At 42.6% G+C, this 250,073-nt stretch overlaps 5 protein-coding genes across 9 annotated transcripts; 3 read left to right on the forward strand and 2 right to left on the reverse strand.

Annotated features, from left to right (window-relative positions):
• Positions 1–4,074: 4,074 nt before the first annotated feature.
• tmprss5 (transmembrane serine protease 5) lies at positions 4,075–11,008 on the forward strand. Its single transcript, XM_086125108.1, has 13 exons — positions 4,075–4,194; positions 4,594–4,732; positions 5,339–5,419; positions 6,969–7,082; positions 7,436–7,571; positions 7,788–7,901; positions 7,975–8,018; positions 8,105–8,267; positions 8,403–8,587; positions 9,651–9,749; positions 9,837–9,979; positions 10,074–10,226; positions 10,872–11,008. Exons 1-13 carry the CDS (start codon positions 4,192–4,194, stop codon positions 10,878–10,880), a joined length of 1,383 nt encoding a protein of 460 aa, XP_085981234.1. The 5' UTR covers positions 4,075–4,191; the 3' UTR covers positions 10,881–11,008.
• An 871-nt stretch (positions 11,009–11,879) lies between these two features.
• pih1d2 (PIH1 domain containing 2) lies at positions 11,880–15,630 on the forward strand. Its single transcript, XM_086125112.1, has 5 exons — positions 11,880–12,093; positions 13,716–13,836; positions 14,715–14,966; positions 15,076–15,350; positions 15,439–15,630. The coding sequence occupies exons 1-5, from the start codon at positions 11,911–11,913 to the stop codon at positions 15,571–15,573; spliced, it is 966 nt and encodes a 321-aa protein (XP_085981238.1). The 5' UTR covers positions 11,880–11,910; the 3' UTR covers positions 15,574–15,630.
• Positions 15,351–31,580, reverse strand: dixdc1a (DIX domain containing 1a). Of its 4 annotated transcripts, XR_015102426.1 has the most exons (18): positions 31,458–31,580; positions 28,633–28,913; positions 23,585–23,745; positions 22,348–22,493; positions 22,046–22,135; positions 21,793–21,846; positions 21,650–21,700; positions 19,845–19,949; positions 19,708–19,761; positions 19,529–19,615; positions 19,189–19,248; positions 18,953–19,111; positions 18,416–18,479; positions 18,199–18,307; positions 17,944–18,052; positions 16,694–16,773; positions 15,475–15,583; positions 15,351–15,379 (listed from the first exon to the last, which is right to left on the reverse strand). XR_015102426.1 is itself a non-coding variant. In XM_086125110.1 (16 exons), exons 1-16 carry the CDS (start codon positions 28,653–28,655, stop codon positions 15,568–15,570), a joined length of 1,368 nt encoding a protein of 455 aa, XP_085981236.1. In that variant the 5' UTR covers positions 28,656–30,295; the 3' UTR covers positions 15,475–15,567. The 4 variants fall into 4 exon arrangements, 2 of the variants coding, with proteins under 2 accessions (XP_085981236.1, XP_085981237.1); XR_015102427.1 differs by lacking the exon at positions 31,458–31,580 and having other exon boundaries at positions 19,529–19,612; positions 28,633–30,300; XM_086125110.1 differs by lacking the exons at positions 15,351–15,379; positions 31,458–31,580 and having other exon boundaries at positions 28,633–30,295.
• On the forward strand, positions 31,244–35,538 carry nkapd1 (NKAP domain containing 1). 2 transcript variants are annotated; one of them, XM_086125113.1, is made up of 6 exons: positions 31,244–31,314; positions 31,476–31,554; positions 32,466–32,554; positions 32,629–32,748; positions 33,056–33,109; positions 34,666–35,538. In XM_086125113.1, exons 2-6 carry the CDS (start codon positions 31,486–31,488, stop codon positions 34,973–34,975), a joined length of 642 nt encoding a protein of 213 aa, XP_085981239.1. In that variant the 5' UTR covers positions 31,244–31,314; positions 31,476–31,485; the 3' UTR covers positions 34,976–35,538. The 2 variants fall into 2 exon arrangements, with proteins under 2 accessions (XP_085981239.1, XP_085981240.1); XM_086125114.1 differs by having other exon boundaries at positions 34,669–35,538.
• A 3,385-nt stretch (positions 35,539–38,923) lies between these two features.
• lrfn1 (leucine rich repeat and fibronectin type III domain containing 1) lies at positions 38,924–187,448 on the reverse strand. Its single transcript, XM_086126364.1, has 5 exons — positions 186,915–187,448; positions 103,360–103,419; positions 70,997–71,126; positions 45,192–46,581; positions 38,924–41,276 (listed from the first exon to the last, which is right to left on the reverse strand). The coding sequence occupies exons 4-5, from the start codon at positions 46,559–46,561 to the stop codon at positions 40,379–40,381; spliced, it is 2,268 nt and encodes a 755-aa protein (XP_085982490.1). The 5' UTR covers positions 46,562–46,581; positions 70,997–71,126; positions 103,360–103,419; positions 186,915–187,448; the 3' UTR covers positions 38,924–40,378.
• Between the last annotated feature and the right edge of the window lie 62,625 nt (positions 187,449–250,073).

Here is a 250,073-nt window from a genome sequence, read left to right on the forward strand (position 1 = left end):
GGGTCCTAACAGACCGTATATTCACCACGCACTGCTCTACAACAGCCGACGAGAAGTTGATCACCTCTGTCACTTCATTCACCTCTATCACCAGTCCAAGGACATGCGCCGGGTGCAGGAGCAGATTGAGTCAGTGCTAACATAATCTCCTCTGTTTAATTAGAGTGAACATAGTGGGCAATAAAAAAAAAAAAACAACAACAACACACTCGCACTATACCCGCCATCTGGTGTGGGAGTGGGCCCACTCCGACCGACTTCAGCCATCATTAGGCCCATACAAACTCATACATGACAGCAAATTATGCAACCTGCCAGGTTCAATACAGACACAGCAGCTTATTATTGAGCTGTGTGTCTCACGCTTCGACTTGTCAACACGGTGCTGTAATGGCATCGTCATATGCCCAGAATGCCAATGCCCGCACTAAGGTAGAGCTCAAACAACTACACAGTGAGATATTCTCTCCCCAGACAGTAATGCTAACCAAAAAAAAATAACACAAAACAGTCACTATATCGGTCTTTTCTGCTTTCCCTGCAAGGTCACTCACTGCAAAGGGAATGCCCTCAAACATACCACAGGATGGCAGTCTACTCAAAGGATTAACTATAATCCTGCCCATCACCACCCTTATTACGTCTGCTCACACAGGTGCAAGGCATCATGGCACTACAGAGAACAACCTCAACTGCACTTCGGCCAATCTGTTAATTTTAGCACCATATGCAGTAAATGTACACACACATAATAGAAGGCATCCACATCCCAAAATAAGCCTGTTTAAAGATGGCTATACATCTTGACATGACTGTAGGGCATCCTTTGACATCTTCTTAAACACATGCAGCTATTATCGATCCAAAGATTTTGACTGTCATAATCAAAAGCGGCGGCCGGTGGCCTCCCATTTCCAAACCTTACGTCAAAGCGAAGACCGCATCACTGTGTAACAAATGTAATCCGGAAGACAGGATGGCACGCTTAAAATGTTACCGCCTATAGTCGACATTCAATGTTTCATATAAGGAGTGAGCTTTGCTATTACATGCTCTAGACTGGCTTATTGCCTGTCCATATGCCAAAGTAATCTATTGTCAATTGATGTTTAAGATTGCGCTTCATGTTTTGATGAGAGGTACGGGGATCCAATTAGTGTTCAGAGTGCTGTTGATTTGTGAGGAATTGCTTGTTGATTTATTGTCTCTTCAACATGGAGTGCCGCATGTGCTGCGGCTGATTCCGTCTCATTTGAGATCGGCTTTGGGAAGTTGAGCTCCACGATAGTAAAACTCATACAAGAACATTTATGCTGGCCAAAACAAGACTTTGCTGGCATTGAAAACAAGAGTACAGAGTACATATTCAAAGAGATTGTCACATTCAATTAATGACTAGCAATTAATTGTTAATTTTCCACATAGTCGATAAAGGAAAACGTATGTATGTCGCATTTCTGACATACTGTAAATATAGCAAATTGAAGAGCAAAGACTGATTACTGTGATGCCACTGGAGAGATGATCTTTCCTGAGTTTTCTTTCGGGATAAATAAATCCGCTACCAATTTAATGCATTCAACTCTCGAAAAACCGTACTGGCTTAATACATGGGAAATCTAACAACGACACCGGACTGGACTGCAGATTGAAGGCCATTTGCCTTTCATTACTTTGATCCACCAAATGACCATGCTGTTTCTGAAAGTAATTCTCCATCTCATATTCTCCCATACGCTCATGAAAGCGACCCCAAAATCCGTGGAATATAAGTAGAAATCGATGTCTCAAAACCTTGAAAATGCAAGAGCTTTGTGATCGTGTGTCATCTCCAGCCAAGTAATTTACTCACTATTTGTCTGATAGTATCATGAAAGATAAATACAGGTAAATAAAACTCCACAACCAGCAAGGGATCATGCACATTTCTGTATGCATTTGTGATCAGGCCGACCTTGAACAGTCACCTCGAATGAAAGGGTAATGGTCAACGCCGTCATAAAATACAACACACGGAACAATCAGCAGCTTCTCAGTGGACTTGAACACCAGCAGTCAAGCATATGTCATCCAAGCAGCCTTTTAAAGCAGCTTTCCTATTTCCTGTTGTGTCAGAACCTGGTGTGGGGGATTAACGAGCAGGCACCCAGAGACTGTGACTGATGTTCAAAAGTTTGGATACGGAAAAAGGCACCAACAGTAATGGTTTGAGATGAGAGCGCAGCAGATCTCTGCACGCTGAGCAGGGAAAATTGTTCCGTCTGAACGGGGATAGATGTGGCTCCAATCTGGGACCCAGCCAGCCTCCTCTCTGTTGAAGCCTGAATGAGGTACACAAATAAATGGATGGATTCATCCCACATTGACACATGACGTGCTGGCTGCTGTTGGGAGGATTTACTTGTGAAACCAAATCCCATGATGGGAAGATCACAAGGCCAAATGTCTGGTCCTTCTTGACCCAGATAGTGTTATGTTCATCTCATAAAATTCTCTGTATGCCGTCGTGACATATTTGCTTAAAGTAGAAGTCAACCCCAAAATTTTCTTGATAGTAATGTGTTCTATGTGCCTCCCTTATTCCAAACACTTCATTCTGATTAATATTGCCTCGTGTTGTCATTTTCAGTCGACAGAGAGTAGCAAAATGGCCTCCCCCTGAGATGGAAAAAAAACAGTTGGATTTTGCTGCTTAAACTCATATTCCACAAACACCATATTAAGGAGAATGCTGTGTTTGGAATAAGGGAGGCACATGAAGTATTGCCAAGAAAATATTTGGGTTTACGTCCCCTTGAAAAAGAAAGAAAAGAAAAAGACTATCGACAGTTGTATTGTTTGAAGCCCTGAAGGAATTAAATAGGTAGCATTCCTATTAAATATTCAATCAACACAGCTAAACCCAAAAACAATGTTAGACACAAAATTCTCAGCACTGGAGGGACTTTGGCAACAATTGAATATATATATTTTTTAATTCCCGTCTTATATAGGCTCTCACTACTGAGGTGGGTGAAAGGCTAATTTTTATATTTGGTGAATCAGCCGATGGGGAGTGAAATGGTCGTGATTAATTTATAGATGACCACACAAACATTAATATTCCAGTTTCAAAACCCTGATCTGTAAAAGAGAGGAGAATCTAAAATCCCTCCTTGTACCAAAGCTCTAAAATGTTGAAGCGCCATGGTATCTGAAAGAACTCACTGGGCCTTATCAGCCCACTGGAACGCTGCGTTCTCAGAATTCAGGCCTACTTGTGATTCTCTGAGTGTTCAAAGGCAGAATGGGAGGCAGAGCCTTCAGCTATCGGCCACTTCTGTTGTGAAACCATCTTATTTATTCCACCTGAGGGGGGCAGACAGTCTTTCTGTACATAGGAGAAGACTGTCCAATGTCTTCTCCTATGTTCTCCTACTGACAGCACACCCACCATCTGACGACGGAATGTTCCTTCTGGCGCTGATGCTGGCTACCTGGAAGTCCTGGCTAACCCCACACAACCTTCAAATCAATCAGTCCTTTATTTCCTACCAATGAAACACCAAGGACTCTTTAGAAAATCGAAGACAAACTCTGATCTCTCACTTCCTTCCCAAGTGCCGGAGTCTCTCATCCGCTAATTATTCTCAACGATCCACTTTTGAAACACTCAGATTTTATGTGAAACAGACCAAGTTAGATGCTTTTTCAAAGAGCAAAGAAATGGAAAAGAAAGTATCATCTGTCACCAGGGATATGGAGGAGCACACTTCATTTTGTTCGCCAGTGCTGAGAGAAAAATGAAGTGTTTGGATCTCAAAACTACTAAACGTGGACGTGGGAAGAGAGCTTTTCAATAATCTCCACTCATGACCTCTGCTCATTACCTGCTAACTATCAGATTATTGCAAGTTTTGGGTAAATACTCCTCATGGCAAAGGTAAAACGTGTATCCCAGCAGGCCAGCGTCGTCTTGGCAACCTGTGCAGCACCTGACAAAGACCAGGTTTCAGTTCAGTCTCAGAGGCCTCATGACCCACCCCTTCGTTGGACAAACAACAGCCTCATTCACTGCACCTCTGCTGACCTAATTTTCTCTTTGTGAAGGGAAAATCCACAGTTGCATTCTCTTAAATGGTCCGGCACCGGACAACGGGCTGACAGTCGCCTGTAGCTCGGCTGCAGTCTGCAGATGAGCTTGCAAACAAAATGGTAAGAAAAGAGACTCACTGGCACTTTTGCTTTGACCTGCATGCATCTATACACGCGGAACGTCGCTTTGTCACATCTAATAGAGTTGCATGTATAATTCTCGAAAGCTAAACCGTACATGCTTATTCCAGAGGCCATAGGAACATGTTTCGCGGAGCTTAAGTGATATTTTCACATGGGAGTAGACAATGGTGGGGAATTACTGAGAATGTGTCTTCCCGATAGCTAGCTTGATTGTATTCGAGTAGCTTTATTGCCGCACTGTCAAGAAGAATGGCGAAGCAGGCCGACAGGGAAAACACCGCAACCTGAATGCGACTGAGATTATTAGAAAGAGGAACCAGTTAAAGTTGGTCAAGGCGCAGGTGATGTGTGATGTGCCTTCTATTATTCTGACAGAGTCCTGATGGAGACACATTATCAGTCATTGAGAACCCGGTAGCCGTCAGTCATCCCTTTCCCGCCGAGAAGGCAGAAGTTGTTGAACAAAGCAGGGGAGAGCGGAACTGCTTGAAAAGATTTCAGAACGCGACGCGTGGTAAGTTACCGTCTTAACACCTGGGCACCAGTGAACAACCTCAAAAAGCTCAAACTTAACCGAGCATGTACTTTCAATTTGTAAAGACACGCTAACTGTCGTTCAGCCCTTGCATCAACACTGAGAGTCAACTGAGAAAGCAGTGAAGATAACATTGCGCCGTTTACAATATTCATGCCTTGAAATATCTGTCTTTGCTTTGACTGGGTTGTCAGAGCACTTCAAATATAGCTAAATAAATCCTGTAGATCTATATCGATCAAAATTGAGTGGCATTTTCACTTGAAAGTTGATCCAGTTTTCATCGGCTCTCATTAGACTGTGCAGGTGTTCTAACGCAACAATAAAGCATTCATTAAGAGCGGCAATATGTAAAGACTAACACTGCTTAATTACTTCATTTTGTTTGACATGTTTGTTTAACATGTGTATCTAAATTGCTTGTGATGTTAACGAGGTGAACTTGGTGTTTCCAAGAGTAAAAGAGCACAAAGGTTTCGGAAATACCAGCCGGTGATGGCATGCAAGCGGAGAGAGCACTTGTAATTTGTGCCTCGTGAGCATGCATATCGATGGCAGCTAACATGTATCAATTTGACACTGTAGCTCACAGGCTGGTGAGGCTGCTGGCAGCAGTGTGTGCACTTGGAATCTTGGGAGGATTGGCTGTCGGCGTTTGGTTCCTAGGTGAGCAGTGTGTGTGTGTCTGATAAATAAGCACCACCTTATCTTAATCATGTCTACATTTAGCTCAGCCCAGTACAGCCCACCTGGCCCGGTTTTTGTGAGGATAATACAAAAACGGTCCTAAATTGATCACCGTACACAAGTCTCTTTATTGTGCCCGATTATTGATTGCAATATAATAGTACACAGTGGTTATTGCTGACAAAGAGTAATAGTATTGCTAAATAAATGTGACAATTCATTTTACTTGCAATATTGACACCAATTGTAAAAGCCCCACATTTTTTCCCTTCATGTTACTACACCGTATAAATGGCACAAAATGGGCTGGGGGAATTAAAGCCACCTATGCGATGTTTCCGCATCCCGGGGTAGAATCAAAGCTATAACAGAGGCAGGATTCCAGTTGACTGGATTCTGTGCGAAAGGAGTGGACGTTTAAAATTAGGAATTTTCAGTTTATGCAATTTTGCAGGATCTCTCAATAAAAGTGGCTTTAATGTTAAATGATGCTCTATGGCAGGAATGGGCAATTCAAATGATGGATGGGGCCCCAATTTCTAATCAGTGTGACTAGGGGGCGGGGGGGGGGGGGGGGGATAACATCGGACCGCACACAGTTCCTAACCACATATATGACAAAAATGCCATTTTAAATAGGGACAAAATACATGTATGTGTGCAAAACTTGTTCTTTATATAGGTCAGTTGTCGTAATAGATTTCTCACTGCATGCATTAAAGTTCCAAACTTTTTTAAAAAAAGGTTTTTTTGAACAATCAAAAATCACTACATAGTGATCCACCCACCCCCTATGCAAAGGGCTCTCGTGCATGAAAATTACGATTGAAGGATGGCAAAAAACTGCTGAGCAGCAAACCAACATTAATTGCAATAAATAATTGTATGCATTGTTTCATAAAAATCTACTCAATCGACATGTTAATATTATTGAGGTACAATGTTAGTCCTGCATGTCTTTCTAAATCTGCAAAAAAAATATTAGGCCTGCTCCAATTGTAATAGTGCTGGATAAGACCTGGTGCAAGCGCAACTCAGCCATGTCTGCCATCTAGTGTTGAATGATGATATTACAACCAAACACCACACAGTAGAACCCTGCTAGTCGCTGGGGAGAAGTACTGCGGCAGACCTGCGAATAGCAAAAATCTGATAATAATTGAAAAGCATTGGGAGAAAAAAAATTCTACAAACGTCGATAAACCTCTCATATACATATTCCAAGAAATATGAGTTTGCTCCTCTGCAAAAAAAAACAAACAAAGGAAAAGAAATTGAAACGAAATGAATTTACACCCGCAAAATCACGTGGTTGATACGCTGCAAGTATTCAGGGTCCGCTGTAGTAGAGGAAACATTTTTATCATTTTAATCATCCAACTCATCCCTAAAAAGTCATTTTTACATCTAAAACTTTGCATGCTGAATCGGTGCTATTTGTAGGGAGAATTTCACAGACTAAAGCTCTTTAAGATGGCTCTTAAACTGACAGTCTTATTAATTAATTACATCATGTTTTACCACTCAGTCAAATTTCTCCTGAGGCCGTCTTCCTCTCACAGTGCAGTGGAACTGGGGGACACAAAAGAGACTTCTTTCTGCAATGTGACAGAAGACATTGCCATCGCCGACCCCAGGAAAGGTCTGTGTTCGCTCCCTTTTTTCCACCGCTAATTGGAGGCAAGATTCTACTCCACTGTCACTGACGGAAGAAAGGGATAGTGAAGTCGCTTATTGTTATCCGTTGTCGTGGAAGGCACAGTTCGTCTCTGAAGTGAATTTGAGCAGAAAGTTGCTGTTCAAAAGCAGATTCTTTTTTTTTCTTCTTCTTTTTACTCTCGAGACTTGCCCATTGACTGGCATGACCACATTAGCATCGCCTTTTTTTTGGTCTTGGTTTTGTTTTGTTTTCCAGTCAGTTCTCACTGGCGGATGGTTAATTAAATGCTGGCCGGGAGCCTGCCTTTGGAGGGATTTTCAATCAATCAGGTTCAGTGTTTTACAGAATCAGCCCAGAGAACTCTCTGCTGGAGATCCAGCTGGGAAGGTTGCCCAACTGGCTGCCGGTGTGCTATGAGAGATGGAACTCATCACTGGGAACACTGGTCTGCAGGCAGCTGGGTTATCTGAGGTTCGTCTGGCTCCAGACATTATGCTCGCATCGCACTACTGCACTCAGTCGTGCACAGATTCAGGAATGTACCGTTCAAACCTGAAACTGCCTGAAAACGCCATCATCTTTCCGTTCTTTTTTTCTGGAGAACTGGACAATTTGGCCTTCAATTAACCCAAGAAGCCAAAACTGGAGAAACTGACTCATGTAATTCATATAATTTTGTAATTACAGATTGACGAAGCACAAAGGCGTGAATCTGACTGATATTGGGCCCAACTACACCGAGGGCTTTCTCCAGATTAGCTCAGAACAACAGGGAACACTGGAAAACGTGTGGCAGTTCAGGTAACGGTGAGCGGACATTTTGGCCCATATTGCTGTTGGTTATTTCAAACATGACCAGTTTAATTTCATTTAGGCGTAGCTGCATCACTGACAAGGTCATCGCCTTGCAATGTTTTGGTGAGGCCATCGCACTATGGAAAATCAGTATCATGTCTGACATTTTCTCAACTGCTTTGTGTTCCATTTCTGCTTGGCCTTTCAAGAGTGTGGCACACGAGCCAAATTGGCCAGAATAATCGGAGGAGTTGAGGCCACGCTGGGAAGGTGGCCCTGGCAGGTCAGCCTCTACTACAGCAACCGCCACACCTGCGGAGGCTCCATCATCACCAGCCAATGGATCGCCACAGCTGCTCACTGTGTGCACAAGTAAGATCAGGCTGACCTTTGCTGTACTGTCAGTTCAGAGGTTACAACTACTGGAAACAGCTGCGGTGCACACAGTCCAAGCGACAGTGTTCCCTTTCATGCTTGGACTCCTCTTTTGTGTTTTCAAAATGTCAGCTACAGGCTGCCGCAGGTGTCCAGTTGGGCGGTCCACACAGGCGTGGTGACGCGCAGCTTGCCGAAAACGACGGAGCCCACGGGGCACGCGGTGGAGAAGATAGTCTACAACAAGAACTACAACCACGTGAGCCACGACAGCGACATCGCCCTGATGAAACTGCGGACGCCACTCAATTTTTCAGGTCCATCTGGCCCAGCATTTTTCGCAAAAATTTAAAGGAGAGACCTTTTTCACCCCTTTAAAACAGGTCAAGGCAGCTAGCTACAGGCTTTCACATGAGCAGGAGTTCTGCACCATGATTTCTGCATGGCAGTGCAACGTAACACTGGGGCAGATGCGTAGCGCAGCTCACTCACAATGTTGTTGTGACTTTCCGCTTACTCTGTCAGGGGTCGCCACAGCAAGTCACTTGCATGATTTGTTTAGCACAATTTGAATCCCGGATGCCCTATCTGACAAAACCCATCCATTTCATATTTCCAGCAACAGGTAGAATAGAGACTGACTTGTTTGCTTTCTCACTTGATGGGCGGGCAGGCATTCCAGAGACCCAAATACACATGTACAAGCCATTAAAGTCATTTTTCCACATTATGTCTCCTTTAAAGCTTAAACTAATTCAGAAGGAGAAAACGTTATCCCCACTGGGCAATTAAGGGAGCAACGAGTGGCACAGACACCTTAGACGAATACATATTTTTTTAATTGTTGAAGTAATAAAACAGTGAAGAGCTTTACTTCTCTCTTTCGGAAATCCATACACCAGAAGTCACACAAATAGTAGCACACAATGTCAAAAGGACACCAAAATGAGTACAGGTAACTAGTGTTAGGGAGTGTGTCACTGTAAAATAAAGTCAGAAATCCTTTGGCTTTCTGACGTGCATCATTACAATTTTAACCTGAACCCTGTGAAGTGAAAATAACCATCAAAATTTGACACACCACAGAAAAGAGTGTTGTCAAATTTGAATGATTTAAAAAAGAAAATACAAATTAAGTCTATAAACATGAATTATGGGTTCGATTCAGCAACAGGTGGATTTATTTTTTTATCTGCAATGTCATAGTTATGAATTACGGTGCATGGTAAAAATCTGTGTTGCGCAAGCTTTTATACAGTAGATCAGAGAGAGAGAGATCAAAAACTTGATGTGCTAGAGAAAAAGGTAAAGACAAATAAACGTCAATGCACATGTGGGATATAAAGTTGCACTTTCCTACTTTTCCCACTCAAAAACTAGATGCAGTTCGCCCTGTGTGTCTGCCTCAGTACGACTATGACCCTCCTGGAGGTACGCAGTGCTGGATCTCTGGCTGGGGATACACACAATCTGATGGCGGTGAGGAAGGCGTCACACTCATACAAACATCTGCTACTGGGGCAGTGCATACAGAGGAGCTGTGGTGTCTGTGTGCGTTTCTCTCAGTTCATTCATCGGACACCCTGAAAGAGGCCCCCGTCCCTATCATAGGCACCAACAAATGCAACAGCTCCTGCATGTACAACGGAGAAATCACACCGCGGATGCTCTGTGCCGGATACACTGAGGGAAAAGTGGACGCGTGTCAGGTGCACGATTCCCACTGTACCTTGTTGGGATGTTTCCAAGGCGGGATGAGTCGGTCATGGATGATATTTGTATTCAACGCTGTGACTGTCGCAGGGGGATAGTGGTGGGCCTTTGGTATGCCAGGATGACAATGTGTGGCGGCTGATGGGTGTCGTCAGCTGGGGGAATGGCTGCGCTGAGCCCAACCATCCGGGAGTCTACACCAAGGTGGCCAAATTCCTTGGGTGGATCTATGAGATCATGGAGGTAAATCTATTTATTCACAATACATGGCAGTTCACATTACAGTGTAGAAAAAGCAGTAGTTTATAGTTGGGCTGATCGATTCAATGATTTGATCAATTAATTTAAATATATTGTCACAATGATAGATTTTTTTTAAATCATTTTTTCAGCAGCTTAAATGTCCAAACTATTTGTGATAGTGCACCATTATGGGGTCAGACTAATTTGTAGGGGTGTCCGAATGTCTAAGAGAGAAAATGTGGTGCACTCAAAATTACCCACAACGCATTTGGAAAACCAGTGAGCATCGATGGTCAGTCCGGTAAATATCACAATGCATTGCTAGCAGAAAAACAACATGGTGCAAGCGGTAATGTCAAAGCGATGCAGTAACTATGCACCATGCAAAAAAATTGTTTTATTTAATTGCTAATATATACAATAATGGAGTCTAAAATAAATATTTTGCATTCACAATAAATATTCAGAGATCTTAATGCATCAGTGCGCCATGACAGATACGGTGGCCTGCTGTACGACGATGAGCAAGTAGTTTTCTGGCTGTCCACCAAGCAGATGAAGGGACTATGTGCATGTGCGTGTGTGTGTCTGACATTCAGACAGAGCCAATTTAAGTGCCTCCATCTTGTTTACTTGTCTTTACAGACGCACTGAGGAGGGACCCCGACACAAGAACACCAGCAGTAACAGTGGACATTTGAACTATAAATGTTGCTTATTTAATGTGAACATCTCATCAGATATGTCACGGGTGGGCCAAAAATGGGTATACACATGATTGATCAAATGAATTTGATTACATTTAGTTTTCGCTTTGAGCCTTTCCCATCCCTCAAAGTTTTGTTTTGCATTCTTCTTTCTCTGATATATACTTTTCTGATTTCCTTCTTTTGTCCCTACTTTCTTCCTAACTTCTACCTTCCTTCCTAACCTCAATTCCCTCCATGCAACCTTACACCCCTCCTGTCACTTGAACCTTTTCTGCCTTTTTTCCTTCCTAACTCCTACCTTTGTTCTTCATTTGTCCTCTAGGCCCACTTTTTATTTTCCGAACTTCATTCCTTCCGTACCTGATTACGACTGCTTTTCGATCCACTTTCTTTGTTCTTCAAATAATCTCTCACAGTTCCCGCCACCTGAAAAAAACTCTCTTGGCCCACCCTTTATTTCTATCAAGATGTCCTGTTGATTTTTTTTGGACCAAATATGAATTATGTCTTATTCTAGCTTGTGTCAAGTGGAGTTCATTGAGCTGCGACTCCTCTCTTGGCCAACGGTGTGGCCTTTGTGCGACTCTGCTAGTTTCCACAGCAACCAACAACACCGGCAGAATCTACATGAATCGCGCCCACGAGTTCAGATACTTATTAGTAATAAGGGTAGTTAGTGTGCGTTAAATGATATTTAACCAAGAGTCCTGGGCTTATATTCGGGCGAATTAGCAAACGGGGAGTGTTCGTTTCTTGCTAGCCCATCAATTTAATTTTCGTTTTGCGAACAGGATTCGCTTCCAACTTCAGGAACTGACGCCGGTTGATGACGTAGTGGCTTTAAAACGATTTTACTTTTTTTTTTTTTAACGCGTGTGATAATAGAAAATTGGCATTTTTAGTGAGTTGACAGTGTTCGTTATTTGTTCCGGGAGACGTACGTTTCGTCCAACTGTCACCCTTTGGGTTTGGAAATGTCGTCCGGCGGCGGCCCGGGAAATGTTGTCCAGCAGGTTAACCAGCTGTGGTCCATGTTGGAAGACCTTTGCCAGAACGACCCAGAAGCTTACCGTAGCTTCATGGAGAAACAGCTGAAGTCCGGCATGGATTACAACGCCCCACCTAGGCTTGACTCGTGCATACGCACTGACATGATGGTAAGTTGCCGGAAATTTCTGACCTGCACTAACTCCGCAGGTGTAGCTCATTAGCATAGGCCCGTGATCCTTTTAACAATGACGTCACACGAACGCAAACAACAAAAACAAAAACCATCCAAATGGCACCGCTCGTAAAGAATTACGTAAAACTGCATCTACAGTACGGCAGTTGGTTTACCTTGTCTACTAAATATTGAGCAAATAAATAATACCAACAAACTGTTTTGGAATACTATACAGTATTTTATGAAGAATACAAACAAAACGCTTGATGTCCATTGTTACGCTTACATTCAACTTATTTTCACCCCTAACTCGTGAATTTATCTTGTGCAAAAAATCAAACAGTACCCCAAGAAACTTTCAATCATTTTTTTCTGTATCAATGAAATGCATCATGGGATATATTGCTTTTCGGCCGGCGATCGGGTTATTCAATATTTTGCAAGATGCATTGTGTATTTGTATTATTAAAATGTTCCCTGCCATCTCTCCCAGTTAACATACATAATTGACTTTGATGGCTATCCGTGGTAGTGAATGAGTTTTTGAGGACACTATAAGATACAGTATTACTTACCCGGTACACCCTTTGCACATTCAAACAGGACCAATGTGTCCATTCACAATACAGGGCACTACATTGTGGATAGGAAGTGATTATGAATACAGTCCTATATTCAACCTCTTGGTGTTTCTAATACATTAAAAGCATGTGCCCAAAATACATTAAACTGTGCCATGTTCTTTCAGTCTCTATTTCGAGATGTGAGGCCCTATTTTGGTAGGCAGGTGCACATGCGCTCAGTATAAAAATTGGCACATCTTCATTTTCGTGCAGTGGCAAGTCTAGTTTACCATCATATAATGAATATAGAATGTAGCAGACTGCACTGCACCTCACTGGATGTTTTAAGGGTGTTTTTTTTTTTATTACACGCCCACAGCACACCTGACGGTTTCTTGACAGAAAGTAGCCTCGAATTTATACGAGCTTAAAGCCGGTTTAACTTTTGTCACAGGTGGCGCAACGTGATTTTGGTGGATATGATCGATGCAGTGATAGACAGATCCTGAGCTCCGCGGATGTGTGTGGTGGATGTCCTCGTATTTCATTACAAAATCTGACAGCAGCGTGGGAAAATCCCTCTGAATTATTGTAGAAATCAATTCATTCAACAAATTATTTCTATCAACACCATTTGAATATTTTTAAGGCGCCTGCGGTACAACTACAGGGGAGGTTGTCACACACAGACGCAGGATCGGTAGTAGAAGGCGGTCAAATTTACATTAATTCGCAAGTGGAGATCTTCTTTTACTTCCTTTGAAATTACAGAAAAGTACTTTGTGCACGCTGATACCCTGCGTCTTCATGCCATGTAGACTATGCTCCCTGTTCTAGACTGAATTTAAAGGAAATGAGTGGACCCGAGTCCATTGGATTGAAACATTCCCTCTCACAACGGCAGAAACACTCCCGTCTACTCGCGCCGGAAGAAAACTCCCAACCATGCACACAGTTAAACTGTGATTTGTGTTAGACTTTTGCTGGGCACGAAAATAGTGCCTAAGCTTGTTTTGTTTACAGTTCAGAACTGTCTCTGTGCTCCCACCAGGACCCACATGGAGGCTCGCTGTACATTAACATATGCAGCTGGAAGCGTGTACCAGCATCCCAGGATTCCAATAAGCCAATACCTGTGTATGCTGGAAGCCTGGAAACACACAAAGATGAAGGTGAGAACTCTAAAAATAAAGCTGTGAAGAAGGAATGGCCTCTACTCTCTGCCTATACCACATACGCACAACCTTAAAATTGTGGTAAAATAATGCATAAAGGAAACATTTTTCACAAGGAAGGCAATATTAGTTTAGACGTTATTCTCCATTTGAATATTGTGCATCTTTAAAGTGTAATGTTTGAAAATGGTAAAATGTTTATATAATAGCATATATAGTCCCCCTTCCTCTTGTAACGTACGGTCAATTCTTTCATTTTTGTTATATACTTCAGACATTTAGGTTTGTGATCAAAAGATGAATATGAGAAAAGTTCAGAAGATGGTATTTTCATTTCGAGGTGTTAAACAATTCAGAACAGAGCACATTTTTTTTGGTGGGGGGGTATTTTACAGACATGTTTATAAAAATAAAGTGCATTGTACTATGTTTAAATGTGATTGTATTGTTTTAAAATGGTGTTTCAAAAATGTTATAAAAACATGCCTAGGGTGTTTTTGAGAAAAAACACTTGTTTCGTAGATTTTCACTTCTCACAGCGGATCTGAACCATGCCCAAAATGATTGGTTGGGATTCATGGTATAACTAATGTGAGGTTTTGCATTTAAAAAAATGATGCAACATCGAGAATGTATAAATAATCACAAATAGGAAAAGGTCATGATAACAATACAAATTACTGTGACATAGTGAAAAACACCATGATTTCTATATTCAATTAGTACATACGGTCAGATATGCAGCCAGCTGCAAAAAATAAAAAGAAAGAAAATGAATAAAGTTTCAAGTGGCAGGAAAAGTGTACATGTCAAACCCATTCAGGCAGACAAGTATAGGTGATGCAACGCCCACCTCCCCCTCTATCACTTTCCAGGTGCTTACGCAGTGCTGGACATAGCATTTAACCCCGAGGTGCTCGAGGACTGTAAAAAAGACAAGGCTGGGATGGACCAGGTCTACATGTTAGCTCTAAGCTTTGCCCAGCAGCAGCATGGACTCATGTTGTCTCAGCAGTATAATGTCGTCAGCCTTTGCCCCAAAAATGGCCCAGAGGACTTGCGCCGCCGCCTCGGCTTCCAGCAGCAGCAGCAGCAGCAACTGACGACAGACAAACAGTCAAACGCAGGTAGGGTAATAAGTCAGCGCCCTGACAAGCCGCTGCAGGCCTTTTTTGTGTTCAAGCTCATCTTTCACTTCCCACTGTCATCGATAACAATCAAGACACTTATTTACAGCCAGTCAGAGCCCGGACTCTCTCCTGGAGCAGATCAACTCTCTGCGGCTGGCCAAAGACGACACAGGGCCGCCGGTTGAAATCGTCTGTCAGCCCGCCGTTCGCAAAAAGGGCTTGATCGAGGTAATCTCCTCCACCACGTTCGAGCAGCCTGAGAAGCCCGAGTATCGACTCGAGGTGAAGACCCTTGATGAGGGATTTCCATGCCAGCTGGAGCTGACCGTGGAGCTGCCCAAGATTAGCTCCATGTCGGAGTGGCAGCTTAAGATGTCCAAGGTAAGGCCTGATAAATCTTGCAGGAACAGCTTCATGGTGAGGCACAGAATATTAGAGTATGCCATGAAAACGTTGGTTTCCTGTGCAGGATGATGCCATGTTAGAGGTGGAGGACATCTACTACCTGCTGGTGGACTTCCCAAGCGCTGTAAATGAAAACAGCGCCGTTGCCATCTTTAACAAGCGGAGGCGGAGACTCACGGTGACGGCGGATATTTTATGACATCTGCGGACTGGGAAAGATTAACGTGAAAGTCAAAATAAAATACTGAAAATGCGACAGGACGGTAGAATTGTTCAAGGGGGGAAAAGGCAGGCAGACAGACAGACAGACAGATTGATTTGGGTACAACATCTCTGATTCCGTGGCACATATTGGTATGAGCTCACGGTTCCTCCAATAAGTGACACACCCGAGTGCACAAAATTGCAGCGCAGTTCATTTTCACCTTCTAGTACGAAGGAGTATTATGCAAGTAAATTCATTTAGCCTGCACATTGTGATTTATCAGACCTATGCACTCGTTTTTCGGGTCTGCGGTTCCAAGTTTGAAAGGCAACGTTACACAGAATAGGCATATGCAGGAGATCCGATTTCCATGCACTCTGGGTGAATTAAATCCAACAAAACGTTGCATTTCTGCAGTGATAGGCCCCCAAATTACTGGAGCGACACATTTTTTTGTAATCGTCATGCCCTTTCTGTATGAGACGTTTTAGCTTCTGTACATTCAAAACGCGCTAACCAACTGGACCACTTTGACCTCACAGTGCAGAGGTACCAGGTTCAATTCCAGCGTCGGCCTCCCTGTGTGGAGTTTGCGTGTTCTCTCCGAGTACTCCGGTTTCATCCCACATTCCAAAAACATGCATGTCAAGCTGATTGAACACTCTAAATTTAGTCCCTAGGTGTGAGTATTAGCGTGGATGGTTGTTCGTCTGCCCGAAGACAGCTGGGATAGGCTCCAGTACCCCCCGCAACTCTTGTGAGGATAAGGATGGATGGATGGATGGTCCATGCGATAATGTTTATTAAAACACTGAAAGAGACGAGTGGCAAACATCCACGATTTGGCAATGTGGAACTTGTGGAAAATGGCAGTGAAGATCCATTCCGTCTTAATACTGCAGTTAATTAAATTTACATTTTATGGGACCATTGCTATCAAAATAACTCATTTCATGTCCACATTTATGAGATGTAAACAGTGTCTAACAAGTATTGCTTGACATGAAATATTTCAATCTTGATTTCAGTCCATTGGTCTCAAGTGTTCAGTCCAGTTCTGTGCCAGTGAACACAACTGAGTTTTATTTTTTTTGGGGGGGGGGGGCGCTTCTACCTCCTCTCCCCATGGTCTTCCTCCACCCACGCTACAATCTTCCCTTCCCAGCCCGGTACCACCGCGCCATCCTGGAATACCTACAAAAGAAATTTAACTTGTTATTTTCCTCGCAATTTGACCAACAACACGAAATAGTGACCACATGAAGAACAATATTTTAGAAATGTTAGAAAATAAAATCAAAACTAAAAATGGTCACAGCCTTTGCTCAATAATTTTGTCATGCATCATTGGCATCTTAAACGGTGTTTTGGAATCCATCCATCCATCCATTTTCCGAACCACTTGATCCTCACTAGGGTCGCGGGGGGTGCTGGAGCCTATCCCAGCCGTCTTCGGGCAGTAGACGGGGACACCCTGAATCGGTTGCCAGCCAATCGCAGGGCACACAGAGACGAACAACCATCCACGCCCACACTCACACCTAGGGACAATTTAGAGCGTCCAATCAGCCTGCCATGCATGTTTTTGGAATGTGGGAGGAAACCGGAGCACCCGGAGAAAACCCACGCAGGCCCGGGGAGAACATGCAAACACCACACAGGGAGGCCGGAGCTGGAATTGAACCCGGTACCTCTGCACTGTGAAGCCGACGTGCTAACCACTGGACTACCGGGCCGCCCTGTTTTGGAATCAGATATCATAATCTTGGCGCGCGTATCTTTGTGGAGTTTCTGTCAATACTCTGAGCAGCACCGCACAAGCTCATCAGAAATATTTCTGCACCATTCCCTTACCTTGAGACAATCCTGTTACAAACGGTTCGTTCAACTTCATGCTTGGTTTATGTTCTGAGATGTCCTAACAACGATGGGGCCTTATATAAGACAGGTGTGTGCATTTCCAAATCGTCTCCAATCAACTGAATATACCACAGTTGGGCTCCAATGAAGCTGTCAAAACATTTCCACGATGATCAGTGGAAACAGAATGCTCTGTTTGAAGCTGCATGGCAAAGGCTGTGACAACGTATGGAGCGACATGTGATTTTGCAAAAATCTACACACATTGTCACTATGGGGAGTTTTGTCAGGGAAAAACAATTTTGGAATGTGACTGCAACACAAAAAGATGGACAAAAAGTAAAGCACTTTGAATATTTTAGTGATGCACTGTATAATCCAGGAAAACAAAGACTGCTTGTTTACTGTTACCAACTTCAACTGGGATGAACCAGGTAACGCTATTATTAGGACATCACGCTCTATTCCTGCCGTGTTTAATTTCCGGGCGGTATAATTTCCCACCTCCTCTTTCACGGTGCCAAACTCCGGGTCGAGCGCTTTGAAGTGGTATCTGAAGCTGCCTTGCCGGTCCACAGCGGCCTTGAAGTCTCGCAGCGTCACCTCGCCCAGCCTGTGAGGACACGCCGCCAGACACTGAACCTTTGGATCTCTTCATTCATGAACGCAGCATGTCGAAACTTCTATGGTACTGAATTCCATCCAGCCGTACATATACAGTGTCATATGGATAACACTTGAAATGTTTTTACTTTTCACCGTTTGGGGATGTTAATGAGGAAAGGGGTGAGGGAGCGATCAGTGTAGTACAGCACTTTAGTGGACACGACGCCATCCAATCCTGGACTGCTGTGAGAGTGTGCCATTTCTGCAAATAAAACAAACAAAAAAGCATACGACACAAAAAGGCTTTTATTACATCTCACAGCCAATAGTGATGAAACAAAAAACTGATGACAAATTTAATGTGCCTCACTTGAGCTCGGTGGCCATGAGTCTCGGTCTGAAGAGTTGGCTCTGCGACCCGGCGATTTAAATTCCTGGAAGTAAGTCGGTGCCGTTATTCACAGAAAATGCTCACATGTCATTCTTGACCTGAGTCAGTATCACCAATTAGCAAGCTGACTGTACTGTTGAACAAAAATATTTCAAATTTCTGACATTTTTTAAAAAAAAATTGACAACTGACATTTCACTGTGACAAAGTAGAAATTAAGCTCGACAATCTCAAACTACACACGTAATATAATGAATATCATGAAATGTAAGTGTCAATATTTGTTTTTCAAGTAGCCACTGTTTCAGCCTCCATTGAAGAAAGGCAAATTTGCTAGTTGCAATGCCATAGAGGGTTTCCTAAAGGGATGACAGGGTGGACTTATTTTCCTGGTATGCATGCAAATGATTGGTTTAGTTTCATTATTCTGCAACATTTTCATGATGACAGTCATTTTTTGATCAGTACACCAAAGGCACTTTCCAGTGATATTGACCTCCCTGTAAACAAGCGTACCCCTCTGTTCTGCCGCCGCTGGGCTTCTGAGTGCAGGCGGTCCATGAGGCTTGACACGCCCTGCTCAAGGGTGTCCAGGGTGTGATGCTGTGGGTCGTGGCCGGAGAAGTTGTCTCTCAAACTACGCAGGGCTTCCCTCACCAGCTGCAGCTCCTCACCCTGTGACATCAGATGACGACTGCAATTTCTGGCAACATGCTGGGAATGTTATGGGGAAAAGAAACACGTGTACTTACGGGTGCACTGTGCTGGAATACTGGAGGAGAGCTCCTGTAACCACCTTCACTCCTGAATGACTGTCAGACATTTGATAATATGACAATACAATAATACTAGGAGTTGGAATAACTTCATACTGTATAATGGGGTAAACGCTGTCTATTTCTTTGTAAAGACACATTTGTCTTGCACTCAATCTCACTGGAGAGTGCAGAGATCATGCAAATTCTATACAGGGAGAAGACCTGAGCCAAGATTTGAACACTGAACCTCAGAACTGTGATGCAGTTCTGGTTACCACTACCTCACAGTTTATATCATTTAAATATCCATGGCATGTGCTTTTTATGGCATTACCCGATTGTGGCTAACATCATGCGCTTTGTGCTGAGCTTCGTCGTGCTTTTGCTGCTGAAGCATCCTGTCCTTCCTCCCGAGTTGCTGCTATGGCAACCAAAGAAATGAAAAGAAATATGTCTGCATACCCATAACACACCTTGAGATTGGATTAGCGCATCCATGTTTGGACACAATACCTCATACTCGCCGAGCAATGTGTTGCGTTCGCTCAGCTTGTTTTTGAGCACCACCTGTAAAGTACATTTTACCATCTTCAGACTGTGACTGTGGCCCAACATGGTCAAATAATTCAAAAACTAATGACTGGTCTTACATTTTCCCCTTCCAGTTGATCTTTGGCCATGTTGCTCCTCAGTAGCTCCTGCTTTAGCTGCAGCACAGCATCCTCCTGCAAAGACAGTCGCTGCTGCAGGGCATCCTAATGAGCCAAGGTCACAAGGAGATCAGTAGACAGATACTCAACATCCAAATACATCATATTCAGAGCAGAGCCACCTCAAAAAGATCGTGGGCGTGCCGGAGCCAATCTAAGCTGGTTACCAACCAATCACAGTACACACAAAGACAAACTACCATTCACACTTACAATCACACCTAGGGACAATTTGATTGTTCAATTAACCTACCATGCATGTTTTTGGAATGTGGGAGGAAACTGGAGTACCCGGAGATAACCCACGCCTGCACGGGGAGAAAATGCAGACTCCACACAGGAAGGCTGGTGCCTGGAGTCAAAGCCTGCACCTCGCAGTGCAGCATTTTATTTTGAAAATCCCCTCTGTTTGACAACTGTTAAAAGTGGGGGCATGGCAAGACTTCACGGCCATGGCGCCAGCACAGTCAACACACTTTTTTCATCTGTACGAACGAGCAACATATATTATATATTTTTTTCAGCATTTTTTGGCCACGACATTCATCAAGAAGGAGACTCTGTGCTTGGTGGTTGCGCCTTTTCGGCAGCATGGGTATACCAGCACTGTTTTTGACTGGGAGGAATGTCGGCGCCATTTGACTGTCGTTGCTGGACAGTACCCGGGGCGCTTGTGTCTTGCGCCTGTAATGGGCAGCATTTTTCACAGCCCCACTTTGTCAACGGAGAGATCGGTGCTGTTGAACGGCCTGCGGCTGGCTTGAGGAGCCGATGATGAGAAGAAAGGAGCGTTAGCGCGGAGCGCCGATGCGGATTTGGAACTGGGAGTCGCGGCTTGGAGTTTGAAGCGGATTACGTGGGACAGGAGAAGTGAACGAATCTCTTTTCGTCAATGGACGCTACAGCTTCGTGTTTGCTTTCAAAACTTAGCTTGTAGCAGACGTGTGCACATTTTCAGCATGACGTCTGACCCACTGGTGAAAGGACACTTTGATCCTCTCCTCTTTCATCTATAACTGCTTCAGACAACAAAGTGTATGTAGAAAAGTGGTGAAGATTGCACGACTGTCTGTGTCCTATGTGTTGTGTTGTGTTATTTTTGTTATTTTGACTTCAAAATGGCGCCGCGAGAGTGGCTGTCTTTCCAGCAGCTCCTATATTTTGTTGTTCTACTTCTTCCTTTCATAACTTTGCTACTGTGAATTGGGAATTTCTCCATTGCGAGACTAATAAAGGTTTTCTTATCTATCTATCTCTCTCTCTCTCTCCCTCTCTCTCTCTCTCTCTCTCTCTCTCTATATATATATATATATATATATATATTAGCTTGTACAAATAAGTTCTATTTCAATTTACGTTTTTTTGTTTTCAAATCTTCTATTTTAAAACAACTATTCCATTTTATGTATACATACATACATAATATCATATTTATATGAAAAACGTGGATCCTGTAGCTCAAAAACCTTTACATGATCGAGAAAAGTTTTGGATTCCGCACCCAGAAATTAGTTAACAGCTGTCAGACCTAACTCAACAAAAATTGTGTTCCGTAGAGTAAAAAATAGTATTCTGTGGGTCTTGATAATCTGTCAAATGTCCACGTGCGATGTGATTCAAGAACCCATTAATTAGTTTGTGTACCGATTCACTCACATCTTTTCACATCAAAACCAATTTTCTGATCCAAATCAGTATTCAACTATTGTCGATACTTTCTAATGACTTTTCCAACATTCATTTACCTTGATGGCCTGAATATGGCGCACCTCCTGTTTGTGTCTCAGGAGTTCCCGCTAAGAGTTGGACAAATGAAGAGAGACGTTTAAAAAAAAGGGGGGGGGGGGGTGGGCAAAGGCACAAATGTGATTAGATTCACTTCGCATACTTTGAGATCAAGGGCCTCATCCACGCTTTGGTCCAGGCGGCTGCGCGTGAGAACCTTCAGAGGGAAACAGTAAGAGCATCCTAATTAGACAATGTCAGAGCTACCATGAGGGGATGCTGACAGGGTAGCCCGTGAGATCAGTGAGATTAATTTGCGCGCTCCAGACAAGAGCGATGGCGGCATAACACCAACACAACAGAAGGGCTGAGCGGTCACACAAAGAGGCGGATAAAGGAGGGAAGTGACTAGCTACCAGCTGCTGCTCGCCGTTTGCCCTGTTGTCTCCGAAGCTCACAGATCCACTCGGGTCATCCTCTGGGAGGGAGCCATTGAGGAGCAAAGCCTGGAGACAAACAAAATAATTGTCATTCATGTCAAATAGTCACTAAGCAGGTGCGAGGAGAAAATGCAAACTTCACACAGGAAGGCCGGACCCGGAATCAAACCCTGCACCTCTGCACTGTGAGGCTGACATGCTAACCAATTGTCACCATGCCGCCCATAGGACTTCGTAAAACCTAAAATGGCCCTATTCAGAAAATGTTGCTTATTTACCTGGAGGCGTAACACCATCCTCCTGGCCTCATGCATTTCCTTCTCCAGCTGCTCCTGGTGGATGTCCAGCTGCTCCTCCCAGGACTTCTCTTCCTCTGGCACATCATGTCCAAGGGAGGGGCACAGCCCACAGAAAGACACCTCCTCTGAAATCATTCATTCATTCATTCATTTTCCGAACCGCTTTTATTCTCACTAGGGTTGCGGGGGATGCTGGAGCCTATCCCAGCCGTCTTCGGGCAGTAGACGGGGGACACCCTGAACCAGTTGCCAGCCAATTGCAGGGCACACGGAAACGAACAACCATTCGCGCTCACACCCACACCTAGGGACAATTTGGAGTGTTCAATCAGCCTGCCATGCATGTTTTTGGAATGTGGGAGGAAACCGGAGGACCCGGAGAAAACCCACGCAAGCACGGGGAGAACATGCAAACTCCACACAGGGAGGCCGGAGCTGGAATCGAACCCGGTACCTCTGCACTGTGAAGTCGACGTGCTAACCACTCGACTACCGGGCCGCCCCTCTGAAATCAGAGAGTGTTTATTTCATATTTATTTTTCTGCCAACTTTGTTGTTATAATTAGCTAACCTAGTATTTTTTTTGTCACTCATTTCATAATGTTAGCCAAGCTATGGAAAAAGAAATTTCCACCCAAAGCTAGCTAGCTACAGTACTTCAAAAAAACATATCACTTGAATGCATTTCTTCTTTGAAACTGTTTAATTTTGTTGTTGTGGCCATTAATAAAAAAGGTTCCACCACATCTGACAACATGCCAACAATTTGCAAATGTTCAGTTGTTCTCAGTAGCTTATTTAGCATTTTGTTCAAAACATTAACAAAGCTATGGAAACGTGTTTTTCAACACTAGCTAGCTAGCTCTTCAGAAAACCTGATATAACATTGTTTTCTTCTTTTAAACCATTAAATTCTGTTGTGTTAATAAAAAAAAAAACTAATCTGGAAAACCAAAACACAAGAATTGCTTTTTAATTTGTTGTACTGAGCTAATTTAGCATTTTTTTGTTAATACTTCTTATCAATACCAAAGCTATGGAAACATCTTTTTTCCAGCCAATGCTAGGTAGCTAGATCCTAATAAATGACTTTGATTTGTTTTGATGATTGGTGATATGTGGGCTAGCAGAGAAAGCCTTGCTGGCAATGGCACTGTGACTCTAAGTACTGTTGTGTATTGCATGTCTTACATTCCGAGATGTGGAGCCAACAAACCTGTGAGCTGCTTCTTGTCCGTCAGCTCTGATTTGTCATGGCCTAGTCCTGCCTGCTGCTCCTCAGGCTGATGGCGGATGGTTTCCTGTCCGGGCGTGTCGCTGGTGCGGGTGACCGCATATTCCTCTTTGGGGGAGCGCACAGGGCTGGCTGAGCTGAGGCTGAAACAGATGGCAAGCGCAGGCAGCACTGTGACAGTTTGTCCCTCCTTCCAAATGAGCAGCCACAAATATAGTCATGTGCATAAAATGTTGATATACGTTTTTAACAGTTTTCAGAGGGGCAGGGAGATTCTGAATCAAACGCATCTGGGTAGATGCTTGCAAATGTTTACGTTTTCAAATACAGCAGAACACCCAAAATGCAACTTTGCTCTGAAATGCCTTTTGTCAGCCGGGAGTGTGCAAATGTCATCCAAAGGAAGGTCGAAGTGCCACCTGGGGTGTGGGGGAGGTGTCAACCATCTTAAATATATTTAAATTTTAAAAATGTATATGTTTTTTCGAACTGACAACCAGCGGGCTTCAGGCTGGCTTGGCCTTTTGAGTGCCTGCCCTGTACAACTATTGGTTTCAGCATTCTTGAGTTGAGACAAAGGCTTGATTTGTCATGATTTTGTAGCCTCGGTTGATCAACTTGGTAAAATTTATGAAATCATTTTACCTCCTACAGCAGGGGTTGGAAATCAACCACCATGATGGAACAGACTATGGACCAGATTTGACAAATTCACTGACACAGGCTGCAACATGATCGCGAAGAAATGCATGCATGCATGACGCAGGAAATTCTTCACATAGTTTGCTACCTTGTGAGCCAAAGGATTCGCTGAGGTTTGCAGTGGATGGTGGTCATGCGTTTAGTGCATGTCCACTATTTTGTGTCTGCTTGGAGCGCATCTGAAGCAGCCTGATGACAGGCGAGGCAGGCAAGCTGTCATCTTCGCTTTCCTTTATTTTGATAGAAATAAGATGAAGTGACTGTAAACTATGAACTTTGGTATTATGTCTAGAGGAGAGATTCCTTTTAGCCCCCCTATGTGTGTGGGGGAAAACGACTCGGTGAGAAAGAGAGGATGGAAAAAATTTAAACTCTCGCTACCCAGGCTAAGCGGAGCAAAACTGCAGGCTTAAGTGTAGTGTAGGATAAAACCACAAAACATCTAGAGGCATTGCATTAGTGGCAAAAAATATGTTGGATGATTTAGATTGAAGAGATGTTCTTTTCTTTTTTAGGAGGGGTGGGGGGCTTTGCTAATCGCATTTCCACTCTAAAGTGGGCATCATGCTTTATATGATTTTATCGGCTTGCCAGACATTATGTGCTCTTTGTTACTGCTTTCCAGTTATTCATTTCTTTTTACTTAATGATGCCCCATGAAATTGAATAATGATGCTGCACACAAACAGGGCCATACTAAAATGGTGCTATGCTGAAATGCTAATTAAAAAAAAAGCTAACTGTTCAGGGAACTATTTTAAGTGATTCTATTGGGTCTTTTTAAAGCACCAAAAAGCCTTAGAGACAGCAGTCCTAATACATGTATTCAAATGACTATTGTGGGATAGTCTAGAGATATTTTGGTGTAATAACAGCTAAACTCCCATACAAAGGGCACAAAATACTAACATTAGCATACTAATTTTTAATCAGAATGAGAATAATTTATGATTAGTGTGGAATGTTCATCACTCAGGGCAGCAAAGTATGAACACACAATAATGTAAGATACACACCCCAAGTCAAAAGTGATCCGAAAAATAACGATTGGCTGATTAGCAATGTTGCTAAATACTGAACATTAACCGAACTTATGCCAGAGCAACAATCAAATTATTACTGTGATATTACTGTGATCAAATTTGGTAGGAGAAAGATTCAAAATAAGAATGAAAAGTACACTTCATTTTTGGGGTATTTCAGTCTAGTAAATGTCATTTATTCATGACATTGCATAATTTAATTCACAATTTGATTGATGCCATGATTATACACATATCCAACCCAGGGGTGGCATAAAATTGGGGAAGTGTTGCATCGGATGCAGTTTTCCTTTCGAGCCAACAATTATTTCATATTTAATACAGAGGACAAAGTGAATATGTGAAATTATTCTACACTTTACTTTTGGAGGAATTCATAGTGTGTTTCTGCGTGAAATAATCTCATAGGCCTATGGGACAGTTATGATTGAGCCCCATGAATTCTGCCTAACAACATGTGGCGTGACCCAGGAAAATAAAGAATTTTAGCGAAGGAGATCTCATGAGGTTGAATGCATCGCACATTTGAGTCTACTGGACAGGTGGAACACACATCCTATGATCGAGAACTCAGATTTGATTCTTAACGAATACCTTTTGTCCGTTAAAGGGCAGCAATAAATAGCAAACTACTCGCACTTTCAACCGACACGATGTGAATTACAAATAAATGTATGCCCATCCAATTTCTACGACACGTGATGTTACAGGTGAACTGGAGTCTATCACAGCTGACAGGAAACCAATTAAGGGTGTCAATACTGGGCCACATACTGTATATTTTTGTGGAAAAACAACCATTCACACTCAAATATCAATGTCTGACTTTGGTGACTCGACACTGTACCATGTGGAATATTAGATGTTGATATTTCTGGGACGAGCCTTACGATATTTTCCACCATTGTCTTGGAGAAAGGCTCTAGGTCACACCTCTTCTCACCCCCGAAAAAAAAAGCCATCAAGTGAATGAGTGTCTTATCAGGAGCTGCAGTGATAAGGCCCAGTGTTTCTTCAAAGGAAGTCAGAGCAAGCCGCCCTGTCCTAATCTCCACTTGATCTGATGACATGATGACACCTTCAAGATACCTTGAATCACCACCTAAAGTTTAGGTCCGAAACAGTCTCCTCCAGTCCTCCACCCACTGGTGGATGCAGACGCTCAATAAACAAATGTGGTTTTATACTGGTGGACTGCTTTGTAACAGGGGAGGCGCAACGTGACTGAGGAGAAATTGGGACCCTCAATTTCAGATTAGGATTTACATGAGATTAGCAGCAGCTCAGCATCAACCCATGTGATGGGGTGAAAAGTGTGCCTACACTCGTTTGTTATTTTGGTATGGAATTGGGTTGGGGGTTTGGCTGGATTCCCTACACTACGCAACGAGGCACTCTTAAGATTTGATTATTTCTATTGGGATTGTTCTGAACTCGTGTTTCCATATCAGTGTCATATGAGAGGAATGAAGAGTTGCCAAGTGTGGGCATAGCTCAAATTTCCATTGTTCTTGTCCTTTAGATCGCAAATTAGTTCAGCATTAGCTGGCAGCAGGGTGGACGAGTGGGTAACATACCTGGCTCTTATTTGAGAGGTCTCGGCTCGAACCCCCACCTCATTTTAGGTTCATTAATGACTAAACTGTCCACAGGTGTGAAGTTGAGTGTGAATGGTTGTCTATATTGTTGTATATATCCAGGGTGTGCCCTGCCGCTCACCTAAAGTCATCTGCAATAGGCTGCAGCTCAAGGGCTTGAGAAAAGGGATAGATGGATGGTGTCCCTAAATGAAAAAGCAGAATGGATCAGTCTTGCACAGGGGTCAAAATGTTGAAAGAGCCATATTGGACCAAAACAAAAAAAAACAAACAAAAAAAACCCCTAAAAACAAATATGTGTTGAGCCGCAAAATAAATAAATAAATAAATAAATAAACAAACCGTATAGAATCCTTATAATAAAGGTAACACATATGGTATGTATCTATATTAGCCATATTAGCCGACTATCAAAATGACTAAGTTGGCTACAAATAGACAATGAGCCTTCGTGATGAAAAAAAAAATTCCCCCTACTGTGCATCTGGAAAGCAGGGGTGCCCAACCTTTTTTGACCACCTACTTTTCGATCAACCAACCTCCCGCGATTGACCCGTTAATGCACACGCGCGCATACGCCCACACTAACACACGCATGCCATCAAGAGCAACAGCCATAACGGCCGCTAAAATGAATGAGTTTATGGTATCGTAGTTAATGGTACTGCTTAAAAATGCTTCTCTCCCATTCTTCGCCAATATCCTCGGTGAATTGTACATGAAACACCGTTTTGTTTTTTGTTTTTTACAACAGCCACCTGCCTGGCATCCCACCCTGCTAATAGACACGTGTGTCGCAGGTTTACGCAAATCCTTGTTGACAGAAATGCTGAAGTTTTGATAAAGCTCCAGGTAGCCACTAGGGCGGTGCGAAAGCGCCACATGCGGCTCCAGAGCCGCAGGTTGCCGACTCCTGGTCTAGCATAGCGTTCACCCGCTGAAAGCTGGGCTATCAATAAACATAGCTAACATATTTTGTCACTTTATCAGGTAGTTCTAGCGTTTAGCCAATTCCAATTAATATTTGGAATAAAATCTATGAATTTACTTTGCAGTACATCGGCTTTCTCATATCCAGCCTTCAGATTCATCACACACAGACACACGCAAACAATACTGGGTTGTTTTCCTAACCCAAATGCTGGATCGCTGTGGATTTTGAGCAGACTGGTTTTCCCTTACCCAAGTTTGGGTGAATTATTTTAACTCAGCGGATTGGGTTCAAGATTGGATTTGGATGGGCTGAGGCGCTGAACCTTGTCACCATTTAGGCGTTCTGAAGTTGAAGTACATTTAATGTAACAGTATTAGAAAAGCATTGGTGGCAGCTGTGTGGCATAGTGGTTCACTAACTACCTAACTAAATACTATGACTGCTATCTATCTATTTATTCACTGAACAACATGTGCTCTCAAAATGGAACGAGGCAAAGGAGAGGAACGTTGCTAGGCGATAGCATCCGGCCTCACTGAGACACACCCACTGCCATTGGCGCTGTAAACAGGCAGACAATAAGTAGCCTACTGAAGATGTCACTGTCGTCTTGGATGATGTGATTCGTTGTCAGTACATCACTGATGACAAAAGAGGATGCGTGTCTGCTTCCTGTCAGGTACATACTCATGATATTATTATTGTACTATTTAACGCTAATAAATTCTTTTTAAAGAGAATAATGATGCTTACCATTTCATCTGTTTGGCCCCCATGACTGGAGTGTGCTTGCTGCGGTCAGCCGGAGCCCCACGTCCGGGTGATGCCCTGATTCTCAGTCAGGACCATAACAGCCACGCAGGGAGGGGAGCGAGGCAAACCGGATGAATCTCCACGTTTCACACGCGCTATGGAAAAGAACAGTGACGGCTGTGGCGGCGACGTGGTCCAAATCCTCTCATATTCATACAAATCCCAAATCAAAAAGCCCTGGAAAGCTTCCTTCCGTCCTCGCCTGGCTGGATGGGGCCAAGCTGCAGGGGGGTGGGGGGGGGATCACAGACAGAAGAGAGATTGGTGCTCAGCAGCACCAGTCACAGTGCAATGCCTGCCCTCTCATTGCAAACACACACACAATGCATTTGTGTCTGCAACTACTGATGCAGCTCCTCATTTGCATGTATTCGCTTTCATCCTCCTCTCTTTCTGTGGCTTTGTTATTCCTTCTTCCGTCTCAGTGCTAGGACCTTATGAGACATGGCTCTTTTCCGTCTGGGAGTGTTTACCCCCTCCCCTTTCTCATCTTCGTTCCTCCTCTTCTTGCTGCAGCTTCTTCACGTTCGTGACGAAGGGGAGGTCGGAATTTGTAATCCTGCACAGAGTTTCTAAAAAAGATTCATGGAAATCTATGCAGTGAAGGTATTGAGAGACCATCATGTGTGCTGAAGCCAACAGCTGGATGATTAAGGCTATACTGTATTTATGCAGCCTGAGAATAGAATTACAGAGGAAAAGCATCCATTCTTTTATAGAAGCCTGTAATTATGTCGCAGGCTTCAAATTATCCAAAGACAAGGACCCCCCTCATAATCTTAACACCAATTAAATATAACTACCATGTGCATCTCTAATTGCCATGGGAATTTTTTGCTTTTTTAAATATTTCAACCTAAATATTAATGAACTTTTTAATAGAGAGCATCTTGACCAAATTTAAATATTGAATATTTATTTTATCCTGAAGCCTTACTAGTGTGCGGGTAGTGCGGGATCTGTTCCCACTCAGTGACAGCGTGGATGTTGGTGTGAATGGTGGTTTGTCTCTACATGTGCCCTGTGACTGACTGGCGACCAGTTCAGGGTGTTGTCTGCCTTCTGCCCGAAGTCAGCTGGAATAGGCTCCAGAAATTCCTCAACCATTCCTCATCTGCATTTGAGAGGAAGAACATTGCTCTTGGTGGTTTTCTTGATTTAAGCAAAGGATTTAATACAGGCAACTATACAATTCTAACTTATTGAATGGTATTTCATCAAACAAATCTAGAATTCACTCAGGGATACCCTGGGGACCGATTATGGGCCTTTTATTGCTTTTGACTTACATCAATGACTTGCCAACGTTGTGCAAGTTGCAACAATTTTCTTCCTTTATTTACTGATTAAACTGTTTTTCGAGCTGTTGCTGACAACATTAAGTCACTTAATAAATGTGAAAATAGTGAATTATCAGATGTCTTCAATTGGCTTCAGATGAATAAACTATCCCTTCAAAAATGAACTACATGATATTTTGTGAAGAAATTACAGTACAGAAATTGTACTTATTTTGACTGTCAAAACAGTCAACGACATGAGAAAGTGTCTGTTTGGCATTACGTCCAATACAAGGAAATAAATATAAATTGCATACACCTATAATTTGTCACCAAGCAGATTCAAATGATATTTATTTTGCTTCATTAGTGTTTTATTACACAGTGATTAACTTATTTGATGATAAAGTTTTCAAGATGGCACTAGAAGAGACAAATTATCTTTTAAATGTGCACACTAAAATTAGTTACTTTAAACTTTGACGTATTTCGTATTTCTTAATTATTAAAATACACTGAGTTTGAAAGTAAATTTCTGGCATCATTTAAAATAGGATTGAGAAAATGTTAGTAAAAGAAAATGACAGAACAAAAGCACACAGATGTCGAGCAGATGGCTAGCGAGAGTGGTCTGCTTCTTCTTCCATTTTCTGATGCAACTTTTTATGATTATTAGATTAGGCCTGGGGCCAACTTCAAGAAGAAAACATACGGTGTGAAAATGTGAGACATTATTGTTTCGTGCACAATAAATGTCTGGATTCTTTTATTGTGTCTATTTTTTCTGTCTTATAATTAAAAAAGAAAAGTTCACTTGTTTTTCGGTGACATCCAAACATGTATGGAGGCAGCACTGACTCCATTTTGCTGCCAAACGATTCCAGTTTCATCATGTTTAACTCGAGATAAAAAGTACGCATAATAATTCGGGAAGATGCAGATGTATAATAAAAAAAAGTGATTCATGAACGCTAATCTCCCAAAAATATTAAATCTTGGTTGAAACATTATATGGCACATTCTCATACGTGTCCTGTCCAGTGTCCAATCACGGTTGAGCTGACGTTGAGCGGACACGTTCCCTTGAAACCGCAAGAGGGCAAACGGTCGGTTACGCTCCTTTACGCTCATTGGCTCAAATGACGATTGACAGGTTGCACAGCCATTAGACACCGCGCTTTTCCTGGAAAATACGTAATGACGTATGCGGAAGCCGAAACGAAATTCGCGAGTGGTATAAATTTAATCTCAGCCTTTTTTTTCTTTGTCATATAAAAGTCCACGTTTAACAGAAGAGACACGTAATTAGTGCCTTTTCAAATATTAGTGTCGCGAATCAAGTGTGAGTATCATAACTTGTCGTTTGTGGTGTGCTTTAGTCAACAGTTTTAACCACGTAAATCGCTACTAACCACAATTGACATTTTACTACTGCTCGTTGCTTTATCTCTTTTCTTCTCACCGGCGTGTGTGATTAAAACGTACCTTTTGTGCCCGTGTCAGGTTTTTCATCATGTCGAAACAGATTCTGGGGAAGACTCTGCTGCGGAATGTAATCCGCCACACTGATGCTCACAACAAGGTAGGGGACAAAAGCACAGAAGGTCGAGTGGTCTTCATAAAACTACCTTGACTTAAACCGTGAAAACCTTTACAAAATGTGCAAGCAAAGTTGTTTTATAGCATTTGTATGTGTCATACAAAAAAAGAAGTTAAGAGCCGTTTATGAAAACAAAATACTGTACAGTAAAATCACTCACGTGTTGGACACCTAATGGAGAGGGAACAGATGTTTGCAGAGAGTTGCAACCAATCACCCTGTGGTGTTTTGTAAGTATTCTATCATACAAGTGCATCACCCCCACTCCCACTGTTAATGTGTCGAATATGTACACTGCTGGAGACACACAGTTGAATTTAATTTTTTAAACTTCCACCACTGCCAGTAACGATCTGGACCTTTCTCTGGATTATCTTGAGAAGTTTACCACCCTTCTTACTTTGTCGACAACCCATTGAGGGGACTTACCTTCCTGTCGGACCTCGACCGGAATCTTCCCTCACACTGATGTTCCCTGCTCTCAGTCGTTGGCATACCTGTACTGTACTTCTCCAATAACATGTTAGCTTAGAATCAGCAGTGTTGAGGCCCCATTTTAGGGCATTACAGAAAGGAAGAAAAAAAAACAATTGAATAAATCATGAATTGATGGCGTTTCACTGTACATGTTTCACAAACAAGGTGTGGCTGATTTGCATAAGGGACAAAGCCACCCTAATAATTCAGCATGATTCACTTTATGGTGTACATACTATTGTTATTAACTAGATTGTACTCTCCTGCCAGGACAGAGTTGTGGCTGTGTGTGTGTGTGTGTGTACTGCTTTATCATATTGTCTGTGTTTTCTCTGATCACAACCCATTAAAATGTAAAGAAGAAGAAAAAGACACTTATGGGATATGTGTAAAATTGCTTATAATACTTACTGCAGATCCAGGAAGAGTCAGAGATGTGGAAGTTGCGGGGCTGGGAGGTCCAAATGTCCAACCACAGTCACATGAGCGCCACCAAGACAATCAGGTACAGTGCAGGAGCAGCTTCACTTCACTGCTTGGTCACCAAAACCATGGCATAATGTTCTGACATTTCTTTAGAGGTCAAATGCACTGCGATCGACTATCCTATCCGTCCAGAGTTTCCTCAGAGCATGACGATAGAGAGGCACGATACTGGACACGTAAACTCTATGACTTTGAGGACAACGATCCAGACAGGTAACCAACAGGACCCGGCATTTATTTCATTTGCCTCTGACACAGAAACCAGTGAAAGCAGGATTTCCAAATTCCCTGTGGATACAGTTTGGGAGCTCTCCGCTAAAAAGACTTGTGCAATGACTCGCTAATTGTGCTGAAGCGAATTTGGGAATGAAATCTCTTCCTCGGTTTTGATGGACATTTACCTTGTCTGTACTGTATTTTAATGTTAATTATGATGGTGGTATTTTGAGCTGCCAGTATTTATATATTGGGCTAGTGGATTTCAGAGTTATGACCTGAGTAAAGAGTGCTTTGTGTGCAGGTGGGGACACAGTGGCTTCAAGGAGCTCTACCCTGAAGAATTTGAGAGTGACAGGTAAATGTCACGCTTTTGCAATGAATGGACATCGGATAAGGTGTAATTCACACCACATTAGAAGGTGGCGCTCCACTGACTTATCCCCCCATCCCCATTATCCCCTCTTGCCTGCTCATGTTTGTTTTATGACTGGAGAGATTGCGCCAGTGGGGATTCTTTTAACAAAATTAATAAAGCTCAGTTTGCTACCAAGATAAGGGGAACCCTTTTTTTGACACGTTAACAACACTCATCACGCTCTTTATTATCTGATGATGAGCTAATCAATTGAAGCGGCTGTTTATTAGTGTGTTGCGTGCACGTAGAGCTGCACAGCCTCATACTGACAGGTGTTTGAGATTTTATTCATCTATCTATTTTCAAATACACTTATCCTGACAAGGGTCGCGGGAGTGCTGAAGCCCATTCCAGCTGTCTTCGGGCAGTCGGTGGGGTATACCCTGAACTGGTTGCCAGCCAATCGCAGGGCACACATAGACAAACAACTATTCACACTCACAATCACACCTAGGGACAATTTAGAGTGTTCCATTAACCTGCTATGCATGTTTTTGGAACGTGGGAGGAATCCCGAGTACCCAAAGAAAACCCAGGCAGGCACAGGGAGAACATGCAAACTCTATAGAGTAAGGCCCGGAAATGGACTCGAACTCTGCACTGTGAAGCAGATGTGCTAACCAGTCAAACGCCATGCCACCCCGTTTGATATTTCAGATGGCTAGAATATTTGGAGCAACACTCACTTTGAAACAACAAGCATTTTCATGCCCCCCCCCACACACACACACAGAATTTGTTTGCTCATTGACGAGTATAATTGTATTCGTCGCCCATGATACAGCACCCATTCACATTATTGTGAGTTGAAGGTTTTTACCCCAGAAAAATCAGAAAACAGCATTGAAAGAAATTGTATTTATCAATGTATTTTTTTAACATTATTATCCTAAATGGTATTTTCTTTGTCTTTTTTAACCATACTTGTATAGTAGTTTTAGTGGATTATGACAACATTTATTGGAATCACATAAAGTAACTATCATACTATACAACTTAAAAAAATTCTCATTGTACAGTCCTAGTATATTGTATCATTCCTTTTAAATCAGTCATATTTTTAACCATCTAGGCAAATTCAAGGACACTACATTTTTTTCTTATTTGTCTTTAATAAATGGTAATCATCCAAAGTCATTATGGCTTTATTTTATTTTGTAATGTATTCATTTCCCTTTTTGTTTTACTTATTCCACAAATTAATTATCGTACATTACAGGATTATTTAATTTTAGTAATGTTTAAAAATGATATTTTTAAAGCATTATCATTACATATCATTTACAATGTTAATGTTTCTATTGTTAAATCAGCAGAGTTTTTTTTCTCGTTATCATATTTCCTAGCTGTTTGTCACATAGTTCCAAGTGGCATCCAATTTGACTTGCGTTTAAGATTTTCGGATCTACTCATAATCAGGTTTTCCTGAGTTCTTATTTTGTTCACAAAATGGCTTCCAACTGTTTTGTTTGTGCTCTTATTTCCAATGACAAAAGCAGCACCACAAAGGAGGAAGATCACAAAAGTAAAGCGTCCAAATCGAAACGCTCCAAAAAGAAGAAGAAAAAGAAAAAGAAGAAAAAAGAGGAAGAAGCGGAGGGAAAGAGAATGAAGGCAGCCAGCAGCAACGACAGCAACAGGACGACAAGTCATCATAAAAGTAAGAAAAAGGAAAGGACAGATGAGGACCGACAGAGACGCAAAAGGAAAAATGATCCACATAAACACTCGGATTCCACAAAGAAGCGCAGGAGAGACTGGAGGGCGGCGGGCAAGGACAGCACCGATGAAAGTTCCGAAGGGTGAAACGGAATCCTGAACTTGATCATAGGGACAAAGATCAACTCTTAAGTATTATTTTTTTAGAAATATGAGCATTTCTTATGTTTGGTGACATTCTGTTTTTTTTCCTAATGTCGCAAGGATCTTATTGACAACAAATGTAATACTGTACTGCATCAATACAAGTGAGTATTCATGCAATACACTCCCACACAGTGCTGATCTATTTTTTCTTCACATTTAGATCATTCCTGTCCCCAATGTCCAACATGAAATACTAAACCCAACTACCGGTTGTGGCAGAACAATTCTCAACACAAAACAGTTTCACACTCCTTTTAACTGTGTGGTATCTTTTTTTTAACTTCAAATAACGTTGAAATAAATTCAACAAAATGACTTGTGTCACTGAAGTAAAATACACAACCAAATTTTTATCAGGTCAATTTTTCCAATTTTATGTTAAGGGTATGACAATGTTTTTTGTATACATTCAGAACTGATATGAAATGTGCAATTAATTTGTGATTAATCATGACTAAATGGAAATCATGCAATTAAATGATTAAAAATTTGAATAGCCTTGACAGCCATATCTATGTATGTATGTACAGTATGTATGGAAGTCTTGCATGTATGCGTGCGTGCGTGTGTATGTGGTAGGATGTGTGGATTACATCTGTTTTTAACTTGTTTTAAAAACTGAATAAAAATCATTCAATTACATTTGCTGATACCTGCAGAAACCCTGATTGAGGCGACGGACTAATTTCATTCGCAACAAGTCAACATGATGGCCTAATTAGGATTGGAGTGAAGTCGAACATAAATGCATAGGATGCCATTGTCGATGAGCCTGTTCCGTACCTTCTTTTTCAGTGGCCATCGGTTCTCCCACCCCCATCAAGAGGAACAAATGTAGAGAACCGCTTGTTCAAGAACACTCACACAGTTGTATTGCTGTACTCTGCACGGGCCGACTGTTCCCGCGATGCACTTTTGCTTAATGTCTCAGAAATTAGACTAAATGACGCCATTATCAGCCGTGAACCTACAAATTGAACATTTGCCACTCTCATAAACGGCGTAATTGAGTGCATATTCTCACGCAATCCGCCATGGGTCACTCCTTCCCTCCCCGTCCTTCACCTCGCAGAATGCATCACTGTGGTCAGGAGACGTGGGCGAGAGGAGTCTGGCTACTTGAAGTCAATCACTTGCCAGGCTGCTGGAGGGGAGAAAAAAAAGTGTTAAAAGTACAAGAGAAGAAAAGTGAGTGGGCCAAAAGGCTAAAATATTCTCTCCAAACAGATGAGAGTAGGGCTGTGCTGAGCGGAGAAGGTGGAACAAAATTCAAATGTGTATTGACAGGCAGGGGCAAGGTTAAAAGGAGGCATTTAACAAAAGCGCAACAAAGTGCGTTGAAGTCTCTTGGAGATAAACAAAAATGGATTGACTTGAGACTTTGCGCAATGTGTTGCGATGAAAGACGAGGATGACCTCCATCAAGGTCAAACAAATCCCAATGTGGATCAGGCTTTACACAAACACTCCTCAGCTGTAAAATATATTTTTTTCATATTGACAAATCTTGATTTAAAGTCATTTTTAAGCAAGTCACAAAAAACTAAACTAATACCTATACTATTTTCTCATTTTTGACATAGGTTCCACATCCAAATGATTCATAGAACAACAGAGTATTAATTGCACTTTATGAATGTCTGGTTCACCTCATCTCAGTGTGTTAGATAAACCTAACCAAACAGAACGTTAACTCCAAACCGGAGGTAAACAAATGCGCTTTAATGCATCTTCTCAGCGGCTCAGATTTGACTCGTCCGACATTATCACACATTAAAAATTGAACAAACTCCTCAGCAACCTCACTGGTTCAAGGCGCATTTTGTGCAACCTTAGAAGCAGGAAAAAGTGCTGACGACTCACAAAGTCGCCTCTTTATTGGGCTGGCTAGCTTTGCCCCGTAAAGCGGCACCCTCCTCCTGGCTAAGCACATTTCCACGCTGCTTTGAATGAATAATGGCCGCAGATAGCGACCGACAGAATTATCTCACCGACATGACAAACAGTCAACGGTGTATTGACGCACACGTGCATGCACAAATGCTCAGCAAACAATATGCTCACCGAACACTTGATTAGGTGCATCAACACACAGGCCAGTTGGATCCAATACAAGAGTTGAATCAAGTATTAAGGCTTTCTAAAGAAAAAGATAATCACTCGGAGGATTTATTTTTGTTTTATGATCGTTTGTCAGGATTATGCAAGGGGGGCATATGAGTCATGGTAGAACCCATTCAATTTGTGGGATTCTTAAAGCCTTACTGACGTTCCATTTTGATTAGGATTGCGATAGCCGACAATTCCATTCATTTATCTGTTACAAAAACACCAACGATACAGTCTACGGGTGCAGTTTGTTGCCAATCCAGATTAGGATTGTTGGGTTTTCGTGTGGAGGTGTCTTGGTCTTTTGATTTAGGATTTCCTTTGAAACTAAACTTTTCTCTTGAGGGATTATGAGCATAGTAATGAAATGAAAGTAATACAATTATCCATCCATTTTCTAATCCATTTATCCTCACACAGGGCATGGTGGAGCCTATCCCAGCTATCTTCTGGCAGCAGGCGGGGGACACCCTGAACTCTTTGCCAGCCAATCGCGGCGCACACATAGACAAACAACCGTAATAAAATTAATGAAATAAAATTATTGAAGGTTTCAGAACCCAGTGAAAAATGAAAATCTGTGACGTAGCACCCACAAATACATTACGTGTGTGTGTGTTACTGTCTGTCTGTATTTATCTACCTACCAAGCTAGCTAACTAGCTAGCTAGCTATGTATACATACAGACACAGCTTTGTCCCACTAGAGGTAGCAAACACCCATTGCATCTTGTTAGTCCCATCTGGCTCCTCCACTTACATCCAGTTACGTTCCCTGTCTTCCAAAACCCTCTCTCCGCTTCCTCCTCTTCCTCGCCTGTGTGGTCAACTCTGCAGCTCTTCACACACAAGTGCCATCCTTAGAAATAGATGGCGCTAGATTAAATATTCATACGCTCAATTTGATGCGTGAAAAATACAACAAAAAAAAATACAAATAAAACACCTGGTGACGTACACGGATCCGTATTTGAGATCCTTTTGGATTCCATTGACCCACAAAGCTGTGTTTAACACACGGCCCCATATTTGAATCACAGATGGACATTTCTGAAATTGGCACATTGGCCCATGTTTGACATAAGGATGCAATTTTTGACACAAATGACCCATGTTTGAACTATGGACCCATTTTTAACATAGAAACCCACGTTTGAAACAAGGACCCATTTTTGGCACACTGGCCCATTGACACACATTTGACACACGAACCAGTTGTTTGACCAACACACCTATGCATGACACATGGAAGGATGTTTGACTCATTGACCCAGGTTTGACACACGAGCCCGTGTATAACACATATTGAACCATTGAACCATGCTTCATATTTAAGATCTGTGCTGACCAACAAGTGTGGAATTTTTTTCTACATCAGAAATGCAAGTAAACCTTTTTTGATCTGTATTTGGTGCCGATTCAGAATCTGCCCTTTTAAAAAAAATCCAGCCCATCAATTTTTATCAATAATAATCATGTCATATCATAATATATTTAGGGTTAGGTTCAGCAACAGGTGATTTTTTTCCCCCCTCAAACATCCTAGATATAAATTACAACGCACGGTAAAATCCGTACTGCGGTCAAATAAAACAAAACAATAATGAAAATATCTCAAAAATCGAATGGAATTTTTAAATCAACGTCTCTCATTAAAATTTTAAGGAGAGACGTTTCACGTTTAACAACTGTTTTGACCAACGAATCCATAGTTGACACACAGATTCATGTATGCTCCATGAACCTAAAAAAAACAAAAAACGGACACACCGACCCATATTTGACATATAGAGATGTGATGACACAGGTTTTTAATGTAAAAACTTGCAGCCAACACCCAAATGCTTTTGTAAAAAGTCACGTGACATTATGACTTCCTTATTTTACATAGTTAGTACACATACATCAAATGTTTGAATATACTTATATAGGTCATCTTTTGCGGTTTTGTAGTCATCTGTCATCTTTTTCGATCTAGACCAGCCAGATAGTGTTCATAATATCCAGTCACATCTGGAGCTGTTTCACGCCATCCAGTCCCATGAGAAGCGAGGAGGAATCCCTTCACTGGTAAGAAAGGTGTAAAATACGGCTTTTCTGTTGCTGATCCGTTTAAATTATTACTGCGGTGTTGATACATGTCCTTGTATCTTCGTGTCTTCTGTGCACAAGTCTTTTTTTTTTTTTTTTTTTTTTTTTTGCTGTTCATTTGAAAGTTGCGCTTCTTTCCCCCCGCTTTTTTTGAACAATGAAAGAAGAAACACATACAAACCTCACACGGACAGTCATAAACGAACAATTCGTGAAAGAAATAACAGAGAGGTGTTTTTTTTTTCCAACGACGCCGAGCAGCATCCTCCATTCATACTTTTCATCTTTTTTTTTGTTCCGTTTGTGAGAATTAAGGCACTGCTGCATTAAAGAAACAACTTGGTCTGACGATCTGCGTATCCTTCCTTCTTTCCGTTTTCAATTGGCAATTGGAATTCAAAAAGGAAATAGTGACTATTGATTTTTTTTCTTTTTTACTGCAATGTTTTCACATTCTCATGATGGTTGTCCACAGTTATTACAGTGAATTAAAAAGTCAGTAAGTGAAATAATTATTTGTTGCAGCCCTACATCCGGTACAGTAAGGAAACGAATGCAAACGATACCCTTGCTTATCTTTTGTGAAAAAACGAACAGCTTCAACGACATGAAAAAAGGGAAGTTCAACAGCTCAAACATTGTCTTTTTAGAAAAGACAAACTCAGTGCAGACGAGTGCAATAGTTAGAATTTAAATACTGGCAATTGTTATGCTATGTCATGGCACTTCTTGATTTGGCTCCATCTAGTCAGGGAACAACTGCAAGTTGTACTGCACAAGTAAAAAAAAAAAAAAAAGCTGAGCTGCACTGTTTGTTGATGAATGAGGCGTGTGGCTCGGGCTTCTTATCCCTGATCCACTCGACTCCCAAACATTTAGGCTCTTCGGCCGAAATGTCGGGAAGAATCTAAAATGTACCCTGACGGGTGGTTTTGCCACCTGTGTGCTTGATTAACAAAAAAAACAAATGACAGTCGCGAGTCCCGTTCTTTTTTGGGGGATTTTCAATTGCCAACTGAAAACAGAAAGAACAAATGATGCACGGGATCACTGACAAACCTCTCTGGCGTGTGCGGTTGCGGGTGAAGGGTTGATGTCGTTTTTCTTTTCTTTTTTTGTCTGTCTGTTCAGCGGCGTGTCCGCTCACACGGTGCTTTCCAGCATCCACTCAGTGCTGCTGAATGTCACCCGGCGGTTGGCCAGGGGCGACGACGACTCGGCGTCCAGCTGGTTGGTGGAGCGGTGCCACCTCGTCTTGGCCCGCCGCGGGTAACTGTGGCTCTGAAATATGGAGTAGTCTCCTCCGTCGAAGGAGAACCTGTGCCGAGTTCGCGCCAGCTCATTGGGCACCAGGAACCCCGCCTTGGCCAGGACGCCCTTCTTGTCCACGAAGCGCGGCACCTCGGCAGAGCTGGCATTAGCGCCCATCAGGCACAGCGACATAGCGGAGCCCGTCAGGGTACTGTCTGTCTGGGTGTCCATCTGCGTGTCCTCCGGCGGCAGGCTCGTCCTTCGCTTGGTCGGCGGAGGCAGTTCCACATCCGGAACGGCAGAGGGCGCCCCCACAGCAACTAAGGCTCTGGTGTCCTCTCTTGTCTCATGGTCCACCTTTAGAACCAGCGCCATGCACTCCTTGGGCCCGTCGCGCTGGTCCTCGTCTGAAGCCTGACCAGAGGGCGAGTGCTGTAGCCGCTGGTGGCTGCCGTTGGCCTGCGAGCGAACGCCGGGATCCGTCTTGTCCTTGGCATCCTCTGGCCCGACGTAGGCCTTGTAGCGGATCATGAGGATGACAATGAAGACCAGGACGGACGCCACGATGATGCCGCCGATGATTATGATCATGGTGCCTCCCAGGAATTGGCTGTGCATGAAGCGGCATTGGCTGACCTCGCTGGCCGTGTGGAATTGGATGCAACCCACCACGCGCGTGGCCGTCAGCGACGTGACGCCGTCGTCGTACACGGCCAGCACGCACAAGTCGTACTCGCGCCCGGCTGCCAGGTCGTTGATCAGGAAGTCTTTGTTGGTGGGCGGGATCATCCTGCAAGATGGAAGAAATACCGTGTTATTCCTGGCAGGAATAACGCGCCTAACCAGGGCACTATTTTGGGAGACAAGGTGCACATGCGCTCGGCGAAAATATGAAGTGCAACATAAGGTCATTCCATTGAACGTTTTGACCAAATTGGATTTTTCATCTGCTCGACTATGAAGCATTTTTGAAGTACAGTAAGTCTCCAGTTCCATTTCATTCGGTACTCGCATATTAATGTGAACACGAATAGCGAAAGCAGATTTCGGGTGCAAGTCCGAGCTCGAGTCACTGCTCATCCTAGTTCCTTGGTTCCAAGCTAAGGCAGCAAACAACTGTGGCGACTAAGGAACCACCGCTAAGCAGCAGTAAAAATGAAGAAGAAAATAACTGAAACAAATCAAAGTCCCACTGTGCATCTACGCACACAAAAATATGTTTGTTTAACATTTTATTATTTGTGACCTATGTACATGTTCAAATTAAGTCAATTCAAAGGACTTCCCCACTCATGTATCTATGTGAGAAAAGGATCTCTTCACGTGTGTGTGTGTGTGTGGTTTTCAAAAAGCAGGCACTAAAGTTTTGGACAAAATGAACATTTTTACTTGTTTCGACGAACAAGCATTCGTGCTCATACTCACACTTAGGGACAATTGAGAGTGTTCCATTAAGATAAGATAAGATATCCTTTATTTGTCCCACACTGGGGAAATTTACAAATTAACCTGCCACACATGTTTTTGGAACGTGGGCTGTAAACCCGATTCCCTGGAGAAAACCCACGCAGGCCCGGGGAGAATATGCAAACTCCACACATGAAGGCCGGAGCCCCGCACCCACATACTATATTTCAGGGTTTTTTTTAGGGGGGAGGGGGGGGTCACATTTGCAATTTGGCCCAAAAAAAAAAAAATGTCGAGAACAACATATGTTATTTAAAATTTATGTTGATTCAATTTGGACAGACATTGTATCCTGTCTATTTCAAGTTGCAATTGTTAATTTTTCTTTTCTTTTCTTTTTTTTTTTTAAATCGCCTTCAGCCTACGATCAAATGTAGCCTCTGAGTTTTGGCCGCATGTGTGATTCAATTTGAGACTTCCACGAGCCTAAATTGTGCATCGTGATGAATGTGAGGATAAACTGGTGTTTGTCTCCATGTGCCTTGTGAGTGATTGTTGACCAGTCCAGGTTGTACCCCTCAAAGGCTGGGTGTTAAAGGAGCATTCACATAGCAAATAGAAATCTCTCCCTTATGTTGGAGTTACTTTGTAGATGCTTGTCATCTATATGTGATACTCCATAGTCTCTCAAAACAAAACACCAAGGCTTTAAATAGGCTCAGAAAATTATGCGACTGATTATGCCCGATAATAAAGCTCAACGGCAGATGCTTTATTAATGCACGGAATGAATAGATGAACCCTGGAAGAGATGCCAGTATCCTTGATTCTGTTTGTGTGTCACATCGTGAATCAGAGCGCAGCTTACAGTATATTTAAAAGACTAATAAGCCCTTCTGCTGTTGCTCTTTTTATGCATCAGTATTTTGCCAATGAAACAAAGTAATAATATAATATATCCATCCATCCATCCATTTTCCGAACCGCTTGATCCTCACTAGGGTCGCGGGGGGTGCTGGAGCCTATCCCAGCCATCTCCGGGCAGTAGGCGGGGGACACCCTGAATCAGTTGCCAGCCAATCGCAGGGCACACAGAGAGACGAACAACCATCCACGCCCACACTCACACCTAGGGACAATTTAGAGCATCCAATCAGCCTGACATGCATGTTTTTGGAATGTGGGAGGAAACCGGAGCACCCGGAGAAAACCTCCGCAGGCCCGGGGAGAACATGCAAACTCCACACAGGGAGGCCGGAGCTGGAATCGAACCCGGTACCTCTGCACTGTGAAGCCGACGTGCTAACCACTGGACTACCGGGCCGCCCTAATATAATATAATATAATATAATATAATATAATATAATATAATATAATGTGTTCTCAATGTAGGCGTTTAATAATACAGTACATAAATGGAAATGTATGTCCAATATGCAAATGTATGTAAATATATGCACATTCATGTATTCCAGGCATCAGAAAAGCACATTTATCCGAGTTAAATGAACTACGTTATTGGAGTGTTTCCTTTTATTGACTGCTATTTTCATGTTTTCAAAATTCCCTTATTCAGTGAACATGTTAATTATTCATAAGGGTCGTCATTAGCATTACAAAAGACCCGAAAGGATCCATTACACATTAAACTATGAACAACCCCTAAAAAAGACCTGCACCACATTATAATGTTGCCCCACTTTATAATCTGGCGGCTTGCATACATAACAGTGATAATAATCAAATAACAATCATGATAAAATCCGATTTTACTTCCTAAACTTTAAAAACTTTTAGTAGTAAAGAAGTATTTGCTTATTTGCCCACCCCCAATCAGTGAATGGCATGCCGCTGCAACCAAGCCTTTAATTAGCCGACCGCAAGTAATCACACTTTGCAGCAAATTAATGATGGCGATTGCTGTTTGGCCGAGTGCGCATCGTGAAATGTGCTGTTGTTATTTATTGTGGTGTAATGATGCTGGAAGAAGGCCCTTTACTCCTGTTGTGCGGTGCTGCGGGCCAAATGGAGACCTCAAAAGAATACACGTCAGCCAGCTTCTGTCTGGACTTTTTGAAAGGTTGCTTAGAGAAAAAACGCCACTCGAAGTTCTCGCAAGACTTTGGGGGCAATCGGGTACTTTTGTTCAGTGGTTCAAGGTCGTGAAAGTTGGAGGTGAGTGCTTCTGTTAAATTCAGTACCAGCCAATTCTGGACCAAGTCTGAAAAGACGTTTAAAAACGTCTTTGGGAGTGAATGAGTTAAAGGTCAACTGTAAAGTAAATGTAGAAAATCCCAAACGAAATATTGTCATGTCACAAGTCATGTCATTTCAGTACAGTAGACTTCTCATTCAAAACTTGTACTTTTGTAAACAAATTGTTTGTCAAGTGATACCTTAGTTCTGTCAAGTGTTGATTGACCAAATTTTAGTCAGCCAAGTACTTGATTCGTTACGCCTTTGGACTGTTTAGTGTTGTTCAGCGCTGTTACTGTTATAATTTGGGTAGGTTTGTTCTTCCTGTTTTTGTTCAATTCTTCGCTTGAAAGGACTCTCAGGCTGATCTTTTTCTGAAAAAAAAAATATTTTGGATAATCTGTGATGGGTGTGGTGCATGTTCGGCCATCTCTTTGTGCTGTCAGTCAGGAAGTGGCGCTCAGGGAAAGCTGTTGACTGCTATGTTAGCTTTGTGTGCAAGCTTTTCCCTGAGAAGCTGACTGACTGGTTACCTACCATATGCTTGTCACTTTTGACCAAAGGGTATTGGTTGTCTCAGTTTATGAGAGTTCGGTTCCTAATGCGATGTCATAACCTGAATTTGTACGCACGTCAAAACATGTCATGGTCCAACACTAACCTGGGCTTATGCAGAAGCAATGTTATAATTCCATAAATATTTGGAAGTAAAACTAGGCCATGAATATAAAACGATCAAACAAAAATCAGCTAGTACCAGAGTCAGTGAGCATTTCTTCTTCTGCCACGTTTGTCACGTGGCAGAAGAAGAAATACTTGAGCCATTGAGCAAAGTAGCTAGTTCCCAGCAGATTGTCACCTCCAAATGTTTCGTGTCCATCGCCTCAATATGCCATTCAGCTCATTTCGTTAAGAATGGTTGTCGCCATGATCCCCAACAATCTGAATTCTGGAATGAATTACAGTATTCCAAAAATATTCATGACAATGCGGAATGTTGTTTTGAAACCATCGTGATGGCCAGTTGCACCACAGTTCACTTAATTATTGGCTCTACTGAGATTTGTCACACAACACATGTCTCGATCGTCCTTCGACTAACCTGTACACCAGTGTGTCGTCAACAGTGGTGTTGTACTGGACCTGGTACATTCTGGTGCCGGGGATGTGACGCTCGGATGGCCATCGGATTACGGCCGATGACGAAGTCACCTCGGTGACCAGGACCCTCCTGCCCTGCTTGTGCTTTGTGTCATTGCCCGACTTGGATGAGGTGGTGATATCAGACAGGCCTGGGTCTTCGCGCATGTGGCCTGTGTTGTTAACGAACAACGGCAGGGGGATCATGTTGACCTCCACGGCGGCAGTGGCGATGCCCGCCGCGTTGGAGGCCACGCAGTTGAACGCCCCGCTGTCCTTCAGGGTGGTGATGAGAATATCAAGGGTGCCGTTTTCATACAGAATGGTGCGGGAGTTGTTGTGCACCAGCTTGCCATCGGGCGAACGCCAGTGGATCTCTGGGTCGGGATCGCCAACCGCCTTGCACTTCAGGGTGAGCCCCTGCCCTTCCATCACGTGGGGCTTGGTGGCAAGGTGTTTGGTAATCAGTGGTGGTTCGCAGATGAACTCTTCCTCTTGTATGGACCAGAAATACTTGTCCGTGAGGTGTTCCGGCGAGGCGCAAGTTTCCAAATCATCTTCGCGGGTCAGCCGGCGGAGCCACAGCAGCTCGCAGTTGCAGTGAAGCGGGTTCCCCCCGAAGCTGACGGCCAGAGTGGATGAGCTGGAACCCTTTGTGTCTGACAGCACCTGGGCGTGCTGGAACAGGCTGTCGGGCGGCAGCTTCTGCAGCCGGTTGGATGTCATATCCAGGCGAACCAGCTTGGTGAGCAGGGTAAAGGTGCCCGCTTCGATGTGGTCGATCAGGTTGTGGTCCAGGGTGAGCGTGTTGATGTTCGTCATCCGGGCTATGGCTTCCCAAGGCAGGGTGCGCAGGTTGTTGTTGGACAGATCCAGGTCCTCGATGGTGGAAACAAACTCGTCAAAGGACGTGGCCGCTACTTGGTGGATCTGGTTGTTCCCGAGGATGAGGTGTCGTAGGTTGTTCAGGCCGCTGAAATGGTCGCTTCTGATTGCACTCAGGCGGTTTCCGTCCATGTGCAGCGCACGCAGCGAGCGGAGGCCTAAGAAGGCCTGGGGAGTAATCTGACTAATGGTGTTGCGCGACAAGGTGAGGTGCACCAGGTTGGTCATGTTGAAGAAGTCCTTCCTGCGGATGACGGTGATGAAGTTGTCGGTGAGCCGCAGCTCTACTGTTTTGCGGTCGATGGTGGGCGGCACGAAAAGGAGGCCCGTCTTGGCGCAGAGGAGCGTCAGGGTGGGCGACAGGTGCTGGCAGATGCAGCGGCCAGGACAACTATTGCCCTTCACCAGGGCACCACACAGCAGCACACACAGGATCAGCCTCTCCATTCTCAATCGCGTTCCTGTTCCTGAACACACAGAAAGAGGCGATCAAAATGGGATGAATAAACAGCGTGAATACCTTTTATGAGAGCCTGCTGCTGTAAAACCCCAATGCCTATCCAAGGTAAAAGCAAGTTATCAATGCGAGATGGAATGGGCTTTTCTGAAATAATGACACTTACTAAGATGAAAGACCGCGGCGATACCATCAGAAACCATATCTGTGGAGACTTTTCAGGCAAATAAGCATGCTTTTGTGCTTGAAGCATATGATTTACAAAATGATCACAAAGCACATGTCCCTCAGTCAGCATATACATTTTCTTCATAAAACATTTTTTTCCCTCTTCAGGCCACAGCAGCGTGAAGAAATAAACGTTGCTAGACAAGAAATCTGTATGACCTTTTCAAACACTAAGGCACTGGAGAAAACCCACAAAATGGGATCGCAATATGACATAGATTAGGTGTCGATGTTTAGGGTTTGGACAATCTAGTCAACAAAGGGTGCGGGATAAGAGATTGAGTTAAAACTCTGTGAAATTCTAGTAAACAAAAATTTAGGGTGGGGTTGAGATTACGGTGAGAGTTGGGTGACAAAGGTTTTGTGTTTTGGTTAGCAGAATTGTGCAGATCTGGTTAGCCAAGACTTACGGTTAGGGGTTAAAACAATTGTGCAAATGCGGACAAAAAGCCTGGTAATGTTTTGGACTGCCTCTGATGGATGCTTTTACTCTCGACTTTGACTCTTTTTTTTCTTTTGAGGAAGCTGGAGATGCTCCGATTTCTATTTAGAACTATTGATTTTCGTCTCAGAGAAAACCCGCCTGTGGTGACAGGTGGAAAATGTGATCTAAGGTGGGAGACAAGAGGCCCCGTGGCAAACGGATGTTGTTTCCAGCCGCTCTCGGCCAGCCTTGGCATCCGTCTTGCCGGCAAACGCCTAAAGGAGAGCGTGTTAGCTTCAATCAAATGAAGCAATGAAAAGTGACTTTCCATTTGCGGAACAAGGAGAGGACCTTAGCGTGTTCCCAGCTACCCCTTTTTCATTACCTGTAAGTGAAAATCCAACATGTCAATTAAAAAGCAAGATGTCAAAAGCCATTGACAATCTGTCATGACTAATTTACCGGCGCACCGGATTAAAAGGCGTAGTGTCAGTCCACGGGGGCTATTTCTGTATTTAACACATACACAAGTCGCATTGTATTATTTGATGCAGGCATTGTAAAAATATAGTAGCATGCATACACGCTAGCATGTTTTTGCTAGCATATGAAACTGAAACATTTATTTTTGTGAATGCTAACACTTTGTTTTTCTTCTTTCTACCCCCCCAATTTTGCTGCTGTAGACTGTAAATTTCCCCAGTGTGGGACAAATAAAGTATATCTTATCTTATGTTTTTAAAAAGACAGCGGGAGCAAAACTGAATTTGGTTGTACTTTCGTGAAGTACTCATGTTATTTTTTGATCAATCCTCATCCTCAATTCCATTGAAGACCTAATCTTCTGTATCTGAAATGAACAGCTGGGCAAGTTCACCATGAAACACATCAGGTTCCCTCGCATCATTGTCAGACTCAGTCTCGTTGCCGTGCGGCTCCTCAGAATTAACGCCAGCTTTTGGCGAAAGCACGAAGAACAGTGCAAGGAGACACGTTAGCCCAAGCATCCACACTCCATTCACAAATTGTGGCGGAACTCGCCCAGCCCGGCGCTGCCTCCCAGTCTGAGTAAAGCTGTGTTCGCCATCGCTCCCACCCCACTTCAGAGCGGCAGAATAAAGGATTACAATCTCCAAAAAAACATCATTATTTAATGTTACATTTTACTGCAGGTGGAGCGGACGATGGGCAGCTTTTCCTTGTAATCCACCAGGTGTTGCTGAGTCACGGTCATCTTTGCCCGGATGGATAGATGGCGCTGTTTCATAAAACGTCCTCCGCGTAACTGATTGTTTGCAGCATAAACGGGGCTTCGTAAGCGTCTCTCTTCATCAGTCCCATTTTTGGGATGTTATTTTGCACAATGCAATTACAGGGGCTGCGAATTTAGCCTCCTCTTTCACGCCCACCCTTTCCACTTTACCGTGCGCAGGCTGTCCTCGATTATGTCCGCCTTGCAGGACCCCTCATCGAAGTCACACAACAGCATTCACAGATTTCGGAACACGATGCATACACAGGGCGACCAGCATTATTACGCGCCCCGTTCATTTTGGAAAAAATTTCAGCATTATTACGCACGCCGTTCATTTTGGAAAAAAATTAAGACTTTTAAGTGCGCCTTATGGCCGTGAAAATACGGTACGCTCACATTAGGACTCAAACATTAGGACATACTTTTAAAGGTAAGATTCAGTACAGTATTTTATTATTTGTTAGACTACAACAGTGGTTAGTATCTTTTAAATTTTTTTTTTTGTCATATTTTCCAATTGTATGACAGTTAAGAAAGGTACCTTAAACATAGCCTGTGCAATTAAAATAGATTTGATGATAGCCTATATTAGACCCAATAGCAGACACATTTTATGGCTTTTTACTTCCAGTGGAAAACATTGAGAATGTAATTTCAATTCCTCATTATTTGGCACTGTTTCCGTTATTTCCATTGGAAAAAAAGGAGGGCGTGATTTCACGTGAAGTTTTTACATGTCGATAATTACAGGAGTTGACTTAGTCTGACACTCGCGAATAAAATTTTTACTTCAAACATTGCCTGTACAGATACAGTTTGATCCTAGAAGACTAATCCAATGAAAATATTGAGAATGCAGTTTTTGTCACACTGTGCAATCTTCAAGCGAAACGATATTGCTAAGAAAAAGCACCTATAGCTTGGAAAACGTACTCACATTAATTGATTTACTGCTGCATCTACTTTCTATTGTCAGTCAAACTGTTTCAGAGGTCAAATCAATTGTGCATGCAAAAACACAAACGCACACACACACATGCCGTGAGAACATTCCCAATCCCCAAGAGAGCTTATTAATGAAGCAAAGCACTGATGTTGTCGGAAATAATTTTCCCAAATTCCCTAAATTAGTAACTAAGGCTAGACTTGGTTGGTATGAAAATTCCTGCAGACTCTTGTTTATGCGCGGCGTCGGGCCTGATCTAGCAGAGCTGTGTTAGCATTCACAAAGCTTGCACTTTCTCCTGAGCAGCATCTGTGCCTGAGTGTTTTCTGCCACATTGCTGAGGATATTCTATTGATCTTTCACAATTTTATTTAGGGGGTAGTGACTGGGAGATTGGGGAGTTGTGGGGCAGGGGTAGCAATTGTTGCTAAGGCAACTCATGGTGTCGAACGTAGGTCTTTGAATTCAATTAGGATGATGCTGAGCTTACATCTTAATGTAAGGGGGTAAAGTGAAGCAGATGGGAGACTTTGCAGGTACAGAATATCAATGTTTTTCAACAGGGATAGGAGCAAAAACAAAATGTAAAAAACCTACTAAACTAACAATGTGGAACATTGCCTAAGTCATCCATAGGTAACAACCAGTGCGAAAAGCTAACATACCTGTCTATGTCTTCACTTCTTGTCAAACAGACTCGTATGCACAAAAGATCCAAAATATAGTCTTGTTGACAAAAAACAGAATTACACCAGCGAATAGTCTGAGCAAGCCAATGGGAAGTAACAACAATTCAAATAAGAGCATCAAACCGGGTTTTAACAGAAGCACCACCCAAGCCTCCACAGGTAAAATCTAACTTGACATCTCCACTTGGAGTTCCACAGAAAATTCCAATCTTTGTGTTTTATTCGGTAAAAGTTAGTCATAGTGCCCAAGAGGTTTGTCGAGCAAAGAGGTAGTAGTAACCTATACAAATAAAAGTACAGTTTAATAGAAATATGAACTCTGCTCAGTAGTCCCCCGGTAGGCTAGAGTGAGAAGCTAAACTAATCCATTGTTCTAGACACAGGACATCCAAATCTTCAATTGTGAGGCACCTCTCAAGCCAAGTGGAAATAGACACCTACTAAAATAATATCAGTCGGAATATCAAACATTGCTTAAAAGAAGCAACACTTCTGCTTTGACATCCATAGGTAGCTGCTAGCATGAGAAGCTAATGCAGCATTCTACTCCTTCACGCCATACTTTTTTTTTTTGTCAAACAGATGGACTCTAAGATAAGATAAGATAAGATAACCTTTATTTGTCCCGCAATGGGGAAATTACAATCAGAATTCAGAAAGGAAAAACGCTGGGTAGGGAGAGGGAAAAAAACCCACGCTCGAACTATCCTCTTCCGAGGATAATTTAAGTCCAGGATAAAAAAGACCCTAGCACATGAATAAGCATTAGACAGTTACAACAAGTCACAAGACATAACATGTATAAGGGGGGGGGGATGAATGGGAAGGGGGGAGGGGGGGTAGGGTAGGGTAACCGCGACGCGGCTGACGATGACCAGCCGCACGGTCACCGTTGCGCTCCGCATCATCGAACCACGTCACGGGGGAAAAAGAATCGGAGCGATGAAGACGGTGATAATAAGGATGTGTATGCGCGTGTGGTTGTCCAGTTGTGTATGTGTATGCGTGTACAGGTCATAGCTGCTTCGTCGAGGTCTGCTCATCATGAAGAGAGTCCCGGCTTATCAGTCCATGGCCGAGAAGGAGGGGGGTTGGTGGTGGGGGGCCCTAGACTCCATGCGTATATCCATCCAGGGAAAAGGCCAGATAGCGTTGTTTGTTTTGGAGAGACGGCCGCCAACAATTCCAGACAGCCTTGAGTCCTTGGTCTGTATCTCTCACTGGCCCCGATCAGACAATCCTCAATTCCTTTTCGAAGCGAAAATTCCAACGTCTCCATGGTATTATCGATCGCGCGGAGTCACTCCAAACCGCAACAATATTGCGGTTGAGCTCAGTCACCGCTTGAGTCTGAGTGTTGGACATTCGCGCCAAGCCATCCAGAGTGACCGGCAGCTTCTTCACTTCCAATAGAGCTGCTCCTGTCGGTTGAATTTTGCGATAGAACAGCAAGCTGCCAACACCAAACAGCAGCATACCCGTTATCAAAAGGCCAATAATGTAGATGTCTTCCACGTCCTCCACGGACAGTACTGTCAGGCACACCGGTCTCCACTTTCTCCATGGATCCAGGGCGTATCCGGCAGCAAGTGTCTCCGGAGGGCAAGCAGGCTCCCCACTGCCCGCTCTTTCCGTCGAAAATGTTTTGTCAATTACATCGAGAGACCAGCCAACTAATTCCATGGTTAGTTCTTCGGATGAAAACACGGTAGGAGGCTAGGGAAAAAGTTGGACAAAAAGACAGCACAAGAAGACTAAGTGGCGAGCAGGGGGAAAAAAAAGGTGGGGGGGGGCAGGGAGCAGAGCAGAAGCGTCCGCCTTCGTCGAGAGCCAAGCAGAAAGATCTCTAGTAAAACACACCAGTCCCAGAAGGTCCAAATCTTCATCTTTTATTCAGTAAAAGTTATTTCAAGCAAAAACCTACAGAAATAAAACAGAAACAGTGCTAATCATGGTTAAATAGAGGCAATGCTTCTATTCAGTCATCCACAGGTAGCTGCCAGCGTAAGAAGCAAACGCAGCAGTCTACATTTCCATTCAGTGCCACATGTTGTAATGTTACAAAAGATGGAATTTTGCCACAAAAAGCGTTGTTCACTATCTGTCAGTGTTGCTTATTGTTATATCAGTCGAGTTGAGTTCACCGCCATCATACAATACTTCTCAAGGTGCTTCTGCAGGATGAAACCAACCAAGAATGTAGAAGTGTAAAACACACAAAAGGTAGAGTGATACCTCCCTTTTGTTTGCAGGTAACCACCATATGGCAGTTAAACACAAGCTAATGTAACTTTAATCCGTGCTCCTTCTTGTCAGACAGCACAGATGGACTCAAATGCATGGCATCAATCAAAGAAGATCCAAATTATAGTCTTCTGTTCATGAAAAGCTCCGTGATAAACTGGCTGAGAAAACTCCAAAACTCCACCTGGTACAACTTTGGGGGAGTTCATACTTTAAGGTGCAGTTGTACAAATAGATTTGCCTTCAGCCACATCCGCACCGTCTGCTGAAAGCATTTTCCAACCAACCTGGCGTGTAAACATGCTCCAAAATATGCGTGAAAGCCTTAAAGGTGTGCGTGATCTTCTCACAGAAGTGTAAAGATGTGCACCCCAAAGCCAACAAACACGCACACCAAATCCACAGAGCCTCCGCCGACATCTGCTGCTGCTGCTGTTTGCTCACAGAAGGTTGGATTACTTAGAGTGACGCCACTTTGAGCCATCGTTACTTTAATGAAGCATGTTTACACGCGACATTATTAGTGCAAGGTGCTCATTTTAGGATTCTGGCTACTACTTTTTTTTTTAAAAAGGACTTTGCTATATCAGTAATTGCAAAGGAGGAAATTGAGACTTCATCGCGTGATTTGAAGTCACCTTAAATATGTATTCATTGTGCCAGGGAGATGAGCTATGAGGATGAGATATGTGCAGCCAGCGATGCAACACCAGCAAGTGACTTATTGTCTGTGACATGTCTAGATAATATCAGTTTTACTTTGCGCAAAACCAATATAAGTAAGAGTCATTCACTAAAATGGCTTATCATGTTAGCGGTTGGTGCAGTTATTACTTTTCTGTAATGGCACACCTCTTTACAATGTCTTGCTAATTATTATAGGTGATAATATGAAGACACTTAAAAGACACTTTAAGTCACCAAGCGCATACCAAATGCTAACTGATTGAGTGTTTTCACTTTTTTGTTTTACATCAACAGTTGTTTCATGGTATGCATGTTCTGTATAAATGGTACATTGCCTCGCCTGTAACGTTTTATGCTGGTGACAGTTTGACAGTAACAGATTTGTTCCATTTCCATTACATCCTATGGGAGTAATTGATTGCACTGCACACTCTAGACGCAGGGGTGTCAAACTCATTTTTGTCGCAGGCCACATTGTAGTTACGGTTTCCCTTGGAGGGCCGTTATGAATTTTGGGAAACCATATAAATGTTTAATCACCTCCACAGATTACATACACAGCATACAACAAATTGATGGATAAGTAGTTTTGAAATCAGAAGTCAAAAATAATGACTGTTATTGTAGATTACATATGACAATTTGAAATTTTGGTTCAGATTTGAGCAAGCATCATGGAACTTGACATGCTTGATTTGCTTTCGTGGGCCACATAAAATGATGTGGCGGGACAGATCTGGCCCCCGGGCCTTGACTTTGACACATGTGCTCTAGAGTGCACTCATTATGCATGCATGCAGCTAGAATTCTGCACCAAGCCTACACGTCTGATCACTCTCCAACGTGGCCACCTACACATGCATGCACATGCAAACATGCCCTTTTGTAGGGAGGCACTAAGTGCCCAGAAAGTGGGAATAAAGAACATAAAATAACTGTACCTGTGTGTGTATATCCGCTGTTTTTATCAACCCGCTTGGCTGAGATGCCGCTAGGAAGTGTTTGTGCTCTTAAAAGACGTTGGCAGCAAACACGCGTTCTGTGTCAGGTAACACACGCCTGGGCGTCTTGTGATCAGTGTTTTTTGTGATTAACACACACATTAAAAAGAAAAAAAAAAAAAAGAGAAGCGAGGAAGAAGATAGAGGCGCGGGTAGCGGACGAGTCATCAAATTGAACAGCACTTCAAAAGCTAGCAATTCAGAGAATGCCAAAAACGGGAGGACATCAATCAGGGTGTCCAATAAGGCTGACAAGGTTTCCTCTGGAATGTAAAAATAAATAAATAAATACAACCAAACAGCTGGGCCTAGTTCGGTCACAAATGTGTACTGCTGTATTATGAAATATATGACACAGGACAAGAGTGGAAATGCATATTCACAATGCCACGGAATCAACAGTGAATCTTTCTCCAAGAAGATGTTTGCCCAGCTGTGCACATGCATCTAATGCTGCGGATTTCATCTTCAACATCGCATGAGATATTCAATAATGAAGGGATGCAACAGCTTTAAAATCTTTCACAGACAGTGGCATCATTTGCACGGCGCAACAACATAAACAACTGAAATACAATATGCGACATGCCATCAAAATCAAAAGTCCAGGGCCTGCATGGGCACATTATACAACAAACATGAAATAAAATAAAGATAACTCAGGCCCAGCTCATTTAATCAGCCGATATAAGCTCGATTAAAATCCACAAAAGTCAGCCTTGGTTTTTTTTTTTTTTTTTTAAATATTCCAACACAAGACAAAGATAATGACATTCAAAACACTCACCCCTGCACCTCCCCCCAAATCATCTGAATTGTACCTATTTTTCTCTCTGTTATAAAATAGAAACATACTAAAGAAGAAGGTATTGAAAAGCAGTCAAATGCCCTGCCTGTAATGCATGTCTTTATTTTTGTAAGTGTTACATGCATCAACATTTTTTTTTTCATTCAATCAGTCATTTTCCAAACCGCTTGATCCTCACTAGGGTCGCGGGGGGGGGGGGGGGTGCTGGAGCCTATCCCAGCCGTCTTTGGGCAGTAGGCGGGGGACACCCTGAACCGGTTGCCAGCCAATCGCAGGGCACACACAGACGAACAACCATCCATGCTCACACTCAGGCCTAAGGACAATTTACAACATTCAATCAGCATGCCACGCATGTTTTTGGAATGTGGGAGGAAACCGGAGGACCCGGAGAAAACCCACGCAAGCACGGGGAGAACACGCAAACTCAACACAGGAAGGCCGGAGCTAGCGCTTGGCCATGTTTCACGCTGTTAATGTTTTTGCTCTTCTCGGCAGTTATTAATGATAACCGCAACCCTGCTCAACGAAAATAGACAAAATCACTCGGTCACGAAGTTGGGAGAATTTCAGTAACTCAGAGTTAAACTGATTCATGGCTGCCTATTATTACGGACTTAGGCAACATGAACATTTTCAATATTGCTGAATACTTCAAGATCACCCACAGTTGGGAATGTGACATTGAGAACTTTAGAGAGGAATAATATAGCTTCCTGCAGACAAACATAACAGTTAGGATCCTCGCTGGGATGTGACATTGTCAGCATAAACAGCAATTAGACGGCGCGGATATTGAACTGTGCTCCGGCCTGGTGTGACCCCCTGTCAGGATAGAGGCCTAATTATTGACAGCTTCGCTTCGTCCTCTTCAGCGGACCCCCAGGCACGGGAACAATGCCAGCACCGAGTCATTTCTCCTTAAAAGGTGGAGGGGGAGAGATGGGATAACGTAAACTGGGCGGTGCATTTGCATTTTATAATTACACCAATATGAAAGACGCGCCCCTCATTTGCATTGAAATCTATCAATGAGACACTTAAACCTTGGTGACTTTGGTAATTACGTCTTTTTTCAGACACAAGGTAGGGAAGTTATTTAATAAACATGCACCTAATTAATTGCCAGCCTGTTCGTTTCCATTTCAATGCCCTACTCTCAGAATTAAGGAACCCAGAGTTGACAGTATTAATCATTTCGATGCAAGAAAGCGGAAAGTAGTGACTCTTATGGCAAAAGGTTGAACAGCAGAATAATATTCAGGCTGCTATGTATGTACAGGTATGTATGTACCGTATTTTCCGCACTATAAGGCACACCTAAAGGCATTCGATTTTCTCAAAAGCTGACAGTGCGCCACATAATGCGATGTGCCTTATATATGGATAAATATTCCGATTTCTTGGAAATAGTATTTTAAATGTTCTGTAAAGCGCTTGGTTACAGCTGTAGTTGTGAAAGCTCTAGATAAATAAAGCTATAGTGTATTGTATTGTATTACCTTTAGCATAGTTCCATCTAGTGGATGCGTAACGCAACTGCAGCCACTATTGTAGCTTCTATTCTATGCGTTTTATAATCCGGTGCGCCCTATACAGTATATGCAAATAGTTTTCAATTAGGCCATTTATTGAAGGTGCGCCTCATACTCCGAAGTGCCTTATAGTGCGGAAAATATGGTATGTATATGATAGTAACACCCAATCCATCGTGGATTCCAGGTTCGCGTTCCCAGAATTTTATGGAATTTCTTTTGTAAGTTAATAACATTTTTCTTTGAACTCTCGTTTATATTAGGCACGGGCTATTTACTGCGTTGATGGTTCTTTTCTTTCTTGAGGGCACTTCGAAGCAGGGCACATCCTGCTGCTTGCAGAGATGAAGACCGTCACGAAATCAATGAGCCGCATCTGTGACGTTCATGACAGGAGGCCAACCGCTTAGTTTCTCTCCTTCTTTGCTGAGTAGAGAGGGGAGGGATAAGCAGTTACACAAACCCCACACAGACGCGAGGAGAGATATTTAACCACTGTGCACACTCTAGTATGGATGCCTTTTTGCTGTGTTTATTAATAAGCTGTGTCCTAAAACAAATGCAGAAATTAAATGTAGCCTACCAGTTAGAGGATCTTATGACTTACTAAGAACAATTAAAATACAAGTTGGATGTTTCTTCATATACCACATCTCCTAAATGTTGTTTTTCAATAAAATAGATTGTGCTCAATGGGAAAACGTTTTTGTTTGCCCAAATATTTCCCCAAAAGTAAATTTCTGGGTTGGAAAGTTAATACTGTCACGCCGCAATATTTTTGCTTTCATTCTGCCAGTCATTTGTTGTTCAGTGAAATTCCATTGGAGATCATAAGATGGCGGCACACTTTTTAGTTTGAGATTATGTAACCGAACAATGAAAACATCCTGCATTTCAGGCAGCACAGCATAGTTTTTGCAGAAATCCTCTGTAATCCTGCTTTTTATGTCTACAGAAAGCAACGGCTGCAGGTTCATTTTATAATGTACTCTTTGGGCACAATTATTAATGCATATTGTGAGATCATTTAAGTATGTGTGTTTGGAAAAAATGTGATTTGCTGACTGCAAACAGAGAGATGGCTACGCTGCCGCACTAATATTTTTGTGATACCCATTCCTCTTGCGCTCTGTTTCAATGTGCTTGTATTGTCTTAAAGGTGCATTTGAATACCTTAAATGCCATAAAAACATTCCTACAGAGTATTTAAATAGGGTATTTCTATATTGCAGATGTCAATTATTGCAGGGGTGGTCTGGAAATGGACCAAACCTCTCGGCCCAGAGGTTGCACTCAAACTGACTCACAACCCGAATGAGGACAAGAAATAAAAAAAGAGAAAAAAATGAAGTAGCGACCACAGCTTAAAAGCAGCAAATGGGAAATAAATGAATTAGAATGATCTCAGATCATTTTACACAGTTAGATCATTCGAGTAAGTCACCTGTCTACTCAGTCATTTCCGAATATCTCTCTCGGCGGCATAGTGTTCCTCCATAATCAAGCTTGAATAATGTCGATTTGCATGCTGATGAGCTCGTTCTGGCATCTGAACCTGATTTAAAGGAGTCTCATAGCAACAGGCGCAGATACCGATTCTGCTCTCACAGCCCCCACGAGTCATGAGGACGATACAAGGCGAAATGAATGATTGGATATGGTGTTGTTCCAGACGGGCAGCGTCACTTTTGTGCGCAAATTGCCTTCCCGGCTTAGCCAAAATAATAATTTAATGAATTGGTAGCCTTTTCCATCATGGCGCAAAGATAAGTGGACCTGTTGTGCAATGTTGAATTGTTTACAGTGAGAGAGCTTTTCTCATTTAAAGTTGTGCAATAATCATGAATACAGAGACTGTCGTTTACTGTCAAAGGTTAGATAATGCAAATTGACTCAATATAATATAAATGCATGTACACTACGAACATTTAACATAAAATGGAGTCTTGAAGGTTGATCATTAGCCATGTTTTGGGTTCAACACAATTCAGCCATAGTATATCGTGGCAATAAGAAAAATATGTTCCAGGCTCAAAGTGTCACGATCACAAAACCTGAACAGGATGTAGTTGGAAATGTAATATTGACCACATTATTAGATTCATTACACTGATTTAGCCTTTGATGATGTTTTGACATTGGTATTAAGATCTACAAGGCAACGTGTACAGGTGGCTGGCTGTTTAAAATTCGGTATTACAAACAACAATGATAAAAATAAATTAAAAAAAATAAGTAAATTTTGAAATCTGGGACATTTTTAGAATAGGATTATGTGAGTGTATTGACGGAAACAAATGGAAAATATTGCTAACAAAAAAAAAGACATTACAAGTGTAAAGTTTTCAAATCAAAGTAAAAAGCAGCATCATATCGTGACATTTCATTCCTGCAACGTGCACAATGCAGCAAAATCTCACTGGCACCTCCAGAGAAATTGCTGAATAATTTCATACTCTTAAAACAGGGTGGGCGTGGGACAGTTTTTAAAAAAAAGCAGAGGGAGAGAGAGAGAGAGAGAGAGAGAGATAACAGCAGGAGCCGCTATCAAGGACACAGAGGCATGCTGAATGACACGCAGCTTCGCGCAGTTCCCATCTTTATTTCTGGACAAAAGCAGCGTGGAAAATTTTTTTTGATTTTTTTTTTTCAAATCATGTTCCAATGTGTTTGTCATTTCTGCATATTTCATTGCTGTTTGCTTTCTTTCAAGCTGGCTTGTTAAAGCCTCGCTTTGTCCATAGTGGCCTCCCACAGCCTTGCTGGCTGCGGATCCTCTCAAGCAGTGCCTGATGCCAGCTTTCCTTCACTTTTCTTGGTATACGTCATTGAGCCAAGGCGAGATGAAAAGGTGCTTCCTTTCCAACACACACACACACGCGCGCACACACACACACACACACACACACACACACACACACACACACACACACACACACACACACACACCTTATTTTCCGCACTATAGGGCACACCTAAAAGCATCCAATTTTCTCAAAAGCTGACAGTGCACCTTGTAATCCGATACGCCTTATATATGGATCAATATTCTGATTTATTGGACGTAGTATTTTAAATGTTCTGTAAAGTGCTTCGTTACACCTCCAGGGGTTGTGAACGCTCTATATAAATAAAACTATTGTATTCCGTTAGCATAGCTCCATCTAGTGGATGCATAGCGCAACCGCAGCCACTTTTGTTTGCTTCCATTCTACACGTCTTTTGTATATATACTGTACGTGTGTATATATATATATACAGTATCTATGTACAGTATATATATATACTGTATATATATATTGTACGCTTACACCGACACGATTGTGAAGAATGCTAACTACAACAATCAAATGAAGTTGAAAGATATATTAAATTTTTGTTGTTGCCGTTTTTACCAACCTCGAAATTTCTGATTCTACGAGAGCCGCCACATGTTAAGCTGCTAAATGTGCTTACAAGTTGAAAGAAAAACTGTTCTACTTGCATGCTAGTGCGCCATGTTCAATGATGCATAAGGAGAAGCTAATGAGCTATTTCTGCTGTGTACATACAAATGACGTTGAACGCGTGCTCAAGTCAGGACTCCTCAGTCTGATGCTGACATGGTGTGATAAAGTACTATGGGGAGGGACACTTTCACACTGCTGGTTTGGATAAAGCACTCAGTCGCCTGTTATTTTGACATGCTGCTATATTTAGCGCTGATGCTTTTTCATTGTTAGGCGTCATCTCTGTGCACTAACCTAATGAGGCTTGTCATTAGCACATAATGGATTCACATGAGACATGAATGGCCGTTTTATTTCAAATGAAATTAATTTTACATAAAGTTGTTGCATTCTCAACATTAAAAAAAAATCTGAGGGATGGGGAGAAATAAAAGCGGTCATATAATGACAAAATATATGTTGTCGCGTTATTAAGTAGCGGTAAAGAATAATTGTTTCATTATTATTTTGTGCTCAAGGGCTTTTTTCGAAAGTCTCAGGAAGAAATAATTGTGCTATAGGATTCACCCCAATGCAACGATGGCAAGTGTTTTTCTTCTTTACTCCCCGGGGGAAATCAACTTCAATAAAGTACAATAAAAAAGCATAAGGAACTTTTGTTTTCCCCTTTTCAGTATTCCTCATACCATTTTAATGAGTAAGTTTCTTAAAAGTAGAGCAGGAATTCCACCCACCCGGGCTTTCCCTTACATGGAATTAACTGTTCGTGGAGTGAAAGTATTACTCTGAGTAAGATATCACTTGTTCTTTTTTCAATTTGATTTTTTATTTTTATTTTAATCCGGGTGCTCACACTACTGCTATGATATGAAGTTAAACTATTCTTAGAGCACAGTTTTAAAAAAAAAAGTTTAATTGATTTGCGTCATTGTTTCCCCAAAAGTGTAATGTAGTTATCACAAAGTAGAAATAAGGAACTTTAGGTTATTATTACTGTCATTGTTGATACATTTGGGCCAGGACATCCCCTACTTTTGATGAGTAAATTCCTTTTCATGAAGTAGTAAGAGATAATTGAGAACCTTTTTTTTTTTTTTTTTGCTCATTGGCTATCATTGCTGCTATGCAATTGTTTTTTTTTTTTTTAACTTCCTACAACTCCCCCGACTATGATGTGTGAGTTATATTTAAAGTACTGAAGTAATAAGGAATTTGTGATGAACTTTTCAGAAAGTAGAACTAAATAATAAATTCTAGTTTTCTCGGGGGACCCCCCTTTCTTGGTGCTACATTTCATAAAGTCGTCGAAAGAGGGAATAGTTTTTACTTTCTTAGGCTGAAGGGCTCCTTAAAGTGCGTTTCATAAAGTAGTTGAAAAGAATATATATAGAGAGATTTTTTTTCGCTTGTGGGCTAACTCTACTTCGGCATGTTTAGTTGACTTTTCATAAAGTAGCTATAAGAAAAGTGTTTTTTGTTGTTGTTTTGTTTTTTCGACATACTCAAGGGATCCCGTGTTGTGTAGTTAACATGCCATATAGATATAAAAACAAAACATTTGCTTTTGTTGTCGTTTTTTTCCCTCAATTGACTCTATGTGGATTTTATCTTTCATAAAGTAGAATGAAGCAATGCATTCATTTGTCCATTTGTTCTCTCACTGCAGTTGCAAGGTCAAACTACAACCGAGTATGGCCAACCCAGACGGGCAGAGTTTAAAATATATTTGCTCAGTAGATCGAGTGAAATGCTAAAGATATGCTAAGTGCTAACAAAACTTCTTATGTATGTACTGCATGTGATAACCCCCACCCATAATGTTAGCACAGAAGCTAATAGAATATGAGGGCTGGACCTCCATACCAGGGGTGCCCAAACCCCAGGCTGCAGACCAGTACCGGTCCGTGGGTCATTTAGTACCGGGCCACCCAGAAAGAATAAATAACTTGCATTACTTCTGAATGATGTTTTATTTAGAAAAATTACCAGATTCTTTGTTCCATACGGATGTAACAGAGAATCCGTTAATTTTTCTTCATTTGACGCAGGTCAAGGTGCGCTTTTCGGTCACGTGATAGGTTACCGTGAAAATGAAACCCGGGAGCTAGCAAAATTAGTAAAAAAAAAAACAAACGTCTTTGGAAAGTTTTTATGGAAAGGGGAAAAGGCCCAGGCAGGAGACAGAAAAGCAGTTTCAAGAAAAAGAAGGCTACATTCAATAGACAGTATCAGGAGTCCGACTTAAAATACGGATTTATCTCAATGGGAGATTCCCACACACCAAGCCCACTCTGCATAATATGCGACGATGGTGAATCGTAATTTTTCATGCACGGTGTATCTTATTTTGAAACACATTCAAACGTTACCATAGCGACCAGAGAGTGCTGCGGCCAGGGAGGACGTTCCTCGTGTCATGATTCGTGTTTATTATGATATTTTGAAAATGCCACCGTTTTCATGCAGGTCATATATTATTTTGTTGTATTTATCCGCCACACCTTAAAGGTCCCTGAAAATATGGTCTGACATTAAACTGGTCCGTGGGGCAAAAAAGGTTGGGGACAGCTACTTTATACAATAAAACACCAGAGTAAGGGATCAGAGTCACCATGGCGAATGTTGCGTTCGCACACATCAGCCCATTTATTTGGTTGAGGATGAAGCAGAGCGAGTTCATTGGGAAGTTATCATTGCGCTGCTGGCGAGCCTACAAAAGAATTGGATCACAAGCCATTTGAAGGAAACGACATTATCAGAGATTTCTTTTGCATGTCTGTCTCGAGTTAATTAGCGCTTTTGATGAATTGCCAATTAAATCCAAAATGGGGTCCAAAAATGCCACCCAATTAGAACAAATTCTCGACAAAACATTGGCATGTCATATCCAATTCCCTTGGAGTGCCATTTTGTTGCTCCTTCTGAAGACAACATGTTTTGATGGCTCTGTTTTTTGAAATCCAAAAACGTGTCCCTTTTTTTTAAATTTACAAATTAGTGACATCATATAACTGCAAAAGAATTACCCTGCCACCTAAACCAGGGGTGCTCAAGCCTTGCGAGCCTCTATACAGCCTCCTCCAACACACCTTATTCAAATGTAGTAAAAGTACAATTCTTCTTCTGTCGTGTTCACAGGATGCATTATACGTTCTCCCGGTGGCCAAAGGGGGCACCCTAGAAGGAGCAGCGAAATTTGTTTCCATCCATCCTCAACACTACTTATCCTCGTTGGGGTCAAAGGTGTGGTGAAGCCAGTGCTGGCTGACTTTGAGCAAGAAGTGGAATACACCCTAGACTGGTCACGAATCAATTGCAGGGCAAAAAAATAAAAAATAAACCCCAAACAAGCATTGACACTCACATTCACACCTATGAACAATTTCCAGTCTGACTAAACTCCACACAGGAGATTTTGAGCTGAGATTCAAACCCAGAGCCGCATAACTGTAAGGTAGACGTGCTCCCAACTCGTGCAACGTGCTGCACGAATTTTTTATCTCCAATTTGTTCAAATAGGGTTCTCAATTAGCGGCCAATCTGGACGCTTCTTCCACACAAACGGCTGCAGTAAAATAACCAATTGAAGCAGTTTTCCATTGGAATAAAAGCCTCCCTCCTTAAGTGACAAATTGTAAATTGAGAAGCCAGCCCGGCCCGGCAATTTGATGCTATTCTTTTATTTATTTCGGGTTGCACAGGTGTGCGATCCGTCCGCTCATTACAAAACAAGGAAATGAAGGCCTCGCCGGCCAATTAGTGGACACCATAACAAAGTCTATGAATAATAGATAAGCTTGATTAGTTTTAGGTATTCCCGCTGATCAAATCCAGTCATAAAACATTCAAATTAAATGAGGTGAAAGGGAGCGGGAGGGGCCGGGGTGTGTGGTGGCGGCTATTTTTCTATTTTCTGCCGTCGCGCTAGCACGCTGCGCCACGTCCGGCCCGGCGCCATTACGCCGCTTTAAGAGCAACGCTGTCCGTTAATGCTTCATACACGGCAGCTCATGGCGCTGCCAGGAGTGCATTAGTCCATCCCCGCTTCACGCCCCCTCCTTGCCGTGTCCCGGTGAGCCAAAGTGAATTACAGCAACAGATTGGGCGCTAGTGTCATCCGGGGCCCGAGTGGATGAGAATACCGTTGCCAAGTCTCTTTCAGATGTGCAACGGAGCAGCAAGATAAAGGATCCTGACAATTTGGGATGAGAGCCAATGCGAGGTGTTAGCTCGGCGCAGGTCGGAGAAGTTTATTCCTTGGAGGAGAAATTGAGAGATAGACCTTGAAATACAAACCACACTCCATCGGCGATTGGATTTTAATTCAGCATGCCAAGCAAATCTATCTGACTCCCGAGAAAAAAATGAATGAGGAAGATGGTTTCAGAAGGCAGACCCTAATCTGAAACCCTAAACCAGTTTTAAAGCCTTACCTTTAAACCCTAATTTGAAATCATCAAACAAAACTGAAATCTGATATTTAATCCTAATCCAGGCTTCAAACGCACATCTGAAACGAAAACCCAAAATTCAAACAAGTAGGAAACCAAAACACTTTCTTTGAATCCTAATTGAGGCCTAAAACCCGAATTTGAAACCCTTACCCAGGCTTGCAACCCTGATTGAAAACCCTAAACCTGGCTCAAAACACAACATTAAAACCCAAACTCAGGCTCGAAATTCTAGTTTGTAACCCTTACCCAAATTTGAGTCCCTGCTTACAAACCCTAACTCTGTCTGGAAAATCAAATTTGAAACCTTAACTCAAATTTAAAACACTGATTTTTGGGTTGACGCCCTAATTTGATACCCTAACATTTATTTGAAACCTTAAGATCATTTGATTGATGAACATTTGACCATGCTTGATGCCCTATTTTGAAACCATAAAGCTTTCTCGAAAGCCAAATATGAAAACCCTTCTGCTTGTTTGAAACCACACAAGATCCCATCCAGGATTAAGGTCCAACTTTGAAACCTAATCCTGTCTTGAAACCGAAATATGAAAACCTCGAACCCCAAATACCAAATGAATCAATCAAGTGGGGGCAGTTTGGGAGGCCATTTTCTGATCTCGCTGGACATAGGAAATTGCTCTGATGAGTTTGGTGCTGAAGAAGGCCACCAAAGAGCATTGGGATGAATGCAAAAACATTGAGATCACATGCAGAGAATCCGTCAGTCTTTTTTTCTTTTGACGTCTTCCAGGAAGCTCATATTGTTTTGAAGAGCAGCTCTTCTACAATTGCCCGTTAAGTGAAAGCAACTGTACTTGTTATTGACTGAACGCGAGGCGAGACACCCACATGGGAGACTCTCACTGATTTCTTTTTCTCTGCTCTGGGAGGCTTGCTTGTATTCAGTCAAGAAGGGGAGGGGGGGTGGGGAAAGACCTGATTATGCTATTTTTGGAAAATAATGTAAATGGATTCTTAAAGTCAGCGATAATGAACGAGTGTGGGCATGAAGTGAGCTCGTACGTGTTTGTGTGTGCAATGACGGAACCATTTGATGTCGAAAAAACCCCCAGATTGCCCAAGGGGGGCGTTGAAACAAGGCTCGCTCGCTGCCTTAACACCCTCCGCCGCCCCCAAAAACAGTTTGATGTACAAAAGAATCAATAGAGTGTCAAGATGAATGTGTTGAAGTGACTCAGTTTTGACATTCTTCACTGTCACAAATTGACTCATTTGAAACCCTAACCACACATAACCCTACGTGTAGTCATAAACAATAACACCAAATTAACACCTAAAAGCCAAATTTTACACCTTAAACTAAAGCTTGTTCAGCTTCGGGGCTTCTACTGAACTTTACCATTTCAAACGTATACCGTATACATGAAATGCAAGACGACAACACAAAAAGTGAAATGAAAAGCTCATTTCTCAAACGGCTCCAGAGATGCTACATTTTCTGAGCATGGCAAGGAGTGCTATTAAACAAAGAGCGTAAGCGCTCACATTCGATGCCAGGACACACAGGCAGCTGGCGACAAAAATTACCGTCATTTCCGGACTAGGAGCCGCTACTTTTTTCAACCCTGCGGCTTATTTAATGACGCGGCCTCTTTCAAGATTTTTCCAACGGCTGCCAGGGAGCGCTCGAGCAGAAAAGGTAGCAGTGAGACGCTATCATGTGTCACAGTGAAAACAACCGGCCATGAGAGGGCGCACTTCCCCTGTGTTTTGAGCTGGACTGCAAACCGAAAGCTGCTTGCCTGGGTCTCTGACAGACTTGACTGAACACAAAATCATTTTTATGAAGGCTTTATTCCCGACTGAACATAGAAAATGTACAGTATTAATAAAATAGAAGACTGAGATATGTCAAATGGGACTAACAAATAGAAAAGTATACAAAAATAGACAACAGTAGTAACTGGTGTGCACTTCCTGGCATATGTGACCGAAACACGTGGAAAACTACTAATCTCCCTTGCTTCAAGGCTGTTCACGCGACCCATTGTGCGACACAGTTCGAACTCCCAAACGACGATATTTTACTCTTAGTATCAGACGGGTTACAGTGCCGATTGCAGATACTGTCATACCTCTGTCTTCAACCATAATCCATTCCAGAAGGCTGTTCGAGAAGCGATTTGTTCGAAATCTAAAACTATTTTATTAGCCCATGATTAGGGGCTAATACACTACGCAGAAATAACAAAAAAAAGTCAGATTTGCATAAATCACAACAAATACGTCTGCTCACAATGAACGTGACACAAGGAAGCATCACTTCCTCCTGTAAAGAAGCCGAGAGGAGTCGAGTGGCGTATTCGGGTTTGATCAGTTTGGTAGAAAACCGGTTTTCGCGCGTAATCCGAGGCGTAGAAATCTCGAATTTTCTTGTCGAAATCCAATTTGGTCAATAACAGAGATGTTCGGAAAATCGAGGTTTGACTGTACATCAGGTCTGAATAAGCACAGCTCAGCGTTCATCTCACTTCACTTCCTGGTCCAAGTCTCATGAGATTTCCCACGAGATTATCCAATGCTCTTTTTAAAGTGACAGTGTTCCATTTATTAAACCAGGCAGCGTTCACTACAACACTCATAGTATTGTTCACCTGGTTACATATGCCAAATGAAAACCACCCAAAATACATTATCTTGAAAGCTGACACGAAAGCGTGGACGGTGTTACGGCAGGGAACAGTGCCTTTTATTTTTATTTTTTTAAAACCAGCCGAGTGAGTGCTCTTTTACTGTCGCCATGCTCTGCCGCGTTACAGGCAAAGAAAAGTTATGGTATGTTATTAAACCTTGAACCCTCTTTCTTTGCAAATATCTCATGTTACAATATGGGCACCTGCGGCTTATAGACAGGTGCGGCTTGTGTGTGTACAAAATGTTTTTTCCTTGAAAAATGTAGCGGGTGTGTCTTATAATCGGATGCGCTCCTTAGTCTGGATATTACGGTACCTTGACGAGAGACAGGCGGTCCACAGAACACAAGGAAGGAAGAAGGCAGGCTAACAAGCAAGAGTGACACTGCCGGAATGTTGACTGCAGAAGTCTAATAACTTAACCTCTTTCCCTTCCTTACTTACCATGTGCCGCCATCCCGGAAACTTGGTTTCACTATCTACTGAAAGCGCCCTTTCCTGGTTGCGGGCTGCAATGTTTTTGTGCGCGCAGCCGTGAACTAGAGCGGGGAGTTGGGTTGTTGCGCCTCGTGCCTCTTTAGAAATGACAAGCTGGATTCAATTATCGGTACTCTTCAAAGAATCTTAAAATAAATAAATAAAAACTAAGGGCATGGACTTGCTATCACAACACAAAACACACCAGAGCGATAAATGCCTTTTCAGGAGTTAAAGCAACGGCAAAGGGAAAAATGTTGTTTGTAATCTATGTTCTATATGAGTCGAAACACGAATTTCTGGCTAATATTGCGTTTTTGAACTTAGAAGCAGCTTGATAATAATAATCAGTTGGAGTTTGAAATGGGCGAATTGAGGTCATGATTATCAAAGCTAGGTAATAAGTGTAAAGTACAAAAAAAATATATACATACATATACAGTATATATATACACATATATAACAGAGGTTTGGTTTGTCGCTACTGCAACTGTTTAAGGGTGTCAGCCTCAAAGGTAAATTAAGCAAAATTCATTTCCACCTATTAAACTGCCATTGAAAAGTAGTCCGCTCGCCGACTGTTGGGAGTCTTCCAGACATTCGCGGTTCGATTGAAACGGCCGAGTGGTTGTGCTCCATGGCGGAGCACCGTTGGCAAGTGGCCAGGGCAGTCGCTCAAATCATTATTGAGCCAAGACAGCAATTTTAGATGAGAAAAATCTTACAGCACCAAACAAAAACATCACCGAAAAGTGTAAAACCCCCCAAAAAACAAAAAATGGTGACCTCATCTCTTTTACTCATACATTGATGGACTCGATGTAAAATCAGGGGCCGTTTCATTGAACACAACGCTGATCTACTGGCAGGAAGCCATGACATATTCTCTTGTATGAATGGCAAAAATTGAGAAAAAACAAAACAAAAACAGAATCCTTTTCTTTTTGGTTATGCAGGACGAGTGAAGCCACTTGCTGGAAAAAAAACCATGAACAGGAACAGCCATAATATCCAACTCACTAGCGGGCTAATTAACCTGGTCAAGCCATTTCTTTTGAACCAATACAGTGCAAGCGGGGGCCATCTGAGTTCTTTGTTCCTACCACTGAGTAATTTCCACTTGGCTGCAGCCAGCACAGAGGTTATGGTCGCAGCGGGTGAGAGGTAGGCCGACAAGCCATCTCCCACAGGGAGGTTACTATTTTTACTCTCAACAAAAGTGATCTTCTCATGGATGTAGTCGTTGTGTGTCACTCGAATGATGAGGGGGAAAAAAAACAACCCACCAGAAGACAGATGTTAGGGGGATTACAGGTACCCACTGCACTTCAGATGGGCACAATTATTCACGCCTGACTGCTCTCTGAAGACACAGCACAGATCATTAACTCCATCCTCTCGTGCGCCAGCGTTTAATGAACACTCGCATGCTAAAAGATGTAAGGCCCGAGCGTTAGGTATGGCTGCGCTTTATGGACCATCTCGACCTCAGAGACTCCACCAGCAACCATCCTTAACCCACATGGATCACATATTTCATATTAGTAGGTCATCTGTAGGTTCAAGGAAGTTAAATGTAAGACTTGATAAAATCTCACACCTCTCATTCAATGTTTTTCATTATAATAGTTCTTACAAGTGCAGTTCAAACTGTGCGCATGGGTTGGACTTTTCACTCTTTTGGCATTATCGTAAACAGTCGCAACTACAAAGGGCCGTTTGCGCCATTGTGGGAGTGAACACAGACAACTTGATTCCTGGCCAGTTGAAACGGCTCCACTAATTCCCTTTCAACGCACAAGAGGCGCACAGTCCACATAGCAGAAGCGTAAAGGAGTAGCCGGAATGTGTGCAGGAGATGGGCTTACAGAAAGGGTGTTGATTATTAACCACAAGAAGCTCTCCACTTGCGGATTATATTAAATTGGCTGCTGTGAAGTCGGCCCTTCCACTGCTGTGCACCATCCATTGTGCATACATATGTGACCTGGTTTTACCTGGTCTTAAGTCTAGTCCACTTTGTCACCAAATTTTCAGGTGCGCCTGTGGCATGTAATCGCGAGACACAGCGCAGTCCGGTAAATAGAAGCACGTGTGATGGCACCTGTGGCTATAGCGAATCCGTGGCTGAGTTTTTACTATCTGAACCTGGATTTAACACTTCTCTTCTCCATCTACTTAATTCCTGATATTTAAATTGACATCTTATTTTCAACCAATATCACCCAATTTCCACAAATTGGAAAGCATTTTTAATGCCCTTTCAGAATAATTCCCAAATAAATGCCTCCTTTTCTAACCCCTCAAAGAAAGTTACATTTTTATCATGAGTGCAGTGTAACTGATGTGTCTGCAGCATTTTTTAGCCTTTTGAATGGCATAATTAAGGTTTACCCCCCCCCCCCCAAAGGATAATTAAGGCCTTCACTTCAGAAATCGGGCCAACCTTTTTAGTACTTGAGTGGATTGCAAGGTAGAGTACTAATTAATCTGTCGAGATGAAAAATTCCCCAACGGTGGTGTCTAAGATTAAAGCACGATTTTAGAAAAACGACAGGTCCGAAACCTTCTTATCGCCACACAAGCACGGGTACAAACTAGAAAAACTACAACTGTACCTGCAAAGTCACAATTAATTTACTCTATCGAGAAGGCCATTGTGCTCTCACGCTGGAGTGATTCACTTTTAACCCAGGTTGGGGAGGAAAACGAACTTGCATGAGAAACTCCCCAATGTTTTCATTCATTCATCAATTCCCTATCCGGCTAATCCTTCACAGGAAAGTGGAGCCGATCGCGGCTGACTTTGTGGCAGAAGTGGAACTACACCGTGGAATGGTTGCCACTCAATCAGAGGGCGACTTTTCACACTCTCGCTGACTTGGAATTGAACCCTCACTGCCTAGACCAAGAGGGAACCATGACATCATGTGACTCTATGAACAATTTAGAGTCGTCATTTAACCAAACATGCATGCGGGAAGGATTTGAACCTTGAATCTTGACTGTGAGGCAGCTGTGCAAAACAAATGCCCCACTGTGCTGCCTGTAAAATCCAGATTAAGAAATGTTTTGTATTTTTCTATAAAATGCTAAACTTAGTACCTTTGCATTTAATCCAACCATGCGTACATGCACGCATTCCTTTCGCTCCCGATTGTGTGTAGTCTGTACTCCTAAACCTTATTTTGTTCATCTTACCAAGACATTCTGGACAATCATGTGTTTCCAGTTTTTAGTAAATTCAACAAAGATTCCCAGAGAAACTCTGCAACATCTAGCAGAAAGATTCCCAGGAGAGTGGAAATGAATTGTTCTGCGTTCTAGTTCTAACCAGGTCTCAACTGAAAATGCCTATTAAGGCTTGGATGACCAAGCAGGCTTTAAATAAAAAACTAAAACGTAATTCTGACCTAATTCTACTCTCCACCTGCGCTTTCATGGTCTTCCCTGTAATAAATGGCCATCTCGGATGTGCATATGCTGCAGGTTGAAAGTGCTGATGCGCCAACTGCTAACGCAACACTTTTCACGAAAGGGCAGCTGGTATGAGTCATCGCAATTAACTCACCACAAGTCAAGCGCTGGTGTCCATTGCGAGAATCACATCAGTATCCCGATCAGCTGGATGTGATGTCCACTCACCACTAGAAGGCACTTGTCGTCGCGGTCGGTGGCTGTTTGGAACAGGGAAGAGCCACCTGAGGAGATGAAAAATGCTTTGAGTTGAGTAAGGTAAATGCATCACAATAATCAGGTTGAACTGGAGTATTTATTTCACCCCTTCCGATTACAGGGTCAATTGTCGGATGGTCTCTATAAAATTAACTGAAGCGATCGCCCTCGAGTTTTTAAAAAGATTTTTCCTTCAGCATCAATATGGGAAAGAGTCAGGGGCTGGTTATCGTAAACGTTGAACCTGTTCAGTGTTTACGATGACAAATCCTCATGTGGTCAGCACAGTGTTCAGTCCAGCAATGGACACTTGAGATTGTACCATGAAATTAGGAAGCGAGCGAACTTTCACGCTCAAGATCGTCAGTGGAGATATCGTTCTGTGTGCGGTGTGCCGTGTTGATGATCTTGCAAACACCACATCCTCTGATATTGTAGCAGTAAGATCACTCACATTTTAAAAATCAGTCAAAACTGGGCAATAATCGAGCATGGCATGATTCAGTGGTAGAGTGGTCATCTCCCAACCCAGAAGTTGGGGATTCAATCCCAGGTCCCTGCGACCTTGTCAAAGTCTCCTTGAGGAAGATACTGAACTGCTCAGACGTCTCTGAAATATTATCCTTTATCTTTTGGTGTCTGGAGTGAGAAACAGTCAGCCGACTATTATAAATGTAAAACCTGTTTGATATTTATGAGAGCAAATCTTTATATACGCTGTGCTGGTCATCTCGAGTACACCCTACTCTATAAGGGCAGAAAGAAGACCATTCATCTTCTATCCCGCTAATCCCGTTTTGCGTCGAAGGTGACCTGGAGCCTATCCCAGATGACACGCTGGACCGGTTGCTGTGTGACACTCACAATTACTCTTCAATGGGGTACACATTTATGGCACCAAATAGGAGATTTACTCTCACTACAAAATGGTAAACTGCCACGTATGCGAGGTGGACCCCAAAAAGCAGGCAGGAGAGAGGAGCAGGGTGTATTTGAAGAATTGTATTAAAACAAAGAAAACTAAAGCCCAAACACACAAAGTCCAAAGTATCAAACAAAAAAACCATGACTAAAGCTAAAACATAACAATGAACTAAACATGACAGAAACTAAGAGCAAACAGTAAAACACATGACAGTAGCAAGAAGCAACACAATGACGCGACCGAGTGTTCGGGCAGGAGTCCTTTTATACAATTAATTACCAAATGACCAACAGGTGTACAGCTGCCGGGGTAGCCCAACAGTGCCACCTGTTGGTCCCTAAACCGAATCATGACAGTACCCCTCCCTCAAGGGACGGATCCCAGACGTCCCAATGTTGTCCAAAAGCTTGCCTCGCCGGGGAACAGGAACTAAAAGCGACGGCAATCCTTGCCTCGTCGCAAAACGGGAACAAACGCGATGGCAACCTTCGCCTCGCCGAAATACAGGAACTATAAGCGACGGTGACCTTCACCTCGCCAGGGAACAGGAGCAAAAGCGACGGCAATCCTTTTGGCTGGGCGTGGCCTGACGTGGACGGAGCTCGACGTAACGGGGGACATGGAACAGCCGGACGTGAACAGGGGCTCGGCCTGACGTGGGCGTGGACGTGGCACGGCTCGTCGTCGACGTGAATGTGACTCAACTCCAACAGACACGTGACGAGCCTCGGCTCAACGTAGACGCGGACGGGGCTCGGCCCACCGTAGACGCGGCTTGACGAGACGAAAACAGGACAGCCGCATCACCAGCGCTGCCTGAAAGGGGAAAGGGGTGTCGGCCGCAGACGCGCTCTGGCAGGCACATGGTGGAACAGGGACCAATCCGTAGTACCTGCGGGGTCCAGGTGGTCGGGTCATTCTGTCACGTTGCAAGGTGTCTGCCACGTATGCGAGGTGGTGGTGGACCCCAAAAAGCAGGCAGGAGGGAGGAGCAGGGTGTATTTGAAGAATTGTATTAAAACAAAGAAAACTAAATCCCAAACACACAAAGTCCAAAGTATCAAACAAAAAAACCCTGACTAAAGCTAAAACATAATGAACTAAACATGACAGAAACTAAGAGCAAACAGCAAAACACATGACAGTAGCAAGAAGCAACACAATGACCCAACCCCGAGTGTTCGGGCAGGAGTCCTTTTATACAATTAATTACCAAATGACCAACAGGTGTGCAGCTGCCGGGGGAGCCCTACAGTGCCACCTGTTGGTCCCTAAACCGAATCATGACAACAATACATGTGACATATCTTGAGATAGGGAAGGATTTTGAACACAGGGAAGGATTTTGAACACAGCCCATGTCCATTAGAGGTCGAATTTGAGGGGAAAACACCTCGGTAGAGCAGCCGCCCGTGTGACCGAGTCACATGAAATCTGGCACACATTTTCTTCATGACAGGAGGCAGAAAAATCAATGCTGAACCCATTCTGTAAAACACACAGGTCGTCCGGCATTTTCTTTTGAAGGTGCCCTTATTTATCTGGGATTCAGCACATTTCCAGAGGTTGGCCTGAGCAAACTCCCCCAAAGGAATTTAAACAATTCCCACCAAATTTTGGAACAGAAACATGATACAGGATGAGCGCTGAAAAATTGTGAAGCTCATAAGGTTTTTTTTGGGGGGTTGTTTTTGGGTTTTTTGCTTTTGATCACAAAATGTGAGTGTGGCGGGAAAGTTTTAAGATTTGCCATGAAAAGCAGACTGAGAAACACACCAAACATTGCGCAAATGTACTGTATATCCTTGCAAAATTTATGTATTTTGGCGGTCCTGAATGCAAAATCCGACTTAGTCGCAGCCAACAGCAACTTGGGAAATATTTCCATCTGCCACCAGTGGGTTCAATGTTTATCATAACAAAACATACTTCAATCAATCAAGAACCAATTGCGTGAAATGCATTGCTAGTTGGACATTTTGGTTCGAAGATGCCGTTTTTCAGGCATTTTGGTCATTTCCAAGGCTCGTACCTAAACAAACATCTGCTTGGAAATTCACACGAGTGCGACCAAATTTCGACCGGGGACGCCAATTTTGACATGGTGACAAGAAATGGCCAACAATGACAGGTGTTTGGTGATTTTCGGCAGGGGAATATTGGAGAACCCACGGGGTCAAATTTGACCCTTATAAATTCTGCTACTCAAATGCTACCCTTAAATCCCAAAGGGGCAAATTTGGCCCTAATCCTAAATTAGGATTAAAGCATTAAATATTTGAAAAAACATTGTTCAGTGAACATATAGCAGGCATTTAATGTAAAATTCATCATTTTCCAAAGAAGAAAACGGTTCTTGGGTTCTCCAGGGTTAAATCTCTTCAATAGTCAGACAGGATATAGTTGACAGATGGATTATATTAAATTTATATTTTATTTTTATTTCAATCTGTACATCACTGAGGTCAACCTCTGTTGCGCTTGAAAATAAAGCTGAATTGACTACATCATTTGACGAAAAAAAAAAAAGCTCTCTCCAAGTGTGATCGCTTTCGCATTTATGAACTAGTCCTAGACAGTATTTGTGGGCGAGACGAGCAACATTCCTAAAGACACAAGGGAAGCAGTCAAACATTCAGAATCTCATTGACTGAGCTTGCTCCTTCTTCCACTTGGCAGCTTTGGCCGCGATATGAATGTTGATCTGATTACGAAACAACGGGAAGGAAGCGAAACCAGTGGGAGAGACGACAGAAAAGAAAAAAAATGCTTTGGGGAGACTAAGACTATGAATGTGCGTCCTGTCATTAATATTTCACTGCATCATCGTAGCTAAAGGAGAACAAAGCGAAAATGGAGGGGGCGGTAAGAAAGGATGTGATGAAAAATGCATCGTATTTTGAAAAGGCTTTGGAGAGGATCCGAGCAAAACAAAAGAACAGCGCTACCAAAGGCCAGATGAAGCTAGAAGAACACGTGGTGTGTAATTTACTTCTCCCCGGCTAAAAACCAGGAATGAGGAGGAACCTGCCAAGGTCACCAAACTATCTCACACGACACCATGTCACCGCTCAGCAGACAATCTGAAAAAGATTTGCCTCAGACAGAGCCATCATGCAAATACAGAAATCCTCCAGCTAGCTTTACTGTATATCAATTTATATTCCGAAAGAAGAATGCTGGGGTATGTTACATTCCACTCTTCATCCAGCCAAGTGAAGAAATTCCGACACATGGACTTGCTTTCTCGTTTGATTTCTTTATTTTATTAAGTCACTGCCATCCTCGTCACTTCACCTCAGGTCTGAACCTGTGACGAGCATGTCAGGAAATCAATTGGGGGGTGCGGGGGAGGAGGTGAAAGTGTAGGCACCCTAAATGTCACACTCATTTCACAGTGTGACATGGTGCCTCTACTTCTATACAGTCCATGTTTGGTTGATTGCAGATTCCTCCCAAAGCCACCTGGGCCACGGAAAGCTGCAAAGAGCTTGCACAATCGCACATTTTAATTTATTTTCTTTTCTTAGCATGAGATCTTCATTCATCCACAATGGATGAGCAAGAAATTCCTTTCTATCTCCATTTCCAAGTCTGAAATTGTCACCCGGCTCGGTGTGATAAGTTTGACAGCTCCGGACAAGCCGCCGTGTAAAGTGTGAGAGGCTACTTCCTTTCTCTCCTCTAATTCACCCCTTCACTTGCGCTTATTTTTCCTACAGGCAAGGATGTAATGCGAAAATGGTATAAAATAGGCTCCGCGCCACACAACTTTTGACACAAGGCTGAGTCATTTGCTAGCACTGTCTTCCTGTTAGAGAAGTGTTAAAACTGCCTGATGCAAGTATTGCACTTAGTATGTGCACAAGTGCCGCTCACATTAAAGACACGGATTGGATATTTTTGATGAAAAAGATCACAGTAACCTAATGAGCTGCCCTCCATATGGTAGGACCTGTTTCAGTCAAGAAAATGTCTACTCAGCCAATTAGTCATGTGGCAGAAACTCAATGTGTTGAGGCACTTGGACAATAAGGGTGGTACAGCTCTCCGGATGCACAATTAGATTGATTTCTTGTCCAACCCCCCTTTTTTAAATGTTTTTTTTCAAGAGAATTTCACAAAATCGTTTGAGTGGAGACATTGTTTTGGATTGTCTTTCCTCTAAGATGCACAGAGATGCACAGGCAGAACACAACATACAAGCCAATGGTACTAGGTACTGAATTCACCCTACTTATTAGTAGTTTGTAATAGTTTGAGTTGAGTTGAGTTGTTGCCTCTCAATGATTGTTCGACCTTCCACTGATCCTAATCTTTAAAGGTTTTGTTTACCTTTGACAATCGATTTTTCGAACACTGACCACTGTTAAACCTGGACTATTAGCTGGTCAAGTGAATTAACCCTGGGTCATGAACAATGAGAATGGGCACCTCCAATGATCCTTACTTGGAAAATTTCTGTGGCTTGTGACGGTGGCGGGATGAACACCAGCCTCAGGGTTGCTAAGGTCTAACGGATCGGCGCGGTCACAGTGAAGATATTTATCAGTTGATCTCCAATCCCATCATCATAAACTTTGGGTAGTGATGGTAAGAACAAGATCGAGCATTTGAAATAAGCCTCCACTGTCTGTTCACACTCTTAAGGAAAAGGTTGAGAAGCTAGGTGATTTGGCAGAGATTCCTCGACATCAAGAGGGGCCAGTAGAGGTGCTGTCGGTTTCAGATGATTTCAAGATGCCTCACTGGTGAGGTGTTGCGGGCATGTGCACCCGTGTAGGGGGGGGGGGGGGGGGGGAAGCCCCAGGGCAAGCCTCGGACCGGCTGAAGAAACGCAATCCGGATGAGCTGATGGATGGTCATGAAATTTGGAGTGGAGCACCAACATAACCAAGAAAGGCAGCAGATGAGCCAGTGAGATAGCTATCCGTGTCCTGGTCTTGCTCCAAAATGAAAAAAAAAAAAAAATCAATCCTATACTCGATGATTGTATTTCTTAAACCTCCTGGTCTCCGAATTTTGGAACATAAGTGGCATACATATTGAAAGTGATTCTTAGCTTGCAAAATGAATTCTTATCCGTCCGTTTGTCCAGCTGCCCAGTCGTTCATTCCTCAGTCATTCTTCTTTACCTCTGTCTGTGGGCTGTCACTGAAGCAGACTCCAAAAGGTTACTCAGATGTCCTTCAAATCCCAAGGGACCAAAAAGAGTTTTGGAGAGTCAATCATTTATGGATTTGACTGAAAGCATGCGTATTGGAGGAAGTCACCTTTCTTTGCGCTTCATTCCCCAGATATTGACACTTGTAGCAGCAATCTTTCAGCCTCAACCCCGAGCAGACGAAGAAAATGTTAAGCCACAGTGGAGTCGGGGCAGGAAACTGTTCCTGCTAACTTTAGGTGTCGTTTTGCTTTTATTTCTAAGCAGCTTGAATTTGCAAATCAGCAGAATTGATGATTTAAATGTGGGTTTTACTGGCCAGCGAGAACATCCTCCCCCTCCTCTCACTCGCTGGACAGCGATAGAGTCAGAGATGAGAGGTAAAATGCTCACGCAAGGTCATTTCACAGGCGAGATGACTCGACAGCGCAACAACAGAAACCGCTTGCTCAGGAAACAGCAGAGGAGTCCTCGTCTACAGGGAGGCCAGACTCTATCCTAGCAGTTGCCACAAAAGAAAATGGAAACGGGCCCATTCCTCACTGATTTACGCTCCTTGTTAACACGATCATTCATGACTTGGTTTGCATACTGAATCGCACGCAAAAAACGCATGGCAAGATATCCGTGGATTGGAGCTCTGTCGAAACGACCAAAGCCTGATTGCAGAGCACCTTGCAGCGCAAACACAGAAACGGTGGCCAATATCGAAGATGTATCACTCAAAGTAAATCTTGGTGTAGTTAAATGGGATCTTGATAGTTTTGGAGAAAGCTTTTATCGCATTTAAAATAGGATCACACTCGAATGCGCAATCATAGCGGACACCGGCAGACCTAAGTTCTGTACTTTAAATGAGACGAGATGGTTCCAGTGAAATCACGCTGCCTTCATTCTCATGACCTTTGGCGCCGGAGGTGCAGAAAAGATTAATGGTTTTTGTGTGCATCTCGGGCCGATCGATACTCATGAATCCTGTATGACTGCGGGGCAGGGTCATCAATGGCAGGCCTGGACCTTACGGAACGGTTCACGAGCAAGTAAGCTTGATAGTACTGGGAGATTTAAAACGTGTTCAGGGTCCTCTGGGCTTTGAAAGAGGAAACCTTTCAATGGGATTTCATTCAATCTTTCCGGTAATAGATGTATTTAACTGTTAACTGCTTGATAAGTGAAGGAAATCGTCATCCGTTGGTCGGGATGATACTGCAGGATTCTGCAAGATCGTTTAGGAACGGGGTGTCAAGACGGCATTTGAGTCATCCAGGTCGTGGTGATCTGCCAAAGTTGAATGGAGGCAACGGGACTCTTCTTGGTTTTGGAAATGGTCCATATCCTCAAGTTAACTGATGTCGATGAAATATCGGTTGGAAATGAGACTTCTGTGTTTTTCTCAAGGACTCTGACAGGGTTGCGGAATGGCTCGTCATCAAACGTACCATCTTCAAGTTCAGCCTTCCTATCCGATAGAAAAGGATGTTTTGTAGAAGCAGTTTTACTCCTAACAGCTACAAACAGCACATTTGTTGTTTCTATATCTAGAGAGGAGAGCTGTAAAGATTAATTAGCTATGAAACGTTGCTGGTAAGCTCAACGGTGTTCCAAATACGGAGAATTTTATTTATTTTGACAACCCAGTTGAGACTGACTGACTTTTTGGTCAGAAGTTATTCAAAATAAAATGTTATTTTCAATCTTTTTCTGCTTTTTCCAGAGGGCCAGTATTGCTTATTAGTTTTTCAATTCAAAGTCACCAATATAAAGTAATGTTACCTTGCAGCGTGAAAATTGCATTAACATCTATCCATTTTCATATTTCTCCTTCTCTGGCTTGCGGGGAACTGGAATCACCGCTGTCTTTGCGAGCAACAGGGTGCACTCTCAGGTGCCACCCTGGACTGTTGCCAGTCAATCACAGGGGAGCATTTGGACAAAAAACTACTCACACTCACATTCGCACGGATGGACCAACGTGCGTGGATTTGGGAATACGGTTGGAAAACGGAGCACCTGAAGAGTGTCCACAAAGGAGATGTCTTCCAAATGAGATGCCCTCCTGCCTTTTTGACAGATGCTGTAATCGCTACTTCACCATTCTGCCAGGACAGTACACAATCCCAACTTTTTTAAAATTTGCCACTGCAACCTCTGATCAGGTTTGTTTGGGAGTTTTTTTTTTTTTTGCATGAGTAATTCATTCACTGTGATGGAAAGCTAAAGCTAAAAACTGTTGCTAGAAAAACAAGACATTTCATCAAGTTTCCCTTCATTGCTTCCTTAATCTCTGCCCTAAACGTAATGAAACAAACATAGGTGTTTGGATGCATGTCCAGACGGACTGGCGGGAAAAGGGCTCACCGTATGGGGAACCTGTAATCCGAACTACTTCACAGTCACAGCTAAAATGCGATGGTCCTATGACCGGTTGGGAGCTTTGAGTTGTTCCATCCAGTACACTGCCCAACACAGAATGACATAAAATTTTGTGTTGTGAAAATGGTTTAATTGAATGGATTTAAACAAGCATATTTTGCACAGCGTACCCCCTTCGTTACCCGTCTGCAAGACTGGTCGACCTCCCATGCTTAGCTGTGCTACTTCAACAAAGATCTGTCTGGATGTTGGTCCTGAACGATTCGATGTATCAACCAAGTCTTGTCAAAATCTGAGCAGGTCAAAGCACTGCAAACATCAAGCATCCTCATGTGGTTTTAATCAGAAGCGAATGGCAAGCGATAACTCAGGAAAATATACAACTGAAGTAAGCAAATGTAAATGATAAACCGACTTCTGCTGAGCACTGTGACTTTAACCCGTTCAGGGACAGCGGTTACTATAGTGGACAGCCAATCATGTTATCAGATTATCATTGTTGGTGCTTGAAAGGGTTAATGTAAAAACAAAATTCCCCCCAGTTTACGGCTTTCATGTATAGGTTCATTGTTATCTTTTGTATTCATTTTTGGCTTTGCAAGTAGCTTCCTTTTTGTAGTGTATTCACAAGGTCCTCATTTGCAACTTTCTCATGACCAAAAAAAAAAAAAGCCTCGTTAACATTGGAGCTCAGTGAGAGCTTCAACTACCTCCACAACACTAATAGACTTCTGCTTCCTTATTGTCTCAAAGTTAAGCACTAGCTTACAAACTAAGACAGAACAATCCATCTCCATGGCGACTATGCAAACTCCGTCTGCTGATGGAAAGTGGGTGAAATGGATTAAAGCGCAGAGAGAAAAAAAAAGGAAGAAACACACAAACAGAAAAAAAATGGGCAGGATGGTTTTAATCGGGCAAATAGGCAGAAGATTGATGACTTTCAGACTGTGCGGCTGATGAAACACTGCCTCATTTCATTACAGGGAAATGAATGAATCACACAGGAGGATTAGACTTTGCGTTCACCTCATTATTGAGTAGATTTGCAATATAGCTTTGCTAATTACAAGCGTAATCGCTCCACAGGTTGTCTCTGAGACGTATGAATACATTGTCGACAGGATTTGGCAGTGCCGCATGGCGCAATTCATTGAAATCGGAAATGCGGTTATCTGGCAGCAGAACAGTAGAATGATAAGCTGCGCACAGTACACGTGAGCGGGTGGAAGACAGCCTAACAATACCATAAATCAGGGGTGGCCAGCGCGCGGGTCGTGAGCCGCATGCGGCTCTTCGACTGGTTGAATGCGGCTCCCGGGCTTTTACATAACAAGCGTTGAAAATGCCTCGGCAGTGGCGCTGCCATTCAAACAACGGCGCTAAGTACAGCAGAATTTACGATGCCAGCCTATTATCGATCCCGTTACTTGACTGTGACATACAGGGCAACAAGTCAGATGACAACTGAATTTCGACCTTTACGTCACCGCTCATGCGCAAACAACTGCGCTAAGCTAGTCAGCAAATTACGTCTGATTTTAAGGCAGATTGCAGCCATTTTGTTTTGCTGGTCTGCACGCAGCCCTTCAGTCTGGATATGTTTTAATGATTCTCAGATGCTTCAGAGAGTCATTAGAAGGTTGCAAAAGACATACAGGAAGAGTAAACAGAAAGGTACAGAAATGGACATCTTGGGAAATTATCATGGATGAAGCAGCAATTGTAAATGTTGCCATTCGGGTGCTTGTCAGACAGCAAGTACTGAAATGCTCAAGATCAGACATGTGTCAGACAACTAAAGACATCCACTGTCGAGACCTTAGCTGTTTCCAAACTATCTTTGCTTTTTTTCTTGTATTTGTAAAAGACAAGTCTGTTGCTCTCAAAGATTTTACAATGTCCTCCCACTACCCCATTGAGCTTTAACGGGAGACTGCAAATGAGCGTCGTGAACACCGAGTGATTCCACAGCTCACCGGCTGCTGCATAAGCCCAAATTCCGCAGCCTGCCACCAAGCACCGTCTACATTTAGAGATGAGGAGCATGATTACCTTGTAGCATAACCGTACAATACTGTTGTTAGTTAACTCACTCGCCTTACCCTGACTTTATGGCGCATTACAAAAACAACAAAGTCAAGTTACTTGTGGCAACAAAATGCTTCCAGAGAATGTGGGGTGGGGACATTATGCTGAATTCTGGCATCCAGACAAACGTTTAGTCTGATGAGTATTACCATATTTTGCTACACATAGGCCATTAAAGAGGATTACGGAAGGCTGGAAATTTGCACAATAAATTAAGCAGGCAGAACACACACACAAAAAAAGGTGCTTGTGTGGCATAAGCCCCTGGTAGATACGACATCAATGACTATGAGACACTGCGACAACACCTTTTGGAGGAGAGAAAACAGCTTTATAATTTTTTACTGCGCTGTACCCTGCCAAAAAACATTTTAGCAAGCACAGAGCAAAAGCATAATTTGTGAAATGAATGTGACAACTTGTATAAATCCTCTCCTTTTACTTTAGGATTTTGAATTGCATTAGCATAATGGAAATTCTCTGTTAACCCATTACAGAGATTATCATTCCTCTAAGGCTCGTGTTGTTGCTGCAAGCTTTAAATGAGGCGGGGGGGGGGGGTTAGCACTATATGGTGGACAAATCGAGAAATTACCAGATGTGTCTAATTATCGCATTAATTGCGAATAATTAATTACAGTCATATTAAGCGTGTTATGTTTTTTAATCGCGTTAATCTAAATTTAAATCTCTAACTTTATTGTTTCTGTAGGTGGGTTGCCTTTTTCTAATATCCCTTTTTATGTGTTGGCTTCCTGTGTTCGAGTTGTTGAGGGTGGGGAAACAACTGTCATTATCAAACGAAAATAGGGCTTTTCTCCGCAATTTTTAGATGAGATTAAACTATTGATTAATGAGATCAATTAATTACAGATCATAATTAATCTCACCTTTTTTTATCTCTTGACAGAACTTGAAATTACAAATGAAAATCTTGACATAATGGAGTGAATTAGTTTAGTTTCAGGTAGTAAATGGCATTTTTTATTGGTTTTCAATGGGAGATTTTTTTTTTGTCACCAAGAAAAAAAGAAATGTCAGATTTTAAGCGAAACCAGCTAATTTTTGGAGGTGACAATTCAAAACGTGTTTAAAAAAGACGGGAAAATCAACCGACAATACAGTATATTCATCAAACTCAGCCAAAATGGCTTCATAAAAAATTAAATAAATAAATTATATATATATATGTACATACTGAAAATGATGTCTGAGATCACATTCAATGAGCATGTGTACAAAGAGAGCCAATGGCCGTGAATTTGTGCTCATAAATCAAATGTAGACAACCTTGGATTGAAAAAAGGAAATAAAAAGCGGTTACCTGTGCAAGATAAGCCCCTGGCATTGAGAGACACTGCGTCAACACATTTTGTAAACTTGCAGCTTTTATCTTTTTTGGTTTTACTGCCCCCTTTATCCCAATAAAGACAGAAAAAGACAAAAAACAAAACAAGAGATTTGAGGCAGCCCTAAGCACAAACATGATTTGCTAAATGAATGTGACAGGTTTTGTGTAAACAAGAGCTGGTGACCGACGATGAATCACAGCAGCCAGTCAGCCATTTTTCTTTATTTGCGGTCCCTAAATGTTTTCATCCTGGTGCTGCAACTACCACCACACAATAAACAACACTAGAACGCAGGTTAAACAGTAAACACACTTCATTTCTGGTCTGTCATGGAAACATTCAACCCGAACGTGGGAATGTCGTGTAATTTGTTGACGGGTTTGCCCGTGGCCATTCGTGGCATGTCCAAAGAGGAACACATGCAGGTTGCCTGAACAATCGCCTGAGATTGGTGTATTTATTTTGCCTTATTGCCATGTATTTTTAGTTCAATCAAATAAGTGGAAATGTGTTACTTTGCAGTCATATCATAAAACATACAGTATATTTGTCACATGTGTGCATAATTTAACCGAACATTTGACTGACATGACTAGAAAGCCCATACATGACATACATTGAAGCCTTGGGATAAGAATTTAATTTGTTGGGTGACCACACATAGCTAGGGCCCATCCAATTAATCGGCTGGTTGGGTATATCTGTCAATATTATCCATCCATCCATTTTCTATTCCGCTTTTCCTGATGAGGGTCGCGGACATGCTGGAACCTCTCCCGGCTGTCTTTGGTCAGTAGGCATTCATTTGGTTTTCTTTTCTCCCGTTTCAGGTCAAATGAATGCTATAATCACATGCATACTTTTCCTGTCATGTAATTCATATGCTATCAATGAGCAAAACGGCTGGCCGAGTATGCATATCCATGTCTTTTGAAATAAATATATGTTTGTGGATCATTTCAAGCAACATCCTTCAGCACCCTGCATATATGATATTCATAACATTTTGTCCCATGCACACAAATGCATTTATCACCTCATGTATTATTGATTTACCTTGGTAAATATGGTCACGGCGCAGCTAAATCAAGACCTGTGTATTATTTTGTCGGGGTTCTTGGTGACTCCTCATAGTGCATTTGACAGCTGTAAACATACGCACACTGCGGACACGACTGCACTTGCTATCTATAATGGATATGGAGTCGTGCGGAGTGGAACAAGTCACCTCTTGTGGGATGCTGGGACTCTTGGAGATGTTCACATTCGCTGGCTTCCGCAAATCTAAGATGCCTCTGCAAGGAATGACAAACAGAAAGCAATGTGGGGGGAAAAAAAACATATTTCCTCAAATTGCGGCCATGAATAGAAGCCGTGCCCCAAATAGGTGTCACCCAATTAAAATAATTCAACTCAAATAGACGCCTCCTTTTCCAGATAGGAACAAGGACTGAGGGGCTATTTTTTCCACACATGGACATTAAAGAATAAAATGCTGATCTTATTTAAATCTCAGTTGCTAACCAAAACAGCAAGACAAAGCACAGTCTCTCATGTCAACAAAGCGGACTAATAGATTCTACCACATGGTCTTGCCATTGAGTGTGCCCATGTTGATTTTTGGACAAAAGTGGCTAGTTCACATCTGGTATTGTGTTTGGTAACTCTGCAAGTTAACTATTTTGGTGGAACTCTCATCTCTTTATGTGCACTTCCACTGTCAACCACCAGGTGGCAGCACACTATTTTGCAAGGGTTTAAATTTCAAAGAACAAAAACAGGAAGTTTTCAACAAGTCAGTCGATTCCAATTTTTAATCGTAATTAAGCGCATGAATTCCAGAGTTAACAAGGTAATTTTGACAGCCATGTCATCCTCTACAATTCTGCTTTTTAAGCCCACAGAAAGCGATTTCTTTCATTTATAGTCATAAATGCTATAAGAACACGTTTAGGGAGTATTTAAATAGGGTATTTCGACATCATGGGGGTCTGGACTGTAACCCTGCAATGAAGGGGGTGATTACTGTGTATGTGCTTCCTTTACAGATCTTTGTTTTGGTTTTGATCTCCAGTTTCATTTGACATCCGTTGTACCAAAATGAAAACAACTCACTCCATCGGCAGATTCAGAGACGCACCGAATGCCACTAGTTGCTTTTCAGGGGATGTTCAACTCGTGATTAAAATAGTCACTCTTCCTTTCATAACTTTGCTGCTGTGAATTGGGAATTTCTCCATTGCGAGACTAATAAAGGTTTTCTTATAAATATCTTTCAATCAACAGCAAGAAATTCAGCAATAAGGTTATGACCGTTTTTCTTAGATCAATGTTTCTTTTGATATGAAGAGACGGTCCACTCAAAATGCCCAATGGAATTTGAGACAAATAGCATCACATAATTTTTTAAAAATGAAAGCGAACACCTGCCTCTTATTTATTTGACTACACACAAGACTTGTCAGACGATACGTCAACGTTTGGGTTCCCGAGCGGCACATTTGAATGTCATCAGCAGATGTCAACAAGGAAAAGAACAAAAAAAAAAAAAAAAGAAACATCAGCGAGTGCGACAAACGTATCGCCCGCCTGTTCGCCGCTCACCTCATTAATTGAAGTTAACGGGTGCACCACTTGAGGCTTAAACACTCCAGTTTGCAATTTGTGGCTAATGAAAGGTCAGCTTGCTCCAATTGACTTTCCGGAAGGAATGAGAAGAACAGTGGGAATAAAGCACACAGCTGAATCAGAGTCAAGTGTGTTAAGGTCAGAAGAAATGCCTTATATCTGAATACAGTGATCCCGCGCTACTTCGCGGTTCACTTATCGCGGTTTCAGTGCATCGCGGATTTTTCCAAAGTACTGTATTCAGAAAAAAAAGGCTGAATGACTCGGAGGTTTTGTACATGCCTGTACTGTATATGCAGCGGGCACTCATTCAAGGTGCATGATTGGTTCAAACATCGACCAATGACTGCACCGAGTGAGCTGATTGGCTGCGCATCTTCGGAGCCCCGCCCAACACCTTGAGTCTCATCACGCTGGTGACTCTCTGGCATATTGTCTCTTCTGTTGTTTCTACGTGCGCGGATGAGAGGGAGAGAGCGAGAGAGAGTGGGGGTGGGTGTGGGCCTGTCCGAAAGCAGCAAGCACGTCTCTCTTCGCCTCCTTCTCATCAATACCGATTAATTATCTTATCATTATCACATCGGCTGCGTGGGGATAGCTGGCCAGGAGCTAGCTGTAGGCTAACGGTGGCTACACTGCCACAGAGTGTCAGATGAGGGCCCCCTTCTACGCCACCAGCACCAGTCTCCTCGCTTCTCTCAGAAGGCAATGCTGATGAATGTTTAAGTAAATACATGTACTGTTATAGTCTTTCTCTCAAATATGTAAAGTATAAATACTGTTTACATACAGTATTTTAAACATGCTGGTACCCACAAACCCTTACACAAAAATTCCTAGGGGCACGAGGGCAGAGAAAGCTCAGCCGAGACTACGAATTGGCAAAGATTTTGACAATCATCAGTGATGGCAACAAAATCATGGCAGAGATTGAGGCCAACAGATTGAAAGATACACACACACTTACTTCACTTATTGGTAATTTAAACATGATAGCACACAAGGTAACTGAAAACATATTTGATAAGTCATCGGCGACATTCGTTTATTTGTCATCATTCCATTTAGGTCAGGGGTGGCCAACCAGTCAGAGACGAAGAGCCAATTTTTTTTTACTGAGTTACTGCAAAGAGCCACATCATACCCTTCCTCGCGTACGCACGTGCACACACGCACACACACACTTTTTTGGCCAAAGATCGACTTTTGAAGCGACCAACTTCTCACGAACGACTCGATCGCGCACGTTCAAGCACAACACGATGAGCAACAGTCGGAACGGGCCGAAAATGAATGAAAGCTCAAGATACAAACCTTTTTTCCCCACGCATTTACTCCCCCAACCCCTTGCGGTCGACTTGGGACCAGTTCGCTGACTCCCGGTCAATTCTGATCGACGTGTTGGGCACCCCTGCCTTAAAATCAGAGGTAATTCGCTGACTAGCTTAGCACTTAGCGCCGTTGTTTGCACATAAGCGGTGATGCAGTCATCTGATTGGTTGCCCTCTATGTCAATCAAGTAACGGGATTGATGATAGGCTGACTAGCTTAGCGTTTAGCGCCATTGTTTGCGCATGAGCGGTGATGCAGTCATCTGATTGATTGCTCTCTATGTCAATCAAGTAACAGGATTGATGATAGTTCTGACGGAGTACGTTCTGTGAAGTTGGCGCCTTGTTTGAATGGCATCGCCGCTGCCGAGGCGTTTTCGACGCTTGTCGTGTGAGAGCCCGGGAGCCGCATTGAACCAGCCAAAGAGCCGCGGGTTGGCCACCCCTGATTTAGGTGGTACTGGGGAAAGTCCGGCCCGGGTGCCACATCCTGTCCACCCACCGTCTCTGACCGGCCCTCACAGTGACCATGAAGTCAAAATAAAACGTAATATGAGGCGCTTTTGTGTTGAAAGTTATGGTTTTTATGTGCACAAGTGTGGATGCTAGGACAAACAAGGTAACAAGCAAGAGCTACGACTTCTGTCTGCAGTGTTGCCAACTTAGCAATGTTTTCAATACACTGTATTTAGTGACTTTTCCAAGCCCTCCAGCAACTTCCCCCCCCAAAAAAGACTTGCAAAAATGACAAAAGTGGTCCGAGCAAACAAGCAACAAGCCCCTTTGGAAAATGAATCGCCAGCCGTGGTCTAACCTAACTTGTCAGTTGCATTGTATTGAAGTCCCGTTGATTTCGAATGACAATAGACCCACACTAAGTTCTTGGAGGTCTTGGACCGGTTGGTTTGATCTGCACCAGTGTTTCATTATTGCTTTGTTACCTGACCAAAGGAAACACACCAAGGGAGAAAATTCACTAGAAATCGAATTTTTAAAACAACAGCACAGAGCTCTGCCAAGGAGTGTGATTCCTGGCATAGAACTGTTGAAAACAAATATTGTTACTGGATGACTCTCGGGTGCCGCTCTGATGAAATTGCTATCAAAGTCAAATGATGTGAAGGGGATCTGCCATGCCTCAAAGGCATTTGTAAATCAACTTAAGTTCAAGGTTAACTTTAATGTGTGCTCAATGGAGCATCGGCACTTCACTGTACCAACTTTGAGGCGGGGGTGAATAGACATTTAGTGAAAATAAGGATCGGTAAAAGAAGTGTGATTTCATCTTAAAGCGGCTCAATAAATAGTGACATTAATTGTATTTTTAAAAGATGATGTCAAACGGACTAATGAGCCTCCCAACCACACACCAGCCCAACCAACCAACAAACTCACAACCAAACCAGACTAAGTACCAACCAACCCAAGAAATCAACAAACAAGCAAATCGGCAACCACTCAAGGAAGTAAAGCAAACATTCCAACCAAGCAACCAACAAACTAAACAACAACCCGATCAACCAATTAAAGAAAAACCCAACCATCAACCCAACCAGCTAACAAGCCAACAACCAACCGACAAAGTAACTACTAATTGAACCACCCAACCAACAAACTGATTGACCGACCAGCCAACAATTAACTACCAACCAACTAAAGGCTAAGCAACCAACGAAACAACTACCGGCAACCAGCAACCAATGAGGCCTTTTTGTATTCGATAGATGGAGGAAATCAAATGAAATGGGTCATCCATGTCAAAGTGGACCAACTGCCACTCAAAAGGACGCGTGGTCCTCAATCCGTTCTCTCGCTGGACTTGAGTGACTCTTAAAAAAAAGAAACTGTCACATTACGAGCCGGCAGAACTACTTGTGACCTAAAAGATAAGCGAGAGTATGCGTGTCCCATGTCACTTGGAAGCCTTTTAGAGAGCAGGCCGCACAAGAGGTTATTCTTGACTCAACCTTTATGGATATAACATGACTGAAAATCTTCACAGACACATTACCATAAATAAACCATAGTCGGTGCATTCACACTTGAATACACACACACACACACACACACACACACACACACACACAGTCCTCAATTTGGATTCGTGGGAAATCATCGAGGCCACTATCCAAGTGAGAAAGTCACTTAAGGGCCTCATTGATCCATTTATTTCGCCATTTATTTGAGTCGACATCATCTCACTTTCTTATCTACCCCGATGGCCTCTTGCACGCCTTTGGTGATTAAAGCAACATTTAAGATGGAAAAAAAATAGCCATGTAAAGTTCTGTCTACCATAAGCTTCGACACTATAAATGTCAAGGTTATAGATGATACTCGTGGATACATTTGTTATAAATTACTTTTATGGCTACTGGGGACGTTTAGTTTTTGTTTCATTACTCTCAAGACTATTTGTGTACTGGCGTAATATGTAGGTGCCTACATCCACATGAAGAATGTAAGGATGTGTGAGAGAGATAGATGGGGAGAGAGAGAGAGAGTGAGAGAGTAAGAGAGAGACACATTTCACCAAAAATATTGAATACAATGCAAGCCTCTCTTTCATGGCAGTACAGCGGTACTAATGGAACAAACAACAACCCACCCACACCCACACACTTACACACATTTGTTGATTAATTGACATTAATAAACGGGACATGATGTCAAATTGATTCACAAACATTAATTATGGTTCAATTCCTGGTTTGGTCCATAACATCCATCCATCCATCCATCCATTTTCTGATCCGCTTTATCCTCACAAGGGTCTCAGGGCGTGCTGGAGCCTATCCCAGCCGTCTTCGAGCAGTAGGCAGGGGACACCCTGAACCGGTTGCAAGCCAATCGCAGGGCACACAGAGACGAATAACCAACCATCCACGCTCACACTCACACCTAGGGACAATTTAGAGCATCCAATCACCCTGCCATGCATGTTTTTGGAATGTGGGAGGAAACCGCAGTACCCGGAGAAAACCCACGCAGGCGCGGGGAGAACATGCTAACTCCACACAGGAAGGCTGGAGCTGCAATCGAACACGGTACCTCTGCACTGTGAGGTCCACGCGCAAACCACTCGTCCACCGGGCCGCCTGGTCCGTAACATGCCAGATGGATAAATATATAGCCTATATCAAAATCTTTTCAGGACTGAATTAAAGCTTTAATTACTGATGAATTTTAAAGTTATTATCATCACATTTATTTACTTAATGGCATTGCTATTTATTTATATTTTAAAATTTGAGAGTTAGCATATTTATTATGGCATTTCTATTGCATTTATGGCATTATTATTACGTGAGATTTCTTTAACGGCCTTTTTGTTTTGTGACAAAAGTCGGACATCAACCCCGTTAGTCCAACTATGGCCAATTACATGTTTTTTTTCACAAATCAAATCTATTGGTCTATCCTCCGTTACTATTTTGCATTCTTAAATTCAAAGAGTTGAAAATGATCTCCCGGACACGCTAACGGTCTGAGAGTGTCGTAAAACGCCGCCTCTTCCACACTCCACAGAAGCTGCGGATCACTGTGTTGCCTCAACATTGAAATTTAGATAAGAGAGAGTTGTTAGGTGAAATGCAAGCCTGTTTTGTTCAAAATGGATACGAACCCACCATGTATTGAATTTAGGCCCAAGTGCAAGTCCTTCAAAAGACCACCTGCAAAGTCAGACAGAAAATGGCTACCAGAGAGCAGATTCACAGAATGATGAAACATTCAGTGGACGTCTATGTAAACAGGCATCGACGCTCGATTGAAACAACTCACATCACATCACGTGCATGGCATTAAAAGAGCAGAAAAGAAAAACAAGTCAGGAGACAGCTGTCCTTCATGCGGTCCCATGCAGCAAATGCTGTTATCATCTATGACCGCTACACATTATTTCAATGCCTCCCGCCGCCATGGGAAGAAATCACGCTTCACCTTGTTATTTACATATACAGCAATCCTCTGCTGCAGCCTCCCCCTTCACGCTCATTTTAATATCCTTACGATGAAGGGTTCGGCGGCGTCTTACAGCGAGGGGAATACATTCAGGTTTAGTCGTGAGAATGCTACTCAGAGGTCATTTTAAAAGGGGGGGCACATCCGATGAGAATGCTGCCGAGACCTACAGAAGCGAGCGCCTTTAAATGAGCAGCCATCAGGGACTATCTGAATAATTTATAGCTCCTTGTGTTTTGCTGCACAATGAAAGTGGGGAGGCAGGGGGTGTATCAAACAAAAGGGTACATGATGTTTGTCACACATTTGTGCTAATTGCATCTCGACTCCAATTTCCTGAATTCAGTTTCTCTCTCATTAATCAAAGATGTTGACATGCCTTGCGGAAGGCGTGCTGAATGGAGCACGTGTCTCGCTGGGCAATTCTCCAGATAAAATGGGTCCACATGGCCAAAATAAAATCATCTCGATCCAAATATATGACTTCAAATTGGATCTGGATCCAGATGATTTTATTGCATGCATAACTTGAGAAAATCAAATTGAGTAAAATCAACAAAATAAAAAAACATTTTTCGGTGCAGCTTCTAATGTGCTTGTCCGCAGTTGGGTTGTGCTTAAGATGTACCCCATTCTGGCTAATATTGGGTGAGAGCTGGTGTACAGTCTGGACTGGTCGCCAACCAATTCCAAGGCACATAATGGGGCAAATAGTGGGCAAGGATCGATACCATGTATCGGTATTGAGCCGATACCGACCATATTTTAACGTATCCAATACTCATAGAGGCTGCCGATACCAGACCCCAATACATAAGGCAAAAAAATAATAAAACAAAATAAAAATAAAATCATTTTGGGTAAGTCATTCTCAAGAGTAGTGGGTGATATACTGTGGCAGTTTGACCCATCTGTGAGTCATCATCTGTGGCAGAAAGAAGTCTTTGATCAAAAGTTTTTTCGCACAGTTTTTTTTGTTGATCAAATTTTACTTATCAAAAGTACTGTTTGTATCGGTACTCGGTATCAGTGAATACTTGTATTGGTATCAGTCTATAAAAAGTGACATCAAACATCTGTCCAAACAACAATCCACCACATATTTGTTTTTTACTGCTCATTAACTTCTTCATGTTTTTTCTGCAGAACCATTTTTTTTGCTCACAAACCCACCTATTTCACAAATTCTGAACTGCCCTACGATATCACAAGTCCCATTTAAAAGGAAAGATGTACATTAGTGTTATTTAAGTTTTAACTATTAATATAGGCAATTCTAAAGTCTTTTGAAGTGGGGCATCAATTACTCCATTTTTTTTTTCCCCTAGGTATTGTGTCGATCAGGGGTCACCACCTGCGGCAATCGAGGGCCCCTATCAAGCATGTTTTTGATGTCTCCCTCCTCCAACCAACCTAATTCACATGATCAGGATCGTTACCAGGCTTCTGCCACACAGGAAGGCCCAAACCCAGATTCGAAACATTGAACAGACAAACTGTAAGGCAGATAACTATAAACATTGACCATAGCTCTCACCGATTCAATGTATGCATCTCTAGTCAATTAAAGAATGCCTACAGACAAGTGTGAAGAGAGCAAAGCGCGTGAATAAAAAGCGCGTTGACGCGACAACATCTAACAAGCTGAACTGGGAAAAAAAAAAAAAAAAGGTGACGGATGTTCCGATCCGGCATGTGAGGAATGTTAACGTCGGCGTACTAACACCATTGTCACCAACAGGTACGTTAGCACACATGAAACGTCCCCTCCCGCAGAGTGCGGGTTGCCAGGAGTTATTCGAGATTCTGGTTGTCACGGTAACCCTGTGACATACTTTTGGTGCCATATTTCTCACGTGCCCATTATGTCCTTCCGATCCATGCGATTAACGCGGTGCCTCTGCCGTCTGTGTCACTTATATAGCTTTTAGCTTTGTGCCATTTGTTTGGTTTTTTTTGTGTTTGTTGTCAATTCACCAATTTTGTTGTGCGGAATGAATGTGGACTGAATTTGCTGGAGGATAAAAATAGGTTACTAATTGCTACCATGTCTCAACGGTTTTCTTAAAATAAATTCTTTGCATTTTGAAAATTAGATGATATCACATTGAGATGTTTATTGGAATTTGATTCATTGTTCAACCCGATGGTGAAAAAAATGTGATCAAAGTGATCGGCTGGCTGACGAGTGAGGATGTACAACCTGCCTCTCACTGACAGTTAGCTGGAATAGGCTACAGATCTCTGGCAACAAGGAGAATAGCTATTAAAAAAAAAAAGAAATGGTTGGATGGATTTTAAAGTTCTCTTTGTTCCTTAAATTGGCCTCTCACGACAGAATCACACACAACAAAATACACATTTGTTCCAAACACCAAGAAAAAGGTCAGTTTAAAAGTTTAATGGTTATTAATCCAACATCAATAAATACGCGTACTGTAAAAAAGTGTCACATTTTGCTGCAGGCTTTGAATAGTAAATGGCAGCATGGAGGGATTCAAAAAGGAAAAAAAAAAAAAAAAGCCACTGGCCCAAACGGTGTGGCTTTTCTCCGAGTACTCCAACTTCCTCCCACTGTTACACAAAGACGCACAATCAGGGGTGGAGGACTGTGCCCACTTTAACAATTGTGACCGCTGTTCTTTTTCTTTCATTAGCAATGGGGTACCTGCAATTTTGTCCATGTAAATTCTGGAACAAAATGGACCACGTATTTTCCAGTTTATCTTGTTTTCTTTTGCATGTAAATCAGTGGTAAAAGGGCTCTGTAAATGAGTCATTATTTAGTTCAAAGAGCCTCATGCCAGAAAAACAATTTGTGATTGTTTTTGTATTGTGTTCGAAACACCAGATAAATGCATCCAATGACCTCCCGCTGGCACTTCCATGTAACAATGTTTGTGCTTACTCTGACCTTTCCTGACAGTATAAAGCTGTCAGTTTTTGGGCTGAATATTTCTGTCCAAAGAAGCACAGGTTTATTAAAAACAAACGCATTGATCAACAACTTCACTCTGTCTCGCTTGACGTTTTTTGAGCGAATAACATCTTCATCTCACATTTCTGTACGCTGAAACGCTATGCGTTGTTAACATTAAAAAACAGACATGCAAAGAGTTAATCGATTGATACCGAGGCATCTTATTATACTACCGCCTTGATAGTGTTATTTTTAAAACAAGCAAAACTTCACAGCAGTCTAAAAAAGATCCGAGCGCATTATGACCCGTTTGAAGCTTGTGTCGCGGAGCAGTTAGGAATTGTACTGCGGTGCCAGGTGCCTTGTCTTCCTGTGACAGGGCTGGTCCTCATAGCAATCAAAGATACCTATTTTCTGCCCCTTGCTGGACTGACATTGCCGTCATATTGTGCGGGGACTTGCTGCGGGTGCAAACCTGGAGCTTGACACCTCGTGAGTGGATAAATGCAATACAGCATCAAATATTTACTGACGCATGGACTGCTGTGCTCAGAATCTTTTAAGAGTGATGGATAGCTGACTTCCGATGTGATGTGTGTTTCGTATCAAATCGGGTATGTGAAATCGTTAAACTGAGATTTTGGGCTGGTAACAAAATAAGCGTGGTTAAAGTACATCCCCCTCTAAATAATAAAGCATTCTTTTGGTAGACGTCACCACACCAACTGTACAACGCATTGCTCTGTGCAATAAAATTAGCAATTGGATGCGGCACAATTCCAGCAGCCTGTTAATGCTGTTGCCTCGTACTATGTAAAGTTTGAAAACTCTCACATCTATTTTCATGCCCAGCACAAGCATAGCGTGTCAAGCTATCCAAGACCCTGTGGAGGCGTGTTAAAACCGATTTTTGTAAATGTACTTTAAAAATAAGGGCGATCTGCGCCGTTGTGGGCAAGAACATAGCCGATTTGATTCGCCGCCAGCTAAACTGACTTATTTTCTTCAAATGAGGTGCGTAAGAGGTGCACAGAAACTGATCGGCTCGTGGTTCGAGAGTTTACAAAAACTGTCATTTAAGCATTGAATTATCTTCCACTTTTCAAAGTCACGTTATCGGAGTGAAAACGTAAATGAGGTACGTTGATTCGAGGTTCGACTGTTGCATTCAATCGGCGTGCAACATACTCAATCTCACGTCATAGTAATCAGATTCATTCGTGCCCCAGTGGGCAATACAAATCTACATTTGAGTCTATGCTCATCATTCGAGCAGTCGTACGTGGATTTGTCGCAGGTAAAGTGGATTCGCGTAGCTAGCAACGTGACTTTGTCCATTTGCACACAAATGTTGAGCACTCTGCATTTTCTTTTGCGACTGCGATGATGAAGATCAATCCTCCGGATGTACACGTTGCGCATGAGATGTACTCGTTCCTCTGACACAGTGTGTTTTGCAGCAGCGACGAATGGTTCAACCCCCAATCTCCCACCCCTCCCCAGTTTAATTATAGCATCCTGAGAAATGCGTCCAGTGTGAACAAAAAGCATAAAAAACAGCAATTTGCAAGGAGAGGGTCGTAAAATTTGTCGACTCTTTCAGGGTGGAAAGAACAGCTCTGCAATTTCCAAAGACATTTGGCTGTCACATTGTTTGCTCACAGACTATTTCACACAATAGCGAAATCAGACTGATCAACGCTTTCCAAAAAACACTAATCAATTTGTTCTAAATAATAGCTCGAGTCTTTTGCGTTCCTAGTGTGGCTGTCAGAGAGCGGATGAGCGCTTCGACAGATGAGTTCACAACTCTGATTCTGTGAGAAGAAAGGATAAACACAGACCAAAAAAAAAAAGAAAGAAAAAAACGTTTGATGTTGGCGCTGGATGAAATGAAACTTCCTGTTTTTCTTTCCAAAGAAGCGGAGAAAAGAGCTGTTAATCCATATCGGTAGACCTTATTTTGTTCCCCCCCATATTTAGACAGGTGCAAAACTCACTAAAGGTCACTAAAAGGACTAAAAACTGACAGTCTTAAATCATGAATTAAAATTAATTTGGACTGGCCTGGACAACAAAAAAAAAATGGTACCCTGCACTTAATATTTTGTTGCACAGCCTTTTGAGGAAATCACGGCAATCCAACAATTTGTCCAACGCTCAATCGGGAGTGAAATTCCTTCAAATAACCGATATTCACATGCAAATGCTGTGTGAACACATATAGACAGGTAATACAGAGACAATCAAAGGCATATATTCTTCCTAACCTGAGAAAAAAATTGTGATAGAGCTTATTTTGTTAGTGGGTACTCCATGCATGCCACACTACCCCTAATGAGGCCAAAGTGTGCACAGCAGGAACAGCCAGTTTTAAATTTTATTTCTTGTTTTTTGTAATGCGATTATTTTGGTATCTTATTTTGTTTTGTTACTAAATAATTGCGTGGTTCTTTTGGTGGTGTTCTTTTAAATTATACTTAAAGTTGAGCTTTCAAGGATTCAAGGAATTTTTATTTCCAGGTACGAAATACGAGACCCGAGGACCAAGGTTAGTTCAGGAGGTCGCAAAACTTCGGAAAATTAGATCACAAAATAAGATACAATAAATAGGAGAAAAAGAGAAGGGAGACTAGCAAGGGCGTGTGGATGTGGTAGATTGACAATGCAAGAGAAAATAAAAAGACAAGAGTCACAAAAGAAGAATTAATTGTCCAAGATTTTAACGTGTTTAACGTGCGGTGAGGTTATTATATGGTATTTTTGAAGGGTTGAGTTTCAGTAGTTCAATTTAAAAAAAAAAATATATATATATATGTATGAATAATCATTTGTATTCACTGTGATTTCAATCCTCAAATAATGGTGATTATTTTTTTTCCATCATCGCCCAACTCTACCTTGCAAGGAATAAAGCCACTTTGTTCCACAGAACATAACTGAGCCTCGTCAACATTTCAAGCTTTAGGACACCAAGCAGCACATTTTTGACCAGAATGCTTTGTTGTATCGTGTAACTTTAACAGGACTGAAAGCTATCTGCTGTACAATCACAGTAACATAACGTTGTCTTAACCAGACGAGGACGCCAGTAACCAACGGAATCCAACGATGGATGGCAAAAGACCAGTTTCGATTTATTTTTATTTTTTTGCAGTCGCTGTGTTTTAAATTAGAGAAAGAAATGAATAAGTCTGCCTTGCGATTGGCTGGCAACCAGTTCAGGGTGTCCGCCGCCTACTGCCCGAAGACAGCTGGGAGAGGCTCCAGCAGCCCCACCACCCTTGTGACGATAAAGTGGATCGGAAAATGGATGGATGGATGGAAATGAAAAGGTCTTCACGCTTGGAAAAAATAAAAATAAACCAATCAAAGGTGTCAATCTCATTTCCTTCTCTCCATGCTCCAAAATCTCCTTCCAAAAAATGAGGTGGAAGTTAATTCAACAGTCTCTGCACTTGTGCCAAACTCCGCAATGAGTTGGAACGACGAGAAAACATTTTTTCTTCCAAAAGACATTCAACCCTAATTGAAAAACGCTCTGTTGATTTCATTAAGACAATATGTATATGCAGGTGAAAACAACGGCAAGCGCGATGCTTTCTTTATTGCTCGTACTGCGGATCATTAACTTTCTATTTTGAAAAGTTTGTCAGATGAGCTGATGCAGTCCATTTATACAGCTCGCCCCCCTCCCCGCCCGCGACGAGCGATGCTGCAGGCAGACACTCCCACTATGCGTAAAAGCCTCCTGGAGGCCTGTCAACGCAGCCATCAATTTCTCCTCACGGTCTCTCGCCATGTAAACAACAGCACTCCGAAAACAATCCGCTTGGATATCCGCTCCATTTAGCGGCCATGACGTCAAGGCTAGAAGAGATTGGCCATGGGTGGCAAGTCTCAATCTAACGGCCAGCATTGAAAGCTTGAAATATTTCACGATTATTTGAAGGCAGGAAAGTCCTGAGTTGAGTGAGTCTAGTGGTTGCTAGCAAACGTTCTTGGGCGGACAAAGCATTTCAAGTCGATATTCTCAGTTGATTGGGGAATCAAAGCTCTTTTTCACCCACGGTAGTGATTCCTAAAGTGTGATACGAGTACAACGAGTGCTATTCGGGCTCTTTCTTGTGGCATGAGAAAGAATCACTGATTATAGTTTGGTTGTGTTGAACCTTTTTCATACAATTTTCCCATACTTTGGAAAAAGATTTAATGTTCAAACTGGGCATAATGTTACAGTGACTTACATATAATATTTTCGTGAAAGCTTAGACCAGGGGTGTCAAACTCCTTTTACATTGTGGGCCACATATGGACTCGGTAGATGTCAATTGGGCCGGACCATTAAAATTAGACCATACTCTGGTATAAATAACCAAAATAATGTCTTTCCTTTGTTTTGGTCTAAAGAAGCACAAGAACATTAGGAAAGTGTTGAAATTTAATGAACATATCTTTTACAAAAACATTTCATGAGACACTTTAGATTTCCTTCGACAAATGTGTCATTTATTTTGATCATTCACATATGTCCATTGCAACTAATCCCATTGATTGTACAAAGGCACAAAAGTTTAACAAGTAATTGGTATTGAAAAATATAGTAATGCATTTTAAAATTACACAAGATTTATAAAGAAAGGAATTTTTAAACCATTTAAACATGCGCATATAACATCTAAATTTAATCTCTGTTTACACTTTACATAATAAAGAGAAAACAGTGTGCCCCTAGCGGATAATCCGTGAATTGCATCATATTAAAAATATTCATTCCGTGTCTTTTATGCATTTTTGAATTAAATGTATTTTAAATTATCCTGCGGGCCTGCCCGAACCTCCTCGGGCTGTATGTTTGACACCCATATCTTAGACTCACAATAATGCTAACATTATGGTGGTGCTTGGATAATCTTTTTTAGGTGGCACTTTGTTGCATTGACGGAAATGTTGAAATGTAAATTTTAGTCTACACATTTTTACAGTATTAGAAAACATTAAGAATGTTTGTGTCATGTTTTGCTTCCAACACAAACTATATTAAAACAAAAAAGATATTTCCCTCCCCCATCTTTTTTCATTTTCATACATTTTTGAAAAAGCTTCGGGGAGCCACTAGGGCGGCGCTAAAGAGCCGCATGCGGCTCTGAAGCCGCGGGTTGCCGACCCCCGTGTTAGGTTGTCGTTACCTCAATTGCTTCAAGACGCGCTTACTGTAATCAACACTCAGTTCCATTCAATTGACCACATTTTTAACGATCAAATAAATCATTTTACCCTCCATAGTTTAGTTACCTTGAATAACAACAACATGGGCCATAAATCCAGGTCTCAATATATTCATGACATATGAAGCCTGGATTGTACTTAAAAGAGGACCGTAGTTATCTATATAGATAGAAATATAACATTCAAATGACTTAAACAAGATCATCTTCACTTTTGATCCTTGGAGTATTTTGACAAAGACATATTATTAGATCATCGGCGAATCATTTCAAGTTGTGAAAAAAAAAATGCTCGTAAAATGTCTCCTTGAATCACTGTATAGCGTGACGCTGGTCTTGAAAATGTTTGTACAAAAAAAAAAAAGAAAGGGAACATGATGAAACACAGAGTAACCGGCACGCTTTGTGTGTTATTTTCTTACTACAAGAAACATTTTGCTCTCTGAGGGTTTGCGGTGTACACATGTGGCACCGCTGCATACCGAATGACATAAGAGCGCAGCATCGTTTGCACTCGGTTTGATTGCTTCTTTTGCTAGCGCCTCAGCTGTGGATTCATATGAAGTATTCTAAGGGGGGAAAATAGTAATTTCAAAGCCAACAATCAGGTTTCATCTGCTGACATTCACAAGTTTATCAAAAGCATCTCTCATCTGAATCCTCCATCTGTGTTCACAGCACAGCCATGGCTCCTCAGAGGGAGCTTTGCCCTGTTGGGACAAAAATTTAATCTGCTGCAGCAATAGGAGGATGAGAAAGGAGGGAGGAGGAGGAGGAGAGAATGCTGGCCCGGCTGCCGGGTGGCAAAGCAGCCGCTCTGCTAATGGAGCCCACTCCCACTTGCACAGCCCGCCATGCCATTCGAGCTCTGCCCATGTGAGCCCAAAGCGATCAGTGTCACACTGAGTGTGTGTGTGTGTGTGTGTGTGTGTGTGTGTGTGTGTGTGTGTGTGTGTGTGTGTCTGAAAGAAAACATGGCGGCTTGGATCTGAATGTGGCTGAGAGGAAGCCAATGCGATGGAGTTTTTGCACCATTCCAGCTACAGTAGAAGTGCAGGACCCACACAAGACGTGACAAAGTGCAGTCCTCATAGACAAAACGAGATGTGTGTGTGTGTGTGTGTGTGTGTGTGTGTGTGTGTGTGCCTGTGCATGTGCGTGTGTGTGAACATACCAATTTTGGAGCCAACCCTTTTCTATAGGACTTTCTCTTATTAGGGCCATGAGTGAGGTCGAATCTGTCCCAGCTGACTTGAGATAAATTAAACACTTACGCTCGAAAAACAGTTATGGATGAAATAAATAAATAAATAAAGGACCGACCGCTACTTGGGTCAATTTGACCCAATTTTTTTTGGGGGGGCTGTTTTTGACAAAAATGAAAAAAATATGATTGTTTGGGTTTCCAAAATAGGGTCAAATTGATCCGAATAGCACTTGGTGCCTTTTTTTTAAACCCAATATTGGGTTATTTTTTTTTACCCAACTGTTTTAGAGTGCCTCGTTACCAACCAATCGTTGGGTACATGGACTAACAACCATTTATAGTCACCACTGAGCTGCAACAATTCAGTTATCTCAAAACTGTTGGGTAAAAAGTAAAATTGGACAGAGTAATTAACACAGTGCTGGGTCCAAAAGGGATGTAGCCGTTGCTGGGTTACATCTACCCAGCGCATGGTTGAGGATTTGACCTAGCACGTTGGGTCAATATTTGATACAGCAAGGGGTAAAAATGAGTTAAATCTAACAAGAAATATGTTGCCAGGTTGTCATTTTAGTGGTGGTTAAAAATTACACAAATTTTACCAACATTTTCTTCAAAAAGAAGCAATTTTTACACTGGATAAGTTTCCTTGACACAATCCACTCATTTTCCTTGGGTGGGTCGTCCACCCTGAGCAGAATTTCTACTCAATCCCTGTGTCTAAGATGAGCAACGTAACCCACTGAGCCATCCAGCTACCACCAACATTGCCTAAGATTGTTAAATTGACTTCACCTTCAGAACACAAACCAGCCTTTCCAAATCAAAACTTCAACCCAATCTGCTGGGTCAAAATAATTAACCCAACCTTGGGTAAAATTAGCCCAATCCGCAAAGAATTCACGGATAGCCATGGAGTAGGTTCGGAAAACAACATTTTTGTGTGTGTCTTTTTATTTTGTTGTGTACATGACGGGCGGCACACTGGACGAGTGGTTAGAGCATCTGCCTCACACAGAGATTGAAAGAGAGCAAGGTCGAGAGATAGATAGCAAGTGTAATCTGCGTGTGACTGAGAGCTGAGAAAGCCAAGGAGATGCAGTGCTTTGCCCCGCTTTAGCTACAGTGAAAGTGCAGGCCCACAGAAAAAGCTACAGAATGTGATCCTCACAGAACGCCTTTGTCTGAGTGTGTTTGTAAATGGCCATAAGAGTGAGGATAAGAATGAGATGCAATGTTGCATAGGTTTTCACAAAGACAGCAAGAACTGTGTGTGTGTGTGTGTGTCTATCACCATGAAGGTTAAATATGCATGGAACCGGGAGGTGAGGTAAACAAGTTGAAGTGTTTTGCTCCCTTTGATGTGCGGGGCCTGCAAAATAAGTACAAATCAGTGGCTTTTTATGCGCACACGTGTGTGTGTGTGTGTCTGTAGGGGGTGTCAACATTCCACAAAACGCACCAGTGTTTGCAAACGTGAGTATCCTTGTCAATATGTACTGGGTTTTTTTGGGCCGGGGTGTCAAACTTATTTTTGTCGCGGGCCACTTTGGAGTTGTCTTCCCTCAGACAGTTAAGACAGTGAATTATTACTTTTACACAAAAAAATGATGACTCACTAGTTTTGAAGTCAGTCAAGTATTTGTTCCATAATTGCTTAAGTGAGTGTAAACAGGGTAACAGAATTATTGCAAAATGTCACTGTTAGTTATTACGTATGACAACTTGAGAGTTCAGAACAGATTTAAGCAAGGATCATGGAAGTTGACACAGATGATATGCTTTCGTGGGCCACATGAAATGATGTGGCGGGCCGGATCTGGCCCCCAGGCCTTGACTTTGACGCAGGTGTTTTAGGAGCACCAAACAAGACCCTGCTCAGTAGCGCCCCCTGGTAAGTTTGAAAAAAAGTGTACCAGTTTCACCGATCGAAACGAATTTAAGCGGGTGTGTCTATCGTAACAGGACACAAGAAAAAGTCCCATGCCTGAAAAGGGCTCGGTAGTCATCTACATGTACGATGGTTTGAATCAGCTATTATGAACGAATTCTAATCGTCATCCATCCATTTTCTCAACCACTTCTCCTGTATTTTGACAAACTCTGACGAAGGAAATCACCTGAATGAGCTCCAATCGGAAACAGGGATCGTAGAAAGCTTATTGGCCATCTAACGCAGATGGAGCTTTGCATCATGCAAAAAATACATCCCTGTAAAAGTTTGAAAAAAAATGCCCCTGAAATCAGTTATCTTGACAGACATGGAATTTGGTGCATATGTCTACAATAACTCAACTCAACTGTATTTATAGAACACTTTAAAACAACCATCGCTGTATACAAAGTGCTGTACATGGAGCAAATATATACTGGACACAAATTTTTTTAAAATAAATTAATAACGAAGACAGCAGAAAGCACAAAACAGTAAAACTAAGATCAAGTCTGAGTCATGCCGAGTCAAATGCCAAAGAATATAAATAACAGGACGAACTAGAAAATCTCGAGGACCCATTCTCAGAACTGAACAGGAACGCCGAGATTTTGGAACAAACAAGCCATCTTCATCAAATTCCAGGGCTGGTAGTTTGACAAACAAACATAACATTCAAACCAAATGAGGCCCAATTGGAAGAAGGTATCGTAAAACAGATGGACGTTTAATTTCCAAGCATGTTTGCCGATGGCAACTACGGAGGGCAGATCTTGACGTCTCCTGAACACCGGTTTTTCCCGATCAACACGGAATTGGGTGGATTGGTGGTGCTTTGCAGTGGAAGTGTCGGGACCAGACAACAGGTTTCAAAACATGGACTTCACAATGACATAAAGGCGTGTTTGTATGTACGAAATCCAAACATGGCACCTGAATAAGCATGCGAGAAGGAGGATGCGATGTTTTTCAATCATTTGACGAGAGAAAATGGATGAGGATTAAAAGGCGCCAAGAAAACACGTGCCTGTCATGTCTTAGCCTCTGCTGCTCAGCCACGCTACGACTAATGCGTGTCAGCATTTTACTGAAATGAGATGAAGGTTTTGGGGTCTTTTTTTGTGGTTTCAATTTGAGAACTCACCCGACTATCGCTCCGCTCCGGGTGCCTCGGCACGAGGCTTTACTTGAAAGCAGCCGGCGTCTGAGGGAAGAAAGAGGAAGTCACAGTTTAGCGTACGTAGCGCTAATACCATCGGCATGAACACTTTTAATAGAGCCACCAATCGTGTAGTTTACAGCAACGTGATGGGCCGCGACTATGGCTTTATATTTTTTATTTTGAACGTATAAAATAAAGTAAGGAACAGTCATTATTTTACGTGACGTCCGCTTTTGTAGATGATTCCCAGCTTTATGGTGACGTGGAAAACAGAGACAACATAGTCATTTATAGCGACCTTCTTTAAACGTGAATATGTTTTTTCTTCGTGTAGTAATATGCACTTGAATTATGGACTGACTGGTCGGGTCAACTGGAGGCACTGATTTGATTTGTCCCTTTTTCCGTTTCGACGGTCACAGTGACGTGCTCTCATGATCCTGTCTTGTTTGTGCTTCAGCCTCTGGCAGGACTGGAGGGGGTTCCCTCCAGAGCCGAACCTGTCATGAGTTTCCTTGTTTCCATCTGCCTTTAAAAAACTGCCACGTCGTCTACTGGCAGCCGGTTTATTCAGCCTTGCTCGTAATATAGTATTATACTCGGCTTGTTTTATATGCTGGATTTCCTTGTCTTTTTGTGACAAGCGATTTACGCTTATATTGGTCCTTGCATTTTGCAAGAGCTTTTGGTTTGTCTCATTTTTCCCTAGTTCTTTGTTAGCAGCGTCTTTTGTTGTATTTTGTGGTTTTATAAATAAACATTTTCTCAACTCTTATCTGCGTCTACGTTTGTGGAATCCGTGTCCTGACACATGCATGCCACACACGGCAGGCTATCACGGGTCATTAGGTCTAATTGGCATTATCTAGTCTCTGACAATGGAGGGGGAAAAAAAAAACACTACCGCATTTTCCGCACCAAAAGGTGCACCTTTTCCATTTTCTTAAAAGCTCACAGTACGCCTTAAAATCCGATGCCCCTTGTGTATGGTTATTAACGTAATATGTCGACCCCAAAATGGCTCCTTGCTAGAGACATGCTGACATCGCAGAGTTCAAAGTTAAGGCGATCAAGTTATGCAGTTGAATACGGAAATAGAGCAGCGGCAAGAGAGTTCAATGTTAATGAGTAAATGTTATGACTTGCTGTTGGTTGAGTGAACTGTGTCGCTGCTTGATTAAATAAGTTTGACTGACATTTGATCGTTCTGTAGCAACGCCGTTTGTTCAAAGCTTCTTTGATCTGTGACATGGGTTGCGTCGGCGCTGATTGGTTGAACCACGTGCGTACATGCTCGCGCTCACGCGCGCACAGCAGGGAGCAGGATTATAGATTGCTGAGTGGCGGCATTTCCTTGATTGTAGCTCCATCTAGTGGATGCATTGTCGATTGCGTCTTTTAGCGCGGTGCATCCAATATATGAAAAAAATTACAAAATAGGCTATTCATATCAAGGTGCGCCTCAAAATCCAGTGCACCTTTTAGTGCTGGAAATACGATATATACAGTATAGCAGGTTTCACAGGTAACCAGGCTTCCATGCAGACTTTCTTGTCATTCCAATTAAAGATCACACGTTACGTGATGTATTCCGATGTGGCACTACATTTCATCAGAACAGCTGTTTTACAGACATGACACCTGCGTCAAATTCAAAGGGACTCCAGAGGATCCACTTCTACAAGCCAGGAATCAAGTCCTCTGTGTTCACTCTCACAACTCTACAAATACAGTTGTGTTGAGTTGAGTTGAGTACTTTCAAACAGCCATGGCTGCATACAACGTGCTGTACATGGAGCAACTATCATATATACAACAATAAAGCAATAAATCAGAAACAAGGACGGTAGAAAACACCAAACAGTAAAACTAAGATCAAGTCTGAGTCATGCTGAGTCAAATGCCAAAGAATACAAGTGAGTTTTGAGACAAACTACATTCTAACTGCGTCTAGAAAAATCGCAACCCAAAAAACCCCAAAAAACTACAACCTTGCACACAGGTGTGCTGGACAAAAAAAAATTACCTCTTCCTTGATCAAACATGCAAGTTTTTGGTATATGTTCGAAAGCTAAGGTGCCCAGAGCAAACCACATAGTGGGCCTTACAGGAGATTCGAACCCAGAATCTCTTGACATTGAAACAAGCACACTAATGAAAGAGCGACATCACTGTGCTTGCATTGTTCACCTCTCGCCTTCCTTCAATGAGGAAGTGACGCTTCCTCGGGTAGGCAACGAAGTGACGCTTCCTCGTGTAACGTTCCATTGTGAGCAGACGTGTTCAATAAAGATTTTTTGAAAAAAGAGCGTGGTTTCGGTTTTCGAACAAATCGGTTTTTGAGCAGCCTTCTGGAACGGATTATGGTCGAAAACCGAGGTATGACTGTATTTGAATGTTTTGCGTACATTATTTGGTTTATTTGAGATTTGTACGTTGCAGAATTTAGTTTTTGTCCATATACAGAACCTGGTGTGAGGTGAATAGTGCTTCACAAAATTTTGGTGGACCCTGAAAGTCTTTCTCCATTGTGAGACAAATAAAGGTTTTCTTATCTTATCTTACCTTAAACCCCTAATGTCTCAGATAAGATGAAGGATTAAGACAAAGGGGTTCTCTTTGTGTATATTTAGGCCAGTTTGCTGATGCATAAATACAAAAAAAAAAGTTATTTGAGGTCAATTCAATGTGTGGAAATGCGAGGGGGGAGGGGCACGAGACAAAACGCTATCTGTTATTCTCTGGGGGGACTAACTCAACTCTGTGGCCTACTTTGCAACAGTTTTTGGCGCAAAGAAAAATCAGCAAAGTTGATAGAAGTGGCTCACTTCAGTGATTTGTGCTCATCTACCGGCTGGAGAGCGCATATATTTACTCACGTCACCTTTATCTGAATGAGATATTTTGGAGTTATTGTACAGCTGCGTCACAAACGCGTATTAAAGCACGCCATGCATCTTATTTCAGCTTCTCCTCCACTCTCTGTGCAGACAAATGTATCCCATTTATAGTCCAAGTATTTTTTTTCCCATGATGCTCCCTTAAAAGATACACACTGATGTATCATAGTTAAATTGATGCAGACGACAGGAAGAATGCGTATTTTCCTCCTCGCGGAATAAGAAAAGCTGTCATTTTTGTTCTATTGAGTCCAATTACAAACGTAGCAGCCTTGAGAAATGGCTCCACGGCTCCTTTAAATTCACTGTTTTTGTCCAATAAAGAAAGTCAAACTGGGGCTGTAAAGAAGTTTCTCTCTCTCTCTCTCTCCAAGATGAAGTTTAACACCTCCATTCAGCATGCCTCGACATAAGCAACCAATCGCCACCTCCTTCTTCTCCCTCCGACTATAGGTGTGAGCTGAGGATGACAATTTCACGCGTCGATCCTATGTTCTTTGAGGGAAGCCATGCGAAAGGGAATCGATTAATACACGTACACATCCACACAGGGAGACTGTGAAGATCACCAGAGCTACTTGGCTGTAATCTTCCAGAGTGTGACTGCATGCTAACTGCTCCCGCGTCTGCTCGTCAAACGCCCACGCGCGCACATCAAACACGGGTCGTCGTGCACACGCGACGACCCGTGATTCCGCAAGGGCCTCGGTGGAATGGTGACTCTTCCAGTTAATCATCATGCCTTTCTCCCTTGCTTAAGAAAGTACTCATTTGAAGCTCCTTGATCTGCGTGTGCAGTCACAGACGCCACTTTAATACAAAAAAGTGCTAATACATTACCCTGAAACTACATTCGTGTAATATAAATAATATTACTAATTATAAAACAAACCCCGCAATGTATCAATAAGCAATAAAATGTAATGATTGTCACAATGCTCTATTAAGTCATTCAATCCCAGCCATTTTCACTGGAGCAACCCCCTCAATCCCAGCGTTTTACTGGATTTTGACTGATCTTGCAAGGCCAACAGAATATTTGGTCCTAATGCTATACAAACATGGAGCCTACCAAAATAAACTTTGGACGCTCTTCTTTCTTCTTCTTTTTCCATTCTTCAGCAATCGGCATTACAAAATGGCTAAATTCCATCAAAATGGCTAAGTTTCATGAAAATGGCGATTCCTGGGCAAAAAACGGAGAAAAAGAGGTTTTTGTAAAAGCATGCATTTCAAGCACGTGAGGCACCACTGCCACCGACTGGTCGCTTTTTTACATGATTTACAATGCAAACGGCTTATTCTCATTCACAGATTGCATCAGACCCTCCTCCTCTCTATGACGCAAAAAAAAAAAGAGACGTACAAGTACGTCCTTGGTAGGTGGGGCCTAATTTTAAAAAGACGTACAAGTACGTCTTGTGGAATGAAAGAGTTAATAGCAAAAAAAAAATAAATAAAATCATGCACTATGATGAACATGACACAAACAATCAGATTCTGTAGTAGTGGATTCGTTTCAGATGCAGGTTCAGGTCCGGGTAGACTTAGGTCAGCTATCAAGATTATATTGTCCCAGCCATGGCCTGTCCACCCAACAGAAGAGTGATGACATGATTGATGACTCATGAGAACCTCCCCAACCGCGGCTGTCAGGGTAGCTGTTTGCTTTGTGTGCATTGTTGCGCTTCTCATCCGCAGCCTCCATCAAGGACAAACAGCATATTTGTCCAGCGCTTCACAGCAGTGGGCCGGCACTTGGAGGGCCCTGAGCTTTTTCCATGAGGTCTCTCGGCGCGGTGACGAAAGGCAGCGTTCTGCGTGTGAGCATTAAACAGACCGTCTGTATTTATCATTCAACGCGAGGTCTGGGAGGCCTAAAAACATTGCCACTCCTGAGTGAAAAAACACCCTTGAGAAGTGTCAGGCAAAGTGGGAAACATTCTGCTGCTAGTTAGTTCAGCAAAGTACACCAAAGGATGAATTACTGAACTGGGTACAGCCTTTTGCTGAACTGTTTTTCCCACTATTGATGTAAAAAAAAAAAAACACACACACACAAATGTACCCACGGACTACACAAATGTAGCCTGAGTTTGAGCCGACTGACGTGTCGCAGCTAATCGTCGTGTCTCCGAGAATATTTTGAGGTGTCTTGATGCGTCGTAGCCCGCGTACTGGGACATACCTCAACGATTGGTCATGAAGTGACCAAGGTATCAATTCGCAGGGAACGTAAACAGGACCTTTCCATTGACAGCCCAGAAATAAGCAATTTTGGCTTTCATGTTCAGTTTCCAATTACGATTGGACAAGGCAAACCAAAAGCAACTCTCTTTGGAAGTAGAACTTTAAGTTTACCAACTCAGAGAATAGAGATCGTACCTCTTCAGCGGGGCTTCCAAAAGAAACCGATGTCCTAAGATCCAAACTTAGAAACATACAGGACATCGTTTATGAATGTCATGATTCGGTTTAGGGACCAACAGGTGGCACTGTAGGGCTCGCCCGGCAGCTGCACACCTGTTGGCCATTTGGTAATTAGTCGTATAAAAGGACTCCTGCCCGAACACTCGGTGTCGGGTCATTGTTGCTGTTTGCTACTGTCATGTGTGTTGCTGTTTGCTTCTGTTATGTTTAGTTCATTGTTATGTTTTAGCTTTAGTCATGGGTTTTGTTTGATACTTTGGACTTTGTTTGTTTGGGATTTAGTTTTCTTTGTTTTAAATACAATTCTTCAAATACACCCTGCTCCTCCCTCCTGCCTGCTTTTTGGGGTCCACCACCACCTCGCAACGTGACAGAATGACCCGACCACCTGGACCCCGCAGGTACTAAGGACTGGTCCCTGTTCCACCATGTGCCTGGCGGAGCGCGTCTGCGGCAGTCCTGTTTTCGTCTCGTCAAGCCGCGTCTACGGTGGACCGAGCCCCGTCCGCGTCTACGTTGAGCCGAGGCTCGTCACGTGTCTGTTGGAGCCGAGTCGCATTCACGTCGACGACGAGCCGCGCCACGTCCACGCCCACGTCAGGCCGAGCCCCTGTTCACGTCCGGCTGTTCCATGTCCCCCGTTACGTCGAGCTCCGTCCACGTCAGGCCACGCCCAGCCAAAGGATTGCCGTCGCTTTTGTTCCTGTTCCCTGGCGAGGTGAAGGTCACAGTCGCTTATAGTTCCTGTATTTCGGCGAGGCGAAGGTCGCCGTCGCGTGTGTTCCTGTTTTGCGGCGAGGCAAGGATTGCCGTCGCTTTTAGTTCCTGTTCCCCGGCGAGGCAAGCTTTTGGACAACATTGGGACGTCTGGGATCCGTCCCTTGAGGGAGGGGTACTGTCATGATTCGGTTTAGGGACCAACAGGTGGCACTGTAGGGCTCGCCCGGCAGCTGCACACCTGTTGGCCATTTGGTAATTAGTCGTATAAAAGGACTCCTGCCCGAACACTCGGTGTCGGGTCATTGTTGCTTTTTGCTACTGTCATGTGTGTTGCTGTTTGCTTCTGTTATGTTTAGTTCATTATGTTTTAGCTTTAGTCATGGGTTTTGTTTGATACTTTGGACTTTGTTTGTTTGGGATTTAGTTTTCTTTGTTTTAAATACAATTCTTCAAATACACCCTGCTCCTCCCTCCTGCCTGCTTTTTGGGATCCACCACCACCTCGTAACGTGACAATGAATCAAATTACCTTTCGCAAAAAATAGCATGCATACTTGGCAAAACAGATTTACGAGCAACCCAACTGTGCTGTTTGGGTCCTAACTCTTCAATTTGGCAAAGGAACAATGAGGCACTATTGTTCTTCGAGTATATTAAAGCACGACTGTTTGCGGCCACTACCCCCAATGCTATTATAAAGCCCTCAGTAAAAAAAACAAATAAAGCAACACATATTTGATCGCAGGCCGCTGGGATGGAACACGACTGGTACCAAGAGGCTATGAAGAACTAAGTGTGCCTCGTGCTTTCCTGCTTGCTTTAATCACTCTGCAGGCGAAGACAGTGGACGGAATACAGAACAAAGCGGCGGCACAGTCTTGGACAAATACTACATCTGCTCATGTCAAGCTGCCGCTTAGCTGCCAGTTTGACGGTTGCATACATGCTGAGGCCCTTTTGTAAGCTAGCAAAAAATGAAGAGCAGAGCTGTGTAGCAAACCACGCTGAGGGTTGTTTTAACAGACAGCATACGCTTCTCTTAGTCCGCCCACGCACTTGGCATTGCGGCCATCACGGGTACCTTCTGGGCAGGCAAAGCAACCCCAACAGATGAGAGCGCTCCAGACAAAGGCAGCAACTCGAGGTGAAGTAGAAGCCGGTAACGTGGGCCGCACTGTGCAGAGATGATGGCCCGAGCGGAGGAATAAAAAAAGAACGAGGAGAAATGTGCTTTGGAGTGTGTGTGTATATAAATATATATATTTTCCGGACTATAAGTCGCAGTGTTTTTTCATAGTTTGGCCGGGGGTGCGACTTATACTCTGGAGCGACTTCTGTGTGAAATTATTAACACATGATTGTAATTTCACATGTTATTTTCACATAAAACCACAAGAGGGCGCTCTCGGCCTGTGTTGATAAATCGACGATGAGTCTGATGTAAGTGACATAGAAGAGGAAGCGGCGCATTGTCTACCTCCCGAGTTGGGGGAGTTGTTTAAAAGTGACACCGAGGATGATTTCATTGGAGTGAAACTGATAGTTTGGTAAACTTGCGAGCATGTTCTTTGTGCTAGAGTTATCTGAATAACTCTTAATATGTTACATCGTTACTGACATTACCAGGCATGTCAGTTATGTAACTTTAGTATACCGTACACTAATTCAGCCTGCTGTTCTCTATTTTAGTTTTATTGTAAATTGCCTTTCAAGATGACATGTATGTTTTTGGTGTTGGATTTTATCAAATACATTTCCCCCAAAAATGTGATTTATAGTCCAGTGCGACTTATATGTTTTTTCCTTCTGAATTATGCATTTTTGGCTGGTACGACTTATAATCGGGAGCGACGTACAATCCGAAAAATATGGTATATATATATATATATCAACTTTGTAATATGGCATTTACTGTGTCTATGATGTCAGGACTCCTTTGTTGAGGGCAGAGAGGGCACAAGGCGGCACAGACAGTGACCGTGGTGAGCAATAATACAAGTTGCCCGAGAGAATCACATCAAATAATCTCCGCTCTAATAAACACTGTGGTGCAGCCATTTTCAAGTAAGGCTTTGCCAAAACCCCGTCCAACAAATACAAGTCAGTGAACCAGGAGAAAGCCGTAAATAAATAAACCACTTAGTCATATGCGGATGACCAAATCTGGGCACCGAAGGTAATGAAGTTGAGCGAGCCGACGTGCGATGACATGTGACATATGTGAGAGACCATTTCCTCCATTCATGATGAGTCAGACTGTTTTTGTCTTCTCCGCCTCATATGATATCTTACCTCCCGACAGAATGAGCTAAAGATTCTAATGATGTCCATGCTGCTATTTATACACTGAGCACATTTGCCAGCACCAGATAAATAACCACATTGATGGCACACAGAGCACAGACCACCCCGAAGCGGTGGCTTCTGGTGAAGGGAGTGGCTCGTGGACTACGTACGAGATGTTAAAAAGTAAAAAAAAAATACTAATTATTTTTAAATCCTGTAGATGATAAAAATTGGCATTCCAAAATGGTGGACAGCTGCCAAACAGTGCGGACCTCTGCCAAGGCCAATCACCAATGTCTTATCGGATGAAGTAGTAGCCGCTCCTCAAAATGCCCCAACATTTATTCGTCTATTTTCTGGCCCGTGTCCCATCACTCCACAAAGATGAATTAAGAAAAGCCTTGGCGCAGGTAATCAATGCGCAAGAACAGTGAGTTGGCTTTAATGTACAAAGTAGCATCCCTAATCATTCTCCAAGCAGCAGGAGACATTTGTTTACCGACAAATGCACTCATATGCTCCATTAAAGGCTACCTTAATGGAATTATCGATTGGACCGGACAATATTGATAAAGACCTCGGCGAGCCTTGAGCCTCTATCTCTAAATGTATTTCTCTTCACTTTTATTTATTTATTTATGCTCTCACAGGCGTTTTATGACGCAACGAAATATTTCGGTGGTGGCAGTAAGGATCACAAATGCTCAGATGACCTTTTGGGAATCAATATGGGTCATTGCCTTGACTCACGATATGAGCTGAGCGCATCACTGAGACAATACTTTTAAAAAGATTTACAAGTCAGCAGTTTGACAAATATCAAGCACAGTGGGATCGTCAACTAATTGATGAATAATAAGGCAGCGGAGATTACTCACTTAATAGTCGTGCACCAGGAGAGCAAACGAATAATCCAAAGAAAATTCAACGCCGCAAAGAGAATTTTTTTTTCAGTACAGTACAGTGTTGTTGGCCTGTAGACTGCAGAACCATAGACACATACCCCAATTTAGAGGGGTTTGATTCATCGGAATCAAACAAGATGGTTAAGATAAGATAAGATAAGAAAACCTTTATTAGTCTCGCAATGGAGAAATTATCTTTCCTTTTATTCTGACTAGGATTCAGCTGTTGGTTTGGCAAAAAATGTTTTGCAAAGTCAAAGCAGACGTTTGCAAGCGTCTTATATTGATTCAATGCAAAGATGATCAGTTTGCCTTCAAGTCAAGTATCAAGTATCAAGTACAACTTTATTGTCAAATGTGCTGTACTTGTTACATACAGCACAGATGAAATTTCCTCCCTCTTAAACAGACAACAGACAACAAGAGGAGCCGCTGCGGGTGCCCGCGCCGCCATCACGCACGTTCACGAAGGACTACAGAAATCTGAAAATAGTCAAAATGTCAAGAGGTTGGAATTTGGAAGATTCTTACAATTTGTTCAACAAGTTCTCTAAACGATTAATTATAATTAATAATAATTGTCATTTAATTAGACAATCTATTAGTTGTCGATTAATCGATTAACTGTTCCACCTTTAACATTTGACGTTTCTTGGCCAGACCACTTTCCATTCAGACCTGGAAAGAAATGCGTCCTAACACACACGATACCACAGGTTGATCGCTCATGATCATTTTTAGAGACAGCCGATAATGAGGCCTTTTGCTGACTTGGATTATAAAGGAGGAAAAATGCAATTGATGGCATGTGTGTACCTTGCTTATCGTCGTTGATTTCTTCAACACATCCCTTATGGTCACCTTGTGAGACATTGTCTGGAGTGGATATTGCATTTTATGATCCCTATGCTAGCATAAAAAAAAGAAAAAAGAAAGAAAGAAGGTACAAGTCACTTTGCCTCTCACTGGCAGCGTGATGACGATGATGGAAGGGCTTCATTAACACTGTCCGCGATGATTTAAAGTTAATTTGACATTTCACGCAGAAACAAGCGGCGCCTCCCCTCAAATTAATGGCGACACAGGCCTGTGCGTTACGACGACAATAATCGTACTCAAGTGCAGCACCTTGGTTAATTTGTGATGTGAATATTGATGTTTTAAAACAGGGGTGTATCCAAACTTTGTTCCACATGGTGATTTAAATATGCACGGGTCCACTCTGATGACATCCATCTAACTTCTGCGGCATTTGTGCCCGTGTTAGGGTGAGCTGTATACACGCACACATGCACGCATCAGGGGTCGCCACAGTGACTCACTCGCATGATTTGTTTGCCACCGTTTTCACACCAGATGCGCTTTCTAATGCAGCCCGCTTTTCTATTTTTGAAATATAACATTTTTAAGTGCCGATCCAAGAGAGAAGACCGACTCCGGAGCTTTATGCCCAGAGAGCTTCAATTCATTACGCGAATAAAAGTCCTGACTTGATTTAAACATGGGCTGGGTTTTTTTTGGGTTTTTTTGCTCACTTTAAGGTCAGATTTAGAAAAGGGCAATTTGGCTGAACTTTTCTTCAATGTTCCATCCTTAACTCATTCAATCTCAGCCATTTTCACTGGACCAACCTCCTCAATCCCAGCATTTTACTGGATTTTGACTGATCTTGCAAGGCCCACAGAATATTTAATAATTAACTAAAGCTATATAAGCATGGAGCCTACCAAAATAAAGTTTGGACTCTATTCTTTCAGCAGAAAAAAAATTGTTGTTTCTATCTTTTTCCATTCTTCAGCAATCGGCATTACAAAATGGCTAAATTTCATGAAAATGGTGATTCCTGGGCAAAAAATGGAGAAAAAGAGCTTTTCGTAAAAGCATGCATTTCAAGCACGTGAGGCACCACTGCCACCTACTGGTCACTTTTTTACATGATTTACAATGCAAAAGGCTTATTCTCATTCACAGATTGCATCAGACTTTCCTCCTCTCTATGATGCAAAAAAAGACTTAGACGTACAAGTACGTCCTTGGTAGGCGGGACCTAAATTTTAAAAGACGTACAAGTACGTCTTGTGGAATGAAAGACTTAAAAAGATTTAAATCTGTGAAGAGGTCTTCAACTATGGAGGCCTCTTTTTTCCCTGCCAATACAACATACTCAACATTTCACAACGGCCCAACAGTTGTAGTCGTAGTGTTCTCCAGCTGCGATGGCACTGAAATGACTTGCGGTCTTGGCTTAGTCACGCTGACAGAGCAGCACTTTGAGGCCTGAAACCAATCTGATATTCTGTTCGGGTCCCATCTGAGCCCTGGTTGTCTTTGTTGAGCCCTCGAGATGAGACATTATTTACTTGCATATTCCACATGCCCCTTAAACACCGTGGTGTTAAGTTGCAAGCAATAAAATCCAACCTTGATCTTTTGTGTGGCCAGATGGCATTTTACGAACAGTTTAAACATGTTTTGTCATCGTTGTGACAGTAGAGGCTTACAAACGCTAACAACAGCTAATAATAACCACCTGTCCGTCACCATCCATTCAGATCCACACTGACGCTCCACTTGGATGCGAGAAGATCTCAGTCAGCCGCGTGTTGAATGCACAATTAGACTCCTTCCCACATAATCCCGTGGTCATCCTTTATGGAGTGTTGTCAGTCCCGAGAAAAATGAATTAGCTACGCAGAATTTATTCCCCCCCCCCCCCCCCGATCCACATCACAGTTCTTTCCTGACATCACTGAAGATACACGACGAACATGGATCAGGATCCATGTGGCTGGGGTGAAAAGATAAGACACCGTAGATAAAAGGACTTGTCTGGGTTTATGTTGAAGTAACTTCAATCTCGACATTCTATGAAAAAATAAACAAATAAAATATACCGACAGTAAACCTTCTCCATCTCAAGTTTAAGGTTTCGCAGTCCCGCTATTTGGGGGATTTTTTAAAAATGTTTTTATTTGCAACAAATTTGTTGTGGGCCGTGTTCATGTTAGGTGCGATTCCACTGTTGGCCACAAGGTGGTGGCACGCTATTGATTTATACTGTTTAAGTATGAAAGAAGAAGACTGACAGCAGGAAGTAGACCAACAGTATTTCGGGATAAGATTCTGATTCAATATTAAATCCTCTGTAATCCTGCTTTTTACATCGACAGAACGTGAAAACGGTTGATTACTTTTATAATGTACGACTTTAGGCATGATTATTTATTTATATTGTGAGATGACAAGTTTGTTTGTTTGGAAGAAAATGGGATGTTTACTGTAAACACAGATAGATGTGTACACCTAAACACTGTGCCATGTGTTTTTCTCATCTATTCCTCTCACATGTTAATATGTTTTTAAACACGTTTGTATTATTTTAAAAGTGGGTCTAAACACGTTTAAAAAATGAGTGCCATCATTTTGGGGGGAACTCCTATAAAATAATGTGACAAAAATGTGAAAACAAAGCCATGAATATGCGAGTTGTGGACTGTGTTCTAATAAGACCAATCACCACAATATATATATATATATACCTGTATATATACAGTATATACTGTATATATAAATGGTCTGTCACCAGGTGTGGCACAATAAACAAATCAAGCTTCTTCTATTGACCTTGTCACATGCAGTTTGCTGCAGATGACAAATGATGATAGACACGACTGTCACGTTCCGTATTTGACAGCAGGGGGCAGGCGTTCTTGCTTGCCGCCTGCACACCTGCCACCCATTAGTTGACGATTGCACCTGCTATATCTAGGCACTCCGACAGTCAACTCACTGCCGGAGTATTCCATGCCGTGCCATTTGCTATCGTCTATTCCTTCTCGGTTAAAACTCTGACTTACTTGACTATATTGCGTGCCTTAATATTCCTCTCGTGTTTGATTGGTATTTTACTTAAGAACTTTCTCCTTGCCGTTTTTGTTTCGCAAGCGTTTTCTGTTATTTTCCTGGTCCTCTCTTTTGACCAGCGTTTTCTGTTGCTTCGTTATTATTTCCTGGCCCTCTTTTGACCAGCGTTTTCTGTTGCTTCGTTATTATTTCCTGGCCCTCTTTTGACCAGCGTTTTCTGTTGTCCGTTTAGACGGGGATTTTGTGTTATATTAAATCTCATTTTTTTGTGACAAAATACTTTTCTGTGTCTGCTATTTCGGGGATCCACTTATCTCTAGTAGTTGCGCACGAAGCGATTATTCTGTCGCTTCGGGCCCAACGTGACAACGACAGTGCAAAAATGACATGATAAACTCATCTTCATCATCATTATCTGAATCCTTATACCAGCCAGCGTTAGACACATCGATTAGTTAATCCCCCTAGTAGCTGGCCGCTGATAACTTTGCTTGGGGCCCACAATCTTCAAATCATGTGGACCGTAGGTTCCATTTTGATTGGCCTCTGCTCACTTTATTGAAACCTTTTGGGTGTGAGAGTCAATCCAGGCCAACTCAACTCTTGGTCAAACTTAATTTTACCATTTCTTATCTTTTTACCTCCCAACGTCTGATCAAGTCAATAAATTGGAATCTCCCCAAATATTATTATGAGTCATGATTTTTGAAGGTTATGAGCATATATCATTCAATTCACTACGTTACAAGCCTTCCATATATGCAAAGCTGGATCCACTTCTGAAATGGAGCCACCATATGGCCAAGTGTCTGTATCAGTTATAAACAACAGACGAAAAAGTAGTTTGCAGAGCATGCACTGCTTTTGACTTGGAAATGCAGCAAGAGGCATCAAGGCCAAATGGATATTGGAACGCAGTCAAAAAGATTTTCTTTTTTAGGGGGGCTGCGGTTGCAGAGGAATAGCAAAATGTAAATTAACATACCTTGAGGACAGAGTGCTCAACAAAATAGAAAAATACTTTTGGAGGTGCACAATGTAACATTTTAATTACTTCCATAAATATAACATACTTGTATGGGCGGAAAGAAAACAGATTTTACAGTTTCTTTTTTTTGCAACTAATATAAGTGAGGTTTGAAATGTGGAAACAAGAATTATCCGGCTATAAAATTATTGGATTTATTCACTCACTACTCTGTCTGACATTGGCATAATAAAGCCTGTACGAGACTTTCAAGTACTGAAAGACTGAAAATCGATGAAATCATTTCTTTAATCGTGGAGTACATTGGCTGCAACCAGCAGAGGCGCTGTTGATGCAGCCACAGTTAATTTTCTATTGAGAAATGCGGAATCAGCTACAAGGCCACACTATCGCACATGTTTTCTTCCGAGTCTGCTCAATGAGACGCTGGTGTGGAAACCGGAGTTCGGAACATTCAGAGAATCTTCGAATAACACAGTTTTGTTTAGCATAGACATTCTATCCGAAAACCTGAGTGAAAACAATCCGTATCAATGTGTTGCCGTCTAGCCTCAAAAAGCTGCGAGCGGTTGGATGGTGTCAGAGGCCTGGCTGCTGCCGGCTCTTTTCTGACAAAAATAATCAGCGGCCTTGCGCTAGCTGTCAACACGGACACGATGGGTCTTTTCCTATAAAGCAAGCTGGCGGCAGCATGCGTGTTCAAGTTGCTGAAAGACGAACTCACGGAAAAAAGAAAAAAAAAACTCCCCAAGGCAATGTAATGATAATAGCTAAAGCCTTCCGGCTAATTAACAACCCCCCACTACCCTCAAAAAAAAAAAAAAAAGGGATAAATGGAACTTTTTTTTCCAAACTCATCCATGAATGACACGGACCATCTGTCCATTTTGTAAATCACACATACTCAAATTTACAAACACGCACACATGCGCACGCACCACACACTTAGACACACATAGAGTGCATATAAGACCATATATAATGGAAGACCTAAGATAACGTTTTCATGTAAATTTTACCAGTTGGCCTATTCATTATGTGAGAATGTGAAGTACAGTTGATTTAACTCGAATGCATACTGTTCTGTTGGAGCCTAATGAGAAGTCCTGCCGGTGTCTGCTTCAACTAATAGCCGCGTCTTAACAACGCATCTGTCTCCAGCTCTCCACTTTGTAGCATTCCGCCGCAGTTAACGCACGTGTCTGCTTGTTAAATGGCAGGACAGGCACTATTAGCATATAGTTTAGCGGACATATAGCACTTTGCTCTTTGAAAGACGCTCTGCCATGTTTTATTTATGCTAGACCACAGCGCAATAAAACACAGACGAGGGCTTGGCGAGGGATTATTATGACATTTAGTGACCCTGTAGGTTATTTTTATCAAATCGTTTACTTGAGTTGATCAATGTAACTATTCTCGTTAAGACCGCATGGTAACGTAAGGTAATGTTTTAAAAGCCAGGCAGAGTGCACAATTGCATTTGGATAATTCCACCGAACATTAAATATCAGAACTCCCTGTGACACCAAAGCATCTTTGAGAGTTGTGAAAAGAAAGACCGCAGGCCTTTTTCAAATAAATGAAGGTCAAGTGCACTTTGCAACAGTTCACCGCATCCCCACGAGTGATCATCAACAGTACCATCACGCTTTGTCGCACATTCAGGGGTTGCGGATTCTGACTGCATTGGACCATTTTGACCACAGAGCATACAAGAGATGACGAATTGAGGAAATGACCGTCAATAAAAAGGTGCCGTTGATTGCTAATGGCTACGGAATATAAAGAGAAGTGCCATGAGGAGGCTTATTAAGTGAGGAACATCAAGGTCAACAATCTTTTTATTATCAAAAATGGCCTGGTAATATGATTCCTTAATTGCAGCACTGTATACATTAATAGTGGCAATGAAATCATCAAATGCATTGTGCTTTCATTTCACCCCTACTGAGTAAAATAATGCAGGATTACTGTTGGAATATTGCATCATTCCACTGTTCACTTAACGATATACAGTACCAAGAATGAATGTTCGCATTGCTATCAGTTATTTCTCAAGGTACAGTATTGCTACACCCACATCCATTTTCGCTATTGCAACGTGCCTTATTGTTAGTTCTCACTGTACCGTATCGATTCATCAACATTAAACCTCAATCTAGTCATATTTTATTTATTTTTCTTACCATCTACGACAGATATTTAAACATTAAATATCAATAGCGCAATGTATTGCATCGCTCTCGACACACTGCCATCAAATATCGGTCTCATGATGCATTGGTCTGTTAATACCTGTGGACACAAAAAAAAAAACCAAAATATCAACGAACATTACGGCTGTGATTTGCAAGGTAAGCACACAAGCGCTATTTATTAGTTAACAGAAAAAAAACGATTGGTCAGTTTATTTAATTGGTTATTTTTATTTTGTTTATTGGGTAGCCATTAGCACAATATCCTAGTGAGCCAAAGCGTCAACTTTGGCTAATGAAATGAAACAAATGGATCTCTTTGGACTGTTTTACTTTCGAGGAGCAAGTTGGACAATTAGTCCACTAAAAATCAAGTCACATCAAAGGTCTTAGAATAATCCCCCAAAGTGGGGGTATGTTCCAGACCACCCCTGCAACGAGTGAAATTCATGATAGAGAAAAAGCCCATTTAAATATTCTCTGGGCATGTTTTCATAGCATTCACGGCACTTGATTGTTTTTTTTTGTTTTCAAAGATCTTTAAATGTATTCAACACATTTAAACACATAACAGTGATAGCGAGCAAGAGGCAGCGTATTCATCTCTCGATTGACAAAAATATATATATATTGAATTATCGGGTTATTAAAAAAAAACAAATCAAAAACTAAAACAAATTCAGTTTCCAGCACTTAAGCGTCGCTGGATAGCATCCATTATTAAATGACAGGGTCCTTGACATCTTCCAATTGACACGTGAATTAACACTGCGCCAGTTGTCTTTTTTTGTTACTGGAGCCATCACGAGCAGGAAGGGCGGGCATTCAGCTATTTATCACTCAATTGTCATCATTTTCATGTACGCTAGAGAGAGCAAGAAAGAAAGAGAGAGAGAGAGAGAGAGAGAGAGAGAGGAGTGGTGGTGGGGGGGGGTCTAATTATGTCACCCAAATCTTGTTTGATCCCTCATGGGAAGAACCAGGAAGTCTTATCCTGAATTGCTAGATTACAGATTGAGTTAATCCCATTAAAATGAGTGAATGGAAAATCTGAATGTGCGCACCACCAAAATGGGATCACCCAAGTGAACTATGCAGGGCTGAATTTGTTTCATGGATTTAAACAAACACCTGACATTGACCTGACCCTCTTTATATAGGGAACAGCCACAGTAGGAATGTTTGTGTGCTCCGTTTGCATCCACACGCCGCTGCTTCATCTGTACGAGGACTCGTACAATGCTCCGTTGACTCACAGATGGAAGGATTTGTCATTTGCCATGCATTTGTGCGTGAGCAAGCACGTACACACGAGCTCGGTGTGGCCGCGATGTCAACCCAAGGCACCCGCCGCGACAAGGGTGTAAAGCATGCTTGTGTAACACCAGCAGAGAAAGAGACTGAAAATTAATCCAGAGAAAATTAATCCAGAGAAAGTGACAATAAAATTAGTTTAAAAAAAAAAATCATCCCCTTACACCAGTTTTACTGGTGTAAATGCAATTTGGAAGACATGTTTATCATAACCAAGCGCAAGGAAAATTCTAAAGGACAGCGTCCTGAAATTGAACATCTAAATTGGTCATCACCGAACAGCCGGCTGCCTCGATAAACTGAGAATGGAAGATTTCACTCACCACAACACAAGGCTTCACCCTGGCTTCAAAAGCAGGTAAATGTGCACCAGAGTGTGTCACTGATCGTGAGACTTTCAATATTGGAAATGACAAGGAGCAACAAAGCAGTTCATTTTCTCAGTCAAATGAATCAAGTTTTTGAAGGTGTTATTGTGCCGCCTTATTCAGAAGCAGTTTACACTACAGAGATGATCAACCCTAAATTGCAACGTTTTGGGGCCTGAGCCATCTAAATGGCATCAAAGTTTGATCAGTTTGTCATTCATGCTCGTTTTCTTTGGTGAGATGGGTGCTCTTTTGTGAGACTCTCTTTCTCCAACCTATTTGTGAAATTAGTTCGCCGAAGAAGAGGCGGCCAAGTGAAGTCTTATTTTCTCAATCAGGAATTAACAGATGGACGCTTTGAGTTGCGCAAACACTTTGCATTCGACCGTGACCGCCGATGCTCTTCAGTGAATGAGAATGGGCATATGCTAATGCAAGCGGGTGTAAGAAGAATATTTTCTGGTTCGTTGCGGTTTACGCTTGCATTTTGTGCCATGTCATAGCTGAATGTTTGAAGAGCTTTATGAAGTTCAATGTTGAAAAACGGAACAGTTTGAGCTAGCAATCAGTTTCCCTCCTGCTTAGCTTACATTAAAAAGCAAGGCCATGCTTCTCTGAAAATAGAAACGCAAGTACAATAACGACTGTTGCATAAACTCTAGAGAAAGCCTCTTTTTATTGGATCTTTTTCTCATCCATTTCACAATCAATGAAGTGGAAAGGGAAAGCGCCTTCTCCCTGAATTGCATTTCCAGAGACAAAGCATACTGCTTTAATAGCATATGGATAACAGTAGAGATGGTCGAGTATCGATACCAGGTATCGGCATCGGGTAGATAACACACCTTATTTCACGGTATCGGTACTTTTGACCTTGTTGTGGCTGTTATACGATTTGGAATACATGTCTGACAGATAATTATTAAGATGCAAATTCTGTCACCCGTATGTATAAAAATAGAAATCTATATATTTTTTAAAATGTCTTTAATTTCATGCAATTTTAAGGGAAAAATGCAGCATTGGGATACATAGGTATTTCTTTAAAATAATATTGTTTTTTGGGGTAAACATACCTGTCAACTTTTCGGAGCGCCAACCTGTATAAACTACCCAAAAAATCCTTATAAAGAGCAAAAAATCCTTATAACATACCAAAGCATTTTATATGTCAAAATAACGGCAGAAAAAAACCCCACGAAATTTTCAATGATATGCAATGAATACTCTGCTGTTTTCAACTAGGAACCACGTGATTTACTGGAAAGTTACCGGAAATGAAAGCATTCGAGTAGACTAGCACCATTCTGGGCAAAAGCAAACGGAACTACCTGTGAGGGAAAAAAAAATACAAACGGAAATTTTCAGAATCCGTATGATTTGTGCGCTACGGCCATATACGTAAGATTCACCACAAAATCCGTATGAACTATGGCTAAACCGTATCAGTTGACAGGTATGGGTAAATTTTACATGTCAGAACTAGAGTTGAGTATTCGTATCGGTCAGAAAAAAAATGGTATTGAAGATCCATGGGTAAAAGTCTGTCTAACCCTTAATTGCCCAAGATGGCCGCTTGTGCGCCAGTGTGTTCGGCAACGCTCCTGCCATTTCTGTTTTTTTTACTTTTCGCAATGCTTGTTACCTCCCTAACAGCGTCTCGGTTGGTTTATGATCGCCGATCGTTGTTATTGATTCAACAACACGTCGGAGATTCGGCCGCGTTTTGGCAAGATGGTGGTGAAAAGACGCTACCTCCGTTCTTGGCTAACCTGCCGGCTAATCTCTTCCGCGTTCGCTCGCCCCCTTCACAGAAGCGCCGCCGCCGCGGCAAACGTAGCGGTCAGCTCGTGAAGCTAAAACGGGATCTGAGACACACTTCGATCGCTCCGGCGTGGTGTGCCCTCGACCCCGTCGCCTCGTGCTTGCTAACAGTCATTGGCTCTCCCATCGCACCACGGCATTTCTACCCTCCACGCCTTTCTCGGGGAGGAATCCAGCGAAAGCTTTTGAGGGAATTCCCCCGGGCTTGGCGATCGGAAGAGGCAATCCCTCCCGTTGCTACTCCCACAAGGATCGCGTTGTTAAACGCCCGGTCGCTGACGAACAAGACCCATATTCTGAGGGAGTATTTCCTTTCCAATGACTTGGATTTCCTGTGTCTGACGGAGACTTGGGCAGGTACTGGTGAGTACAACGCTTTGCTTGAATTGTTGCCACCTGACTGTGGTTTCCTCTATACCCCGAGGACATCAGGCCGTGGTGGAGGAACGGTGAGCATCTTTAAGAACAATACCGGAGACAAATTCCTTGTGTGTTCTACATACTTGGCCAATAAAGATGATTCTGATTCTGATTCTGATTTCAAATGTAAACGGTGCACATTCACCACATCGGCCACCAGCTTTGAAGCAACCTTCTTTGAAGTCGGTCGTGTTTTCCCGGTGCTCTGTGCTGTCATTTACCGTCCTCCTAAATACAACAAAGACTTTTTAAGCGACTTTTCAACCTTTCTTGCGGAAATCAGGCTGAGATATGATCATATCCTCCTAATGGGGGATTTTAATATCCATGTGTGCTGTCCGGAAAAAACGCTAGCAAAGGACTTCTTAAGACTTATCGACTCTTTTAATTTCGTGCAGTATGTGAGCAGCCCGACACATGAACAAGGTCATATTTTAGACCTTGTCCTTGCTTATGGTCTCCCGGTGTCAAATCTGGAAGTCCTTGAAAATGGGATTTCTGATCACATGGCAGTTTTATTTGACGTAGTCTTATCGCATGCTGCTGTGAAATCTGCCGCTCCTAGTTTTAAATGCCGAATTTTTAACCCTCGCACTGCTAGTCGTTTCTCTGATGCCTTTAATAACCTTTGCGTACCCTCGTCTAACACAGAGGAACTCACCTCTTGGTTCAACTCATCATGCCGTGCCATCCTGGATTTGGTGGCTCCTTCAAAAACTGTGCTCCCAAAACCTAAACCCGAGCCATGGTTTAACGACATTACCCGCGCAGCTAGGCAGGGGTGTCGCAAAGCTGAACGCAAGTGGAAAAATGACAAATTGCATGTCTCTTATCAAATTTGGAAAGACTGCTGGCGTAACTACCAGCTCACAGTAAAAGAGGCCAAAAGAGCATATCTGTCGGACCTTATTCAAGCTAACCGTCACAACCCACGCGCACTATTTAAAACGATAGATTCTGTACTCAAACCCCCTCTGCCTACTTGCTCGGATTCTTCACCCGAGATGTGCAACAGATTCCTTCAGTTTTTCATTGATAAGGTCTCTACAGCTAGGACTCTGGTCTCAAATACTGCATCTGACCCCTCTGTCCATGTTCCATGTTCAGCTGTGCTAAATTCTTTTGAAACGGTGTCCTTGGCGCTTTTGGAGGATGTAGTTCTCCAGACGAAGCCATCTGGCTCCCCTTGCGACTCTCTTCCCCCGCACTTCTTTCAGGAGGTTCTCCCGAGTGTTGGCGCATCCGTCTTGGATATCATCAACAGCAGCCTCTCTTCTGGTGTAGTTCCCCAACAGTTTAAACATGCTGTGGTCCAACCCTTGATCAAGAAACCTGGTCTTGATACAGATGTGCTGTCAAGCTTCAGGCCCATTTCCAAACTGCCTTTCATTTCCAAAATTCTGGAAAAAGTGGTGCACATGCAGTTGAAATTTTTCTTGGATGAACATAACATCTTGGAGGTCTTCCAGTCAGGTTTCAAGACGATGCATAGCACGGAGTCAGCCCTGTTACGCGTTTCTAATGACATCCTCCTGGCAAATGACTCTGGAGACCACGTGTGTCTAGTTTTATTGGACTTAACTGCAGCATTAGATACCGTGGATCACAGTATTCTGCTGACTCGTTTGCAGAACTTGGTGGGCATTGGCGGCAGTGCTCTTGAGTGGTTTAGGTCCTATTTAGCTGACAGAACCTTCTGTGTCAGCCTTGGCTGCTCTGAGTCACGCACTGCTCCCCTGTCATGTGGTGTTCCACAGGGCTCAATTCTGGGGCCTCTGCTGTTCTTGCTGTATCTGCTCCCATTTGGTTCCATCTTAAGGAAACATGGTATTCCCTTCCACTGCTATGCAGATGACTGCCAGATCTATGTCCCACTGAGCAAGAAAGACGCCTTCTCATTAAGGCCACTCCTATCCTGTCTGGAAGAAATCAAAACCTGGATGGCACAAAATTTCTTGAGATTCAATGAAAAGAAGACAGAGGTGATATTGTTTGGTCCCAGTGGCCCTTGTACATTCCATCCTGTAGACTTGGGCCCCCTGTCTCCTTATCTTAAGTCAACAGTCTCAAACTTGGGCCTTAAACTGGACAGTGATTTCAAACTCGATCGGCAAATTGGTGCCGTTGTTAAATCCAGCTTCTTTCACCTTAGACAGCTGGCCAAAATAAAACCTCTCCTCTCACATGAACACTTTGAGACAGTAATTCATGCCTTTGTCACATCCCGGCTCGATTACTGCAATGCCCTTTACTTTGGAGTCAGCCAGTCCTCTATTAAGCGCCTTCAGCTGGTCCAGAATGCCGCTGCTCGCCTCTTGACTGGTACTCAAGGTACATGTTAAATTGCTCCATGTACAGCACTTTGTATGCAGCGATGGCTGTTTGAAAGTGCTCTATAAATACTGTTGTTGTTGTTGTTGTTAATTCATGCAGATTTGGCCAATGATGCTCTGACTTTTGGGTTTTGCATGAATGTTTTCGAATGACTTGAAAATCATTTTCAGTGGCGGTAACGAGTGCGGATCAAAGCTTCTGCTTGAGCTTAACCACTCTGCATATACACAAGAGATACCTGGACACCATTTCTTCGGCACACTTGAGCAATCTAATCAAATCCAATGCAAGGTTACTTTTAAAACAGAAAACAATTATACCGCAATGACGAGGAACATGGTTGCGCAATGCACACACCACAGGCAATATTTCTCAAATCAAGCCGCCGCCTCACTTGCATTAAAACGCCCTGTGAGACGAAAAGAAAATGACAGACGTGCTGACGTGATGGATCGCCTCTCCGCGAGCACATTGGGAAGAAAAAAACTTGATGAAACATAGCAACGAGTGGGGAAAAAGGTTGCACGAGCACACGCCTGCACTAATGCGAAACAAATGTGCTTTGTAGTAAATGGAGCCAAACGTGCAGAAAAGGCAATCTGGCGTTTTTTTTTTTTTTTTTTTAACGCTCAGTGTTGAAAAAGGCAATTACAGCATGTGCGTTCGGTGTGTACGTATCATTAACTACCTGAGCAAGAGCAAGATAATCAACCGGAAGCGGCAATTTACGTGTACTGTATCTTCAGAAGTATTTGTAAAACAAACACACATGTATCAGTGTTGGAAAAACTGTGTTCAACTTAAAAACACATTTACGGGCTGTCAAGCACATGCAAAAGCGACCTTCACTGCACTTCAACTCTACTTGAAAACCACTTGAGAGGTCAGCTCGACATGTAGAATCCAACTAAAATAGTTTAAAAAATTAGCAAAAACAGAAAGAACAATTTTAAAAAGAAAAAAAACTTCAAAGGCTGTCAACCCTACGACAATTTTAGCCAATGAAATATCGGAGGAAATTTCAGTAAAACGACACTTTGGAGTAAATCAAGATGAAGACAAACTCTCCAGATGGACTCCTGAAAGTTAAACGTTCCATAACAGGGCTCGCTAACCTTTTTGAAGCTGACAGCTACTTCTTGGGCTCCCGATTAGTGCGAAGGGCTACCGGTTTGACACACACTTCTGAAATAACAAATGCGCTCAAATTAACTTCAAATATATATTGTTATTTATTTTTATTATTACCATTACCATTATTCTTATTATATTAAATTATTCATGATTAGCTAACTCGACTGTTGACCACAAAAACGGGTCGACAAAAGTTTCTGCGTCCATCAGATTACCCGAGTAATCCTTGGAAGAATTGAGAGGATTATCAATTCTAAAAAGATTTGTTCGTGACAGCCCTACTTACTAAGAATTGATGAGATTCATTGAATATGTGAATGATTTCTCACAGTAATCAGGAGACAAATGCCAATATGCACCGCCTTATTTTGTCTCTCTTCCATTGGTTACATTTGCAAATGACCTTTTATGCAACATTCTTAGAAACTCACATTGCCCCGTCACCATTTTTGGAACGGGCCCACGGTTTACTCACGTAGTCCGTGGGGGCTACCTCGTGCCCGCGGGCAAGACGTTGGTGACCCCTGTTATATTATCCATGCATCCATCCATCCATTTTCCGATCCGCTTTATCCTCACAAGGGGCGCGGGGGGTGCTGGAGCCAATCCCAGCTGTCTCTGGGCAGTAGGTGGGGAACACCCTGAACCGGTTGCCAGCCAAACACAAGGCACACAGAAATGAAAAAAACATCTGCGCTCACTCTCACACCTAGGGACATTTGAGAGTGTTCAATCAGCCTGTTTTTGGAATGTGGGATGAAACCGGAGTACCCAGAGAAAACCCATGCAGGCCCGGGAGACCATGCCTGTTATACTATCGTAATTTAATAAATCAACTTTAATAATTCAAAGGATGTTGACCATGGAGCATTTTAGCCAAAAAGACGCGTGAAGAAAGCACATATCAAAAAAGAAAAAGGGAACAACAACTGTAGAAATGGCAAATGTGGATTTTAACTCGAGTGGCATTGCTCCTGGATATTGAAAGAATCAGTTTCTTTAATCTGCACACCAAACTGACAAAAGAAAAATCCCATCCGGTAGGGGTAAAACTGCCCTTTTACATTCAAGAAAGCAAATGATTACCATGTGTCCTATCTTGACAGACGTGCTTTCTATCCAGAGGGCGAACAGTGTGAGGCGTCTTCCAACATGTTATCAAGTGGTAGGAGCCAGCTCACAGCAGGAGGCCGGAATGACTTACTCACGGGCATCACACGACAGTGGCACATGTACATCTCTGCTAATCTCCACTAACAGGCTCCACTGGGACTATTGAGTGACACTTTTTTTTTCAGAATCAGAATCAGAATCAGAATCATCTTTATTGGCCAAGTATGTAGAACACACAAGGAATTTGTCTCCGGTATAACACGCTGCATTAGTATCATCGTAAACAACAAATCATTGAACCATTTTAGAGTAACCAGTAGCAGTATTTGTAGTACAAGAAGAGTGACTACGTCAGTGACTGTTTAAGGAGTTAATGGCTAGAGGGAAGAAGCTGTTTAAGTGTCTACTGGATTTGGTGCGCATGGATCTGTAGCGTCTGCCTGAGGGGAGTAGGTGGAAAAGGTGGTGGGCAGGGTGCGGGGGATCCAGGAGGATTTTCCGTGCCCTTGTCTTGATTCTTGCAGTGTGCAAGTCCTCAAGAGTGGGTAGGGCGGTGCCAACGATTTTTTCCGCTGTCCTAACTGTTTTTCCATCATTACTATTCCTGGATGCTTGACAGTCAACAAACTGACAATTTGTTCCCCTTGTATAGCAACGCTGTAGCAGTGTGGCATCAGTGGTCGCAAATGATGCCTTTGACACTTTCATACATACTCGCATTTGCTAGAGCAGCTCTTTATTTACCCATATAGCACACTAAAGCGGAACCTCGATTTAACAGACCCAGAACCAACTGACCCTGGATTCAACGGACAGTAGATGGTCACCGGCCAACAAGAAAGCCACTTCCAAAGTAGCTGGTTAAACCAGATTGCGCTGCTCCATAGTCATAAACCAAAAGACTTGTAGTAGACTAGAGCAGGCTGAAAAATGCTCCATTGTGATGACCACATTGGCAGGGGCAGTTTTCCCATCAAAAACATTGTATGGACATACATGGCAGCCATTTTAGCAGGGGCGAGTGTCCCTTCAAAGATTATGTAAGATAGAGCAAATGGACATTATTGTAGCATCACCGTACGCACTCACACAGCATCTACCCATTCATATCTATGGCTATTTACTGGAGTTTTGTGTACACGTCTCTGGAACATTCTATTTTGGGTACACTAGACCGCTGTTTCATGTCCACCTCTTATCGAAAATCGTAACGGCGGTGGAAAAAGGAAGCGCGGACATTGTGGCTCATCAACACAACCAGGTGCACGCCATCAGCGGTTTTTACTTACTTATATTTACTTTATATTAATTTTTTATAATTTTGAATTTTGAATTGTGCTTGGCATTTTTAGGAGAAGAAATTACAAAACACTTTTGGGTGTTTTTACACGACAATAAAAGTACAGCATTTCCAGTTAGTCCATTAAATCGAGGTTCTACTGTACAAAAACGCACGCACGCACGCACGCACGCACGCACGCACGCACTCACACACGCACACACACACACACACACACACACACACACACACACACACACACACACACACACACACGTCCTTAGTAAGCTTAAACACCTGGTATAAATAAATGATCATAAAGACTTCATGGGTGGTGGAACATACGATGGCAACTCCCTGACCACTGAGATGACCTGGGCAGCGTGTTGTATTATTTAGTTGGCCCGTTGCCTTCTGCACGCTCATCATTTCTGCTGCAATCCTTCGTGCAGCAGTACCGAATCAAACCGTCCCTCATTAAATTGGGGTGGATTTGAGAGCGCTGAAAACATTTTCCTCTAATGTCCTCCAGACATGAGGAGAAAGGGCTGAGGAGAGTATATAGTGTGTTTGCTTGGATGACAGCCATACTCAGCTTGAGGGCAAACATCAACCCACGACCCCCCCCCCCCCCCCCCCGCTCCTACATAGACAGCCGCAACACAACTTCTGTGGCTCATGCTTTGAAATAACACTACAGGACACAGACCATAATAAACAAGCCTGAGAATTGAATGTGTCGCTCGTAAAAAATTATGTCAATCATGACAAATGTAACGAGTTTAACATTCATATTAATCTGGTTTTGCTGTGTAGTTTCAGCCATTTTCGTTTCGACTAGATGACTGCCTAAATGGGCTGCAATGCTCACTAAAGGAAAGCAAAGTCTCAGGCAGAAGTCTTTGGGAGTACTGCAGTTCTCTGCCTAATGCAGGAAGTGACGAAAGTGAGCAAATTGTCCGTTTTTGTACCACTGAGAAATACCTTGTTAATACTGTACTAAGGAGTTCCACTTAAATGGCACAATAGCAATGTGAAGAGCAGAAAAATTACAAACTATTAAAAAAAAAAAAATTAAGCAACAAAAATGTCCCCTGTAAGTCAAAACTAATTAGGTTGTGTAAATTAGGTCAAAACTCGCATTTCTGTCTAAATGCAACAATGATCAAGAGTCATCGACAGGATCACCTGAAAGACTTTTTGAAGACCCACGTAAATATTGTGCTACCTTATACACCAACCAATATTTAATTTAGGTCCAAACGATTTTTTTTTCTAGAGTTTGTGTCATGGCGGTCATGCTGTGTACTCATCTACCTTCAAAGGGTAGAATTACATCACTTCCTACTAGTTTTCTGCCTAAATGGGCTGCTGTGCAATTGAAATAGGAAGAAACCAAAGTGAAGGGCAGGAGTCCCCTTGTATAATTTTACTAGTGCAGAAAAGTCAGTGGAGTAAGATTGCCCAGGTTGAAAAAGTTCGAGTATTTATGTCTGCGTCAATGTGATGAGAGTTTGGGATTCTTCTGGATAGTTATATTTTATTTTGTTTTGACTTTTTTAAAATTCATTTTAGCTTTAAATTGTTTTTAGGGAGTTTGTTCATTTTTTGGAAAATGCTTTGTTTTAGTTTATGGTGGTTTTTATTAGCCTTGGACTTTTATATATGGAGTATTTGTTGAGTGCAAGAGAAAATAAATATTTACATTTTCTTTCAAACAATTGTTGCGGGAAGGGGGAAAATAATTTTAAATGGGGAAAAGAATATTTTTATGACCAAGAGGGAATCAATTAAGTGTGAATGGTAAATTGAGACATCGTTATTGATTAAGAAGTGTTTCTAAAAAATAAAAATAAATAAAAAAAACGGAATTTATCTTGATTAAGTAAATCGTGAAAAAGCCTGTTCGTTCTCGGACCACGGAGAAAATTGCAAGTGACGCCTCAGTCGGAGGACAAAAATGCAAATTCTGAAATTAATCCATAGTGCTGATCAAGAGGACTGCGCGGATATTCGGCGTTTCAAAACCCCCATGGGATTGACTGAGGCTCACTTTAAATTCAGATTTGCCAGCCAGAAGTGGCCCTGGCGCACAAGCTAACACGAGATGAAAGTTGGCATCTGGCAGCATGGAATTAGGAGTCCCTGAATTGGACTGACGGCGGCGTAAAAAAAACCCCCAAACAAACAAACAAACAAACACTCAGACGGTGAGGAACAACACCGTCAACACATTTGGACTCTTACTGCATATTTCCACTTCAGCTTCGGCCATAAAAACAGGTGAATGTCTTTGACAGATAGAGAGCAACGTGGGCGCAAGCATTAATGGAAGCCTCTTTTAAAAGATGCGTAGAAGCTACCTGCATTGTTTTAAGACGCCCACAACACCAAAAAAATATGACTTTCACCCTCAAGAATGAACACGGTGTGGTTTAGGATTGCCACCTAAAGTGTCTTCGGCAACTTCTTTGTTGTTGATTTAGAAAAATAGGTCGGAATTGTGCTGTACTCTCAGTTAGGAACAAGGAACATTTGGATTTTGGTGCGATGACACAATCTTCATTTTTGATTTATTTGGCCAAATTCACTTGTGGGAGTTGAGTGGAAGTGGCGGCATTGTGCGTTAGTGGTTGGCATGGCCGATTCACATTCTTGAGGTTCTGGGTTCAAAATTGAAATTGAAGGAAAAAATAAATAAACATTTGGAAAAAAAGGGAAACAATCGAGAACTTTGAACACTCTACAACTGGGAGTTCAATTAATAACAACATTGATATATATATTTTTTAATATTATTGATATTTAACAATATATGTTTAATACATTTGCATCAAATAAACATATAGGTTAAGTACTGCATTCCTATCTGCCACAAATGCAACCCCCCCACAACTGTACGACATTTTTTGGAGGGGGGGGGGGGATCAGTTAATTGATTAATGACGCATCGGGTCAGAAACCGAAAACAGGTCAAGTAACCTGCATTGCTGTCGGTGAGCCTTGGGTTTATTTTTGACACGTAACGGATGACAGCATAAAAAGCGGTTGTTGGAGTACAAATAAGCAGCATAAAGGCTCGGGAAGGCAGCATGGACTGCACTATCATGCTGGCCTCTGATTAATGACAACGCTGCAGTGTCGAGGTGCTTTTGTTTCACCGTCTTTGTACGGTTCTCCCCCCTGAGCGCCTCAAAAAGTACATGACTATCCCCCTTACAAATTCACTCATTATAAATCAAAGCAGAGACGTTATCTTGGGGAAATAGCGCATAGCCACAAAATCATTTAATAGATTTTTTTTTTTTTTTAGCCCACGCAGAAGATGTTTAATTGATACGAGAGGCGAAAGAAAAAAAGGAGCAGTGGGAGATAGCTGCGTGGTGAGAAAACAAAGCCGATGTCATTCTACGCACAATGCAACTCAAACACGGAGACAATGGCTTTTACACAATTTGGGAGAAGGGGTACATTTTTAATCTTCCGTCACAGTTGTCTGTAATTTAATAATCAGCTCGTGTGGATGTTGCTGCCACAGTGATGATATAGAATGGTGCCATTGTGACTCGGGGAACAAAACATAAGCCTCACATTGTCCTCACGTTCCAAACAGGCAAGTATGCATGTCAATGTTATCTTTTTTTATTGTTGTTTTTGTGCATGAGTGCCGTTGACACTTGTCCAAAAATAAAAATGTGATTTAGTTTATTATTGAATGTTGGTTGGGCAACAAGATGAGTTACTGGTAGCGAGCGAGTCTGCTGAAACTTGGTAACAGGCTGCTTCTCTGTTGATTATCTAGAACACACTGGATGTCAAACACCCATCTTCACTTGTGACAGAAAATGTCACAAAAACGTTTGCTTTCAAAGTGGCACATTTGTGTTTGAGAAGCTTGGGGAAATGCAGAGGTGTCCCAAGAAATCGTGAACTGTAAAAATGACATTTAAAGAAAAGACTTTGGAAACCTCAAATTTCCAGGAAATATGCCGAAAAAAGTGTTTAAAAAAAGGCCTTCTTCATTCATCATTAAATCATGATCAACAACCTTTTTTTTTTTTTTTAATTGAAATTTTTTGTTAAATTAGTCTTAAACTGCTATTGCTTTTAAAATCTTCAAACGTGACTAAAAACATTGCTTGGAGACGCAATAAGGATTTTAGGATGCCCACGGTTTTACTTCAGAAACAGACTAATTGATGCAAATAGGTTGCCACCGAGATGTTCAGTGCCACAACCCAGGCCAGAAAGCAGCCATCACATTTGGGCTAAATGGGAGAAAGTAGATCCCACACAGTGTGGCAGATGGGAAGAGCTACCCGGCTTGCTAGCCAGCTAGTGAGCTAGATTGGAGGCAGATGGTCGCAGCCAGTGGAGATTCATGGCAGTTACGAGCGCAAAACCAGCCTGTGTTCTTTTACCTTTGGCCAAGGGACGGCAAAGGATCCTAGTTGAAGTACGCCACTTTCAACTAAAATGCTAAAGCTTTTCCCTAAGGAGAAGCTCAATAGACAGTTTTCAAATAATCACATTTTCATATGTTGGAGTAACAATCCGAAGCTGATTCCGAAGTGTTTATTGGAAGTTGTACTTTTCAGTGTGTTGCCAGCAAGCTTTATGTATGTACTGTATTTATTATTGTTTTTAAAAGGTCCCGTTTGGATTAAATTTTTGTGTGGATACGCGATTTCCCAGTAAAATTTCAAAAATGCCACCCACACGTTTCCAAATGTCATAGATACTTGTAACATCTGCCTGAACTGTTCCCACTCAACAACAACCAAGCTCCTCGGGACTGTACTTCTTGTTTCTTCACATTTAAAGCTTCCCCGCTGCTCAGGAATTAAGCAAGCAGTGTCACTGGGCACTTCAATGAAGCCACCACGGCACCACAAAACAGCCGACTCATTGACGCTCTTTCTGTGACAATAATGACTCCTGGCAAGGGGCAATGAATAGCGCGCACAGCAGAGCATTAAACGTTTGAATGTGGAGTGGGACACAAAAGCCCAGATTGTTTGCTTTTCTGAAAATGTCAACAAAAACAAAGTCAACGGGGTGAAATACATATTTGAATAAAATATGCAACAAATGCTGACGCACTTCCAAGCCTGATCTTAAATTCAACTCTCAGCAACGCTAAGACACAAATCGCATTGGAAAATTAAACCCAAACACGGCGAATGTTGACACTGCCTCCATTAATCCATTGGCCCAAACACGCTTCCATTAGATAAAACACGTTCACTAGCTAAATGTCTTTAACCTCCTGAGGGGTTTATTTGTGAGATGGCCACTACGACACTAATTCGATTAAGTGTTGTACTTTGTATATGTAAAATCTTCATTTGGATCTAAAATGAATTCTAAATTCCACCTTAACCTCCCATTTACGATTAGGTTTCTAGGTTGAATGTAGACATTTACAACTGGCGGGGGTTGTTGCCCTCTGTGTGCTATGGTTATAACGGTTGTTTAGCAATTTATAAAATGTAAAAAAACAAAGAAATCAAAATTACATTTCTATGAACCATAATATAAACCTGAATGTTTGCATAAATAGCATTAAGGACATTAAAAAAATGTTTTAACATTCCACAAGGTCACCTTGTTGTTTTTCCACTCATTTGTTCCAGAAAAGAATGTGACATGAAAGTTTGCTTACTTCTCATCAGATCTTTGTGTGTGCGGCGGCTTCACTTGTTTGCGTCTCGAGGTAAGGAATTCACGACAGTGTCTTTCTTTCCAGCTGAAAGATTTTGTTTGATGGTGATGGGCGACGCTGCCCCACTTTCAAGCGTTCGGGCCCTTTGGGAACGTTCCCCTCATTCCTTTCCCCTTTCCTCGCCTGGCTGGTCGGGAACACACAGAGATCTCAGGCAGACGCAGTGAAACAACTGCACTCAAATACAGCCCTTGCCTGCAGTTACCATAGAAACTAGCACCGCCGCATCTGCGACTCGTCCCACTGAATTCCATTTTGCACTTGACCCAGAACACCCCCCCCCCCCCCCCCCCCCTTGGAGTTTGATATCTAGTCTTGCGGCCAGTGACAGTGCTGGTGGTGTGAATGTGCTGAATGAAACAATTGGGATTCACGCAAGGAATAAGCAAATTCATTCTCTCATTGCAGTTTTGCAGTTTCTTCTGCATTATCACAATAATTATTGTGGCTGAGCTATGCTCTTTGCTGATGCAACATGCAAATGTCCCCTCACTGGGTAACGCATTATCTTATCATATTTCATGATAAAAGGGACGCATTGCATCAAATTAGCAAAAGAAAAAGTGCCATCTTTTTAGAAAGTCTTCTTGGACAGGGACTTTGTAAAACTTGGAGAAGTTAATTATCACAAGCATCATGCCTTCATTACGTACCCAGTACAATACAAGTCTATGGGCTCCAACAAGGTCTGGTCATTTTCTGATAGTGTACTCTTGGCGCCGCTGGGACTTCATTAAAGTGTTCAAATAGATCGGCGGCATCCCATTATGCCACAACCGGCCTTTATATTCTGTTCAACAGTGATGGAGTTTCTACCATCTACATCATTACCATGCACCCTGCCCCACTCTTCTTACATTTATTTGCTTTGGTACCAGCTAAAGCTCGAAATGTGCACTTTGTGACATAATAGCTCCAATAAGCATTGAGTGGCCAACCGGGGCAACATGGCAGGTAGGATCACTGCCATGGGACAGACAGTTGGTTAGTTACTTCGTCAGTTAGTTTGCCAGTTAGTTAGCTGGCTAGCTAGCATTTTAATTAGCTAATTTTGATGATTATACAGTTTTATTAGTTAGTTAGTTAGTTTAATAGGTAAACTGTGGTGGGAGGTCTTTTGTGAACCTTTGTATTGTTTTATTTTCTTTTTTTCTTAAATAGGAAAGGTTTATAAAGGTTTACTTTTAGAAATATAGCAAGACTGAAATTGAGTGATCACTTTTAATCATGGTAGCTATGAGCCAGTCAGTCAGCCAGTCAATGATAAAGCTAGATTGGCAGCCTTTTAATTAGTCGCTAGGCTTTTGACTAGGCCAGCTAGCTACATGGTCACAACTTGGCCTCAGGTACGACAGAGGCCACACGACAGCGAACACATTGGAGTTGGGAAAATTACCTAAGGAACATGTTGAGGAATGGGAGCTGTCAATTTGCTTTTGGCCCTCCTTGGACACAGGTTCTTTTATCTCTCTATAAGGTGGAAGAAGACCCAACATCACATCGTCTTTTCTTCAGTTTATCACAACGCAACACGAATCGATTCGGGCTCCTGTGAGTCTCAGATTTCGTCAGGAAGCCCCGAACAACCACAGTCACACGTATATATAGGCATAGTATGTTAATTATGTTAATTAGGGGCGGGCAGTCCTTCCTCTTATGTACAAATCAGAAACAAAGAAAGGTCAATGCAGTTCGATCTTGGCATTTTGACAAAGTACAGACCACATCTGCTGCGCAAAAATCTCGAGATAAGAGTTCCTCCTCAAGGGAACTTTCCTGAGGTGGGGACGCAAAAGAAGACACTTGGGGGCTGTTAATCACTCAAGGGGAAATAGGATCTAAACTTCACACTACATTCTTTGTTTTAAGTACTTCAGCAGATGTTCAGGACAGAGACTAGTATCAATAGTTCTCATAGCAAGGTGAAATTCCTCAACAATGTTCTACTACTACTTCTGGCGGAATAATTCCTTAACAGAACATCAACAAGTAAATACAGTTTTGAAACTGCATGTATTATAGAAGAATGATAACATTTTGAACACTTAGTCATCATAAACACATGTTTTCTGTACTGAACATTGTGATTTAATTTATTTAATTTAATTCAAATGGAATCCAACCAGATGCATATCAGATGACGTGATTGATCCCACCGGGTCAAATAGTATCACATGCTCGTGGCGCAGCAGTGTTGAATAAATTGAACACCGGATCCATTTTAAAAAGCCATATACATGATTTACAATCACTATAATGTAATAACGTGTAATATCCGTGCAAACACATAGTGAGGGTGCAGTGGCAGAGTTCCCTGGGCTGATGTTACTGCCATAGTTTTATTCATATCCCATATAACTGTTTCATCTCATACTGTGAGACTGATTACTTATATTCAATAATTTAAATTACATACATTTTGTAAATCAGCTGGTCGGCAACCCAAAATGTCAAAAGAGCCATATTGGACCCAAAAAACAAATATGCCTAGAGCCACAAAAAAATTCAAGCCCTTTAATGAAGGCAACACATGCTGTATGTATCTCTATGAGCTATATTACCCTACTATCAAAATGACTACGTTGGCTACAAATCCACAATGAGCCTTCATGATTCAATGTTTTTTTTTTCCTTGCAGTCATCCTGTAGAGCAGGGGGGCCCGACCTTTGTTGACCGAAAATCTACTTTTCAATCAACCGACCTCTCGTGATCGACCAGTTACCACACACGCGCACATACGCACGCATTTACTCCCTCATGCCACAGTGAGCAACAGCCACTACGGCCCCAAAGACGAACGAAACAGAAAATGTAAGCAGACACAAGTTTGTGAAAAACACTGCCTACCTTCATCGTGACCTGATTCAGAGGCATGGGAGGCACTTTTGCGGCGTGTTAACTATCGTAGCTCACGTGTACCGTTTTCAAATGCTTCTCTCAGCACTTCAGATTCCCATTCTTGGGCAGTACCCTCGGTGAATTGTACATGAAATGCCGTTTTTGTTTTTTTCTTACAACAGCCACCTGCCTGGTATCCCGCCCTGCTAATAGAAATGTGTGTTGCAGGCTATGACGCAAATCTTCGTTGACAGAAATGTTGAAAAGTAATATTTATTTAACACATTTTTACAGCATTGGAAAACGTTTAGAATATTTGTGTCATGTTTGTCCTCCTACAGAAACCACATTAAAACAAAAAATATATTTCCCTCCACTATCTGCTTTTCCATTTTCAAACATTTTTGTAAAAGCTCCAGGGAGTCACTAGGGCGGCGGTAGAAAGTGCATGCGGCTCGAGAGCCGCGGGTTGCCGACCCCCAAGCTAAATTCATGTGCAAAGCCTTTGCTGCTCTGACAAAATAGTCTGCAACTTTACATTTTTTCCCCTCCCAGGTTGGATGTGCAAAGCCATTTTCAGATCTCCCCAGGGATGTTCATTCAGATTCAAGTCGGTCTCTGGCAGGGCCACAAGTATGTGCCTTTTCAAATTTTATCTAGTCAAATGAACTTCAATTTAGCATTAGAAACGTTCCAAAGATGGTCAGTGGCAACAGCTCAAAAGAAAAATTCTTCAAGAATGTCGAAATGGGATGTGCTGTGAATACTTTCCAGATGCACACTAAGGAAGACGGTGCATAACCTTTCTTGATGCTGTCATGAAAACAAAGACGAGAGCTACAAAAGCTCCATTGTAAACTAACTGATACATATTCAGCATCAATAGTACCTCTGCCGGCCCCGCTCGACCCCCGACCCCCAGTTGCGCTGCTCAGCGGCACCTTGTGTGCAGTTGGTGTGGTGCGGGGTGTGACTTTGGTGGTGCCTCACCTCTTTCACCCGCGTGTTAACACACTGTGTGGAAATTAGAGCATGGCAGCGGTCTGGTGCTCTAACCTTTGGCTTCCTTCTACCTTATTATCCCTCAGCTGGGAAAGAAAAGAGAAAAGAATCAGTCCTGAGCAAAACAGAAGTGAATTGAGCTCTCCGGCTGTTTTTTTCCCCCTGCATTTACTGTTGTAATAACAAGCAGGACAAAGAAGGCCACTACTGATTTGGATATCACAACAATTTAGATCTAAGCCTCTCATGCCACTTGGCCGCAGAGTCAGTCCTCTGCACTCAGCATCAGATTACATGACTGGAAACCTATTCAATGAGAGCAGCATGGCCACGAAAACCACATGAAACCTGCATCAGACAGACCCGACATCTTGTTAGTGGATCATCATGCAGGCAAAAGTAAACCGCTCCTGCATACACTCAGGGATGTGAGAGAGTGAGAGCGAGAGCGAGAAAACTGCACCAGAAGGTCTGCCTTCACAATAGATTATTTCACACAGTCTATTAAAAAAAACACACAAAAACCCCCAATATTTTCACTTAGTTTTTCTCTAAATGGCACTCACATGGAACAGGGAGGGGATGATGGTACAATCAAAGTCAAAATGTCACCCGTGTCAAAGGTTGAACACATTTGCGGCAATATCAAGGGTTCTGTATAAAAATCAAAGGAGGACAAATTCTGGATCTCCTGTAACAGCGATGATGTAGCAATTTTGCTGGACTCTGCATACAACAGGCCAATTTTGAAATAATAAAATAAAATAAAATAGTGCACTGTCGCCAAAATTCAGACAATCTGCTGGGAATTTTTCTGTGCTCTGTGTGAAAAGATGGACAACTTTTAGAGCTCCAGTTTTGCCTCTGATCCAGCAATTTTGCAGGTTTTCTGCATCAACGAGACCAGCTCCAACCAAAGACAACCACAATGCATTCCAGCAGACCTCATCTGAGAGTCAAAAACGTCTACTTCTCTGGGTTCTGTATGATAGTCAAGGGCATACAATACTGTAAATATCATTACAGGCAAAATGTCAGTGATGCAATGATTAATCGATTATAAAATTAATCGATAATTAGTTTTGATGATGGATTAATCATCTACATATAAAAATAATGTTCCCAATTTCTTGGAATTTCAGCTTCTCAAAAGTAAATATCGAATTTCTACAATCCTGCATGAAAGTTTTGCCTATTTTCCAACAAGTTACGAATCAGTAATTTTGAATCACATTTAATTTACAGCCATAATTGAACCCTGCACCTCTGCGGTGGACGTGCTAACCAGTTGACCACCATGCCGCTGAATTATAAACATTGTCATTCAAATTTGATTATTGGCACTATAGTTGCACAAGGGCGGTCCGGTAGTCCAGTGGTTAGCACGTCGGCTTCACAGTGCAGAGGTACCGGGTTCAATTCCAGCTCCGGCCTCCCTGTGTGGAGTTTGCATGTTCTCCCCGGGCCTGCGTGGGTTTTCTCCGGGTGCTCCGGTTTCCTCCCACGTTCCAAAAACATGCATGGCAGGCTGATTGAACACTCTAAATTGTCCCTAGGTGTGAGTGTGCGCGTGCATGGTTGTTCGTCTCTGTGTGCCCTGCGATTGGCTGGCAACCGGTTCAGGGTGTCCCCCGCCTACTGCCCGAAGACGGCTGGGATAGGCTCCAGCACCCCCCCCGCGACCCTTGTGAGGATTAAGCGGTTCGGAAAATGGATGGATGGATGGATGGATAGTTGCACAAAAGAATAAAATTGGTTACTGCTCGTTACCGCTATTTAGCTACATAAAAAAAACTAAAGTACATAATATATAAATACATATAAATATATTTCGTTTATAAGTCATTGTAAAAAAAATTCTCATTTTTGTGGGGGCAAAAATTTGATAAAACTACTGTATTAGAACTCGTCAGATGTTGCAAGTGTACCTGATGTTGTACATTTTCCTTGGCAAGGTCTGACATTTAGAACATTCGGACCAATATGCAATAGTTTGTGTGTGCAATGTTCCAGCCGCCAGCACAAAAGCATCAACACTATGATGAATGTTAATCTCTTTGACACGAAAGAAGTACATGTTGTTATATAACACGCGTACTGGCAGGCCTTGAGCGGTAATTCATGGTAATCGCATGACTTGATGAAAGGACTTCAAAAATCCTTTGTCCAATATGAACCTAGAGGTTAATCCTAATTTCGCAGGGTAGCATCCATGTGGGCTACACGAGGGTACAAATCATTTGGAATCAATGTGGAGGTGTGCCTCCATTATAGCGCGTCAGCAAAAAAAAAAAAAAGAAGTTGGCAGCTGATGTAATTTTTTTTTCTTTAGATTGAGAAGAGTAACACGATTAAAAAAAACAAAGGTGCTGCTGCTGTGAAATAAGATGGCCAAAGTCAAAGAGATCTCCTGAGAGCATCTTAGAACAACTTCACCCCACGACAACTACCCTACAACCTTGCGCGGCAGCTTTAAAGATGACAACGGAGCTCCGATATCAGTACAGTGGGAAGAAGAGGTACTTAATGGAATAGATTTCATGATGATATCACTCTCCGGGCATGAAATGGACTGAGTGGATTCCGCCTTGATGACCTTCACTTCCTTTTGCGGGCCTAAATGCGCTGCTTTGCATGAAAGCCGGTGCGCTGCCGGCCCCTGACGAGCAGCATATGGACTCATTAGCATGCGCGATTAGACGGCCAGGTTAAGTAACTCGCCCTCGAGGACCTGCCGCCGCCATCCTCCTCGCTAAGTTAGATGGTTAGTCGTGGGGGGGGGGGGGGGGGGGGGGCGAATGAGAGTCAACGCCGCCGGGGGAGTAGATCATGTGACAACACAGCGATTGTTGACGCATGTTAAAATCGACTGAAGGTATTCGGTTTCAAGCAAATGCACTGATTAATAAACATAACCCTCGCAAAGTTGGAACGGCTCTCGGTTGTTTTCTTTTTGAAATAAAACCGCCTCAAATAAACAAGCACAAATGAACACCATATCTCGTGGCTTGGCACTTTTCTTGGCAGTGGCAATAAAGTCACTGGGATCAGAGACATTCCGGTGAGGCCTCCAAGAGCTAGCACAGAGGCTATTCCCTCGTTCCTCTTTGAGAAACAACAGGCACCTCAAACAAATAGCTCCGGTTAGTACACAGCCTTCACTGAAAAGAATTTTTTGTTTTTTTTTTAAACATGGTACAAGCAAGATTTTAAACAAATAATAACATTTCTCTCTTCCTACCAATGGAGGAAGGCCAAGTAAAGGACACGTCCCCTCGGCACAACCATGCACTCAGTGTGATGCATTTACGGGCGAGAGCTCACCTCCTGCCCCCTCTTTTTTTCTCTCTTATCCTCCAAAGGCACGCAAAAGGTTTGTGAACAACCCGGGGACAGAGAAAGGTTGCATCACATGATGCTAGTTTTAAAAAAAAAAAATTTTTTTTGTTTTTTTGGTGCGGTGCCTTGCTGGTTCACTGCACCTTTTTAAGTGTCGCAAAAGGTGAAGCTCTGCTAGAAAAGGTTGCGTGGGTGTGCTCACAATTGCCAAACTCCCTCATAGGATGTTGGTCACCGGTGAGCCAGTCATGGCCACCACCATGCCGGACGGAGCTCAAGATGGGCAGTCGCCAGCCCCAATCTGACAGGTTTATTTGTAAAAGTAAAGCCCCTGTTCCACTGAACAGTGAACAACAGCGAGTTTTTTTGGAAGGCAGCGAATGTCGCGTACGCGTCAAGGTTCGTTCAATGTCGCAAATGTTTGTAAAACGTTCACCAACGGCTTTAGTGACTTTTTTCGGTTTTCTACCCTATCAGTCAGGAAAGGTTCGTCCCTTCGCAGGATAGGGGTTGAGGAATGCCTGATTAACTGATAACCACGACTTTCATGGCTGAATTTGCACTGCTTGGTTCAAGACGCGTCATGCTTGTGGAAAAAGGAGCAAAATATTTTGGAATCATAAAAATACAGAACATGTATTTTTCTTATCCAGCAGCTTTGGGGTGTTCATTTATTCTGTTTTCTCCCAAACAAACAATTTTACAGTAATAAACAAGTGTAACCAGAGAGCACCCAATGCACACTTTGTTACTTATAATTTGGCCTGTTTTGGTTATCGCTTGGGTGAGTGAAAAAGAGTGCCCAGATGAAATTGTGGTTTAGTGGGATTGTAATGGTGTGTGTGTGTGTGTGTGTGTGTGTGTGTGTGTGTGTGTGTGGTGGGCTATGCCTGGACTGTATTTAATGCGATGTATGTATTCACTGTGTACAATGTGCCGTTTTTGTATTGTCGTGTTTATGCAATATGGATCAAGTCCGCACTGGTCGAGTCTCCTCTCCACAGACACACTGCAAAGATGACCACACCCGACGCAACCCCGCTCGGAGAACCAGTGGGGACGATAGACACATTAGAGCGTTGCAACTCATTAGCTGAATGTCAGTGGTGCGTGGGGGGGGGGGGGGGGGGGTGCGTGTGTGTGCGCGTGCACAGCTTCTGCCTCGCAAACTCCGGTTTACCCATATGAAAGAAGACCTTTCGCTAGACTCGAGTCAACGGCGGTCATCATTCAATAACTTTTAGGAGCTTTTTCTGTGTTTCCATGAGAGAGTTTCCAGTCGAAATTTATCACGGAGCCTTCTGCCCTGCAGAAAAGTGATTTTTTGACCGCGATAGGAGTTTCATCATTTTCTAGGGGGAATGTGAACTAATGCTACTTGGCTGTCCAGCAATATCAGCGGCAAAGTATGAGCTAATATGTTTTTCACGACTGGCTTTCCTGCTGCACAAATGGTATTGAATGATCTCCAACATGATTTCACTACATTTGTTTGATCTGACATGGGGAAAATGAAGCAACAATTTGAATGCATCCTCATGGTCTCAATCACAGGCTGCGAATGGCTTAAGCTTATGTTTTGACGCTAGTGTCGTATTGAGCAGAATAATGCTGTCAAGTTGCAACTAAGTAGGGCACTCAGAAAATTGATCAGCAATGAATTCCCCTTAATCGCCGGAATTTTTATTGATTTTTACCGCCTAGCTCTAATTTGTACAAGTTCTTTTGTGTTAACGTGTCAAGGTGGTTTGAAAGAGTTGACATAAACCTCTTGGAAAAGGCAGATGCTTAAAAAACCATTAGAGGGGATTTGGTGAAAATTTTGTCAGTCAAAGCCATAATCCAGAAGAGTAAGAATGCTTGATTCACTGCATCGAGCCTCCTCAGGGGCTGCCAATGCTGAAAATCTGTCGCCTCTGTCATTTGTAAACGAGGTACACACAAGAATTTTGAATTTCTTAACCCAGGGGTTGGCAAACCAAAATGTTGAAAGATATATACATAATATATAATATATACATATTGGACCATAGCAAAAAGCAAAAAAAACAAATATGTCTGGATCCGCAAAAAAATGAAAGCCCTATATAAGCCTAATAATGAAGGTGATACACGCTGTATGCATTATATTAGCCTACTATCAAAATCACTACGTCGGCTTCAAATACACAATGAGCCTTCACTATTAGTTTTTTCCCCCCTGCAGTGCATCGTGCAAGACCAGGGGTGCCCAACCTTCTCCTACTTTTCGATCAAACAACCTCCCCTGACCGATCCGTTACCGCATACGCGCGCTTACACACGCATGCCATTGTGAGCAACAGCCACAACGGCCCCTAAGATGAACAAAACGGAAAATAAAGAACACACAAGAGTTTGTGAAAATCACTGCCCTCCTCCTTCGTCGAAACCTGATGCGGAGGCACGGGCCGCACTTTTGCAGCGTGTTAACTCTCATAGCTTTAACCATATTAAAACAAATATATATTTCCCTCTCCCATCCTTTTCCATTTTCAAACATTTTTGAAAAAGCTCCAGGTAGCCACTAGGGCGGCGCTAAAGAGCCAGAAAAAAAGGACTTTACGTTCAATAAATAAATAAAAATAAAAAAAAACTGCAAATTTTGGAACAGCATTCCAATTTTAGTTTTAATCAGGAGAAAATTCTAACAACATATATATTTGTTTCCAAATTGTTCCCCAATAAATAAAGCTGGACGAATCAAAGAAAGCCACGTCCGGATATTTTTCAATTCTTCTCCATCATTATTCTGACAACAACCAGAATTGTCCGACTGAATGGTGATTTGCCACAGTCCCATCTGTAATGTGTGCTTTTACATTGTCACCAAGATTAGGAATGCTGAAATGTGTTTATTTTTCCTTACATGAAAATTGGCTGCTTTTATGTGGCCGTTTGACCAAATGTACAAGATCTACTCAAGGAACAAATATGTACTTGGTAAGGGTAAAGTTTACATTTAAGTCTTTCATATGTTCTGTTTACGAGAAAGTTGTCAAGACGTCTCAGTCTTACGACAGATGAGTCCAGTGTGATCCACTTTGTCGTGATCTTCCATTATAACACATCCTGATCATTTGCAATGACTCATTCCCGCATCATTTCGTCAAGCCACTTTACTTAGCAGAGGAGAACAATGAAGGAGCCTGCAATTAAAACGAGGCCAGAAAAAGTGAGATATTTCGTCAACTTTCCGTATTCGCCCCAAAATCCATTTGCGGGGGTCAAGATTCATAGAAGCAATTATTGGACTGACTGGTTTTGCAGCTCGCTTTTAAAGATGCATGTCTTCATTAGGAGGCGACAAGGCTCACGGTGGAGACTTTTTAATGCGGGGCAAAAACATGGGAACAAGATTAGGTCACTAGATTAGCCAACGTTGTATTGAATGCTGCCAAGTTCTTGAGTCAAGTTAATTGCATTGTGAAGGTAAGGATAAATCCCGCAGCAATACATTTGTGTCCAAGTCCCTATGGCTGCATTGTTGGCTGAAAGATATGACGTCCGTGTCGAAAGAAAGGTCAGAATTCACTTCCCAGACTTCATTTTGGAGTCAGGTCTGGTAAATGACCGACGCGCTCGCCGCATACTAATTTGCGCAGACGTCGTCCTTGAGCAGCCAGTGATTAATAAAAGATACTGCGTAGCTGTCAGGTACTAGCGAGGCTAAGCCGGAGAGCCGCCCTCCCCTCCATCGCCGCGGCTCCACTGTGGAGCGTTCCAATAAAAAGGCAATTCCAGAGGTGGCCAAATGACTCACACAATGTACAGGAGTACTGCATCTTAAAAGTGGAGTGGACGTCCGATTGTGAGATATGAGCCTTTTCTGGTCAATTTTCCCTCAAAAAGAAGCAAAGTGCTTGCTTCAAGCTGTATATTGCCTTTTGCAGCTGAAGTTTAAACATCAACGAAAGAGAATTACGTGGTGTGCATTCAATGAAACAAAATCCCATATCTTAATGCAAACACATACAGCTAAAGCTCAGCAGCGTGTCAATGAATAGGAAGCTGTAGGTTGGCCGATGCCCACACCTGCGACCCGCCCTAAACCAGAGGTCCCCAAACCCCAGGCCGCGGACCGGTACCGCTCCGTGGGTCATTTGGTACCGGGCCGCACAGAAAGAATACATAACTTACATTACTTACGTTTAATTCATTTCGGAATCTGAAAGATATTTTATTTTGAAAAATTACCAGATCCTCTGTTCCATCCGTCTACAATATGTCACTCTTGACGCAGGTGAAGGTGCACTTCTCAGTCACGTGATAGGTTACCGCTAACATGAAACCCAGGAGCTCGAAAAATTAGTCAAAAACAAAGGTCTTTGGAAAGTTTCTTTGGGAAGGGGGAAAGGCCCAGCCAGGAGGCAGAGGAGGAGCCTATGACCTTCAAGAAAAAGGCTACATTTAATAGACAATGTCAGGAGTCCTACTTAAAATAAAGATTGATCACAACGGGAGATTCCTTCACACCAAGCTCAGTCTGCATAATATGCGGCGATGGTGAATTGTATTTTTCATGCACTTTGTATTTGCGGTCTATCTTATTTTGAAGGCACGTGTAAACATTACCATAGCAACCAGAGAGTGTTGCAGCCATATAGGACGTTCCTTGTGTCGTGATTCGTGTTTATTATTATTTTTGAAAATACCACAATTTTCATGCCGCTCATATATTATTTTGTTGTATTTATCCGGCTTTAAAGGCCGATCCCTGAAAATATTGCCTGACATTAAATCGGTCCGTGAGGCAAAAAAGGTTGGGGACCCCTCCCCTAGACGATTCGTTTAAATCTGTGGATGGGGAAATTTTTTTGCCGTTTTTGTTCACGCACCCTAATTCATGTTCCTCCTGGTGGCTGCAATCCCTGTTCTTGACACCATGTAAAACCCTTGTAAAAAAGGAACGAGCCCATTTTCACACAGTCGGCATTATGAATTTAAAAAGTATGTCGACATATTTGTACTTTGTTACTTGCCATTACTGGGTAATTCACACGGTTCCTACATTTAGCCATGTTTTGCTGATCCTTGCGTGGCTTTAGACCACAAAGTCAATGAAGCAGCTCCAGGCGTCATTCCACCAATGGCTCACATTAAAAATAAAAATAAAAACATCGCCAGGGACATCCTCCACAAATGAATTACTTTACCATATGTCGATAATTAACACCATCAAGCACCTGAGTAGCTAGCAGCCTCTTTTGCGTCATGCTCTATGACTCATTCCTGTTTTAAATGGTAAAGCGCCGACAGCTAACTCAAATTGAAAGAGTTTGCTTTGCGGCACTTCATGATGCTGGATGACAGGCGGTTTTATACCGTGATTCATGACCAATTTGCTTAATGTGTCATGAGACATTATGTCTCTTTGTTCATCTATCTTTGCTCCTGACGCATAGTGACAGGCAGAACAATTAAATGCTTTTCCGGATGATGACAGAGCACACACTCCACCTGTTGCCACCAGTGAATAATAGGGTTTTTGCTCAACTCAGTAGTCCCTCATCTGACACTGAAAAAGTACATTTGTCAGTAAATTGAGATGAGATCATTGTTGTGGCTTACACTTCGGAAAATGTTTGTTTGGTGGCGTGCAGCGAAATTTTTCTGTTGTGAAAATATGCGCCTCAGACCAGCAAAGGTTAGGAAACATTGGTGTATTCTGTCGTATTTTGGCATTACATGCTGTGTATTATTTTTGTGACGTTGGGTCTTGGTGAGGAACCAAATGAGTGAGCCAGTCTGGACAAGTCAAGCAGTGTTAGCAATAGCAGTGATGCTTTTGCTTGCACTGACTTTGTCACTCCTAAAGTGATTAAACAATGTTTTGTTTTGTTTTTTTCCCCCCAGACATGACAAGTTCAGTCAATCGACTAAATTAACGATCATCCAGTACAATTCTCAAGCGATGTTAGCATTAGCATCAGTGCTAACGCCTATTTTGGGTGCTTGTATCCACAAATGGGATTAGACTCAGATTATCTATATTGATTTATGAATCAATTGATTTCTGTTTTTATTTTTTGTTTTGTAAACTGTATATTTTTCCGTGTCGAATGTTCTGATCTTCTGTCCTCCATTCTGAATCGTGCTGGTGTAGGAAAAGCAAAATCCACCATAGATTTGATTGCGGCATTGTCAGTGCTAAAGAAAATTGTGATCATCCATTTCAGAGAGGGGAAAGTCTATTTAGGGTAGAACGGTGGTCCACTGGTTAGCTCGTCAGTTTCACAGCGCAGAGGTGCAGGGTTCAATTCCGGCCTTCCTCTGCGGAGTTTGCATGTTCTCTGTGGATTTTCTGCGGGTACTCCGGTCTCTTCCCACATTCCAAAAACATGCATGGCAGGTAAATGGAACACTCTAAATTGTCCTTAGGTGTGATTGTGAGCGCGAATGGTCGTTTGTCTAAGTGTGCCCTGCGACTGGTTGGCAATCAATTCAAGTTGTACTCTGCCTATTGCCTGAAGACAGCTGAGATAGGCTCTAGCATGTCTGTGACCCTCGCGGGGATAAGCAGATAAGAAAATGGATGGACGGAAAGACTATTTTTGTCGAATTTTCTGAACACCCTTCGCAGAACAACGGTGCCCAGGAGTTTTGACAGAGCTTCGGTATTTATCTTCTCATTCGTCAGCAAACTTGTCGAGTGTCCAATTTTTCCAAGACATGATAACTGCAACAAATTTGACATCGTCGGCAAACGTCTTAATGATCAGTCATTTAATTACAAGGCCAATAATGTAATATCCGTGTCCTTCCGCGTATTGAAATAACTTTAGTGACGGAAACCTCCTTTGGTCTGAGTGAGTTCTGACTCAGTCAATGTGCAGTTTCAGCGCTGCTTACCAAATGTTGTATATTGTGTGCACTACGTGGGGAGCAAATAAATTAGCCATCTGCAGGCTCATTAGTTTGAAGCTGTTCCCAAGTCAACAGAGTCAGTGGAATAAGAATGTCCGTAATTACGATAATGGAAACGCTTTTTTTTTTGGAAAACAGTAAACAGAATCTGGGCTGAGGAAGACTGTGCACTCATCCTCAGTAACTTTTGTCAGTAACTCACTTCACAAATTCAAGCCATCACCAGGAAACGACAATGCCCGGCCAAGATAAGCCCATTTTCAAGCAATTCCACACAAAAGTTCCGGAAGAACAATCTTCAATGCAAACTCAAATGATTCTGACTCCCAACCAAAAACGACTGAAGTACCAAATGGTTGGCAACATTGACAGGATCATTTCAATTTCATGGTCGACAAAGGCAACAACTTCATTACGCTGCTTTGTTGGCCCCCCGAACTGAAGATTTGATCCAAAAGTAAAATGTGCAGGTTCTCTCAGTTAATGAGCTGTGGCCGCTGCATTTTCTGAGGACAGACGGACCGGTTTGATGGTGCCTGGTCCAGAAAAGTGATGCGTTAACTTCAACGATAAAGGGTTGTTGGTTATTTGCGGCTCCTCGACAACACTCTGCGTACACGTACTGTTAAATGTATGAAAATGCGCAATGAGTTAGGGTTCTAACGGTACTTGTACAACCATTGCTTGACTTGAGTTTTTTGAGATACAAGCGAGGCTAGCTAAATGTTTATTCATTTATTTATTTTTGCTTGCCGTGGTCAGCCAAAACTTAAATTAGGAGCAAGATATGCTGCCACACGAGGGAAGTGGGAGGGGGGGATCTGATACATCGTCGATGCACTTTCAGCCTTTTTTGGTGCGCCCTATAGTGCGGAAAATACGGTATATATAAATCTCAAGGGGAAATGGCGGATGAAGAAATCTCCATTTGAATCACAAAAAAGGCTAGGTTTACTGGCACTTAGCGGGAAGCTAAAAGCTGAACACTGGGGATGAAATGCACCATTTCCTCCAACAAGAGTAAAGTGTTAATTCTTCCTTTTCTGGAAATAGAAATGCTCCTTATTCTTGTCGGGTTTTAATTAGCCTTGTTGTCATGCTCAAAGGAAAAAAAAGATCCTTTGTTGTCATTTGATATCTTTGTACCAGAGCACAGGCCAGAAAACCCTGCCACCGATGTCTCTGTGCGTTCGTCCTGTGAGTCAGTGGCGGCTCAAACAAGATATTTCGCACTTCACTGCCGCTCATCCCTCAAAGTTAATGGCGCGGAAAATCTGGATGTCTTTAAAAGGTAACGGGGCCGTTATACAAATCTTCTCCTTTGCCGCCAAAGCCATCACAGCATCGGCAGGATGACATGAGGGGTCACGAGCTTATTACTTTCTCATAAGCACTATGGCAAAAAGGGAACACTATCATAAAGGTTCCATTTGGTGAATCTGTCCGGCGCGAGCTGTATATGTCGGCGACTTGATTTGAGTGTCTTCCCCAAAACCACAATCATTCCCAGCGTTGAGAGAACAATGAATTGGATTCTCCTCTGCAGGAGCGCAGTTCATGTATGGTGACCCATTCCAGGTATCGCATTTGCAGGACAGGGAATGACAGTCACGATCTACGAGGCACTCCTGGCATTTCAAAAACATGCATGTAAGGTACATTTAAGACTCTAAGGGCCTGATTTAATAAAGATTTATACTTGATTGTGCATACAGACAGATGTGGGGTCCGACTCATGCCACGGGCAAAAATACGTCACTGGGCCATGCCCAAACTAACCCGGACAATTGAAATAGCAAAAATTAAAAACGCTATGGGCTCTATTTTGGTGACCACTGCAAGTCTGGAGCAAGGCACGCTCCAAATCCATTTAGGGGTGGGCTACAATTTTGGGGGATTTTTTTTGTTAACATATGAAGCTTGGTGCAGCTGAAAATATGACAAATAATTGATGCCAATGAGAAATTTAGTTTGAGCACCCCCGTTGAACGCATCGCTGTGTAGCACGACCCACCTCCGTGCGTTCAAGCTCAGAAGAGCGCAATTGAAGGTGAAAAGTGACCAGTTTGGCAAACATCCCTTGTTTGCCGGCGAAGCATGCGGTCAACGGCTGGTGTACATGACTTACCTCACTAAGCTGGCTTATACTTTCGCTCGTAGCGCCCTAAGCTTCTTAAAGAGTAAGCTCCAACTGAGCTAATTATTCACGGACAGTCTCCATCGAAAGGGAAAAAGCCGAGCGAGAGCACCTCCATCGTCAAACACACTCAAACTCTTTAATGAACCATTTCACAAGCCGCGGAGACAAGTCTATCCACGCTTTTCTCGTGCTATAAATGAAGCTGTTCTCTCTTGTATGCTTGTTACTCTGACAGTTTCATCAGACATTTGTGTCATTTTGATTCCGCGTTGCCGTCTTGGCTCACTAAGCTTTGATATCCTGATATTTTTAATTAGAGTGGAAGTCAGCCACTGGCTCTGATTTTGTTTCCGTTCTCTTATTCTAGGCCAGCATTTGTCTCGCACTCGTAAAAGCTGACTTTTTCTGTTAATTGCTGTTCATCTTAACGTGGCATTCGCATGCGGCTTTTTTGTCGGTTTCCTTTTGCCTCCGAGGCGAAAGCGGTTTATTTGTGCAACACCTTTTCCACACAAAAAGGCAATTTGGAAAGCTTTTCACCCAAAAGAAGAGGCATTAAGTTAGGATGCGAAAGGGATTGCTTTGAGCGAGATCAAATGAATGAATAGTCATGGTCCAAAACAGATAAAACAAGGGAGAAGAAAATTTAGAGTGCAGCCGCAATGAGGACAGAAATCTGAATAGTCTCAAATTGGACTTGGTAGAAAGGCAGAGAGATGCAATTTCAAAAGTTTTCACCTCGATTTACTAAGTTTGAGCGAGTTTTCTTTCCTTAAAAGTCTTCCCTTCCTGTTATGGAAGAAATACAAGACGCACTAAGCTGACTGCTGATGTATTGGCTCTTGAGAAAACGTGGCAAAGTGGAGTGCAGTATTGCAACCACTTGATTACCGATGTTGATAAAAGCTCATCTCGATTGTAGTCGGAAGGCCTTTTCACACCGCACTTTTTTTGGATTCTTAGCGTTCACCGCGGGCGGGCAGGCCACAGGACGACGGCGCCCAGAAGTAAGCTCATCCATATTTGGAAGTGCTTGCTCATGCCCTACCAGGGAAGTAGCCTGGAGGCTTTTCGCGCTGGATTGGACATTAAATACACCACTCCTGTAGGCAATGCAGATTTACATCAAGGTGGTCGAGTCCATTTATCGATGCACCTCCTTATTTAGATTTCGGTATGTCATTTCTATTATGTGCCAAAGCTTCGGACATAGCATTTATTACAACTTCCTCCATTTTTTTCCATGCCGTTTTCTGTACAAGTTTGCCGAAAGCCTTTGCTATTAGCACTCTGAAATCACTCCGCCAACCCCTTGCTTATTGGATGCTGTGTCTGACGTCACAGCGAGGCTGCTAATCAAGGGTTAAACTCGAGCTGATACTGCACTTTGGGTGCTTACAGCCATAAAACAAAAAAAGTTCCCTACTCCTAAGAGATGAAGCTATGTCTTATTTTGAATAATTATAAAATCAGCAGCGCGGTGCAGTTTGTTAACAACCACCCTATCTTGAATTTATTTCCCATCTGCAGTCCTTAAAAAGCAAAACACCCCCACACTTCTGCCCGGAGTCACCCGGCCTGTCTTCCACCGTGTTTAGTTGCATGCATATCTTTCTACAATGAAAGCCGTCTTCTTTTACTCCATTTTTTTGCTTGAAGACGCTAATTACGGTCGCAACGATAATTGAGAAATTTAATCATGAACACAAAATGTTACGGTTTAAAGGTAAAACTTGTCCTTGTGTCACCATCATCTGTTTAGTACCGTAAACTGGATGCGAAAAGTCAAGACAATTCCCAGAGACAGTTTAGTTTTATTTAAGGTCACTTTAGGAACAGCTTTACTATAAACCTGAAAATGGTCCCCGATTTATTTGCTCCATGACCCTGCTAACACTTAAAGATCATTTGACCCCATTTAAATGAATGGAATTGCCATTCATCCATTCCACAGCCTCCCAGAAAACATAACAATTGAGATATATTTTTCAGCGGAAGAATAGCACTCAATAATATTGTTCTTGACAAAAACAAACGGTAATGATACAATTAAACAAAATGTAAAGAAACAAATGTTTTTGACATTTTTTTTATTTGCTGTTGAATTCAATGGACATTGTGCTGCTCCTTGTGGTGTGCGTGTCTTGGCCACGGGGTGGGGGGTGGGGGGGGCATTATAATATAGACATGCAGGTATACTGTACATGAAGCCGGTCTCAGCTCCTCAGTAAGCCGCACTCATATTAGTCACTCTTTGCAGAGGATAAATAATATGCCTGTGAGGATTTTAAATCTGGCAAAGTTATGTAGCTATTTTAAACACAGAATGTGTAGTTTTCTGCCTTTAGTAAACTTCACCTGGGAGCGCTTGAAACCTCTTTTTCAAAAAATTGATCACTGTCTCCCAAAATTAACGTCTCCTACCTCAAGACACCACTGCGTTAGCAAAACTGTGACACACAATGAAAATACAACTTTCTTCTTCTGAGGCTGGTGGTAACACAGCACCCCGTGGGGACGACTAGGAAATTCTGTCCAAATCGCTGTGATTTTAAGTGCCCAAACCTCAGTGGATGTTCCCAGCATTTATTTGATGCATAAATCCAAAGCGGAGGCTATCGCTGGGGGCATTCCAGCGACTGCGCTGCTTTGTTTGTGTCTGCATTGAGTTGCCCACACACTCTTTGTCACATGCAAACTTAATGCACCTGAAGCCAATTCTATTGAAGCCAGTGCAATGCGCTTGGACCAAAAATGACAGCGCTGTGAGCTACTCTGCCATATGTTGGGCCAGTGATTAGACCAGACCCATACTGGGAGAAACGCTATCCCTCAAGTCAAACACCAACGCGGCATCTGCTTGGGATGAGGAATCTTTTACATCATCCCCGGCATCATCTTGGATCTTGGAAGGCTTGGGAAGTTAATTTGGGGGAAAGTAGGGAGAAGAAAGACACGAGTATCACTGCTGGATTAAAATAAATAAATAAATAAATAAGGAGGATCGCAATTACACACTCGCCACATTCTCCAGCCTAGAGACCACCACGCCACAATTGGGTTCTCGGGCTGTTTTGCTGCCATGGCACCACATCAAATAACAGTGACTTGTAAAAAAGCCTGCACGGCGAAGACAAGCACACACGCCGCAAGACCACACGGATGCCTTTTGGGTTTAATTCCATCAGACAGACGGACTCTAACACGATCAGAGCGGAAGGAAAATCCACTCAGCCCACATCCTTCCATTAAAAGAGCATTTGTTGTTTCTCTGCGATGTCGCTGTGATTCTGTGCACAAGACAGCGCAATATGTCGTACTCCAGGCTTTTGTGCTAATATGATAGCATCAACAACAGGGAGGGAGTGGGTTTGCTCCACTAAGGCTGGATAGACCCCCCAAACAGTGAACAATAAGGGTCTTGCTAATGAACTAAACATGTTTTTCTGCCGATTTGAAAAGGACACCCCCATTTCCCACACACACCCACCTCTACCAGAAACTACTCTATCTACCCCTCCACCCTCTTTTTCTCCACTACAGATCCACGAACAGGACGTGAGACGGCTCTTCAAGCAGCAGAAGATCAAGAAAGCTGCGGGGCCCGACAAAGTGTCCCCCTCCTGCCTGAAAGTCTGCGCTGACCAGCTGGCTCCGGTCTTCACACAAATCTTCAACAGATCTCTGGAGCTGTGTGAGGTCCCATCCTGCTTCAAACAGTCTACCATCATCCCAGTTCCCAAGAAATCGGCAACATCGGAACTGAACGACTACAGGCCTGTCGCCCTGACGTCTGTGGTCATGAAGTCCTTTGAACGCCTTGTGCTGAACCACCTAAAGAACGTCACCGGACCCCTGCTGGACCCTCTCCAGTTTGCCTACCGGGCAAACAGGTCTGTGGAAGACGCAGTCAACATAGGTCTGCACTACATCCTCGAGCACCTCGACAGCACAGGGACCTATGCAAGGATTCTGTTTGTGGATTTCAGCTCTGCGTTCAACACCATCATCCCGGAACTCCTCACCCCCAAACTTCTCCACCTCGGTGTGTCCCCTACGATCTGCCAGTGGATCCTCAGCTTCCTGACGGGACGGACACAACAGGTGAGACTGGGAGCAACAACATCATCAATACGCACCACCAGCACTGGAGCCCCACAGGGATGTGTCCTCTCTCCACTGCTCTTCTCTCTCTACACAAACGATTGCACCTCAACAGATCCAGCTGTCAAACTCATAAAGTTCGCAGACGACACCACGGTCATCGGTCTCATCAAAGACGGCGACGAGTCTGCGTACCGCCAACAAGTGGAGCAGCTGGAGCTCTGGTGCAGCCAACACAACCTCGGGCTGAACACGCTCAAGACTGTAGAGATGATCGTGGACTTCAGGAAACATTCTTCTCCACAGTTGCCCCTCACACTATCCAACTGCCCCGTGTCAACCGTCGAGACCTTCAAGTTCCTGGGAATCACAGTCTCCCAGGACATGAAGTGGGAATTCAACACCATCTCCATCCTGAAAAGGGCCCGGCAGAGGATGTACTTCCTGAGGCTGCTGAGGAAGCATGGCCTGCCACAGGAGGTGCTACGACAGTTCTACACGGCAGTCATCGAATCAATCCTGTGTTCTTCCATCACGGTTTGGTTTGGGGCCGCCACAAAAAAGGACAAAATCCGACTTCAACGGACAGTTAGGACAGCGGAAAAAATCGTTGGCACCGCCCTACCCACTCTTGAGGACTTGCACACTGCAAGAATCAAGACAAGGGCACGGAAAATCCTCCTGGATCCCCCGCACCCTGCCCACCACCTTTTCCAGCTACTCCCCTCAGGCAGACGCTACAGATCCATGCGCACCAAATCCAGTAGACACTTAAACAGCTTCTTCCCTCTAGCCATTAACTCCTTAAACAGTCACTGACGTAGTCACTCTTCTTGTACTACAAATACTGCTACTGGTTACTCTAAAATGGTTCAATGATTTGTTGTTTACGATGATACTAATGCAGCGTGTTATACCGGAGACAAATTCCTTGTGTGTTCTACATACTTGGCCAATAAAGATGATTCTGATTCTGATAGACACTACTTGTTTCAGTACCAAATCATGTTGGCATACCCGATTTGTCTATTTCTTTTCACATTTCAAGCAATCTATACCCAATATCCCTGTGTTTACACGTACATAACATCCGATGGTTGAGCAACGCACATAGACCTATAGTATAACAATACTCACAGGAATATATTCTTTATCCTCTGCAAAAAAATGACAAATATCAAAGCATGTTACCAAGTCTCTTTAAGTAATAGTAAAAGCAGAACTACTATTGGACTTCATTTGTCTCTGCATGACTGCCTCCTGGTAGCCAAGGTGGGCACACCAGAAAGATGAATTGGATTGGCAGCATGGGATCATAATGCACAAAACTTTTCACTTGTTTGCAATCTGTTTAAATATGTTGTATAAAAACAAATCCTGCAAAGAATTACTAGGGATGTAAGACGAACAAATCCGAAAATCATTTTTGATTTCAGTGATTTGAGTGCATCGTATTGAACTGGATTGAATCATTCCACTTTAAAATGTAGGGTCCTTGAATCATATCACACCCACTACATAGTTCAAATTGATTTGAAGGAAATTTACATGACTGACAAATTCTTTCATATTGTAAAATGACAACGTGGAATTCATTCCATAATACCCACAAATTTAATCCCACCGAATCGAATCGTTCCAATTCAACATGAACCATCCTTAAATTGTATCCCACCCAATGCATTGAGTTACACGTCAAATTGTCTTTTCTTCAAATTACTCAACATTTAAACAACTCTGTCTTGCGCAAAAAAACTTGAGAAAAAGCATCTTTCCTTTTTTTTTTTTTTTTGTAATACTGTCGGGCAATGACGGTTCATTTCACATCCCTTACTCAAGATTACGGAGCGCTCTCATACAAAGGCAGTGACCCACCTCTGTCAGAGCTCCAGACCGTTTTTCATACCAATAATGAAAGCTGTAACAGAATCCAATGAAGGCGCTGGAACTTTCACACAGTATCTTGCAGTCAGAGCAGTTGCTTTCAACACAACCGGGTGAGATAAGTACGTATTTTGAAATTGTTTCCGGCGGCGTTTCGCAGCATACCAGCTGACAGCAGTGTCATGTCCAGAGGAAACACGACGGAGGGCAGTAATGTGTGAATGTCGACTAAGACGACACAGACAAGTGACAGCCAGCTGTCTCTTGCTGTCTCGTGCACCCCCCAAAAAAGGGAGTGACACCACCACAGCTCTGAAGACATTATTGCATCCCATAGTTAAAGTGACAATGGCAACACTCCATATTTCAGACACGCCACCAAGTGACAGGACCGTACACCACCGCCTGCAATGTAACCGGGCCTCACAGCCGGGAACGACAGGGCCGCGCTAAAAATCCCCTGATTAGGATATAAACGTTATTAACAGCACCGTGTTGTCAAAATACAGTGAAATCAAGACACAACGGAAGACAGCGCTTCGCTGCTGAGCGTCTTATCGCAGTCACTCAATCAGCTTGTCCTCCTCCAGCAGCGGATCAAACGGGTGGAATTCATCTCCTATTAGCACACTAATGCCCCGTGCGCTCTCAGACGCAAGAGATCTCCGACGTTATCTCCGTTTCATCCCTCTGCCGAGGCTTTAGTTCCTCAGAGGTGCGCTCGCCAAGCGCCACCAAATCACTCGGCAAAAAAAGGGAACTCATGATGTTGACCTCCATCATTTCAACAATTGGGAGCGATTCTGTACTCTTTGTTAATGGTGTCAAAATATGTTTTTACTTCACCATTCATTTGTAAAAAATGTGGATGAATTTGTGTTGCCTTTGGCTGGGAGGATGAATAATCAGACAGTTGAATCTCTGCTGAGGCAGCGCCTTTTCCATGTTTTTCCTTCCAACGAGCATTTTTCAGGACTAAACTTGCAACGACTTGCGCTGATAAACGATCCATCATCAGTGCACAAATCGGTGATGGCTAATACTGTCATGTGCAGTAGCCCAGTTACTCAGCTCACCTCATGCTGCCGCCCGTCATTGCTGAGCCGAATTGCAGCACTTTTCCATACACAAAGCCCTCGATGATTTATTATTTGCTACTGACATGATTTCATGGTGTTCTCCTTTTGGTCAGATTACGGATAGATATTTGCTCGAGGTAGACACACTGTGACACAATTTAACAAGGATTTTGACACTGCTTGATAACCGTGGCAGGCGAAAGATCTCATCTTTTTCTTTGGTCATAAGACGGTTAATTATGTCTTTCATCTTTGTTCCAAGGGACTGTTTTTAAGCCATGACGGGACACATTTGAGACGGCCCAAATCAAGTCAAGTACAACTTTATTGTCAAATGTGCTGTACAGCACAGATGAAATGTCTTCCCTCTCAAGACAACACGCAACAAGAGGAGCCGCTCTTTACCAGGTTTTTTTAAATTAAAATTGACACAATTAAACCGCTTATACATATATACAGATGCATACACATAGATACACATACTTACACATATATATATGTGTGTGTGTGTGTACACATAAATACATATATACACACACACACATATACCGGTATATATATATATATATATATATATATAATGGAGTCTTAATTCGCATCACATTTACTCCGTATTATCCTACATGTTCAAATTTGCATACGCGAAGACTTTTAAAACGCTGGAATGAATAGAAGTCAACTTTGTTTTGCAACATTACCTGAAGAACGAGTTAAGTTTCAGCAGTCACATCACAAAATGAGAATTTCAACAACTTTTCATTTGTTGCCTTGCCTTTCATCGTCTACAAGTAACTCGCATCACTTTGATTTTGTCAGGCGGAGAGATGAACATTGCTATGGGGATGTAAAACTGAGTGCAAAGCAATGCTTGGATATTTTTCCAACAGGAGCGAGGCGCAAAATTCCTCCTGGAACACCTACTACACAGCACACTCAGCGTGAAATTCTCCCGAAGACATCATTCCACCTCCTACAAACAATCCCCCTCTGCACTGGGAGTGTTCTTATTTAGGTTTCATGGATCCAAATCCTTCACGGTTGATATCTGAAACTGTAGAGTGGAATTTGTTATTTAGTGAGTGCAGCAGGATATCTGGAACTTTAAAAGTGTAAAGAGAAATAGAAACAAGATTCCTGGAGATCAAACATATACAAATAGATCTACTACCAAAGATTATGTTGCAAGAATGAGGAAAAGGAAAATTGGCTGTAGTGGTTCCGGAGAGGCCGACAGAATCGTTAACCCTTTCATGCATCAATAATGTTAACCTGTAACCTGATAACATGATAGGTTGTCCACTGTAGTGACCGCTGTCCCCGAAAGGGGTTGAAGGAGTTCCAGAGATTCCTGGTCGTGACTCCGCCCTTGAGCAATTATCTCCCATCGTTTACAAACAGCAAATGACAGAAAAACTGTTTTAAGACATTAGCTCAGTACATCAAACCAAAAGTCGTCCTCCTGGCTGTTACGAATTTTACAAAAACATTCAAGAAGCTGCAGAGATTTCTGGCGGGTTGTGTCAGGAAGGTCAAACAGTGTAAAAACTGTGCCAAACAAATCATGTGAGTGACTTGCTGTGGAGATGAGCCGAAAGTCCCAAATTCAACAGCTGGCTGCGTACTGACAAACATCTCCCGCATGCTTCTTCGTGTAAATTCGGACAATAACTCATTAGATCGAAACAAAAGGTCCTCTGCCAGGCTGCGCCGAGGCCCCGAGCTAAAAAACAAAGAAGCTGCAGAGATTTTTGGCAAGTGTTGAATGGATGCGACATCAGGGCATCTGGGTAAAACCGTGCCAAACAAATCGTGTGCTTGATGAACGACCATAACCTGAAAAGCCTTTGGTGTGGCTTGGAAGAAGCCAACAGCAACTTTAAAGGAGCTGCAAAGATTGCTGGCATGTGTCCCGTAAGCGGCAAAAAATCGACTTTGTTCTTCATACTCTCAATGACACCACAGACAATAAGTTGTTACGGCAAACTAAAAGACCTCGGACCATTTGTGAACAGGCCAATACTATTTACAGTTATTTTGTTCACCAAAGAGAACAAAATAACTCCAAACGGAAAAACATTTGGGATTAATTTCAAATGCATTGATTCCGGTATTGTTGTCCAGATGTACGGACGGGCGTAAAATCTTGGTAGAAGAGGCATTTGGGAAGTGCATTTCAATTTATTTCACAATAAGTAGAGCAACTTGTTTCCTTGCATTTGACAACTACCTCATGTATTTAAAAAAAAATACTAAAACTAATTTAAACTACTGTATATTTAAAAAAAAAATAGGCAAACCCGTTGAAAATTGTTGAAACTAACCGAATTTGAAAAATAAAAGTCTAACTGAAAGAAAAACACACTGTGATGACAAATCCAAAACCTACACCAACATACAAGAAGCTGCAGGAACTTCTGAAACGTGCTGGCTGGATTTGTACGACATAAGACAACAATCTCCTGGATTCTTCATACTCTAGATCAGTGGTTCTTAACCTTCTTAGAGGTACCGAACCCAACTAGTTAATGCCCACATTCACCGAACCCTTCATTAGTGAAAAAAAAAAAAAAAATTTTTTACCAATTCAAGATATTTAAAAAAAACACATTTATTAAAAACAGAAAAAAGTTAATAAAATTTCAAGCGATAAGTGTACTTATATATATATCCATCCATCCATTTTCCGAACCGCTCGATCCTCACTAGGGTCGCGGGGGGTGCTGGAGCCTATCCCAGCCGTCTTCGGGCAGTAGGCGGGGGACACCCCGAATCAGTTGCCAGCCAATCGCAGGGCACACAGAGACGAACAACCATCCACGCCCACACTCACACCTAGGGACAATTTAGAGCGTCCAATCAGCCTGCCATGCATGTTTTTGGAATGTGGGAGGAAACCGGAGCACCCGGAGAAAACCCACGCAGGCCCGGGGAGAACATGCAAACTCCACACAGGGAGGCCGGAGCTGGAATCGAACCCGGTACCTCTGCACTGTGAAGCCGACGTGCTAACCACTGGACTGCCGGGCCGCTCTTATATATATATATATATATATATATATATATATATATATATAGTACGACGTACTATCTATCTATATATATATATATATATATATATATATAGTACGACGTACTATCACGACAGTCACACGTTGACGACTAAGCGAACTAAATTTCCCACAGCACTGATTGAACATGCAACGTCATGTGATCATCTGCAGCCAGTGATGGCCAAGCGGGCGTGTCCTAATTAATTGATATGAGTCTTGCCCTCCATGGCAGAGGCTCCGTCGAATCCCTGAGACCGATTCACTGAACCCGTAGGGTTCGATCGAACCCAGGTTAAGAACTACTGCTCTAGATTACTGATTGAAGATCACCACAGAGAGAACAAGTTATGACAATACTCCGAAAGACATCTCCCTGGCTATTAAGAGGCGTACAGCGACATTTAAGGAGTAGGTCGTGACAACAAATCAAATCAAGTTTACTTTTAAGTGTTAAACCCACCATTTTATCCCTGTGTAAATATGCTGTAACATAAAGTGAACATCCAGATTACGAAGCAATCACCATTAAACTAATTTACCGCGTGAGCAGTTTATTCCAGTAGTCCAGCAGTTCCAATGAAAAGATTGACTTTATATGTTCACCTTTACGGTAACAAGACGGCGGTAACAAGACATATGACAACGTGACCGTGAGCTCTCCGAGGCTTTCCGTCACTTTGATGACGTGTCGTAGACCTTCCATAAATACAGCGTCGGGTAACTGTGGGCTGACCGACGCCGATTCCGCTGTGACGAATCGTAAAACAGCACTTAGAGCGCGTCTGCAGTAAATAGTACAGCTGGAAGCACATGTAAAGGTTCAGACGTTCGCACCATTACACTCGACGATGAGTAGAATCACTAACTTGATTCACAACGTATGCGCGACTGGTCCAACAGAAGTAAAAGGCAAGTTATATTATCACTGCCTCAATAAATCCCCTTTAAGGAGTACTTGACTTTTTTTCCCTTCCTATACCTAGAAAGCTATTCCTCTTTTCAAAACTGTCGGTGCTCAGTGAACGGTGACCTGACTGGCTTTTAATAGAAATTTAATATGCACAATCAGGTCGTGTCGGGCTTTCATTGCTGTCAGAGTAGACTTTAACATGTCTGGGGCATGATTTTGTCAAACTACCGAGAGGAGCAAGAATTACGGCGCACCTTTCACCTTTTTTTTTTTTTGCCTCACTGACAGGGTTTTGTCTCATGCAAATGAGCCACTGCTCATCTGACCCGACTTCTACTGCAGGGCCATGTACAGCTTTCGTTGCCATACCACCGGGTCGTGACAAGGTGACATGTCCCTTTTAAGGTGTACGGGCTCAATATTATATCACTTTTTTAAAATGTTTAAGACGTATTTGAATACACCAAACAGGCATGGGCCGATTAGCGGTTTGAAGGTTTACCATGATTTTAAAAACATCAACCTTTCAAGAACCGCGAATACTGCCTGTCACCGGTAATGAGCTCTTCATTTGTTTTTGGGTTTTTTTAAGCGGAGGTTTAAGCGGGGTACAATATGATTGGCTGCTCGTAGAGTTGAGTAAACCAATTTGCTTCCAATTAGCTTTTTTTTCCCTCCTCCTAGCAAACAGCAAGGGGAGGGCTCAGGAGAAAGAGGGAGGGAGCAAGACGAAAGAGACAATTCAAACACAGATGCCTTTTCGCTCTGTAATGTACTCTAATGGCCTAAAATAATGATGATGATGACTATAATGGTGCCGTTATGTACTCATTAGCCCCAAGGACAACATAGCCCTCAGTAGCCCGCGGGCCTGTTTGAAAAATAGCTCACCAGTGATGAGACACTCTTACTTTCCCATTCCAAAAGAACAGGTAGGTTAACATTTATTTATTTCGTAATTTAACCCTTTCATGCACCCTGTAACCTGATTACATGATAAGCAGTCCACTGCAGTAACAGCTGTCCCTGGAAGGGTTTAACTTAACAGGGTACACAATTCCTCTGGACCGAAATTTCGAGATTTTGTTTAACTGATTGTGTTCAAACGGGGCCGGGAGGGACACTTTGTTTACTTAATCAAATAATTTAGAGCTGTAATTTTAATACCGTGATATTTTTTGCGCATGGTTATCACACCTTTATCAGCCCACGCCGAATATCAAGCTAAATGTTAATAATAATAATAATGCATTTTATTTAAAAGCGCCTTTCATGCCACCCAAGGACACTGTACAGACAATAAGAAAATACAATGTAAAAATTAGTAAACGAGATATTATATAAAAACAGGACATAAAATCATAAAAACATAGGAAATGGAAGAGCTATGTGTTGTAGGCAATCCTGAACAGGTGTGTTTTTAGACGGGACTTGAAAGTGGAATGAGGTGTGCAGTTTTGGAGGTCCGGAGGTAGGTTGTTCCAGAGCTTTGGAGCAGCGTGACTGAAGGCTCTGGCTCCCATGGTGCTCAGTCGGGCAGGGGACACTGACAGGCGGAGGGAGGACGAGGATCTGAGGGAGCGAGAGGGGATATGCACCTGGAGAAGGTCGGATAGGTAAGGAGGGGCCAGGTTGTGGATGGCCATATATGTATATAGAAGCAGTTTGTAATTGATGCAATGTTGAACAGGGAGCCAGTGGAGCTGTTGGAGAACGGGGGTGATGTGCTGCTGGGAAGATGTTTTTGTGATGATGCGAGCAGAGGCGTTTTGAACCAGCTGGATTTAATGAAGGGACTTTTGAGGTAGGCCGAAGAGGAGAGCGTTGCAGTAATCAAGGCGGGATGTGACAAGACTGTGGACAAGAATAGCAGTGGTGCGGGGGGTGAGGGAAGGGCGAAGTCTGGTAATATTGCGGAGGTGGAAATAAGCAGTGCGGGTGATGGTGTTGATATGTGAGTGGAAGGTGAGCATGCTATCCAGGATGACACCCAGACTCTTAACCTGGGGGGAGGGGGACACTAGGGAGCTGTCAATGTTGAAGGAAAAACTGTTTACTTTGGATAAAGTGGATTTGGTGCCAAGAAGGAGGACTTCAGTTTTATTAGTATTTAATTTAAGAAAGTTTGTTGTGAATCATGTTTTGAGTTCGGATAGGGAGGTGAGGGAGGGGGGTGGGAGTATGGAGTTTGGCTTGCATGTTCATAATTGAAATTAAGTAGGGACTTTTCATGCCATGTCAGCCTGGTTGACACAAATTTGTCTTTATAAGACCTTAGAATAGCATATCTAATTTCAATGCATAATTAAAGACTGAACTTCCAAAACCTGTTTCAGACTCTTCATGGACACCCCCGCGTTTGACCAAAATGTTTTCTTGACTTTTGGTGAGAGGGCTGCGGTGCATCTTAACAGATTTTCTTATAGGTCGAGGTCGTGAACTTTGTGGTGGTCAAGGTTTTGTCTCATGCTTACTGAACTTCCACAATAAACAAGGGTTTGGGGACGATGATGTCATCACAGTCGATTTGGGAGGGAGGGGCAGGGGGAGGGGGGTGTTGAAGGCTTTTTGTCTGGCCCATCTAACCGCAGACATGTGGCCATCACCCCTGAAACGTTGTGAGTTTGGAGATGTGCTCCCAAAAGCGGGGACATGTACTGATGAATATTTAAGTTGGATGGCTTTCTTAAAACTGTCGAATGAGCCGAAGCCAACGAATAAAAGTCACTTTCTCGCGAATTTGCACACTTGGCGAAAGAAAAGACCGAAAAGCGGAGGTCCCCCTAAGCCAGTACAGAATAAATCAATAAATTCTCATTAGATTTCAGTAAACAGCCTCTCACCAAGAACATACGAACATTTAAAATGGAGCGGAAAGTTTTGACATCTTGAGTTTAGATTCTGTGTGAAAGGTATTGAGCGCAGAGAAGCAATGCTTCACTCTGGAATGGAGAAAGTGAGATGGACCATTTTATTTCTTTAAAAAATTAAAATAAAGTCACGATAAATTAATAAATAGGTCGAAAAATCTATAGTCACAAATAAATAAACAGGCCAAAAAGTCTATACCGTTCCAGGCAATTTTTTTTATTTTTTTATTGTGGCCACATTATAGACGACATAGTAGTTAACATACAGTGGTCGTTTTTAATTGGCACCTGCCACTCAAAGGTCTCTGCATGCCCCTGGGCTCCAGTGTCCGCTCTCTGCTACCAACAAAATGAAGAATTTGCATTTTCATTTTAAGGCTACACAACTGTTTTTGCATTGCCCAACCTCTGTTTCCAAAAGCACATATTTTACATTAGAAAAGGAATTTCAAGGTATACAGCAAACAAAAACATCACCCAAAAAATGTTGAATACAGTTTTTCGCCATCCAGTGGGAAAAAAAAATGTAATTGCTCTGACTGTCAATGTACAGCAATGGCATAGATAGATGATCAAAGACACATTATTTCCAGTAAACAAACAATTTACGTGAAATTGGATCATTTCCACTGAGTTCTAACTCCAGTTCCAATAAATCCAATTTCACTTACCATATTTTCCGCACTATAGGGGCCCAAAAAGTCTTCCATTCTCTTAAAAGCTCACCGCGCACCTTAAAATCCAGTGCGCCTTGTGTATGGTCATTACGGTAATACGTCGACCCCAAGATGGGCTCCTTGCTGGAGACATGCTTACAATGTTATAACTTGCTGTTGGTTCAGTGAACTGTGTCGCTGCTTTATTAAATAGGTTTTTGTTGCAGCTCCGAAAAAAGGAGTTGAAAATTTACTGACATCTGATCGTTCTGTTGCAGCTACGGTGCTATAGAATTTATTTTGTGATTTTCTGTTTTGATGCATTACTGTATTTTCAACTTTCATAGTTTCATTGAAGTAATCGTTAATTTACGTTTTTGGGAGGCGGTCATGAACGCCTCTCGAGTCAAACGGAAGAAGAGAAGGCACGGAGACGGACAAAGACATCCCTGTAGCTCCATCTAGTGGATGCATTGTAGATTGCGCCTTATAGTCCAGTGCGTGCAATATATGAAATAAATTAAAATATAGGCCATTAATTTAAAGTGCGCCTCATAATCCAGTGCGCCTTTTAGTGCAGAAAATGCAGTAATTGGTTCTATTATGCAGTAATTGGTAACTATTATGGACCCTAAATAATGTGTCTTTGTTCAGCTATGCTCATGGTGCGCAGTGACAGGCAGAACTGTCAAATGCTCTATCACAGATACATTTCACCCAATGCCACGCACACAATAACTAATTTGTGTGCCCCAATAAGTAAAAATGAGTCACTTGAGAGGAGAGCATTATTATTTCAGCGTGTATATTAATTATTTCAACATTTATTCAGATTCAGATTCAAAAAACTTTATTTATCCCCATGGGGTAATTGGACTTAACAGGCACGCTCTGCACAAGAAACATGAAAAACAATGACGAACATGGGATACAGAGCGAAGGGCCTGTCGGTACTCGCCGTATGTACAGCGCCCCGAGATCTTAGTTGAGAAAGGTAAACACTCGGGAAGGATAGGTTTCTTTTGTTCCGTGAGAATTTCTCACGTAAAATGAGTGTCTTGGCTCGATCAATGTTGGGGAAACACCTCCCTTGAGGGCACTAATGATGCTGCCTACAAATAAAAGCATTGATGAAAAGTAGGACTCCTCACGCTACATTTCCGCTTCAATGTTCTCTTTGGATTGAAGCATACAAGTTATTTGCCAAGGTGACAGTTCATCCTTCCATCCACACAGAATATGTTTCCCATTTGTTTGTTTGTTTGTTTTTTTCAAGCCAGGCGGCATCAGTTCAAACTGAATAAAACAGCCCTGACATTTAATCCTGGCCAATAACTTCGGTAAAACATAAAATGAAGAGATGGAATGTTCTTTATGAGATCTAAAACTGCTCATCGTGCACCTTTGGCCTTCAGGACTGCTAAATTGGCGCATTTTCAAAGCGAGCCCAACAAACGGTGATGTGAACTGCGACCAGTCAAAGGGGGAGTAAAACCGGAGGGAGAGTTGCGGCATACTATGAACACGGATGCTTGTTTTACGACCCGCCTCGACCGAGTACGATAATAAATGATGGCCTTCGGCGGCGGACCACAGCCCCCCGCCGAACCATCCGACATGCAGGAAGGAGGCCGGCATGCATAACGAATGTCCTTACATGGCTAATCCCTGCCACCGCAAATGAGAGCCGTTCGGTCAATACACATCCAGCCCGCGGCGGCTCCGCATGACTAACATCCATCACGTCTCACAACAGAGAAAGCAATTCGTCATCGCAATCTAATCATCTCGCCAAAGCTGGTCAAAGGAGTCGATAAACGCAAGTATTGGGACAGCTTCAAAAGGACACGCGCTGTTTGTCTTTGAGACGATAATCACTTTTCAAAGAAGCGGTAAGGAACAGTTGGCAAGATAATCGCTCTCGAAAGCGGCAGTGGGGGTGAACGTTGTTTGGCTCCAGTATTGCTACTGCAGGTTTTGAAGTGTAATTAATACTCAATCCACAGCGGTAAACGCGCCGAGACGTTTTTTCAAATGCAGCGGATGTAGGCAAACAGAGAGAGACTTTGTGACAATAATGACACGAAAAAAATTATGTTCATCAAGAAAAGGTTTGAGATGGCAAAAGTTGGCCCTATTGTTTCATTGTCTGCCTTACAACATTGTCTAATCACGTTATTTTGAAGATAGGTTTGGCACAGACCTCTCCGGCAGTCGCATCAACTTGAGCGGTGACGGCACACGCCATCAAGAGATATCATTCATATTACAAGTCACCGTTATTAAACGAGGCAAGAGCATCAAATGTTTTTTTCTTGATTTACCGTTGCTTAACATATATTCTTCCTTATGCCCTGCCGGCTTGTCTTGTCAACTTGTCTGCGGTAAAGCATTGTCTAATTATGGTACCGTTGCGGTTCATTCTAACGCAACTCAAAAAGAGTTTGATCTCGGGCATGTCCACCGAGATCAAACACAAGTCAAGTCAGTCACGTCAACGGAACACCGTCAGCACAGTTCAAAGAAGATACGATAGCATCAAATGTTCGCATAGCGTAAGAGTATTGCTTTCTCCTCCGAGTTTGTCTTACGTTACAGCATTGTCGAGTCATTCAACATTGATAAGAACATAAACCAAAGTGGCGTGACCCGGCTGGTCCAACATCTACAAAGATCACCAAAGATGAAGGACACCTCATTCTTAACTCATTCAGTACCAGCCAATTCTGGACCAAGTCTGAAAAGACGTTTAAAAACGTCTTTGGGAGTGAATGAGTTAATACAAGCCACCATCTGCAAGATTAAAAGAAGCGGCTATCACACCAAACAATTACATTTCGTTGCTTTTAATCGATTCTTCCCTCGTCTCGCTGCCAAAAAAGTCAAGCGCCATGAAACCGCAGCGTTTTCTCATACGTCAGAGATACAAAACTGACCTTCAACCAGATACTGCGTCGCTTTGTTTTGGACCAGACAGGCTGGCGTGTTTCCATGTCTCTTGACAGGCAGGTGCACCGAGGACGCGCCGCTGCTGTTCTGTCTTTCAACCGTGAAGTTTGGGATGATGCTGCAAACGTTTCGATTCGGTCACATCTCATGTAAGTCAATGTCACCCACCTGGCCTGAGCACGTGGACTCAACTGAAGCGCCACAAAGTCATTTGACAAACAAGAAAGCTAAACTGGGCTCTGGATACCTGAAGCAGCACTTTTGCCTTGGCTTCGGGGAGTGCCTGCAAATGCTAAAAATCTGCACAAATTTGAGAAATTACCCAACAGCATATAAAGAGCAAGGGTAAACGAGGTGTGCTTGACCGACATGGTACAATTTTTCAAAAAAACTACAGCTCTATCATTGACCTTTACAGCGATGAAAAGCGGAGACACTCACACCTGTACCACACTGACTGTCGATTCATCTCCCGTCTGTTAATTGTCCAGCCCTCGTTATTTATTTCCCCAAGGATTGTGAGCCCTCGGTGTCCTGTCACAAATAGTCTGAAAGCTGCACGGCCATCTGAAGCATTGGAAGGGCCTTGGGGGAGGTTATCCCAATTTGATGGACCCCAGTTATGGGTGAGGCACTCGGGTGATCAAAAACAGGCACTTGTGTGCGACAGGAAGCTTTTCCGTAACAGAATGTGCTATGGTTTGATGTCCGGGTCCGTCTAGATTTTTTTCCACCCAATGCACCCAGGTCCAAATACTGAGTGCATAATCCTCCGACCAGTGGGAAGGTCATCCGAGGTGTGCCAAGTTTCTAGTTGGAAGGACCGTTTGGGGCAGGTTGAAGAGTCCTGAGTCTGCAGAGTTCTATTAAAAGTCAGAAGTGAGATGATTTCAGAAGTGGGAGGACAGTTTTGTCATATTTGTTGGAGGAACCCTTGGTGCAGGTTATCCATGCCTGATAGAGTGACAGTGATTACACATGTGCGGGAAAGAAGGGATCGAAACTGGACGGTTGTGTGACTGTATGTGGTATGATTTAGTGTCAGAATACTTTTTTTTTTTTAGACCCGAGTTAAAAATCCTGAGTAGTGTTCTTGATTCAAGTCATCCAAGTGCTGGGCAGTGTTGATGTTAGTGCACAGGATTGATTTTTCTTATGACCATATTAACCCAGTAAACCCAGCTTCAAGTCCGGTTTGAGGGTGCGGTTTCACTAAGTTCCGTAAAAAAATGTGCCAGAAGTGGGAAGATAGCGGAGGTGCCATCTGTGATGTACACATGTTGCAGTTGGAAAAAACAAAAAAAAACTAGTATGACCAAATATGCTGTCTCTACTGCCGTTATACCAACTTGGAAGACCGGTTCAAATCCGGGTTGGGAAAACTACTTCCCAAGTTGATGCGACTGCTTCTCCGAGTTCCGTAACTAAGAGTATCAGAAGTAGGACGAGAGCATAGAGACCATCTGTGTTGTGCCTACGTTCGAGTTGGAAGGATGCTCACAAGAAATTGGGCAAACGTGTCTGACATGGGCCAGATTTCCGTGCGACAGAATGTGCTATGCCCTTCTGTTGAATTTCATGCCAGTGCACTCTGGTTCAAATCTGAGGTGAGAGTACTTCTCTTCACAGTTCTGCAACAACTGTGTCATATGTGGGATGGGAGGTGTGAGGCCGTGTGTCTGCAATAGACCCAAGCATTATATCAGTACTCAGGAGATGGAGGAATGTAGCCAGTATTATAACTAGTCTGGAAAGGATACACTTAACTCATTCAATCCCAGCCATTTTCACTGGAGCAACCCCCTCAATCCCAGCGTTTTACTGGATTTTGACTGATCTTGCAAGGCCCACAGACTATTTGGTTCTAATGCTATATAAACATGGAGCCTACCAAACTGAAGTTTGGACTTTCTTCTTTCAGTCGAAAAAAATCTTGTTTCTATCTTTTTCCATTCTTCCGCAATCGGCATTACAAAATGGCTAAGTTTCATGAAAATGGCGATTCCGGGGCAAAAAACGGAGAAAAAGAGCTTTTAGTAAAAGCATGCATTTCAAGCACGTGAGGCACCACTGCCACCTACTGGTCGCTTTTTTTACATGATTTACAATGCAAACGGCTTATTCTCATTCACAGATTGCATCAGACCATCCTCCTCTCTATGACGCAAAAAAAAAAAGACTTAGACGTACAAGTACGTCCTTGGTAGGCGGGGCCTAATTTTAAAAAGACGTACGAGTATGTCTTGTGGAATGAAAGAGTTAAAGGTCATTGGGGAAAGTGACCCTGAAAAGTATAAGTACACATATCGCTGTACAAGCCAGTGTGCTCTTTCCTCATCGTATTCCTCACTATAACACATCAGATATTATCAATAGCCCACTAAATTGCCTTTAACACATTGCATTCAGCTTCTGTTTGCAGCAGTGCCACCACCGCAGTGTCACGACTGAAAATTAAATAGTGTTACGTTACTGCGGCGACAACAAAGATGCATCGTATGGATGAACATAGAGGTGAGCGGTTGTCACAGTGGTCTCAGATTCGTCCTTGAACAGTCTCATCTCCAGTAAAAGCATACTCGAATTTGTGATCAACATACGGTCAAACAAAGAGGGTAGTTTGTCGTCGATTCTGAAAGCAGTCGCGCAGACCTGCCACCCAAACACAAAAATGTCCTTGATGCAGTAATGTTATTTCTAACTGGAAATCCAAATGGTGATACGACAAAAAAGTGACTCAGAATGGCGCACTGCAATGCAGACAAGAAAACGAGACAAATCCATAAAAGCATGCGATTGGTGGTCGTGGTGGTGGGAGGGGGAGCTGTCAAGTAAAATGCGCACTGTAGTGGTATGACAAAGTAATTCAAAGTACTGCAGAGTAACTTTCACTTGATGTCAAAGTGCCGTTTTTTTTTTTAGCTCTACAATTAGACAACTCACAATTTGCTGGATGGACCAATTATTTCAAAGTTGTATGATGAAACTCTAACCCCTGGAACAGATTGATGGCATTCTCATTATTTATTAAAAACTCATTCAGTACCAGCCAATTCTAGACCGCTCTGAAAAGACGTTTAAAAACGTCTTTGGGAGTGAATGAGTTAAGAAGAATTTCTGTTGCGGGGCAGCACGGTGGGGCAGGTGCTGAACACCTTTGCCTCATAGTCTGGAGATTTGGGTTTTTCTCCTCAAACGAACTGAGTTTGAGTTCTGACGGTGTGAGATGATCATTCAGTACTATGATCCAAGTCGTTGTATCAATGACAATATTATTCTAGATGTAACTGGGCCACAGCCAAGTGGTCCGGCTGCCTTTTTAATGGGGTCTCATATCTTAGCTTAAACATGCTTGAATGGGTTTTGAAAATGACACACAGGGTTGACAGGAGATGACACACTGCTGCGATACAACGGCCACAGTGTTATGCTAATGACAAAAATGAGCTGTTGATTCCATGCGATACTGGAAAATGTCATGCCTTGCTGTCAACTGAGTCAGCGGACAAATTTCACAGGCAGGGAACAAGTAGCAACAATCAGCCACAGTGTTTAAAACTCAAACAAAAATCAAGCATAGAAATGTCCAATCGATGTTGATCTGACAGACGGATTTCGTGAGCAGCGGTTCACACACCGTCAGCAAGAAGCCAACCTGCCCAAGTGTCCTGCATGGGGAAATGTAGAGCATTGTGCTGAACAACCTTTTATTCTGTCGACCTCAAGAAAAGTGCCGCTGCAGTAAAAGCGTACACACGCAAACTTCATTCAGTCGGTTGGCATGTCTCTCTCGCTCTCGCTCTCTCTCATCATTTCAAAGAACTGGTAAAAACAAGAGAGCATGGTGTGCTAGTGGTTTTCTGCAAAGCCAAGAGGTTCTGAGTTCTCAGTTCAAGCCTCCCTGTGTGTGCTTTGCATGTTCTCGCCATGCTTGCAAAAGTTGTTCAGGTACTTTGGCTTCCTCCAATTCCATCCATCCATTTTCCGATCCGCTTCTCCTGACAAGGTTTCGCGGGGGGTGCTGGAGCCTATCCCAGCCGTCTTCAGGCAATAGTTGTGTACACCCTGAACTGGTTGCCAGCCAATCGCAGGGCACACACAGACGAACAACCATCTGCGCTCCCATTCGCACCTCGGGACAATTGAGAGTGTTCAATCAGCCTGCCATGCATGTTTTTGGAATGTGGGAGGAAAGCGGGAGTACCCGGAGAAAACCCACGCAGGCACGGGGAGAACATGCAAACTCCACACAGGGAGGCCAGAGCTGGAATTGAACCCGGTACCTCTGCACTGTGAGGTCAACGCGTTAACAACTGGACCACTCAGCTGCCCAATTCCAGAATGTTTTTTGTTGTTGTTGTTTTTGTTTTATTGTAGGCTTAATTGTAGACAAATTGTTCAGACAACAGGCCTAAGTGTCAATGGTTGTCTATATCTGGCTTGCTGCCAGGGTTCACCCCGCCTCTCACCCAAGGTCAGCAGCGGATGTTACATACTTGCCCTTAACGGACATCATGAACAACAGTCAGCAGGTATTGACCTTAAACAAGGACAACAAAACCAAATTTTACCAACTTCTGACCTCAGCAGAAGTAAATCTATGAATAATATGAAATGGGATTACCCGGATTCTTTGTCTCAAAGGCATGTTCCTTGGTCCAGCTGGCAAACCAGTCATGGACAAAACCAAAGCCTATTTTTTTTCTGCTACTTTGATTGAACATCATTTGTGAAAATACATGAGTGTTACAAATGATTGTTATTTGTTTGGATCATTGGGTTTTTGACTGACTGTTCACATGTTTGATGGCACTGCTCTCCCCTATACCAGATGACCGGGTGAAGCTACCATATTTAGGCCCCCGAAGAGAGTCGAACGGTAGCACGTAAATCCGAGGTTGCAACAAAAAGTGGAGATTCAGAAAAGAATCATATTCAGCTTTCCACAAACTGGGTCGAGTCCAACGTCTCTGCTGATCAGTGACTCAGATGTGTTTGCAATTAACAGTGTGAGTGTCAGAAACCACACTGAGCTTCATCTTTTCAATTTGGACCACCTCCGTCTGTGTAAGCCACAGGTTTGATTTCAACCAAGGCGACTGCTGCATCTTTTCGGAAATAGTGTCACTTATGTGACTCCGGGTGGGCATTTCTCACAACTGCACACCATTTGGCGTCCCAAAACTGAATGTGTCTGTTTGGGTCGATCTGTCGATATGGAAGAGGCCGGCACACATGTAATCCCAACATCCTCATTCCCACTGGTCCTGCTTTTCACACACTCATGCATTCATGACTTTTGTCGGCTTTCCTGTTCTTATTTTTATTTTTTTTGCTTGGTTAAAGAGACTCGTTACAGGCTTATGAAATAGTGGACGCATATCGATCAATATGGCTTAGAGCAATGCAATCGGCTCACAGCAATAGCAGGTGAATATCAAAAGCGTTGCATCACTTAATTGGCAAACAGCCAGAGGCTTTTTTGCAAGGTCGGAAAAAACGAACTGAACGTGAGGATCGTGAATTGTTGCTCGGTCAAGGTGATCTTCCATCACGGCTTCCTGGGGTGGAAATAAAAAAATATTTCTATTGAACCAAAACCCTGTGATGTGGATCTCGATTTTTATGTTTTACAACTTATTCTATTGATTGAATGTTTGAGGGAGGGCAGGTGCATCGTGATCTTCGTGGTCAGCGCATTCGCTGGACTGCTATGAGATTCTGGGTTCTGATATCAGCTTTGGTCTTCCTGTGGGAATTTTGCATGTTCTCCCCGTGCTTGCTTGAATTTTCTCCCATGTTCCACAAACATGCATGTCAATAAGGTTGACTGAGGTAGGACTGAATTTTTTTTTAAATAATCTCATTGCGGTTTTTCTTCCTCAATATTGGGATTTAATTATTTTGTCAATGCCCGCTTCCCATGTATTTTTTTTTAACAGATACGAGCAATAAATTAATCTTCATCAAAATTTAAAGTATCAGATTTATCATGGATAAATGCTTTGGTTTTATCGGTGAGGTAAACAAGACTTGCTCCCGGAACGAAAATGAAGATTTTTACGTCGAGCGAACTGGCACCCGTCGACAAAAACATGGATGGCCCTTTGATTTGCAGCCTTTCAAGTGTTCACCATGACAACAGTCACCCCTTGTGCTGATATTTGATTACTGTATATTGTCGTATTTTGACTAACTGAAGCAGTTTGTGAGCCCTCTCTGTGAGAAGTGCTCTATCAATGATTTTTTTAACTGTTTTACTTTTACTTTACAACTTCACAGTCACATTTCAACAATAACGACAACCGATTTAACGTTGTAATTTTTCACATTTTGAGCAACAATAATACGTAAATGTAAATAGGAAGTAGCTATGGTTTAACGAGCAACAAGCGGAGAAAGCAGCACAAACACAAAATCGAGAGGAACTGGCATTTGTTGATATTGAACTAAGAATTATTTGGACAAGTTACTAGGCTACAATATAACAGCAAACAGCAGAGTGCACTTTAAAAGGAATCACTCAAGCACATGATCCACGCTCCTCGTGGGACGTCGATGCTGCTGCCAACTGCTAACATGCTAAACCAGGGGTCGGCAACCCAAAATGTTGAAAGAGCTATGTTGGACCAAAACAACGAAAAACAAATATGTCTGGAGCCGCAAAAAAAATAAAAGCCTTATGGAAGCCTGATAATGAAGGCAACACTTGCTGTATGTATTTATATTTGCCATATTAGCCTACTATTAAAATTACAAAGTTGGCTACAAATACACAATGAGCCTTTTTTTTTCCCTGCGTTACATCTGAAGAGCAGGCTTGCCCACCCTTTTTTGACCAAAGATCTACTTTTCGATCAAACAACCTCCTGCGATCGACCCGTTACCGCACACGCGCGCGTACGCACCACGCACCCACTTACACACGCATGCCATGGTGAGCAACAGCCGCAACGGCCTCTCAGGTGAATGAAAAATAAAGTACACACAAGATTTTGTGAAAATCACTGCCTACTTCCTTCGTCGAGACCTGCCGCAGAGGCATGGGCGCACTTTTGCGATGTGTTAACTCTCGCGGCTCATGTGTCTTCAATGCTTCTCTCAGACCTTCAGATTCCCATTTTTTGCCAGTGCCCTCGGTGAATTGTACATGAAACGCCTTTTTTTGTTTGTTTGTTTTTTACAACAGCCACCTGCCTGGCATCCCGTGCTGTTAATAGAAACGTGTCGCAGGCTATGACCCAAATCTTAATTGACAGAAATGTTGACAATTAATATCGATTCTACGCACTTTTACAGCATTGGAAAACGTTAAGAATGCCCGTGTCATGTTTATCCTCCTCCAGAAAACATGTTGAAACGAAAATATATTTCCCTCCCCATCTTTTTTTCCGTTTTCAAACATTTTTGAAAGGGCCCCAGGGAGCCACTAGGGCGGCGCTAAAGAGCCACATACGACCCCCATGCTAAACCAAAGATACTTTCCAACGATGAACTTTGTAGAAGCTAAAAATAAAGTCCGTAGTGAGACTTTACGGTCTCTCCCTCAAGTTTGCGAGGTGGTGCTACATTATGCATGCGTCTGCATTAACGCGGAGGACTTTGAAGCAAACAGAGAAAGTTGACGCTCGCCGCTCTTCACTTCGCCGGAATAGTTAAGTGCTTCTGCTGTCTGACAGCCTCTTAATAGGCCGCAGAGTTCAATATGTCCAGTGAGACAGAGAACGAGAGGGTCTGATGAGGAGCACATACGCTCATTTTGGAAAATAAATCAATGCGTGAGGGGGGGCCCATTGAAAGCTCATCACGGTGGGCATATGAAGTCGAGTGAATTCACAAAGGCATTATCTCCATCCTAATGCTCCTCCACTCGGATGACGAGTGCATTAATCGCTCCACATTTGTCCACTGGCTCTGAGATGAGTACAATAGAACTAGTCGGACTTGCACAAGCAAGCGCTATCTATACAGTCATATTTATTGTCCTTATGCATTATTTAATGGTGCTGCTTGCATTTCAAATTCTTATGGAGAGCTTCATTGGTTTTCTCAAGAGAGCCAAAAGGAAATGCTTCTCGGGTCAGGAGATAGTGATCACAAAGATCAGATACGGCTGCCGAAAGGATGATTTAAATCAATGTCGCCTTCAGATCAATGGTGAAGGGCCTGTAAACTTCACTAAAGACAACAACACAAGACACATCAATCTGTAATGTCTTGGTACAGACAAGTACTCTTCTTGGTACTCCGCGATTCATTCATGACAGCAACCGTAGCAGAGGAAAATTCGACATTTCATCGAGAAAATGTAGTGCAGTCAAAGTGAAGGTTGCCAGAAATATACAGTAAATAATGACACTGTATGGAAAAATGAAAATTCTCAGTCTCAGTCCACATCCCGCTATTTGGAAAGCCCTGACGTAAATGATAGCCTATTGGACTTGTCCATATGCTTTGCAGCATGTATCCTCTAAATTGAATATTTGTGTCAGGCCTCGAGCGGCAGTGGGCAGCTTTAATGATGTTGTATCTTTGGATTAGGATGGCCGCTCGCTGAGCACAGCTTGGTGCTCAGTGTCATCCCTCAAAGCATTCGGCCCAATCGCCTCCTTACTCAATTTAATGCCAATCTGCATCCCTCCGACAGCCTGCATCTTCCTGCACGTTTTTCAGAATCAACCCCCCCCCCCCCCGCCGCCCCGCACACACACACATAAACACCCTCTTTCTTCTCCAATTCCAATCACACCTTCGTGGCTCCGTTTGACATGCGACACCTATCACGCGCAGCGAAGTGTCTCACTTTCGGAACAGCGCCGCCACTGCGGCCGCTCACCTTGTTCATCGGTCATTGGCTGAATCGGCACATGGTCGCGCTCTGTGTGGCACTAAATGACTCTTTAATTCAAACAGCCCAGCCCTGAATCCAGCAAACATATCTGTAGTACTCGTGGAGAGACGTTACGCTTCTCTCCCATTAAGCTTCGTTTAATCGACTAACCACGTGCATTTGCATCCCCCTCGTGCTTGATCAATTGATTTTAACGACACCTCCAGTTACGCAAGATAAATACTGCGCTTTATTTAGAACGGCGCCTGACTTGTTCAGAGCACAAACGGGTTGGCGGATAGCCCTTTTTCCTGACAACTTTAAATGTGAAGGCCGGTGGAAAATTAACGAACCAGCATCCTCACAAGGCTGGTTCGGATGGACACATTTTGGGGTTGTTTGCGAAAGAAAAGCGGTCAAGTAGGTACAGTGAAACTCCTCTAAAACGAAACCTAGATGGGCGAAAATACCCCCCAGTGTGAAAAAATCTTCATGCATTAACATCATTCCCACTTTCCTACCCCTCATACAACGAAAAAAAACCCTGTTGCGTTATACAAAATCTTTTTCTCTGCTCTTGCCTCGCAACGAGATTCACTACAACGAAGTCTAATCCAACGGCGACCTCTACTGCTCCGTTCGGAAACGGCAACAGCAACCACCACACTGGTTTACACATGCGCAGTAGTCCAGGAAGTATTTGTTATTGTTAGTTTCAGACGCAGCAAGAACGTTGCATTGCTAAAATGGCTACCAAACGGACCTTTGGATGTCAAGCAGCTAAGACAAGAAGAGCTCTGACGCAGGAAGAGAGAGTAAAAGTGATCAAAATGAAAGACGGAGGAAGCAAAATAAAAGACATTATCCAAGAAATTGATGTAAGTGAAAGTGAATGCTGATCATAAATTTCGCAATTTCTTTCCCTTGTTTTCCTTTCTACACTGACTATATGAAGTGTCAAACAAGTGTATGCTCATACTTATGGAATAAAAATAAAGAGTACACATACGTTTGCGTGTGCGTGTACACATACGTGTGTGTGTGTGTGTGTGTGTGTTTACATCTGAGATCAAATTTGCTACAGTGAAAAACCCCCTCGTTGTGAAAAATTTCTTACTGAAAACATGATTTCGTTGGAGAGGAGTTTCACTGTAACACGTGGTAAATAGTTCGAAGATTACAGGTTTGAGTCTGGGCTATGAGCTTCCTGTGTGGAGTTTGGATGATCTGCCTGCGCTACTGTGGATTTTCTTCGGGTGATCAGTTGATGCAACAAGGTTTGGGGAGGACCAGCCTGAGTTGCCTGAAAAGGCAATGACTTTAGCTCCAAGTCCAAACCACAAATAGTGTCATTCTTTCGGAGATTTAAGACAACCAGAACAGTTGCGATCAAAAGCAACATTTTATGAAACGTTTTAATTCCATTTGATAGGACGTATAACTTACATTTCAGACTGACTTCACAATGTCGTCACGTTGTCCAAAGTTGCGACAGATGCATAAACAACATGCATCTGTTGTTAAACGCGCTCATTTTGTTGGTTCCACTTTCGTGATTATGTTATGTCCCCCCGACACTCATTTGGTAAATTATTTGTGGAAGAAAGTTATTTTGAGATTTACAATCATCTTGTGTGACCATTTTTAAGACTTATGAAAGTTTGATTTGACATTTTAATGCCAACTAAGGCCTCGTTTTTACATTCATGGCTTCAGTTCCTTTTAGGGTTTTTTTAAAGGATCTGTGGGAATGGTGATAAAAAAAATGGTTTAATAGTAAATCAGAAAAACCACTCTCTGCAGTAGTTCCCTTCAGGCCAATTTAGTCTCTACTTGATCAACGAAACATGTTTTTTGGGGTGTGGAGGACACAAGACAAAACTGAGAACATCCTCATCATCATTTCCTGAATGTCGCAGGGTATCAGTGAGCTGACAACCTTGAATTTTGTGGAACTGATTTCTGATTAATCGTGTCCCAAACAACGGAGACAAAATTGAGTGCATTACTTGAGGGACTGTTGATTCAAGTCTCAACTTGCTTGCTGTCAATAGAAGGACAACATGACCATTTAGCTCGAGATTTCTCCAGTTAAAAGTGCAACTGAGAAAAAAAAAAGTCAATCCATGAATTAAAATGCTGTCAAAAGGTCAACCCAACGTAATAATATCACTTATGTGACAGGATTAGAGCTGAAATATTTGCAATGACCATTTTATGCTTTTTCACATTCCAACAGCTCACGTATGTACAGGCAATGAGTCTTCAAAAGCCTTTCAAGCAAACGACCTTGGCAAATGTTGCCAGTGTCGTTTAACAGTGGTAACCTCTCAGTCAGATCCTTTTTTTTTTCCGCGCTTGAATTTTATACCACTCGCCTTGAGTCCTAAATTCAATTCACCTTATGCCACCTTTTTAGTCACTTTAAAAGGCTTTATTATGGGGATGCTTTTGTCGATTTGTCACAGAAATGTCTTTGGAGGGTTAATTCTTTTGGTCTTGGGACTGATTGTAATTAGAACTTTCCTGCAACATTTTTTTTCATGCAATTGGAGCTCTGCCTACAGGGTGGGGGACCAGCTATTTGGTTGTGTCGACTTATTTCGCCCCCCCCCCCACGCCCCCCTGCCAGCATCCTCCAAGGCCGTCGTAGTGTAACATTCACTAATCCACCATTGTTTATCTGCACTTGAATTCAAAACAAGCTTTAAATAGCGGGGAGATGATTTCAAGTTAATTTCTGTATCAGAACAAAGCCAATGACCTCCTTCAAATTGTTTTTGTGCTGGTGCCTGCACACAGGTACAAAACCTTCCCACAATTCAGTTACTGTGTTTCGCAAAGTAGTTGCGACGGAGTCAACGGCTCCTGACAAGGTTTTCCACTTTCAAGCGGACCAAACAGATCCAAAACAGAGAAAGACTAACTACGACGTGGTCACAGGATGTTAAGTGTGCTATAATTTGCCCTCCTTTGTGTATTTTGACTCAAGATAGCCAAAAGTGAACAATCAAAATAACCCATAACTATTATTGATGAACATTATTATGCTCATCTCTTGTCCTGACCAAGGTGATCATAGTTAACGAAAACTAACCCTAACTAAAATTTGAAAAAAAAAAAAATTGTTCACTAAATAAAATAGACGAAACGGATTCAAAAAAAAAAAACTGAAACTACATCTTAGGCTTTGATTAATTTCAGTATTGCAGTAAGTCCATCCAGAAGGAACAATCGACAAATACTCAGTATTTTTTAATCTGAAACTAATATTAAAACTAATGCAAACCAAATGAAAATGAAGCATTTCTCCAAAAAATAGAAACAACTTGCTGTAGAAACTATTTCAAATCAACTGAATTTAATTTTAAAAAAGACAGTCAAAACAAAATAAAAAATGAGCGATGGTGCAACGTCCAAAATTATTGTATATCTGGTCCAGACTAGGTAAACGTGTCTCCACAAGCCTTAATTTCAAAAATGTATCATTATTGAAATAAAGAAATTTGCTGTTGGCTGTTAGTGTTACACACTTGTGCTTTGGGATTAATAAAGTATCGACGTATGCTAACCTCTCTCTGGTACCCCAAAAGGGGTGTGCCATAACAAATCAGGTGAGGCAAAATTGTTAAGAATCAGAATTTTCTTTCCTGGTTTTTGTGCCGTTTTCCACACTAAAAGGCGCACTGGATCATGAGGCGCACCTTCAATGAATGGCCTATTTTGTATTTTTTTTCATACATTTGACGCACAGCATTATAAGACGCAATCTACAATGCATCCACTAGATGGAGCTACGCTCAAGGAAACACCAACAGAACGATCAGATGTCAGGAAACCTTATTTGATAAAGCAGCGACACAGTTCACTTAACCACCAGCAAGTTATGACATTGACTCGTTAAGGGCGAACTCTCTTGCCGCTGCTCTATTTCCATGTTAAACTGCGTAACCGATCGACTTCAGTTTGAACTCTGCATTGGAAGCATATCTCCAGCAAGGAGCCATTTTGGGGTCGAAATATTACCGTAATGACCATACACAAGGCGCATCGGATTTTAAGGCGCACTGTGCGCTTTTAAAAAAGTGGAAGGCTTTTAGGTGCGCCTTTTAGTATGGAAAATAAGGTATATATTTTTTAAAAAACTCAGTTTGAGATCTCACTCTGCCGTCGGCAGTTCAGTCAAACCCACCTCTCAACCCAGCGTCAGCCGTGACAGGTTCTAGTTGGCCCTCATGAGAACCAGTCTGCGGAAAATAGATGGATGGATGAAATATGACTTTTGAGTGGAGCGGGTGAGGGCGTTTTCTTTGGTTGCGTGAAATTGCAGAGATCAGCGATGATTATGCTAGCAGTATTGCAATGTTCACAACAAATCTTGCAACGTACGGTATATAGACAGGATATTTGTACAAAAGTCGGGAAGAACAAGGGGAATGTCGATAGCGCACTCGACTGAATGCAAAATCCTTCATGACCATACAGCCCCACTGTGTTCATTAAAATCTGCCGGGAGTTATTAAAATATCCCCCAAAACAATGTTTTTAGTGAGGAAACGAACGTGCGCGGGTGAAGCGGCATCAAAAGTCCACGGCTGCACAATGAGCACAAAGGCACGTCGCTACATTGTCTTGCGAAGTCTTTCTCAACTGGCAGATCAATAGCAGGTGCCAGCTGCTGCACTCTCATTCCTGCAGCACTCTCATTCCTGCAGTGTCTGATAACCCTCATCAAGTCTGCCGATTTCATAAGGCCAACACATGACACCCGCGCCACGGGCAGCTGCTGAAACACAATGCAACAGAACGGCGAGCGAGAGACGCCATTAATTCCGCACTCGCGGCCAATGGAAAGACTCTCCAAAGTGGCAACTTCTCTGCGGACATTCACTCAGAACAATGCTGAGATGTTTTTGAAAAATAAAATAAAATTTTTAAAAAAAGGGGGCTTAGCTATAACGCATGGAAATGATAACCAGAGTCCTGCCCGACTGCATTAGGCCGACGAATGACAGGAAGTGCTGGGAGCCTCTGCTGTAACATCACGCAACACACCGAGTGGGTGTCGTCAGCCACACTTGACAAGGATGTCTCTGCCGTTTGCTAATGCTAACAAGGCTCAGCGATAACCAACTTCCATTTGCCCCCAAGTGGTAAGCAGCAGGAACAGCCAAGAGTTAGTTTTATTTATTTATTCATTTGTTTTCAATTGCTATTGATATTTAGAAGATTCTTATTTTCCTTTGCTGGGTATTTATTTTGCGGTCATGGTGTCGCTTTCGAGTTATATAAAGTTGAGTTTTCAAGGATTCAAGGTATTTTTCTTGTCATAACGGCATGAATTCCCGCAAAATTGTTACTCATGGTTGAAGTTTAGCCCAGTAAGTTTCAAGACTTGTGAAAATAAAAATACAATAAGATCAAATCAATACAATAAAGAGGTAAGGGAGAAACGTATTCACAGTTTGAATGTGTGCAAAGATGTAATGCGGCAAAAGTGTGATCCAGCAGAATAAAAATGCAAGAGGCATCCGGTTATATGCATGCACTTCCGGTGATTTTATTTATTTATTTTTTCCAGAATCATCATTTATGGCTTGAACTGTTAAAATAGGCACAGAGAAACATTTTTGGTGGATGACAATTACTTGTGGTTGTTCACGATTGAATTAGGGCCCAACAAGCGAACACTGAGATTTTTTTTATTTACTGTAGATTCCAATTGTTTTTGCTGATTTTTTTTTTTTCTGAAATGAATCAGTCAGAGTCACTCAACATGAACAAACGCTCACCAAATATTGCACACACATCGGGCCGGGTGGAAAAAAAAAATTTGAGTGCGTGATAACCGATGAATCTTTGCACACATCAGCCTCGGGCTAAATTCAATATTGTTGTGGGTTATTGGGCTTTTTTAAAATTTATTCTACCCTATTTTCACAACCATACGGCACATTGTCTCAAAAGGTGTAGTGTCAGTTACAGATGCTAATTCTGTATTTAACACATACACAAGACGGATTGTATTATTGGACGCAAGCATGGCGATACGTACGCTTAAAAAATACGGTAGCATGCATGCACGCAAGCGTATGTTTTTAAAAAGGCGACGGGAGCATAACTGAATTCGGGTGTATTTTATTGAAGTATTTAAGAATGTACTCGCGTAATTTTTTGATCTATGCTCATCGTCAAATCCATCAAAGCCCTGATATTCTGTATCCGAAATGAACAACTGGGTAGGTTCACAGTCAAACACGCCAGGTTCCTTCGCCTCATTGTCAGAGCCAGTCTTGTTGCCGTTCGGCTCCTCAGAAATGATGCCGGCTTTTTGCGAAAGCTCGAACAACAGTGCAAGCAGACACGTTAGCCAAAGCTTCCACAATCCATTCACAAATTATGGCGTAGCTCGCCCCCGCCGCTTCATCTCTACGCTGTTTGTTCACCAAGATGTCAAAAGTGAGCGGCATCTCGTCCACGTTGGTGATGTGCTCGAGCTGGATGTGTCAGTCGACAATCTTTTTGTTGTATTTCAAAATGCAAAGTATGCTTGTCCCTCATTACTTTCCGTAGCCCGAGCGGGTAGGTCGGAATGTGGAGATTGGTCAAGAGAATAATCGGTAATGAAAGTTAAGTGAGGCCGGCACAACGGCAGAATAAAGGATTAAAATCTCCAAGACAACGTCTGTATTTAATGTAATGCAGAACATTACGGAGCGAAGGACGGCCATCTTTTCCTTGTAATCCGCTGGATGTTGCTGCGGCACGGTCGTCCTTGCCCGGATGGATAGATGGTGCCGTTTCATAAAACAAAAGCACCAAGCACCATGGATTAGTTCAGTGGTGTCAAACATGCGACCCGCGGGCCGGAACCGGCCCCCAAGGAGGTTCGATCCGACCCGCGGGATAATTTAAAAGTGAAAAAAATGCATTAAAGACACAGAATGAATATTTTAAATAATATGCAATTACTGGATTATCCGATAGGGGGCACACTGTTTTGATCACAGTAGAAGACAACATTGTTTTGATCGGGGAAGAAAACAGCAGTCTCAGTCTGTCACCGAGATAGACCCAACACAGCAAATGATATGAAAGCGCCAATCAATGCTTCTTGAGACCAAAACAAAGGAAAGAGATGAGATTTTGGTGATTCGTAGCACAGTATGGTATCATGTTCATGGTTCAGCCCACTTGACATCTACCGAGTCCGTATGTGGCCCACAATGTGAAATGAGTTTGACACCCCTGGATTAGTTGATCTTGAATTCTCTCACGGCTGCTCGATTCCCATGGCCCTCCGCGTAACTGATTGTTTGCGGTGTCAACGGGGCTTCGTAAGCGTCTCTCTTCATCAGTGTAATTTTCGGGATGTTGTTTTGCACAATGCACGTGCTAGATATACTGTACCTACTAGGGGCGTGCCTATAGCGTCCTCTTTCACGCCCAGCCTTCCCACGTTAATGTCCGCATGCTGTCCTCGGTTACGTCCGCCTTTCCTCAATATAAGCAGTGTGTCGGCACAACATGAGTCAGTCAAGCGGACCCCTCATCGAAGCCACACAACAGCATGACAGCCCGCATTATTAGCCCCCCCGTCCATTTTGGTGGAAACGTAAGAGTTTTAAATGCACCGTTTGGTCATGAAAATGCGGTCGGTTTTCAAAATTTGGTTGGCGAATGTAACAGGCAGCCCAAGACCGACAAAAAGTCTCGTAGAGCCTTACGCTAAACCGAACTGGAAGTCCACCATTTAAATTTGTTTTTCAAATTTTGCCACATTTTTGGCCCTTTATAGAGGTCATATTTTCAGATGTACTTCATTTTCAAAGAATTCATGTGCCAGTACCTCAACGTGCCAAAGGTCCTTCATAGTTGCTCGCAGCTCAAGTTTTGTTTTGTAATCGGAGGGTTTTGACTAGTCAGCGAATCCAATATGTGAGAGGAGGCTCGAACCCAAACCTCAGACCTGTGAGGCATACATGCTAAACGCTATTTCACCATCACTAACCTGAATGTCATGTAAAGTTCAACTCATTTGCAAGCTGTCAAAATCTGTTAAAACGTTTACGCAAGTACGACGTTCCGTTCGTCTTTAAGTCTCGACCTTTGCCGATTGTTGACGTCCAATGTATGTTTTACAGCTAGCGGGCAAAAGAGGCATGTGTCACAGCATCGAGCCGTGCCAAGACCCTGTGACAACTTTCATTTTTCACCTTCCTGCGTAATTCTAGGCGACAACTGTCAGGCTTCGATCCGCCATATAAACATGCCGTCCTTTAGAACAATGTTTTCTCCATCTGGCGCCGCTGTGTGTGTGTTCTCCCTTTTTTTTTTTTCCTGAGCTGCAGCACACCTGATGGTGCGAACGCAGCCAGCCGGTGCCTCGAGCCACATCCTCCTACCGCCTGGGATGGTCTCATTACGGCTGAATCGCTGCCACACGAAAGCCGGTGAAAACGACACGGCGGCGGCGCTCGCTCGCCTTTGAGCGTGAGCTTATTGACATCTAACCCCCGCCTGGCTCTTACTGATTTGCAACCACACCGCCGCTGCTTCCACCACGCAGGCGTCTGTTGATGCTGGGGTGATGGAGAGATATTTACCCAGACCGGCTGCTTAACACTTTTTTCCCTAAGATGCCGAAATTGGACGGGATCAAACTTCTTATAAGAAGAATTTCCATAACACAGTTTATAGATTTGTGATTATACCTACGAATGAACAATCTACCTATCTAGTGTACAAAATAGCACAGCCCCCTGAGCCTTATTGTGCGACTACACCATCAGCCAGTGCACCACCAGAGAGGATTTCTAAGATTCCGCTCATTTAAGGAACAGTCGGTTTCTGTGCGCGGTGCTGATTCAGACACGCCCGGGGAAAACCTTCATTCCTCGGGACACCATGTGCATCGAATGCGTTGTTTTAGTATATTCAACACCCCGAGTCGTGATGCAGACGGACCGGTCGGGGCCCAGCGGACCTTGGCTAACTGAGCGTAACCAACACCATCAATAGAAGCTTTGATGCCTTGTGATGGCTTCATAGCAACAAGCCATCGAGCTGCATTGGGAAGTCGTCGAACACGCTCGCATGCATCACATCCTGAGAATTTCGCGTGCACAATCTATGCGTCACATAACAGATGAGCTCCCTCCGCGATCCACACGCGCGTGTGTGTTTGCTCCCACTTACCAAAAGTGACACTAATGAAGAGTTGCACCCGATTCCCTCCCGGGCTGCCTCCACTTTTTTTGAAATGGGGGTGGGGGCGAATCGCGTCGGGTAAACGGGGGAGTTAATGTATTCCAAATCGACGCGTGGTTGCGGAGGGATGGAAGCTGATGAAAAGATCCCAAAAGACGCGTCGGACAGTGTCACAGTTAAGTCTGTCCAAAAACGGGAGGGGGGGAAAAAGCATTCAAATCCAACCCATGGAGGATTAGAGACACGAAAAAGCTCCCCCAGAGTCCTTTCGAGGATCCTGAGCGTCCGAGGTGCATTCAAGGACCAATGCGCATCACGTTTGCTCCGCCACGCACGCTGTTTGCTTTCGCTGCCTCCCGATAAATCCCACGCGTTTAAAAGAGTGTATCGAAAAAAAACAAGAACAACAAGGGGAAAAAGAGGGATCCGGAAACGGTAACACAAAAATCAGCTTCGAGGAATAAAAAACCCCGCAAATGAGAAAACTGAAGCAGCAAGGGCGCAGTCAGTGTTCGAGTCTAACTTCTCCTTTGCGCAACCATGATGGAATCCCGCCCAAGGTTTTGGTGGCACAGTGTTCTCTCTCTATCTCTCTCTCTCTCTCCCTTGATATCACGCGTCGCCGCGCGCGCAGCTAGTTTTTGCACAAAAAAAATAAATAACACCCAACCAGTGTGCTTCGTGCACCGGGACGATCAATAGGACGAAGGAAAAGTAGGAGGAGAAAAGGGAAGAAGATCTCGGGGTAGTACGCGGCTTCCTAGGCGAATCTTTCCGCGCGCACTAAAATACGCTTTGCGTGTTCACCTGAGACAACGAGGAGCTGCTGTCACGCGTCATGTCGGGGGGGGGGGGGGGGGGGGGGGGGGGGATGAAGAGGCAGAGTGTGGGAAGAAAGTCGCTGGTGGACGGTCGTTGGTGTCTCGAAGCACACTGCAGCAGTTAAAACATTGCCAATTGGTTAGAGTGGAAGATCTCCACAATTAAAGAGTAATGATGCCTCAAAGTCCAACGGTTACCATCATCAACGCTTTATCAACAGTATGGTGCGTCCATTTTTATAAAAACGGGCATTTTAACAACTGTGATTCCTCACAAAACAAACGCCTTCCCGAATTCAGTCTTACGTTTGGAGTTCATCGTCACGTTGTGTTCCTTCTGATTACCGCCCACAACACTGGTTCTCAAACTTTTTATACCGAGTACCACCGTAATGAATCAAGGACAGTCACATAGTAGGCCCAAGTGTTCATTCAAAACAAAGCAATTGTATTTGCAGTTTTTAAAAAAAACTTGATTAAAAAATTGCAAACACATTTTTAAAAATGTGTCCCTAAATATTACAAAACAGTTCTTTTGAATTAAATAAAAATGTATTGTACTTAAGTTACATACAACCGAAATGTTCTTAAAATGCACTGTGCAGAAAAGTTTTTTTTTTAACAGTACAGTAGCCTACTAGATTTTAAAAAGGGAAGCCAAGTCAAAAGTTTTCATTAAAATATATTCTATGTGCCCCAACTAGTCTAAACATTGTATTGTGATTAATACATTTGTGGAATTTGATTTAAGCAGCAAAATCGACCTGTTTTTATCCATCTCAGTGGGCGGCCATTTTGCCACTTGCTGGTAGCAGAAAAGGACATCAGAGTGCCTCATGGCTCAGATAACCAACCTCACCGCTCACCTCGTATTCTGGGTTTGGTCATGTCACTTTCGCAAGATGACCTTTGACGCACCGTGATGTCATTTTCAGTCGACGGAACATAGCAGAATGGCTGCCTCCTCAGATGTATAAAAACGGGGGGAAATTTTGCTCCTTAATTCATATTTCACAAACACAATATTAACCAGAAGAATGCGTTCAGGCCATGGGGGGGGGGGGGGGGGTCATAGAGCATTGTAAAAAAGAAAATCCGCTTTAAAAAGGTTTATACAGGCACCGAACATAGCTACGAGCGTCATTCTCCTGTTTGATTTGTCAGATTATTTGTATTTAATTCATTTCAGTTTAAAAAAAAAAAGTCTCATTCGTAAGCAAATTGAGAAAAATAAAATGTACCCAAGCAAATGCTCGCAACTTGCAACGCTTGTAATTTGAGACATTTGTAAGTGGAGCCACTGTAGCTTGTCTGAGGTGAAAGGGGGGCGGGGGGGTTGTTCCTGATGCCCACTGGGATGTGCAATGCTGAGCTAAAAGGCCCAACCAGGGGCTTGAGAGGAAGCGAGGGAGGGGGATCAAGAGGATTGTTGCTTGTAATGGCTCCCCATGTTATTGCATCGAAAAAGAGGCTGGCCACCCACATCTTTTTCACGCATCGCCTCGTGCGTCACTTCGCTTTGGGGCCAAGCGCTCATACTCCTCTTGGCCCTGATCAATGGAAAGACGATATTCAGTGTGCCGGATAAAAGACATGAATGCCCACCCACTGGAAGGGGAGAAAAGGAAAAATAACAACAACCAAACAAGCGTGCATAATCTTCTCTTAGATTTGGAAAAACACACACACACACGAAATAAATAAATGACAGATGCTCTGTATCCATGCTGCTGTTCAAATAAGGAAAATGACACGTTTCAAAAAAAAAAAAAAAACCCTTCCATAAAATGGCATGCAGACTTGCAAGTGACCGCAGCATGATTTTCAGCTGATTGGTATTGGCGGGGGAAAAAAATCAGATTTTTACATTTTCTTCATTCTAAAATCAGGAATAACATTTTAGTTGTTTACTGAATTGGAACCACTGCTGGTTTACAGCCATAGACAAAGGTATCGTCTCAGGATACCTTTCTTCAAATAAAATACAATCATTGAGACTATTTGGATGTAGTCGAAGACCTGATTATATCAAAACTCGGGTTTCAGCAAAATCAAGTCACTTGGACTCGGACGTAAAACCATAAATAAATAAATGTGATCAAGACCAGTGGCGGATGCTGGTCTGTCAAGGAGGGGAAGCTCAATTTCGGCCTACATCATAAAATGTGTCCGATTATTTATACGTGAATTCTACTCTCCGTTCCTTTTCAAGAAAATGATCTGTGACCCCGTCATACCAACAAGGCGTCTTTTCCAAAGACTTAACTAGTGTCCTACAACTACAGCAACTACAACAAAACCCCACCAAAAATAAAAGATTAATTTATCGCTAGTCGTTTTCAACAAAGAGTGTCGCTAAAATGATTAGAAGAAGTCTCCAGTTCAACTCAGAACAGAATGAGAATTGAAAAATGCTCCCGCGGATGCCTCCACCAAAAGATCAGTGATAGGCTCATTTCGCTGTCAATGAAAAAGAGATTCCGCCTCAGACAGATCATCCAATCATCATGCAGAGAAGCTGAGCGTCCGATGGGCGGGACAAAACCAGCATTTATCCAATGACTCGTCTCGTTTCAATGCATTGGGACAACCTACCCTGAACACTCTCGACGCCCAGCGTCCGTGCTGTAGACGCTCAGCGTCCACACAGTTTAAAGCAGGGGTCCCCAACCGCCGGTCCGCGGACCGGTACCGGTCCACAGGGCATTTGGTACCGGGCCGCACTGAAAGAACTTGGCTTCATTCCGTTTTATTTATTTCAGAATACGAAATATGTTTTATTTTGAAAAATTACCGGATTCTCCGTTACATCCGTCTGTGTCACGCTTGACACACGTCAAGCCATGCTTCTGCGTCATGTGACCGATTATGCTAAAAACACAATGAGTAAAAAAACTGCTGGAGATCGCAAATGACGGCGACCTTAAAAGTACGTTCGAGCCAACTGGATTAAAGTTATGGCTGAATATTCTGAGATTGCCACAATAGCACTGTTGCTATTTCAGACATGCTACCTGTGTGAGGCAGGGTTTTCTGCAGCAGCGGTGACTAAAACAAAATTACGAAGTAGACTGGACATAAAACACACACTTGAGGTGTCATTGTCTCCTATTACCACGAGATGGGACTGTCTGGTTGGAGAAATCAAGTTCCGGGCTGTGGTGAGTCGTCATTTTCATGCACTTTGAATTTGCATTGTATCGTATTTTGAAGGCATTAAACATGACCATCGCGAAATGAGTGTTGCGGCCAGATTAGACGCTCCTTGTGTTTATTATTATATTTCGAAAACATCACCGTTTTCATGCAGCTCATACCATATTATTTTGTCGTATTATTTCCGCCTCACATTAAATGCCGGTCCCTGAAAATATTGTCTGACATAAACCGGTCCGTGGGGCAAAAAAGGTTGGGGACCCCTGCTTTAAAGCACAGTGAAGCTGTGGGAATGAATGAGAAGAGATTCCCGTCGTAACCAGTAATAAGAAGCTGATTCGAAAAAAACGTTGTAGCGCATATTTAGTCAATGACATGTACACACAATTGTATGTACACACATTTATTTGATCACTTATTTTTTGACATTTTAGGGGAAGCTGAGCTTCCCTTGCAGTCTTAGAGCAATCGCATCTGATCGAGACATCCATGCTTCACTCTACGGAAATACTCCCTGAAAGTTCCATAAATACTCAAAGTTTGAAAATACTGTAATAATGTTACCCAGCTGCTCTTCAAGTCCTCAAAATATGCCTCAAAACTTACCAAAATACTCTTAAATCTACTGGCATACATCCGAGTTTGTCGATTTAATCCCGCAATTTCTTTGCGTACCACACTTTGAGAATCACGATTAGATATAAGTCAGGTGTGAATATGAACACATGCATTCCCGCTTAATGATGGCGCGTCTTTTCCGTGACAAATTAATTGGTGAGAAAAGGATGGCTACGCAGGTGCGACTGCAATGAAATTACGATGCACAACAGGTCCCAAATGTAAACCTCCAATAAAACGGAAACGCCGGCAAATAAAAGCGCGAGAAATGACGGCGTCAGCGCTCGTTACGGCTCCGCAGGCGCGCTTTACATGCTTAAAACGGGACAAAGTGTAGACGCAGTAAACTTTTTATAGGAATGTCTTTTTTTCCCTTCAAGCCTTGTTTGTATTCGCAGTAAATTCCATGCCGACTGCTATCTTGCCCTCGGTGCGCCGTGGCAACTGTCAGTGTTATCTGATGTGCAAGTCTGCGTGCGGCCCCTTGTAATTAAAGGGCGATCTTTAATGGGCCAAGCACCTCCTGGGTATTTATGCTCGGACGTTAACATCCGATTTGGGGGGGGGGGGGGGGTGCAAAACACAGATGCTGCTCACATCATTCCATTCTGAATGTCAATGTTTATCATCAGACAACACGTCATCCCCACTCTCGATTGTACTTTGTTGTTGTTATTACACGACCCCAACTGTCACACCCCTGAGAGATTCTCAAAGTGGTGCGCAAGAATCACAAAATTAAACACGCAAATGTTACAGTAACTTGCTTCCCCAGTACCGTGCATGTGTTAGGTACAGTAGAGTTGTATTTAACTGAGTGTACAAAAAGTGATACAGTACACACACACAGTTGACACCAAAGGGGGGGGAGGGGGGGGGGGTTGAGCAAAAAGCGCTTTTTCTTCCGCCACAATTAGAATTTAGAAAAGTCTGTTTTGGTTTTGAACTTTCAAATATGAACCGCAATCAAATATTAGAATGGAGCTTGTGGCTATCCATGCAGACTGTTTAAACTGAAAAATACAGTTCATATTCCTATTCATAGAATCCCTTTTTTTTGTTTGTTTGTTTTTTTTTTGTACGTTTTGCAGAGGGTTCATTTTTTGTGGAGCCAGCACCTTTTTTTCATGGAAAATATATTAACTGTCGATAAGGGGTTTTTTTTGGGGGGGGGGGGTTGGGGGAGGGGGTTCAAATATAAATACCAAATGTTTCATGCATTTCAACAGACGTCAATTATATGCTTTCCGTGGGCCAGCCCATACCACTGGAAATGTTTTAAGTACAGTTCAGTTGTATTTAACTGTTAAGAACTGTTTGCTTTAAACAGGCATTTCTGTACAATTTTTATGTCAAGCATTATAAATGAGTGAATTTATGTTTTTTTTTCCCTCTTGTAATTAAGTGAAGTTGTTCAACCTGTGCTAATTTTACAGAAGCTTACAATATTAGAAAACATACGTTATAGGAATACATTTTTGATGAACAGTTGGGCCTACATTAAAAACAAAAAAACCCCAACTGGTAGAGCCACAAGCTGTATGCAATGTTTACCTTTACCGTTACATTTCAAAACTAAAAAAGCTTTCCCGTTCAATCCTCCACAGCTTTTCAAAACAAATATCCCCTGTGACAGGTCGTCAAGCAATGAGCAGGGTGAGTGATGATGAGGAAACCAGAATTGCAAGTGAGAGCCATGACCGGTGATGAGTCATGGATCTTCAAGACCAAGCGCCAGATCCTCCAGTGGAAGAGTCCGACGTCATCAAGAACGAAGAAAGCAAGATAGTAGAAGTGCAACGGCAAAGCCAAGTTCTTCCATGCGAGTGGCAACAACCAGGACATCTACAAAGAAATCCTCCAACGTTTGCTTTTGCGTGTTATTGCGGGAGAAAAGGCCAAAGCTACAGCAGGAGAACTTGTGGCTGCTTCAATTTATTCCCTAAAATCGAGGCATCCCCATCACGAATGCCTTGCCCTTGATAACCTGTGCTATGATGTGCTGCACAGCGTGATGGCTACAGCACATCGCACATGCGCAGCAGACGTGACGTGGAAAGCTAAAACGCACAGTGGGACAAACAAAGCCGTGTGGATATTTTAATATCATTATTTGTTTTGTGAGAACATATTGGGGCGGGGGGTTGAATGCAATGTAAACAAACGGACTGCCCCCGAATGAATGAATGCCTTTCTCCAGTAGACCAGGTATCGTTGTCTATGTCAAAAAAAAATGCCTTTCCATGTTTACAACTTGTGTTAATGTGCTTTGTAGCAGTTGTGTAGCCCATATGAAAATCTAGGCCTCCTCTGTGATAAATGCATTTCCTCAAATAGACGCCTGGCACTCTGTCATATACACAAAATTCTGGAATATGAAAAATAACTATTGAACACCAGTAGCCAACATATATAAATATAGTACTCCTCCATAAAAACAACTACAACAAAAAATGCTTTGTATGCTCAAGTACCCATGGCTGCTATCTGAGAAATTGGAGCACTTTTTTTTAAAAATCCAAACCCGTAGTGAACAAATTTAGGCCTCCTTCGAATTAACACCTTACCCCGAATAGACGCCTGCTTCTCTCTGTAGTTGAGCAGGCCCAAGACCACTATATGCAGAAATACAGAAAAAAATGTTTTGTGTCAATTCAGGCTTCTCTGTTGTTAAACGCCTTACCCCTAATAGTCATACACACACTTACCTACCTACCTACCCATCTATCGGTCCAGGTAATGTAGATGTAGAGCATCCTGATGGAGTGCATCAGGATTTGATACCGTTATCCTCAAGGGTTTCAATTTACAAGTGTGTGCACGTATTGGGGTGCGCGTGCCGCATGCGATGAATAGGGATTGCGGCGGAAGTAGATGCAGCATGAAAGCTATTTATATCAGCGTGCACTCTTGCGGTAATGCACTGGAAAAAAGTGATTGATAACAACCAGATTGGTGATTGCACGTCTTGACTGGCTGCAGCTCCCTAAAGTGATGAAATTATGACTCACGCCAGTCCCAGAAAGCAAACTTACTTCCTGAACCTACTGCGAGTCCCACGCACACACGCGCGCACACACACACACAGCAGTTCACACATTCAGAATGTGTGACTTCCCCTCACCGTCACCCGGACATGTTTTTTTCCAAATATGATTATGGATAAAATAAGATCCTCACAGGCACATGCACACATGTAGGAGAAACCAAAGTGGGCTTAAGCACCTGCCCTTGTACTTCTTTGTTTATTAAATTAATTTCTCTCTTGACTAAACACACAGAAATGATCTGTGTGGCCAGATTTGGTTTTCTGGGGAGTTATTTGATGAATGTCCTGGGTACGACGTTAAACTGCATCCAACTGGTCCTCCAGGTTGGGGGTTGGGCGTGAGGTTAACAACCTCACCCTGTAAAACAAAACCTGTTACAGAAACGACGAGAGGAAGCCATTCCGGTAAACCACGGCGAAGAAGAGACGGCACATCCTTGGATGTATCTATGACGGGGCCGGGTGAAATCCAGCGGGAAGCCCGACCCCTGATGACCCCGATCTTTGGAACCAAAACCAACACCAGAGTAGGCACCTGGAATGTGCGCACAATGTTCCAGTCTGGTCGCATGGACCAGGTGCTGAAGAATATGAGGGACTATCGCCTGGACATCTTAGGCGTTAGTGAAATGAGGTGGACGGGGCAAGGGCGTCTCGTGGTTGATGGAGCAACTTTTCTGTAATCTGGGAAGCAAGACCACCATTCCCATGGAGTCGGCATCATCCTCTCCAATAGTGCAGCAAAAGCATTGATTGGATGGAAGCCGGTGAATGAACGGATTATTACAGCAAGGCTCTACACCAGATATGCCAAAGTAACCATCGTACAAGTCTATGCCCCAACCGAAGCTGCCTCAGCGGACGATAAAGACACCTTCTACAACCAGCTCCAGACCGTGCTTGAGGAAATCCCCAGACATGACATCAAAATGCTGATTGGAGACTTCAACGCAAAACTGGATAATGACAGAAGGGGCCTGAATGCCACAGTTGGACCACATGGGTCTGCAGGCTCCACGAACGACAACGGGGAGAGACTGTTGATGCTAACCAGTACCAACGGCCTCAGCATTGGCAACACCTTTTTTGAGCACAAGCGGATCCACAAAGTAACCTGGGTTTCACCTGGTGGCGGGACCCAGAACGAACTGGACTACATCTGCATCAACACAAGGTGGCGCTCGTCATTGCTCGACGTTCGCTCCCACAGAGGTGCAAATGTGGGTTCAGACCACTTCCTTGTGGTGAGTAAAATCAAGCTGAAGCTGAAGAAGGTGAAAAAGGTGCAGCCCAAGAGACCTTACGCAGTGGACAAGCTAAAGGATAACAACATCTCAGAAAGCTTCTGTGAGGAGTTGAGTAGGAAGCTCAAGGTATCACAACACCTTGCAAACATTGAGGAGCAGTGGAGTATGTTCTCTTGTGCCATTGCTGAAACTGCAGAGGCAGTTATCAGCAGAAAGAGGGCTACCAACAAAGAGAGATGGATAACAGACAACACCTGGAAGTTGATTGATGAAAGGAAAGTGGCCAAGATAAAAAGAGAACAAAAGAGGAGGCTCCGGAGCTGGAGGATGGAAGACGAGGACTACAGGCGCTTGGACAGGGCAGTGAAGAAGAGTTGCAGGAAGGATAAAAGACAGTGGCTAGAAGAGAAAGCAAGAGAGGCACAGGAAGCAGCCGAGAACAACAACACGACGACCCTATACAAGATCGTGCGGGAGCTAACCAACTCCAGGAGCAGCTCTAGCGTGCCAATCAGGAGCAAGGATGGCAGGCCCCTTTTATGCGACGAGGAGCAAGAAGCAAGATGGCTGGAACACTTCAGGGAGGTTCTCAACCAACCAATGCCTCCCGTGCTCTTCAATTTCGATCAAGAGACACCAGCTCCAGCTCTAAATATTACATCGAAAGAGATATACGAGACTGAGGTTGCCAAAGCAATCAAGGGCCTTAAGAACAACAAGGCACCGGGACTCGATGAGGTAGCTGCCGAGATGTTGAAACACGGCCAAGATGCTGTTGTGGAGAGCCTTACCCACCTGTTCAACCTGATTTGGCATGCTGAAGAGGTTCCTGCCGACTGGAGACGTGGGGTCATTGTCACGCTTCCTAAGAAGGGAAACCTCGCAGACTGCAATAACTGGCGGGGCATTACACTGCTGTCAATCCCCAGCAAGGTATTCTGCAGTGTCCTGCTACATCGCCTTAAAGATGAAGTGGATAACATCTTGAGGGAAGAGCAAGCCGGTTTCAGGAAGGGAAGGTCTTGCGCCGAACAGATCTTTACCCTTCGAAACATCATAGAGCAGTGCCAAGAACTTCAGACACCACTCATGATCAACTATATCGATTTCAAGAAAGCCTTTGACAGCATCCACCGGGAGTCACTGTGGCAGATCGTCCAGCTGTATGGTGTACCCCTCAAGTACATCAACATCTTCAGGTCATTGTACCACAACTCAACCTGTTGTGTCAAAACCAACAGTGGCACAACTGATGATTTTGACATTGTCACTGGTGTAAGACAGGGTTGCATTCTGTCACCCCTACTCTTCATCATCATAATTGACTTTGTGATGAGGAAGTCCATCACAGGGGAAAAAGTTGGTATCAAGTGGGGAGGGAGTAGACTAGCTGACCTGGAATTTGCAGATGATTTGGCTCTGTTAAGTCACACCCAGCCCGCACTCCAGGAGTTGACCAACAATCTGCATGAGCACGGAGTTAAGGTCAGTTTACGAATTAGCCAGGAAAAGACCAAGGCCATGGCCGTCGGACAGCACCAGCACCTTCAACCACTCACTCTACACCAACATGACATAGAGTACATTGACAGCTTCACATATCTTGGGAGTAACATCTCAAATACAGGTGGTGTGGAGAAAGACGTCAACAGTAGACTTGGTAAAGCTGCGGGAGTGTTCCAACGCCTCCGCAACATCTGGTCATCGAAAGCCATCACTACGACCACCAAGCTACGCCTCTATATGTCAGTGGTTATCCCAACAGCGATTTACGCCTGTGAGACATGGATGAAGACAGCCAACATTACCAACAAGTTAGATGTCTTTCATCGCCGTTGCCTGAGATCCATCCTGAGGATCTCATGGAGACCACATCACCAACGAGGAGGTGATGAAGAGGGCAGGAGTGGCTGAACTGTCAGACATTGTCTCTGAAAGGAGAAGGAAAATGATCGGCCACGTACTCCGGCTGCCAAGAGAGAGACCGGCAAGTGTGGCCATGGACTGGATGCCAGAGGGTGGAAAGAGGAAGAGAGGTAGGCCAAAGAAGACGTGGAGACAGACTGCCAAAGAAGACCTCAGTGAGATGGGTGTCAGCTGGCATGGAGCAAGAAGGGTCCCCAGTGACCGGAACAAATGGAGGAGGCTCGTCGCCCAATGTTCCAAATAGGAGCGGGCGGAACTAACTAACTAACTATTTGATGAATATTCAGCAATTATGAGAGTGTATTGAAATGTAAAAAAATGATTTAATGAACAAAATAAAGTACATCAGAGCTGTCCTAATGGTCATTTATGGATGAATTACGCGAAGGACATGTATCTTGTACTCGAAATCCCAGTAACGGATTAGGTCAGTGAGACCTATCCACTGTAATGAGGAAACTGGCCTGATCACACCCCCCTAAGTGAGAAGAGTCCTGCCCTACGACCTACAATCCATACACACCGACGCAGCCCACTAAAGCTCTCAGTGGGGGGCATGTTTAATGACCCGGAACGTATTACACAGGCGAGTTGCTCAACTGAAGCGCAGTCATACACGGACGTAGGTGTCTATCTGTCCCCGGATGCTTTATTTATTTATTTTTTTACCCGGGGACACAACACAGTTGCCCTTGTCACACTTTTAACAAATTGCACAAATCAATTTCCATTAGGGAGAATGAAATTCCTCAATTTCTCCTATTCGGGCCGAGCCCAGCGGAGCGATAATGCGATGTTCCATCAGTTCAGCGTGTCAGTGAACGGTCTCGAGTGGATTCCGGGGGAGAATTAGTGCGCGGATTAGAGGAATGGGGTCGCCTCGTGGCACAGATCAACACTGACTTTACAACTTGTACGCAGGTTGCAGAACCTTGCAATTTATTTCTTTATTATTATTATTTTTTGGTCATGCATAAGATAAAACACTCGAAGAAAACAGAAAGAACTCGAATGGCAGTTGAGTGCATGGCAATTACACGGTCAATTTTGTAGTGCACATTTTACTCTTACAAGACAAGATCTGGTCCCCGTTTGAGCAGAGTAAAATTTGAGAGCTGTCAAAATAAAACGGCTTGCAGATAATTTGATATCGAACAAAATTGCAGCCCAAGTGCACATGAGGCAAAAACTGTCCGTAACTTCAACTAACAACCCAGGCTGAATTTAGCTCCGCTTACTTTACTTTTCTACTTGATACCAGTGACTACTTTCCTAAAAGCCAGAGAGCTTGGACATCATTGTAGGGTGTTGCAGCAAAATTACAAAAACCAGCAAATGCTCTTCAGCAAACAGCTGATAGCGTCCACAGGGGAAAAAAAGATGCAAACAGGTGTACATCAAAGACGACCATAATTTATTATAGCGTATAATTGCTTCACATCCAACACAAAATGCTAATTGGAGAGCAAAGACAATACTGGATTCAATCCATCCTTCCATTTTTTTATGTCACTGACCCTGACAGTATTAGTGTTGCTGTGAGGCGGATAACCACTCCTACACCTTGCAGCAATTTCATTTTACAAAATTGTTCTGCTTCTTTATGGCTGTCACTTGTCGCTGGACAGAATCCATGTGGCGTGAGCAAAACTGCCCCCAGTGGTCGAAGAGAGGATTTGTCGTATGCCTGCCTGCTTTGAACGGCACACATACTGCATGACCGACTGTTCATACATACCTTAAATTCGCTGTTTAGTTACGACTTTGTTTTACATACAGTATAAATATGGAATTGAAGTTTGCGCTGTGGTGTTAAGGTGTGGTCACGTGGCACAAAAGGCATGTTCGGTTAGCGTACTTGCTGTTATTTCGATTGTTCCCGTCGTGAGGATAAGCGGCTTCAATAACGGATGGATGCATATCCTGTACTGTACAATTGGCCTAAACGTGTTTTTACGACAAATATTTTCAGTAATTATGACATTTCGAAAAAGTACGTGCGCAAGGAACACGTTTGCGTAGCAGCATATGAACACGCCACGTTGCGCAAGAATGCACTCACCACCATGCTAACCGATTTCCATTTCAGTGTATCAAATTTATAGCCTACAACAGTTTTCATTGAAATATTTACTACTGTTGTAAAATGACAATAACTTTTACACCCATGCAGCAGAATACAAAGTCGGCAGACTGACTTGAAAACAACAATAAAAAAAAAGAACAAGGGGAAGAAAAAAAAAGACAAGAGCGCATCTGTGCCTCAGGCTTGTTGGCCTGAGCCAACTCGACGCAATGCACTTTGCATTCTAGTCCGTCCACTTCACTGGACCTCAGATGAACGACTCGGCTCCAACTGTGAGCATTTTGGTGCGATCTTGATTGTTCCGAATTTGACCCATTTTGCCAAGCTTGAGGCCGCTGTGTCACCAAATACAAATGAACCTCTAAAATCAATAGCTGCTGAGGTTGTGCCATTCAGAAATGACTTGCAAGTTACTGTGACAAGATTTATACCCCAGGTCCACGTAGCAAAGTCAGATTTAAAGTCTGCCTACAAATGTAAAGTTTTTTAAAACACACTAGAGTAGTCCTCAGTGCCTGTTGTCACTCCCTTCTTCAAGCTCAAGCTGTTTGTCACTCACAGCTCAAGTTTACTGTAAAACAAGAATTACACATTCAAACACACAAAATACTCAACTAATACATGAAATGAAAGCCTGCTCATTTTATCATTTGAAATATTTTGGGGGCGGGGAGTTTGTGACAAAGATGAAAACGAAGGACAATTCGCTAGTTTTGTTCGTGCCGTTTTCCCTTTTATTTTATTTCCTGAAAATTATTGTTTCAAACTTTTTTTTTTTTTTAGTTTTCATTACTCTAATAACCTTGATTGACACTCACATACGCACTTACAAACAATTTAGAGCCTTCAATTAACCTTACCCGAGGGTCAAACTGAAACAGTCATGATGGAGGCTGTAAATTTCCCCAGTGTGGGACAAATAAAGGATATCTTATATCTTATAACAACATTAAAGACGTTATACTGTGCTGCCAATAATATGATAACACAATGTAATTTTTGTCCTGCTACAATGTCAATTTTTTTTTTTTTTGCAAGTAAAATCGCATTATAATCAAAGCAAGCAAGATTTTCTTGTTGCTGGCCCCTCAACCTCTGTCACACAATAGGAAATTCCCCTAGAGGCATCCCAGAGGCAATGGACCAGAGGTGGGCAATTTAGTGGTGGAGGAAAAGAACGCCTCTGGCCCTTATTTACACATGGGAATTATAATAAAAAATGTTCAGGGTTTTTTTTCATTGTAATTATGGCACAAACCTGAGCCCGAGAGAGGATTTACAGTCTTATTCAATACTACGCCCTCTTGCATTTTACCCTCCATGCAGCTGCCTATATGCAGCTGAGAAATGACGCAAAGCTAGCGTCAGCATCTTGAACAGGGTTTGTGAGCACTCGATGTCTCTCGAAATTCTAAATGTATGCATGTATGGGCAGCAAGCCCCATAACTCACTGTCATGCTATTGGTGATGAAAACATTTTGTATTGTTGCACTCCTGTTGTTAAGGTGTGCTTTTTGGCTTGTACACCATATTGTTGCTCTGGGGGGAGGGGGGGGGGCAACAGATCAACTAAGGTGACCTTTAATAAGCATCACAGTTGACTTCAAACTTGCAATCAGTCACTGGCCTAGTTACAGGGTGACAAGTACTGACTGTGCTGTTCGGTGATATGGTGTGTACTACACTTAAAATGGACCAGAGGAAGTAACGTTTTCACCAGGTACTGCAGCTTCAATCTCCATTCAAAAAAAACAAACTAAGATAAACGACACGAGAAATTTGGTTTGACTACACAGTTTTGAAAATTCAGCCCATGAAGCCAGTTTCACCTCATAGCTGGATATTTTGCAGGCTTTTCTGTCATGAGGAGACCTCCCCAAAAGTCTCATGAACCCTTGCATGAAAAGATGCAGGATTTGAGCTGTGTTTGTTTACAGTGACTATTTTAGTGGCATTTTGGCCATATCCGGGACTACTTTAAAAATTGACTCAGTCTATTATTTTTGTCCGATTGCTACCAAATTGTGACCAAATTTGAACCAAGATGGAAGTTTGCCATTTTGGTTTCAAGGTGGGGCGGCCCGGTAGTCCAGTGGTTAGCACGTCGGCTTCACAGTGCAGAGGTACCGGGTTCGATTCCAGCTCCGGCCTCCCTGTGTGGAGTTTCCCCGGGCCTGCGTGGGTTTTCTCCGGGTGCTCCGGTTTCCTCCCACATTCCAAAAACATGCATGGCAGGCTGATTGGATGCTCTAAATTGTCCCTAGGTGTGAGTGTGGGCGTGGATGGTTGTTCGTCTCTGTGTGCCCTGCGATTGGCTGGCAACTGATTCAGGGTGTCCCCCGCCTACTGCCCGGAGACGGCTGGGATAGGCTCCAGCACCCCCCGCGCCCCTAGTGAGGATCAAATGGATGGATGAAGGGTTTCAAGGTGGGGTGTCAGAGGCATTTATTTGGTGTCTATATTGTACTTTACTCCTCCTCCTGGTGTTGCCATGTTAACCAACTGGAGCAGTGTAGACTGATATACTGTTCATGGAGGTGTCGGAATCCCACTCGATCTCGAAGCAATCCTTGCCTGTTTGGAGCGACCAGTCATATTAGAGCAGGGCTTGTTCTGCCAAGAATGCAAGTGGAATTCCTTTCTCAGATACTAAACTCATCAGTGCGGCACGAATGCTAGTCATAACACACAAAGGACAAAGTGCATGACTGAGTATTTTTATAGTGTCTACATCACAGGTGTCAAACTCAAGGCCCGGGGGACAGATCTGGCCCACCACATCGTTTTATATGGCCCGCGAAAGCAAATCATGCAAACATGTCAACTTCCATGATGATTAAAAAACATTTTAAATTATCATATGTAATGAACAAGAGACATATTGTAAGCATTTTTTGTAACCAAACCACTCACTACAGTAACTTAAACAATAGTTGAAGAAACCGTTTTTATTTGGTTTCAGTCATAATGGCCCTCCAAGGGAAACGAATTAAAATGTGGCCCACGACAAATATGAGTTTGACACCCCTGGTCTACATGTTGCTGAAACATTTGTGTTCAGTCTGTTGCTAAACTGGTTAAAAGGCAAAAGTAAACTAAAGACATACTGGACAAGCTAAGCTACAAGATAATGTCGATCCTAAGAATAGATTTTTACTTCATACATAAAAGAGTAGCCTTCTTAGAGTTTGATGTCAGTGCAAGTTGGCCTTTAAAAATCATAAAAGTAACGGTGACTGGCACTAAATGGGGGGGGGGGGGGGGGTCCTTTCATTGTCACCGGCTAAGATGACGATCCCAGGTTGCTCTGTGCTATTTGTAATGAAATTTAAATCGCTTCCTGCAGGACTAAAAGGCACATTTTCAGATGGAATAAAAGATGCCCACATAACATCTGGGCTGCTTTCAAGTGGATGCGGACAATATGTTCGCGAGTGTCTGCAGTTATTTCATTTAGGGAACTATGATATCATCCATCATACCCATTGTTTTTCACTGAGTGAATGCTGGGAAGTGGACATTTTGGTTTTGTGTCCTGAAAGAAAAAAATGAATGGCGTACGAGTGGCTGCTGACTTCAAATTACTCTCCACGCTCAACGAGGGCCAAGACCGACGCTTTTTGGACATTGAAGACTACATTGAATGTTTTGGGAGACGTTTCATTTCCCTTCCCCCTTCATCCTTTTGATCATGACCCATGGATTTATTTATTTTTTACAGCCACCTCAAACACACACACACTTTCCATCCTTTTAACGCTAGAACTGATGCCATGTAGTCAATGTGTTAGGGCTGAGGTAAAAAAAAAAAAATCTCATTTGTATTGCAAATAGTGTATTCACATGATAAAACAAACTAAATACAGCAGGGAAGAGGCAGCATTAATCCATCTGAAATGTCGCTGTAATTTACTTTTCCCGCCTCCATTAATGTTTTTTTTTTTTTCCCCACAACTTAATATGCATTTCTCACATCCCATCGATGCCAAGCAGAACTTGATACTGACAAACGATTAGAGCAAAAGTCGGTCTTCAAGTACTATTTTGGATCATGGGACGTCACAAGCAAGTCGCTAACTTTAGTCAAGTAGGTGTAGGCCTGCTGGGAGAGCGCATTTTGATGCGCTCACGCACACACATCAGAATTTTCCACACGTCAAAAAACTAGCAGTCACACCAAAAAAATTTTGGCATACCAAAATCTTGATATCGCTCTGTCTTGTTGCGCTTCTTATACTTACAAATCACTTTTATGAAAGGTTTATCATATTCAAAATCTAACAGGCGCGTTCACCCTGCTGAACAACTTCAAAATTGGCTTAGCATCACCGCTGGTAGTTTTCAAAAATTCACCCCGCATAGCCAGTTTGACTTGAGTACCAAGAAATTTGGTAGGCGGACTTTTTCTTACGGTCATTATATTAATTTTTCCTGTGTCAGTCAATAACTAAATGGTCTCTGTCATTTTTAATAGGAATATTAAATTTGTTAAGCATGTCTAACTTAAGTTCACCCCCATTTTTTTTTCCCCTCAAAGAAGCCATGCCTGAAAACTGACAGAAGGCTGCCACTTTTTGTTTTGACCCAACCATTTGAGCCATTTAACGCCTATCTATGTACTCAACCTCATCTCAGCCAATTTCCTTTAGCAACATTAAATCTACCGTTTTCATGAAGTCAAAGTCAAAGTTCCAAAAGTCCTCAATAACCACGTCAAAGAAGACACAAGAAGCCTGCTATTTTGGGTTGAAGTGGCGATTTGAAAGTCATTATGGCAATTTCCAGCTCACATGCTTCAAGAACAATCACGTCGTTGTCAGTTTCCCTTCCTACTATGAAATTTTGTAGATGTGTCTATCATGAGTTCATCTGCAAAAAGCTTTCGAGAACCAATGCCTGAGCAGGCAGCAAGTCTGCCATTTTGCTTTGAAAAGCCCACTTTGGCTTGGATGAGATTGTTTGAAATATAATGATGCCAATTTCTTAGGAATATGAAATCCTGTAGACGAATCTACCATAAGAACATACACAAAAAAAAAATACTCAAGACACATGCTTGAAAATACACAGGAAGCCCACCATGTTGGTTTGTAATGGCAACTTAAGGAGAAGTTTTTGGTATACCTCCAAAAATTGACCTCACTGAGAGATTTTGTCTGATTGCTACCAAATTTGAACCACAATTACGAGGCAGATGGCGGATGCTGACTTTAGGGCAAAGATAATGACTTGACAGAAAACCCAAAACTTAAATCTACTTCACAAGGTCAGAGCTTACCCAAAGATTTACGACAGATGGGTGACAAAAACCTCACAATAAAAAAAAAAATCGACTGGTCCTTTAGATTTAGTTGCTACCAAATTTCAGCCACACACAAGAAATGAGCCATGCCAAAAATGCAAATCCAGTATTGTGAGTTTTGGTGGTGTGTTGGGGGGATCATGGCGGAGAAACTCTCATCAAAGAACACAGTACATGGCCAAGTTCTGCACGCTCCCCCCCCCCCTTTTTGGCAGAAATATATGTGTGCGATGATGCCAATCCTCATGATCAATTTACCTTTAAGTTCCTAGATTCACTTTGAGTCCTTTGTACGCTGCCCATTTATGTCTGTTTGCGCCTGTAATTTGGTTAATGTTAATTACCAACAATGGTTGAATATTTTTTTACACTTTTATGACAGTTAAATACATTACTTTACATTTCCTGTAAAAGTTAATTCGGTTTTTATAACGGCGACTAAAAATGTTTCTATTTGTATCATTTTTAATGGCATGGCGGGGGATTCCAAATATTAACACAGAATATATACCTTAGAAGTTTCCCTGTACCAGCATTGTAATCTGCGCTTTTGTCTTTCCCAACCAAGAAAATCATGGAAATTAATCAATCAATGTTCCCTGCCTTGGTGTTACACACCATGAGATGCGAGGTAAATATTATATGTACTAATTTGGTCCCAAATGGGTCGCGAGTCTCAATGTCTTTGAGGTAAGTGGCCAGAAAAATGAGAGCTGACATATCAGGGGAGGGTGGGGAGGGTAAAAGAAAGGAGGTGGTTGAGGAGGGGGTGTCTCCAGCAGCTCATTTTTCAAGGTGCCATGGCAACGGAACATTCAGAAGAATTTTGATGAGAACAGCAGGCTGATTACAAGCTAGACAATTTGTTACAGCAATTGGAAGAGTGCTTGCACACACAGAGGCATCATCTGCTATTGTTTGTGGCCGTCATTTGTGCAAATATGTCCTGCTCATGGAGTGAGTCCACAAGCTAAGAAACCGCGACAACATTTTGGTTTAAGGGAAGGATTGTGCGTCTCCGCAGCTCATTTCACCACCAGATCATTGCCACGCCGATGCCAGGTGGGCAGCTCTCATATTGACAACACCTTCTGTCCATGGACTTGTTTCTCACCACTGGCCAGCCCGTCACCCCCACCCCCCTCCCCCGCCTCCCTTTTCCTAGATCTCAGTTTCAAAATGACACAAGCCAAAGTGGCAATCACCATGCGTCGCTGCGGCTGTCTCTCAGACGGCTACTTGCATTTGGCAATCTCTCTCTCTCTTTCTCTCTCTCTCACAAACACACACACAAACTGCGGCATACATAGAATTAAAAACTAGGATCTGCTGAATGGCCACACGTGGGGGGAGAAATGCCAAATGGATGGATACGCGGTTTATTGACACGTCTCCCTTCCTCTCAGCTCATCAATACGGCACTAATATTAACTGATATTAGTTCTTTGCAAAAAAGAATGTGAATGAGTACTGTTATGTTTTCTTGCTACATCTGTTACTTTGCTGTGTCTGTTTATCCGTTCTTTAAAGGGTTATTGCAGCGCAACATAGATGCTGATTAATATTAGCATTAAGCTAGCAGACTGAAAGGCTATTCTGCGTGGTGGTTTGTATGTATGGTGATCCTTCACTGTCACCATACATGGCTACTGTCCCATGTCTGCCCTCACAATTCAAAGCAAAACAAAAACAAAAACACAAAAAATTGTCTGCACTCTCTCCAAAAAATTGAATCACTTTATTTGTATGTCAAAGCACCACTTTATAATTTTTAATCCCTCTGGTATTTGGACGGAAGCATGCGCCCGACAATTTAACAAGACACCGTTTTAATTTGTGGGAAAATGGCAACAATGGAAAAGTTCAACAGCCACTTTCCAATGGAGAATCCGCAACATAACGATAACTGATTTTAATTTCACTTAAGATGGTCCTGTTGATAAAGCACACAAATCATTACTTCTAATCCCCGTGAAAGCAAAAAGGATTACATCGGATTTTGTCCTGCTCCACTCTGTCCAAAGAGGGTTCTTATCTGCTCCACAGCCTCTGATAGAATTGGTCCTCATCTCAGCAGGAACCCTGGTCGTTTTCAGTCATATCTCTCACAAAAGGTCAAATAAGTATGAATGAGTCTTCAAACTTTGGCGAGGGGTTTTCATTGTAGTAGTAAGCACCTAATTAATTAACCTCAGCTACTTTGGGACAAGAACATTGTAGATTATATTGACTATCATACTCAAGATGGCAGAGTTCCAGCTAAATTTTGTTCATTCTTCAGAAAACAAAAATTGTCGAGTTTCCGGGTATGTTGAGGCCCACAAAAAAAAAAAGAAAGAAAGAAGACTAATGAACAACCTTAACATAAACAGAAGCACACACTGTCGAGTTGGGAGGGGGATAGCCTTTACCAGTGATAAAAATGAAAACGGCCAAATCTGCTAATGGGTGATTCACCCATATGAGCCCCATTTAGAAGTCGGTATCCGAGACAAATGGGAGAGGCTGCAAAATTGATAATCGTTGATATTTTACCATGGAAAAAGAGGGTTCAAAGGTCTTTTCATCGCTGCCCGTATCAACAATCACCTACCTAAGATGGGAAACCTTGTGTCATGTCATTTGTTTCCCTTCAGAGCCAGGCCGTCGTTTTGTTTGTGCACTTTGAAAGTTAGGCTGAGTGAAAACTCGCAAGCAGCTGTCCCTGCACCCCTCATAATTGGAATGTTGAACTCTGGAGATTCAAAAAAAAAAAGAGCTGGGATGACTCTCTGCAGTTGCATCACTCCATCCATCAATCCCCCCCGCCCCCGCCCCCGCCCCCCTTCCCCTTTTTGACAATAGTGCTGCAGGTTAAAGAGCTGTCATCGTTTCCATACTCCATTCTTCAAGCGCACACTGGAGGGGGGCCTTGGGCACAGGCTGCTCGGCAACTTCAATGCGTGACCAAAAAGCAGCTCTGGCCAGTTGCCCGTTTTATTTTTCTACTGTCATGTCAATCATACATGGGAGAGAGCTCCTTTTACTCTGATATCTCATAATCTCCCCTGGGGATGATCAATCATTATTCAAGAGTTTTGGAGCAACTGCTTTCTCAGGTCGATTTTGTGTGAGCTGGAAAATGGCCTCGGCTCAGAGAGACCAGCATGAGGTATGAAAGTTCTTGTTTTCATACTGAGACACAAACCAAATGTGTTAGTTTAATATGTATTCTTCCAGGGTACAGCGGACACTTGATTAGGTACGCTAAACCTTTAAATGACATCCCGTGCAAGAGTTCCCTCTGGAACGCTGCCTACAAACATCACTTGACTGGCAACTAGCACACCTTCGCCAAGTCGGAGAAAATTTGTCACCAATTAGTACACCTTCAGACACATGCCAGCATCTTGCATGCATAATGCAGAAAAAAAACATCCAAAATTATTGGCTGACAACAGTTTCACGGTGTCCCCCACCTACTGCCTGATATATATCTATCTATATATACATAGATAGATAGATAGATAGATAGACAGATATACAGTCATAGATATATATACCGTTTTCAACCATAATCTCTTCCAGAAGGCTGTTCAAAAACCAATTTGTTCGAAAAACGAAACCACGCTCTTTTTAAAAAAAAAAATCTTCATTGAACACGTCTGTTCACAATCGAACGCTTCACGAGGAAGCGTCACTTCCTCGTCTACCCGAGGAAGCGTCACTTCCTCGTGTAAGGAAGGTGAGAGGAGTCAAGTGACGCATTTAAGTGCGCTCAGTTTGTTCGAGAACCGAAATTCGGTCATCATCCGAGGCATAAAAAAATTGAAATTTTTGGTCAAAAACCGATTTGGTCGAGAACAGAGACGTTCGAAAACCGAGGTTTGACTGTATCTATCTATCGAGATCGATCGATCGATAGAGATATATCTATACGATATCTACAGTATATATACAGTATATATCTATAGATTGATGTATTAGATAAGAAAACCTTTATTAGTCTCGCAATGGAGAAATTCCCAATTCACAGCAGCCAAGTTATGAAAGGAAGAAGTCGAAGATCAAAATATAGGAGCAGCTGGAAAGGCAGCCACTTAGATAGATAGATCGATCTATCTATATACAGACACACACACACACACACACACACACACACACACACACACACACACACACACACACACACACACACACACACTCTATTGCACTGATTATAGCACACACACACACACACACACACACACTACTTCAGGACTGCTTGCACACGTTGCAACAAAACCTCGGTTATAATTATGCAGACCGCTTTGAACGAACACGAACACTCGCCACACTCACCGTGCCCATGTTTCTGAAATTAGAATAATATCAAATGAAATTAAAAAGGGAAACGGACTAAAGGGAAAAAAAAAGGCCTACTTTTACAAGGCAAAAAGGTGATGAATAAGCACTAAGGACGATTCCCTGGTGAGTTTTACTTTATTGTTCCAATCAGAGAGGACGACGAGCAATGACAAGGAAAATCCACCGCCGTTTAATCCTGCATTGGTGTGATGGCACAGGAGTTCTTTGGAGCAATTAAACAGGCTAATGATAGTTGAGTCGGTGTGAAATGTCCTTGAAATTGCGTGACGGCATGGTTACTGCTGTTTCGTGGCCGCAAAAACACACACGCATACTTACACGCGTGACTTTAGACAGGCGGGAACAAAAGGTGACAACAAATGTATGTCGCCACGTGGCACTGCATGGCCACTTTAACAGGTTTGATTGAGGCAATCAAAGTCTGTAGACTCTTGGTCGGGTCTGTGGTCAAAAGTCACAGTGTTTTCAAGGACTGAAAAGTGTTGTGCTGTGAAGTTCTCAGTCAAACGAGGACATGGTTGCTTTCGACCGTTTTTTATTGTGCATCCTCTTACCTGAAAGACATCATTTTCTTGTCCAAATCTGGTCGTGCTTTTTGGTCTGGCTCTGCTCGCGCTAGTTCTCTGATACCACTTTTCCACCCCCAAAAAAATAACTGTGCTCGTTCGGCACCGGGGCCAGTGCTGTGCTTAGTTGGCGCTTAACAATTTCTTACGAAGAAAGTGTTTTGTTTTCCACCGGCAAAAAGGCCAAGTTGGAGCTATGTCATTACATGATCGTAAAGCATCCAAACGTCACCGCTTACGTTGACGTTTACCCAAGAGCGCTGCCGCTTTTAATATTAATAAAAAATTAAATAATAATATTGTGCTATTAGCATAGCATCGATTGTACTTGTACGTAATATTTAACAGTCAGGGGACATGCGATCAGCAAACGCTTTTATCTTTCTGAATCGTTGTAGATAATCACGAGGCTAGCTGCAAGTCGGAGATCGCATGCTATCTGGGCACATCCGCGATAGCGCTTCTGGTGGGACAAAATTGTGCCGGGGTTCACCGCTCAACAGTTTGTATAAAACTTCCTCCGGAGGAGTCATGATAATAATGGATGGATGGACAGTTTCAATAGTTTTATGCTTGAACATGAACAAAATGTAATTGTCCTTAAATCTATGCAACACTGCATGGTCAAATGCATTTGCCTTCAACGAATAACACTGTTGAAACCGCTTAGATTTTTTTTTTTTTGGAATGCACCAATCTACAGTATATTATGCAGCGGCGTCGGAGCACCGGTTTTGTGTCAAGCGAGATGCCTCGAAGGAGCTAAGTTAGCGTCGCAGGAAACACGGAGCACTTTGTTCTCTGCGTGTCATCTGTTGGACAGATGCTGGTCCCACAACACGCATCACCATCTGCAATGGGGAGGAGATGTGTGTGTGTGTGTGTGTGTGGGTGTGTGTGTGTGTGTCTGTGTGTGTGTGTGTAAAACATGAAAGGAGGTCTGGACTCATTCAGCGCAATCATCACAAACAAAGTCCCGTTTCTGTGAAGTGAGGAGTCGTCACTGAAACTCCCAGAACGTGGAAGCATGGAGGAACCCTGCAGAAAGACGAGCTTTTCTTTTACGCCCAGTCACAGTCGCAAGTTTGCGAGGCCCAAGCTGCAAGAATCACAGAGTGGAAAGTGGGGAAGCTGTCAGATGTATCTTAACAATCTGCCTGCGAGTGAGCAAGAAATTTCAGCCACTCCCCCCACCCCCAAGTTTGACAGCTCTGTGTGTACCGGTAGTCGTGCTCACACAAGCACAGTTAGTGTGATGTCATGGAATCGGGTCAGGACTTTTCATTCTATTCATGATCATACAGTTCGCCGATGTTTGACAACAGCCATAACATAGATAGAATATTATAATTGCATCACACAAAATGCCCTGTCTAAAAAAATGTATACCGTATTGGCCCGAATATAAGACGGTGTTTTTTGCATTGAAATAAGACTGAAAAAGTGGGGTCGTCTTATATATTCGGGGTCTAGACGTTATACTATAACGTCTAGACCCCGAATATGGTTATACCCATTCACAACGCTAGATGGCGCCAGATATCATTGAAGCACATGCTGAACTTGACTCCCCAGGCCAAAGTGAACCCCTGCCACGAAGAATAATAATGAAAATAGCGGTAAGAAAGAAAAGAGAAGAAAATAATAGAAGAGATAACAGAAAATGGAGAAACGTAGCGACAATCTGGAGAAAAGTGGGTTGAAGATCGGCCAGGTTAACCGGCAGCTCAGGAGAAGTTATGATGTCATTTCCATTTGAAAAACCAGAAGCCATTCATTTACGAATGTGATTGTACTTTAGTTTACATATTTAAATGTTTGGATATTAAGATTTGAATGAGGCAAAATAACATGCTTTTTCTCTCAAATATATTCATTCATTCATTCATTCATTCATCTTCCAAACCGCTCCATCCTCACTAGGGTCGCGGGGGTGCTGGAGACTATCCCAGCTGTCTTCGGGCAGCAGGTAGGGGGACACCCTGAACCGGTTGTCAGCCAATCGCAGGGTACACAGAGACAAACAACCATCCGCGCTCACACTCACACCTAGAGACAATTAAGAGTGTTCAATCAGCCTGCCATGCATATTTTTGGAATGTGGGCGGAAACCGGAGTACCCGGAGAAAACCCACACAGCCCCTGGGAGAACATGTAAACTCCACACAGGGAGGCCGGAGCTGGAATTGAAACCGGTACCTCTGCACTGTGAAGTCGACATGCTAACCACTGGACTACCGGGCCGCCTCTCAAATATATTGTTATAATCATTTGTTTCAGACGTACTGTAATTGTTTTCTGTATAAAAATTAATTTGGTGTTCAAAAAGTCTTTTTTCAAACTTGAATCTTGAAAAAGAGGGGGTCGTCTTATAATCAGGGCCGTCTTATATTCGGGCCAATACGGTAATTTTATTTATTTATTTATTGTCATTTCCTTTTGGGGCGCACTGGTTACATAATTGCTGCATTTCACGTAGACATTGCAGCTTCGATCCCGGTCAGTGCCCCAATAACCAGCCAGTGATCTAATCTCTAATCGCATTTGGGCTAGACACTGCCGGTTTTAACTGCTGATTTCTGCAGATTAGATATCAAACAAATATGCAAATAGAGCAGCAGCAGTAACTTAGCCACATTGTCCAATTCCCCAATAAATTGTATTCTCGTGATGGGTTTTTCATTGGAGAACAGCTGCTGGGAAATTATGAAAAGAGCCACGTTGCTTCGCCACAACGAACTGTCGAAACTGCCAATGATTAACGATTATGCCGGGTACCCAACACACTAAACAAATCTTTCATGGTAATTGCAGCATTGGAGCATTTTCTCGAGTCGGAACAATACGGGGAGTGCGGATAACTGACGCTCGCGCTGGCTCATCTGCAGTTAGGCTAATTGGTTCTGACAGTCTTGTAATTGGGTAAAGCTTGCTGGCAGGCTGCCACTCGACTGCGTTGCGCATTGGACTGGCCCGGGGTTTCAGAGTTGAGGTTACATGGTTTCGAGTCATAAGGGGAAGCGAAAAAAATGTTTAAAAAGAAAGAAAAAAGATGGAAGGGCGATGAGTTGTATCTGCTCGAGTCAGATACTTTGCTGCTGGCGCGATTGACTGGAACGTCAGTTCCAACACAAAACAAGCATTGCGATCTGTATTCCCCACGAGTACGAGGCCTTGAATCCATTCTTCAAAATCAACATGGTCTAACTTCCTGAAAAAATTTCACGCATGGGTCCTTGGGGCTTTTTTGTGCATCTTGCCAAGATCGGCGTGTTCACAGAATTATGTGGAATGTCGACAAACTGGCATCGATGTTTTTTTTTGTTGTTGTTTGTTTTTTTAATAAACTTTCCAGGGAAGTGACTTATTGAGCTCCGTAAAAATCTTTCTTTAAACATCTTTCATTTTCACCAGGATATATGGGCCAATTAATTCATCAGAAGATGAATCATAAACACAGCGATTCCAAGAAGGCCTTCGCAACACGTGGCTGTAACGCCCTAAAAACCTGTCCAAGTTTTCACAAGACAGAAACCTGGTTTGTAAAGATGAGATGGAGAAAATATGATCAAACATGAACCCGACTCACATGTCAAATTGGTGTGGCTAAGATGTGAAAACGGATCAAAGAGCGGAACGAGCATGGCTCCATCAGATTCCCGAGTGGAAATATTTAATTAAGGCGGCAAACAAATGAGGCCTGACTGTTGGAAATAAGAGGTGCCGATTGAACAGCCAGTGATTTTTTGTTTGTTTGTTTTTTCTTTTTACTGACACACAAAACAGAGTTGTCCTTCCAAAACGGAGAAAATATTACTAGAGATGACTGCAATTACATTTTATTTTAACACTTAAGCAGACATGTGGCTTATTGTAAGAAACTAAATGGTATGGTTGTGACCAGATGGCTCTTATTTTATAGTCAGGTGACAGCAGTCGCGATGATCGAAGACTTTGTAACCTGTATTCTGCATCTACTCTTTGAAATCTCTCCACCAACATGATAACAGAAAAGATGCCTTTTTTTCCTGGTAACCAGAAAAACACTCCCTGAGGGCTCAACCTTATTATATTGCGTATTCCGGTTTCATTTATTTATAATTCAGGAGTAGCACACATACATATCAAATGTCGAGGTAATTTTGAGGTGAAAGAAATGCACGTTTCAGAAGCTCCTCCACAAAAATGAACAAAATAAACAAGAAATCAGTGTGCATGCTGAGGAGTAAAGGTAACTGGTGCCTTGGAACAAATAATGCTACCGAGATTTTACAAGCAAATGACAGTTTCAGAAGCTTAAAAAAATCAACATGTCAAATGTACATGCTAACAGCTAATTTTAACTGGCGTCTTGAGTAAACTGCAGTTTGTACAAGACAATGCTGTTTTCAAAGCTAAAGGAATTTTGTAATTCAATCTCAATTACAACGTGATTGGTAACTACGGTCTTGGAATATTTGTTTGAACAAACAGATTATAGCTTCAGAAGCGAAAAAGAAATTTTAAGAAATGTATTTACTTGCTAACAGCTAATGCTAACTGGTGTCTTAAAATAAAGGATGCTTCAGAGTTTGTACAAACAAATGCTTGTTTCAGAACCCGAATATGTGGTTTTCTTTTGTTCTTGTTTTTTTAATCGCAAAGTCCTCAGGGTATGCTAACTACTAATGCTGACTGCCATCTTAGAAAAACAACTTGTAAGAGTTTAACCTGATGCTTACCCTGGCTATTGTCTAGATACGACTATTGATTAATTGTGTCTTAAATTAAAACTAATTTCTTAAATGATCAACCGAGTCGCCAAATACAAGCGGCCCACACATTTTTTGGGGAGGTTTTGCACAGGGACATTAAAAAGCTAACATGAAGAGGTACTTGGGAGTAAAAGCCGTTTTAGGGGATATAATCTAACCAAAAAAAAAAAAACCCTCGTGTGGGAGCGTCTATTAGTTCCTAGTAATTTAATACCTTTCAGAGCGTTAAAAATCATGAACCTTCGAATGGGTGAGCACATCGAGGCAAATTTGAGCAACTTTAATCCATTCGGGGTTATTAATTTAATGGATTTCGTGGTTAAGTGGGGGCTCTTTTTCCAACACTGGGAAATGTCTACCATTTCAGAAAGAATAAGACACGCTCTTAAAAGCACACTTTCATGTTGTCTTCAGCAGGAAATAGGAGCACATGTTGCATTGCTTTGGATTACGTACAATGTTCGGAAAGCAGTGGAAAGTCCCGCAGTGGTCCCCAACCGTTTTTACGCTATGGACCAGTTCATACAAGTTCCTTAGGTATCAGATTTTCTACCATATCAAGTGGAAATGTGTTTTGGGATGACAATAAAATTCACAGAATCCTTGAAAACATCCACTTTAAAAATATGCAACATATTTTGAGATTCTTCTGATGGCTTTTATCCTGTAATGCTGCCAATTAGATGACGTATCAGATGCATGCAGAAAATCCGCGACCCCATCATGATTACCCCATCATTATTCAGTGCCCCGCGCTCTAAATCAGGATTTTTTTTATCGTTCATGCCCAACAACACCTTTTTCAAGTCGTATCAAAGCAGAGAACATCATTACATTCATAAAGGACAAAGTTCTCATTCGTGTGAAAGCTTTACAGCACACTAAAAAACAGTAAGATGAAAAAGATCGTCTTGATGTATGTGTTTGAAATAAAAAAGCAGAGCAGATCTCAGTAAGGTCAGGTGCTTCTGACCTGCTTTCCAATTTTTGGCCAGTCGGGAGTTATTTCTTCACAAAATGCTTTGTAATCATAAATTGGGACTTATTTCGTAGAAACGACGAAGTATTGCTTGGTGTACTTTAAAACATGTTTGTATGGTTATTGACTGGTCATTGTGTAGCACAGTTTTTTTCAAACTTTTTGGAGCCAAGGCACACTTCTTTCATTGAAAAAGTCTCCCGGCACACCACTAGCTGAAAATGTGAAAAACAAAAACGCTTATTTGAACAATTAACGTGTTATATTGTTACTTTAACCATTTTTTAACATTGAAGAATGACGTTAGAACAGCTTGAATTGGAATCAAATAAACAAAGAAAAACGTATTTTCTCATCTTTCATATTTATTGTTTCACCGTCGTCCTGTATTCATGCGTCACAAATTCGCTTGTCTCGAGTGGTCGAAACACAAGGCAATTGGCTCGCTGTTGCTGCTCCCTGGCGGAATGGGAGGATACTACACGATTACTTTCTGGGCGATAGACCGCACAGGCATACAAATTGGATATTTTCCCGCGGCACAACTTAACAATGGCTCTTGGCACACTGGCACAGGGTGTGAAAAACACTGGTGTAGCGCATGCTTCCAAATCCCTTGTGTTTCCCATTGATAATAAGATCACAAAACTAAAAATCAGGTAAACTGCTGTTAAAAATTATACTGCGAAAATAATAAAATATTTTAATCACAAAAAAAAAGTCATGGCGCATATATACCTGATGCAATCTTTTTAACACAGTTGCCCTGCTGTCACACACATTTTGAACTTTTTTTAGATTTACGATTTTTAGATTTAGATGTTTTAACATGTTCAATATTAGCAATCTCAACCCTTCATGTGTATCGACGACAATCATTTGGGGTGAGTCCCGGACTCTTTGATCGCGACATGGAATAGAAAGATAGCAAATTACGACGCTATCTATAGCTAGCGCTCATGTTTGAAATTTTGAGTTCACCCATATTTTTTTTTTCCTTGTGCATGTGTGTTATTTATGAATGACAGCCCTGATTGTTGAACGCTTTCAGGGACAGCGGTTACTACGGTGGACGGCTTCTCAGGTTATCATTATTTGTGCATGAAAGGGTTAATGAGCAGATCAGGGAGCGAAAAATCACCCAACACACCTTGCCCTCCAAATACACACTCCAGGTAATCGAGGGGAGACATTTTGAGATTCTTCTGACTTTGATCCTAAAACAGGGAAAATGCTCAAATCTGGCCAGATTTTAGTGTGAGTGTGTGTGTGTAGCAAGCTTAAGGGGGGAGAAAAATAATAATGCGGCTCGATGAATTTGTGAAGCAACTCAGTACAACCTCCCCCGTAGAAGAGGTGGAAAACGCCACCCCCCCACCCCATCCCAATGTACCGCTTGATTGTCAGACATTCTTTCTTTCTCGACGTTCAAGTATCATTCTACCACCGCGGCAACGCTCCGCCGCTGATGCGGGAACTCTGTCATCACCTTGAAAGTTCCAGCGCACCCTTGGCAGCCTCGACGTTTTCATCTGCGCTCCAGTAATTTTCATGAGCTAACAAGGATTTATATATTTAGCACACTGATTTAAGGGGTTTCGCTCACACCCGCTTCCTCCAGGTCACCACCACCTTGTATTTATCCCTCTTTAAGCTACCTTTAGGACAGTATTTCAACAAGACTGTGTCAGGTAAAATGACTTCAGAAGACGGGCCACTATGTCATCGTGACTTCTCGAACTTACAAAGCTATCACATCTATGAGCTCTATGACGACGACTTCAAGGTTTCATTGACTTTTTTTTTTACCCTAATTTACCCTGTGTAGACTGAGACTTTCAAATTGTGTACTTTAGATCAGCACACTGCTGTTAAACAAAACTTCCGTCACAGAATTTCAGGAGGAGTTAAAAAAAAAAAAAAACTAAATTCTTGCTTGATGCACAATGGACATGAATAAATTAAAACTGTTTCAAATGTTGATTCCTTCAGTTTGAGACTGTTGAGGGAAAGTGGCCTTCTTTCCTCCGCGTGTTCGTTGAATTTCGGATGGTGAGGATGTTGGTTATCCAAATACAGGCTGGAGACGATGAACAGTACCTTCAAAGGTTTTATTTTTCTTTTCTGCAGTTTACGAATCAATTCGGGCTCCTGACAGTTTCAGATTTCGTCAGGAAGCCCAGAAAAAATACATCATGAGAATATATCGAGACAATATGATAATGAGAGGCGGGGAGTTACGCCTCCATGCAAATCCCGGAAACAAAGACAGGTCGCTGCAATTCGATCTGGGCATGTTGGGAAAGTCCAGACCTCGAGATAAGAGTCCCTCCCTCGGGTAACTTGACGGCCTTCAGGGACCCTCCGGAGGTGGGGTAAAGGGGAACTAAACGTGATTGTCATCACAGCAGGAAATACCTTCAACAGCATTCTACATTCTTTGTTTCAAGTGTTTGAACAGAACCAACAACCGAGAGGGGCTAAAAAAAAAAAAATCACAATAAGGAATAGATTCCTTAACTTGACCCTTGCTGTAAACGTTTCCAGTGGTGCGGAAGTGCACTCTACTAAATGTGCCTGGATTGCCAAGCAAAGTGTATTTCATACCAGCGCTTCTCATCGGGTAACATAGTTCCATCTGCCATTGGCATATATTGAATGCATCCCTCATGGAAGTCGATATAAGCTCAGAGAAGTATATTAGACCATTGATTCACTCTCTGAAGCCTAACCACCTTCCCGGTTTCATATTGTTTTCGCAAACGGCTGCCATCTTGCAGTAATAGATGTCAACTGCACCGCCTCGATGCACAATGCTTCCGATGGGACACTCGTGGCCCACCTCACGTCCGATGCTTGGAAACATTATGAAAAAGTACAACCTGCCCAGCACCGTTTGCTTAAACACAGCAGCTCATTCCACTGGAACATTACAACACAAGGGATGTGAAAGAATGAACATCAAGTGTCCATCACACCAACGCTCACGGGCTGGGAGGAGGGATTGGGGTTGCCCGGCCAACGCCCTTCAATGGACGGGAGATTTTTCAAGAAGTTATAGATTGGGGCCGTTGGTAGGACGGGTGTCATACACAACATGCTGAAACAAGCAGCTTCTCGCCTCGCCGCTACAATACTAATATTTCATCCTGATGTCTTGCCAATAGTGCTCGCGTGCGCACACACATACACACACAAACAAAATTTACGGCCGCTTTAAAATGTAATTACAAGGACTGACAACGTAAAATCTCTCATCTCGCCGTCATGAATCCCTTAAAGACATTGTGAACTTTTCATTTTTCATTTTCCCCGCTCTGTGTGCAAAGTCTCTCATTGATTGTTGTGGTTGCAATCAGCGGCCCTGGCAGCGTGATTAATAAAGACAAACCACCAGGCTTTGTTGCAAAGTGCTACTAATTGTTTCGGTGAGCGGGGTTGGTGGGAAGCGCGAGCCGAGAAACAACATTCGCCCATGTACAGCGTTATGTCTAATGATGCCCCCATGCCTTATCAAATTATGCCGATGTGCTAGGGTTACCGGTTTATCCCTGGGGGAGGCTACGGATTTAAGTCCGCTTCTCCTTTCCGATGCGCTACCTTAATGAACTTCACTCCTGTGCCGTCACGTCCAAAACATTTCCACACTCTGATCTGGAAGCCTTGATATGACGGCACGAGCTCCAAGGCAGCATATAAATGTAATTTAAAGTACATCGAGACAGAGAAAAATGCAGTGAATCCCCTGCTGATTCACAATGCGCCTACTTGCAATGTTTTGTTTTGGACCAAACAAGTGATATCTCAGCTACACGTATTCACGCCCATCTCCTTCCTGACATGTATTTTTCTGCTGTTCCATTAAGCAGCTTTGGCCACCAAGCTGATGGTTGGCTGCGTCGAAAGTGAACAGGAGCATAATGGAAGATTCAAGAAGAGCAGGGGTGCCAAACATACGGCCCGCGGGCCAGAACTGGCACTGAAGGAGGTTCGATCCGGCCCGCAGGATCATTTGAAAATGAAAAACTGCATTAAAGACAGAATGAATATTTTAAATAAAATGCAATTCGTGGATTATCCGCTAGGGGGCACACTGTTTTGATCACAGTAGAAAACAACATTTTTTGATCGGGGAAGAAAACAGCAGTCTCACTCTGTCACCAAGATAGACCCAACGCAGCAAATGATATGAAAGCGCCAATCAATGCTTCTTGATACCAAAACAAAGGAAAGAGATGATATTTTGGTGATTTATAGCACAGTATGGTATAATGTTAATGGTTCGGCCCACTTGACATCTACCGAGTCCGTATGTGGCCCACAATATGAAATTAGTTTGACACCCCTGAAGTAGAGGATAGTACAGCCGTCGCTTCGGTGGTGACTGTGCGCCCCACAATTGAGAAACGGATCTTTAAAAACTAACGAACATTTTCACCCATCCATTTTCTAATCCGCTGATCCTCACGAGTGTTGCAGGGGGTGCTGGAGCCTATCACAGCTGTCTTCGGGCAATAGGCGGGGGACACCCTGAACTGGTTGCCAGCCAATCGCAGCATCCCAAGCTTTAAAGTGTCTTCCAAACGAATGGTCTGGTCACAGTACAAGGAGGACGGCGGGTCTTAGCATTAACCTGCTCAGTCACTGGCTCTTTCTTAGCTTTGTCCGTAAGTGCTTCTTGTTGTTTATCATGTTGATATGTGTCATTTCCATAGCCTAGTTGGTACGTGCTTGTTGTTTACCAAATAACTCCATGTAATACACATACAGCGGTACCTCTACTTACGAAATTAATATGTTCTGGAAGAAATTTCTGTACTAGAAAATTTTCTAAGTAGAGACGCTTTTTCCATGTAAATGCCCTAATCCGTTCCAAGACCCCCAAAATTCAGACATACATGTTTTCTAAAGCATAAAAATGGGTCAAAATATGTAACAAATACATGTTTGATGGCGGCGCGGACACCCGCAGCGGCTCCTCTTGTTTTATGTTGTATGTTACACATACAGAACATTTGACAATAAAGTTGTATCCATTCATTCATCCATTCATCTTCCGAACCGCTTTATCCTCACTAGGGTCGCGAGAAGTTGTATCCAATCCAATCCAATCCAATTATAGCACAATAAATGAGAGTTGTACATAATGTAAAAAAACAAAGAATAAAAATGACTGCGTCCTCATCATTTTAGTTGCCCTCTTTTGTTCAAGTTTTCTCTCAGAAGTGGTTTTTGCCTGGCGTTTTGTCACGAACCGATCCAAGGACGCTTGCTTTTGTCAGCTTTCCTTCGAAAATGTCCAAGGCAAACATCAGCAAAGTGAGCGATTGCCCGACTGCTGAACACTTTCTCTGGACAATTCACATTTACGTAAAACTATCGGATCACCTCATGGCCCGAGGATCAAATGACAAGGACGCTGCATAGATACATATCTATCTACGGACATACACACGTATGGTCAAAGTCCCTCTTAGCCAATGGGATGCCAGAATGATGCTCGGTAATAGCCAATGGCAGAGCGGCTAGAAGTATTTTCGCGTTCAGGAAACTCGGCGCTACGATCAGCAGCCCTCACTGTATTTTTACTTGAAATTTATTTCGAAACAAGAGGCAATATTTTCCTGTTGAGGCGTTTCGTAACATTTCGTATGAAGAGACGTTCGTAAGTAGAGGTACCACTGTAATCTACTATATATATTTGTAGGACTTGTATAGGTCAGAGTTGACCATTCGGGATGTGAAAGTTAGTATGTACAGGTATGTATGGATTGTAATGTCAATGTGAAATGGGGTTGGAATGAAACAAGTTTTCTTCCTTTTTCATGTGTTACTAATGAGGGGTGCACGATTCAGATCACATGACAACATTAGGGATCATGTGATCTTTTGGCCAGATTGTCCGCCTCGCCGAACGAAGTAAATCAGACGCAATTATAGCATGCGGATCAGGGAATTGCCGAGATGTTTGCAAATGAATAGGCCGCGACTAATTTGTGCCTGTGATGAACAGCCCACTCTGTGCATTAACGTGATGAATCATCTCTATTTGTCAGGTCATTCATTTGCCGCTCCTGATGAGAGCCGCGGGCGTTGTTCATCAAGCGTCTCACCTAGCGTGGATCCGGTCCCGGCATCAAAAATTTGGCACACGAGGCCACGGCGCCGCCAGACCACGTGAAGGATTTTAGCACACAAAACAGCAGGGGACCATAGTTGAACCTGAAAAGTCATCCATCCCTTCAATTTTTACCGTATAAGCTGGAGCTTGTCCCAGCTGACTTTGGTGAGAAGGCACATCTAGATGCAGTCTAAAGTCTGGGAACCGACCAGCATCACAGAACGGATCGTCTTCAATTTTGGAGGTTTGGGCTTTAAATGAAAGCGACCAGTCTGAAGTCCTCTAATGCGATTCCCGCCCTCGCCCGAATGCGAACATACATGAAGAACATGGTGAAGGATTGTGCCAATGCTTATTTTACATTCAGGGTTAGCGTGAAAGAACTGAAGCCTGCTTTTTGTTGCCACACTATTTGCTTTGACTATTTCCATCCACTCCAAGGCTAAAATACAAAAGAAAACCTCGGTTCAGCGGGCCAGCGGAGTGCGAGCCCTCAGTTCAATGTGAACTGTTGTACGTCACCGCCGCTCACAAAAATCCCACAAATGTTCAGGTATTCAGATGTGGCCGTCGACAAATTAAAAAGGAACCGTTAAGATTTTCCTCACATGATGCTTTTCACTTTAAATCCTGCCTAATTGAGTGCAATTTAGGAGCACTAAATCAAATGTTGGCTTAATCTCGATGCGAAAATTGACTGTTTTTTTTTAGGGCAGTGATTCCCAATCTTTATTGAGCCAAAGCACTATTTTAAGTTTGAAAAGAAATTTACACGGCACAGCACCAGGGTGGCCTGGTGGTGCAGTGGTTAGCGCATCGACCTCATAATGCAGAGGTACTGGGTTCAATTCCAGCTTCGGCCTCCCTGTGTGGAGTTTACATGTTCTCCCAGGGCCTGTGTGGGTTTTCTCCGGGTACTCCGGTTTCCGCCCACATTCCAAAAATATGCATGGCAGGCTGATTGAACACTCTTAATTGTCCCTAGGTGTGAGTGTGAGTGCAGATGGTTGTTTGTCTCTGTGTACCCTGCGATTGTCTGACAACCGGTTCAGGGTGTCCCCCTGCCTGCTGCCCAAAGACGGCTGTGATAGGCTCCAGCTACCCCCCCCCCTCGACCCATGTGAGGATAAAGTGGAATGGAAAATGGATGGATGGCACACCACCAAACAAAATTAGTACAAAAAGAAGAAACCAGATGTTAATTTCACACTTTTTGCCATTTAATAAACTAACGGAGCGGATGCGTTATGCAGGTTTGCATGGTGAAGTTGGGAGCAAAAAGTGGAGGACCCAAGTGCAGGGACGCACAGAGGCTTATTTTCACATTGTATCGAGAAAAAAAATCCAATCAAAACTCGTTTTGAACATTGTCAATTGGAATTTTGTGAAAACTATCTCAGCCACCATTATTGCCCAGCCCTAAGCGAGGCAAGACTGTCTGCATAAATGCTTGTACTCATCCGCCCAGGAACTGTGACACCCAGTGCCTCATATTCCCAGGACTGGCTTCACACTGAAATTCAAATGACTATTTACCTGTCGCACCAGAACTGTGAATCATGACCATTTGCTAGTAGGTTTCCGTTTGGCCATTTGCTGCTTGTAGGAGGCGACAAATTACACAGTTTATATGCCCAAAACACACACACACGCACACGCACACACACGCGCGGTTATCAGTGATTGGCATGACTAACAATGGCTGCTCACATCACATCGACTGTGAGGCAACTGGCTCGGGAGCAGGGAGAATACTGAGAGTATGGCATCTTGAACTCGCCACACAAATCGATGGCAACGGCCTAAAAGTGTAATTTGACACACACAAGCATGACACCTCCGAATAACCGTGGCCCGAGGCTCAAGAAACGATGGCCGACAGCGCCAGCAAAACCTTGCCGCCGGCTGGAAAAGTAAGAAAAATCATCATGCTTTTACTAACAATTGACCGGCGAGTGCTTTTGTTTGTTTCTAAGCGGATGTTTTCAATCTAACAGCCGACCGTTTCTCAGATTTTGGCTTTCTTGCTTACAAAGCGAGCTCGTCTTCTCCGACGATTTGTGCGCCTTGAAATCAGTCCGTTTCATTTGTCTGCTTGCTCATCTCTGCGGGATAGCGAGGTCAGTGATTGGAAGCAGAAACTGCTTCTACAGCTTTTACTTCTTTATTTGTCTTTTTTAACATTTAATTTCCCTGCCGCTGCTGAATTCACGGCACCAGCCAGGAAACCATTTCACGTTGATTACCGTTTCCTGAACTGGTGGCCTGGGGTGTTTTATTGACTGAAGTGCATCGAGTACAAAGCATTTATTTGAGGTGGGGCATTTATTTCTTTGAGTGGACAGCATGTCCATTGATTCATTGTGAAGAATGCTATGTGATGAAAAACTATCGGGGAAAATCTGCCATGTTAATGTTGGATTTCGGACGACAACACAACAAATGAACAATACAAATTTGTAGCATGCTTTCAGTTATTTGGTGAAAAATTATCCAATGCTAATGCTAATTATCCAATGCCAATTCTGAGACAGTCCAGTCTCCCACATACATACAGCATGTGTTTCCTTCATTGTAAGTTTTATAGAAGGCTTTTATTTTTTTGCGGCTCCAGAAATATTTGTTTTTTGCTTTTGTTTTTTTGTCCTATATGGCTCTAGCAACATTTTGGGTTGCCAACCCCTGGTTTAGGGGGAAAAAATAAGTTGTATAAAGGGGTTGTAAAAAAGTAGTTTCATTCCAATTATATTTTGGGCCTTATTTTTGTGCATACGCAAAGTGCAGTCCAACTGTGCGCATGGGTGGGGTTTTTTTCTTTCTGTATTTTCATAGACGGGTGCAGTTCGAAATGGGTGTTTGCGTCGTCGTGGGACTGAACACCGGCTTGATTCCTAGCCAATCAAAGTGGCTCTCCTCCTTCCCTTTAAATTCAGCGGGTTCTAAATGGCATCAGCAAAACAAACACGCTGAAGTCCATGCAGGAGATTGGCATGTGCACAGTACGTGTATGAGGAACTGCAAGATCTGCACTTGCGGATGATGGAGACCAACTTCAATCCCCAATCAGGTGCCTTTGAGCGACTATACTGTGACTGAAGCCCTTACGGACACTTAAGTTTGAACAAAGAAGTGAGTAAGTTTCGCACATGGGGTGGGGGGGGGGGAGTGAAACGTACCAATTAAAGGAGAACATTCGGGCTGCCAATTCACATGTGTGCGCACCTTTTTGCATGATGCATAACAAAATGTTGGAAAAGTGCAAATAAAAGGTGGTGAGCAGGACTATTTTTTAACAAAGGGGACATATTTCCAAGAGGAACTTATTTTTCCATTATCTGTCAAGTAAAACTAGTTTACGATCATTTCTGTGGAAGTTGGGGCCACTTAATAGTGAGGAACAAACTTGCTGCAGGAAAAAAAAACTGTTTCAAAGCATGTTTTGGAACAACATTTGAGTGAGTTTGGCCGATAGGGTTGTGCTCATGTAACTGAATCCAAGGTTCGTTGTGTTTTTTTTTTCTCGAGTCTTTACGACCCACAAAAACCCTGAAGGAATGTGTGTGTGTGTGTGTGTGTGTGTGTGTAGGTGTGTGTGTGTGTCTCAGGGCTTCCTCACCTACCTAAACACAGTCAGTTTGTGAGGCAGGCAGCAGCCTTGGAGGCTAAACACCCCACTACTTAAGAGCCAATAATGACTGTCAAACAGCACAACACAGCCTCGGGGCAGCCGAATGCATCGCGCGCGCCATCGCAACACAACATTTCCACCAGTCTGCTGAACAAGAGGGCTCATTTGCATATTAGCCGCATATGACGAGAGTCACATCTCAATGTGTTGCATTGGAATAATCAAAAGGAAAGCTCGAAGGAACATCAGATTTGTTTTCCGTGTCACTGTTCAGTATAATGCAGGCATGGAACGCAGGGAAGTCGCCGCTTCAATTTTCCGCTGGCAGATGCGGGATCAGAGCAGAAGCTGAGGCGGGCCATGTATGTATGGGTACTTGACACCCCCCCTCCCCCCACCCCAACCCCTCTGTTCCACTCCTGTTGTTTTTACAGCTATAATCTTTCATAACTTTGCTGCTGTTAATTGGGAATTTCTCTATTGTGAGACGAAAGGTTTTCTTATTCTTCGGGACCAGGCCCCAAAACATACAGCAACATTTTACAAAAAAAAAAAAAAAAAAGGTAAGGCCCTACACCAAACAATGATCCTGGAACACTTTTTTAATATCCTGGAACACAATACCAACTCATTTTACAACATTACCCCTAAAAATGAATGACTAACCGATATTCTCAAAACAAATGCAATATTAAGGCAAGGATGCTGGCCTATATGTGGTCGCTTTACACCCAGGAAAATATCAATGACTACTTTCTTATGAGCCACCATCATGTCCGCACTTTGCTTTTCACACATACAAGAAAGAACAAAAATGAGTGGACGCACATTAACAGGTGAATTTTTCAGTCAATAGATTTCAGTTAAAAAAACAAAAACAAAATTGTGAACAGGTATAGGTTGACTGTACATTACACCAGATGCTGCAGTCATTGAATTCGGATTTTGCCGTGTGAAAGCTTTTACGCAGTTGCAGCAATTTTACGCTTCACAAGGCAGAGGCAGCAGTTCCATCATGCCTCACTCAAACAACATGTGCGACTGCAAGTGTACATACAGATGGCACTCAAAACGGACAAACACTTTATATTTGTGCTCATTTGAATTGACAGAATTGTATTATTATGATAAATACAGAAGCAGATTTCAGGAGCTGGAGGGAGTGGGGGGGGGCGGTCGCCTTAAGGCTCCTTTTAATCCAATTTGAAGCAGGCGACTACATGGCGCGAGGTCTTTGCGGGGGGGGGGGGGGGGGGGTTAAAAATATTTTCAGAATAATACCATGCTTTGTGACCAGTATATTGCTTTAATATTTCATGTTGAAATAATGCTTAAAGCTTCAACAAAAATGACAAGGACTATTGTCGAGAAATGCAGAAAATAGGTCTAAGCTGCCTGGTGGAACTAATAAGTCTCCCAACTCTCAACATGTTGCTGTACACGCGAGAGAAGATACGAGATGCTACCATGCTAACAGTTGGTACGCCAACATGTAGCAAGATGGCAAGTGCAAGGAGCACTAAGGCAGATTTTATATATATATATATATATATATATATATACGGTATATATACATATGTATTCCATTTGGTCAGATAGCATTTCATGAGAATGGATGAATGCTAACACCAGCTTGCATGCAAACATAACAGAAAGGACTGAAGCAGATCAGGACGCTTTTTGTAGCCTTTTCGTAAAAGTTTCGTTTCAAAATACTATCGAGACGAGCTAACATGTTAACACTCTAAAAGTTAATTTGCAAACATACAGCAAGATAGCAAGCACTTGCTAGCACAAAAATTGGTTGTGGTGATCAATCGGTTGGTCAGAGATGGGTGGATAGACTGTCAGACACAGTGATTGATGGTGGGTCTGATATTGTAGATCGTGGGTCTCAAACTCACTGCCTGGGGGCATTTGCAGGACGATATTTTGTGGCTCCCTACTTTCGTTTTTAATATCAAATCTGGGTTTATTGGAGTAAGATAGTGAGACAAACTGAAAGTCAATCTGATATATGGTCAGCCAGTCAGATCCTTCCTGTATGTGAAAAAATGTGTCACCCGAGTGTTTCTTTACAAACTCACACTCAGAACCCTGTGAGGGCTTCATCCTGCTGTCGAAAATATTTCAACGGTCCTTAATAAGTGATCAGGCAGACGACTCTTCTCTTTACTCAACTTATTAGCCTAAGTAATCGCTTGATGCGCCACGAGTAACCACGACAGACAGCATCATATGGTCGCCCATTTCAAAATGTCGTCTGCTGGGATATCACCTGACGTTTTAAAAGTGTCACCTTCGATTTGTCGCCGTGGCAACAACATCACCATGGCTTGCGCGCAGGCTTTTCATTCACAGAATATGCAGACACCAAATGGGTTTTTTTTGCTTGTTTTTTTATGTGTGTGTCTGTGTTCGAGAAAACTGCACTTTTCGGAGAATGTCTGCAGAGTGAAATCAAATCTATTTCTCATTACAGAAGCACACTCATGCATCACCACAATAATATGAATACAAATCCTTGTCTGATCATTTCTTTCGCGTACAAAAACCTCACTTCAGAGTTTATGGCTATTGCATCCTGCACAGGCTCCAAATATTAGTGATGATGTGACCAAGCAAATATGACTATTACGCATTTCTCTGCAGCACAGCAAAAAGTATTCCAATATCAGAGTTTTCAGCTCATAAACATATCCCTCCGTGACTGTCTCATCTGGAAATGAACGTTGGATTAAAACCGGGCGCATGCAGTGCTTTGATGAAATATTTTGCATTTTTACTCGATACACGAACTCTGCTACAAGACTGCGACACACAAATTGCCATACATGCACATCGCCATGGAGACAAGCAACAATGTCGGGTGCTAATGATGAGGCTCCAGTTTACTGTATTGGTACAGCTGGATTTTGCAACAAAAAAACGATTTTGCTGCATGTTTTGTATTAGCATCGGTGGGTTCACATTGGCACAAAGAGTTTGCCCCAAAAAATTTCAGGCCGCGTTTTTACCCAGTCTTCAAAGTCGCATGTGAAAAAGTGTTTCAGTATTTGATTGCTTTATGAATCCCTGAGGCATATCCCATAATTTTTTTTTTTGAGAAAGCTGTGATTCCATGAGCACATATTTGCAGAATTTCGATTACAAACGGCCAAAGTCTATTTTTTAATGAACGATAGCACACTTGGTCTAGATGGGAAAGATATTGCGGAGCGGCTCACATAGCCTCCACTTGCCCCTCAAATCGAATTTTCCATCAAAAACAAAACCCTATTTTCTTTCCGTGGTGCTTCCAGTATCTTCTGACAGAAACTATTTTGGGCCACTTGAGCTAAAGTCACTTTTATTTTCTCTGTTAACCTTTCTCAAATTGATGAGAACCTCTAAAAGCTTTTTCCCACTCAATTGATACCCAGAGCGCTGCATCTGTTAAGAACAGCATCAAAAAGATTCTGAGCAGCTCTAAAAGAAACATTAAACGGGAGGGCGCCACCACGTTTGTGTTAGTTCGCCTTTCAAACGGCAAAATAGCTTTGAGGTCATTTGACAGGATGAAATGACTGAATTTATGAAGCAATGCGCTTTGGTGCTCCTCCTTGTCCTGTTATTTTTTTTTTTTTTTTAAACAGCAAACACTTGTTCACACACACGCAGGCAGATTAGGAGTGAGCACGTTATATTTCCACTCCATATTGGAGTCTTTTACAGGGGCGGAATTTCAATTTGAGACCAGATTCTATGAACTCCTTCCGAGAGGAAAAAAAAAAAGGCAGGAGGATGCCGCTCATTTGTTGCTGAGAGCTTGTTGTCATTCGGAGGACCAACAGGTTCGCAGATGTTGCAATTAAAAAGCACTGTTGATCATTACAACACGAACTCATCAACACAAATTACAACAATGCGCTCGCACGCAGGACACAAAAATAGGTACACCTCAAAGCTCTTATGTGCCTTTCTAAAGACTACAATGCTCAATTTAGACTGACACTGTCATAGAGGTAGTCATTCAACAGTTTCTTGACTCTTGTGGAACTTGACTGCTCGACTCACGTGAGAGAGAATACAAGATGCTACCATGCTAACAGTTGGTACGCCAACTTGTAGCAAGATGGCGAGCACCAAGGCATATTTATTGAATTTATTTTTTTTAATATCTATTCCATGTGGTCAGGTATCATTTCATGAGAACGGATGAATGCTATCATGCTAACACCGGTTTGCATGCTAACATAACAGAAAAGACTTAGGCAGATCAGTGATCTTTTTGCAGCTATCCTATTTCGTCAAAAGTCTCATTTCAAAATACAATTGAGACTAGCTAAAGCGGTAACACTCTAAAAGTTGATGTGCAAACATATAGCAAGACAGCAAGTACAGAAAGCACCAAGACAAATCAAGGTTTAAGTACCTGTAAAATAAATAACTGAGATAATGTAATTGCGCAAATGTGCCTACTAATAATTGGGCATGTGGCGGTCTTCATTTAGAGTTAAGCAATTACAATTCACATGCTGTTAAATGGGTGTAATAAGCACACACCTGCCACTCTTACAAATGCCTCCAATAAACCCCAAATAAAGTTCAAATTTTGTAGGCTTTTCCTGATTTTGGGGGAATCACATCATAAAGCATAAACCATGGTCCAGAAAGGACTTCGTTGCATCAGAAGGACCTTATTGTACAAAGGTATCCGTCGGGAAAAGGGTTCATAAGAATTTCCGAGGCTTTAAATATGCCACGGAGCACAGAGAAGACAATCACCATCAAGAGGAGAAGACATGGCCCGGGAACCAACATACTTTGGTAAAAGCATACTTATTTAAAGGGTGCCTTTTTTTTCTCCCCCCATCTTAGGAGCCTAACAATGTAACTTTGGCTTTTGTTTTGCAAAGTCAGCACTGGCATCCTGAGCAGTAAGTTCTTCGAACATTGTTCTATTGATGCGAATGATGTACATGCGTAGGAGTGTAAATCCCTACACAAACGTGTGCACAATGTGTTTTTCTTTTCTTTGTTTGCTTTGGAAAATAATCCACTGGTGCTTGTGCGCATGTCCTCTAGGCGAGTGTGTGTACTGTATGTGTATTGATGTTTACGACAGTGATGCCAAATTTAGTAGCATCATCTTACCCGTTGTCTTTTTTTTTTTTAAACGGTTGTACGTCTGCAGAGTTTGGAAGAAATATTGTGCATGCAATAAAAAGTGTGAAAGGATAAAGAGGGACAAACAATGAGGAAGGAGTCCACACTGTGTCCTGTAGTCTGACAGTGTTTCATATGACACTTGATAAAATGCTAACATGCTGATATATTCTATGATAACAAACAGCAAGAACAAAGCACTCAGGCAGATCCAACAAGGTGTGTAGGATTAAAAAACTAAAAATTTAAAAGGCAACAAACTTGGATCAAATTTTATGCTGTGCAGTTCAACTAAATAGTTCAAGATTTGTTCCAACTTAAGAGTGTTTTTGTGTAGTGTATCGCAGGCGGGAGGGGCGGGGTGGTGCTAATAGTTTTGTCCTATTTTATGATCACTGATAAAATACATGCGAGCAATTGGTATGTCAAAACACTGCTGTACTTTAAAAAATTAAAGATACAACTCAGTCGGTTCGATGAGGATTTCATATTGGTAGGGGAAAACAGCCTGCAACTGGATAAAATCCTCACATGCTAACAGTTTACATGCTAACATATAGCAAGCGGGAAACCCAAGGAGAGAAACCACAAAGGCAGATCAATAAGAACTTCACAGCATGGCCTGGAGACAGATGTTTCAAATGATCAAGGGTCAAAGGCCAACATACGAACAGCTTACATGCTAACATTTTGCAGCAATGAACAGGAAGCAATGAGGCAGCTCATAAGATTTTTCCATATATCCTTTTCGTAATGGAACATTTCAAATACTTGAGACAGATTTTACATCTTGGCTAACAATTCAGCCCTAACCCTAACAGGTAAAATGCTAACATGCAATATGCTAAAATACATCAACTGGAGTTCGGGTGGCCGGTGTGCACACAAGTGCGTTGACGTTCAGTCTGCCCCAATCTAGTAGCATTTTCTGCACATTTTTTGGATGTACATCCAGAGTTGGGGAAAATTTGGCCGCTATAAAAAGAATGCTAAAGGATGAAGAGGCTTGTGAACAATAGGCTATCTGTTACTCTTATCTGCCTTCCTCCTTCCACAGTGACGTTAATCACGTCTCACCACTGAAGATACTTGAGAAGAGTTTGCTGGGCCGGCTGTGCACTTTACAGATCTCATTTGATTTTCTCTACTGATAACGGATGCCGCAATTTTATGCCCGTGCTCATTCAAGTAGGTGGAGATTAAAAAAAAAAAAAAAAGAAGAAAAAAGACACAGACAATTCTTGCTACGTCCCCGGTTTCATGAGATCAACAACGCGAGTTCAGAAGGAGTCATCCTGTGTCGGGAGCAATTCCAGCATCACGGCTGCGCCCCGAGAAGCTCAGGTGCACTCAATACATTTGCATCTATTTACATGTTTGTCAAGCATGGAATTGTGACTTACTGCAATCACTGCTGATCAGACTTGGAAGAGATTTACATATATAAAAATGCAGCATATATTAGTCCCCTCTTCTTGCTCATCCATTACCATTTGATGAATATCAGTTTATGGTGTTTAAATTTAAATACCTGATTTAACGAGTCACATTATCAATAATATTAACTTACAAACTTCTTGGGTTTGATTCTCAGGTAGTGAAGCGGACTGAGATACTGGCTTGCAATGATATAGCAAAAATGGCGACATGCGCACCGAATCCTCTGAGGTTAACAATTTGAAACCATTTAGAGTCAGGATTTCAGATGCAAACGCTCACATGCTAACATTTTACATGCTAGCAACCTGCGTAGACCAAGAAAGTCAGGAACATTTCAGGGCTAACTGGAAAAGCACGGAAAGCTACGGAGGAAGGTAAAATGCTAACAATACCAGCAGGATCGCAACCAGAAAGCAGAAACTGCGAAGGCAGACCGATAAGAAAAACGTATGCGTACAACTGTAAACAGCAACTAAGTACAGAAACCACTGCGACAGATCAAGCGTTTTTTATGTTTAGCCTATTAATGTACTCGAGCAAATTTATTTTCATTCAAACCACCAAAAATGACGTCGTTCTATTTAATTTACTGTCGATTCAAAGAAAAATTGTGACTTAGTGTTTTGTCACTAGGATGGAGAAGGTTGCTTAAAATAGGATTTTAAATGTCAGGCATGCCCGGCAGACGTCCCCACATAGCACAAAGGTCATGACTAGTGTGTTCTCTATCCCAGGTGACCAACGTGGAAAGACAAGCTCATGTTAGTGGAGCACTGTACTCGCCTGAATTCCCAAAGTACAATTCTGTTGCTTTCCTGTAATTAGTGACGTGATTTGTGTTTCACTTAGATCTGCAAGCACACTCCCCGGGGGGCCCAGACAAATTGAGACAAAAAGATATATTGCTCCAATTTCTTGTTATTTATGAGCGACATGAATTTTGCTTTAACCGCTTATGAAACCTTCATCACCTTGTTCTCTGGAGACAACAACAATGAGCAGCAGCCACTTTGTGTGACACAAAAAGACGCGAACACGCCGCGGAGTGTTACGCGCGCATTGTTTGATTGCTGACATCATCGAGCGCCCCGCGACTAACTGGCGACAACACGAAGAAACGACATAAATTGATGTCCCCCGTTGATAAAAGGAGGCGAACGATGCTAAAAGGATGCCCAAAATTTGCTCAATCACTAACTGTAGCCGTGTTCCGCAGCATTTCCTCAATCGCTGCTGTCGCGTCACAATTCACCACCAGAAGGCAGACTATACTTGGGGGGTGGGGGCGCAGCAAGTCAAATAGACCCCGATATACCGTATTGGCCCGAATATAAGACGGTGTTTTTTGCATTGAAATAAGACTGAAAAAGTGGGGGTCGTCTTATATTTGGGGTCTAGACATTATACCCATTCACGACACTAGATGGCGCCAGATGTCATTGAAGTGAATGCTGAACTTGACTCCCCTGTCACGAAGAATAAAAATAAAAATAGCGGTAGCACGGAGAAGAAAAATAAAAAATAGCGGTAAGAAAGAAAAGAAGAAAATAATACAAGAGATAACAGAAAATGGAGAAACGTAGCAACCAACTGGACAAAAGTGGCTAGAAGATCGGCCAGGTTAACCGGCAGCTGAGGTGAAGTTATGATGTCATTTACAATTAAAAAATCAGAAGCCATTCATTTACGAATGTGATTGCACTTTAGTTTACATATGTAAATGTTCAGATATTAAGATTTGAATGAGGCAAAATAACATGCTTTTTCTCTCAAATATATTGTTATAATCATTTGTTTCAGATGTACTGTAATTATTTTCTGGATAAAAATTAATTTGGTGTTCATAGAGTCGTTTTTCAAGCTTGAGTCTTGAAAAAGAGGGGGTCGTCTTATAATCAGGGCCGTCTTATATTCGGGCCAATACGGTTTTGTACACGGTGGGCTGAAAGTAAGTGTACGCTTGAAGGACTGTTCAAAATAGGGCTTCTAAATTTGTGTTCAAATCAGTTGCAAATTATGTACAGCCAAGAAAAGAGGTGAGCACATCATTGGACAGGAAGAAGAGCTCAGCACAGACCAAGTCCATGAATTTGCTTCTCATTAGCACCCGCCTTGCACGCCCTCGCATTTGGTTTCACGGCACACACACCGTACTGCTGCTATTTATGGCAGTCGGCCTTCTTATTCCTCCACTTCTTTTGAGGAAAAAAAAAAGTCCTTAAAGTCCTAGATTTGTACAAAATAACATCTTTATGAAAAGAGAACAATTCCATGGAAAACAAACAAAATGGCCTTGCTCATTCGTTTCGGGCAGACAGGTTTCCAGCATAAAAGGAGACCCTTTTCACGTCGGCCATGTTGGCACTCGATGCGACAGACATATTTGTTTTCGAGACGTGGATGTCTGTCCGCTGACGGCAGATAAATCTTACTTTAAGCTGTGTGATGGGACGCCGGCGACAAACACACAAACGCAAGATTTATGCCGTCGTCTGTCTCTTCAGTGTGTGAAAAGTAAAGGCGGGTGGGAAGACGGAAGAAAAGTCTTTTGCGTCTTGGTCTTAATGTGCTGCGTGGTGTCTGCCTTTAAAAATGTCAGGTGGAGCCCGCAAAAAAACTGGAGCCGTTGCGGGGGGTTCCCCCCCCCCCAATAATGTAGTTCATCCGGTTTTGATTGCGATTCAAGTTCCTAAATCCCAGGAAAATGCTTTTGTCAAAGAATGACAGCGCGCTTCAGTTCACCACCTTCCCTCAGCTGCCGGGCCAGCACTGAGTACAGACTCCGTTACCGTGGCAATCAAAGGCAGAGTTAGGGTTTGAAACGAGCCGAGAGCAGGGCTCTGTGCATTTCATATTCGATATTCAATTATAATTTTAATTATTAGACTCCACAATTACAATATTGGCATAATCATTTTAAAAAGATTATGATTATTATCCCCCTTAATTCCTTTGTTTTCTTCACCTTCTGCGGCGTCGTCTCAGACAAGCACGATACAAATTTAGCCCGGCTCCACAAGTGAAGGCTGTCAGCCCCGACTGGGCGTCACAGAGTGTTGCACAGGGACTTGGACGGTTGCTTTGATGCACCTCAGGTCAAAATGTGATGCGCTGACCACCAGAGCAGAGAGCACATCACTAAAGTTGTGCTTTGTGAGTCTACGCACTTTATTTTGTTGAGCTCCGAGCAAACCAGGATACAGGACGCATTAGTGTTCATAATCAGGTATATTTTAAAAAATGCAGCTGGTATTGATGATTAATATTTAACAAAATCTTTTGATTTTCCAACTACATTAACATCCTGTTTACCTGTTTGTTTGTTTGTTTATTGAACATAAAACATATATACAGTAATAATTTGACAGAAAATAAGGTAGATAAAAAAAGTAAAAAGAAAGAAATCAATCTTCATTCAACACAGTTATTATGTTCAAGGGAGTAGGATCAATCAATCAAAATCAAAATCCACCGTAACCTTTCCAAAAGAATTTAGTTTGACCTTCTCTCAATCTTTAATGGACAACTGCTCACCTGGGAAGGTTAAAGTGTATTTTAGTTCATCCTGAAATATCGCCTGAAAGCCAAATATGCCTTAATTTGCATTTACAGCTGCGGTCAACAACCTGCAGGTATTTTATTAAAAAAATAAAATAAAAATAAGAAAAAAAACTCACCGGGGATATTGTCAATTCCTAATAATGTTGAAGACGTGATTATTCAAAAATGTAGATGCTTGCAAAGATGTATAGAAATAGTGCATTATATTGATAATGATCCATTTCCTACCTTGTTAAATCGCAACTCTGAAACGTCATTAACAACAGTGTGTTCACTAAGGGTTGAATCGAATTCAACGATTAAAGGTTTTTGTTTGATTGAGTCCGAGTTGATTCATTGATGAAGCAATTGATTTCTTTTTTCAACACCACAGCGGTTTTAAACTTGCTTTGCACGTAGTTGAGTCCCACGCATTTCTCTTTTTTCGTTTTCTCTTCAGCGAGCTTATCTTGTGTTCCATAGGAAAATACGTTGTAAGATGTACTTTCCTGTGGAACACAAGTTGGAACACACGTTGGCAGCCAGGGCCGAAAAACAAAAAAATATTTTGCAAGTGACCTTGCCTCCGGTCTCACGTTTGGTAAAATATCTTCCCACACTGCAACAATTTATAACAATGCCATGATGTTGGTCTTATTATCACACAGTTGTTGCACGCACATTATGTGCCATCATAAGATCAAGCTTCACTTCGTCCCGCCTTGCTGCCAAGTCCCGTGGTCCAATTGGCATGAATATTTTAAGACGAGCGGCGATCGGAAAAGCGGCTCGCCATCATTCTCATCCCCAACCAGTTTATTTTTCAGACTGTCTGACTCGCGCCAATGCACAAAGACTGTCACATCATTAGCTAGACATTTTGCTGCTCCACAGAGCATCATTGTCCGGTGACGGCAGCGGACGGGCGAGTCACAAGTCCACTGAAATTAGATGACTGGATGACAAGATGTCAAAAACATGATGATTTGGTGACTTTGGAGGTGGTTGGTGGGGGAGGCAGTTGAAATTGATAGCACGCGCTTTGGCATCAACAAAAAAAAGTAACGATCAGGAAAATCACTTGAGAAAATAAAATCTTACGACTAAACGTTGATTGTCGATGCATTGCTGCGGAAAAGAAAAGTCGCCCCTACCAACATGGCCGCTACAAAGGCATAATGGTTAGCCGGCAACAGACCAATCAATGGCCAGTATTTCGGGAAAATCCTGTGGATTCCTGGACAACTTTGAGCTCATAACGCCGAAGAATTATTAAAATGAGTACAAAATTAGCAAAGGTGAGAACAGCTTTATACTGATACAGGACTCATATTTTGGAGATGCTCTACGAGGAGTATCTACGACAACGGCAAGGTAAGGAGCGATTGTTTTGCTGGTATTTTTGAGGGTTAGTTTGCTCATGCTCATAACCAACTGAGAAGGCGTTATTTATCATACCATCCACAGTTAGGCTTTCATGACATAAAATGCAGAAAAAAAACAATAATACAAGCAGGATCAAGTCGAAGTAAAAAGCAAAGTCTTACAGAGCGCAATTTACTAGATTTTATTTCCCGTTGTTTAGCTTTTCTGTCCTCTCATACTGTGATGTATTTCTCTCATGCTCCGATTTGCTGTACTTCTTTCTCATGCATTTATTTGCATTTGCTAGCTAACAGCCAATCAGAGTGATCAATCATCGCTTGCAGCCAACACTATTTTCCATACTGCAATTAACGGTCCATTCATTCAAACTGTATCTCAAAATCACAACACATTTTTGTGTTCATTTTTCACAATTCTAAATGCTGCTTTTTACGACAGGATTGCCCGTGTTTGTTTTATGAAATGCCTGATCATATAACCGACATCTCAGCCATGTTACTTGTTTTCTAAAATATGAGCATCATGATTTAGTTTGAAATCGACTGGAAGAATCCAATTGTCTTTTCCCAAAGGACGGCTTGCTTTCGTATTTGCATTCAAATCAGTTGTAAATTCAGCATTGAAAAATGTCATTATGATCAAATTATGGCAAAGTATTGAAGGATACGGCATCCTTGCGATGCAATAGTAGGCCACTGGCAAGTTTCATGGCTCTCCCGATTAGATACTACGGGCCTGCGACTGAATCATTATTGCCTCGAATCTACCAGTGCGGGTCACAGTCAAGGATGTTTGCTACTGTGCTTTGCAAAGCAGTAGAGCTGCACCGCATCAAACCGACAGATGCTTCAAAACAGCATGATCATCTTTGTCGAGGCACTAATGTGCGACGCAGCTCATGTTTTGCACGTTTTGTGATGGGAGAAATGGTCCGCGCGTCAACTGCCGTCTCGTCGATTCTCGTGTAGAAAACACTGTTGACGACGCCCACTTGTCACCCCCAGGGGCCGCAAAAAGAAGCGGCGCGCTGGACGACAGATGAAGATGGATGGATGAAGCGTCGCGGCTACATCGTCTCATCTTCACACTCGCCGCAGGCAGTGTTGTCGGACCGAAAAAAACCCACACACCCCCGCGATCGGCACTTACAAAAGAGAATACAAAGTAGCCGAATACAAAAAAAAGAGAACGCTCCGCGCTTCCGTTGTGGCTGAGAACTGACCGGGACAATGTGGATCATAACAGATTTTCTCCTTTCAACCTTTTCCCCTAAAAGCAGAGGGAATGATTTTCAAGCCACAGCTTATTCCAGCTGGCATCAAGCAACGAGGCTTATGGAGATAGTCGAGGGTTTTGATTCACTAAAACCACCCGGACTATTCTTATCAGCCTCCGCAGATGCTGCTGGCAAATGCTACATCGTTGTCTTCCTTTTTATCTTCACAGTGCCTTTAAAAGGTGGGCGTAGTAATGACACCCCGGACAGGAAGAGACGGCTTCAGAGAGCAGGTTACATCTTGTAACCCTAAAAAGGGATACGCATGCGTCGACTTTTAACATTGTCACCGGTTTTTGAAATGATAGAAGCCCCACGCATCAATATGTCAACCAACCCTGGCAAGTCTCCTCCCACAAACCAGGTGGCTGTTGTAGTATCAAGATCAGAAATGTCAAATCCAGTAAAAAGAAATCTGTCACTGTTTGACTTTAGCTCCGGGTGAGAACGTTTACCTGCCGGTTGAGTAGAAGCACCTGTGGCTAAAGCCAAACTGGCAGGGTTTTTACTTTCTGGACCGCGATTTAACACCTCTGATCAAGACTGACCCGTAACATGGTTATGGTTAGCGAAAACTCATTTCAAAAAACAAAAATGGAAGAAAATAAATCATGTAAATGTTTTAAGAAAAACTCATTCAAACTACATTTTATATTTACAATCGTAACAAAAGCAAAAATGTCTGTTTTTCTCTTGTCAATGTGTTTAATACACAACCCTTTGGGGTTGATGATAAATGTGTTTATTCCGTTATTAGCACATCCATTAGCTGGAAGAAGTTCAACAGTGGTCCGTTCGCAGTGTGTCAGCTGGAAGCATCATCTCGTGGCAGCCAATCAAAAAAATGCCACCAGATGACATCCCTCCATCGCTTAGCAATTAGCTTGGCACACTCAAACCATTATTAAATGCTAACTGCTTAGTCAGAGCCATGCTAGCCTAACCTTAGCCTATGTTAGCTTAGCTTATGCCTCTGCCATGTGGTTGTTTTGTTTGGTAGGACGACAGCCTGTCTTATTTCTTCGTTATTTTAATTTAAAGCATGTTTAGGAACTAATGATAATCAAAGTTTGTTTCGTGTATAAATGACAATACAGTATTATAGTTTTCAAGGTTTGACCTCATTGTGATATTTGCTGTTTAACTTCTCTTCATACTTGAACGACAACAAAACAACCCCCCCCCCCCCCCCCCCACCCCTGCCACACACACACAAATCATTTTTAAGATTTAATAGTTGATACAGTTCCTCTCTGGAACAGATGCATTCACTAAGACAACAATATGTTATTGTTTCTCGTAATTGTTTACCGACACTGATGAATTGGTTTTGCATGTTAAATAGGGGAAATGTGAAAAATGTCAAAGTGGACCTTGTATCCTATATTTATATGATTTTGTATATTCAAATGCATTTGTATACTTTGTAAAAATGGAAATTTTTGATGCAGCTCTTGCATTGGGTCTCATTAAATTGTGGTGGCATGGCAATAAATTGAGTGCGCTATTCGATGCCCTTTCACGGCCTTTCTTTATTTTGGAACACTGTGAATAATGAATGCAATTATTCAATTAACTACATGTGACATGGAAAAATTAAAACGAGAGACTTCCTAACAGCACGCGTAGGCATTTTTCTACCTCGCACGAACAGCTTTGCACAAAGGATCACCATAATTGTGTGTGAATAGGCAATAGATATGCGTTGTGTTTGTTGACTTACACATTGCTAACTACTCAACAGCAATTTGCATGATAGGGATGCTCACGCTGAAATAAACACACCAAAAATAAAAAATAAAAATGTACTGTTGACATCCACCAAGATGAGCCGCCTGCCTTTGTGGGGAACAACTGATAGCAGGTTCTGGCAAAAATTTACAGCAGGAAAGGGAACAAGAGACATTTTACGAGATAATGGTGCAGAGGCATCATTTAAATGATAAACTAGCGACTTTGAATAATGGCTATGAACACAAGAAAGCAAATGCTACTCTTTACTATAAATTCTCTCGTAAGCAGTCCACCGAGTAAAATTCAGTAGGTAACAGACGAATAAAACATGACACGGCACAACATAATCCATTCGACAAGCCAGTTGACTTCAAAGTTGTTGACTGAAGTCAACTGTCACTAAAATCCTAAATAGCACTTGCTGAATTGCATGTTCATTCGTTAAACAGAGTGCGCTTGATTTATTAAGAATGTGCTTTTATACTTTGACCTCAGATCTAAATTGAATCTAGTTTCACTTTATCTCATTTTAACTTCTGTTTTTTAAACTCAGTTCACCTTAATGAGTTTTTTGCAACAGGATTGTTATCTTACTATTTATTTTATTTTTTAGTTTTCAGTTTTAGTTATCTCCGTGGCGGTTTTGATCGATCTATTTGCATATACCCATACTCCTCCCACAAGATTGAAAAATGAACTGCGCAGCAATTTAACATATTTAATGAAATCCTCCACAGATGACCTGGCCCAGCTGCCCAAGTTATAAATCTCAGGTGGCTCTTGAACATTAAAGATTTGCCCATCAGATTCTCGCTGAATTGATGTACCACAGGGATTACTAATTTGCACTTTGACATTTTGACGTTTTGTTGGCAAACTGTGCCATTTTAGGTTCCTCTGTCCACTGAATGAAGTTTCTGAACTTAACCAACTCCACTGGTCCCAGATCGGTGCGAAACATTTCACCATCTGGCAGAGACGCAATATGTCAATGACAGAAGGCCTGCTCTGCCCTGCCCTGTAAACACCTCATTCCCACGTTTCACATCAAGAGTCAGTTGGAAAAGAATGTTTATTCAGGATTAATCTTCATGATTTCGGAAGTTAACTTGACCCGGACAAGCTCCTCAAGGCAAGAACGCTAACATTTCATCATATATCAAGCAGCCAGCATTGCTCGAAAGGGGTTCCTTGTGCATTAATTTTAATGAAAATATTTAATGGGAATGACGCGAACGTCTGAGCCCGGAGGCGGTGATAACAGTGACTCACCAGGCTGTGACTCCCCGCAGCTGTTTGGCCTCTTGGAGAGGATCGACACCCAATCTTTTTTATTTTACTTAGTTTTGGCTCGTGGACAACATATTTGCTTGTCATTTGCTTAACTGTAACATTGAAAAACGTGTAATTTCGCGATGTACATTTGCGGAATTCAAATTCATAGACTGGAAGGTGGATCCTCCTTTTTGGACAAAAAGTTTGGTAAGCCTTCCAAACCAGGAACAAAGTGAGCATGATAAATATCAATAAATTGATTGGAATTCCAACAGCAGAGGCCTTCAGTCTCTGCTTCAGTTGACAGCGGTTTTGTCGCACGTCTTTACACGGGTTTATCGCCATATGGCCATCCTGACATTTCGAGGTTACAAACAATGCTCAATAAACTACAGCAGTTTGCGCAGTGGTCTAAGAATGTTTTGACATGGCAGAAGCCGTTTTTCCATTTGTTTTGTGTTGAAGGCCTACAAGTGCTTTTCATTAAAAAAAATAAAAAAATCGACTTAACTAGCTGCATTAGCTTAAGTTAGCGAGACGATGGCCCGACTCGGGTGCAAATTTGGGTTAGGTTGACATTTCTTTTCAGGGCAGGCTTTGTGTTCACAATAGGGTTTCCTCCCTTTATACCAATAGAAACCATAGCCTCATTTTTACCAGAGATCTTAGTAGACAGGAGAAACAGATGCCAAAGCCTTCCTATAAAAAACAAAACAAAACTCAATTGATTTTACACATATCCTACCCTAAGAATTTAGACCTCAAGGTAGATCAAGTGAGTATTACACACGACGACAGGGGATGGTTGACTTAAGACAGTCCCAGCATAAGCAGGTTTCGATGTTGCGAATGACATGCAATTATTAAGTTACCATCAATGTCTGCCTGGCACATACCTGAATTAAATCAGAGACTACAGGGTGACCTCGGTTTAAGAATTCCGTTCCTTTGCGAAAAATGCCGAGTTGAAATCAAATCATTGAATGAAAAATGTGTTGTTGATTTTTTTTTTAAGTGTAAAAGTCCTGTTTGTTTGCAGATTTGTTCATCTACATTTCTGTTGTTTTTACTATTGCTTTAAGAAATTTTAAACACTTTGTTGAAAAAAAAGGGGGACGGGGTGAGGTCCAACTTGACCTTCTCCTATTCAACGTCCAACTCACGTAATAGAAAAAGCGCATTCAGCGTGATTGTTCAGAAATCCAGCACAACTGAAGTAATGCGGGGATATTGATATGTGCCAAATGGGCTAGCTTACATAAATTCCCTGCGTCTACACATTCTTCTCAAGACATCGATTCATCAAGTGAAGACTTAGATTTGCTTTGATGACTCACCAACCGATTCCACACAATATGCAACATTCTGATCACTTAATTGATTTTCGTGCTCAGCAAACATGAACAAGAAATTACTCCTGTGACATACCCAACAGAGCAATTCGGTTTGTGTAAGATTTCCGACAAATTTCTCTTGGGGCGGTGGTGATTTGTATGACCTGAAGTTGTAGTAGGCCTGAGTAAGAAAACTGGGTCAGGCTTATGAAACGGGAAGAGACTCTCTCATTTATTCTCCATAATGTTTAATCTTCTGCTGTTAGTTTTACGATCTACAGATGATCACGACCTTTCTCTTTCGCTCCCTTGCTCTTTCTCCATCTCTCTTTTTCTGTCATGTCATTCTCACTACCACACATGCTTCCTGTAAACGCTGCTGCACCAGCGAACTTCCCCCAGTGGATCAATAAGGCGCAATTGAGATCTTTTTTCTTTTTTTTTTTGCGTCACTGCAAAGCAGCAGCAGCACATTTGTTGTGCTCCAAGTCATTTGCTTCTACTCGGGAGGACCTGCTGCTGAATTTAGAAAGCGGCATTATGCCACAGTGACTCAAATGTCGCTTGTTTTTAACGGGGACAATTACGGTTTCATGCAGGTGCGTCATTTTTCACTTTAGGAAATCGTGTGCAGTTAATTCATCCGAACGGTCACCATCTGACACATTTAATAGCACTGATGATTTCAATCATATGCATCCTAAATCAAGGATTGGTGCATGGCAACAGGAAGATGTTTGCATAGCTATGCTATCATCTAGTGGTGTTTTATATTTAATGATGGAATTTAAAAAAAAAAAAAAAAGCCCTGCTGCGTTTCTAAATATGTTAAACATGGTTGAAGGAAATTGCTGAAGACATGCAAAGACTGAGAATTAGGTAGCACTCAACTGTGGACATACAGGTTTCTATTTTCGTAGAGTGCGTGAAAAACTGGCGCAGCTTCATTTTACATGTGCGGACAAGTCGAATTTATCGCATTTGGGAATTTAGCAGGCCACGCAGTGCCTCGCTGGGCATTGCGGCCGCCCGAGGGCGTTTTCTATTCCGCACCCCGTGCCCACTTCACAATTTGGTGACAGAGAGTAGACTACTGTAGACTTTAGACAAGGTGAAACCAGGTCTAAGTTGTGGCGCAGGTGGCGTAACGCGACTGGTGGATTTGACGCACAATCGGGGGTTAGAGGCAGTCTTCAAGTGCCCACTTCACAGCGGCCAACTTTACATCATCCAAAAGTGGAGACTCTTCTTGCAGTTCCTTCGAAAATGTACGCTGACCTCCTGCACATACTGAAGCAAGTCCCTTCTGCTTCCGCCATGTAGCCCGCACGCCAGCCCTGTGTTGAATTCAAAGGACTGAGGGGAGCCGCTTTTATTGGCTGAGAATCATGTTAGCTGTGTACACTCCCACAACGGCGTAAACATCCATTTCTTACTGCGCCCAGCTACAAAAATGCCAAAAGAAAGAAAATCCAACCTGTTCGCACAGTTAGACAGCACGTCGCGCTAGACTTATATTGGGCATGAAAATAGGACCCTGAGTGTTAAATTGATTTTCAACATTTCTTTTTGGGGTGTCTAAAATGGGACCAAGTGACACACTTGGGGCCTGGTCTAGCCGCCACGATATAAGAATGCAAATGACTTCATTCGTACTCACATTTCCGACAGTGCTTGTCCTCATTAAGGAAGCGGTTGAGAAAATATTGCCAAGTTACATTTCCAGTATTTCCACGATTATTATGGCACTTTTCCTTGCTTGGAACTCCATGTTTGACTCAACTCGTCCCACTTTTGGGGCTTTCCACTTCGGAGGTTTCGTGGGCACATATTTTAGGGGAAAAAAAATCTCCACCCAGCAGCAGATGCTCGAGTTATGTATAAAAAGTATGCATATTGAAATAATCTCCTCGACATCTACTCAAAAATCCAGTCCTGTTTAGTTGAACACAAACTAGCTGTCAATATGTTTTTATGAATGGCAACGGGGGGGGGGGGGGGGGGGGGGTACAAGGTTTTATGGTCGCTGGAATAGATTTAACAAAGAATTGTAGTCAATCATTTTCAGACCAATGTGGTGACATGGGCCAATTCCCGCAGCGCGTCTCCTCGACCAGGAAAACTGACCTGATCTCGATTTGTCCCTAATTAAGAGCGGTTCAAATTCAGTGCGCGCACATCCACCAGGGCAAAAAGAAGAGCAACAAACCTCTCGAGAAACCGATCGTTGCATTAACGGCCGCTTGCCAAGCAGGACACGAGAGCGAGCTTGGACTATATTACAACAGAGAAGAAGGCGAGCGCCAGTCGTTTAGTGTTGGGTGACATAACACACGTGGTTCGTGACCGAATCACCACACCCACACACAAATTTGACCATCAGCACAACCGTCAACAATCAGTGCAGGAGAGCTTCGACGTTCATTGGATATCTGGGGCTAACACACTAATTGCATGTTGAAACTATGTACAATAAAAGTACGTACTAATTTTGTGATGAAATGTTTGTCGCGACAACAACAGATGCCTCATCATTTGCCGCTCTTCTTTTTCACAGTTTAGCTTGTTTATTACCACTCGAAACGTTTGCATTTTAATTGTCATCTTGTGCTTTTGCCAATTTAGTTTTGCTGCTTTTACACGTTTCATTTTTCGACTTCCACATTCAGTCATTACGCCGCAGAGACGATGATTCAATTTGGATGAAATATTTTCACGAGAACGCATCCTCTTCCATGGTTGAGGTCCAAGGTGTTCATATTTTGAAGGAAAAAAAATTACAAAAAAAGAATACAATTTAAAAAAATCGGGCTCAAACTGTGTCATGAATTTTACATTGTACAATTCTTAACTGTCACACACGTGTAAAGCTATGTTCAAACAAATGCAAACGAGTGTATACAGCTGGTTCATAAAAGGGAGCGTGGTTTTACAGGGCTTTGTCGGAATTCATTTTATATATAACCTGTATAATCATGTGAAAAATTGCATCGAGAAAATGTGAGGAACTTAGAACATTCTAAGAGAGATTCCCATCCCATTAACAAGAAACAATAGACTTGAGAATTCCCTTTTTTCTTTTTTACTCTGGAGATAATTAAACAATCATTCTGGCCATGTTTATTATATTGGTTGGGATTACCTGAAACTGTTGTCAGTGCCTATTATAATTAAGAGGGGCTTCTCAGAGAATGCCAGTAAATGACTGAAACTGTGGGCAATTGATGCGCTCCTTTCTTAGTCACATGCGAAAGCTTTTGCAAACCCCCCCCCCAAAGAGTCAGCTCCTTGCCAAAGCTCCCAGCGGGGTATTTGTCGGTGAGACGATGAGCCCCCAGGCACCAAGTGACTCATACTGCAATGTTTAAGAAAGACTGGATGAAATAAATGCAAACAGGCTAAGGTAAAAATGGCTGCATTAGTGTCAGGTGATTATACAGTCATGTGAACAAACGAGGAGAACAGAAGATAATACTAATTGCGACCCACGCTATTTGAGGGATCACTCGCCTGAAATTATAAATGTATTCCCCGCTGACGGACAAGATGATCAAAGTACAAACATGAATAAAATGAATTGTAAAAATAAATTTCATAGTCTGGAATGAGGCCACCTGCCTTCTTGAGCCTTAATCGGCACTTCAATGAATCATGCATTCTTATTTCCGGGCCTTTTGCAAGCCCCTCGTTTATGCAGTAGCAACTTTACAGGTCTGAGATGGGCCTTCTGTTTAAGTTGATTGGCTTTTATTGGAGTTGGGTGAACAAATCAATTGATTGTTTTTATTCCAATACACTCGGGCTAAAACTGCTGTAATTATATATCCATCCATCTATTCTCTGAACTGCTTATCCTCAGGAGGGTCGCGGGCGTGCTGGAGCTTATTCCAGCTGTCTTCGGGAAGTAGGCGGGGGGCACCCTGAACCGGTTGCCAGCCAATCGCAGGGCACACAGAGACGAACAACCATCCGCGCTCACAAAATATATATACTGTATGTGTGTATTTATTTAGGTTTTAAGAGGTGCTGCAATCTAACTTGCCTTTTTTGGTAAATGGGCTGTCACTTCGACAGCGCTTTTCTACCTTTGGTATTGAAAGCGCTTAGCATCATTTCCCCTCATTTACCGACTGATGACGCAGCATCAAGAGCAACTGGGGATTCTGTATCTTGCTCAAGGACACTTCGGCAAGGTTGCAATGGCTGGGGGATTGAACCGACTCTACCGCTGAGCCAGGCGGCCCCATGATTTAGGTATATGCCACATTTGCTTGATAGAAGACTGCAAGAAGGTTTCGGATGTAAATAAACGCTTTCAAATCAATCATGGTTCATTAATTCATTTACTAAGCTTCAGCAAAAACATTTTTTAAATCAATCTGATCTTGTTCACTGTAGTACAGTTTTACATGGGAATATGACTGGGTGGGGGGGGGGGGGGGCTCGTATATTAAAATTGCAATTGCAAAATTGAGGAAATTAAACAAAAAAAAATCACCATTCGATTATTTCCAACAAATCATCAGTCTTGCAACATAGGGCACAGGTGTATGTCTGAAATGAACAGAGGAATGATGCCAAAGAAGGACAACATCATTCAGTCTGAATTTCCCTCATGCTACCATTTGTTGTCCATGCTCGGCATGGAACCCAATCGCAGGTTTTCCGCCGAGAGGCCCTCAGATCGCCACAATTTCATCGCTCCTTGCAAAGGGAATGCCGAGACAAGGATGAATGACCTCATCTCCATTTCACGTTGAAAGTCGTGAGCCTTCCTGCTCGTGCCGGGATGCCCCCTGCGGCCAGCAGCGGACCACAGCTTGTCCTCTTCTCCTCTGTCAATACTGTATGCTCTATTTTAAGAAAATGTCAAGGTGATTTGGGACGGATCAACATCCAATCTAGCATGTATAATGTCAAAAAAAAAATGTTGAATGACTGAAAGGCAGGCTCACATCAATGTATGTTGAAGAATTCCATTTGGCATTTTGCCACAGACAGCCCACCTGTGATTTACTGTGTCCTTACCTTGGGTACATGTACAAGCACAATTATTTATGCCAGCAAAAAGGGCTTTCTGGTGTCATGCTGCTGATTATAAATTAATGCTTCATGGCGCTATTATTAAATTCCGCTCTGGCAGGCAGGCAGAAAAAAGCGGCTGCTCTTCATTCTCCGACTCGTACAATTTACGTTCAAGCAACATCGGCTCCTTAAAAAAAATAAAAATAAAAATACCTCAGCAAAACTAATGGGGTGAGAATATAATTTCATGCTAGAGTATTCAAGTTGAATATTTGTCGTGACACTTATATATTCTGGCCGGAGCCTCGACAAACACACAGAGAAGTGACATATTCGTTACGCCGGCGCCAGGGGGTGACCTTTGAAATGAATTCTCTTCTTGCACACAGATAATGCGGGCAATGCAAGTCTTTTAGTTTGTTTATCAATGATATTCACCTGCGTAATTGCACTGCAGGATCCATATTTCACTGTAATGTAATTATTAGGGGGGGAAAAAAAAAAAGAGGAGCATGGCGGCCGATTGGCATGCAGCGAGTAACTCCAGTGGCCGTCTTCATTTCGGAGAAGCGCCATGGTCCAAATCGCATTTTCTCTGCAGCGATATGAACGACCAATACGGACATAACGCGCAAGTCAGACGCTATCAGACCAATCAAATTGACACCGTCACATCTCTGCGGCGTGTGCGCGTTAGCGCAAAGCAGATTTCATTAGAGATGCTGCAGCGCCTTTGGGAGGGGCGGAGGGCTGGAACATTCATTTCTTGTACCAGAATAGTCAAATAGGGTGAAGGAATGATGTCAAGGGACGTTATCACATAATTGACAGATTTTTTGGTGAAAGTCCTTGTATACAAATTGCTGGGTTGCATGTTCTCCCCGTGCCTGTGTGGGTTTTCTCTGGGTATTCCGGTTTCTTCCCACATTCCAAAAATGGAACACTCTAAATTGTCCCTAGGTGTGAGTGCGAAAGGTTGTTCGCCTGCAATTGGCTGGCAACCAGTTCAGTGTGTCTCCCGCATACTGACCAAAGACAGCTGGGTTAGGCTCCAGCATGCCCACCACCCTCGTGAGGATAAGCCGTTCGGGGGAATGAATGGACGGAAATTGTTGGGTGAAGTCTATCAGCCCACTTAGTCAGAGGCTGAATGATAAATATCCATCCATCCATCCATCGTCTGATCCGCTTATCCCCACAAGGGTCAGTCAAGACAGTGCCTCCCATGATTCCCAAAAAGACATGGTGGAAGGGGAGGAGGGCGTGGCCATATAGCCCGATCACAAAGGGCAGTTTTAAAGTCGTTAGTTTTGTATTGATTACTCGAAAGCAAAAGGATATCATTGAAAAGGGAAGCTAACAAATTTCTTTCTTTAAATAAATAAATAAATACACCATTTGAGCTTGTTAGCAAAAATAAATACATTATAAAAATGGACCCTCCAGGCCGGATGATCACTTGAAATTGTGGCCAAAACAATGCATAATAAGGGTCCTTTAGAATGAAGGCTTCACCGCCAATCACTACCAAAATCAAGTAATGCGGACGTTAGATGCATTTAATCAACCTACGGTGGGCTTCCACGAGTGGGTAATTTGATGACACCCACACAGAAGGCATGTTAATGACCGCACTGACCGACATGCAACCTTTATGATGTGAGCTCCACTGCTGCAATTTAATCACTGGGGAGTTTGGCACTTACATCATCTCATTAGAAGGTCACCGGATGAATCCAGATACTATTGTCCATGCCATGGGTCTGAATATCCGAATATGCAATGATTTTTTTTTTATATAACAAGCAAATTGTTTTGAAAGTGTTTGCATATCTGACTATGATATTTTCACTTTTTTGTGAGGATCCAATCACACAATCGCCACTGACATCTCTTCATTCAGCCCTCACCGCAGCGACTGTCAGTGGCCGGGATAGAGATAAGAGGAAGGAATTCGGGATTCCCCCAGCGTGCACTTCGAGGGACAGTGAGCCAAGCAATCCCCCAGCTGGCATACAAAATTAGCTTTGGCGTTAATATGGCGAGAACGCCTGACAACTCATTAAACACAGTCCTCTTGATAAGCACAATGGGGGGTGCGTCTTGGGAGTCGACAAATCCGACATTGCGATGGAGAAGATATTGTTTGAACACGCGTGCGCACAAAAATAACAACAAATGCTCGGGAAAAGAGCGCAGAAGTACCACAAGGGAACTTGCAGAACAAAGCGCAAGTTGTGCGGGAGACTCACTTCGCCAAGGAGATGTGAAGGTTAAACACAGCCCATCCTTCCTCTTCCTCATCCTCCTCCTCTCGCTCTAATTACGGGGACCGAGCTTGAGAGGGGAGGTGGCGGGCGACCGCAAAGCAAATCTTTGCTGTCAAAT

This window comes from Hippocampus guttulatus, chromosome 12 (assembly GCF_054856545.1).
Source record: "Hippocampus guttulatus isolate MCC_2025c chromosome 12, RoL_Hgut_1.0, whole genome shotgun sequence".
Lineage (NCBI taxonomy): Eukaryota > Metazoa > Chordata > Actinopteri > Syngnathiformes > Syngnathidae > Hippocampus > Hippocampus guttulatus.

What these genes read in the sequence shown, in the direction of transcription:
- tmprss5 (XM_086125108.1), top strand. An exon ending in GACGCCACTCAATTTTTCAG is followed by an intron (nt 8,588 to 9,650) that starts GTCCATCTGGCC and finishes CTCAAAAACTAG; the next exon opens with ATGCAGTTCGCCCTGTGTGT. An exon ending in GAAAAGTGGACGCGTGTCAG is followed by an intron (nt 9,980 to 10,073) that starts GTGCACGATTCC and finishes TGACTGTCGCAG; the next exon opens with GGGGATAGTGGTGGGCCTTT.
- pih1d2 (XM_086125112.1), top strand. Translation starts at nt 11,911, where the DNA reads ATGTCGTCCGGCGGCGGCCCGGGAAATGTTGTCCAGCAGGTTAACCAG. An exon ending in GCATACGCACTGACATGATG is followed by an intron (nt 12,094 to 13,715) that starts GTAAGTTGCCGG and finishes TGCTCCCACCAG; the next exon opens with GACCCACATGGAGGCTCGCT. An exon ending in GGAAACACACAAAGATGAAG is followed by an intron (nt 13,837 to 14,714) that starts GTGAGAACTCTA and finishes ATCACTTTCCAG; the next exon opens with GTGCTTACGCAGTGCTGGAC.
- dixdc1a (XM_086125110.1), bottom strand. Translation starts at nt 28,655, where the DNA reads ATGGGGGCCAAACAGATGAAATG. An exon ending in GGACAAGAAGCAGCTCACAG is followed by an intron (nt 22,494 to 23,584) that starts GTTTGTTGGCTC and finishes GAATGATTTCAG; the next exon opens with AGGAGGTGTCTTTCTGTGGG. An exon ending in GCCATATTCAGGCCATCAAG is followed by an intron (nt 19,950 to 21,649) that starts GTAAATGAATGT and finishes TTGGCTCATTAG; the next exon opens with GATGCCCTGCAGCAGCGACT.
- nkapd1 (XM_086125113.1), top strand. Translation starts at nt 31,486, where the DNA reads ATGTCGAAACAGATTCTGGGGAAGACTCTGCTGCGGAATGTAATCCGC. An exon ending in GAGGACAACGATCCAGACAG is followed by an intron (nt 32,749 to 33,055) that starts GTAACCAACAGG and finishes CTTTGTGTGCAG; the next exon opens with GTGGGGACACAGTGGCTTCA. An exon ending in GAAGAATTTGAGAGTGACAG is followed by an intron (nt 33,110 to 34,665) that starts GTAAATGTCACG and finishes CAATGACAAAAG; the next exon opens with CAGCACCACAAAGGAGGAAG.
- lrfn1 (XM_086126364.1), bottom strand. Translation starts at nt 46,561, where the DNA reads ATGGAGAGGCTGATCCTGTGTGTGCTGCTGTGTGGTGCCCTGGTGAAG. An exon ending in GACGACACACTGGTGTACAG is followed by an intron (nt 41,277 to 45,191) that starts GTTAGTCGAAGG and finishes TCCATCTTGCAG; the next exon opens with GATGATCCCGCCCACCAACA.